The sequence below is a fragment of the Haliotis rubra genome, unplaced genomic scaffold, assembly GCF_003918875.1.
Source record: "Haliotis rubra isolate DU_JTF1 unplaced genomic scaffold, ASM391887v1 Scf55, whole genome shotgun sequence".
Lineage (NCBI taxonomy): Eukaryota > Metazoa > Mollusca > Gastropoda > Lepetellida > Haliotidae > Haliotis > Haliotis rubra.
This window is the reverse complement of record NW_025767246.1, coordinates 2139715-2428072: the sequence shown is the minus strand read 5'-3', so window position 1 is coordinate 2428072 and position 288358 is coordinate 2139715. Positions and strand designations below refer to the sequence as shown.

The 288358-nt window shown below is 41.2% G+C and overlaps 2 protein-coding genes across 2 annotated transcripts; both read left to right on the top strand.

Moving 5' to 3' along the window:
- Nucleotides 1-82503: 82503 nt before the first annotated feature.
- LOC124253730 (trissin receptor-like) lies at nucleotides 82504-205121 on the top strand. The gene is made up of 7 exons (XM_046687550.1): nucleotides 82504-82624; nucleotides 87431-88142; nucleotides 133466-133587; nucleotides 164319-164442; nucleotides 187025-187227; nucleotides 190629-190770; nucleotides 204422-205121. The coding sequence occupies exons 2-7, from the start codon at nucleotides 87858-87860 to the stop codon at nucleotides 204848-204850; spliced, it is 1305 nt and encodes a 434-aa protein (XP_046543506.1). The 5' UTR covers nucleotides 82504-82624; nucleotides 87431-87857; the 3' UTR covers nucleotides 204851-205121.
- Nucleotides 205122-258305: 53184 nt separating this feature from the next.
- Nucleotides 258306-259007, top strand: LOC124253709 (pol-RFamide neuropeptides-like). Its single transcript, XM_046687520.1, has one exon. The coding sequence runs from the start codon at nucleotides 258306-258308 to the stop codon at nucleotides 259005-259007; it is 702 nt and encodes a 233-aa protein (XP_046543476.1).
- Nucleotides 259008-288358: the final 29351 nt, after the last annotated feature.

Below are 288358 nucleotides of genomic sequence, written 5' to 3'. Positions count from 1 at the left end.
AAACTCCAACTCGCGCGTTCCCATGTCACATATAGTTCGGTGTCATTTTCTTGGCATCCCATAATAGACAGAGCTAGCAATCGAGATCAGATAAATAAGCAAATGAGACTGTCTGGTAACTACTATATTTTTGTGGGTTTTTTGTTTTATGATTTGTTTTGTTTGTTTTGCTGGGTCTTTTTGTTTTGCTTTTGTTGTTGTTGTTGTTGTTTTGTTTTGTTTTTGTTTGTATTTTGTTGTTTTTTGTTATGTTTTGCTTTTGTTTGTGTTTTGTCTTTCTAGGGGGGGTGTCTTTGTTAGTTGTATAACGCCGTTCTCAGCAATATTCCAACTCTATTACAGCGGTCTGTAAATGATCAAGTCTGGGCCAAACAACCCAGTGATTAATATCATGTGCAACAAGTGGAAAACAATGGCATGTATCAACCATGTCAGCGAGTCTGACACCCGATATCATTAGTCGCCTCTTTGCTAAAGACCAACTAATCCTCATCTTCAGCGGTCACTCTTACTAGTTAGTTCTATTGCTGACATTCCCAAGAAGTTTCAATGATTCCAATCCTTGAACTTGCGTGGCACAACATGATAAATGATGCCTTTGTGATCGAAATACATCTGAAATTCTATTATTGTAATAATGCCATCTTGCAACAAAGACAGTCTTTCCTTCTTTATCATGAATAATATATTAACAAAAATATATTTGCTCCATATATGTGACATTTACGACATAGAAACACACTCAGCCTTAGATCCCCATATCCGTCAAAATGTCAACGCAAAAGAATTATCAGTCGTGAATATCCGATTGTTCAGATTCCATATGCCGTAAAGAGGAGACAGTGATGACACTTCTACGCCTGGATCACTCTCACACAATGATGATAGGTGTTCACGAAAAGGGCAAGTACGTTCTACTCTAACGGTAACAATCTCCACTCACACACTTTCATTACCATCGAGACACTGAGTATATAAGATGTGAAAACAATCAGTTGAAGGTCACAGCATGAAATGGCACTGCGCACCATGATGATAGGTAAAAAGTGTCATATTAATGCTGTATGTGGTGAATGCATTGAATAAATCAGTGACGTGATGGTGCCTTTAATAGTGTAACCATGACTGTCATGTTTTTAATGAGTGAAAGTACATGACTGAAAAGTTTAATATGGCGTCAGTCTGTAAAAATGAGTCCCCGATTTAGTCGTGTTCAATATATTTTCACATGTTTAAAGTACGGTCAAAGCATGGGTTACTGAAGATCAATTCTAACCCGATCTTCACGGGTGACATAATTGGAAGTGTATGGTCGAATTAAAAGTATTCGTATTAAAACAGACCGCCTCCGTGGTGTAGTGGTTAGAGCGTCCGCCCGGAGAGCGGAAGGTCGTGGGTTCGATCCCCGACCGCGTCATACCAAAGGACCTTAAAATATGGTAGTTGTTGGTCCCTGCCTGGCGCTCGGCATTAATGGGTACAACAAGGACTGGTCGGCTCGGAGTCAGTATAATGTCTGAGTGGGGTATTCATGCTTCACTTCGGCATGGAATCTCAGTGGGCTAGCACTATAAAACCAGTTCAGTCTGGGCTAGTACAAGCAGCCGCACCTACACATACACACGCATGCACGTCGTCATATGAGCGAAATATTCTCAAGTACGAAGTAAAACCCAATTTCACCTCACCTCACCTCGTATTAAAATAAAGGGTGTTATCGTTCTCATCGATCATAGGCTACGCAGATGGTGTATTGTCTGCCTGCAAATCGGTTTCAACAAATGTCGATCTCAGCACAGGTAAAAACACCGCGTACTTGGATCCTTGGTTTTTCCAGTTCCCATAACTTTGCATGATGTATTTAAAACTATTCATCATAAAGACAACAACTACGGTATTTAGGTGAATTTTTATGTCTTAATATCGGTTCTTGTGCGAAATTGGACTACCAGCTAGAGCAACAGCGTATCACTTTACAGAGCATGTTTGCAGAACGTGCTAATTATAAAAGGGAAATGTCAAATTCACGTCCAAGCGCCCACACTAACCAGGAAAGACGTCGAATAGTTGTTTTACTTTGTCCATGTTGTTGCAAAATATCACTTTTAATGCACAAATTATGGCCGAGACATTATACAATTGAAGATGGTTCATACATATTTATATTCAACATGGAGTCAAATTCCATGACATATTACAAATAAAAGGAAATATTTCCTCCTGTTCTGAAAATAAAAGGAAAGATGAGGCAAGATTCCAATAATTCCGGTTGTGTAAATGACCGTTACTTGTCAGTGATGGACATATCTGTATATTTTTCAACTGAAGAAATTTGGTTATGGATCATGGATATTTTTGGATCTGTGTATTACGAAACTGTGCTCATAAACATATCCCCAGAAATATCCAAAGTTTCTAGTTTATTTGGATTAGTTCATTGCAGGCATCTGTAGACAACAACCGCAAGTACCATTATTTAGCCTACTTTAGCGTAACATATTTACACATTTGAATACTGTTGTCCAATTTGTTCTCTATGACTTGACATTACTACGACTAAGAGAAAATGTCTGACAGCCCACCTGTATTTGAACGCTTGAAGCAACCCTTATTTAGCAACCCATGGCCTTGCTTGTCGTAAAAGGCGACTAACAGGATCGAGTGGTCAGGCTCGATGACGTGGTTGACACATGGCATCGTATCCCAACTGCGTACATCGATGCTCGACCGTGAAGATCTGGAGTTAGAATTATCTTAAGTAACCCATGCTTATCGTAGGAGGTCACTAACCGGACCGGGTGGTCAGACTCGCTGACTTGGTTGACACATATCATCGTATCCCAATTGCGTAGATTGATGCTCATGATGTTGATCACTGGATTGTCTGATCCAGACGCGATTATTTGCAGACCGCCGTCATATAGCTGGAATATTGCTGAGTGCGGCGTTAAACAACAACCAAACAAACAAGCAACATCGATGCTCATGATGTCAGTCACTGAATGGTCTTGTTCAGACGTGTATATTTACACAGCGTGATACAGCTGGACTATTCCGAACTTGTCATAGCCTAGCAATATTCATGTATCAGTCCTGCAAATATTCCGCGGTAATGCCGCAGGTCTCATGCAGAAGTATCGCAGATATCTCAAAATACATTCCGCAGATGTCCAACAGCAGTCCCGCACTTATCCAGCATCCCGAAATAGTCCCGCAGATGACACGCATCCCGAATAGTCCCGCACTCTACACATGTACCGCAGATGATCCGTCTTCTCACCAAACAAAATTTAATATGTCTGTTATTCTGTAGCGGGCAGCAATGAATATTTTACGTGCGCTTCTCACAGCAGAACGTCCTCCCAATATTTTACAGCTCATGCCTCATCGCCTCACAGGAATATCTGGCACTCCGTGGAGAAAAGCCTTGTTGCTCTTTGCTTGTTTTTTTATTGGTTAACGCCGCACTCAGCAATGTTCCAGCATATAATAGTGAGTGAGTGAGTTTGGTTTTAGCATCATTCAGGGAATATCACGGCGAGGGACAGTAGAAATGGGCTTCACACATTGTACCCATGTGGGAATCAAACCCGGGTCTTCAGCGTGACGAGCGAACGCTTTAACCACTAGGCTACCCCATCGCGCCAGCACATATTAAGTGTGTTAGTACATTACTTCACCAGGAACGGTAATGTTAGTCGTACTTGGGTACTATATATATTACTGGTTGATTACATGTACTTGGTAAAAGTGGATGATTGTGATTAGTATTCCATCCCCTAATGTTGACATTTGCCGCAAGGTGAGGGTTTAAATTGTGCCAATATATAATGAACTATTAATCTCGTAAAGTTCGAAAAAAAAAAAAATAATAATTTTCATTGACCCGTAATTCTACTTTACATGCTTGTCTTCTAACGATATCATGTTACTGAGAAAACTATGTAAATATCTATCTCAAAGTGATGAAAAGACCCAAAGTTATATAAATACAGGAATAATTTAATTAAATTATATACGAAGTCATGTACTGCTGTAAAATGTGCATGTACACTTTTCTGTATATGGGCCAGTGGCCTTCATACGGATAGACGTTTTGACTTACTTACTGTCAGAATGTTTTCTTAAACTTTGAAACTCGGGATTAACATTCTCATTTATTTGTTTAACGCCACTTGGCTGTCAGTCTTTTTTATCATTAATAATAATAGAATGATGAACTGATTCCAATCCGCGAAATTTGAAATTAGAACACATATATGTTCGTTAAAATCAATATAGGTTATCGCGCGAGTGTGTTTTGGGATGGTTAATATCCTGCAATAGGAATAAACATTGTATTTAGCGAGCCTTAATTGGCTCGCTAAATACATAGTGTTTTTCCTAATGCAGGAAAAGCTCGCTAAATACACAGTGATTATTCCTGATGCAGGATATAAACCATCCCAAATCACACGAGTGTGATAACCTATTTATCATACAATGTCATTCTTATTTTATAATTTAAAGAAAAATGCGTTTCAGTTGCCACAAATCATGAAACTAAACTTCGTGGAATGTGCATAGATATCTATGACGTCACAAATATGCACGTAGTAATATGTTACGTCACAAGCTCGGTGACACAATTTTCTTCTGATCACTCAAATGGCTGCGTTCGGTCATCTAGTTCTCAGTAAGTTTTTTTTATGTAAAAGCACGTATTGTTGTCAACAAATCTTTTGAAAAATTACTACAAACCCGCGTGGATCTTCGGAACCTTCAATGAACTTTTTGAACAACAAATTCACTTAAACTTTCGCGTGACATTCTGTACCTGGTTTCATGTGCCGTCAGCTCGCTAACACTAACAGTCGGTCGGGGAACTGGTGTCGGTATCTTCGTAAGCCCATGGATTTCTGTCTTCGTAATCCACTTCATCTATATATCATTACCAGACATGAATGTTCTTGGATCGAAGCACTGACAGTACCGTAACCGATTTCGCTATTTCTTACGAGGGAGGACCACTTGCTGGTAGAACAGCCAGGTGTGCGACTTGAACTCACTACATGCGCTTGTTGATTACCTGGCTGTTCTACCAGCAAGTGGTCATCCCTCGTAAGAAATAGCGAAAAGTGATAACAAAATAATGATCGTTTGTTAAACAACATTTTTATTCGGGTGTCCAAACTTATGAGACAAATCATCAGAGTTGGTCTGTCGATTTCATGCGACTGTGCAAAATTTGTTTTTGTTGCATTTATAAGATTTTGTGTTTGTGGGCAATTCATCGGTCTCAAATGAAGTCAAACGGACTATAAAATAGGCAAGTGAACCCGGTCATGTAAGGTCGTGAAGGTTTTCATGTTGTCCCAAATCCGGGACAGCCATTACATAATCTTAGTCGCCATAGAGCGAACTGCACGTGCAAAACGCATTTTACCTGCATCAGGCTGAGATAGTGTTCTTACAGTTCAACTTTCGTAGTCAGCTCATACATGTAATAGCTCAAAGTACAGTGACATATAGAGACACACATTTGTATGTGTTTATAACACGCGTTAATTGTAGAGCAAGAGACGCTCTTTTCTCGCACATCTGGTACCATAACAATTTGGCAGTGATTCCAAGACACATGCTTATATGGTATATCAGGAATCGCACAATGGACGCAGCCTCTATAGTGCGTTTGGCTCAAAAGCGGACCGATATATTGCAATGTAACTCGAAAACTAATAAACATATAATACTCAATGAAACACTGATCATAATCAAAACGTCAGACCAACTATGTGATTTGTTTGCAGAATTCATGTCCTAAAATTTAAAAAGTTGTTTAACAAACTATCATTAAACTTTTGACACAGTTCACTATTAAGAGGGATGAGTGCAGAGAAAGGGACAGCCAGGTGTTAGAGAAGCACGTGCACAAGTGCCCACCAAGTTATTGAATCATTAACCTGTGCTGTGCCGTCTCCGTCCTTTCGCGCACACCTGGCTGTCCCTTTCTCTGCACTCCTCCCTCGTAAGAAATAGTGAACTGTGTCAAAATTTTAATGATAGTTTGTTAAACAAGTTTTTTATTTTTAGGACATAAATTCTGCAAAAACCTCACAGAGTTGATCTGGCGTTTTAATTATGATCAGCGTTTCATTGAGTATTATATGTTTATTAGTTTTCGAGTTAGATTGCAATTCATCGGTCCGCTTTTTGAGCCAAACGGACTATAGTAGAGATTTCTCCTGGTAATTGACATGTTTTCTTCCCTTGTTTGTATACGGTATTCAAAACATTTAGGTATATCGGTTTCCTTTCTTAGCAACGTTTCGCATGCGAAAACCACTCGGCCCCAGCGTCTAATCATTTCATTGACTGGGTTCCACTGGCGTCTAGTGATAATGATACCTAAATTATGTTTAGCATTATGTCAATTAATATACACTTGATCTTAATATTTCTGTCAATCAAGCGAATAATTGCACATTCTTCGGAAGTCATGATCTGCCTTTAAGTTTCGAACCTGGATCACGTGACGAGAGCGTGTGCAGTTGTCCACGGCAACGGAGACAGAACGCGAAATATAGCGTGACTTTCTAATATTTCCGTGTATTGAAAGGAAATCAATTCTTCAGTAAATGCTCATGAAATGACATGCGTGTGACTCTGTGGTACTTTATGTTAGCTGAGGACATTGCCAACACAATAGTCATCTATGTATTCTCAACTCCCAGAGCAGTATACAACCAAATTCAATGTGTAGAGTTGAATCCATTGAACATGCCAGAAACCTGTGATTGTGGATTCGCCCTTTTTTTCAGGGATTGTCAGCATTATGCCAATATCCACGGGTTTCACAAGCGTGGCAAACACCCGCGATCAGCAGCATTGAGGGCTTTCTCCCCACTTAAATAACCCGTGAATATCCGAGTTAGAATTGGTGTTCAGCAACCAATAGCATGATTAACACGGTTAGTGTGTAATACTGATTGAATATGTTAAGCACACACTGACGAGAAATATATCGATACTTTTGTTCGTGTCGTGATATGAATCGTTGACCTTAAAATTGTTAATGTTCACTAGAAATTGACGGTTATGTAAAAATTGACACTGTTAATTGCTATCAAAATATGCTTTTTTAAAGAAAATAACTAAAGATAGCATATCGTGATATGCATCGAATCGAATCGCATCGTTCCGAGATATCGCGATACGTATCGTATCGTGACATTTCACACCCCTAAAAGAGATCCATGATCACGAAATCCTTGTTCTGGGCGTTGTCATGTGCTCTGATTATGTTACTGACTGATAAGAAAAATCTCGTCAAAGTCAACATCTACGTCAATTATAAAGAGTGAGGGAGTCGTATCGCAATAAGTTAACCATACCGTGATAAATACAGGTCATACAATGAGCCATATCATGACTAAAATAAGATATATACAATATATGGAGGCTGTAAATCCTGTCGACAAAATCTATATAGCGCTTTAAGATACTAATTTAGACAAACTTGACATGCTTATTGCTTAAACACATTTAACGAGCCCAAGGCAGTTGTGTCCCACGCATTTGTAATTACACAATATGTTTCCTTTACACTTTCAAAGGTTTTACTCTAAATAATGTTTAGTTGGACGCTAAACTGAAGATGTATTATAAAACTGAAGAACATTGTCCTAATTCTCCGTTACTTGAGAACAACGGAATTCAGGACATCCAAGAGTGTTAACACTGATGATGGTGCCTTTTCAGTTTGGCATTCATGGGTTTTTTGGGGCATTGTTCACGGAAATTGTGAAACTAGCACTCCATTTTACCAAATAATCATGTTCAACTGAATTATCACGAAATTACAATTTTTAATAATGATTTTCAAATGCCTTGATTTGTTTTGTTTTAACACGTTTGTCAGCAGAGCCGATTATGTGTGTGTGCGGGGCAGTAATCTCCCGTGTACATTACTGCGGGATGACAACATGGCAGTGCAGTATGTTGTATTCTGCAATTAACTATGATATATGATCATTTAAAGTGTTACTTTTCGAGCCTGAAATGGATACTGCTTGACATTTCTTGTGCTTTCCGGCAGACATCTGATCAATCACACGACATCAAAGTTTACAGTTAAGGGTATCATTTCAAATTTTCTGATAATTACAATCTTAAAGGCAGTTGTTTTTTATGTTACGCTGAAGTGATCCTTAGAGCTGACTCCGATGAGTGAAGAGAACGATTCACATTTGTTCCAAATCACGTTTCTGAAGATGGGTTTGCTAGAATTATTTATTACAAGGCCCGTGAAATAGCGTGATAGATTTCTGTTAACGTTTAACAGAGTACTGCTCTTCTCTTGGAGGCAAATAAACTTACGATAGCATTCGGAATGTATATAATTATACGCACTTGCCAGCATTTAAATAGCCATTGGGGCACTGAAGACATACGAGTTACTGGGGATTAAGGGTTGTCGGAATGGCAGTGCGCTGATATTGGTTTGACAACAACGTGACCATTTGTTTGGTCTTATAACTGTGCGTCAGGCCCAAGGTGCGAAGCTGGAATGAAACAATAGATTCTATCGATTTTGTTCTTGATTGTGCATTAGCCGTTGTTTTCACTGCCTAACGCGAAATTGTCTAGTCTTCATTTCTCCCCATTATTACAAATACTGCATGTTTTGGGGTGGTGAGTTAGTCGAGCGGTTAAAGTGATCACTCGTCACGCCGAAGACCAGGGTTCGATTCCCTACATGGGTACAGTATGTGAAGCCTATACTGGCGTCAGCCGCCATGGCATTGCTCGAATATTGCTAAAAGCAATAAAAATCTTCAAACATTCCCTGCCTCTCTATATATCTCACTAATACTGGATACCTTATAAATACAACATATCTTGTCGATACTAGATATCTCACAAATACTACATATATTATCGACACTAGATTTCTCAGAGATACTGCACATCGTAAAGCTACTATAAATATCTCACAAATACTACATATATTATCGACACTAGATTTCTCACAAGTACTGCACATCGTAAAGCTACTATAAATATCTCACAAATACTACATATATTATCGACACTAGATTTCTCACAAGTACTGCACATCGTAAAGCTACTATAAATATCTCGCAAATACTACATATCTTATCGATACTAGATATCTCACGAACACTACATATCTTATCGATATTAGATATTTCACAAATACTTCATGTATTATCAAGACCAGATATCTCACAAACAATACATTTTACACATACTGCACCTGTTATCATTACTATATAGTGTTTCCTAAACAAATGCTTATTATGAATGCTTTATTTGAATTCATTTCCAAATACTCCATTTCTTCCAACATTTTATCCTACTGTGTATGCGTATGCACTACCGATTTTCTCTATGCGGTTCGGTGGGGTAGCCTAGTGGTTAAAGCGTTCGCTCGTCACGCTGAAGACCAGGTTTCGATTCCCCACATGGGTACAATGTGTGACGTCCATTTTCTGGTGTCCTCGCCGTGATATTGATGGAATATTTCTAAAAGCGGTCTTCTCTGTACTATATATCTCACCTTTACTACGCATCTTCTCGATGATACATATTTGAAGATCGTCACAATATACTCAAGTCCTTCACGAAGCTAGATTTCAAACTTAACTGTTCTCACTTATGGAACATATATTTCGATCAACAGTAACCTTTGCGCACTAAACAAGAGAATGTGTTCCACTACGTTTCTAAGATATTCAGGTCGTTCCACTGTAGTACATGACCATGACATCGTAGAAGAAGGCGCAAGTACCAACGTATGTTAAAGTGATGGCGCCGAGGCTCACGCCGGCTGTGTTCAGAGCATCAGCAGCTGGGAAGAGCTCATAAAAGGTTAAATCTCCTCCACACGTGGCAATACTTCCATACCATTTCTTCTGCAGAGAAATGCCAGCGTTTTATTTTAAGACGCGTGGATTAAACCTGTCCCCGTAATGCTTCGCTTCGTGAAATAACATCTTGTTATATATAGAACCTAGATGCACCTGCCAAGTCAATGCAGATGTACTGGTCGTTAAGCCATACTTGAGATAAACAGTAAAGAGTTGGACGCCCAATATTCAATAACTTGTTTGTTGTTTAACGCCGCGGCCAGACAATCCAGTGATTGACGTCATGAGCATCGGTCTACTAAATTTGGATACGATGACATGTATTGACCATGTCAGCGACCCTGGCCACCCGATCCCGTTAGTCGCCTCTTACAACAAACGTGTAGCAGAAGGACAACTTTAACCTGGTCTGTGATTCTCTAGTATTTTTACTGTCCATCGTCGACAGGTTTTAATCTTCAAAACGTTTTTCTCTTTATATTGTATAAATTGTTTTCGTCACGATATGGCTGAGATATTGCCGATGTGACGTTAAATATTAACTCACTCACTCACTCTAACCTGGACCTTCACTAGGAGTTATTATACAATACCACACACTAGTTCACCTATAACACAGCACCTCTATACAAAGCAACCTCTGAACAACGGCCCATGTCAACGGGACACGGTCACACATAAACAGTCAAACAGGCCTATTTCAGTCGCTGAAGACCCGGGTTCGATTCCATACATGGGTGCAACGTGTTAAGCCCATTTCTGGTGTCCCCTGCCGTGATATTGCTGGAATATTGCAAAAAACTACTCACTCAGTCGCTGATAGTCTCACAATCTGGGAACCATATTGCTTACCCTTCCCAAGCCCTTATCGCTTTGCTATACATATGTATATCACAAAATGAAGTCTATATTTTCTTTCTCACAAAAGTTCCTTTTCAATTTAAATTGAGTTGTGTTTCTATCAAACTTATACGTAAAGGGTTAGTCTAGACCATTGATTAAGCGTTGATGACCTTTCTGACTGCACCCAACGTGCACTGAGTGATAATACAGCCTCGGGTATGACATAAAGTTCTCGTGCAGACACAGTACAGATAGAGTATGATCACTGGACTCAGCTCAACTCAACTGTCATTTGACGCTTCAATCGTTACACGTTTCAACTATTTTAATTTATTCATTTGAAACCCCTAACGTTTACCTAATTAACTATGAGCCAGAGTTAACATGATATTTTGTGTGTTGAAACTGGAATCCCACAGTTGTAAAATACCCATCGCTAATGAATAATAAATTCAGCAGCCGCCTGTGGTTTTATTACACAGAAGTGTTTAATGAGTATATCACCTTGTTCACTGGTAACGAAGTCATGATGTGTTCATTTGCTCGGCAACAATGAGAGGCATTACCTGGCTATGCAAGTCGTAAATAATGTGTTAGGGAGTGGCACCTTGAATATATTCATAATTAAGTCATGAACTCACAACACAGACACACTGACCCAAGATTAACATGAAATATCGCCGTCGGAATAAATGACTGTTAAACAAGCGCTGCACTGACTTACACATAAGGGTCATGAAGTTTGTGTGCAAACAAACGTCTCGGGTGTACCTCCTATTTAAGCATTAACCACTTCGAGTTGACGAAACCATGCGGAGTGCAACTTGTATTTAACTATTGATCACACAGAGTTCAGGACTGGGTGCAAGTGCATCTACTGCCTAAGATCTGGGTCATGGTGCTGGGATGTCAAACATTCACCATTTATAAAGCACGCTAATCATTAAAACGTACAAGTTTATAGGCGACTGGGTGTGCTAGACATAATAGTATTACAACACTACAATTAACCCATTTGCTGATTTGTGTCACCGAAAGTTGTTACAGAGATTAGCTCTCAATTGGCTCCTGATTGTTAACTTGTGGGTTGTAGAAACAGAAGGTGACGTAGAAACGGGCGAATTTTAGGGGTACAATGGGCGATTGAGTTTAGTTTTACGCCGCACTCAGCAATATCCCAGCTGTATGGCGACGGTCTGTAAATAATCGAGTCAATAATCCAGTGATCAACATAATAAGCATCGATCTGCGAGCCTGATCACCCGATCCCGTTAGTCGCCTCTTACGACAAGCATGGCTACTGAAAATGTATTTTAACTAGTGGTGTTCCGATTAATTGAAATAATCGAAGAACGACCAAGCAATCGATCACATTTTCTCATAATCGAACATAAACGATTTTGGAACTACTGTTTTAGTCTTTGAAATACTTGACAATGGAACATACCGTTGAAGTGTCAGGGCCTGAAAACGTGTTTAGTTCTTGGAAAACTCACTTCACTAACTGAAAAGCCATGACTGAATATTTCTTGAAGACTCCGGGAAGTTTATGTTTATGATATATCAGTCATCACTTTAAAGTAGCAAGTTGCATCATGTTATACATATCTGTAATTACAACCTGGATAGGAAAATCTGAAAAATGACGCTAACCAATTTTTTTCGATGATTGTTCGTTGGTAATGAATCAATCATCAATTGTGAGATTTCAACCAATTCCCAACACTAATTTTAACCCGGATCTTTAGGGTTACAGCATACTTCTAGATGAAAATGTACATGTATACACGAGCTGGGGTGGTGGGTGGGGAGAGTAAAACACATCCTTATTATAACTAACATGAATTTTATTCATGTCATATGACTTTTTTTTCTAGGTTTTAACATCTGCAGCCATGGTTACATCTAGGATCGACTTGCCCAATATTCTCAACAGTAGGCAACCAGTCAAGTGTTCAGTTCACCACAACAGACAAGGGGTGTTTATTTTCAGCTGTCCAACAGTCCCTCTATCAGACAACCATGGGCCAGTTATGTGCCCAGTCACAAGTCACCACAACAGACACACAGACACACAGCCATATGTTTATGATCCGCTGCCAAGCAGTCACCTCAACAAGCACCCAGTCATGTTTTGTGTTTATTACACCTCAAAACACATAACAAAATAACAGCAGAATGGCGAAAAGATACATTGGGGTGGGGTGGGGTGGAAATATCTGGAGACCTTATTTTTTATAGATGTGAGTGTTATTTGCGATTTACAGATAGGTCAAGCAAGATACAAAACACAGCAGTTGCCCATAACGCCATAGCATCCGTGTATGGTATGTAAACAGACACACATCCAATGGGGCGTCCATGTATTGTCTATAAACACACACACACACTCTAATCCAGACGGACCACTGTTGTAGCACTGTTTCACTAATAACTCATCAAAGTGTAATTATTTACCCGAAATATGTCCAGAACTCTCTTTATCCGCCATCTGACCGTTCGATGACCATCTAAGTCATTCCCTTCCGTTACTAATACGACAAAAGTGAAGGGTCATGGCCGACGCGCTGGCGGCCATCTTGCAAGCTCGTAACCCCTGTCAGAAGAATGTGAGCCTCGTGTCGGGGATTATCAGCTGCTTACGAATTCCAGATCATCACAAGACCGCGTTTCCCTGCACATGTCTTTAATACAGTCTAATACATCTTAAGCCTACATCGGCCGACGCCGGACACGTGGTGGTTAACGCTGACAGGGGGGCGCCATGTTGTAATGAAATAACCGTTTTCAATAATTACGGGGCATTACAGGATTTGTGTACGTTGTGTCGGAACTGGGTATCTTCATAATTGAACGGCTATCTAAATCAGGGGAACGTGTTGGGAATTTCGTGCTTATGAACAATACCGTCACTGCCGGTAGATACAGGGATAGATATATTGTCTGGCTATCAATAGCGGACCTCACGGAACCCGTATCGTGGGCGCCTGCAGCTTCAGCACATTGTGGGGAAGTCGTGTCAGTTGAAACCAAATAAAAACAGTGGGAGGTATGGCGTAGTTGCCTTATCTGTGTTTATGATTATTGTCAGGGTTGCAGTGACACACAGAAGTTGGTATTAAAATAGTTCTAATGGCATGTTAGTACTGGTATTCATACACCAGTATTCTTACAGTGACAATGATATTCCTACAGTAATAGAGATATTCCTACAGTGATAGAGATATTCCTACAGTGATAGTGGTATTCATACACCAGTATTCTTACAGTGACAATGATATTCCTGCAGTGATAGTGGTATTCCTACAGTGATAGTGATATTCCTACAGTGATAGTGGTATTCCTACAGTGATAGTGGTATTCCTACAGTGATAGAGATATTCCTACAGTGATAGTGGTATTCCTACAGTGATAGAGATATTCCTACAGTGATAGAGATATTCCTACAGTGATAGTGGTATTCCTACAGTGATAGAGATATTCCTACAGTGATAGAGATATCCCTACAGTGATAGTGATATTCCTACATTGATAGAGATATTCCTACCCTACAGTGATAGTGGTATTCATACAGTGATAGTCGTATTGATACAGCGATAGTGTATTTCTACAGTGACAGTGGTACCGGTACTCCTAGAGTGAAAGTGGTATTCATACAGTGATAGTGGTATTCATACAGTGATAGTGGTATTCATACAGCGATAGTGTATTCCTACAGTGACAGTGGTACCGGTATTCCGACAGTGATAGTGGTATTCATACAGTGATAGTGGTATTCCTACAGTGATAGTCGTATTCATACAGCGATAGTGTATTCCTACAGTGACAGTGGTACCGGTACTCCTAGAGTGAAAGTGGTATTCATACAGTGATAGTGGTATTCATACACTGGTAGTGGTATTCATACAGTGATAGTGGTATTCATACAGCGATAGTGTCTTCCTACAGTGACAGTGGTACCGGTATTCCGACAGTGAAAGTGGTATTCATACAGTGATAGTGGTATTCATACAGTGATAGTCGTATTGATACAGCGATAGTGTATTTCTACAGTGACAGTGGTACCGGTACTCCTAGAGTGAAAGTGGTATTCATACAGTGATAGTGGTATTCATACACTGGTAGTGGTATTCATACAGTGATAGTGGTATTCATACAGCGATAGTGTCTTCCTACAGTGACAGTGGTACCGGTATTCCGACAGTTATAGTTGTATTCATACAGTGATAGTGGTATTCCAACAGTGATAGTGGTATTCATACAATGATAGTGGTATTCATGCTCAAGAACTGGCTTCTCTACAATGGCAGTGGTATTCATACACCGGTACTGACATCAGTACATTGTCCATAAAATGCTGCTTATAGCCACAAATAGAGCTAACTACCGTTTTATATAAAATGTTAATACTTACATACGCAAGAGAGGTTTAAAGCGTACAGCAGACATCCGTCCCTTGAGCACTTCCAGTGTTCTCCTGAACTGCTCTGATCAGTGCAGCACTGGATTCTGGTATATGATTCACTAATATACTAATGAAATTAGTGCTAGTTTTAGCCTTATCTGCTGTGCCCGCAATCCAGAATAATAGGATATCAACATAATCTTAATAAATAACATGAGCATGGTCATCAATAAAATACACACACAAAAAAATCAATTCTTTTAAAACTACTATCAAGTTTCTGAAATTAAAATGCTGTAAAGAAAACAATCCTGTTTTAAATTATCCTAACATAATATCATAAAAAGAAACCCGTTGAAATCTTCACTTGCCACTTATTACAGACAGGGAGTGTGTGTATTGGATATTGTAGTTTCATGCTCAATACATTTGTATGACAGTCTATTTTGAACCGAGAAACGAAATATTCTTCTATTTGAAACGTAAAATGTCACTGCAGTGAATTTGGAAGTCTCAACAAAATGTTGCTAAGCAACTAGCTACTCCTTTTAATGTCATCCTTTATCTTCACTTTTTCTTCTTTTTATGAGCGACTACCTTTCTAATCTACAGATTTGGTAATGACTGCTGAAGGTCATCACATGTTTGGTGATGGGGCACAGGACACTTGCTACATGCATTGTTGCACATGGCAATGCCTGTTGGTGATGGGGCACGGGACACTTGCTACATGCATTGTTGCACATGACAATGCCTGTTGGTGATGGGGCACCGGACACTTGCTACATGCATTGTTGCACATGGCGATGCCTATTGTTGCACATGGCAATGCCACGGACACTTGCTACATTGCACATGGCAATGCCTGTTGGTGATACTACATGCATTGTTGCACATGGCAATGATGTTGCTACATGCATTGTTGCACATGGCAATGCCTGTTGGTGATGGGACACCGGACACTTGCTACATGCATTGTTGCACATGCATGCCTGTTGTTGCGGACACTTGCTACATGCATTGTTGCACATGGCAATGCCTGTTGGTGATGGCACACCGGACACTTGCTACATGCATTGTTGCACATGACAATGCCTGTTGGTGATGGCACACCGGACACTTGCTACATTCATTGTTGCACATAGTGACGAGGGATTTGCTACATGTATCAGCATGACAACGCCTGGATTCCTGTAATCCTTTCAGTTTAAACGAGTTGTTCAACACGAAAAACGATCAGCAATACCATCGAGTATACAGCAGGGAGGTATTGTAAAAATCAAATAATCTGTAAGTGCATACAGTTAATTCGTTTTTCAAGGATACTCGTCTTCCTCAACCATATCACAACCTAGACTAAATCTAATCGTGTGAGATTTGCGTGTAACATTAGAAAATATATGGGGCATTAATCTGTGATAGAAATACGATAGTGCACGTGTTAGTCCCTCATAAATATAATACAGTGTCTTGGCAATGGTCTTAGGGGTTACTTTCTACTGATGCTACAGATATAGCCACTCGCCTTTCATCATCATTCGTCATTACTCGATCCTTTGCGTAACATTCATCGATAAACATTTTGCAGTAAGATTCTTCAAACCATCTCATAATGCGTTTATGAATGTTAGAGTTATTACTTTGGTCAAAGAATACCTCTGTAATATTTGATTATAGGAAGAGTGTGTATTTAAAAGTATACAAACTGGCAATGACATCGATTTTAAATGACACCCATGTTAGATTCAGCAACTCTTCATGAAACACAGCAGAGCAATGGCCTATCTGTTACAACACGTTATTTGGTTCGATATGTTCACTTGGCCCCTTGCTACACCAAGGGTTTTTATGTACAATGTAGGAAAAAGGTAAAATACCTTTAATATACTAGACAAGCCAAACCAAGCTGACACGAGAATGTTTTGAAAACATCCCAAAAACATTTCGCCAAATGTTCTTTTTAACATGTCCATGTGAATTTGTGTGATTCTAGAAATGTTTTGATTTCTTCAAACATTTCGTTGTAACGTTTTCAAGGATTTGAGCAAACTGTTTAGTAAATGTTTTGAATTCTATTTATTCACGTGAAATTGAGTGGTTCCGGAAACGTTTTAGCACCTTTTTCTGTACAAAACATTTCTGTAAATGTTATCAAAATATTCTATAAATGCTCCTGGAAACGTTTTATTCACGTTTATTTGCATGGTTCTGGCAACGTTTTAGCAACATTTTCTCTAAAGATTTTATGTAAATGTAACCAAAGTTTCTTTAAAACAATCTAGGAGCTTTGAAAAGCCAAGTTAAGTAATATTCTTAATTAATCAACCAATTTCATATTTTGTAATCCAACATAGTATTCAATTTAATAATTCCTCAAATCATCCCACATAATAATCCTACACAGCTTCCATTCCATTATTTGCCATCGCTTCCAATGTAATAATTCCACAAAATACCCATGTAATATTTCCAGAATGATCATTGTAACAATTCCTCAGATATGATTATATCATTATATTACCAATGGATTAAATGTTCAAACCTACAAACTTTATAATTCTACACTGCTTTAGATGAAATGATTCTGAGGTTCTCTTGGAAGAACAATCGTCAGATTTTATCTGATTTCCTTCTCCATTTCGATAATGTGAAACCATCCCTTCCTTATTCTATTCCAGAAGGTTTGCCTCTGAAAGATACAATGTTGTTTATGGCCAGCACCATTGCCCCATAAATTGTTATCGTGGAAGAAAGGTTCCTTTGCGCTCAACTCGTTTGTTATCGTGTTGGACAATTACCGAGAATGAGCACACACCTGACAGACAAGCCCAATGTTAGCCCCAGCTCGAGGAGACGCGGGATGGTGTATACACAAACTCATCTATCATCTGCTAACCTTTTGTATTTCAGGGAGCGATTGAGATTAGCATTTCGCAGATGAAGCGGTAGAGAGCCATGTAGGAATTAGCTGCGGTAAGGTATATGTAAAGAAGAATATATGTTATTTCTCGTCAGTGATGTTTTCAAAATATATCAAAGACTTAGAATTAACGTTTTACTTTCCGTTTGTGGTTGAAACATTATTTGCATATAATGATACAGTTGAGATTGATATCGTGGAAATGGTGTTGCTAGTATCACATAGTATGTGTGTAGCATATGCCTGCTGCATAAGTGAATCTGATTGTCTACAGTGATACACAAACTCATCTATTATCTCCTGCTAACCTTTTGTATTTCAGGGAGCGATTGAGATGAGCACTTCGCAGATGAAGCGGTAGAGAGCCATGTAAGAACTAGCTGCGGGAGGGTATGCTCACAATGGAACCGACATAGGTAAGGAGGGCCATAGTGGAAGAGCTTCCTGTTTGGATATATATGTAGTAAAGAATATATAGCTCGTCAGTGGTGTTTTCGAAATAAATCAAAGCCTTGGAATTAACATTTTATTTTACTTTTGTTGAACTTTTATAAGGTAATGTGTAACATTATTTGCATTAAAATATACAGTTGCATATGTCCTCTGCATTAGTGAACCGGATTGTCTACACTGACAGTCAACAAGCCTGCAGGTGTGTACATGTGTCATTTATTCAGACTATTGCTCTGTAACAACTCGGTAAGGTGGACGTAGGCACAGACATATCATGATATATATCAAACATATCTCCATCTTCATCTCCAGGAGGCAATGTAAGACAGCCTTTCCTCTGGAGCGTCAGCTGCCTAGACCGCCAGTTTGATGTGCATGCCCATGTACATTACTCTACCTGAACACAAAGCCTTTGTGAAAACCTATCCTGCAACATGCCGCCAGATAGCACGAGAACGATGCGCATACTTTTATGAAGAGGTTGTGTTCTTAACAGAATCTTCAGTGGGAAAGTTCGCATGGATTCCTGTCGCCGGAAGTTAACGGTGCTTCTTTATTTCAACTTTCCTATAAGTTTATATGAGTGGAATAACACAGTGGATTTACTGAAAAAAAACAGATAAATTATATTCAAGTCTGGAGAACTTGCAGACGTAGATAGACTGCATTTGCTGAAATATTATCAATCTAATGTGTCCACGTAAAACAAGTATATGAAATAGTAACTACGGAAGACTCAAGTAACATAAACCAGACATAGTCAAGTCTTACAACTCCAGTTTTGTGTCCACTCTTGGAGTGACAAAACAACATCCTAAGCAACATTATAACCTAACAACTGACGCCCGAGCAGTCACATCGGTCGCCCCTGAGTTCTCCAAGAGGGAAGAACCATCCAATATCTGGTATATGTGGCACTCGAGAAATGCGCCTGCTCAAAACACAGTTAGCAGGCCCAGACATAGCCGTGGCTAATTCAATAGCTACACGTACGACCAGCACCCATGCTCAAACGTCATCTCGAGATGCATTAAACGTTAAAAAGCAAAAGATGGAGAGACTGAAAAGGGTTTCCTACAATCTATCAAACATAAACATTTATAAGACTGAAGAAAAGGGTTAACACGTTTAATATCATTAATGATGACCGCCGATGTTCTGAGAACAGCACACAATCGGCGGTATGATCCCAAATGACGGTGAAACATGCAATACATTCTGAGAGCATGCCTTGCGCTCAGTATTAATAAGATAAACAAGGACTGGTGGGTTCAGCGTTCCATATATAAGCTGTGAATTCAACCGGACTTTACAAGTACAAGCTTAAACAGACACAGAAACAGATGGGCAAAAGAAGAGTTATACACACTTACACTTGGATTGATATTGCTCCACTTTTGAATAGTTACGTTATTATGCATTTTAAAATATCTTAAGGAAATGTGTCTCCTATTTCCTTAAACATAATTGGAAAGTTCCGTACATATTGAAAATATGTATGGTATCAGCAACAAATATAGATTTAAAGGTGGCAGGCTTGGCCCAGTCGTCTACGGCCCCTACAGCGTTTCGAGGTTTGGAAGTCCCAGACCACCTGGGTTTCACCACTGTGGTTATTGTGTAAAACTTTATTACTTTGGACTTCTCTCACAATGGTGCTAAACTCAGAGTGTTGCAAATTCTCACCAAGGAATGCAGTCATCCTGCAGATGATATCCTCAGCTTGTTCATAGGATGAACCACTTTGAATCTGGTACCTCAAATCGGAAGGTCCGTGGATCTAATCACTGGATTAATCTTAGATACTATCGCATTCTATCGCGATATACTAAAGATACTACTATATTGTCCTAAAACGTAGAGATTATAATATCAAAAAGTGTTGTAATTTCAAAGATCAAATGGTTAAAAGAAATAACTCACCTATTCACAAGGCAGTAATGTCAAAAACCTTCTTTTTGTAACAGGAGTTTACTTGAATATTTCAGTCCTCATATGTTGTATATATTGGTTGTTAAGAGACAATGGGAACTTTTTTGTATGAACAGTGCTACTCACCTGTAAACAAATTGCACTGCTTCCTACGAGATAATATGGTTATGATTAGAACTGACACACAAAAATAGCATATACACGGGAAGAATGATTAGCCTCAGATATATAAAACCATGATGCTATTATCTTTAATTAGTTGGTTTAATCATGTGGAGTAAGTCTGCGTGATATAGCTGTGAAACAAACTATGCTAAGGTTATTGGTTAGCATTTGTTCAGGTTAGGTCCAAATGCTCAGTTCAGAGTCCGGTTTATTTCCATATTCATGCAGGATGTTTTCAGTATATAATCTTAACAGCAGTGTCCGGTCGATTGCTGTTTCTGCAGTACCAGTCTGATAATGCCATACATACATAAGTGTATAGCATATGTCGTCTACATTAGTGACTCAGCAGTGATGCAGTCAACAAAAATGCAAATATAGTAGCATAGTAGTATAAAGGAAAACCAAGTTCTATGGATAGTCAACTTCTTTATTGCAATGAATAGTATATATTTTTTGTTTGATTGCGGGAAAGGTACGGGAGATAACAAAAATTCAGACTGTGGCACTAGGACGCTTCCGTAGAAAGGTGTTGTTGCTTGTATTCTAATATTTGCCCAATATATTTGCTTTAAGACATAATCTTTAACACTAACAAAACGAAAACCTAAGTGACGGTTACGCCAAACACTTGACGCTCGAGTAGTCACACCGACAGTCATTTGAGCTCTGCAAGACTGAAGACCCAACAGAACCTATACCTCGTATATGTGGCAGTCGAGAAAAAAGGTTAACATCAACGTGGAATATCATTACTGATGGCCAACTTTATGTTCTTGTGGATAGCGGGTCTGTCTGGAGAGCAGGAGATCAGTCGTTTGAGACAAAATATAATACGTGCTGTTAGCCTGTGCAGCGGTCGATATTAAACAGATAAAGAACCATTGGGTTCGGTGTAGGTGTATTGTGTCTGAGTGGGGAATCCATGTCGAAAATACAGAATGGTGTCTCAGTTGGCTAGCACCACTCACTCCGCTGACCGCGCGCAAAATAGATCCAAATAAGGAGACAGGTGCTTGTGTAGACTGATAAATTGCTAGTTGGGTTATTGTAACAGCGATCATAATCAATCACTGAAGGTGTAAATATGAGAATGCACATGCCGATACACATCGTTAAATATTTCCAGCATTCCTCGAAATAAATGTCCATTGCCTAACCTCAATACTTTATTTTTCGATGTGGCACAACCTATGGCACAACAAAACTATACTTAACCACAATTTTATTCAATCTGGTATGGAGCATGACGGAGTGTTGTATTTATAACTGATGCACCGTGTGATGGATTCAATCCTGAGTATCCAACTAGATCGTATTTTTTAGATGATGTGAAACATTTTTTTTGTATTTAATGACACAGTTGAAATGGCGGTGACAGTACTAGTAGTTGGGTACTTCATATAAGATATTAATATATTAAAATGTTTTCGATATATAATCAGAACAGCTGTGGTTGTTCGCTTGTTGTTTAGGCAGTACCAATCTGATATTATCAATACTAGATGTCTGTGTGGCATATGCGCTCTTCGTTAGTGAATCTGATTATATACAGTGATAAATCAAGAATTATATACAATGATACAAACCTCCAAGTGTGTACACGCGTCATGTTGTTTCACCAGACTGTTGCACTGTAACGACTCGGTACTGTGGACGTAGGCAGAGACATATCAAGATATATATATATCAGACTTATCTCCATCTTCATCTCCAGGAGGCAATGTAAGACGACCTTTTCCTCTGCTGCCAAGAACCCCAGTTTGATTTGTTTATTTCCATGTACATTTCACTAACTGAACACACAGCTTTTGGAAACCCCTATCTAGCCACATGCCACGAAATGGCACTAGAACGATGCACATCTCTTAATGATGAGGTTGCATTCTTGAAAACTAGCGAACTGAAAACTAAAACGTTATATCTATAGACTGACTGTGTGGGGATATTTTATCTTATGAGGCCACATAAGAAATACATATGAAGGAACACCAAACATACAGCTGGTTTCTTACAAAAAATAATTTATTCAAATTTTCAAAACTCAACAGAATTACTAATGTGCACCTCAACTCACATAAACCACACAAATTCAAGTCTTATATCTCCCATTGTCTGACATTACCTACATGCATCAAAACTAAAAGAGACATATGTGGCTGTAGCTATTAACTGACGCTGATTAAATTACGTCAATGCATGAATCGTACGACGCTCATTGAAATGTTGAAGTTCATTTCAGGTACGTTCTGAATTAATAGTAATGTCTATAATCCATGTATATAGTCCTTACGATATATTCGTAATTGTACAAATGGAATCGGGAACAAAACGAAACCAAAAACAACAAAGGAGTCGCCTTCTGAGCTTTTCAAAACGGGAAGTCCAACACCTATTTACTCTCGATGCGCTCGATGATAGGAGATAATACAGCACTGGTGGGTTCGGGGTGGGTGTAGTGTGTCTGAGTGGGGAATCTATATCAAGTTGCAGAATTGTATTTCAGTGATACATTTGCTGGCTGGGTTATGTGTAACCCTGGTCTTAGTCAATCATCAAGGTATAAATATGAAAATGCACATACAGACACATATCCTGCACATGCCGTTTTCCCGTGCGATGATCTTGAGCCTTAATACAACCGGAAATGTTTTCGGATGGCAAACTATCCAAGGCCTTGTAATGCTATAAATGTAGATAGCATACAAAGAGCTATAGATAATATACACAGAGGAAAGATAAAATAGGGAAGATATTTTTTCACCGTCTGTCCTCAAAATGAAATTTAAAGATTAATGTGATAAAGATATTGATCCACTTCAACTTCACAAACGTGAAGGGTATACATTTCATAGTTATTTATTGCAAAATGTATCCTCTATATTTTGGAAAAAAATTGGAAGTGATAGATTTTATGAACTAAAAATTACAAGGTGCCACTGACTACTAAACGATTCCATGGTTGGCGCTGTCGTCTTCGGTGCCACAATTTGAATTGCAGAAACCTTTGATCCTAAGTTCGAATCCTAGATTCATCTCTCATATGTTTCTGGGGTTTTGCAGGTCCGTAAATGGAACCTAGCTGCCCCCTCGTGTACCAGTTTATATTATAAGGGTAACGCTATTTTTCAGGGCATTATCATTTGCAGAAGCCCGAGGTCTTTCATTAACATTGAAAAGATGGAGGGCTTCTGCAAATGGTAAAGCCCTGAAAAATAGCGTTACCGTTATTATAGCTAAATTGGATAGAATTTCTAATAACATAAGAATAAAAACAACGGCATCGGTTTTGAAGCATTTATTGCTAACAACAAACGACGGAGGTCACTGACACACACATATGGAAACGTCATAGAACAAAACAGGTGACGTCGCTATTGGACCTTGACCTTTGCCCATACTACCAGCCGCCATTTTTTTCAGTGCTCAACGTTAGGATTCCAGTCGATGTGTTCATTGTTGTATGTTGTAAGTTATGGTACAATTGTTATGGTTGACACCGGCAAGAAAGTGCATAAAGGCACAGGTACATGTGACGAATGTGAGTTACGATTATGACGTCACCTAACAACGGGCTTGATAATGGCCCGTCGTCAAGCATTTTGCGGGTATTATCAAGTTACAGTGGCGTGCTCATTTCTGATAACGTGCGGGCGTTTTAATGATAGTTCTATCCATTTAAGCTATGATATATGATTACACTGCCCATATGGTATTCATACAAATGGTTTATGGTTCAAATGAATTTTGTAGTTACTGTACTACAGACATTGAGCTAGAACATCCGGATTATATGTTCTTCACCGCTTGTTCTCAAAATGAGATTCAAAGATAAATGTTGAAAAAAATAAATATGACGCAAAAGAAGTGAAACAAAATACTCGCTTTCGCCTGGATTGATATATATCCTCTTGACCATTGCTTGTAATTAGTTGGTTTAAACAAAATGACACTGCGTGAATTGTTTTTGGAATGAAATATGGTTGTGCTATTGTTCATGGTTTACATTTGGTTAGAAAAATGTTAGAAAAAAACATATTTGCTTTTCATTTCATTTCAAAAGAAACTTTTACAAAGAAGCCATAGGTTTTTCAATTGCACCTTAAACAAAACATCACACTGCGACTTGGTCTTTAACACAATATCATATTTGATTTAGACTCGATTCCATGCATCAAGCACATAACTGAACGCCCAATGCACACATGACAATGTATCTTTTACTTTGCTGCAACACATGTTCGAACAAAATGCGTTAGTTTTGCTGCAACACGTATCAAACAATATGTGTTTACTTTTCTGCAACACTCATGGGACAAAACTGACCAAAGAAACACAGAAACAATCAATGTATATTGAACAGAACACTTGGCAACCTACACTTTCCTGTAACATAGACAAATAATGTTTTAATTGTCCAAATCACAAGAAAGAATCCATGTTTTACACATGGCTACACAACATGAAAATCATCTATGTTTTTCTCTGAATCATCACATGAAACAATATATAGACTTTACTTGAAAGTACATTTTAAGAGCCTTGTTTTACAATACTGAATCACAGGATATCCACTACTTACTGCATCGCACGAGTATTCATGGCTTCAGATGGTGACACCAGCTATTAAAAATTACGTTGCTAGACGTACCAACATGGTAACGACTAGATTCTACTGATCGTATTAAGGTAACCGAATTCAGTACAAGGAATGGGGTCAGAAATCAGGTATCCTGTATACAGCAAAGATACATTGTAAAAATCCGTTTAGTATGTAAGTGCACACAGTTAAATCATGTTTCAGGGATCTTCAGCTTCTTTAACCATATCACAATTTGAGGAATCCAATCGTGTGGGATTTGTGTGTAACATTACAAGAATGGAGACATTTATCTATGATGGAAATACGATAACGCATGTGTTAGTCCTGTAAATATATTATACAGTCTACTGATGCTACAGATTTAGTTACTCGCCTGTAATCATCATTCTTCATAACCCGTCCCTTTCCGTAACATGAATTTATATATGTTAGGAAGGAAATTACATGTACGTCAAACCAATGGCAATGCTCGTATGAAAGTCACTAGCATTACTTTGGTCACTGAATTCTCTGTAATATTTCTTGAAGCGTTCAGCTGGTATCAAAACGAATCACAGTGGCAACTGTTTCACCTCACTAATCATTTAATGTCAATATTGCTTGCAACTCTAGATATGTATGCATAATTATAAAGCAAAGGCGGATGTGATACAACCAGTTATTTGTTTCACAAGATTGGGTTACCCTATATCACATTTATTTCATGAATTTCAGAAACATTCACATATCCATTATATAGACAAACAAAGAATATCAACATTGTTGATTACAATGTAATAGGTCCACAAAAGCTCTAATGTAATTTAATAATTCCACAAAACGTACACGGCAATATTTTCACAAAACATCAGATGTAAGAATTATAAAATGCGTCCGATGTAACAATTCTTCAATACTGCCAATCTGATAATTCCACAAAGGTTCTGATGTAATCATTCCACAAAACATCCATTGTCATAAATCCGCAAAACATCAAAGGTTTTAAACCGCAAATGTCATATTTCCACACGGTTACCGGTGTAAAAGTCACACAAAGTTACCAGTGTGATAATTCTACACTGCAATAATTCTGAGGTACACCTAGAAGTGCAATCGTCAGATTTTATCTAGTTTCCTTTCCCATTTCGATAAAGTGAAACCATCCATTCCTAATGCTGTTCCAGAAGGTTCTTTTCTGGAAAGGAAAATGTTGTTTATGGCCATCACTATTTCCTCATAAATTGTTATCGTGGAAGAAAGTTCCTCTGTGCACAACTCGTTTGTTATCATGTTGGACAATTACCGAGAATGAGCACACACCTGACAGACAAGCCCAATGTTAGCCCCAGCTCGAGGAGACGCGGGATGGTGTATACACAAACTCATCTATCATCTCCTGCTAACCTTTTGTATTTCAGGGAGCGATTGAGATTAGCACTTCGCAGATGAAGCGGTAGAGAGCCATGTACGAACTAGCTGCGGTAAGGTATATGTAGAGAAGAAAATATCAATGCTATTTCTCGTCAGTGATATTTGCAAAATAAATCAAAGACTTAGAATTAACCTTTTACTTTCCTTTTAGTGTTCTTTTTAAGGTGATGTGAAACATTACTTGCATATAATGATACAGTTGAGATTGATGTATCGCCGCACTAGTAAGGTAAAGTATGTGTGTAGCATCTGCCTGCTGCATGAGTGAATCTGATTGTCTACAGTGATACATTCAACAAACCTTCATGTGTCTTGGGGTTTTGTCCAGATTATTGCACTGTAACAACTCGGTGAGGTGGAACTACGCACAGTCATATCAAGATATATATCAGACATATCTCCATCTTCATCTCCAGGAGGAAGAGTAATGACGTCTGCTGCCAATATTGATGTGTTTATGTCCATGTACGTTACTCTAACTGAACACAAAGCTTTTGTAAAACCTTGCTCCATACCGTGAAATGGAACTAGAACGATTCGCATCGTTTCATGAAGAGGTTGTGTTCCTGACAGAATCTTCAGGAGGAAAGTTCGCATGGATTCTTATTGCTGGAACTTAAGGCTTCTTATTTCCTCTAATTTTTCTGTAATTTGTTGGGAGTTGAAGAAATACACGGTGTATTAAATGAAATAAACTTTCAATCATATTCCAGTGAAACGTCGAGAGAACTTACAGGTGTAGATTGAATGTGTTGTAATATTATTAAGCTAATGTGTCCACTTAAGACATATGACCCATGAAAGTCCTGGTTAGAATATTAACCTTCAGTAACCCATGCTTGTCGTAAGAGGCGACTAACGGGATCGGGTGGTCAGGCTCGCTGACTTGGTTGACACGTGTCATCGGTTCCCAATTGCACAGATCGATGCTCATGCTGTTGATCACTGGATTCTCTGGTCCAGACTCGAGTATGTACATACCGCCGCCATATTGCTGGAATATTGCTGAATAATGAGTGTGGCCTAAAACTCACTTACTCACACGTAAGACTATATATATATATATATATAATATCAGTTACCACCTTTCAATTGACGTTGGAGCAGTCACTTAAGTCGTCACCTGAGCTCTTCAAACTAGTGGACCCAATACAGGCAATAGCTGGTATATATGGCATTCAAGAAATGCACCTGCTCAAAACGGAGCCCGTATCAGAAAAACCGTGGCTATTTGAAAAGTTCACGGACAGTACCTGCGAAACATGAGTAAACCACAGATAAAGAGACTGTAAGAAACGTTTCCATACAGTCTAGAAAGCATACACTTTTTAACACTGAAGGAAAGTGTTAATACCAATGTGTAATATCATGATTGATGGCCAACAATGTTCTGTTCTAGTGGATAGCGAGTCGGCCTGGAAAGCAGAAGATCAGTCCTTTGAGACAAAATACACTTCGTGATATTACCCTGTGTAGCCCTTGATATTAAATAGATAAAAAGACCACTGGGTTCAGTGTCGGTATATTGAGTCTGAGTGAGGAATCCATGTCAAAAATACAGAATGGCTAGCACCACTCACTCTGCTGATCGCGTGCCAAACAGACATAAACAATAGAGACTGTTACTGGTGTAAACTGATATATTGCCAGCTCGGTTATTGTAACAGTGATCTTAATCAGTCACTGAAGGTATAGATATGGTGTAGTAGTAGAAGTAGTAGTAGAAGTAGTAGTAGTAGTAGTAGTAGTAGTAGTAGTAGTAGTAGTAGTAGTAGTAGTAGTAGTAGTAGTAGTAGTAGTAGTAGTAGTAGTAGAAGTAGTAGTAGTAGTAGTAGTAGTAGTAGTAGTAGTAGTAGTGTAGTAGTAGTGGTAGTGGTGAGTAGTGGTGAGTAGTAGTGGTAGAAGAGTAGTGGTAGTGGTGGTAGTAGTAGTGGTGGTGGTGGTGGTGGTAGTGGTGGTGGTAGTGGAGTGGTAGTGGTGGTGAGTGGTGGTGGTGGTGGTGGTGGTGGGTGGTGGTGGTGGTGGTGGGTGAGTGGTGGTGGGAGTGGTGGTGGTGGTGGTGGAGTGAGTGAGTGTGGTGGTGGTGAGTGGTGGTGGGTGGTGGTGGTGGTGGTGGTGGTGGTGGTGGTGGTGGTGGTGGTGGTGGTGGTGGTGGTGGTGGTGGTGGTGGTGGTGGTGGTGGTGGTGGTGGTGGTGGTGGTGGTGGTGGTGGGTGGGTGGTGGTGGTGAGTGGTGTGGTGGGAGTGGTGGTGGTGGTGGTGGTGTGGTGGTGAGTGGTGGTGGTGGTGGTGGTGGTGGTGGTGGTGGTGGTGGTGGTGGTGGTGTGGTGGTGGTGGTGGTGGAGGTGGGAGTGAGTGGTGGTGGTGAGTGGTGGTGGTGGTGGTGGTGTGGTGGTGGTGGTGGTGGTGGTGGTGGTGGTGGTGGTGGTGGTGAGTGAGTGGTGAGTGAGTGGTGGTGGTGGTGAGTGGTGGTGGTGGTGGTGGTGGTGGTGGTGGTGGTGAGTGGTGAGTGGTGGTGGTGGTGGTGGTGTGGTGGTGAGTGGTGGTGGTAGTGTGAGTGAGTGGTGGTAGTGAGTGGTGGTGGTGGTGAGTGGTGGTGGGAGTGGTGTGGTGAGTGGTGGTAGTGGTGAGTGGAAGAGTGGTGGTGGTGAGTGAGTAGTGAGTGAGTGGTGAGTGAGTGGTGGTGGTGGTGGTGGTGAGTGGTGGTAGAGAGTGAGTGAGTGGTGGTGGTGGTAGTGGTGAGTAGTGAGTGGTGGTGGTGGTAGTGGGTAGTGGTAGTGGTGGTGGAGTGGTGGAGTAGTAGTAGTAGTGAGTGAGTGGTGAGTGAGTGAGTGTGTAGAGTGAGTAGTAGTGGTGAGTAGTGAGTGGAGTAGTGAGAGTAGTGAGGTAGTGAGTAGAGTGAGTAGTGAGTGAGTAGTGTAAGTAGTAGTAGTAAAAGTAGTGGTAGTAGTGAGTAGTGAGTAGTGAGTAGTGAGTGAGTAGTGAGTAGTGAGTGAGTGAGTGAGTGGTAGTAGTGAGAGTAGTAGTAGTAGTAGTGAGTAGTAGTGAGTAGTAGTGTGAGTGAGTGAGTGAGTGAGTAGTAGTGAGAGTAGTGAGTGGTGAAGAGTGGTAGTGGTAGTAGTAGTGAGTAGTGAGTAGTGAGAGTAGTAGTAGTAGTAGAGTGAGTAGTAGTGAGTAGTAGGAGTGAGTAGTAGTGGTGGTAGTGAGTAGTGAGTAGTAGTAGAGTAGTGGTAGTGGTAGTGGTAGTGAGAGTGTAGTGAGTAGTAGTAGTAGTAGTAGAGTGAGTAGTAGTAGTAGTAGTGAGTAAGTGAGAGTAGTGGTGGTGAGTAGTGTAAAGTAGTGAAGTAGTGGTAGTAGTAGTGGTAGTAGTAGTGGTAGTAGTGAGTGAGTAGTAGTGGTGAGTGTAGTGGTGAGTAACAACAACAGCAGTAGTGAAATGAAGTAACCCGTGAGGATCTAAGTTTGATCTGAACCTATGCTTGTCGTAAGAGGTGATTATCGGAATAGAGTGGTCAGGTTCGCTGACTTGGTTGATACATGACATTATATCCCGACTGTGTAGGTCGATGCCTATGAAGTCAATCATTGAGTACAAACTCGACCCAAACTCAATTATTTACATACCACCGCCGTATACCTGCAATATTGCTGAGGGAGGCGTTAAACAACAGACAAATAAACAAACATGTAAATAGTGGTTGTGAGAAATGTGAGAAATGGTGAAAGTTAGAAATAAGACAAGTAACAAAACAGGAAGTGTCATTCTAAGATACACATACTAATACATCCCTCAGCTAATGGGAACTGAAAGTAGTAGAGAAAGTTCATACAGCGTGTTAGTATGTTGAAATGCTGTCAGCATTTACTAATAATCATAACAGCAGTGACTGTTCAATGTTGCTATAGCGACACCAGTCTGATATTGCCAGTAGATAACTATGTAGCATGTGCCCTCCACATCAGTGAACTTTATTATCTACAGTGATCCAGTCAACAAACCACAAGTGTGTACTCGTGTAATGTTGTTTCACCAGACTGTTGCACTGTAACAACTCGGTACGGTGGACGTAGACAGAGACATATCAAGATATATATCAGACATATCTCCTTCTTCATCTCCAGAAGGCAATGTAAGACAGCCCTTCCTCTACAGCCTCTGCTTCCAAGACATATTGGTGTGTTTATATGCATGTACATTTCGCTAACTGAACATATAGCTTTTTTTTAAAAAACCAACTATCTAGCAACATGCCACGAAATGCCAAGAGAACAATGCGCATCATTTTATGAATAAGTTGGGTTCTTAACAGAATATTCTGGATAGAACCCACAAAACCTTTCCACATCAATAAGACATTTCTCCAAAAGCAGAGTCCATTGTACAATTTGTATATCATGAATATATTTTTCGTTCAGCAGTATTACAGCTGTACGATGTTGTTTGCAAACAAATTGAGTCTGGACCTGACAATCCAGTGATTGTCACCATGAGATACGATGACCTTGAAGAATGTTTGCATGGATTCCTATTACAAATCTTTTCAGATGTTTATTTATAATCAACAAACAAAGGGAGCTCATTCACCGGGAAACTGATCTGCTTCTTTAATATGAAACCCTGAGGTTATCACTTGTAATTAGTTGGTTTAATCATTAACTCTGCGTGCATATTGTTTCTGGAAAGAAACATGACTGTGCCATTGTTTATGGATTACATTTTGTTCAGCCAGGTTACAAACGAATCCTTTTCGCAGTCCTTTTCATCTTTGTAGAAAACGTCAGAAAGTAGCCATAGGTTCTATTTTCAAATACATCTATAAAACATCACGAGAAGAGCAATTGCATTACTTACAATATAACAGGACATAATAAGTCACTTATACGCAATTGACATTTCCTTCGTGTACTATGTTGACGGTGGGGAAATGCCCCTTGTGACGCTGTTTGCATCCGAATATAGCTTAAACTTCTCTCTGTGACGTGGTCTTTTACCAATATTATCATTTGACCATGGTCATTCCAAACAGAATGATGCGACACACGGGACATTACGACGGACATGAAGGAACATGACGGGGATATAAAAAGTCGATTGTCGACCAGACAGTTAAGTGTTTTGTATCATGAGATTGAGATTAGCACTTCGCAGATGAAGCGGTACAGAGCCAGAGGAACTAGCTGCGGGAAGATATGCACAAGATGGAACCGACATAAGTCAGGAGGGCCAGAAAGAGCTCCCTGTTTCGAGATAAATATATTTACAAAATATATAAAACACTTCAGGTTACTGAGATAAGACTTTATAATTTTAAGTTTTACTTCTTAATTTTGTATATCAAAGGCGATGTCAATTTATTGAGAATTTAATCATTTGCATTTAAAGATACACCTGAGGCTGATACAGGATATCAAGGGAAATCTGCATCTTCATCTCCAGAAGGAAGGGTAAGGTGGCCTTTCCGCCAGCTACCAAGACCCCCAGTTTAATGTGTTTATATCCATGTACATTACGCTAACTGAACACTCAGCTTTTTTAAACCTCTATCTCGCCATATGCCATGAGAAGGCACGAGAACGATGCGTATTTTTATGTGAAGAGATTGTGTATCGCTGAGAGTTAAGGCTGTTTCTTTCCTATGATTTCCCATCATTGTTGAGGATCTGGATGAATACACGGTGGACTAAATCAAAATAAACTGTCAAGCATTCAGGTGAAAAACGAACAAGAAGACAGAACTTGCAGATATAAATCGAATGTGTTGACATATGTTTAATCATGTCCACATTAAAAACCCATCAAAAACATTTCCATATCATAGATACACTAGGATATTTTAGGTTCTCAAATAAAAGCATGCATTCAAATTTCCAAAATCGATAGAAGTAAAAGTATGTAAATGAATTCACACAAAGTGCAGTTTTTCCAATTATCACCTTACCTTCTTTCAAGAAAAAACCTTCAATCCCAGAATATGTTTGACTGTATTTAAACGGTAACCTTGACAAAGCAACTTTAGAGCAGGAGTCGAATGATGCGCATTAGAAATATCGTGAAACAGCATAAATATTTTTTACCATTGTAACTCAAAAGCTGTGTAGACATCAACGATTGGAGCTGATGAAAAACTGCTCAACCTAAACAGAACGTTGACTGTTGGACACCCCTCTTGTCATGCAGTCTCTTGGGTAGTATTTCTGTGCATCTGGATTAAGTTTGTATTGATGACAACGATGATAATAATAATCCCAGGTACCTTAGTAACAGTAATTTATCCTTTCTGGTCCTACATGGGAATCTGCTTTGCAGTCATGTTCCGTGACTGTGGTACGGTGGGGACCATGTTGTTTCAGGTGAACATTCCACTTGCCTTTGCATATGTGTTTCACGGGTGCACCGGTAGGGCAGGGGTAAGCTCACCTTTCTGGGTATCTGGTACCATCTTTACTTCATCGTGATTCATAAAACACATGGTTATTATATTGGCAGAATTGAACAAAGCACTGTAACAGAGATTTCTTGTGATCATGGAAATGTCTTGTTGTTTGTACTCTATTACACAAAAGACGGGCGGTAAGGACATAACATGTGATCGGAAAGACCAAGAAAACCTAAACAAAAGGTATAAAAGAGAATAAAATAGCTGTGAAAAAGAAATAAGAATGGATCACTGAAGACCAGTGATGATTCCGGCTGTTCGCGAAAAGAGTAATGCTTACCTTGATCAATTACTGAAGATGTAAATATAAGAAAATGTATGTGAAGACACACATCCTTAACTATTTTCAGTATTGTTGAAACACCCATACCTTAATTTCAATAGGTTTGTATCAGACACAGAAATACTTATGAAATGCCCACACCCTAATTTCATTAGTTTTCAATCGGACACAACAAAATTATTCTTAACTGGATTTCATATTTTTCGTTATGCAGCATAAATATGTGATCAGGAAGACAACACAAACCTAAGCAGCTCTTTATGTGTAACAATTGACCCAGTCCTCCATAGTCATTACCCGGACCTCCATAATAAGAGAGACCTTAAACCACCGATTTCTCGAACATGTAGCAATCTGGCGTCGTTAACAACCCTTCCACGCCAACAGCGCCAATCCCACCCACCATCAGTGAGCAGTTCTCCAGAAATTAACCTGCTCAAAACGTTGTTAGCAGGCCCCTAACAGTATAACCGTGGCTGCCTTGGAATGCCTACTAACAACGCCCAACCACAGACGTCTTCTCGTGATGGTCGTGGAACGTGCGAGAACTGTTGATACTGAGACGAAAAAGAAAATTTTAATACAATCCAGAAAAGACAAACTGAAGAAAAGGGATAAACACTTATTGAAATATCACTAATGTTGACCGCCACTCTATTCAAGTGAATAAGCGTCTGCCTGGAAGATCAGATCGACCCATGGTTTGATCCCAAAGAAGAGGGAAAATAATACGGGCTTTAAGCTTGAGTTGTGCTCGATATCACAGAGAAACAAGGACAGGGGGAGCAGTATCGGTATATTGTATCTGAGTGGATCATCCACGTGAAACTGCGGTAGGGTATCTTAGTGGACTTGCATTAGTTTAAGCAGACAGGCAGGCACACACGCACACACACACACACAACTTACTGGATTTCACCTATTTCACCTCACCTCACCCATTTTACCTCACCTCACTAATGGTTCATTCATTCGATAATTTGTAGGCCGTCCTGATAATGTTGATATCGTTGGCTGGCTTTCACCTCACCTCACCTCACCTCACCTCACCTCACCTCACCTCACCTCACACCACCTCACCTCACACCACACCACCTCACCTCACACCACACCACCTCACCTCACACTCACACCACACCACCTCACCACACCTCCACCACACCACACCACACCTCACACCACACCACACCACATCACATCACATCACTTCACACCACACCACACACACCAACTCACCTCACCTCACCTCACCTCACCTCACCTGTCTTCCGCTCTGATAAACTGATATAGTGTTGGATGCCTTTCTAACACTAACTGGACCGCCTCCGTGGTGTAGTGGTTAGAGCGTCTGCCTGGAGAGCGGAAGGTCGCGGGTTCGATCCCCGACCGCGTCATACCAAAAGACGTTAAAATATGGTATATGGTCCCTGCCTGGCGCTCGGCATTAATGGGTACATCAAGGACTGGTCGGCTCGGAGTCAGTATAATGTGTCTGAGTGGGGTATCCATGCTTCACTGCGGCATGGTATTTCAGTGAGCTAGCACTATGAAACTAGCTTAAGTCTGGGCGAGTACAAGCAGCCGCACATACACATACACACGCATGCACGTCGTCATATGAGCGAAATATTCTCAAGCACGACGTTAAACCCAATTTCGACTCACCTCACCTCACCTCTAACACTAACTTTTCAATTACTGAAGATGTAAGTACAAGAAAATGCATATGCAGACACACATCCGTAAATATTTTTAATATTGTTGAAATGTCCAAAACCTAATTTCAATAGTTTTATTTATTATGCACAGCAAAACAATTCTAAGCCACAATCTCATAGAAGTTATGCAGGATGAAGAAGCCTTGCAGTTTTCACTGATGTGCTGTGTGCTAATCTTCAGCCTTAGTGAGTATCCAAGCAATAATGTTTTCGGTTGACATGTCAAAGAATGGACCTAGACATCTCATAAATGTAGTCTACAGACAATGCGCTATAGTTCGGAATTTAATTGCTTTCTGTTTCAGCACTAGGTCTGAGACAAATAAAAAGAGTTAATGAAAATTTAGCACTGTTCAGCTTCTTAACAAACAGAAGGAATCTGTCTGGATATATAGGTATGTATGTAAATAATGAAAACAAAACCTACGTTACCACTTGATACTTTGGTTCCCCCTGGCTTCGATTTATCACCGGACGTCACATTTAGTAAGACACACGTCATACGTGTAAGTTTCTTTTCAATATTTATTGCAAAAATGTATCTCTAATTTGAAACATTACTTTTAAGTGATATATATCAAAAGCTAAATATATAGCGTCAGAAATTCCTAAAGATTTCACGTTTGATCGAGGTCGTCCACGCTGCAACAATGCAGAATCCTGTTATAGTAAGTTTCAATCCGGGATTCATCCATGTTATGTTCTAACTTTGGAAGTCCCATAACTCCTTGATGACACCATTTTGGTTATTGTATATGACGTGTCTCTCGTCAAACTGAAACACTGTCCAAAGTGACGAATGTGTAACAATTTTTGCCAAATATGTTGCAGAGAGGTGAAGTTCCCATATTTTTGCCTGTTGAAAGGATGAACCAATTTGATCCTATGAACAAGTCATTCGACCTTAAATGTGGGTAGATAAAATCCCATCACTGGATTAATATTACTTAATATCTCATTATCAAGTACCCTAAAGCGCCTTCCTTACCAGTTGGCTTAAAATCAAGAAACTATTTTCAGATAGTGTTGTAATCCAAAGATTTAAAGACAGTAAAGGTTAAAGCTCTCCCAGCAGTTACCAGATACCACGTATCGATTCCACAGCTCATGTTATATACATACAGGTTGTACATCCATGAGTATTGATGTTCCTCTGTGTACTGTTCTACCAACGTCCCTTTAATATGGAAACGAGATAATAGGTTTAGAATCAGATTTGACATACAGAGCGAGCACATTCAAGGAGAAAACGATTAGCCTCAGTTGTATAAAACCCTGTGCTATTACTTGTAATTAGTTGATTTAATAATATAAATTGACTCAGCGGCTTCTTGCGGGATAAAGGAAAGCGATGTCAAGGTTAATGGTTGAAAATTTGTTCAGGTCGAAAAAATCCATTTCATATGCATTTGTTGCAAAACATGTGAAGAACAAATACATTACTTATTTATAATGGGATATTCTATGGAATGTTACAGACTTCGTTTTCATGCTTAGATATGAGAGGCAACTGGAAGTGGAAATCGTACACGATGTTGACAGCGGTGAATATGTCCGTTGTTTTACTTTGTTGCAAAACACATGAAACAATATGTTTACATTTAGTTTTTCTGGCACATAGTTTGGAGGTTATGTGTTTCATGCTGCTGCATCATAGACTGGACATAATATGTTTCATCTTGTTACAACATAGATAGTTTCATTTTGCTGCATCATAACTTTCATTTTGCTGCTACATAGTTTGGACATTATGTGATTAACTTAACGTCATCACACCTTGTACGATCCATGTTTATCTTTGCTGCAACAACACAAGGAACATTTATGTTTTACCTAGTTGCGACAAACATCGGGCAGTACAGGGTTAACACTGATACAAAATAAGATATGACTTACTGTGATGCACCACACATGCTTTTCTGTGGTCCATTCATATTACTTTCATAGGTAGTTTGTCATCTACACCAAATGAAATCTGTTTCTGAAGACGGATATTGTTTTGCACTGACGTTAAATATTGGTTTGTTTTTCAGGATGTGTTAATGCGCATCAATCAATTCAATGATGCTAACCAACCAATCCCGTTTGGTTGCTGAATTTCATTTGTAGCACAGATCTTCACATTTTATGTTACACGCGTTGAACGTTATATGTTTCATTTTAATGCAACACAAAGTGCACAAAATGTGATTTTCTTTGATGCAACAGGCATGGAACAATTTCTATTTCGCTTTGTTGAAACACCCTTTATACTATATCTGTTTCAATTTGCTGCAACACCCTTTGGACTATATCTGTTTCAATTTGGGACATTGCAAGAGTAGCGACTCTTGTCTCATTAATACACTTCGTATTATTATAGAATTTGTTTGGTCGTTGTTTAACGGCACACTCAGCAATATTCCCGCTAGATGGCGGCGGTCTGTAAATAATCGACTCGATCTGGACCAGACAATCCAATGATCAAAGGCTTGATCATCGATTTACGCAACAGAGATACGATGCATGCATCATCGAATCTGATCACCGTATCCCGTGTCGCTTGTTATGACATGCATGGGTTACTGAAGACCAATTCTAACACGGAACCAAAATTAAATCGTCCCTTAACAATACTGTAACATGAACCAATACTTAACCAAATTCAAACAGGAATAAGAACAAATTGCTCCAGTAACATATGAACAAACTGGTTCCATGCAAATTTGTAATAATCGAGAAGTCAGATGAAAGCAGGCAACCCAGTCTGTTTATAATGGAAACAAAATAGGATTTTCTATTTGATCATCTAACGTAATACACTCGAGGTTTCTTTGTCATAATCGGCATTTCAGTTTTTCCAGTGTATCTCTAAGTACGTCCACGTGCTCACGGCGTCATTGACATACAGAGGAACGACGTTGATATTTTCATTTCCTGCAATCAATTAGAATTCTTTGTTCTGCTTTACAAAAGAAAGCACAACCTGGCGCTGGCGTGATGCCTATCGCCTTCATCAGCCCAGATGGCATCTTCACATACTGCTTGTCTCATGAGTAATCAGTAATCGGATAACCATTCTGATGCGAATGATGGAACTTACGATATGGTAAGTTGAGTTAAGAAGATGACCGGAATTCAATTTCGCTCCAAACAAATTCAAAGCAAATTTATTCGATACTGTAGATTAATGAAAGCATATGACAAGATCGCTCGCTGCAAAACACTACCTCCTTTTATCTTCGCGGGACAACAAAAAATTTGATTTCGTAACAGAGAAACCAAAATGCAAGAAACGTATATTGCCTTTGAAATACACCGATCAGATAACCTTTTGTTGAGGAACTATATGCGCTGATAAGCGGTGCGTTCTGTGATCAAGATGAACATGAGAAAGTCGTAAATATACACTTCAATGCGGGCGCGATAATTGTCATAATTATCATCATTGTTGTCGTTTGATGACGGAGATTAAGATAACAGGGAATACAATAAAAAAGACAATACATGAAGACAGAATTACACAACTTGACCTCTAAAAGTAGGCTTCAGTTTGTTTTTAGGAAAACCGAAAAGTTATTATTTTCGTTGACATTCAGCAAGTATTTTCCTGACGTACAGTATCCTTTTTCATCAGATATCTTCTTTTAACTTGGAATCAGTGAAAACTATTACAGTTAATTAAAAACAACGCTTGATCCACAACTACTGCGCCAGCAAAAGCCTCCTAAAATAGGTTTTAAAACACCAACCAGAACCCTAGAACACGTGCGCCATCTTCAAACTGGTACACAAATATTCCCAGGCCACAAAAAAACATAAAGTTTTAATCAACTAATGATAAAGTTTCTTACAAGCATTCCACTGATTCTATCAGGTATCACGTTCCACAAAATTCACCAATAGCCCCAATGACTATGAAAAAAGGTCTTCAAGATTTCCAAACAACAGAGGGCCAATACAAAGCACTTATTTTTATTACTCTCAAACAATGCAAAAAGTTCACAAGAGAAGAAAAAGAAAGCCTGTGGGACGTTTTACGGTTCTGGTGAAAAAGCCAGCTTCTTTGGAATTACTGCGTTCAGCGTGCTACTGACCTGGTTAAATGCTGTGTCTACTACAATGCCGTTTTGCTACCAAGTACTGTCTTCAGATGGTTATTGATATGCAAGAAAGACGCATAACTTGGATTGATAATATAAATGATTTCTTGGGATTAATCTTGATTGCGTAATACCAACTGATGTTTCCACAAAAAATGGCCCATTATTTGATATCTGACCTGTATTCCTTTGACACACAATGAGACAAGCAAGTCACGATATCAGTTACTTAAGAAGCCTTAACAAAGAAGACATGTCAATTCATAATCATGATTGGTAAATATGTTTGTACCACAGGGATATGTATAAGTACCACAGGGATATGTATAATTCGGTTTCATTGTTTATTTTGCTCACCTACAGTGAATGGAACATTGGCTCCGCTTCAGCTGTTATGGTATTGTCTTCCGAGAACTGAGCAGGGTTGTTTGCGATCGAACTTTGACTATCTCCAGTATTCGTAAGGTAATTTGAACTTACTGGATATGTGAAGCTTACAACTTTAGAAGTATATTCCACCTGTAAAACGTGTCTCTATCTGTTAACATGTGTCTCTGTCTGACCCCTAGCAATATATCCAGCCTGTAATAAATGTCTCTGTCTGAACTGGAGCAGTATATTCCAGCTTGTAATAAATGTCTCTGTCTGAACTGTAGCAGTATATCCAGCCTGTAATAAATGTCTCTGTCTAAACTGTAGCAGTATATCCAATCTGTAACACGTGTCTCTGTCTGACCTGTAGCAGTATATCCAATCTGTAACACGTGTATCTGCATCAACTGTAGCAGCATATCCAGCCTGTAATAAATGTCTCTGTCTGACCTGTAGCAGTATATCTAATCTGTAACAAGTGTCTCTGTCTGAACTGTAGCAGTATATCCGGCTTGTAATAAATGTCTCTGTCTGAACTGTAGCAATATATCCAGCCTCTAATAAATGTCTCTGTCTGAACTGTAGCAGTATATCCAGCATGTAATAAATGTCTCTGTCTGTACTGTAGCAGTATATCCAATCTGTAACACGTGTCTCTGACTGACCTGTAGCAGTATATCTAATCTATAACATGTCTCTCTCTCTGAAATGTAGCAGTATATCCACCCTGTAATAAATGTCTCTGACTGAACTGTAGCAGTATATCCAGCCTGTAATAAATGCCTCTGTCTCAACTGTAGCAGTATATCCAATCTGTAACACGTGTCTCTGTCTGAACTGTAGCAGTATATCCGGCTTGTAATAAATGTCCCTGTCTGACCTGTAGCAGTATATCCAATCTGTAACAAGTGTCTCTGTCTGAACTGTAGCAGTATATCCGGCTTGTAATAAATGTCTCTGTCTGAACTGTAGCAGTATATCCAGCCTCTAATAAATGTCTCTGTCTGAACTGGAGCAGTATATCCAATCTGTAACACGTGTCTCTGACTGACCTGTAGAAGTATATCCAATCTATTACATGTGTCTCTCTCTGAAATGTAGCAGTATATCCATCCTGTAATAAATGTCTCTGTCTGAACTGTAGCAGTATATCCAGCCTGTAACACGTGTCTCTGTCTGACCTGTAGCAGTATATCCAATCTGTAACACGTGCATCTGCATCAACTGTAGCAGTATATCCATCCTATAATAAATGTCCCCTCTCAACTGTCTGACCTGCCTCTAAGCAGTATATCAATCTGTAATAAGTGTCTCTGTCTGAACTGTAGCAGTATATCCGGCTTGTAATAAATGTCTCTGTCTGAACTGTAGCAATATATCCAGCCCTAATAAATGTCTCTGTCTGAACTGTAGCAGTATATCCAGCCTGTAATAAATGTCTCTGTCTGAACTGTAGCAGTATATCCAGCATGCAATAAATGCCTCTGTCTGACCTGTAGCAGTATATCCAATCTATAACATGTGTCTCTCTCTGAACTGTAGCAGTATATCCACCCTGTAATAAATGTCTCTGACTGAACTGTAGCAGTATATCCAGCCTGTAATAAATGCCTCTGTCTCAACTGTAGCAGTATATCCAATCTGTAACACGTGTCTCTGTCTGAACTGTAGCAGTATATCCGGCTTGTAATAAATGTCTCTGTCTGAACTGTAGCAATATATCCAGCCTCTAATAAATGTCTCTGTCTGAACTGTAGCAGTATATCCAGCCTGTAATAAATGTCTCTGTCTGTACTGTAGCAGTATATCCAATCTGTAACAGTATATCCATCTGTAACACGTGTCTCTGTCTGAACTGTAGCAGTATATCCAGCCTGTAATAAATGTCTCTGTCTGAACTGTAGCAGTATATCCAGCCTGTAATAAATGCCTCTGTCTGACCTGTAGCAGTATATCCAATCTGTAACACGTGTCTCTGTCTGAACTGTAGCAGTATATCCAGCCTGTAATAAATGTCTCTGTCTGAATGTCTGTAGCAGTATATCCAGCCTGTAATAAATGTCTCTGTCTGAACTGTAGCAGTATATCCAATCTGTAACACGTGTCTCTGTCTGAACTGTAGCAGTATATCCAATCTGTAATAAATGTCTCTGTCTGAACTGTAGCAGTATATCCAGCCTGTAATAAATGTCTCTGTCTGAACTGTAGCAGTATAGCAGTATATCCAGCCTGTAATAAATGTCTCTGTCTGAACTGTAGCAGTATATCCAGCCTGTAATAAATGTCTCTGTCTGAACTGTAGCAGTATATCCAATCTGTAACACGTGTCTCTGTCTGAACTGTAGCAGTATATCCAATCTGTAATAAATGTCTCTGTCTGAACTGTAGCAGTATATCCAGCCTGTAATAAATGTCTCTGTCTGAACTGTAGCAGTATATCCAATCTGTAACACGTGTCTCTAGCAGTATATCCAGCCTGTCTCTGTCTGACCTGTAGCAGTATATCCAATCTGTACCACGTGTCTCTGTCTGAACTGTAGCAGTATATCCAGCCTGTAATAAATGTCTCTCTCCGAACTGTACCAGTATGTCTCTCTATGAACTGTAGCAGTATATACAATCTGTAACACGTGTCTCTGTCTGACCTGTAGCAGTATTCCAATCTGTAACACGTGTATCTGTCTGAACTGTAGCAGTATAGCCAGCCTGTAACAAATGCCTCTGTCTGAACTGTAGCACTATATACAATCTGTAACACGTGTCTCTGTCTGACCTGTAGCAGTATTCCAATCTGTAACACGTGTATCTGTCTGAACTGTAGCAGTATAGCCAGCCTGTAATAAATGTCTCTGTCTGAACTGTAGCAGTATATCCAATCTGTTATTAATGTCTCTGTTCGAACTGTAGCAGTATATCTATTCTGTAATAAATGTCTCTGTCTGAACTGTACCAGTATATCCAGTCTGTAACACGTGTCTCTGTCTGAACTGTAGCAGTATAGCCAGCCTGTAATAAATGTCTCTGTCTGAACTGTAGCAGTATATCCAATCTGTTATAAATGCCTCTCTCTGAACTGTAGCAGTATATCCAATCTGTAATAAATGTCTCTGTCTGAACTGTAGCAGTATATCCAGCCTGTAATAAATGACTGTCTGAACTGTAGCAGTAGATCCAATCTGTAACACGTGTCTCTGTCTGAACTGTAGCAGTATATCCAGCCTTTAATAAATGTCTCTGTCTGAACTGTAGCAGTATATCCAATCTGTTATAAATGCCTCTCTCTGAACTGTAGCAGTATATCCAATCTGTAATACGTGTCTCTGTCTGAACTGTAGCAGTATATCCAGCCTGTAATAAATGTCTCTGTCTGAACTGTAGCAGTATATCCAATCTGTAACACGTGTCTCTGTCTGAACTGTAGCAGTATATCCAACCCTGTAATAAATGTCTCTGTCTGAACTGTAGCAGTATATCCAATCTGTAACACGTGTCTCTGACTGAACTGTAGCAGTATATATGACTAAGCTGTAACAGTGTTTTCTACCTGTAATAACTATTTACGACTGAACTGTAGCAATAGAGACTAAATGTAACACGTGTCTCTGACTGAACATAATCAGTGCGTCTGCTTATTGCATCACAAGTAAGTGAGTTGTGGCGGTATATCTTAGTACAAGTAAACTGTAGCTATAACTAGCCATGCAGTTCCCAATACACCACACCGGTGAACCACATAGCCAAGTATTTTTGTGTTGAAATCCGAAACAGATAAAGGATAAAACCAAACAGATTTTAAGAAACCTACTTCCTCCTGACATGAATCTCCAAGGAAACAATCACGATATCACAATACGTGCACTATCTTCAAACACGTATGAAAAATATTCCCCGACACATATTATAAAGCTTTAATCAGCTAATGATAAAATTCCTTACAAGTGCTTCAATTAAGTTCCCGTGAATTCATCAATAGCCTTACTGAGAGAGGTTTAAGGAAGAAAGTATCAAAGAATTATACACAAAGTCAGACCTAATACAAAGCACGCATTTTTTATGCACAAACTATGCAAAAATCAGATTTAAAAAGCAGGATTTCCCTTGTCGTTCTTGTCACACAACCAACCTAATTAACAAAACTGCTTTGTGCCATGTACTTTTGTGATAGATACAAATTGAAGGCTGTGTCCACCACACTATGCCGTTCCACAACCTAATAATGGCTTCAGAGAATATTGATCTGCATTACAAAGATTATATGAAGTAACAGAACTTTTCCAGTCATAAAAGGCTCTACTCAATGGCACGAGGACATAATAGTCAAAATAGAGAGTTGCATCGGACAAAAATTCATCATTCCGATCTTTAATTCATTAAATATGGAAATTCTCCTCAACGTTTTGGCATGGGACATTTAGTAGACATCTAAGACTGGAGCTGTGGAGATATTTCTTGACATGAAATGAATGTGATCCTTCTTTTCATATATTCTTAGTCTCTTTTGTTTATCACTTCAGTTGGGGAGAAAAGTTGAAGGTGTTATGTGGTTGTGTTATTCATGAAGTAGAAGGTTCCAGGTAAATATCAGTGTACACTAAGAGTGGTGTGCTAAATTTAAACTACATTTTCTATATTCTGACCATCTCAGGCATTTAAGGAGGTAACCTTTGCCTCACATCTCACTTTGCATCTCAAGTAACAAGAAGACCAGCAATCGTGTGGAGATCATTCTTACCCTGGATACTCAGGCTACGCCTATTTTGGAAACTTGTTGCTTTGAGATTAATGCTACCATCTCAGTATTTACTGCTGTAATCACTGCCTTTGTATTATACTGCCTTTGGGTTTGTACTGCCACACTGTTCTCTACTGACACTGTAATAACTTTGTAGTGATTTTTTTAATTTGTTAACAGTTTAGAAAAAAATTGTTAATTATATCACATTACTTTGTTGTCTGTTCTTTTCACACCGATATTTTTCACCGATTTATTCTCTTTTAACAACTCATTAGTTTCAACTTGGTAAAACACTTAGCAAAGGGAACTGGCTATTTGACAAGTATTAGATGATCGATATGCCCGGAGCAATAAGTTCAATGCTTTTAAATATACCTCGTTGATGTAATATTGCCAATCTGAGAAGAAATTCAGATCTGTAAGCATAAAGAAACAGATCAGAAACGGGGGCACAGCTGGTGCCTGTGGGGACGACAAGGTTTTGCCTAAATATATTTTACAAGAACCTTCGTGAAGGAGAGATAAATATACTACAATATCTGTTTAATACTCACTTTGACCGAGGTGGTTGTGTACCAAACCTTATCTTAAAAGGTTTCTTCTGAAGCTACCAGCTGTTTGGCAAAATCATTAAGAAAAAGAAGGCGACATCTTTCAATTATCCTGTTTCTATACGTCTCTCTTTGGTCACGTTATATGTGTCATTTGTTTAGACATAAATAATAATTACAGTCATTTTCTTGCTTCGGTAATTAATAGGAAACTAATAGTGATGTAATGAAGATAATTTGGTTTAATGGGTGTTCCGCGTGGTACTTACGATGAATGTATAGATCGCAGAAATATTTCTACTAAAAAAAACGTATCATATTTTTCTTTCTTTCAGGTAAATACATCGCCTAGTGTCTGTGTATTGTTGTGCCATTAATAAAAAATTTGCCTTACTGTTAATGGACAACTCAAAATAATAACTTTAATCAATAATGTAAATGACTTATTAAGGTCGTATGTTGTGTCAGTTGCTGTTTATACTAAAGAAATGTATTACTCGATGAAGGTAAATACGAATAAGACTATATTCGTTAGTAGTGTGTTCAGTTATACTTGATTCTTTTCAGAACTGTTTAAGCATGTTTAAGAACTATCAGATGTGCATTGTTTATCCTAGCTCCCGCGATATTGATTACCCGTAACAAAGATGTAAAGAATAAAACACAAAATACACGATTATTCAGCTGTTATGAACGGTGCTAATATTTTCAACATATGAATAATCCATGCATTCTGCTAATTCTTGTTATTCTGTGGTTTCATCGTTATTTTGCCTTTCTACAATGGTATGGTGCCACTTCCACCACGCATCGATCTTAGTATTGAAGTACAATCCTTTTGGCACTAAGGTGCGGTGTGTGTGTGATACAACATCGACCTGTATTCATAAAGTAAAATATGCGTACGAGATAGTTCCAAAATGTCACTTGAATGTTTAACCAATAATGTGAATAAATATGCATGTTCGAAGTTGTGATATTGTATTTTGGGTATCAGGGTTGTTAGCTGTGCAGTGTATTATGCTTGTTGTATCACAGCGGGTCGTTGGTTCCATTGTGTTGTCAACACCCGTTCCTGGTATCATCTGAGTGGTAAACGGCTTAGGTCTGACTGAGGTTTCACATAAAGCTGAGGCGTCGGGGTTTATATGGAATGCTGGTCTTTGAATGGTATTAAGGAAGTGATACACATATTAAGGAAGAGAGGTTTTGATGGATGTCAACTTCTTTATTATGAGGAACACAACGTTTTGGAGTATATCCTTACTCCTTCATCTGGTGAAAATCAATTGCAAAGTCAGTTTGTCTTTTAAAAATTATTTGGTTCAATTGAAACATCGCTACTTACATAATACTTTATACACAGGTAGTTGCATTTCATACGTAGAAACAATGTGTGAAGCACATTTCTCGTGTCTCCTTCCGTGGTATTGCTGGAATATTGCTAAAAGCTGCGTAAAATCATATTCACTCACTTCATATGACTGTGAAATACTTACTGTTGACAGAAATGGTGTGAAGGTTTCCAGGTGCATAATAGAGAAGAGAATACTGTACGAAGAAAATATTCAATAAGTAGGAGATATTTTCATGAACCCATGCTTGTTGTTAGAGGCCACTTATCGGGTTGATGGTTTACGGATACGTATTTGTTGATCTGCTTTTGGTTTGTTCTATTCTGTTTGGGTTTTTTCGTTTTGTTTTGTTTTGTTTCTGTTTGCTATATTTTGGGGGGCGCTGGGGTTTTGTTTTATTTTCTTTGTTTGTTGGGTGATGTTTTGTCCTTTTGTTGTTGTTGGTTGTTGTCGTTTTGTTGTTGTTGTTGTTGTTTTTGTTTGGGGGGTACTTATTTGCGGGTGGGGATAGGGCCTGGGTCATTTTGTTACTTCATTGCAGATATATGGCGATCGTCTGTAAAACAATCAAGCTGGGAGTCCCAAGTCACCGTCCCAATCCCGTTTGTCACTTCCTACGATCAGCATTCCTGAAGAATCGAGAATTGGCAAAATTGAATTGAGTGAATATCATGGCCAAGAAGTTTCAGCTATGTTGACAGATCTGATACCGTTCAGTAATTGTTGAAAAGCAAATTCATTTCAACTGATGTATCCATGTTAACTTGATAATCAAAACATTGACAATGCCTCATCTGTTTTTCAGTTAGATCTATTTCACAGTGACAAGTGCATTATCCAAAGGTTTTATGGCGAAATGGATGACTTCAACTTTCCAGTTGTCAACTTGTCCTTTATGTTCCAGCAGCTGCAGAGATAGGTGGCTATATTTTCAGAGGTACAATCGATCATGTTCTTTCTACGAACATTTCTGAAGGACTTACGAATCTCTCTCAAAGTTGATTCATCGGGTTTGTAATATTCAAGGCTTCATTAAAACTTCAAAATCCATTATGAAAGACATGAGTTAGATATTTCGAAATTTGACCCTTCGGCACGTTCCTAAACACCCAATATTTTAGGTGAACAGCTGACTTTCCTTCGCAGGAGGTCAAAATGTACAATAATGTATTTGGATCAGTGTGTTGATTGTACCACAATTTTACCATCAGCATGTGGCTTTCTATTTCTCATCAAAACCAGAAAAGACCAACGCATGTGTTATATGACAAAAATGTACAACAGAACATATTCTTCAATCAGATGTTAGAAACATGTTTCTATAAGTAGCCACTGGAAAGATAACATTCTTTTGAAAACTGATCATTAAGATGTCAGGTATATAGGCGTGTTTCAAACAATAAGCCGTGGAATTCATATTTAATTTGACCACTGAAATAAATGGTACATACATTATGTTGAGTGTCAGTATCCTTATATTTACTGCACATACGTGCATTGAAAGAATGTAATTAAATTCTAAATTTACAAAACTATCGTATTAATAATGTATCTGACTCGAGAGATAAATGTATTTCAGTTTGAAGATGTGACGTTAAATTTCTAAGAATTGCAAAGATAAGCTGAAACGGTGTCATGGCAGTCCAAATATATCTTTCACTCGCTGCTGAAATATTCCCACTAAAACTTGAATGTTAAGATAACCAATATCCAGCACAATCCACACTAAACAGAAACACATGGAACAGCAGATTCCTTGTTCCAGATAAGCAGGTAATGTTTCTATTATCATCGTTTCAATGCGCGTCATACGATTCATGCATTGACGTCATTTGATCGGCGTCAAATTATCGCTTCAGCAACATATATATTTTCAGTTTTGATGCATGTAGGTAATGTAAAACACTGGGGGATATAAGACTTGAATTTGTGTGGTTTATGTGAGTTGAGATGCATATTAGTAATTCTGCTGGGTTCTTGAAATTTGAATAGATTCTTTTATGAAACAAACCAGCTGTACTTTTGGTGTTCCTTCATATGCATTTCTTGTGTGGCCACATAATATAAAATATCCCCACACATCAATCTATAGATATAACTTTTTAGTTTTCAGTCCGTTTGTTTTCAAGCAGGCAACCTCTTCATTAAGAGATGTGCATCGTTCTAGTGTCATTTCGTGGCATGTGGCTATATAGGGGTTTCCAAAAGCTGTGTGTTCAGTTAGTGAAATGTACATGGATATAAACACATCAAACTGGGGGTTATGTCTGATAAATATCTTGATATGTCTGTGTCTACGTCCAACATACCGAGTTGTTACAGTGCAACAGTCTGGTGAAACAACATGACACGTGTACACACTTGGAGGTTTGTTGATTGTATCACTGTATATAATCAGATTCACTAACGAAGAACGCATATGCCACACAGACATCTAGTATTGATAATATCAGATTGGTACTGCCTAAACAACAAGCGAACAACCACAGCTGTTATGATTTTATTTCGAAAACATTTTAATATATTAACATCTTGTATGAAGTACCCAACTACTTGTACTGTCACCGCCACTTCAAATGTGTCATTAAATACAAAACAAATATTTCACATCATCTAAAAAATACGATCTAGTTGGATACTCAGGACTGGATTCATTACACAGTGCATCAGTTAGAAATAGAACACTTCGACATGCTCCATACCAGATTAAATAAAATTGTGGCTAAGTGTTGTTTTGTTATGCCTCATCGAAAAATAAACTATTGAGGTTAGGCAATGGACATTTGGAGGAATACTGAAAATATTTGATGATGTGTATAGATAGACATGTGCATTCCCTCCCATAGTTACACCTTCAGTGATCGATTAAGATTACTGTTACAATAATCCAGCTAGCAATATATCAGTCTACACAAGCATCATTCTCCTTCTTTAAGTCTATTTTGCACGCAATCAGCGGAGTGAGTGGTGCTAGGCCACTGAGACACCATTCTGTATTTTCGACATGGATTCCCCACTCAGACACAATACACCTACACCGAACCCAATGGTTCTTCTTTAACTGTTTAATATCGACCGCTGCAAAGGCTAACAACACGTATTATATATTTTGTCTCAAACGACTCATCTGCTCTCCAGGCAGACCTGCTATCCACTAGTACACAAAGTTGTTGTTATTACACATTGGTATTAACCCTTTCCTTTAGTGTTAAAAAGTGTATGTTACCTAGATTGGCAACGTTTCTTACCGTCTCTTCACATATTTCACGGGAACTCTCTGTGAGCTTTTCAGATAGCCACGGTTTTGCTGATACGGGCTGCGTTTTGAGCAGGTGCATTTCTTCAATGCCATATATACCAGCTATTGCGTGTATTGGGTCCACTGTTTTGAAGAGCTCAGGGGACGACTTATGTGACTGCTCCAACGTCAATTGTAAGGTGGCAACTGATATATATATATATGTGTGTGTCTTACGTGGACAGATTGGCTTAATAATATTACAACACATTCAATCTACATCTGCCAGTTCTCTCGACATTTTGACCTGAATATGATTGAAGGTTTATTTTCATTTAATTCATTCATTTAATATGTATTTCTTCAACTCCAAACAAATTACAGAAAAGTTGCAGGAAAGAAGAAGCCTTATGTTCCAGCAATAAGAATCCATGCTCACTTTCCTCCTGAAGATTCTGTCAAGAACACAACCTCTACATGAAAGGATGCGAATCGTTCTCGTGCCATTTCACGGTGTGGAGCAAGATTTTACAAAAGCTTTGTGTTCAGTAGGAGTTATGTACATGGATATGAACACATCAATCTTTGCAGCAGACGTTATTACTCTTCCTTCTGGAGACGATGATGCAGATATATCTGATATATATTTTGATATATCTGTGCGTACTTCCACCTTACCGAGTTGTTACAGTGCAATAATCTAAAACAACCCATGACACATGTAGACACATGAAGGTTTGTTGAATGCATCACTGTGGACAATCAGGCATATGCTATCCACATACTTTACCATACTAGGGCGGTCATACATCAATCGCAACTGTATCATTATATGCAAATAATGTTTCACATCACCTTAAAAAGAACACTAAAAGAAAAGTAAAAGGTTAATCCTTGATTTATTTTGAAAACATCACTGACGAGAAATAACATATTTACTTTTTTACATATACCTTCCCACAGCTAGTTCCTTCATGGCTCTCTACCGCTTCATCTGCGAAGTGCTAATCTCAATCGCTCCCTGAAATACAAAAGGTTAGCAGGAGATGATAGATGAGTTTGTGTATACACCATCCCGCGTCTCCGTGAGCTGGGGCTAACATTGGGCTTGTCTGTCAGGTGTGTGCTCATTCTCGGTAATTGTCCAACACGATAACAGACGAGATGTGCACAGAGGAACCTTTCTTCCACGATAACAATTTATGAGGAAATAGTGATGCCATAAACAACATTTTCCCTTTCAGAAGAGAACCTTCTGGAACAGCATTAGGAATGGATGGTTTCACTTTATCGAAATGGGAAAGGAAACTAGATATAATCTGACGATTGTACTTCCAGGGGCACCTCAGAATTATTGCAGTGAAGAATTATCTCACTGGTAACTTTGTGTGACTTTTACACCGGTAACAGTGTGGAAATATGACATTTGTGATTTAAAACCTTTGATGTTTTGCGGATTTATGACAATGGATGTTTTGTGCCATGATTACATCGGAACGTTTATGGAATTATCACATTGGCAGTTTTGAAGAATTGTTACATCCGGCGCATTATATAATTCTTACATCTGGGGTGTTTTGCCGTGTACGTTTTGTGGAATTATTAAATTACATTAGAGCTTTTGTGGACTTATTACATTGTAATTTGTTTGGAATTGTTACACTATCAATTTTGTACAATTATTCCATTAGAAGATGTTTGGAATTATTTAGGAGATGGAATTATTAATTGAAAGCCACTTATATCCTTAGTGTAGAAAACAATGGTGATACTATCTGTTTGTCTATATAAGGGATATGTGAATGTTTCTGAAATTCATAAAGAATGTGATATAGGGTAACCCAATATTGTGAAACAAATAACTGGTTGTATCACATCCGCCTTTGCTTTATAATTATGCATACATATCTAGAGTTGCAAGCAATATTGACATTAAATGATTAGTGAGGTGAAACAGTTGCCACTGTGATTCGTTTTGATACCAGCTGAACGCTTCAAGAAATATTACAGAGAATTCAGTGACCAAAGTAATGCTAGTGACTTTCATACGAGCATTGCCATTGGTTTGACGTACATGTAATTTCCTGCCTAACATATATAAATTCATGTTACAGAAAGGGACGGGTTATGAAGAATGATGATTACAGGTGAGTAACTAGATCTGTAGCGTCAGCACATTGTAACTGCATAAACATTGTACAGGCACTATAATATATTTACAGAACTAACACATGCGTTATCGTACTTCCATCATTGAGAAATGTCTCCATTTGTCTTGTACTGTTACACACAAATCCCACACGATTGGATTTCCTGAAATTGTGATTTGGTTAAAGAAGCTGAAGATCGCTAAAACATTATTTAACTGTCTGCACTTACATACTAAACGGATTTTTACAATGTCTCTTTTCTGTATACAGGATACCTGATTTCCGACCCCATTCCCTTTACTAAATTCCGTTAGCTTAATACGATCAGTAGAATCAAGTGGTTACCATGCAACTTAATTTTCAGTAGCTGGTGTCGCCATCTGAAGCAATAAATAGCAATATGCGATGCAGTAAGTAGTGGATATCCTGTGATACAGTAGAGTAAGACAAGGCTCTATAAATGTACTTTCAAGTAAAGTCTGGTTTGTTTCATGTGATGACCCAGAGAAAAACATAGATTGTTTTCATATCGTGTAGCCATGTGTAAAACATGGATTCTTTCTTGTGATTTACACAATTAAAACATGTATTTTTCTATGTTGCAGGAAAGTGTCAGTTGTCGAGTGTTCTGTTCAATATACATTGAGTGTTTCCGTGTGTTTCCTTTAGTAAAAGGTGTGTACATGTAGTTCCATGTATCTCATACAGGATGGCTAGTACCACTCACTCTGCTGATGGCGTGCCAAACAGGCCTAAACAATAGAAACTGTTACTGGTGTAAACTGATATATTGCCAGCTCGGTTATTGTAACAGTAACATTAATCAATCAATGAAGGTGTAAATATGGTGGTGTCAGTAGTAGTAGTAGTAGTAGTAGTAGTAGTAGTAGTAGTAAATATGGTGGTGTCAGTAGTAGTAGTAGTAGTAGTAGTAGTAGTAGTAGTAGTAGTAGTAGTAGTAGTAGTAGTAGTAGTAGTAGTAGTAGTAGTAGTAACAACAACAGCAGTAGTACATAGTAACCCGTTGAAGAACTTAGATTTGATTTCCGGCAACCTATGCTTGTCGTAAGAGGTGATTATCGGAATAGAGTGGTAAGATTCGCTGACTTGGTTGATACATGACATTATATCCCGACTGTGTAGATCGATGCCTATGAAGTCAATCACTGAGTACAAACTCGACCCAAACTCAATTATTTACATACCACCGCCGTATACCTGGAATATTGCTGAGGGAGGCGTTAAACAACAGACAAATAAACAAACATGTAAATAGTGGTTGTGAGAAATGTGAGAAATGGAGAAAGTTAGAAATGAGACAAGTAACAAAACAGGAAGTGTCATTCTAAGATACACATACTAATACATCCCTCAGCTAATGGGAACTGAAAGTAGTAGAGGAAGTTCATACAGCGTGTTAGTATGTTGAAATGCTGTCAGCATATACTAGTAATCATAACAGCAGTGGCTGTTCATTGTTGCTATAGCGACACCAGTCTGATATTGCCAGTAGATATATATGTAGCATGTGCCCTCCACATCAGTGAACTTTATTATCTACAGTGATCCAGTCAACAAACCTCCAAGTGTGTACACGTGTCATGTTGTTTCACCAGACTGTTGCACTGTAACAACTCGGTACGGTGGACGTAGACACAGACATATCAAGATATATATCAGACATATCTCCTTCTACATCTCCAGAAGGCAATGTAAGACAGCCCTTGCTCTGGAGCCTCTGCTTCCAAGACATGTTGATGTGTTTATATCCATGTATATTTCGCTAACTGAACATACTTTTTTTTTAGAAACAACTATCTAGCAACATGCCACGAAATGGCAAGAGAACAATGCGCATCATTTTATGAATAAGTTGGGTTCTTAACAGAATATTCTGGATAGAACCCACAAAACCCTTTCCACATCAATAAGACATTTCTCCAAAAGCCTTGATTGTACAATTATGACTATATCCTGAATATATTTTTCGTTCAGCAGTATTACAGCTGTAGGATGTTGTTTATAAACAAATTGAGTCTGGACCTGACAATCCAGTGATTGTCACCATGAGATACGATGACCTTGGAGAATGTTTGCATGGATTCCTATCGCAATTCCTTTCAGATGTTTATAATCAACAAACAAAGGGAGACCATTCACCGGGAAACTGATCTGCTTCTTTAATATGAAACCCAGAGGATATTACTTGTAATTAGTTGGTTTAATCATAGAAATTAACTCTGCATGAAGCATGACTGTGCCATTGTTCATGGATTACATTTTGTTCAGCCAGGTTACAAACAAATCCTTTTCGCAGTCCTTTTCATCTTTGTAGAAAACGTCAGAAAAAAGCCATAGGTTTTATTTTCAAATACATCTATAAAACATCACGAGAAGAGCAATTGCATTACTTACAATATAACAGGACATAATAAGTTACTGATACGTAATTGACATTTCCTTCGTGTACTATGTTGACGGTGGGGAAATGCCCCTTGTGACGCTGTTTGCATCCGAATATAGCTTAAACGTCTCTCTGTGACGTGGTCTTTACAATATTATCATTTGACCATGGTCATTCCAAACAGAATGATGCGACACACGGGACAGTACGACGGACATGAAGGAACATGACGGGGATATAAAAAGTCGATTGTCGACCAGACAGTTAAGTGTTTTGTATCATGAGCATCGATTCATACACTTTGAATATGATCACAGATATCAAGTAGGGAAGATATTTTACTTGGTGCATCACAATTTGAGCAAATTTTCTTTATATTTGTTAAAACCTGTCTCACAGTCCCTGACTTGCAATATTTTCCTTCCGCCGAGAACTTTCTTCAATGCTAAAGCTCTAAACGAAGCAAGTTTAGATTTGCTCAGGTTCTCACTTCTCACTGGAAGTCCTTTTCAATTTTAATTTATTTATTGTTTCTATCAAAATTATATATTTTATATTATTAAAAGTCACACAATCCTACCAGTGTGATAATCCTGCACTGTTTTCAATGCAGTAATTCTGAGGTTCTCTTGGAAGTACAATCGTCAGATTGTATCTTGTTTCCTTCGCCATTTTATGCATTGAAACCATCCCATCCTTATTCTGTTCCAGAAGATTCCTTTCCGAAAGGGAAAATGTTGTTTATGGCCATCACTATTGCCTCATAAATTGTTATAGTGGCAGAAAGTTCCTCTGTGCACAACTCGTCTGTTATCGTGTTGGACAATTACCGAGAATGAGCACACACCTGACAGACAAGCCTAATGTTAGCCCCAGCTCGAGAAGACGCGGGATGGTGTATACACAAACTCATCTATCATCTCCTGCTAACCTTTTGTATTTCAGGGAGCGATTGAGATTAGCACTTCGCAGATGAAGCGGTACAGAGCCAGAGGAACTAGCTGCGGGAAGATATAAACAAGATGGAACCGACATAAGTCAGGAGGGCCAGAAAGAGCTCCCTGTTTCGAGATAAATATATTTACAAAATATATAAAACACTTCAGGTTACTGAGATAAGACTTAATGATTTTAAGTTTTACTTCTTAATTTTGTATATCAAAGGCGATGTCAATTTATTGAGAATTTAATCATTTGCATTAAAAGATACACCTGAGGCTGATACAGGATATCAAGGGAAATCTGCATCTTCATCTCCAGAAGGAAGGGTAAGGTGGCCTTTCCGCCAGCTGCCAAGACCCCCAGTTTAATATGTTTATATCCATGTACATTACGCTAACTGAACACTCAGCTTCTCTAAACCTCTATCTCGCCATATGCCACGAGAAGGCACGAGAACGATGCGTATTTTCATGTGAAGAGATTGTATATCGCTGAGAGTTAAGGTTATTTCTTTCCTATGATTTGCCCATCATTGTTGAGGAACTGGATGAATACACCGCGATTATATCAAAATAAATTGTCAAGCATTCAGGTGAAAAACGAAAAAACAGACAGAACTTGCAGATATAAATCGAATGTGTTGACATATGTTTAATCATGTCCACCAACCCAAAAACATTTTCCATATCATAGATACACTAGGATATTTTAGTTTCTCACATAAAAGCATGCATTCAAATTTCCAAAGTCGATAGAAGTAAAAGCATGTAAATGAATTCACACAAACTGCAGTTTTTCCAATTATCACCTTACCTTCTTTCAAGAAAAAGACCTTCAATCCCATAGTATGTTTGACTGTACTTAAACGGTAACCTTGACAAAGCAACTTTAGAGCAGGAGTCGAATGATGCGCATTAGAAATATCGTGAAACAGCAGACATATTTTTTACCATTGTAACTCAAAAGCTGTGTAGACATCAACCATTGGAGCTGATGGAATACTGCTCAACCTAAACAGAACGTTGACTGTTGGACACCCCTCTTGTCATGCAGTCTCTTGGGTAGTATTTCTGTGCATCTGGATTACGTTTGTATTGATGACAATGATGATAATAGTAATCCCAGGTACCTTAGTAACAGTAATTTATCCTTTCTGGTCCTACATGGGAATCTGCTTTGCAGTCATGTTCCATGACGGTGTTACGGTGGGGACCATGTTGTTTCAGGTGAACATTCCACTTGCCTTTGCATGTGTGTTTCACGGGTGCACCGGTAGGGCAGGGTAAGCTCACCTTTCTGGGCATCTGGTACCATCTTTACTTCATCGTGATTCATAAAACACATGGTTCTTGTAATGGCAGAATCGAATAAAGCACTGTAACAGAGATATCTTGTGATCATGGAAATGTTTTGTTGTTTGTACTCTATTACACAAAAGACGGGCGGTAAGGACATAGCATGTGATCGGAAAGACCAAGAAAACCTAAACAAAAGGTATAAAAGAGAATAAAATAGCTGTGGAAAATATAAGAAATGCATCACTGAAGACCAGTGATGATTCCAGCTGTTCGCGAAAAGGGTAATGCTAACCTTGATCAATTACTGAAGATGTAAATATAAGAAAATGTATGTGAAGACACACATCCTTAAATATTTTCAGTATTGTTGAAACACCCATACCTTAATTTCAATAGGTTTGTATCAGACACAGCAATATTGATGAAATGCCCACACCCTAATTTCATTAGTTTTCGATTGCACACAACAAAAATATTCTTAACTGGATTTCATATTTTTCGTTATGCAGCATAAAGATGTGATCAGGAAGACAATACAAACCTAAGCAGCTCTTTATGTGTAACAATTGACCCAGTCCTCCATAGTCATTACCCGGACCTCCATAATAAGAGAGACCCTAAACCACCGATTTCTCGAATATGTAGCAATCTAGCGTCGTTAACAACCCTTCCGCCCCAACAGCGCCGATCCCACCCACCATCAGTGAGCAGCTCTCTAGAAATTCGCCTGCTCAAAACGTTGTTAGCAGGCCCCTAACAGTATAACCGTGGCTGCCTTGGAATGCCTACTATCAACGCCCAACCACAGACGTCTTCTCGTCATGGCCGTGCAACGTGCGAGAACTGTTGATGCGGAGACGAAAAAGAAGTTTTAATACAATCCAGAAAAGATAAACTGAAGAAAAGGCATAAACACTTATTGAAATATCACTAATGTTGACCGCCACTCTATTCAAGTGAATAAGCGTCTGCCTGGAAGATCACATCGACCCATGGTTTGATCCAAAAGAAGGGGAAAATAATACGTGCTTTAAGCTTGAGTTGTGCTCGATATCACAGAGAAACAAGGACAGGGGGAGCAGTATCGGTATATTGTATCTGCGTGGATCATCCACGTGAAACTGCGGTAGGGTATCTTAGTGGACTTGCATTAGTTTAAGCAGACAGGCAGTCACACACACACACACACACACACACACACACAACTTACTGGATTTCACTATTTCACCCACCTCACCCATTTTACCTCACCTCACTAATGGTTCATTCATTCGATAGTTTGTAGGCCGTCCTGATAATGTTGATATAGTTGGCTCACTTCACATCACTCACATTATCACCTCACATCACCTCATCACCTCACCTCACCTCACCTCACCTCACATCACATCACATCACATCACATCACATCACATCACATCACATCACATCAAATGACCTCACCTCACCTCACATCACATCACATCACCTCTCTAATGGTTCACTCACTCACTAAATAATTTGTCTTCCGCTCTGATAAACTGATATAGTGTTGGATGCCTTTCTAACACTAACTTTTCAATTACTGGAGATGTAAGTACAAGAAAATGCATATGCAGACACACATCCGTAAATATTTTTAATATTGTTGAAATGTCCAAAACCTAATTTCAATAGTTTTATTTATTATGCACAGCAAAACAATTCTAAGCCACAATCTCATAGAAGTTATGCAGGATGAAGAAGCCTTGAAATTCTCACTGATGTGCTGTGTGCTAATCTTCAGCCTTAGTGAGTATCCAAGCAATAATGTTTTTGGTTGACATGTCATGGAATGGACCTTGAAATCTCATAAATGTAGTCTACAGACAATACGCGATAGTTCGGAATTTAATTGCTTTCTGTTTCAGCACTAGTTCTGAGACAAATAAAAAGAGTTAATGAAACTTTAGCACTGTTCAGGTTCTTAACAAACAGAAGGAATCTGTCTGGATATATGTATGTATGTATGTATGTAATGAAAACAAAACCTACGTTACCACTTGATACTTTGGTTCCACCTGGTTTCGACTTATGTATGTATGTATGTACGTATGTATGTATGTAATGACACACGTCATACGTGTATAATTTTTCAATCACCGGATCACATATTGCAAAATGTATCTCTAATTTGAAACATTACTTTTAAGCGATATATATTAAAAGCTAAATATATAGTGTCAGAAATTCCTAAAGATTTCACGTTTGATCGAGGTCGTCCACGCTGCAACAATGCAGAATCCTGTTATAGTAAGTTTCAATCCGAGATTCATCCATGTTATGTTCTAACTTTGGAAGTCCCATACCTCCTTGATGACACCATTTTGGTTATTGTATATGACGTGTCTCTCGTCAAACTGAAACACTGTCCAAAGTGACGAATGTGTAACAATTTTTGCCAAATATGTTGGAGAGCGGTGAAGTTCCCATGTTTTTGCCTGTTGAAAGGATGAACCAATTTGATCCTATGAACAAGTCATTCGACCTTAAATGTGGGTAGATAAAATCCCATCACGGGATTAATATTACTTAATATCTCATTAACAAGTACCCTAAAGCGCCATCCTTACCAGTTGGCTTAAAATCAAGACACTATTTTCAGACAGTGTTGTAATTCAAAGATTAAAGACAGTAAAGGTTAAAGCTCTCCCAGCAGTTACCAGATACCACGTATGGACTCCACAACTCATATAATATACATAAAGGTTAGTAGGAATTAGTACTGATGTTCTTCTATGTACTGTGTACCAACGTGCAGTTCTACCAACGTCCCTTTAATATGGAAACGAGATAATAGGTTTAGATTTCAGAATTGACATACAGAGCGAGCACATTCAAGGAGAAATCGATTAGCCTCAGTTGTATAAAACCATGTGCTATTACTTGTAATTATGCACAGCAAAACAATTCTAAGCCACAATCTCATAGAAGTTATGCAGGATGAAGAAGCCTTGAAATTCTCACTGATGTGCTGTGTGCTAATCTTCAGCCTTAGTGAGTATCCAAGCAATAATGTTTTCGGTTGACATGTCATGGAATGGACCTAGACATCTCATAAATGTAGTCTACAGACAATACGCGATAGTTCGGAATTTAATTGCTTTCTGTTTCAGCACTAGTTCTTAGACAAATAAAAAGAGTTAATGAAACTTTAGCACTGTTCAGGTTCTTAACAAACAGAAGGAATCTGTCTGGATATATAGGTATGTATGTATGTAATGAAAACAAAACCTACGTTACCACTTGATACTTTGGTTCCACCTGGCTTCGACTTATAACCGGACGTCACATCTAGTAAGACACACGTCATACGTGTAAGTTTCTTTTCAATATTTATTGCAAAAATGTATCTCTAATTTGAAACATTACTTTTAAGTGATATATATCAAAAGCTAAATATATAGTGTCAGAAATTCCTAAAGATTTCAGGTTTCCACGCTGCAACAATGCAGAATCCTATTATAGTAAGTTTCAATCCGAGATTCATCCATGTTATGTTCTAACTTTGGAAGTCCCATACTCCTTGATGACACCATTTTGGTTATTGTATATGACGTGTCTCTCGTCAAACTGAAACACTGTCCAAAGTGACGAATGTGTAACAATTTTTGCCAAATATGTTGCAGAGCGGTGAAGTTCCCATGTTTTTGCCTGTTGAAAGGATGAACCAATTTGATCCTATGAACAAGTCATTCGACCTTAAATGTGGGTAGATAAAATCACATCACGGGATTAATATTACTTAATATCTCATTATCAAGTACCCTAAAGCGCCTTCCTTAATAGTTGGCTTAAAATCAAGAAACTATAATATTTTCAGATAGTGTTGTACTTCAAAGATTTAAAGACAGTAAAGGTTAAAGCTCTCCCAGCAGTTACCAGATACCACGTATCGATTCCACAGCTCATATTATATACATACAGGTTGTACATCCATGAGTATTGATGTTCCTCTGTGTACTGTTCTACCAACGTCCCTTTAATATGGAAACGAGATAATAGGTTTAGATTTCGAATTGACATACAGAGCGAGCACATTCAAGGAGAAATCGATTAGCCTCAGTTGTATAAAACCATGTGCTATTACTTGTAATTAGTTTATTTAATAAAATAAATTGACTCGGCGACATCTTGCGGGATAAAGGAAAGCGATGTCAAGGTTAATGGTTGAAAATTTGTTCAGGTCGAAAAAATTCCATTTCATATGCATTTGTTGCAAAACGTGAAGAACAAATGCATTACTTATTTATAACGGGATATTCTATGGAATGTTTTACAGACTTCGTTTTCATGCTTAGATATGAGAGGCAACTAGAAGTGGAAATCGTACACGATGTTGACGACGGTGAATATGTCCGTTGTTTTACTTTGTTGCAAAACACAATATGTTTACATTTAGTTTTCTGGCACATAGTTCGGAGGTTATGTGTTTCATGCTGCTGCATCATAGACTGGACATAATATGTTTCATCTTGTTACAACATAGATAGTTTCATTTTGCTGCATCATATTTTGACATTATGTGTTTCATTTTGCTGCTACATAGTTTGGACATTATGTGATTAACTTAACGTCATCACACCTTGTACGATCCATGTTTATCTTTGCTGCAACAACACAAGGAACATTTATGTTTTACCTAGTTGCGACAAACATCGGGCAGTACGAGGTTAACACTGATACAAAATAAGATATGACTTACTGTGATGAACCACACATGCTCTTCGTGAACACCTGGTGTCATCACTAATGTTCTGTGGTCCATTCATATTACGTTCATAACTATTTTGTCATCTACACCAAGGGAAATCTGTTTCTGAAGATATTGAAGACGGGATATTGTTTTGCACTGACGTTAAATATGTGTTTGTTTGTCAGGATGCGTTGACGCGCATCAATCAAGTCAATACTATTAACCAACCAATCCCGTTTGGTTGCTGAATTTCATTTGTAGCACAGATTATCACATTTTATGTTACACGCGTTGAACGTTATATGTTTCATTTTAATGCAACACAAAGTGCACAAAATGTGATTTTCTTTGATGCAACAGGCATGGAACAATTTCTATTTCGCTTTGTTGAATTATAGAATTTGTTTGGTCGTTGTTTAACGGCACACTCAGCAATATTCCGGCTAGATGGCGGCGGTCTGTAAATAATCGACTCGATCTGGACCAGACAATCCAATGATCAAAGGCTTGATCATCGATTTACGCAACAGAGATACGATGCCTGCGTCATCGAATCTGATCACCGTATCCCGTGTCGCTTTTTATGACATGCATGGGTTACTGAAGACCAATTCTAACACGGAACCAAAATTAAATCGTCCCTTAACAATACTGTAACATGAACCAATACTTAACCAAATTCAAACAGGAGTAAGAACAAATTGCTCCAGTAACATATGAACAAACTGGTTCCATGCAAATTTGTAATAATCGAGAAGGCAGATGAAAGCAGGCAACCCAATCTGTTTATAATGGAAACAAAATAGGATTTTCTATTTGATCATCTAACGTAATACACTCGAGGTTTCTTGGTCATAATCGGCATTTCAGTTTTTCCAGTGTATCTCTAAGTACGTCCACGTGCTCACGGCGTCATTGACATACAGAGGCACGACGTTGATATTTTCATTTCCTGCAATCAATTAGAATTCTTTGTTCTGCTTTACAAAAGAAAGCACAACCTGGCGCTGGCGTGATGCCTATCGCCTTCATCAGCCCAGTTGGCATCTTCACATACTGCTTGTCTCATGAGTAATCAGTAATCGGATAACCATTCTGATGCGAATGATGGAACTTACGATATGGTAAGTTGAGTTAAGAAGAGTTGATATGGACGAAATAATCACCGGAATTCAATTTCGCTCCACGCAAATTCAAAGCAAATTTATTCGATACTGTAGATTAATGAAAGCATATGATAAAACAAAACACTACCTCCTTTTATCTTCGCGGGACAACAAAAATTTTGATTTCGTAACAGAGAAACCAAAATGCAAGAAACGTATATTGCCTTTGAAATACACCGATCAGATAACCTTTTGTTGAGGAACTATATGCGCTGATAAGCCGTGCGTTCTGTGATCAAGATGAACATGAGAAAGTCGTAAATATACACATCAATGCGGGCGAGATAATTGTCATAATTATCATCATTGTTGTCGTTTGATGATGGAGATAAAGATTACAGGGAATACAATAAAAAAGACAATACATAAAGACAGAATTACACAACTTGACCTCTAAAAGTAGGCTTCAGTTCGTTTTTAGGAAAACCGAAAAGTTATTATTTTCGTTGACATTCAGCAAGTATTTTCCTGACGTACAGTATCCTTTTTCATGAGATATCTTCCTTAACTTGGAATCAGTGAAAACTATTACAGTTAATTAAAAACTACGCTTGATCAACAACTACTGCACCAGCAAAAGTCTCCTAAAATAGGTCTTAAAAAACAACCAGAACCTTAGAACACGTGCACCATCTTCAAACTGGTATACAAATATTCCCAGGCCACAAAAAACATAAAGTTTTAATCAACTAATGATAAAGTTTCTTACAAGCATTCCACTGATTCTACCAGGTATCACGTTCCAGAGAAATCACCAAAAGCCCCAATGACTATGAAAAAAGGTCTTCAAGATTTCCAAACAACAGAGGGACCAATACAAAGCACTTATTGTTATTACTCTCAAACAATGCAAAACGTTCATAAGACAAAAGGGGCTTAAGGATTTTTTTTATCTTTCTTGTGATCAAGCCAGCTTCTTTGGAATCACTGCGTTGTGCAACGTGCTTTTGACCTGGGTGGATAAATGCTGTGTCTACTACAATGCCGTTTTACTACCAAGTACTGTCTTCAGATGGCTATTGATCTGCAACAAAGACACATAACTTGGATTGATAATATAAATGATGTCTTTGGATTAATCTTGATTGCGTAATACCAACTGATGTTTCCACAAACAATGTCACATTATTTGATATATGTAGAGATGTATATCATTCTAATTGTCAGTGATGCGCTCGACCTGTATTCCTTTGAAAAGGTCTGAAGAAGCTTCAGACTAGAAATGTTTCAAACACAATGAGACAAGCAAGTCACCATATCAGTTACTTAGGAAGACTTAACAAAGAAGACATGTCAGTTCATAATCATGATGGGTAAAAATGTTTGTACCACAGGGATATGTATAATTCGGTTTCATTGTTTATTTTGCTCACCTACAGTGAATGGAACATTAGCTCCGCTTCAGCTGTTATGGTATTGTCTTGAGAGAAGTGAGCGGGGTTGTTTGCGATCAAACTTCGACTATCTCCAGTATTCGTAAGGTAATTTGAACTTACTGGATATGTGAAGCTTACAACTTTAGAAGTATATTCCACCTGTAAAACGTGTCTCTGTCTGAACTAAAGCAGCATATCCATCTTTTAACATGTGTCTCTGTCTGAATCGTAGCAATATATCCAGCCTGTGATACATTTCTATCACTGAACTGTAGCAGTACATGCGACCCGTTACACGTGTTTCTGTCTGAACTGTAGCAGTATATCCAATCTGTAACACGTGTCTCTGTCTGAACTGTAGCAATATATCCAGCTTTTAATAAATGTCTCTGTCTGAACTGTACCAGTATATCCAATCTGTAACACGTGTCTCTGTCTGAACTGTAGCAGTATATCCAATCTGTAACACGTGGCTCTGTCTGACCTGTAGCAGTATATCCAGCCTGTAACACGTGTCTCTGTCAGAACTGTAGCAGTATATCCAGCCCTGTAATAAATGTCTCTGTCTGAACTGTAGCAGTATATCCAATCTGTAACACGTAGCTCTGTCCTGTAGCAATAAATGTAACACGTGGCTCTGTCTGAACTGTAGCAGTATATCCAGCCCTGTAATAAATGTCTCTGTCTGAACTGTAGCAGTATATCCAATCTGTAACACGTGTCTGTGTCTGAACTGTAGCAGTATATATGACTAAGCTGTAACAGTGTTTTCTACCTGTAATAACTATTTACGACTGAACTGTAGCAATAGAGACTAAATGTAACACGTGTCTCTGACTGAACATAATCAGTGCGTCTGCTTATTGCATCACAAGTAAGTGAGTTGTGGCGGTATATCTTAGTACAAGTAAACTGTAGCTATAACTAGCCATGCAGTTCCCAAGACACAACACCGCTGAACCACATAGTCAAGTATTTTTGTGTTGAAATCCGAAACAGATAAAGGATAAAACCAAACAGATTTTAAGAAACGTACTTCATCCTGACATGAATCTCCAAGGAAACAATCACGATCTCACAACACGTGCACTATCTTCAAACACGTATGAAAAATATTCCCCAACACATATTATAAAGCTATAATCAGCTAATGATAAAATTCCTTACAAGTGCTTCAATTAAGTTCCCGTGAATTCTTCAATAGCCTTACTGAGAGAGACTTAAGAAAGAAAGTATCAAAGATTTCCACACAAAGTCGGACCCAATACAAAGCACGCATTTGTACGACCAACTATGCAAGAAAAACCTCAAATTTAAAAACAACAGTATTTCCCTTGTCGTTCTTGTCATACAACCAACCTAATTAATAAAACTGCATTGTGCCATGTACTTTTGTGATAGCTACAAATTGAAGGCTGTGTCCACCACACTGGCTTCAGAGGATATTGATCTGCATTACGAAGATCAAATGAAGTAACAAAACCTTTCCAGTCATAAAAGGCTCTACTTAATGGCACGAGGACATAATAGTCAAAATAAAGAATTGCATCGGACAAAAACTCATCATTCCGATCTTTAATTCAATAAACATGGAAATTCTCCTCAAAGTTTGGCATGAGACACTTATTTTACAAGAACCTTCGTGAAGGAGAAATAAATATACTACAATATCTGTTTAATACTCACTTTGACCGAGGTGGTTGTGTACCCAACCTTATCTTAAAAGGTTTCTTTTCTGAAGCTACCAGCGGTTTGGCAAAATCATTAAGAAAAAGAAGGCGACATATTTCAATTATCCTTCTTCTATACGTCTCTCTTTGGTCACATTATATGTGTCATTTGTTTAGACATAAATAATAATTACAATAATTTTCTTGCTTCGGTATTTAATAGGAAACTAATAGTGATGCAATGAAGATAATTTGGTTTAATGGGTGTTCCGCGTGGTACTGACGATGAATGTATAGATCACAGAAATATTTCTACTCAAAAAACGTATCATATTTTTCTTTCTTTCAGGTAAATACATCGCCTAGTGTCTGTGTCTTGATGTGCCATTAATAATATTTGCCTTACTGTTAATGGACAACTCAAAATAATAACTTTAATCAATAATGTAAATGACTTATTAAGGTCGCATGTTGTGTCAGTTGCTGTTTATACTGAAGAAATGCATCACTCGATGTAGGTAAATACGAATAAGACTATATTCGTTAGTAGTGTGTTCAACTATACTTGATTCTTTTCAAAACTGTTTAAGCATGTTTAAGCACTATCGGATCTGTTTATCCTTGCTCCCGCGATATTGATTACCCGTAACAAAGATGTAAAGAATAACACACAAAATACACGATTATTCAGCTGTTATGAACGGTGTTAATATTTTCAACATATGAATTATCCATGCATTCTGCTAATTCTTGTTATTCTGTGGTTTCATCGTTATTTTGCCTTCCTACAATTGAATGGTGCCACTTTCACCACGCATCGATCTTAGTATTGAAGTACAATCCTTTTGGCACTAAGGTGCGGTGTGTGTGTGATACAACATCGACCTGTATTCATATATTCATAAAGTGAAATATGCGTACGAGATGGTTCAAAAATGTTACTTAAATGCTTAACCAAAAATGTGAATAAATATGCATGTTCAAAGTTCGTTATATTGTATTTGGGGTATCAAGGTTGTCAGCTGTACAATGCAATATACTTGTTGTATCACAGCGGGTCGTTGGTTCTATTGTGTTGCACAGTTGTCAACACCCGTTCCTGGTATCAACTGAGTGGTAAACGCCTTAGGTTTGACTGAGGTTTCACACAAAGCTGAGGCGTCGGGATGTATATGGACTGCTGGTCTTTGAATGGTATTAAGAAAGTGATAGACTTAAGGAAGAGAGTTATTTTATGGATGTCAACTTCTTCATTATGAGGAACACAACGTTTCGGAGTATATCCTTACTCCCTCATCAAGTGATTTTCACCTGCTGGAGGAGTAAGGATATACTCCCAAACGTTGTGTTCCTCATAATAAAGAAGTTGACATCAGTTGACATCATTAAAAAAAACTCTCTTTCTCATATGGAATGCTATTCGAATCGGTGTGAAATCCAACTAACACAACTTCTGCAAGTTATTAGGTTTCAAATATTTTGCTTGATAACTGAACACATGACAAACCATGATGTTTGTTTGATGTATATATGTTACAGTCAGATTGTGAAATCAGTCATTTCGTGAAATGACTAAAAATTTCAGTCATTTCATGAAATGACTAAGAGGATCAGCCATTTCGCTACTGGCTATGTAAATAGGTTTTGACGTTTGAATCAAATTTGATGTAAATGTGCTTGATAACGATTGCCAATGTTCGTGATGCACGAAACAAATCGCCAAAACGCATTTTGTGGCCCCGACTCTCAGACTGACTGACTGACTGAGTTTAGTTTTACGCCGCTTTTAGCAATATTCCAGCAATATCACGGCGGGGACACTAGAAATGGGCTTCACACATTGTGCCCATGTGGGGAATCGAACCCGGGTCTTCGGCGTGACGAGCCAACGCTTTAACCACTAGGCTACCCCGCCGCCCCCCGACTCTCAGAAACACGAAACACATGTCTTAGTCGGATACATGGGAAAGATCGTGCGAAAAATCCGTGTAAATGGCATGTCCAACACTGCAATATCACTGCACATAAAGTCACACAGAAAGAATGCCAAGGTTAACCCAGGAAGAAAGAGAACGAGCAGTAGGGATAGTTGAATGGCTGACCCTCTTAGTTTTTTCACGAAATGACTGATTTCACAATCTGACTGTAACATATATAATGATATTCATAAACAAAAATAAAAACAAGCCAAAAGCGGATACCAATAAAATTAATAAGTGATCTTTGTTTCTCAGTTAAACTTAAAGTAAGTTTGTTTTTGGTTTTAAAAAATGCTTTGGTTGATTTGAGACATTGCTACTTACATAATAATTTATATGCACTTTATATGTGGAAGACCCGGGTTCAAGTCCATTTCTGGTGTCCCCTTCCGTAATATTGTTGGAATATTGCTAAAAGCAGCGTAAAACCACAGTACTCACTTCATATGATTGTGAAATACTTACTGTTGACAGAAATAGTGTGAAGGTTTGTTTTGTTTGTTTTTTTGTTGTTGCTGTTTTGTTTGTTTGTTGTTTGTGTTGTGTTTTGTGCTTATTGTTGATATTTTTTTCTCTTTTTGTTTGGTTCTTAGAGGGGGTTGGTATTTATTTGCGGATGGGGATGGGGGCTGGGTGATTTTGTTACTCCATTGGAGATATATGGCGACCATCTGTAAAACAATTACTGAAGAATCTAGAATTGGCTAAATTGAATTGAGTGAATATCATAGCAAAGAAGTTTTAGATATGTTGACAGATCTGATATCGTTTAGCAATTGTTGAATATCCAATTCTTTGCAACTGATTTACCCATTTGAACTTGATTACAAAAACACTGCCAATGCCTCGTCAGTTCCTTAGTTAGATCTATTTCACAGTGACTAGTGCATTATCCAAAGATTTTATAGCAAAATGGATGACTTCAACTTTCCAGTTGTCAACTTGTCCTTACGTTCTAGCAGCTGCAGAGATAGGTGTCTATATTTTCAGAGGTACAATCGATCATGCTCTTTCTACGAAAATTTCTGAAGGACTTACGAATCTCTCTCAAAGTTGAGTCATTCGCTTTAAAATATTCAAGGCTTCATTAAAACTTTCAAAATCCATTATGAAAAGCATGAGTTTGATATTTCGAAATTTTACACTTCAGTGCAGCACTTTCCTATTCTGAATTGAACCTTACCTTCCCCAATGTTTTAGGTGAACAGCTGCCTTTTCCTGCGTAGGAGATCACCTTGTACAATTATGTCTGATTTATATTAGTGTGTTAATGATTGTACCACTCCGTATTAACATCAGCATGTGTCTTTCTATTTCTCATCAAAACCAGCAAAAAGCGACACATGTGTTTTGGTAGTATGGCCAAAAAGTACAACAGAACATATTGTTGTCTGAACATAAAGAAGCTACCCTCTTCTTCAGTCAGATATCAGAAACATGTTTCTATAAGTAGCCATTGAAAGGGTAACATAACTTGGAAAGTTGATAAAACTAATCATTAACATGTCAGATAAATAATTCAAACAATAAGCCGTGGAATTCATATATAATTTGACCTCTAATATAAGTGGTACAAACACTATTTTCAGCATCAATGTCCATATATTTACTGCACATACTTAAATTGAAAGAATGTAACTAAATCATAAATTTACTAAAACGTTAATTATGATGTATCTGGCTAGAGCGACAAATGTATTTCAGTTGGAAGATGTGAGGTTAAATTCCTAAAAATTGCAAAGATATTCTGAAACGGTTTCATGACAGTATAAATATATCTTTCACTCGCTGCTGAAATATTTCCTCTAAAACTTGAATGTTACGATAACCAATATCCTGCGCAATCCACACTAAACAAAAACATATGGAACAGCAGATTCCTTGTTCCAGATAAGCAGTTAATGTTTCCATTATCACCCGACTGCTTTAAGATTTTATGACATTTCATTGACATCTAAGTCGAGAAACATTTTCCATAATGTAGCTACTCTTTATTCGTTATCCACAAACGCATTGCTGGGTCCCGTTTTCTAATAATTGCTCTATTTGAGGCACATTTGACGGTATGATATATTTTAGATTACACTTTATCAATAAACTACACATGTTAGATGGTGTCCCATCCGGGAATCGAAACTACACTATTAGAGTGAGGCGCCTTATCGCCACTACACAAAACGACCTTACCGATTCAACTATCTTTTAGGGAAGAATATGCTGAAATTCCACGTTTCCCATATCTTTCATCAAGGAACGTCGGAATTTAAAAATAAAATGTACACAGAACAAGTGGATTAATTATTAAAACGTACCACCATTTCCTTTTCATAAGACATTGTCGCCATCTACTTACACAAGGCTCGCTGTACCTTTGTTGTGTTGCCATCAACGTTTATCCGGCGTAGACGACATTGTTGGAATCAGGAGAAACACATTAGGCGTGCCAAAATCAACGAAATGTCAACCCAAACGTTGACGTATATAAAATGTTTGTCTATCTTCAGATACTGGCACTGAGCTTCAAGATGAAAGGATTGATGAGTGTGGAAGCTAAACCCGTGTACATCGAAGTGTTGATGAAGACTTCAGACACTTAAGGTGACGTTCCCACCTAACGTAACACATTGGCATGACGCCGATGTAGATGTGTATGCAGGCATTCCTTGAGATTTGGAAATGGGGTTATTGTTGGTGAGTGGTGGTGCTGTAGTGACGGGTGAAGGCATGAATAGATACGGGTAGACACATTGTGAAGACAGATTGGGACAAGTTTAATGACGCATGGAAACATGAATAGATAGACACACGGTTGAAGACAGATTGAGATCAGTTTAATGGAGACATGGGGAGACATGACATATATACAGATTGGGACAAGTTTAATGATTGCGGTTGAAGACAGATTGAATAGAGACACATAAGTTTAGATAGATTGAGACTAGCATGAATATATATACGGGAAGACATGAATAGATGGAGACTAGTTTAATGACGCATGGACACATGGAATTGAAGACAGATTGAGACTAGTTTAATGGCGGGGGGAGACATGAATATATACGGGTAGACACATATTGCAGATAGATTGAGACTAGTTTAATGACGCATGACGACATGAATAGATAGACACACGGTTGAAGACAGATTGAGACTAGTTTAATGGCGGGGGGAGACATGAATATATACGGGTAGACACATATTGCAGATAGATTGAGACTATTTTAATGACGCATGAAGACATGAATAGATAGACACACGGTTGAAGACAGATTGAGACTAGTTTACTGACGTGTGGAGACATGAATATATACGAGGATAGACACATATTAGATAGATTGAGATATGCGTTAATGGCAGACATAGATTGAGACTAGACAAGTTTAATGACGCATGAAGACATGAATAGATAGACACACACACAGTTGAAGATAGATAGCTAAGCATATTGAGACTAGTTTACTGACGTGTGGAGACATGAATATATACGGAGAGTAGCACATTGTAGATAGACTCAAGACTAGTTTTGCAGATATGATTGAGACTAGTTTAATGACGCATGAGAAGACATGAATAGATACGAATAGACACAGTTGAAGATAGATTGAGACTAGTTTACTGACTGACTTGTGCAGATAGACTCAAGACTAGTTTAATGGCAGGGGGAGACATGAATGATAGACACGGTTGAGTGCATGAGACCACATATTGACGAATAGATACATAGATGTTGAAGACAGATTGAGACTAGTTTACTGACGTGTGGGAGACATTACGAATATTGGAGACATGTAAGATAGAATAGATGGCGGTTGGAGACATGACACACGGTTGAAGACAGATTGAGACTAGTTTAATGGCGGTTGAAGACATGAATAGATAGACACACGGTTGAAGACCGATTGAGACCAGGTTAGTGACACATGGAGACACGAATAGATAAGCATATGTTGAAGACAGATTGAGACTCGTTTAATGACGCATGGAGACATGAATAGACTTCTAGTAACTCTGAATGCACATTTTGCCAGTGCACCGACTGACATACCTGATGCACCTGTGTGTCAGCTCGGTGTACACGCATATACATGCATATAATGAAGATACGGTAGTCAATTACCACAGCTTGTATCGATTGACACAAACCTGTTACACGGACAGTTAAATATCTGTGCAGATCTAAGTGTAATGAATCTGCACGATGGTAAATGTAATATTAACCCTGGTTCAAAGTAAGAACTATGCACTTTATGTTTTTGTTTTTTTTCCGAAGGTAAAATATATTGCTTGTGGATTGTGGGGAATGAGTGGGCTACTGTTAAATATCTAAAACGAGTGGGAGTGAGTGAGTGAGTGAGTAGTGAGTGAGTGAGTGAGTGAGTGAGGAGGAGGAGTGAGTGAGTGAGTGAGTGAGTGAGTGAGTGAGTGAGGAGGAGTGAGTGAGGAGTGAGTGAGTGAGTGTCAACGTCGTGTGGGAAGTGATGCAGGTCTCAGACATTTACAGTTTAGGTGAACATGCACAGTGACTGAGATTGTGTTTCTTGGTTTATCAACATCATACCAATGTTCGTTGGATCCACCACAGTGCTAAACGTCTGAAACTTTGGTATCACTTCGGGCCTTCCCCACATAAAACATACACATCGTAATATAACCATTTTTCCTTCGCACTCAATGAAACATGACTAGGCTTTCTTAAGTCTGAATCTCCAATATCACTCCGGTCTCCTTTTTTCAATTTAGATAAAGCTCTTTATTTCTATGTTACATATTTTCAGAGACTCGTGGTTAGTCTCTAACTGGAAAACCGTTCAAAGGCACGTTAACTCACCTCACTCACGCATGGCCTTCCAGGTAACCTTTTGCATATCAAGTTTCTCGGTCGTTTAAATTCCTCTTTCTTTGTGAGAGCCACAAAGTGCCGTTGAATTATTTGATAGCTTCGTGAACGCTTTCCAGCTTGTGAATAGTATTATTTTGTTACAAATATGACTGCGGTAATATTGATTACCTGGTGTTCATTAAATATTTCAGTACTGAGTTCAAGGTAACTGACGGACGTTCAGTATACTCTCAACACAACCTGTGACTGCATCATAACACATCGTTCCTTACACAGTCTCTATATTCACTTCCAAATTAATTGATCTCGCTGACGGTATGTAATTTTAGCCAAGCGATCAAGGTACGCATTTCAAGGTTATATTTCCTTCAAAATGGTTGCAGTTTCAAACATCTTCAGAGACTCTGAAATTATGGTAACCTGATAAAGGGTTTTCGAATGTAAGTATTTCACAGGAAGCACTCGAGACACTGGATCGGGGGTTTTCTCACATGTAATTTACACCTTGTTTCTAATTTCATCATTGACACAAGGGCTCGTCCTTTGAATATTTGAATACGACATTACCTGTTGACAAAAGGTGTTAAATAACATTTAATTACAGTTAATGCCATCTCTGACGATATTCGCACAGTTATTGAATTAAGATTCATTGAAATGTAAACTTATGTATCTTGAATTCCTAGAACAATTTAATTGTAAAATGTTGACATTTGCATATGAAAAATTGAATTACATGCCTTGATTTTTTAAAAGATCACTATAATGTGTTTTAATCATTAAATAAGTATTGTGAATGGTAATATTAATTAAATATGCAATAATGCAAATAATCAACATCCTGACCAAGAGTGTAATAGATCAATTACAATCTGCAACTACCGAGGTGCCCATACGTCATGCTTAAGACGCACGTTACCATAAACGTCATGCTTAAGACGCACGTTACCATAAACATGTCACGTGCTGTCTAAATATAGCGAAATCTCATATCACTTCTTCTTCTTCTTCCTCTACGCTCTTTCGCAGGTGGGGTGGTGTGAATTAGGGTGGGGTGGTGTTAGCCTAGTGGTTAAAGCATTCGCTCGTCACGCCGAAGACCCGGGTTCGATTCCCCTTATGGGAACGACGCGTGAAGTCAATTTCTGGTGTCCCCACTGTTATATTATTGCTGGGATACTTGCTTTAAAGCGGCGTAAAACCCTAAACTCACTCCTCTTCTTTTTCTTGTGCTGCTGCCGCTTATTCTTCGCCGTCGTTGTTTTGTTGTTGTTTGCTGCTGCTGCTTTTTGTGTATATTTCATTATCATTGTTATCTACATATTAACATAGAAGAAGGCAGCAAAGAGGATCAGTGGGTTTCTGGCACTGCCAGGCTGGTTGGGCTTGTCATCGGCTGTCGTTATCATTATCATCCAGCCATATAGTTGGAATATATTGCTGAGTGAGGCGTTAAACAAACACATATCAATATCATCACAAAATATTTTCCACCAAACTTAACTCCACGCCCAGCTTGTAACGAAATCCATCATGTTTATCTGAAATCAGAATATCCAGAAACGTGGTTGATAAAAAAAATACGTTCACGAAAATGATCTTTAGCGTTGCACTCTGATAGCCTTAAACGAACGCGAGGAAATCGAGACACGCCGGTATGTGCGCCGTGTTCGGAAAGCCTTTCGTAGGAAAACGATCAATTAGGCAGTTGGCAGAACCTCAGCGGCAGTTTTACATTGAGATAGTCAGCGGCCACGGAAATACAACACGAAGTAATTGATTTGATAGCTTCAGAGTCCGCTATGGTCTCCGTACGTCGGACCTTCGGCGTCCTCGGTGATAACACAACGACTACTTCAGCGGACGTAGCCTTCGCTTCTAAGGATTGCTTAGGTGAGACCTTTGACTGATTAAAGTCGTCATTGTAAAGTGTAGAGTTGAAAATGAATTACCAGCTCATTGTATATTTGGTTCCAATGTAGCATCTGCCTGTTTGTTGTTTGTGTTGTGTTTTGTGCTTATTGTTGATATTTTTTTTTTTTTTGTTTGGTTCTTAGAGGGGTTGGTATTTATTTGCGGATGGGGATGGGGGCTGGGTGATTTTGTTACTCCATTGGAGTTATATGGCGACCATCTGTAAAACAATTACTGAAGAATCTAGAATTGGCTAAATTGAATTGAGTGAATATCATAGCAAAGAAGTTTTAGATATGTTGACAGATCTGATATCGTTTAGCAATTGTTGAATATCAATTCTTTGCAACTGATTTACCCATTTGAACTTGATTACAAAAACACTGCCAATGCCTCGTCAGTTCCTTAGTTAGATCTATTTCACAGTGACTAGTGCATTATCCAAAGATTTTATAGCAAAATGGATGACTTCAACTTTCCAGTTGTCAACATGTCCTTACGTTCTAGCAGCTGCAGAGATAGGTGTCTATATTTTCAGAGGTACAATCGATCATGCTCTTTCTACGAAAATTTCTGAAGGACTTACGAATCTCTCTCAAAGTTGAGTCATTCGCTTTAAAATATTCAAGGCTTCATTAAAACTTTCAAAATCCATTATGAAAAGCATGAGTTTGATATTTCGAAATTTTACACTTCAGTGCAGCACTTTCCTATTCTGAATTGAACCTTACCTTCCCCAATGTTTTAGGTGAACAGCTGCCTTTCCTGCGTAGGAGATCACCTTGTACAATTATGTCTGATTTATATTAGTGTGTTAATGATTGTACCACTCCGTATTAACATCAGCATGTGTCTTTCTATTTCTCATCAAAACCAGCAAAAAAGCGACACATGTGTTTTGGTAGTATGGCCAAAAAGTACAACAGAACATATTGTTGTCTGAACATAAAGAAGCTACCTCTTCTTCAGTCAGATATCAGAAACATGTTTCTATAAGTAGCCATTGAAAGGGTAACATAACTTGGAAAGTTGATAAAACTAATCATTAACATGTCAGATAAATAATTCAAACAATAAGCCGTGGAATTCATATATAATTTGACCTCTAATATAAGTGGTACAAACACTATTTTCAGCATCAATGTCCATATATTTACTGCACATACTTAAATTGAAAGAATGTAACTAAATCATAAATTTACTAAAAAGTTAATTATGATGTATCTGGCTAGAGCGACAAATGTATTTCAGTTGGAAGATGTGAGGTTAAATTCTCTAAAATTGCAAAGATATTCTGAAACGGTTTCATGACAGTATAAATATATCTTTCACTCGCTGCTGAAATATTTCCTCTAAAACTTGAATGTTACGATAACCAATATCCTGCGCAATCCACACTAAACAAAAACATATGGAACAGCAGATTCCTTGTTCCAGATAAGCAGTTAATGTTTCCATTATCACCCGACTGCTTTAAGATTTTATGACATTTCATTGACATCTAAGTCGAGAAACATTTTCCATAATGTAGCTACTCTTTATTCGTTATCCACAAACGCATTGCTGGGTCCCGTTTTCTAATAATTGCTCTATTTGAGGCACATTTGACGGTATGATATATTTTAGATTACACTTTATCAATAAACTACACATGTTAGATGGTGTCCCATCCGGGAATCGAAACTACACTATAAGAGTGAGGCGCCTTATCGCCACTACACAAAACGACCTTACCGATTCAACTATCTTTTAGGGAAGAATATGCTGAAATTCCACGTTTCCCATATCTTTCATCAAGGAACGTCGGAATTTAAAAATAAAATGTACACAGAACAAGTGGATTAATTATTAAAAACGTACCACCATTTCCTTTTCATAAGACATTGTCGCCATCTACTTACACAAGGCTCGCTGTACCTTTGTTGTGTTGCCATCAACGTTTATCCGGCGTAGACGACATTGTTGGAATCAGGAGAAACACATTAGGCGTGCCAAAATCAACCGAATGTCAACCCAAACGTTGACGTATATAAAATGTTTGTCTATCTTCAGATACTGGCACTGAGCTTCAAGATGAAAGGTTGATGAGTGTGGAAGCTAAACCCGTGTACATCGAAGTGTTGATAAAGACTTCAGACACTTAAGGTGACGTTCCCACCTAACGTAACACATTGGCATGACGCCGATGTAGATGTGTATGCAGGCATTCCTTGAGATTTGGAAATGGGGTTATTGTTGGTGAGTGGTGGTGCTGTAGTGACGAGTGAAGGCATGAATAGATACGGGTAGACACGTGTTGAAGATGGATTGAGACTAGTTTAATGACGCATGGAGACATGAATGAACAGACACATTGTGAAGACAGATTGGGACAAGTTTAATGACGCATGGAGACATGAATACATAGACACACGGTTGAAGACAGATTGAGACTAGTTTAATGGCGGGGGGAGACATGAATAGATAGACACACGGTTGAAGACAGATTGAGACCAGGTTAGTGACACATGGAGACACGAATAGATAAGCATATGTTGAAGACAGATTTAGCCTAGTTTAATGACGCATGGAGACATGAATAGATAGACACACGGTTGAAGACAGATTGAGACTAGTTTAATGGCGGGGGGAGACATGAATATATACGGGTAAACACATATTGCAGATAGATTGAGACAAGTTTAATGACGCATGAAGACATGAATAGATAGACACACGGTTGAAGACAGATTGAGACTAGTTTAATGGCGGGGGGAGACATGAATATATACGGGTAGACACATATTGCAGATAGATTGAGACTATATTTAATGACGCATGAAGACATGAATAGATAGACACATGGTTGAAGACAGATTGAGACAGTTTAATGGCGGGGAGATATGAATATATACGGGTAGACACATATTGCAGATAGATTGAGACTAGTTTAATGACGCATGACGACATGAATAGATAGACACACGGTTGAAGACAGATTGAGACTAGTTTAATGGGGAGACATGAATATATACAGGTAGACACATATTGCAGATAGATTGAGACAAGTTTAATGACGCATGACGACATGAATAGATAGACACACGGTTGAAGACAGATTGAGACTAGTTTAATGGCGGGGGGAGACATGAATATATACGGGTAGACACATATTGCAGATAGATTGAGACTAGTTTAATGACGCATGAAGACATGAATAGATAGACATACGGTTGAAGACAGATTGAGACTAGTTTAATGGCGGGGGGAGACATGAATATATACGGGTAGACACATATTGCAGATAGACTGAGACAAGTTAAATGACGGTTGTAGACATGAATAGATAGACATACGGTTGAAGACAGATTGAGACTAGTTTACTGACGTGTGAAGACATGAATATATACGGATAGACACCTGTTGCAGATAGACTGAGACAAGCATAATGACGGTTGTAGACATGAATAGATAGACATACGGTTGAAGACAGATTGAGACTAGTTTAATGGCGGGGGAGACATGAATATATACGGGTAGACACATATTGCAGATAGATTGAGACTAGTTTAATGACGCATGAAGACATGAATAGATAGACACACGGTTGAAGACAGATTGAGACTAGTTTAACACACGGTTGAGACACAGATTAGAGACTAGTTTAATTTGAATAGATACGGTTGAAGACAGATTGAGACATGAATATATACGGGTAGACACATATTGCAGATAGATTGAGACTAGTTTAATGACGCATGAAGACATGAATAGATAGACACACGGTTGAAGACAGATTGAGACTAGTTTAATTACGGGGGGAGACATGAATATATACGGGTAGACACATATTGCAGATAGATTGAGACTAGTTTAATGACGCATGAAGACATGAATAGATAGACACACGGTTGAAGACAGATTGAGACTAGTTTAATGGCGGGGGGAGACATGAATATATACGGGTAGACACATATTGCAGATAGATTGAGACTAGTTTAATGACGCATGAAGACATGAATAGATAGACACACAGTTGAAGACAGATTGAGACTAGTTTAATGGCGGGTGGAGACATGAATATATACGGGTAGACACATATTGCAGATAGATTGAGACTAGTTTAATGACGCATGAAGACATGAATAGATAGACATACGGTTGAAGACAGATTGAGACTAGTTTAATGGCGGGGAGACATGATGGAGACTAGTTTATATACGAAGACATGTAGATAGACATATTGCAGATACAGATTGAGACTAGTTTAATGGCGGGGAGACATGAATATATACGGGTAGACACATATTGCAGATAGATTGAGACTAGTTTAATGACGACATGAAGACATGAATAGCATAGTTGAAGAGATTGAGACTAGTTTAATTACGGGGGAGACATGAATAGATAGACACACACTAGATTTAATGACACATGAAGACATGAATAGATATTGAAGACAGATTGAGACTCGTTTAATGACGATGTGTGGAGACATGAATATATACGGATAGAGACACATGTTGCAGATAGACTGCAGAGATTTCTAACAAGTTTAATGACGGTTGTAGACATGAATAGATAGACATACGGTTGAAGACAGATTGAGACTAGTTTAATGACGCATGAAGACATGAATAGATAGACACACGGTTGAAGACAGATTGAGACTAGTTTACTGACGTGTAGAGACATGAATATATACGGATAGACACATGTTGCAGATAGACTGAGACAAGTTTAATGACGGTTGTAGACATGAATAGATAGACACACGGTTGAAGACAGATTGAGACTAGTTTAATGGCGGGGGGAGACATGAATATATACGGGTAGACACATATTGCAGATAGATTGAGACTAGTTTAATGGCGGGGGGAGACATGAATATATACGGGTAGACACATATTGCAGATAGATTGAGACTAGTTTAATGACGCATGAAGACATGAATAGATAGACACACGGTTGAAGACAGATTGAGACTAGTTTACTGACGTGTGGAGACATGAATATATACGGGTAGACACATATTGCAGATAGATTGAGACAAGTTTAATGACGCATGAAGACATGAATAGATAGACACACGGTTGAAGACAGATTGAGACTAGTTTAATGACGGGGGGAGACATGAATATATACGGGTAGACACATATTGCAGATAGATTGAGACTAGTTTAATGGCGGGGGGAGACATGAATATATACGGGTAGACACATATTGCAGATAGATTGAGACTAGTTTAATGACGCATGAAGACATGAATAGATAGACACACGGTTGAAGACAGATTGAGACTAGTTTAATGGCGGGGGGAGACATGAATATATACGGGTAGACACATATTGCAGATAGATTGAGACAAGTTTAATGACGCATGAAGACATGAATAGATATGAACACACGGTTGAAGACAGACTGAAACTAGTTTAATGGCGGGGAGACATGAATATATACGGGTAGACACATATTGCAGATAGATTGAGACAAGTTTAATGACGCATGAAGACATGAATAATAGACATACGGTTGAAGACAGATTGAGACAGATTTAATACTGACGAGAGACATGAATATATACGGATAGACACATGTTGCAGATAGACTGAGACAAGTTTAATGACGGTTGTAGACATGAATAGATAGACACACGGTTGAAGACAGATTGAGACTAGTTTAATGGCGGGTGGACACATGAATATATACGGGTAGACACATATTGCAGATAGACTGAGACTAGTTTAATGACGGTTGACATACGGTTGAAGACAGATTGAGACATGAATAGATAGACATACGGTTGAAGACAGATTGAGACTAGTTTAATGACATGAATATATACGGGAAGACATGAATAGATAGTTTAATGGCGGGGGGAGACATGAATAGATAGAAATACGGTTGAAGACAGATTGAGACTAGTTTAATGGCGGGGGGAGACATGAATATATACGGGTAGACACACGGTTGAAGATAGATTGAGACTAGTTTAAAGGCGGTTGAAGACATGAATAGATAGACACACGGTTGAAGACAGATTGAGACTCGTTTAATGACGCATGGAGACATGAATAGACTTCTAGTAACTCTGAATGCACATTTTGCCAGTGCACCGACTGACATACCTGATGCACCTGTGTGTCAGCTCGGTGTACACGCATGTACATGCATATAATGAAGATACGGTAGTCAATTACCACAGCTTGTATCGATTGACACAAACCTGTTACACGGACAGTTAAATATCTGTGCAGATATAAGTGTAATGAATCTGCACGATGGTAAATGTAATATTAACCCTGGTTCAAAGTAAGAACTATGCACTTTATGTCATTTTTGTTGTTTTTTTTCCGAAGGTAAAAATATATTGCTTGTGGATTGTGGGGAATAGTGGGCTACTGTTAAATATCTAAAACGAGTGAGTGAGTGAGTGAGTGAGTGAGTGAGTGAGTGAGTGAGTGAGTGAGTGAGTGAGTGAGTGAGTGAGTGAGTGAGTGAGTGAGTGAGTGAGTGAGTGAGTGAGTGAGTGAGTGAGTGAGTGAGTGAGTGAGTGAGTGAGTGAGTGTCAACGTCACGTGGGAAGTGATGCAGGTCTCAGACATTTACCGTTTAGGTGAACATGCACAGTGACTGAGATTGTGTTTCTTGGTTTATCAACATCATACCAATGTTCGTTGGATCCACCACAGTGCTAAACGTCTGAAACTGGTATCACTTCGGGCCTTCCCCCCACATAAAACATACACATCGTAATATAACCATTTTCCCTTCGCACTCAATGAAACATGACTAGGCTTTCTTAAGTCTGAATCTCCCAATATCACTCGGTCTCCTTTTTCAATTTAGATAGAGCTCTTTATTTCTATGTTACATATTTTCAGAGACTCGTGGTTAGTCTTAACTGGAAAACCGTTCAAAGGCACGTTAACTCACTCACTCACGCATGTCCTTCAGGTAACCTTTTGCATATCAAGTTTCTCGGTCGTTTAAATTCCTCTTTCTTTGTGAGAGCCACAAAGCTGTTGAATTATTTGATAGCTTCGTGAACGCTTTCCAGCTTGTGAATAGTATTATTTTGTTACAAATATGACTGCGGTAATATTGATTACCTGGTGTTCATTAAATATTTCAGTACTGAGTTCAAGGTAACTGACGGACGTTCAGTATACTCTCAACACAAATTGTGACTGCATCCTAACACATCGTTCCTTACACAGTCTCTATATTCACTTCCAAATTAATTGATCTCGCTGACGGTATGTAATTTTAGCCAAGCGATCAAGGTACGCATTTCAAGGTTGTATTTCATTCAAAACGGTTGCACTTTCAAGACTCTGAAATTATGGTTACCTGATAAAGGGTTTTCGAATGTAAGTATTTCACAGGAAGCACTCGAGACACTGGATCGGTGGTTTTCTCACATGTAATTTACACCTTGTTTCTAATTTCATCATTGACACAAGGGCTCGTCCTTTGAATATTTGAATACATTACCTGTTGACAAAAAGGTGTTAAATAACATTTAATTACAGTTAATGCCATCTCTGACGATATTCGCACAGTTATTGAATTAAGATTCATTGAAATGTAAACTTATGTATCTTGAATTCCTAGAACAATTTAATTGTAAAAATGTTGACATTTGCATATGAAAAAATTGAATTACATGCCTTGATTTTAAAAAAAGATCACTATAATGTGTTTTAATCATTAAATAATTATTGTGAATGGTAATATTAATTAAATATGCAATAATGCAAATAATCAACATCCTGACCAAGAGTGTAATAGATCCAATTACAATCTGCAACTACCGAGGTGCCCATACGTCATGCTTAAGACGCACGTTACCATAAACGTCATGCTTAAGACGCACGTTACCATAAACATGACACGTGCTGTCTAAATATAGCGAAATCTCATATCACTTCTTTTTCTTCTTCCTCTACTTCTTCCGGGGTGGGGGTGGGGGGGTGGGGGTGGTGTTAGCCTAGTGGTTAAAGCATTCGCTCGTCACGCCGAAGACCCGGGTTCGATTCCCCTTATGGGAACGACGCGTGAAGTCAATTTCTGGTGTCCCCACTGTTATATTGCTGGGATACTGCTAAAAGCGGCGTAAAACTAAACTCACTCACTCTTCTTTTTCTTGTGCTGCTGCCGCTTATTCTTCGCCGTCGTTGTTTTGTTGTTGTTGTTGCTGCTGCTGCTTTTTGTGTATATTTTATTATCATTGTTATCTACATATTAAAATAGAAGAAGGCAGCAAAGAGGATCAGTGGGTTTCTGGCACTGCCAGGCTGGTTGGGCTTGTCATCAGCTGTCGTTATCATTATCATCCAGCCATATAGCTGGAATATTGCTGAGTGAGACGTTAAACAACACATATCATTATCATCACAAATATTTTCCATCAAACTTAACTCATGCCCAGTTGTAACGAAATCCATCATGTTTATCTGAAATCAGAATATCCAGAAACGTAGTTGATCAAAAAATACGTTCACGAAATGATCTTTAGCGTTGCACGATAGCCTTAAACAGACACGGGGGAGGAAATCGAGACACGCCGGTATGTCGGTAGCGCGCCCGAGTTCGGAAAGCCTTTCGTAGAGCGATCAATTAGAGCAGTTGGCAGAACCTCAACGGCAGTTTTACATTGAGATAGTCAGCGGCCACGGAAATACAACACGAAGTAATTGATTTGATAAGCTTCAGAGTCCCGCTATGGTCTCTCTCCCGTACGTCGGACCTTCGGCGTCCTCGGTGACAACACACAACGACTACTTCAGCGGACGTAGCTAACTGGGATTGCTTAGGTGAGACCTTTGACTGATTAAAAGTCGTCATTGTAAATTGTAGAGTTGAAAATGAGTTACCAGCTCATTGTATATTTGGTTTAATGTAACATCTGCCACCATATTTAATGGGAAATACATTCGGTTTATGACATTAGCGTCAGCACAATTGATTGGGTAATTGTGACGAAGAGTCGAATTACGTCCATTCTGACTTTTACGTTGATTTTTGGTGTTAGGATTATATATTTTTATATTGTGTGAGGGAGAATTTGTGTATAAAATGTTAATGGTTTGTTTTATGACAGCATGTTGCATATGTATATTTTGACCTGAGGGGAAAAACGGAGACAGGCACTTATGACTTTAGTGCGATTTCCCCGAGGCTGTCGTTTGATAGGTTCAAGGGTATATGATTTTTGTTGAACACGAACGTAGAAGGCAAGTTTATCGTGTTTGTGCCTGAGGTTACAAGATTAATGTGTCGTTGCCTTGCATGAGATTGTAAAGTGACTTTAACGGGATCTTACATGAGATTGTAAGGACGCTTTATCTTTGTTTCACTTGGGATTGTAAGGGCACTTTATCGTTGTCTTACATGAGATTGTCATTACACTTTATCGTTGTGTTTCATGAGACTGGAAGTACACTTTATCATTGTCATACATGAGATTGTAGGGACACTTTATTGTTGACATACATGAGATTGTAGGGACACTTTATTGTTGTCATACATGGGATTGTAGGGACACTTTATTGTTGTCATACATGGGATTGTAGGGACACTTTATTGTTGTCATACATGGGATCGTAAGTACACTTTGTCGTTGTCTTGCATGAGACTGGAAGTACACTTTGTCGTTGTCATACATGAGACTGGAAGTACACTTTATCGCTGTCATACATGAGATTACAAGGTTACTAATAGTCATAGTGAGGTTGCTAGGGTACCTGGGGATGTCATACCTTTCCCATTGTTCTTCCCTTGATTGCAAGGCCACGTTTTCATGGTGTAATATTTATTCAAATTCGGTATGAAAGTATACATATTCCGGTCCATGCGACTCTACGGTATGTATCACACAACGATATTGCAATATAAACTGACTTATAAAAGAAACTATACATAGAACAACGTTTTCTACATTTGTTTCTACTTTGTAGATTATAAATGTCATGTTGCTTACATGTGCTGTCACCAAAACGCAAATGTTTCCAATTAGAGTCTGAATAACCACTCAAAACGTGTGCCTTTTACCACAGTGACGTTTGCTCAAATTGCACGAAATGCACGTTCTAGAAACTGAAACTGCCCGTTAAACGAAAGCATTAAGAACAAATATCTCGCATCTCAGCAGTGTACAGAGACGTCAAATTGCATGAACAATCGGTTGTACCCGGGCTTGCAAAACCAGATTGATGGAACGTTGACTGCAGACACGGCTGTCAACGCAAAGGCTTAGTGATAGAGGACCGCGTTATATGGCTATTCGGGCCGTCAGTTGCGCCTTCTCCATCTCCAAAACAACGACATCTGCATAGATGGCAGTCGGCGTTGTGTCAGTCGATTGACAGTGACCAGACGATTGAGGGAACATTGTATCCGATTAAGTGAGGTGTTGTTGCGGTAACAGCACTAACGAGAGATATTGAGATTGGCCAGCAGGGTATGCCGTTTGCAAGTGCAGGACCCGGTACGAGTTCTATTCTCTTATGAATGACAGCAAGTTTTGCCGTAATGTGTCCAGGGTGTAACATTTAAGCATGTATATTTGCGATTACACTTTCTGAGTAATGAACAGATTCCTAGTGTCTTAGGGGCTTTAGTCCCATTCAGGTTTCGAGCCCACTCTTTTAAAATAATGCACAAAGTCAGCGACCTCACCCACTCACCCACCCTAGCTTTGACTAAAATGGAAGATTGACAACTGGTAGTCTAGATCACGTGCTATGAGTACCCCTCTGACAAGCATAAATTGGCTTCCATCGCAGAAAGCTATATTTGGGACTATATACGCGGAGTAAACAACATGTTCTAATACTTTTGGGGGGGTTCATTCCATCCTGGATTCAAAAATAGAGTGAGGCACCATATCGCTAGCACACAAAGTCAGCATCTATTCCACTCAACCGCTGCGGATTCCCCACAGTTCAATAATGTGTAGTGTATCCACAAAGTGTAATCCCAAATGTAACATGTCCTACATTTGACCACTTTCTAAAAGGTTTTATGTGTCCAAGATGTTCAAGTATATGGCGAGGATGGTATGGGGAGAATATGTGGGGTTTGAAGACACAGCAGGATGTCATTCAAGGCAACCTTAATGCACAAAGGTATCGGGATCAAGTTCATGAATTTAGCATCACGGTTTAGTCTTCCAACAAGGCAACCTTAGAGTTCCAGGCTGACGCAGTACTTCCTCAATGAAATTATCATTCCTTCGTGGGATCATCTTGGCAGGTAAATCAGGCGACAAGCTCCACCAGTCAGCCAGGACATGATGGTCTCTTTACTAATTCCTGCTAACGTCATCCTGTATTTGACGTCGTCTATGCAGTGACGTCTTGCAGTGTCCACTGAAGCACGAGTGAGTGAATGAGTTAGGACACCAGAAAACGGCTCCACACATTGTACCCATGTGGGGAATCGAACCCGGGCCTTCGGCGTGACTAGCGAACGCTTTAAGCACTAGGCTACCCCGCCGCTCCCTAAAGCACGAGCTTGACATATTTGGTACTTAGCCAGTGCGGTGGGGTAGCCTAATGGTTAAAGCGTACGCTCGTCACGCCGAAGTCCCGGGTTCGATTCACCACATGGGTCCAATGTGTGAAACAAAGGTTTCTGGTGTCCCCGCATTGATAATGCTGGAGTACTGCTGAACTAAACTCACTCACTCACTCATTTTGCAGGGACTTCGCATGTGTTTGCTGGACACGTGTTATAACAGTGACGTTGTGGCTCAGCTCACGTGGACATCGATGTGTCTTAGGGTGGTGAGCGAGTGTATACATTTTCACAACATGCAAAACAAAATCTCGTCATTTCTCTTTAACTCTTTACAGATTTTGGGGGGACACGGCGGGGCATTTATTGAAGTGTTTGTACGGTTTCCTTTGGACGTCAGTTCGTAATAAAAATGTTTCAGGATGACACTATTTTGTCCTCTCCCAACCCACCTTCCACCACCTTGAAGCTATCCCTCCTAACCATCCTCACCGTAACTCTATCTCCTTCTAACCACTACCACCCCCACCCCCGTTCCACCTACCTGCCTCTATCTTCCCCTCCTAACCTTCACCACCCTGACGCAATCACTACCCAAGTTCCCACTTTCCACCAACCCCCAGCTATCTTCTCCTCCCACCAACATCTTCACTACCCTTCCGCTATCTTCTCCTCCCAAACCAAGCTACCTCCCACTAATCTGTCGCTATCTTCTTCTTCAACCCACCTTCCACTACCCGGACGCTATCTTCCCATCCAAGACCACCTTCACAACCCTGTTAGTATCTTCTCTTCACAACCCCAACTTCACAACCTCTCTGCTACCTTCTCCTCCTGAACCACCTTCACAACCCTCCGGCTATCTTCCCCTCCTGAACCCACCTTCACAAGCCTCCGGCTATCTTCCCCTTCTGAACCCACCTTCACAACCCTCTGGCTATATTCCCCTTCAGAACCCACCTTCACAACCCTCTGGCCATCTTCCCCTTCTGAACCCACCTTCACAACCCACCGGCTATCTTCCCCTATTGAACCCACCTTCACAACCCTCCGGCTATCTTCACCTCCTGAACCCACCTTCACAACCCTGACGCTATCTTCCCCTCCTGAACCCACCTTCACAACCCTCCGGCTATCTTCCCCTCCTGAACCCACCTTCACAACTCTCCGGCTATCTGCCCCTCCTGAACCCACCTTCACAAACCTGACGCTATCTTCCCCTCCTGAACCCACCTTCACAACTCTCCGGCTATCTTCCCATCCTGAAACCACCTTCACAACCCTGGCGCTATCTTCCCCTCCTGAACCCACCTTCACAACCCTCCGGCTATCTTCCCCCTGAACACACCTTCACAACCCTCCCGCTATCTTCCCTTCCTGAACCCACCTTCACAACCCTCCGGCTATCTTCCCCTCCTGAACACACCTTCACAACCCTCCCGCTATCTTCCCTTCCTGAACCCACCTTCACAACCCTCCGGCTATCTTCCCCTCCTGAACACACCTTCACAACCTCCCGCTATCTTCCCCTCCTGAACACACCTTCACAACCCTCCCGCTATCTTCCCTTCCTGAACCCACCTTCACAACCCTGACGCTATCTTCTCCTCCCAAAGCTAAGACCCGCGAAGATACGGGTTAGAATCGATCTTCAGTAACCCAAGCTTGTCGTAAAAGGCGACTAACGGGTTCCGGGTGGTCAGGCTCGCTGACTTGGTTGACACATGTCATCGTATCCCAAATGCGTAGATCGATGCTCATGCTGTTGATCACTGGATTGTCTGGTCCAGACTCGATTATTTGGAATCGAATATTGCTGAGTGCGGCGTTAAACAACAAACCAACCAACAACCCAAACCTAAGCTACCTCCTATCAATCTGCCGCTACCGTCTCCCTCAACCCACCTTCCACCACCCGGGCGCTATCTTCCCATCCAAGACCACCTTCACAACCCCGCTGCTGTATTCTCCTCCCAACTCCACCTTCTACCACCCCGACACAATCCCGTCCCTTCCCATCCTTCCTTCCTGTGTTGTCCTCTCCCCTCCGCACTGCTGCTCTCTCCTCCCCCACATAACGCTCTGCTAACTATCTCCGCCAGGACTGCCACTGGGAGGGAACCACGGGCTGGAGAGCCAATAGAAGACCACTACAACGAGTCGGAAAGAATTAATGTTCTTAGGCTCACTCAACGGCGGAGGCACTGCACGAGTAATTGTACAAGTTTATTTAGACTCCATCATAATAAGACCAGAAGCAAATGAAGGCAATCTCACCAGTCGCTTGCTCAATAGTGTTGAAATATTCCTGTAATCATTGACCCCAAGCCCCGAGGCGTGAATTGCCCCTGAGGAGGAGCTGATCATCGACAGCGTCACCAACAACATCATCAACACGTGGATGTCCATATCACCCAACAACTCTGGACAGCAGCATGCCGACAGATAGTGTTTCTGTGCATTCATTCGTTCCCAAGGATTCCAGTACAGATCATTCAAAAGGATAGCTTCGGGATATCCCTCTCGGCCATGGCTAACGTAAGCGGCAACCTCAGCGACGGGGACGTCTATGAGGCGTACGACTACTACGACTACGAGTATGACTATGATGCCAGCGTCAACAACCTACCTTTAATAGAGTTTATTCCTTCGGTTCTAGTCTACTCTATAACGCTGCTGGTCGGCGTCGTTGGGAACTCCCTCGTCATTTTCTCCATCTCATACTACGGACGACAAAAAAACGTCACCAACGTTTTTCTTTTAAGTCTGGCGTCGGCGGATTTGTTGCTGGTCACTGTTTGCGTTCCGATTAAGGTAAGATACGAATTTTTTCTCAACACCAATTTACATCCTTCACTTCTCACAATATATATCATTCAAAAGAAGTAGGGATATCCATATTTACTATGTAGCAGAAGTACGTGTAATTCATGTTTCCCAAACTGTTCAGTATATGCCTCAGTGCAACCGGCAGTAAATGGGTACCCGGTAGGATGTGATTGTAAGGTGACGATTAACCTCCTAGCTGCTAACAACACAACTTAAATTGTATACTCCCTATGGAGCTGAGAATAAATTTCCGCTGAACGTTAAGTTAGCACTCTGGGCATGCATGAGTGCATGGAGTTACATAATATGCATTCGCTGCCTGAGACTTTACATGTTGTAGACCAAGAGAAGTAGCATATATGGAGAGCAATGTAATTTTAAATCATGTTAAATCATGTCATTACTTTTAACTTCAAATCAGATAGCATTGGATAAATACAATCATTTATTAAATAAATTTAACAGAGTGTATGGAACTACTACAATGAATTTACACATACACCGTTGTTTTCCTACTTAATCAGTGTCAACAAACATCTGATGCAATCACAACATAGTTAATTGAAGTTATAGACTTGGTGGTAGACATTGTTTTGATGTTTTACGTTTGTTTTGACAAAGTTTATAGCTTATTTATTGTGATGAATGGCTGGTTCAATTTACCGAGGATTTGAATTTCGTTTGGAGTATATATTTTAACTGAACTTAAATTGGTTTAACCGGAGAATGTGTCATGCTGGCCGTATGTCATGTAAACCTCTTTCTTATGCTGAACCCGTGAAGATCCGGGTTAGAAATGATCTTCAGTAACCCATGCTTGTCGTTAGAGGCGACTAACGGGATCGGGTGCTCAGGCTCGTTGACTTGGTTGACACATGTCGTATCCCAATTACGTAGATCGATGCTTATGCTGTTGATCACGGGATTGTCTGGTACAGACCAGAATTATATACAGACCGCCGCCATATAGCCGGAATATAACTCAGTTCGGCGTAAAACTAAATTCACTCACTCATGCTGAGCGGTCGGCATGTCATAACGATATATTTATGGGAAATGGCTGACGGTTCCCTATGCATGCGAATTCACTGTGACTATTAACGAGAACCAGTAAATGTTCAGTGTTGAGGGCATTGTCACACGTGCACATGGGTATTTATAATACAGGTACATGTAATGACATTGACGCTGAGGTAAGACGTTACCGTGGCGCTGAAACATGACGTTACAACGTCACGTCGAGCGAGTTGTGCAAAACATTACAACACAGACACAATGCTCCTAGCATCAAATGAAATATTTTGACAAATATTGAGTCTCTGTGAAGAAAAACATATGACCCACAGAAAACCGGGGAGGAATGAGAAAGAATTTAAAAAAGAATGCTTGTTATATAAGGGGGACTCGTTATTTTATGAATGAATCAGGCGGAGATCTGGTGAAAGTCATTGTGACCCCATTGCGAGTATAGCTGTTCATGAGATCGATCACTGGATTGTCTGGTCCAGACTCGATTATTTGGAGGCCGCTGTTATATGGCTGGAATATTGCGGAGTTCGGCGTTAAACAACAGACTCTCGTGGCATAGTTGAAATATTGTTGCCTGTCTGTAATTCTCAAAATGACACGACACAACAGGAGAAAAATTAAGATTGTGTGATTATTTTTTGTATCTAGCGCACATACACTCTACTGTGCACGAGTGAACCTCGCCTTCATGTGTGTGTGCGTGCGTGCTTGCGTGCATTGTGTGTGTGTGCTTGCGTGCATTGTGTGTGTGTGTGTGTGTGTGTGTGTGTGTGTGTGTGGAGAGAGAGAGAGGGTCTATACTAAACTCATTTCATCGGATGAACAGGCCCTCTGACATATATTGTCATGTCGTGTCCCAGTCGCGTTGATTAATGCTCATGACATCAATCACTAGACCGTCAAGTCCAGCCATGATCATTTACAGGCCGTTGCCAAAGAGCTAGATTATTGACGACTAACTATCTAGTTTTCCTTGAGACCCTTGTATATATTTCAAGGTCTGTGCGCGCGAAAGTAATTGGAGGCGCACCCTGTTTTTATGGCATAGCATAATAACCCAACGATTCATTTCCTCACGGCTAGTTAGAGGGACGTGTCTCTATTGTATAGACACACCAAATAAACCTAACAATGCCTCGGAAGTGATTCGCTCAGGATTGGCATTGCCCTGAGTCCATCCGAGTCTGTTTGATAACTGGATTATATCGCAGAGGGTCCTTCAGCTCTCTTGTTAAGCACAGCGTCTCCGTTTGATCTCCATGGGGTTATCTTCAGCCCAGTTCTCATCCATAGAACTAAGCGATCTACATAGCGAATCTACTCAAACCAAGGCAACAAACACGAGAAAATGGCAATAGTCTAATATTATTTCAGGATCTGCTCGTTTCCTTCTATTTATTTCCCTCACCATCACCAAGAAGTTTTTAACATGGAAGTACTCCTTGCTGCTGAGATGTAACCCTCCGAGCAATACCTGTTTAGATTAACACAGACCTTTCCAATATGTTTTAGTGTAATACTATGGATACGGAATATCTGTTTTCCCAAGTGAAGGTCAAAATCCTTGTGTGTGTAAAAATGAGCCAAGTTGGCTGGTAGTTGGGTACACAGGTTCTCATTAACTCTTTATGTGCACTGGGAAATACCTCGGCTCGAATAACGTCCATTCTTGTTAATGAAATATTAACGCAATAAGGCAGATGTGAAGATGCTGCTACCAGAATGCACCTCAACGCAGCTGCAGACATCAGCCCATCATCTGATTTATCATCCAAAGGATGAAACCCCTTGTCTAAAATACGGGTAATATATGTAACCTTGACCACGATACCTCAATTGCTCGCTGTTGACAAGCCGCTTATTGCATATAATGATTGTAAAAACAATTTCCTTGGAGACACATACCCTGCTAAGTGATATAGGAATCGATATATAAAAACATAAAGCTCAAATTATCTTTGAAAGTCGGTTTGAAATTTCAAAGATCATATGAAGGGTAATGCATAAAAATCATATTAGGGCAAGAAGTCACATGTACCTGCGAAAATTGTACTTTTATTGTAGAGTACGATATCCCCGTGATGTCATTAAAAACAACGAAACGATATGCGAAGAAGACACAAAGAGTAAAAATATACGCGTTGGTTAGTTGCGTTGCCTTGCGGTTAAAGCGTTGATTAGTTGCGCTGAAACTCGGGTTCGATGCTCAATAAATGTATTAAACCCGTCTTCCTGTCGCCTGCCATTCATTATGATGCTGGAATATTGCAAATCTTGAAATTAATGCTAGAGAGAAATGGAATTCATGCGGAAAATGCCATATTCGATACAAGACACACCTACCTCACAACTCATCACAGGAGTTGCAGTTGTAACAAATAAATAATGATAAATCAACACCACCGAGAAATTGGTACTTTACACCATTACATCACAGTTACATCTCTGGTAGACCTTATGGAAGTCATTTCCTCTATGTAAGTTAGCTTCGGTTGGGGGTCTTGGCATTGATATTGAGTTGCATTGTTTTGTTGCTGAAAGTCGGCAGTCTCGCGACGAATTCTCGCAGCATGAACATATGTATATTCACTAGCAAGAGAGTACAAATTGCATTCAATAAAACAGTACATGTTGTAATAAAACAATATTGCATGAATATGCATACACACAAGTGAGTGAGTTTAGTTTTGCACTGCACTCAGCTATATGACGCTGGTTTGTAAATAATTTGAGTCTGGACCAGACAATTCAGTGATCAACAACATGAGCATCGATCTACGCAATTGGGATACGATGACATGTGTTAACCAAGTCAGAGAGCCTGACAACCCGATCCTGTTAGTCGCCTCTTACGATACACACAAATAAGAGAATACACATTGTATTAATTTATGCATAAACATACAAGGATGCACAGATATGTGAATATATACATATACATGTAAGACAATGTTCACCGAATGAATAGACAGAAACACAAAATAGCATGAATATGCATATACACAAGCAAGAGAGTAAACATAGCATGAATATATACTTGTACACACACGAGAGTATACATACATTTACACACTAGATAACACAATAAGGGTGAATTTATCATCCAAAACTGTGTTCCACAGGAGATATTGCTTGTGTGAGATCAAACGATATCTCCTAGGAGATATCGCTTTGACAGTAGATTTTGTACAATGCCCTGACAATGCTATGACGTCATGAACTTGATGACGTCACAATGCTATAACATCACTTCACTGCAAGCCTAATGGCAGTACTGTGTTCAGAGATGTACATTTTTCATTGAAAACTAATGAAGGGTGATTTTGGATGATAAATAGAATCTCACCCTCGTGTCTTCTGATATCAAATATATCAACACTCGTTGATAAAAGTTAAAATATCCTCGGCAAGCCTCGGATATTTGTTACTTTATCAACTCGTGTTGATATAATTGATATCAGAAGACACTCGGGTGAGATTCTCTTTATATATACACAATAAGATATTACACATAGCATGAATGTGTACATACACACGTACACACACATATACATAAGGAAAGCACTACTTTCATACGTATAAATCATTATGTAAAGGCAAAAGAGAAAACTTCACAGAAGTAATATACAGGTACGTGCATATCTGACGTAACATCAACCGTGAAGGTCCGGGTTAGAATATTGATCTTCAGTAACACATGCTTGTCGTAAGAGGCGACTAACGGGATCGGGTGGTCAGGCTCGCTGGCTTTGTTGACAAATGTCATCAGTTCCCAATTGCATAGATCGATGCTCATGCTGTTGATCACGGGATTGTCTGGTCAAGACTCCAAGATTTACAGACCGCCGCCATATAGCTGGAATATTGCTGAGTGAGGCGTAAAACTAAACTCACTCACTCACTCACTCTGACATATGTAACAGTATGAAGCTACTGTTAGATATAGGAACACCGATATACCGTTATATCAATATCGAACAGACAACTGATGTAACAAGCTGGGTTTTCCACCGACCACTTGATGTATATGTTGGTCGAAAGGCATATAACGAACTACAGTTATTACGAACTGAAATTAGCGGTCCCTTTGTGTTCGTTAAAAACGTGGTTTACATTGTGTTTATTAAAGGGGCGGTGGGGTAGCCTAGTGGTTAAAGCGTTGGCTCGTCACGCCGAAGACCCGGGTTCGAATCCCCACATGGGTACAATGTGTGAAGCCCATTTCTGGTGTCCCCCGCCGTGATATTGCTGGAATATTGCTAAAAGCGGCGTAAAACTAAACTCAGCCAGTCAGTCAGTCAGTTTATTAAAGGTATGGGATTTTGTATGGAGACTAGCTGTTTTATCAGATAAATCGAAAAAAATTTACTTTAATTGAGCAGTGTGATGTGGGTTTTTGTTTTGGTTGTTTGTTTGTTTTGGTTTTATTTCTTTGTTTTGAGTTGATTTAATGGGGTTTTGGGGTCGTAGTTTCTAATTCGTTTTCGATTTGTTTGTTTGTTGTTTTTTATGGCAGAAAAAATACCCTTTTCAGCAGCCTGAAACAAAATCTTATTTTTTAGGCAGTTTCTCACAGAGTTTGTTTCGATTTATCCCAGCAGGAATAAAGCAATGAAACACATGTGCGCCCAGCGTAGCCACGTCCTGTAAAAGCAAAGGTTAGCTGTAGTAATATGCTCGCATACCATGGCCAGACAGATTCTCATAAAGGCAAGAGCACATTACAGAAATGTTGTATTGAATAGAATGCAGGCATACCTCACATATGTACGTTCATATTGACACAACAGACAGTTGTAATACCTCGCATCCTTTAAGCGAGGGACATTAAGAGTCTAAGGCAGGTATCGATGTACTAATTTCAACACATGCGTGTGCTGTTTGTTGCATGTTCATTTCCCTTTACACAGAACATGACACTCTTGACGTGAAAGGGGTTCTGAGAGCTCACATGTGGATCTTACTGTTGGAACGCTACGGTCCTTGTTTAACATTGACAACATCTTCAAATATATTCAAGCACAGACATAATAGTGACTTTGATGTGCGATTTAACATTTGTTTGTTGTTTAACGCCGCACTCAGCAATATTTTAGCTATTCTCTAAATAATCGAATCTCGACCAGACAATCCAGTGATCAATAGTATGAGCGTCTACGCAACTGGGATACGATGACATGTGCCAACCAAGTCAGCGACCACCCTCGCCTGATCCCGTTAGTCGCCTCTTACGACAAGCAAGGGCCGCTGAACACGGAACTTTATGTGTATTAGATAGAAAATACGGCTATACTAACAGACAAGCAGCTATGTTTAGAAACACATTTTGCTCAGCAATTTCTTCAATTGCTCGTCCTCAAAATATACCCTCAAAATGAATTATTCATTTGATGTGCTGAAACATCACTCTAAACTGCTTCAATTTTTAGCAGCTATTTTTTACATCAAAATACTGTATTAGCTTCACACAGAACCCTCTCCCATCAAGACAGGCTCCCTCAGATTACCAGAAAGCCGGGATGTGGTTTTCCTGATTCGAACACCTGCTGATGTTACTATTGACAAGAAACGAACCATTCACACCTTTTACATACAATTTTGACCTGTGAAGATCCGGGGTAGAATTGGTCCTCAGCAACCCATGCTTGTCATTAAAGCCGAGTGAGGGTGGTGAGGCTTCCTGAGGCACCTGCATAGATCGATGTTCATGTTGTTGATCACTAGATTGTCTGGTCCAGACTCGATTATTTACAGACCGCCGCCATATAGCTGGAATATTGCTGAGTGCGGCGTAAAACAACAAACAAACACACAAGCAGTCAGACATCGTTATTCTCTGACGTTAACGATAAAAATACAATGTTTGGGACCAGGTCCCTGGAAACCCCGACTATATAACGATGGTTACCCTACCACCAGGCTTTGTTATCAAAGGAGAAGGGGTAATTGGTACGTTGAATATGTATCAGAAAATGGAAATTATAGATTTTGTGTAATGTTTGATTCACTCAGGGAATATACATAAGCCTCGACATATTACATATTCCCTCAAATGATTATCTGTTTTTTATTATCAGTGCATGTTCCCAGCATCAGTCGGCAAATGTTGCCATTTATGTGATATTTATACTCCCTAGGGAGTTGAGAATGACATTTGAGCGTGTACTAATAGACAGAACGGGGTAATGATAATGTAAAGCCATAAGCCATTATCACCATCACCACTACCATCATCATCATCATCATCTATCATCATCATCATCATCACCACTACCAACGTCATCGTCATCATCATCATCATCATCATCACCATCACCACCATCACAGCATCACCACTACAATCATCACAACCACCATCATCATCATCACCGTCATCATCACTACCATCATCTACCCACCACCATCACCACTACCAATCATCATCATCATCATCATCACTACCAACATCACCATCACCATCACCACTACCATATTATATAAATGGACATCATCACTTCATCATCATCATCATCATCATCATGATGCGGGGGCATCATCACGCCGAAGACCCGGGTTCGAATCCCCACATGGGTACAATGTGTGAAGCCCATTTCTGGTGTCCCCCGCCGTGATGTTGCTGGAATGTTGCTAAAAGCGGCTTAAAACCAAACTCAGTCACTCACTCATCAAGCTTAGACGCTGTGATAGTACTGAAATACTGAACTCACTAACTCACCAACAGACACCAACACACTCACTCACCCAGAGAGACATGCGCATGCGCACACGCACACGCACCCACTCAGTCACTCACTCACCCATGCGGATTGTATTCAAGTGTATGTTCAGACATTGGAAAGATGCCCCAAGAAACACTTTTTCTTTTCAATATATTCAACAAACATCAATTCCGTAAGCATATATTTTCATGGGCTATACATATTTCCTGATTATGCATATTTCCTGTAACACATATCCACGACAAGGGTCCCATTTATACGTCAAGTGGCCAGGAATCTGCATTCTTAAAACATAAAACTTCACGACTTAATCAAGAAACAATAGACCTCGTTTGCTCTATGTTCAATCCACGCTAAAATTATACCCTTGCATTCGACATGGAACAGCAGGGCGGTAACGACACCCTTGGGAACGTTGTATCCTAGCGTCATGACGACGAGAAAGCAGATAGACGTGTTTCGCATGGTGATACTCCCCGTAAGGGCGGTTTCGTGAACAAAGACCTAGATCTATTGCATGTCGCTTCTCGTAGACTGATTAATGCAATAATATAAACAGAACAGAATTACATGCTATCGTTGTGCTACAATAAATCTCAATTAATGTTCTAAACGTTGTCGAGTTATTATCTGGTGACAAATTACATGCTTGTGTGTTAACCCGATAGAAGATAACACCATCGACGAACATAGTACGTCAAGCAGGCAATTAGGCCTGGGCTGTTTGCATAGAGCCATACGGGCAAAGAACATTTCAATATAATATACTATTTTCTCTGTATCATTTCCATACAATATTATATTATCTTTATAATTTATTGATATAGAGGGAATTATTTTACATGCCGTTGGGTAATATATCGTATGAGCCTTAGATGTGAAACAAACGTTAATAGATGTCTCGCTTGCAGTCGTTACTGACATCCTGCTCTAGGGTATTAAATCATTTTTGTCTTATTCCCAGTTAGCAATAACAAACTTCGATATTGTGTCATATATTTCTTTTCCGTTTGGCATCTTGACAGGTTGTGATTAGTTTCCATATCTCATCACTATCTGTGTTATCAAGGCGAGGAATTATAAGGCCAACACGCCATGCTCATCAGCAGTACGGAACCAAAAACTTCGATGTTGATCGATTTTATAAGTTATTCGAAACAGACGGTTATAAATTACAGTAATTCTACTTTCAGAGCAATTAACCAGTTTTGTATCACACATGTTAACTTTTTTCCTATAAAAATAATGTGGATTAAAATGTAGTTTCATTTTCAAACAAATGAATTATAGATATTTTTTCATTAATTAAATTAAAGAAAGAAGACAAATATTCAGCTTCTCGTTGTGGTGTAATTTGACAATATTCTGTCATACTGGCATACTTGCATACAAGCATGCTGAATGATGTACACTGGCAAATGGCATAATTATTAACATATTGTCATTCTGGAATCATGGCATACTAGCGCACCAACATACTGGCATTCGAGCATACTAGTATGCTGACAGACTGGAATGCATGTATACTAGTAGAGTGGTAGACTGACATACTGGCATATTGACATATTGACATACTAGCGTACGTGCCTGCGGACATACTGACATACTGGAATACTAGCGTTCGAATATAATCATGGCACACTGACATACTTAAACATTGGAACATTGGCATACGGCCATACTGGCATACGGAATTAATGTGTCATGGCATACTGAGCGTATACGAGCGAACCGACATACTGGCTTACTAACATACTGGCATACGGGCATACAGCAATAATTTCACACTGACATACCGACAAACTAGAACACGGGCATACAACATACTGGCATACTGACGTGATATAACACACGGTTAATCTTAAACTCGACATCCACGAAAAGTTTTACCCCGTCCCCACCCCGTGTGTTATAGTGTTACATCGAAGCCGGGCCGGTGGGGTAGTCTAGTGGTTAAAGCGTTCGCTCGTCACGCCGAAGACCCGGGTTCGATTCCCCACATGGGTACAATGTGTGAAGCCCATTTCTGGTGTCCTCCGCCGTGGTGTTGCTGGAATATTGCTAAAAGCGGCATAAAACCATACTCACTCACCCACTCACTCACTCCATCGAAGCAGGCGCCTTAAACTATGGTGGTACAGGGCAAAACATCACAGTTTCAATCCCGTTTTCAAAACACTGACACTCTCTATGAATTTATATGAATGAATATTTACTTTTGTCCAAACGTATAGCAGAGACCAGATCAATGCATGGCTGCCAAACTGTAAAAAATACAAAGCAGATGTTATCGGTTAATATTTAAAATGACGTCATTCAACGTTGATATCTACGACGGTGTCGGTGATCAATAATGCCCACATGCTCTAACTTAATTTCTCTTGACATTACCTGTATGAATATTTTATAATCCAGTCGTAATTTCATAAACCCGCCTGTGTTTTTCCGTCATAATCGACGCTGTTTTTCTTTTTCCACAAAAGTGATATATATACTTCTCTATATTTCATTTCATAATCAGCTGTAGAACATGCTATGCCAATCTATTGGCACCATCTGCAAATATGATGACAACAGGATTGAATTTGCCTGTTTCAATCTGAAATACACTCATATCTCGATAATGGCGTCATACCCCCAACCACGTCCCGGAATGCTATGTATGTTATGAAACAGCACCAGGTCCTTGGGGTGTACGTAACCTTACATTCCAAAATGGTAAATATTTAAATTTAAAGTGAATTATATGCCGCATGGGAACCGTTATTTATTTTATAGAATGCGCTGGTTGTGGTGCCAACACCACTGGGGAAACCGGATTGGGATTAAAAGACCGTGACCGTACTTAAACAACAAAAAGGGGATCCGAATTTCAATGCTTAAAACGAATGGACCCATCGACCATTGCGGAAATTGCAGGGCTTTTTTTCCATTTCGTAATTATTTTGCAGATGAAAAATCAATTCGCTGTAATAAAGAAAATGAAAATATATTCAAAAAGTTTTCAACTCTGGTCAACAATTCATGATCTCAAGATTTATCTAATGAACGTATGAAAGTTGATGCTCACTAGTGATCCAAGGCTAACGCTTAGTCTCTGAATATATAAGATTATAATTTTGATAGTAACAAATAAACCCATTTAAATTGAAAAGCAGCCCCAGTGAGATGGGAGTAGACTTGCTTTATTTAAGGCTTTAGCATTGCAGGGACGGCTGTAGCTGTATAGACTAAGGCTTAGACACTGAATATATAGTTTTGATAGTAACAAATATACCCATTTAGACAGCCCCAGTCAGGTGGGATATTCAGAACCTGGGGAAATCTAGACTTGCTTCATTTAGGGCTTTAGCACTGCAGGGAGGGATAGGCATTAGGGAAAATAATGTGGTCAGGGACTGAGACAGACTATATTGATCCATACGGTTCCATTTGCTCAAAGTGCTGGGATGATCATAACTTCCATATTATAACCAGGACTTAAGACAAATCTAAAATCGCTTTGTGCAAGTGGACCCATGTTCATAGTTTAAATGACCGTAAACTATTCCTGAGTTGAGTCTCGTGCTATAGGTGCTTAATGTGCTTCAGCGAGGTGCCGGCCGACGTCCTACACGTGTGAAAGTCAGCTTGTTACGTCCTCTTCAACATAAATAGACTTATTTGTTTCAACCAAAGTGTACATTTTCCGAGACAAAGCGTTAGTATACTGGCGCTCTCTACCACACCCGATGCTATTTTATGTATATCTCGCCCTCAACCTAGCAGACAACAGACGCTCTGCCTAATCTTCCCGACACGCCGTAACTCGGATTAGCCCAATTAATTTGACGAGAGCTGAAACTTTCCGTTGGACTGCTCGAGATGGACTGCTGTACTACCGCCTCAATCTGTAGCGGCAGAGTCAGCGATGAGCATCGCACCTGTTCGTTATGGTCCTGGGATGCTGATGGAGATGCGGCTGTAGCAGGGGGCGCGGGAGGAAACTGATACTGTAAAACACTATCGTCTCTGCCGGACTACATAGTTCACGTAACTGAAGACGCGGGCGAGGAAATTGTTACTCTTTGTAGATGCCGATGTTCGCTTCATGTTGGGCTTACATCAGAGGTACAGCCGCGATGAAGATGTCTGGTGTTAAACAGTAATTGATACTGAGTGGGTGGGTGGTTTAAGTTTGTGTGTGTGAGTGTGTGAGTGAGTGGGTGGGTGAGTGAGTGAGTAGGTGGGTGTGGTGTTTAAGTTAGTGTGTGAGTGAGTGAGTGAGTGGATGAGTGGGTGGGTGGGTATTTGGGTGAGTGAGTGCGTGAGAGTGTGAGTGGGTGGGTGGGTATTTGGGTGAGTGAGTTTCAGTACGACAGGATTATTATTGACTAAGTTAGTGGGTAGTTCAGTGGGTGAGTGAGGTGAGTAAGTTGATGAGTGGCTGGTTGGATGGGTGGGTGGGTGAGCGTGTGAGTGGGTGGAGGGGCAGCTGAGTGAGTGACTGAGTTTGTAGGTGTGTGAGTGACTTAGAATGGTTTTACTCCGCTTGCTTTTACCATATTCCAACGGACACCAGGGCTTTACACCCCACGACAGGACTCGAACCGGGTCTTGGTTGCAATAATAGAACCCTTTAACTGCTCGGCCACCCGTCACCCCATTGTTAAATAGCCATTCTTATTACATGTATCTTTAAGTATGTGCATTCTATTCAAATTTCATTACAAAACATTTTTGTTTTACAACTAAGATTTTCAACTAGAAGTTTGAGCAAATCAGTTCATATATTTCATAGAAGCCCCAAGAGGAATTTGCTAAATATGACACGTCGCCTGTGAACATGATGCGTCATGCTACCATATACTCTGACCCGTACGTGGGTTTTAACATTTCAGTGGTAGCGGATTCTATCGGAAAAGTAGGATTACCCTTCAGTCGAACACATGCTGTCATGTCTCGTTTCCAATGTTCCATTTGCGTATATTTCATCCCTATTTGGCCTTTAACCATATATCAATCAGTTTCGGCAAATTCTTGAGACTGATTTTGGGTTTGCCAATTGGAGGTTTCAGGATTAAACTGATTATTGTCCCAATTTGTGCTCGTGTTGTCAGTCACTGGTGTGACGTACTCGATACAGTGTGACGTACTCGATAGTGTGACGTACTTGATAGTGTGAAGTACTTGATACACTGTGACGTACTTGATAGTGTGAAGTACTTGATACAGTGTGACGTACTTGATAGTGTGAAGAACTTGATACAGTGTGACATACTCGATAGTGTGAAGAACTTGATGCAGTGTGACGTACTCGATAGTGTGACGTACTCCATAAGCGTGACGAACTCGATACAGTGTGACGTACTCGATAGTGTGAAGAACTTGATGCAGTGTGACCGACGTACTACTCGATACAGTGTGACGTACTAGTGCTAAATTTCGTATATTATAGCCTCTCTCTCTAAATTTTCTCTCTAGCCTCTCCTCTCTCCTCCTTCTCTCTCTCACCCTCCCTCCCCCTCTCACTCACTCACTCTCAGATGAGAGGAAAATGCACGTTTAGACATTTATTTACATCCTGAAAATAGGCGTCCAAAAACTTTTGAACACATCGAACATATATATTTCCTTCATTACGAATATTTCACTCAACAACACCCAATATCTCCGACTAAGGTCGGCATCTGGAGTAGTGAGGGGATCCCGTGATACCCCTTGTAGAGTGTTGGATAGCTGTTGATAAAACCAGTCTTTCAAGCTTATCTACATCTATGTTTTCTCTCGCTTCCCTGCTATAAATCACTCACCCGACTACCTGCCCCCAGCCCCCAACTCTTTCTCTAGCAGACTACTGGAACACCTACTTCATGTTACCTCACATTTCCATTCTATTTTTTATCAGAAAAAAAACATCTCTGAAGCATATAACCATTATGTCAAGTGTTTTAGTATTTCTTATTTGTTTGGGGAGTATCGGCGTCAGTCTGAATGTTGTGCAACACAGGGCTTCTGAACCGAATGATGAGCATTTTTGGTCACGGGGAATGTATTCCTAGTGATGTTTTTTGGCAGGTGTAAGTACACGTGCGTAGTGAAGCACTTAATACTTTCACAACCTCAACAGAACTCCTCGCCTCGGCAATGACACGTAAACGAGAGTAAACGAGTCTAAAAAACGTTATTGCCTTCTTATCAGAACCGTGGCATATACGAGCCTCGACTGAAACGACCAAGAGTACCTAGTTTTTCAAAAATTTGATTTGTCTTCTTAAGTCTTTGATATTGGATCGCGCTGTGGGGTTGCATATCTATGGCTTTCACTTGAACCTAAGAATAACAAATCGTTACATGTTCATTTCGACTGTGAGATCTCATTTTCCGCCTCAAATGCCAGTGATGCCATTACCATGTTTAGCATGTCTGGCGAGGTTCAGGCACAAGCTACATACAGGAACACAGAAGTGAAGGGTACATGTCTTGGGTTTTAACTTCGATTGCCAAATCTGAAAACAACAATGAGGCTTGATGAGCCATCACACCCATCTCTCTCATCTCGACCCCGTCGCCAATGCTGACGGAACTGTATCCACAAAACTTGTCCGACAGTGCTTAACTTGTACTCAGTCATTCCCGTGTTCTAAACAGATAAATGGATAAAGCTTATTCTTGCCAAAAGCACTTTGGTTTGAAATCACAGCTTGTATGATGTGGAATATCTGAGTTCAAAACACAAGAAGGTTATTTATGTTCAGTTAACCTTGAAATTGTTAAATGTAAAAGAACAGAAGACTTTAATCTTTTGATTCTGTGGACCGTCATCAAGGATGCTGATAGCGAGTTTCATCACAAACGATGCTTCACTTCAAAAGCTCGTTTATGGGACTCAACACAGATAATAATTCCATCGATTTCGCTAAGTCCTTTTTCATAACAATGGCATCCAGTGGTAATAAAAGGTCCCTTCCCCCAACCCCCTCTCTCCCTACGCCCCCAAACCCCTTTTATGACAAAGGTTAAAGGGATTAAGTCTGCCATAGCTTCCATCTTGTACACCAATGTCATTTCCTGTTGTCTTTACGAAACCGAGAAACGAAACCTCCAGACGGTGGAGACATTCTTCAAACAGCCAAGGACGCGTGTAGACAAATACTGTCGTATCAAATCAAAATATTATCCATCGTAAGAAAGCTCCTGCCAAATATATTTTCCAGCATATCACTTCTGTGCACTGGGGCATGGTTTATGTACAAAGCGACTTTTTGTATGGTGTCGTCTTTCGATGTTCAAAGGTTTCAGTTCAGTAAGTATGTTTTATGTTCGGTTAAATATATTTTCAAGATATGTTCATTAGGGACACTAAGACACGACACTGTCTGACAATACACGCTAACAAAAGCTCTTTGGTTAATTTATATGCTAAAACTTGATGTCTGTGTAAGACAATCGCGTTTCTGCTGCTTCATGGAGCTGAAATATTATTAATACGTATCAATATAGCATATCTTGTAGTTGGCGGGGAATCAAGTACAGTACACTACGGCTCGAAATTAAGTTACCACTGGGAGTGTCCATTCGGATGACAATCGTAGTGAAATGTGTGACGTGACGGGATATGTTTCCCGTAGTTTCTAATAATACTATGAATTGTTTTTAACAATATTTTGTTGTTGTTTTTTATGGGTTACAGTTGAGTTCGTGTTTTGCGGAGGTTTAACAGGGCATCATGTCAGTTTAAAGGGGTTCTTTATTACGCATCATCTCACCCCAGACACCATCGTGTCTTCCTTCAGGGTTATCTATATCTGAAACATCACGATTTAAGAAGAATTCTAACTTTTTTAACGATTATGAAACATATTATGAAAAAGATATTTGCTGCAAATACATGTTGTTTCGGCCGGGAAAGGTCCATGTATCATTCTCGAAATCTATATTCAGCCTCATGGTGGTTGGTGGTTCGATGTAAGCAGTTAGTTTGTTATGTATCCTAAAATAACATGTATTTATGTACGTACGTATGTATGTATGTATGTATGTATGTGTGTGTGTATGTGTGTATATGTATGTATGTATGCATGCATGCATGCATGTGTGTGTGAATGTATCTGTGTGTCTTTGGTGTGTGTGTTTCTCTGTGATTATGTTTCCGTGTGTGTGTCTCTGTGTGTGGGTCTGTACTATAATAAATTGCAATCACTATCATATGTAACAAAAGGCTGTATCTGAAGCTGCAATAAAGACGCCAGTGCTAACACAATTGATGTTCACACAAAAAGAACTCCCCAAAATATGAAAGCGATAACCAAATATCATTCACTTAGCAATAACCTATAACACCAGGTGGTATAGAATTATAGCGTGTCCTTTTACATTATATCAACTAAATCAATGATTTCATTTCGTCTGGAGATAGAAGCAGCTTACTTTCCGCCATGTTTTGACGTTGACGACCTCATCGACACTGATTTCAGAACGTCATTACAACCCATTTAGATGTACGTCATGTTTGTTATACACTATCTCATGTAATCACATGACTGGTAAGGTGATTGGTTGGACTTGGGAATGGTATTGCTTGGTAAATCCATTTAACTTTCAATTTACTATAGTGTTCCCGTACTCATTTCATTCCACTGAGCGGCTGTTAGGGAGCCCCTTTCACTGCACGATTAGATGGAAGAGCATATCACAGTCGGCACAGAAAGTAGCATACATTCCGCTCTACACAATACGAAAGGAAGAGGTCACACAATACAGGCTACATAAAACCCAATGTTTTCCCATAGACTTTCATAGTAACGTTATATTGTCTTTAAAAAACAGGCCTTTATCAGCCATTAAATGTTTATATGCACAGTATGGCCTTAAAACCACAATAAATACAAAACAATTGGCCAGATTAACCAATTCCTTTTCCGAATACAGGAAGTTAAACACACCGACCACAGTTCCCACCAAATGTCACCAACTTAAAAATATATCACATATATTCAACGTAAGTCATTGTGCTAAAAATCACAGAACCAACTATTGAAAAACTGGTCAGTTTTATAGTCTGTTTGCAGTGAAAACGTACCGATGAATTTCACTTTAAACAAAACACTAAACCAAATAAAGTGAAAAGTGCGAGTCCTCATAATTTTACCTTGCCAATTGGAAATTTAAGTCTCAGAATTGTATTTAACTTAGGATAAAAGTTGTTTAACAAACGATCATAGATTGAAATCGTTATTATTGGTTTGTATTACAAGGGGGGTGAGCGCAGTAGATGGAACAGTGAAACAAATGCACGTGCGGAACGTGATGAGCGTTAACTTAAACCAACACTACTTGTTCTCGGTGTTTCATATAAAGTGCATACCCCCTTGTAATGCAAACCAATAATAGCGATTTGAAACTATGATCGTTTGTTAAACAACTTTTATCCTAAGTTGAATAAAATTCCGAGATTTGAATGTTCAATTGGCAAGGTAAAATTATGAGGATTCGCAATCTTAATTTCACTTTATTCGATTTACCTTTTTGTTTAGAGTGAAATTCATCGGTACGTTTTCACTGCAAACAGACTATAAGTACTGGATAGATGTGCATATAAAAAACACAAAAATCTTAGACAAAATCATCCAATCACAGCTGTCAAATGATTCTGCATGTTAAAATACGGAATCTGATTTGGTGAAATATACCCTACAAGCTCCTTTGAAAAACATTTTACGAAAAAATACAGACCGAGTAATTACAGACAGGTACAGTCATGGTTACAGCGGAAGCAGCGTAGAAACGTCTCCAAGAACGCGCGTGTTATCCTGCGGTGGTTCCGGTCATATCTGAAACCTGTGCACGGATCTCGTTCAGTTTTCTGTTTTCCCATCTCTTCACTGACAGAAAAAAATCAGTTATGCCTTTCTTACAGAACTGTCACTTTCTCAAACAAGATTTCACAATCTGTGCCTGTGTACTGTTATGTTCATAATTTAGAAAGCCATTTAAACGACTTTAATACGTTGAGGTTGAATTACGATAACGTGGATCGATGACATACTTATTATAGTTTGTTTTCTTCTTCACTATTTCATATGTTTCATTTCGATGTTGATTTTATTTCATGCTGTCGAAAACACTGGCTTTTATTCTTCAGTGTTTCGCCGTTTTGATTGGCAATACGCCATTTTGATTGCCTCTGTTCCATAAGTCGTGGGTCACTGGAAAGGTATACTTTACAATATCAAAATATTTATTTTCAGACTTTCTCATCTGTTTCCTTTGCTCCCTAGATTAAACAGGACCTGATTCATCTTGTATTGATTATTTTCTAAACGACCATGCCGGAAGAAACATTCTATGAGTGTTATCAAGTGTCTCTATTTGGGTAACGTCCACACTGTGATTACAAGATGAAGACTTCTTTGTGATAGGCACTGGGCAGTGGTCACATAATGGAGTTGAGAACCACTTTGGCGACTTCTTTGTGATAGGCACTGGGCAGTGGTCACATAATGGAGTTGAGAACCACTTTGGCGCTGACTGTTACATTCATCAGACTGAAACAGATTACAGTAAAACATCCTTCTGTCGACTATTGATTACTCGAACTTACGCTGTCTCGAAGTAAAAGTTCGGTCCCTGCGTATTATGTCAGTCATTTAGCCGTTGTGTCGAACATCGGATAACTCGAAGTATTTTACGTAGGTCACTACAACTTCGGTGTTTGGCTGTAGTCTAGTGGATAGGGCGTACGTCCGGACACAGGTCATGGTTCGATGTCTAAAGACGTCCAAAGCTGATACTTGTCATCCTGCCTGGCGCGCGCCATAAGGGTCATCATACAAGTACTAGTCCACTGCGTGGGGTGTCCATATCAAATTGTCGCATGGTATCTAAATCGGCTTACTAACATCTGAATGACATGACATAACATTCACACATTGACAAACCGGGGCGATGGGGTAGCCTAATGGTTAAAGCGTCCGCTCGTCACGCTGAAGGTCCGGGTTCGATTCTCCACATGGGTACAAAGTGTGAGACCATTTCTGGAGTCCCCCGCCGTGATTTTGCTGGAAAGCGGCGTAAAACCATACTCACTCATCCATTTCTGTAAATGTCTGTGGAAGCTAATCACCATTACTTAAAAACAAATTTTATAAGCAGGTAAAGTAATGTACGTTCTTCAAATATTCCAACATTGTTAAGAGAACATTATATACATGTGTATAGCAATCCATCTATCAAAATACAGCTCAGTATCCAAAGAATTTTCGACATTGGCACGTCACATTTCAACCAGTTGTATTAGTCTGTCAAATGGTATATTAGTCACCGTGATGAAAATTAATTAGATCCCAGATATACTTCAACCCACTGGCGTTGTTTTCATCTTCTCCATATTAAGGCACAGTGTTATCACACAAACACATAACCCACAATTTTATGAAAGTAACTTTGGCACCAAGCCGGATCTCAATTGCACCTGCAGAACCTTCTTGCGAAAAAAGTCAGACACTGGAACATTTAACACGTGCGGCGGACAAGGACGATACTGTTTCTCAGTTATGGGTTAATGTAACATGGACGTGCGTTTTTATCTTTATCAGACTACGCAGGATCCGCATCAACAAGTCAAATTTATGATGAAGTAGCTCAACTTTTTAATTTGCTTTTTAAAATAGTTGATTATGAAGAAAGTTCCTTGTGAACCGTTGGCGTGAAAGTTATAGTTTTATCAGGAAATATGACACAAAACGTTGGCAGGATGTCGACATGTGTACGTACTTACTGGTTGGTTAAACATTAAGATACTTAGCTACATAATGTAGTCTTTTGTTTCTTTTAAATGCTTGATTAACACCTTGCTGAGCAGTATCTCAGCTTTGACTGCGGTCTCTAAGTAAAAAAGTCAATGTTTGAGATCATGAGCATCGACCTACGCAATTAGGATCCGAAGACATACGTCATCCATGTCAGCGAGCATTTATGCGAGAATATCTGTCTGTCTGTCTGTCTGTCCCCTATGTTGGGAATATACTCCCCGCTATTTTGCCTTTTACGCCCAAATGAAGTGAGTTAATCTGGATAATACCCGTGAAAACCCGGGTTAGAATGAACCTCCAGTAACCCATGCAGAATAACGGGGTCAGGGGGTCAGGCTCGCTGACTTGGTTGACACATGTCATCGGTTACCAGTTGTGTAGGTTGATGCTCATGCTGTTGACCACTGGATTGTCTGGTTCAGACTCGATTATTTACAGACCGCCGTCATATAGCTGGAATATTGCTAAGTGCGGCGTAAAACTAAACTCACTCACTCCTAATCTGGATAATCGAAGCTGTTTATACTCCAGCACTGTCGGTTTATATCCATATAGCCATATACTTAATTCTATCAAAGCATCATGTGAATCTATGCCACACACAGAAAAATGTCTAATTGCCATACATATTGGTAATTGTTTTAATGCTTTTTGGAAACGAGTGTTTTTGAAATATTTAATGCAGTCTTTGGTATTAGGCTGCAAAGTTGGGGTTGAATACAAGATAGTGTCCCTCTAATCAGCGAATGAGTGAGTGAGGTTTGTTTAACAGTATTCAAGTCATATCATGGTATATGATGTGGATGGAGAGACTGATGAGATCCATGGTCTCCGACCATCACAGGTATGGTGCTGACTAACCAGGAAACATCGCGTGCGAACCAGGATTTGAACCCGCGATCATAGGATCCTGGCACGTCAAAGGGATGTAACTCTGTATGCTTTTTCGATAGGTGTGTGATATCTTTTTTGAAAAAAAAGACATTTTTTGTTTGAATGTCTTCTTACGACGAGTTCACAAATCTGGGACCCCACAGAAGCACATGTAACACTAAACTAACGCTTAGTCTCTGAAAATATAGTATTTTGATGGAAACTGAAACATTGTTTATATAGAAAAGGAGCCCAGGTGAAATGGGATGGTCAGATGGAAAATACTTGTTCATTTAGGGCTTTGGCGTCACAGAAAGGGTTGGTGGAAGGAGAAATAATGTGGTTCAGGACTTGAAACAGACTATTGTGGCGCATGCAGTGTCTCCTTGTCCGAAATCTGCCTCTGTTGACTTGTTAATGGATCTTCTGACTGATGAGAAGGTAACGTGAGTGTAAAACTACTAGCGAATCCTTCGGTGATGAATATGATTGGCGTGGTTATAATATCTTGTCTTGAGCATAGCCCTGAGTGGTGTGGAAATATAGCTGCGAAAATGTATTGTCAGGTGTATTGAAAAAATTGACATAAACGACCTCCATGAGCGGCACCCTTTCAGTCTCTGAATTCCACTACAGCTCAGTGTCCCACCACTGCAAGTATATGTGTGGACTGTGTTTGAATCCCATCAGGGTCGGTGGGGTTCGTTGTGGTTCAAGCGTTCGCTTGTCACGCCGAAGACCCGGGTTCGATTCCCCTCATGGTGTAATGTGTGGAGCCCATTTCTGGTGACCCCCGCCGTGATAATCCAGGAATATAGAGCGGTGTTAAACTAAACTCACTTATTCGCTGAATCCCATCACACCTCAATGTCACCCGACCTCACCCTCTGCCACAAGTACATCTGTACAGTGTTGTTGAATCCCATCACACCTCAATGTCACCCGACCCCACCCTCTGTCACAAGTACATCTGTACAGTGTTGTTGAACCCCATCACACCTCAATGTCACCCGACCTCACCCTCTGCCACAAGTACATCTGTACAGTGTTGTTGAATCCCATCACACCTCAATGTCACCCGACCTCACCCTCTGTCACAAGTACATCTGTACAGTGTTGTTGAATCCCATCACACCTCAATGTCACCCGACCTCACCCTCTGCCACAAGTACATCTGTACAGTGTTGAACCCCATCACACCTCAATGTGACCTCACCCTCTGTCACAAGTACATCTGTACAGTGTTGTTGAACCCCATCACACCTCAATGTCACCCGACCTCACCCTCTGCCACAAGTACATCTGTACAGTGTTGTTGAACCCCATCACACCTCAATGTCACCTGACCTCACCCTCTGTCACAAGTACATCTGTACAGTGTTGTTGAATCCCATCACACCTCAATGTCACCCGACCCCACCCTCTGTCACAAGTACATCTGTACAGTGTTGTTGAATCCCATCACACCTCAATGTCACCCGACCCCACCCTCTGTCACAAGTACATCTGTACAGTGTTGTTGAATCCCATCAATGTCACACACCTCAATGTCACCTGACCTCACCCTCTGCCACAAGTACATCTGTACAGTGTTGTTGAATCCCATCACACCTCAATGTCACCCGACCCCACCCTCTGTCACAAGTACATCTGTACAGTGTTGTTGAATCCCACCAATGTCACCACACCTTGCTGTACATCTGTACATTGTTTCCCACCTCAATGTCTGCCACAAGTCACAAGTACATCTGTACAGTGTTGTTGAATCCCAACACACCTCAATGTCACCCGACCCCACCCTCTGTCACAAGTACATCTGTACAGTGTTGTTGAATCCCACCACACCTCAATGTCACATGTGACCCCACCCTCTGTCACAAGTACATCTGTACAGTGTTGTTGAATCCCAACACACCTCAATGTCACCCGACCCCCACCCTCTGTCACAAGTACATCTGTACAGTGTTGTTGAATCCCACCAATGTCACCCGACCCCACCCTCTGTCACAAGTACATCTGTACAGTGTTGTTGAATCCCATCACACCTCAATGTCACCCGACCCCACCCTCTGTCACAAGTACATCTGTACAGTGTTGTTGAATCCCACCACACCTCAATGTCACCCTCTGTCACAAGACACCCTCTGTCACCCACACACAAGTACATCTGTACAGTGTTGTTGAATCACACCAATGTCACCTGACCCCACCCTCTGTCACAAGTACATCTGTACAGTGTTGTTGTTGAACCCCACAACACCTCAATGTCACCCGACCTCACCCTCTGTCACCACCCCACCCTCTGTCACAAGTACATCTGTACAGTGTTGCTGAATCCCACCTCTGTCACCCGACCCCACCCTCTGTCACAAGCATCTCCACAAAGGGTTAAACCCCAGACTCCTTACACCATCTCTGCCCAGGAGAATGAAATCATGATTAACGACTAAAGGGCCATTATCCCTATAACAGCCAGTTGACCCAGAGGCACGCGTGCAATTGAACCGACATTATTCCCCCAGACTTAGGATTCAATTTGCCGAAGCCGGATAGCGATGGAGTCAGTAGGCCAAGGCACTTGTACGTATATCGGCCGAATAGAAATATCACAGTTTCAAGGGTCGTACATCACAAGACATATCCGGCGTATTATTCGGATGTAACGACATCGGTCCATTTTGAAGAAGTATAAGAATGCCCATGACGGCGATCGCTACTGATTTTCTGTAACACGAGTTAGACGAATGTATTGACTTCTCTCCGCCGCACAGACAGTCGGTAATTAGTGGAGATGACACAGACGAGTTGGTACTTGATGTGTTAAATACACTCACACCTCTTACATTGTGGGTGTTAATGCCAGACGCTCCAGCATTGCGAGGTGTTGCCTCCTTGGGAGGGAAGACGATAAGTAATGGAATTTGCTAATCATTTTGATGTGGTGCTGACTAGGTTGGGAGGCGGTGGACGGGGGAGACAGGATGAGGGACACGCAGGACGAGGACACGAGATGGAGACTTATGTCATCAAGAGTATACATGAGGTGGGGCACATGATTGGGGACATATGACGAGGGGAACATCAAGAATATACATGAGGTGGGGCACATGATTGGGGACATATGATGAGAGGAACATCAAGAATATACATGAGGTGGGGCACATGATTGGGGACATATGACGAGGAGAATATCAAGAATATACATGAGGTGGGGCACATGATTGGGGACATATGACGAGGGAACATCAAGAATATACATGAGGTGGGGCACATGATTGGGGACATATGACGAGGGAACATCAATAATATACATCAGGTGGGGCACATGATTGTGGGGACATATGACGAGGAGGACATCAAGAGTATACATGAGGTGGGGGCACATGACGGGGTGATTTGGGGACATATCAATTGGGGACATATGACGAGGAGAATACACATGGTGGGGAACACATGACGCGAGGCACATGATCGGGGCGCATGGCGGGGGTGTTGGCGATACATCAAGAATAGCCACATGATGGGAGATACTTGATGGGGCATATGATTGGAGATATATCATGAGGACACATGGGCGGGAACCCGTTGGCGGACACATGATTGCGGGCATAATATACATGAGGTGGGCAGCATGACAGCGGGTGTAAAAGGGGAACACGGCGGCGGGCACATGACGGCGGGCACATGATAAGGATACAGAGGATAGGGGACATAAGGTTAAAAGGCATACATAATAGGGTCCAACAGAATGGGAAGGTAGATTCCTTCAAACCTGAGAACTAAACCTCCCTCTGAATGCTCTCTGAATATAATTCCCCACTGCACAGATCGAAGCTCGTGCTGTTGATCACTGGATTATCTGGTCCAGACTCAATTACTTACAAACCGCCGCCATATAGCTGGAATATTACCGAGAGCGTTAAACAACAAAACCAACCAACAACCAACTCTGAAAAAAACACCTGTTACTGAAATACGTCGACATAAAGCCCTCCGTCACTGTCATGTGTGATATGTGTAAATCATGATTTACAATGGTTAGCAATGAATTATTTTTCGTAAAACATCAGTCTTGTTGCCGGGAAGATTATCATGAGGCACTGCCTACTTCCAGCTTCCTCAACCATCCTGAGTGGCAGAGGAGCATGCGAGCTGTTAGAGCTATTACTCTCATTTATGGACGTCCGCGTATATCAACCAGAAGAAATGATTACAGTCCCACAAATATTCCCTACCACCTTGTCCATTCCCAATCGTCGTATTTTTCCCCAAACATCTGAGAAACAAATAATGGAATCCCTATGGACTCGTTTAAGTGTCGGCCAGGATTGCTCGGCCAGTGGGTTACCTCCCTTCCCCGCCGTGTAACGGTGGCCAAGAAGTTCCGCTTTCACGGAACTGAGTTAATATGTCCGTCGTATACTAGCTTATCATTCCAAAACATATTCCCTTGCGTCTGTAATACCGATTGCATCAAGATTGTTACGAATTATGTAGTTTGTAGGCAGGAACCAGAGTTCACGATCTGGGTTCTACTCAAATTTGCGTCGCCACGTTGAAGGTGAGGTGAGGTGAAATTGGGTTTAACGTCATGCTTGAGAATATTTCGCTCATATGACGACGTGCATGCGTGTGTATGTGTATGTGCGGCTGCTTGTACTAGCCCAGACTGAAGCTGGTTTTATAGTGCTAGCTCACTGAGATACCATGCCGCAGTGAAGCATGAATAAACAAAATAGACACATTATACTGACTCCGAGCCGACCAGTCCTTCTTGTACCCTTTAATGCCGAGCGCCAGGCAGGGACCATCAAGAACTATATTTTAACGTCTTTTGGTATGACGCGGTCGGGGATCGAACCTGCGACCTTCCGCTCTCCGGTCGGACGCTCTGACCACTACACCACGGAGGCGGTCACCACGTTGAAAGATGTGAGTGTGTGAGTATGGTTTTACGCCGCTTTTAGCAGTATTCCAGCAATATCATGGCGGGGGACACCAGAAATGGGCTTCACACGTTGTACCCATGTGGAGAACCCGGTTCTTCGGCGTGACGAGCGAACGCTTTCACTACTAGGCTCCCCAACGCTCCCTTTAAGTTTGATAAGTTTCAAATCTGCTATCACGTAAACACACATTCAAAATATGTAAAATCCAGATTTTAAGAAGTTTATTGAGAAATTAATCAGATCAGCATTTTGGTATCGATTTCTATAACCTATTACCAATGCAATTATCGATGTCATATTGATTTCTTAGCTCTTTCATTTGTGTGTGTATTACTTTTTAAGTATACATATATCAGTGTGTGTGTGTGAGTGTGTATGTGTATATACATATATATTTATGGGTGTGTATGTATAGAGTATAAGTACCAAGTATAGTCACAATTGAAGACATATTTTGCCAATTAAATATCTCTTATTGTATTGAGGTTATGGGTTTAGGAGGTTTTTTCGTTACAATTCAATACTCACTCAGCGTCCACAGACTGCTGCATGAATGACGTCTAACAGTCATTATAATGGCTGTCTATCTACGAGAGCTCACTTAAGTTAGTTACCCTGGTCACCACTTCTCTCCATAACCGTTATCCATTCTCAAACATCAGCTTGCAGCCCACACTCCTCACAGCGCCAACACAACTCATTACTAGCGATCCCTTCAAGTTCGCGGATTACGCTACAAGAGCGTCTCATCCGGTTGAATTGGACGCGCGACATCCCCCCTTTTACCTTCAACAGCAAAACAAATATATTGACAACTTTGGGATATTCCCTATCTACCGGATCAATGTATAATCCGCGCAAAAGGCTTAGTGAAATAATTACTATTGATGTTGTTTCTGTTAATCATGTGTTGAGATCGTCACAATAACATAAATTCGAAATGCCAAAGCGATAAAATAATCCAACGTTGAAATTACCTGCATGGATCGCTGAAAATCACCATATGTTCGTGAAAATGGTAAGCGTCTCTTGCTCTTCCGGTAACATGCGCCTCTCACACACACCTCATTAAATTTGTAAGTGCCAAGGAGTAATGGAGTGTAGATCATAAAGTGCGGTAATAGTGAGTGAGTGAGTTTAAGTTGACGCCGCACTCAGCAATATTCCAGCTATATGGCGGTGGTCTGTAAATAATCGAGTCTGGACCAGACAACCCAGTGATCAACAGCATGAGCATCAATCTGCGGAATTGGGAACTGATGACATGTGTCAATAAAACCAGCGAGCCTGACCACCCGATCCCGTGTGTGCGGTAAGAAGACGCATCATGACGACAGCGACATGTCATGTAATTCCGCTCGTGTCTACCATAAAAGTGAAATGATTTAACTTGGCATGATGAACAAAAGGGGCGGTGGAGTAGCCTAGTGGTTAAAGCGTTGGCTCGTCACGCCGAAGACCCGGGTTCGAATCCCCACATGGGTACAATGTGTGAAGCCCATTTCTGGTGTCCCCCGCCGTGATGTTGCTGGAATATTGCTAAAAGCGGCGTAAAACCAAACTCAGTCAGTCAGTCAGTCATGACCAAAACGTCTGTGTTCTTAGGTATAAACATCACTGTGTCTAAGTTCTAACGTAGGTTTGTATCGAAGTAAAAGATGGTTCCCAGTGAATTCCATATTAGTTTGCGCTTGTATCGAACATCGGGTATCTCGAAGTAGGTCCCATCCACTTCGACACAACCATGACTCTATAGTACACTGTGGTTATAACGAACTAAGAGTGGCCTCTAATTTTAATTCGTTATAACCATAGTACGTTACCCATATTTCGACATATATGAATCAAGTGGCAAAGACAAAAAAACAGTTCGTTATAAACGTGTTCGTAATAAACGTAGTTTACTCTATTTGGTAATCAACAGAAAATACAAACGCCATAAACAACTGGTTCTGCTATATTGCTCGATGGAGAGATTCACAATGGAAAATCGGAATCACCCATCTCATTCTGTAGTTTTATGCAGATGCTGCTTTCAGCTTGTATGTCTATACATAGATCCAGGGAGGACTGACAGACTGACTGAGTTTAGTTTTACGCCGCTTTTAGCAATATTCCAGCAATATCACGGCGGGGGACACTAGAAATGGGCTTCACTCATTGTACCCATGTTGGGATTCGAACCCGGGTCTTCGGCGTGACGAGCCAACGCTTTAACCACTAGACTACCCCATCGCCCCTCCAGGGAGGAAACTGTGTAGCGAGCATGGGGTCTATGTTGACTCGGGTCGGTGGGATAGCAAGACTCGGTAATTTTAACAGTTGGAGTACTGTTGGGTGTTGCATTTAGCAGCACGTATAGAAACAACATAGTTTAAATGTTTACATTTTATTCGTTTGTTGTTTAACGCCGCAAACATCAGTTTTCCAGCAATATGGCGGCGGTCTGTAAATAGTTCAGTCTGGACCAGACTATCCGTTGATTAACATCATCTCTCTACACTGTTTGGATGCAAAGAGTCAGCCAAGGCAGCGAGCTTGACCACCCGATTCCGTGAAACATGGGTTCCTGGAGGTCAGTTCTAACCTGGATCTTCACGGGCCTTTAACGTTTAAAGCGGAAAATGGACAGTCAGTCAGACACAGGTTTTAGAAGGTAGATTAATGTCTGTGTTGACCAACACCGGTTTTCACGGACGTTACTGCTGGAGTTGTTGAACAATGGACGGTTCTAACACTGATAACGAACGGGGGATAAGGCATGCGCAGTGGGAGAGGAAGATCAATGGTTCGGTTCCCTCTGGCGTCAAACCAAAGGACATTACAAGATGGTGGGCGAGCTGGCTAAGGCGCCAGGCTACTGATCCATCGAGCTTGAGGTGCTGGGATCGAGCCCACCTGTGACCGGGTGTAAAAACCTAGGAGTCAACTTTGCGTGCAGACTGTTTCAGTGTTGTCACAACCCATAGTGTACAGTACACAAACCTGTGCACTTAAAAGAACCCACGAATCCGTTGGTAGATGACCAGATGGTGACCACATACGTGCAAACACCTAGGTGCGGGTACAGCAACGTGCAGTGAACTTGGACAATGTACTGTGACTATGTGTCCCAGTTCACCCAGCTGTGAACGGGTGCCTCGTAAGGATGGGAAAGCCACAATAACTCGGTGCGCCTTGTGGCAGCAACAGTTGTATGTTCCCCAGGGAGTTGAGATTGATAATAAGATGTGCCGTTGAGATTGACATCCAATGACCGAGGGAAAAAATACCAGCGCCTTGAGCATGCACTAGTGCGTGGATATGTGCGCTATATAAATAACCAATAACAATAATAATAATAATACTTGTTATTACCCCGCCGTGCGTTCGGCAATATGGGGATAAAGCGAGGATAGAATGTCTCGTAGTCAGCATACTGTGTCTTAGTATGATATTTTAATGAATGATTTAGTTTCACGATGCTTTTAGCAATATTCCAGCAATATCACTCCTGGGTACACCAGAAATGGGCTTCACACATTGTACCCATGTGGGGAATCGAACCCGGGTCTTCGGCGTGACGAGCGAACGCTTTAACCACTAGGCTACCCCACCCCTGTGTATTTATGATTTACTGCTATCTCAGTGGGCGAGCACCATGAATCCGGCACAAAGTTTGATTTGTGGAAGCAGTAAAACACACGTAACTTAACGAGCGTAATAATTTTTAACGTCACGTTAACGTCATTTCACATCCTCCGTTTCTTGGTTAAGAAAGAAGATAAGAATTTTATAAATACACGCAGAAAAATTGTAATGGAGCACTGTGGTTTAATAACTTGCGAACATGAAATACACCATTCACCAAATTTCTAAAACAAGTCAGGTTTTATGCGTTGTTGTCTAAGCTCTGATGAAATATGTCCTTTCAAAATAGCTACGTCTGAAAGGACAGTAAAAAGGCTGTTTCCACTCTCTTCTCAAGAGAGACTCAATGACGTTGGTGGAGCTCCGATGCCGGATAGCCAGCGCTGAAGGAAGACTTTCTTCAAACAGTTCGTTTTTACAACTGTCTCCATTTGTTCTCTCACAAATGACATCATGCTTTATTTCATGACGAGATTATCATTTTATGACAAGGTATTATTGAAACCGAATTCATCACAATATTTTTTGCCGGCTAATTATCCCGCTAACGCCTATAACACCATCACGCGTACAATGCCCTTAAAAATCGACCTTGCTCTTAGTTCTCGGTGAAGATAAGCCGCGAAGAAGAACGTGTAATTGCTGAGATTACGATTTGAGAGCAGCTCTCTCATTGGCGATAAAACCGCCAGCTCGGGCGTTTTAAACACACGGAAAGTCCGTGCAGATCGTGGTAATCATGGCGAGAGTGCTGATGTCACGTTTCGGGGAAGGTTGTCAAGATGGCCGAGGAGGTATATTACGAACAAATCCGTTGGTAAATGTATCAGTTGTCTTCGAGGAAATACGGATATGCTTTGTATCCCTTCAGATTGATGGTACTTAATTAGAAATATCCATTTCGAGATATTGCCCATAGTTGAGTTGGTGCTGACCGATAAGTTCCTTAACTCTTCATTGGTTCCATTGGCACTGGAATCGTAAAGATATGGCGTAGATCAACTTTCGTTGATGCCAGGTCGGTTTTTATTGGCAAACTTCAGTACTTACATTGATTATAAATACTCAGTAAAATAACTCATCTCCGTTTTGTACTCGTTTATGCGCGGTTGGGTAGCATAGTGGTTAAAACCTTTGCTCCTCAAGCCGAAGACCCGGGTTCGATTCCCCTCATGGGTACAATGTGAGAAGCCCATTTCTGGTGTCCCCTGGGGTGATATTGCTGGAATATTGATAAAAGCGGTGTAAAACCATACTCACTCACTGAAGCCTGCAGTGAGATTACCAGTGCACCGTTCTGCTGTATAATAATAATAATAAGTTATCTTCTATAGCGCACAGTCTCCAAACACCAAGTGATTGCTGGCGGCACTTAATCAGAAGCTGATTCTTATAACCCCGGGTAACCCAAGCTGCCTGTTAGGCGCTAGAAGGTTATAGTCACAAGACGTTATCCCACCGGGTACCCATTTTTCTGCTGGGTGAACAGAGGCAATTTGAACAAACTCACTTGCCTAAGGTGAGACCACATGCATCACATGTGCTTCGTTGTGGGGCAGGACTGAAGTCCTCGGAAACTCTCAGGAGTCAGGCTGCCAAACACGGTCACCCATCCAAGGATTGTCCGAGCTCGGCGTTGCTAAACTTCAACTGATTTGTGACCTGAGCTGTGTACACAGGACCACACACCACCACACGTGGATGCCTTGATCATCTGCTTGGTGTTGTTTAACGTCAATCTGTAAATAATCGAATCTGGACATTACAATAACTGACCGTATGGGCATCGATCTACTCAAAAGATCGCATCTTCTAATATGTAATACCACAAGGGGATTGTTTTTATTCAGTGGGATTGTTCGAATTTTAATGCAGAAACATTATATATGATGGGCATATTATTTATGTACACAAGAAGTTTAATGTGAAAAAAAGAATATTTACACTCCTATCTATGAGGCCATAATTGAGTAACAAGATTAATTCCATCTACAATTACACGTTTCCCGTATGTATTTGTCATTGCAACCGTTTCAATAAACACATTCTTCAATGAGCAATGTTATGTGCATCGATCTTAGCGACTGGTATACGATGACATGTATCAACCAAGTCACTAAGTCTGACCACTCGATCCCGTTAGTTGGACAAGCTTGCTGGAGACCAGTTCTATTCCTGGATGTTCAAGGATCTCAAGACCTAATTCCACTGAACTTCCACAAATGATACTAGATCATCCTACATAATCCATAATATTTTTTTGCCGCAGTGAATTAAACCCCCAAAACAACCATTCTTGCCGTGAGCCATTTTTGGCTGGGATAGTTTAGATAATCAATATGGTTGTATCTTTCACAAAATTTGGAAAATCACAAAATGTTTCTTAATTAAATGTTTATAGATTATATTCATCATTCGTGAACATATTTATTCAACTTATTCACTGTAAATAAGACTGGAGTGTAGCGGTTTAAACGCACACAGATTTTACAGATTTTTCCATGATGGTCCTACAAGCTGATGTTATCATGACGAAGACAGTCCCCATTATTTATTCCAATGTTCGATTTTTTGCATAGAGGATCAACATGTTATTCTTACGTCAAGGGTGGTGGTGGTGGAGTAGCCTAGTGGTTAAAGCGTTCGTTCGTCACGCCGAAGACCCGGGTTTGATTTCCCACACGGGTACAATGTGTGAAGCCCATTTCTGGTGTCCCCCGCAGTGATATTGCTGGAATATTACTAAAAGCGGCTAAGAAACACTAAAACGTCAACCCGTGTTGTTTGGAAATATTTATCAAAATAATTTTAATATAATTGAGTCTGCACATGACTGTATTACAATGCCAATTATTTTCTTCAGAGCTAATTTAATATATTAATTATTATAATGTATTCAATTACATATTTTTGTCACATGTAAATTGTCCTTATCTTCAGGATGTGTGTACTGTCTTATTTTTGATTGCTGTTTTGGTCAGGTAGAGGTGTTTATGTAGGTTTTCATATGCCTGTTGACCAATTCCATTTCTTTCTAAGATAGAAACTGTTAACCATCTTTACGGAACGTAGTTATGCAACAAATGACCCCTAATGTACGCAAAATAACAGTCAACAAAAGTTACCGCTTCTTGTAATATCTGTAATTGTGCAAAGACTGCGACAGCAACGTGTAAAAACATCAACAATCGTGACTCTTTTGACATACAGAGAAAGGGGCGTGTTTTTATGCTGTTATTCCGTAATTAAGAAATACACTTCGCTCTACCACCATGTATAGTGTAATAAAACACACTTTTGCCCTGAACTATATAGTTAAAGCACGAGGACGCTTGCGTCCGAGTGCTTTAACGTTATAATAGTTCAGGGCGAAAGTGTGTTTTATTACACTATACATGGTGGTAGGGCGAAGTGTATTTCTTTTCTAAGATGCCAAATTTAATACTTTCTAAAGATAATTACGATTAATTTAAGGCAGAAAACAAACGACGGTATCGGCGACCTAAATTAAGAATCCTCGCACAGGGCTAACTCGCGCGCTGTTCTATTGATGTGTCTGCCCCCTACGTTAAGACGAACGTTACCAGAAAAAAAACAAATGATAACAGTTTGATGACGGTTTACGTTCGGATTAAATATCTTCTCTGAATTATTTTAATTACATCTGTCATTAACGTAAACCATATGGGGCAATATGAACGTTGCATTTCTACTACCAGCGTAAGTTTAGATCAGTACATCCAGAGGAAGTTGAGTAGTCAAGCGACATTCCACAATTGCATTGTGGGAATGTAAACATTACGAACGTTACCGTGTCGCTGAAAACTTGTGAGTCGAAATGACACATTTTAACCGTCGTAAAACATAAACGTAATGTTTCCACCAGTGATGTTAGCTGCGTGAAGCAACAGCAAACCAAGAAACTGGATGCAACGGTGTAGTTTACTGTAGGAGGCCGTACGAAGCGATAACAACTGACATGCATCGTGACGTCGCTTACATTGTGACGTAATGTAAAATGGTTCGATTACGAGGGGGCACACTAGAATGGTGCAGTGACGGGATAACGTCATTCAATTGTTACGTCATCAAAAAACTATACCTTTATTGTCTGATAATGTATATTTTTTTCGATTGTTCTAACCGCTAGGCATCTTAGAATCGTCTATAAAATGGAAACGTTTTAAAAGTTGACCATGCAAACTCGTAACTTGGCCTCCTAGTGAAAACACTTGATTTGCAAAGAACAAATGTTTTTTTGTTAACTTTATTTTTAGAAGCCTTTGTCATTTAAATACGACAGAACTATTTCCATGATCACGAGAAATGTGTGTTTGTCAAGGCACGTCCACGTGAACAGTGAGTGAGTGAGTTTAGTTTTACGCCGCACGCAGCAATATTCCAGCTATACGGCGGCGGTCTGTAAATAATCGAGTCTGGACCAGACAATCCAGTGACCAAGAACATGCATGGCATCGATGTACGTAATTGGGATACGATGACATGTGTCAACCAAGTCAGCGAGCCTGACCACCTGATCCCGTTAGACGCCTCTTACGACAAGCATGGGTTGCTGAAGATCAATTCTAACCCGGATCTTCACGGGTGTCACGTGAACAAACATGGGGACATATGGTTGAAGTCAAAATATGGATTTGGAAACTGTTGAGACAAACTTGGAAATTGTTTTGAAAGCTTTGCTGACACTCTTTCTGTGGCAATATCGCCCAACAAAGGGGAAAATTGACCATTAGAAAGTTGAAATCATTCTTTTGTCATAAATAGTTGTGTAAATTATTTTGTCACTCTGAATATTTATGCATAGAATGAGTGGGTGAGTTTAGTTTTACGCCGCTTTTAGCAATATTCCAGCAATTTCACGGCGGGGGACACCAGAAATGGGCTTCACACATTGTACCCATGTGGGGAATCGAACTCGGGTCTTCGGCGTGACGAGCGAACACTTCACAGATAGACGTACGGATGCAGTACGGTTAGAATTGGTCTTTAGCTACACACACTGGTTGCAAGAGGCGACCAACGAAATTGGTTGGCCAGACTCGGCGACTTGGATAACATATGTCATCCTATCCCCATTGCCTTGATTGATGCTCATGCTGTTGTTCACATGATTGTCTGGTCCGCCGTCCGGACTCAATTATTTACAGACCGCCGCCATATAGCTGGAAAATTGCTGAGTGCGGCGTTAAACAACAAACAAACATATAATCGTTATGGTTTTAAGGGTTTACAAGTGGGATCAACTACAGACTGTTCCTGGAAGGCAGCCAGACTTCAGATTCCGTCTGGCTGGGTTTATTCCAGTTCTGGTTCCACTTTTTCAGTTACAGTAAAACCATCAGATTTAATCTACTCCATTAAACATTTTCATCTTCTCTTTTGGTCTTTCGTTGGCAGAAGCTTTGACAGTAACCATTACGATTATAAAGTTTGATTCAATCTGACAGGCTGTTTCCTAACTTGAATGAGAAACAAAGGTTGTTATTGTCAAAAATAGAGAAGAAACGAACGGTTATATAATTATACCAACAGTAAATAAACTACTGTTAGGACGAATGCAAATGGACCACTAATTTCAATTCGTTAAAACCGTGGTTCGTATAACAAAAAATTCGACTCAAATATACAGCAAGTGGAAGGAACCAAAACTAGTTCGTTATATCCGTCACTTCGATATAAACGTGTTGCTTATAGATGTATTTTGACATGCACAAATATTAGAGCTCACATCATTAGATGTCAAGTCAACGTTGTGTGTTATTTTCGCTAAATGCATATATTTCAGATTCCAAACACATTTTTCCACGTGGCTATTATTATCTCGATTTTTGTGTTTGATTGCATCCTACTGTTGAAAATCAGATATATAAATAACCGGAATCGTGTCACAAGGAGAAAGATAGGTATAAGTGATAAGTACGGAATTTCCTAAAATCATAAATACATAAACTACGGTTATGACGAAATCAAAAGGGATACTTATTTTAGTTCGTTATAACCGAAGTTCGTGTTGCGCATGTCGACTCAAATATACAGCAAGTGTCCGGAACCAAATAACCGTATTGCGACTAAAATACACTTCGTGTGGTCAGGTCCAAAATAAAACAGTTCGTTATATCCATCAGCTAGTTATATATGTAGTTCGTTATATCCATCAGCTAGATATAAATGTAGTTCGTTATATCCATCAGCTAGTTATAATGTTGTTCGTTATATCCATCAGCTAGTTATAAAGTAGTTCGTTATATCCATCAGCTAGTTATAAATGTAGTTCATTATATCCATCAGCTAGTTATAAATGTAGATCGTTATATCCACTAGCTAGTTATAATGTAGTTCGTTATATCCATCAGCTAGTTACAAATGTAGTTCGTTATATCCATCAGCTAGTTATAAATATAGTTCGTTATATCCATCAGCTAGTTTTAAATGTAGTTCGTTATATCCATCAGCTAGTTATAAATGTAGTTCGTTATATCCATCAGCTAGTTATAAATGTAGTTCGTTATATCCACCAGCTAGTTATAATGTTGTTCGTTATAACCATCAGCTAGTTTTAAATGTAGTTCGTTATATCCATCAGCTAGTTATAAATGTAGTTCGTTATATCCATCAGCTAGTTATAAATGTAGTTCTTTATATCCATCAGCTAGTTATAAATGTAGTTCGTTATATCCATCAGCTAGTTATAAATGTAGTTCGTTATTTCAATAAGCTAGTTATAAATGTAGTTCGTTATAACCATAGTTCGTTGTAAATGTCGGGACCAAATAACGTTCGTTATATCCGTCAGTTTGGTATAAACGTACTTTACTGTATGTTAACTGTATTTTCATCATTTTTGTGTAGAACAATGTTCTGTCAGAAAGTGGTAAGACACAATGGAACATTTTGTCGCTTTCATCTACCACATTTCTCCTCCTCATCCTCCTCCTTCCGCATCAGGACCTTCTCCAATCTTATAACCATTTGTACAGACACATATGAATAGGGCTGAAATAATATTTAATAATCTCATAATCAACTTACTTGTCCCTCTCATGATAACGTCATAGCACTGTATTACTTAGCTTCCGTATTCTTCAATCAGGTCAATTATAGACCATTAGCCCGTGCCCTGGAGCAGGGAAACAGTATGAGATACTGAGGTATACTGGCGTCGAGGACGCAGTATCGACCATTATTATCCCCAAGGCGTGCCAATCAAAGGTCAATGACTACCTAACATGGCGTCAGTTTTACGGCCGTGGCACTCCTATTGCTGCTTTTGTCAAATCTCAAGAGATGGACATTTCTTTTCTATATCTTGCTGAAGGAGGCATTGAAGCTGGCCTAAGTGATCCAGACCAGTCTGGAATTATGGCCCAATTCGTTACAGACACTTATGTTAACGTGAGAACCTTTGTCTATGTGCTCTATATACCAGGTTGTAAGCTATAAGCTCAAATATGCAATCGATCCTATTGTTGTGGGTGTGTGTTATGTCTGTTTCATTACCCACTTTGCAGATGCATGTAAATGTCTTCATTGAGGGCAAGAGTGCATCAGATCATATTGACTGCATCTTGACACCATCGCCGTATACTGCATTGATAGCTGTTTCTTGACATTGGCTAGAGGTTGTGTATGTGGTTGCATCGTGACATCTTGTAAACGTGATTGAAATAACGGCTGCTTTTGGGGTTTGACTAGATTTTGTCAAAGTTACTGCATCTTTGACATATTGACTGCATCTTGAAACCATGACTACATATTGAATAATGGCGGCTTCTTGGCCTTGCCAAGATCTTGACATGGTTGCCGAAGCTTGTCTGCATCTTGACATATTGACTGCATCCTGAAACCATGACTGCATATTGAATAATCTCTGCTTCTTGCTTTTTGGCTGAATCTTGACAGGGTTTCGTCATTTTGTATAGTTGCTGCATCTTAACATATTAGCTGCATCTTGACATGGAGACTGCCTCTTGACATATCGGTCTAAAGTAATGGTTTCTGGGAGTTTGTGGGATGTGTTTAACGCCTTGGAACAGTTGGCGAGGTGATGCAGATCCGTAGGTGAGGTGAGTTGAGGTGAGGTGAGGTGAGGTGAGGTGAGGTGAAATTGGGTTTAACGTCGTGCTTGAGAATATTTCGCTCATATGACGACGTGCATGCGTGTGTATGTGTATGTGCGGCTGCTTGTACTAGCCCAGACTGAAGCTGGTTTTATAGTGCTAGCCCACTGAGATACCATGCCGCAGTGAAGCATGAATACCCCACTCAGACACATTATACTGACTCCGAGCCGACCAGTCCTTGTTGTACCCATTAATGCCGAGCGCCAGGCAGGGACCAACAAGTACCATATTTTAACGTCTTTTGGTATGACGCGGTCGGGGATCGAACCCGCGACCTTCCGCTCTCCGGGCGGACGCTCTAACCACTACACCACGGAGGCGGTCGGTTCCGTAGGAAAGCTTTATGATTCGAATTCATAAATCATAGCTTCAAAGATATGGGACACAATTGTTACAAAAGAGCGGTGGTATAGTATAGTGATGAAAGCGATCGCTCGTCACACAGAAGGTCCGGGTTCGACTCCGCACACGGGTACAATGTGTGATCCAATTTCCCTCGCTACGATATTGCTTAGATTGTAACTTAAAAGTGACGAACCCGCAAGCTCAGTTGAACCAATTCTTTGTTCTTTGTTTACTCTTCCATGAACTCACCCAAACGGACGTTAAAGCCTGAATGCATAGAAATGTCTTCAGCACGATTCCCAGTTAACGGTAAGCCGCTCCCTGGTTGTATCTTATTCAACCCAAAATTTCACGTGGTAATAGCTTCCAGGATGGGAAACTGATCCCCCTGAAGTCACACAACATTGGGGCTCATCAGTCATAGGAGTTCCAAAAATAATAACTTAATATTTTGCCAATGATAGTCATATATTTTTAATGAAGCGCTGAACTTTTCTGCAAAGGTGTTCTTAAGTGCGGACTGTATGGGAATTTATCCCGATGGAATTGGCACCTGGTCTTGCTGGTGCCGTCACTGATGTGAGTTACATATATTATGCAAGACATTTGTGAGACACGAGAATGATGAATTGCTTTCACAGATCGACATCATCACGGGGATGGTTAAATGTACATATGTCTCGTGTCTCTTTTAATTAAAAACAGGTGTGTGTATTTACCTTCTGAGATGTCTCGTGTCTCTTTTAATTAAAAACAGGTGTGTGTATTTACCTTCTGAAATAATACATAGATTTGCTGACTCAGCTCAAAAATAGAAGTTCGTTGAATTAATATGAAAACATGAAGTAGTGATATCTCCGCTCAGTCATGTACTGTGTCAGTATGTGTAGGGATGGAGAAAATTTTAAGCGCGTCAGTAAAACATATAGTTAAAATGTTAAAACAGCAAAGTACATTTATGACGAACACGCTTTTAACGAACTGAGGGATATAACGAGCTCAATTTTAGTCGAACTTATAATTTATACTATAAAAATTATATCATATTATAATATATAAATATATACACACAGAAAGGGCGTGTGCATGTGCGTACGTGTGTGTGCATGCACGTGCAGGCTTGTGCGTGTGTGCGTGTTTTATGAGGCCCTGATTCACTGGTAAAACTGATTGTATGTAAGTGTACCCATAACGTGTTATTCATACTTTACATTACATTGTTTGTTTCACTCTAATGCGAGTTCGTAACTCCTACATGGAAAAGGGAACCATTAAAAGATTATACCAGCATTATTCTCGAAGTTTTCATGACATATCTTAACACTAAATTTCTAGTTTTCCCCTGTTTTTGTTCAATCACAAGTCAGTAAAAAACGTGCATGGTCGTTTTTTACCCTTCGTTTATTTCACTTACTCACATTCCACACTCCCAGGAGAACACCAATGTGTTTGAACCATTGACTCGTAAACATTTTTACATATTCAGGGCCTAGGGTTCTAGTTTAACGGTACACTCGATGGCACTCAAACCGATCACGTGACTCCCTGACGGTAACGTTAATTGACGGTGGGGAGCGTACGCCGTACCGCCGATGTGCAGATTATAGCCTCTGTGCTTCGCTAGTGCGTAATAATTGCCCTGCATTTCGTAGGGTCAAGAGTGAACCTCTTCAACGCAATAAAAATGGCGTTAGGGGGTTTCTTAACTTGTCCATCCATTCCCAATCAGTCAGGAAGTCAGAACGTAGATTGCAGAATCTTTCATTTTTACTTACATATGTAATCATGCAGATAAGATACATAGCTCTATGACCCCGACCCATGTAATATTGCTCGTTTATTTGAACGGGGTAATCGGTTGGTGAAGACATTTATAGCTTGCACTGGGCTTGATCATTAAAGAAAATATTTTTTACTCCGTTTTGTAAACATTAAACGTCAGCGCAAGAAAATAATCAGTCTCGAATATCTTACGAAACGGATATGAAAATTAAATTCATAGACCACGGGAAATTATTGATAATACTAAGTGTTCGTGACAAGGATAAGCGTATCCTGCTCTATTGGCGGCATGCGTTACTCACATAGTTTAATTTAAAAAGTAAGTGTCACTGAGTGGGGAAGTAAACTGACGTTCAAAACAAAGTACACATCTGGTGTCTTGCGATTATCAAAACCAACGTTAATATTTTGAAGGGGCGGTGGGGTAGCCTAGTGGTTAAGGCGTTCGCTCGTCACGTCGAAGACCCGGGTTCGATTCCCCACATGGGTACAATGTGTTAAGCCCATTTCTGGTGTTCCCTGCCGTGATATTGCTGGAATATTGCTAAAAGCGGCGTAAAACCAAACTCACTCACTCACTATATATTTTGAAAAGTGTTTTGATTAGGACTTACAAATCACACAGGCGTACAAATGTTACCTAAACAAACGTTGCTAAGCTATGTGACGAAGCAAATTAGCAAATTCGTGGTGAAAGTTATCAGTGGCAATCAGTTACCTACAATCAATTGCAACTATGACACCAGGTGTTCTAAAAAGGTTGGCCTTTCCTGCGTTACCGGTGTCAAATATATGTTCATGTACAAACTCAAACCTAGACCAACGCTTACTGTCTGAATATGTATGTATATATTGATGGAAACCAAAGAAATCCTTTCACTGAAAATGAGCCCCAGTGAGATGCTAGATTCAAAATCTTACGAAATCTAAACTTGCTTCATTGTGGGCATTAGCACTGCAGAAAGTGCAGGGTTAAGTGAGTGAGTGAGTTTAGTTTTACGCCGCACTCAGCAGGATTCCAGCTATATGGCAACTGTCTGTAGGTAATTGAGTCTGGACCAGACAATCCAGTGATCAAAAGCATGAGTATCGATCTACGAAATTGGCACACGGTGACATGTGTTGAAGGGTGGATGTCAACATAATGTGGTTCACGAACGGCGAGACAGACTAAGTGAAACAAAGTCATGTCGAGAAGTATTAACATCGTAATGACATCACTGGACATGAATCTCCAGAAATGAAGAATATCCACTGTAGATAAAAGGGATAGAAGGTTCTAAAGTCTGACCTCGTCATACCACACAATAGAGATGGGGGCGGCGGGGTAGCCTAGTGGTTAAAGCGTTCGTCCGTCATGCCGAAGACCCGGGTTCGATGGGTACAATATGTGAAGCCCATTTCTACTGTCCCCTGCCGTGACATTGCTGGAATATTGCTAAAAGCGGCTTAAAACTAAACTAACTAAAACTGACTAAAACTAAACTCATTAGAGATGGTGCTAGATTTTACTTACTACTGACGGTACGGATTATATTGGTTTAAGACAGGCGACTAACGAGACTGGGTTCACAGACTCGTTGAAATGGTTGATGTAAATCATCGATTCCGAACTTGTTACACTCGCTGGGGCTCATCTTTACGGGCGAAGGGGATAACACCATAATGTCGGCTTGGAGTCAGACTACTGTATCAATGTCATTGATGTTACTCTGCGACGTGGTATCATAGTTGACTGGCTCTTTTAAACCAGAATAAGACCAGACTAGTCACAAATATAAGCACACACACGCACACGCACACGCACACGCACACGCACGCACACACAGACACAGTGCACGCACACAGACATGCAGCTTGCCATACAAGTAAACTAATACTGAACGCGACTATAAACACTATTTCACATAACCTAACCATATTGTTAGAATTAATGTGGAATGGAATAAAGCGAAATGAACATACAGTCTATCATAGTTTAGTCATCAGTGTTCATCATTAGCCAGGTATCATTACGTGTGGTTCTACATTACAAAACCGTTATGACTCTAGAATGTGCTAAAAGAAAAGACATAATGCCTGTTCTTAGTAATACGTTTTCTGGGCTCTATAAAAGCGTATGATTCTGGGTTCGAATCCCAGTTCGCCCCAATTACGTTTCTAGTTTTGTAAGCACCATCTCGTGGGTTTCACCAAAATTGTGAACGTCTGAGACCAGGAACACCAGGTGTTCTCCCAAAATAAGCATATATGGCATGCTAAAACTGGAACACCATTAAACCAAACCAAACCTCACTCACTCATGATGATATCTTCCAAAGACTTCGAAAATGTATGTCTGTTACTTTAAACAGATTCGGAATATGAATTGGATAAAGCAGAAAAAAGCCTTCAGTCTACTTCAGTCCAACGCTTAATCTCAGAATATATATATATTTTAGATAGAAACAAACAATTCCTTTTCAATTGAAAAAAAGGGGCCCTGTGAGACGGGAGATTCAGAATCTGAGGAAACCTAGACTTGTTTCATTTTGGGCTTTGGCATTGCAAAAGGGAAAATAATTCGGTTCAGGGACTGAGACAGAACAGCTTCAGCTGAATTCAGCAATATTCCAACACATGATACCTGCCTGTAAATAAAAGGATCGGTGATCTTATCTCAGTAGCAGACACGCATAACCTGCCGTTTCAAATACCACTGAGAAAGGCTAACCTAGACTCTCCTAAATTGTCATGTTCGTTCAAGATTGTTTTTCATTCCTGCTTTTGGAGTGCTGCATCTTTGAATACCGAAAATCTTGAGTTTTGAACATTATGACGATATTTTCTTTTAAATTTTTTGACAAACATTATAATTATAATATCGAGTGATTTTGATACGCGTTTTCATTGGCTCTTTGCCAATAACTTATCCTTTGATAATAGCTCGTGTCATTTTCCAACAAGTTGCATACGTCGAAATTTGGATCCACGTTCATCTGATAAAATGTGTTTCATGCAACAAATCGTATACACCTAGATGTATCATGTGAACCACAGCACCGAGTAGTCGCCCTTTGCGACCTTCATAGGCTGTTGGGGGCTATTTGTAGCCCGGATGTCACACAGCGCACCGTTTTAGTAAACGTTTTCAAAACGAAAACATATCCGCTAATGTTTAGAAAAGCATGATAATACGTTGACGGTGAACGTCTAGCAGCTCTCCGAATGTGTTTACTTCAGATAAAGTGTGAAAATACATAGCTAGTCATTATCCTACTGCTATAAAGATCCTAGATATTTATAACCCCTGTCTCGCGGTTTTCTTAATGGATCAACTAATTGCAAACTGACTCACAAATTGTAATCTTCGACATTCCCCCTACAAAACAAATAAATAACTTGTGAGCTAGCTGCCAATGTTTGCTTTGGTTTTTCATTAAAGGCGGTGGGTAATGAACATGTTTGTGTACACAGATGCCAATATCATTATCTAGATGTCTAACAGGATTTACACCTTAACACACACATGCCCGCCTCTGTTTTTACTGTGTTGACAGATCAAGACATTTTCAGGTTTTGGTGTAGCAGGCGTGTATAGACTTTGTCACGACTTCTAAGTCGTGTATTGGTTGTTTTATGCCAATACTGTCCGTAATTCTGAGTGAGTGAATTTAGTTTTACGCCGCATTCAGCAATATTCTAGCTGTATCGAGTCAGGACAAGACAGTCAAGTGATCAACAGCATGAGCATCGATCTACGTAATTGGGAACCGATGACATGTGTCAACTAAGTCTGCGAGCCTGACCACCCGATCCCGTTTGTCGCCTCTTACGACAAGCATAGGTTACTAAAGATCAATATTCTAACCCGGACCTTCACGGGTAATCAACAGCTTTAAAATATCTCTGATATGAAAGTTTGTAAACTTAACAAGCAGTGAAACATATTCAGGATGAACCGGGATTCGAACCCATGATCTCAGGTTTGCGGCATGCCCAACAGCGGACCGCAAAGCCAAAGACAACTTGGTCACTTGTACCACTCCGCATATCTGTAATACCTTATATGGTTTCCAAATGGAGCTACCTGACCCGCCATTGATACATTAGGGCCGTACATTCGTTTGAACACGGTTCTGAAGTAATATTCCATTAACACATGTAGGTCTTGCAAAAGTACATTGCAATATTCAAAATAGGCAAAACCTGAACGTTTTATGCCTGTGGCCCTGATTTCGAAGCTATGCATGCTTGGTGCATGTGTGATCCTTCTTTGATCTGCTAGTACTTTAAATGAAATGAACAACTCAAGGGGAAGGAGGAATATCGATATTATATCGAAACAGAAACTCATAATTAGCAATAAATCCTTATAATTCCAAAGTACAAGAAGCCTTGGTAATCTTGTAGAAACATTAGCAAAAACATTAGCATCAAATCTTGTATAATTCCAAACTAATAGATGCCTGGGTAATCTTGCAGAAATATTTTAAACATAATGGATGATACGGGTAGTAATCCCAGTTCATTAGCGCAACGGTATTATGGAACCAGTCATGTGTGTTTCATGTAATGCAGAAAAAATATATATTATTAATTATATTAATTAAGGTGTGGTCATATTTCCAGACGAAATATTGATCCATATACGAGTATTTTAAGATGAGACTACGTGCCTTTAAAAAGCCGCATCACATTCTATTGATCAATGGTAAGAATGGCATTAATATGGCCAATTTAATGTGTGCAATGGGTTGCTGTAGAAACCAATTTCAAATTCTGACCATTTGAGAAAAACATGAAAAGTTAAAAGGTGGATGATCCGTGTCATTTCTATTTTATTTGTTCAACTATTTCAGAGAAATAGAAAATTTAAAATCAACATAAAAGTCACCGTTACCACAGTTAAATAGTTGTAACATGCAAATAGCCTTATCTCATCAAATGAACTGTAAATTTATGACCATTTTATCTGTTCGCAAAGTCGTTGCTGTAGAAACCAAATTAACTTGGGTCGTACATTAACAGTTGAAAGATTGGATCTCCCAAACAAAGTTTTAGCTTCCGTGCTGATTATCAGTTTAAGAATGTGCGTCAGTTCAGTATCAACGGAATCGTAAATACTCGACACACTTTCAAGTATATAAAAACAGCCATTAACAGTTTCTAGAAGAAAATATGTCATATGCATTCTACAAGTTTTACTTAAGTCGCGATTACACTTAATGGTTACATATTTTGATCATTGTGACTGTATTATATAGCTCAGTGTCATTAATATGTTAACGATATTGATATTGCATGTGTAAATTATTTTTATCTTCGACCAGTGTACATGCATGTCACACTCATTTTATCTTTACTGTACGTGTAAAAGTTTAATCTTTGAACATTGTACATGTATCTCAAAAGTCGCCATATCTTTTCACGATGCATACGACAAAAAAATATATTTGAATAGTGTCCAACACGATCGTATATGAAGCTCTGAATAATGTGTCTAATTCTGCTTACCATAACAGGGCCTAAGGTTACCTTTTTAAATAATATGTGTGTGTGTGTTGGGTGGGTAGAGGCACTATCCAGTGTTTTATATCAATATCCAATTCTGGGGAGCAGCAATCAAGTTATGTCCATTATGTGATGGTCTGTACCGCCTCCGTGGGTGAGAAGTACTATCGAGTTATATCAATACTTTGGTGTACAAAATCCAATCTGTAAAACAATTCTAGGGGGCAGCAATCAAGTGCTTCCTTTATGTCTGACAATCTAGGTATATCTGTCAGTCTAGTTACGTATGACGGTCTAGTTACGTCTGACACTCTAATTATGTCTGACAATCTAGGTATATCTGTCAATCTAGTTATGTCTGACACTCTAATTCTGACAATCTATTATTCCTGACAATCGCATTATGTGTATACAATTATGTAATTACCTAGTTATGTCTGACGGTGTAGTTATTACCGACAGTCTCGTTATGTCGGACAGTGTGCATGCCTTCTTTACTTCGATACCAGAGAGCTCTTCACTGTACGTCTCACGTCTTGTCTTTGTCTATTTCAGTTTGCAGCTTTCTTCAGTTTTACGTGGCAATACGGCGAGTTTATGTGCAAGTCCGTCCACTACATACAGAACGTCTCCATGATCTGTTCAGTGTGGACCCTCACTACCATGAGCATAGAACGGTAGGTACTTTCACTACCATGAGCACAGGATGGAAGGTACTTTCATTACCATGAGCATAGAACGGGGGTGCTTTCACTGCCATGAGCATAGAACAGGGATGGTAGGTACTTTCACTACCATGATGAGGTACTTTCATAGATGAGCATAGAACGGTAGGTACTTTCACTACCATGAGGGATAGATGACATAGGATGGTAGGTACTTTCAATACCATGAGCATAGAACATAGGAACTTTCACTACCATGAGCATAGAACGGTAGGTACTTTCACTACCACGAGCATATGACCATGATGAGCATAGTACTTTCACTACCATGAGCATAGAACTGTTGGTACTTTCACTACCATGAGCATAGAACGGTAGGTACTTTCAATACCATGAGCATAGAACGGTAGGTACTTTCAATACCATGAGCATAGAACGGTAGGTGCTTTCACTACCATGAGCATAGGATGGTAGGTGCTTTCACTACCATGAGCATAGAACAGTAGGTACTTTCACTACCATGAGCATAGAACAGTAGGTACTTTCACTACCATGAGCATAGAACGGTAGGTACTTTCACTACCATGAGCATAGAACAGTAGGTGCTTTCACTACCATGAGCACAGGGTGGTAGCTATTTCCACTACCATGAGCATAGAACGGTAGTTATTCATTCAAAGCGTTGTACCATGAGCACTCAGTGAGTGATAATCCTCTCACTAACAGTAGCATAGAATGATTGGCACTTTCATTACCATGAGCATAGGATGGTAGGTACTTGCACGTCCACGAGCACAGATGGGTAGATATTCATTCATACCATGTGTGTCATGAGCATACATTAAGTGATAACCCTCTCACTAACGCGAGCATAGATCTATACGTACTTTCACTATCATGACCATAGGATGGTTTGGTACTTTCACTGCCATGAGCATAGGATGGTAGGTGCTTTCACTGCCATGACCATAGGATGGTAGGTGCTTTCACTACCATGACCATAGGATGGTAGATGCTTTCACTACCATAACCATAGGATAGTAGACATTTTCAATACCATGGGCATAGAATGGTAGGTACTTGGAAATTTACTACCATGATCATGGAGTAATGGGTATTCCTCGTACTAACAGTATAGAGGTATCATAATAATGGGATGGTAGGTATTTGCACGCCCATGCCATTCGTACCACATGCTTGGAGTGAGCGATATTCCTCTCACTGGCATGAGCATAGAACGATAGATACTTTCACTGACATGAGCGCACTGTGCAGATACGCCTTTCACTGCCAAGAGCATACAAGGGGATATTCTCATTTGACCACAACGTGCAAAGATTGATTCGCAAAATGTGCAACGTCGAATGGGTCAGATAGTTTCTCGTAAATGTGTGTTCACTTATTCTTTTAATAAGAAACCTACATCAATATCCATTGATTCTCTGTTCCAAGAACATGTTCCCCGTAAAAGTCTCTACATCCCAACTTAGGTTGTCATTACAAGCAAGACTTTGTAGTATTTGTTTAGTTGAACTATAAACAAAATCAGCATTCGTACAAGTAATGATATTAAATAACAAAGAAACACACTTTTAAGCATATAATTCATACAAAAGTTATTCTTTTCAAATGACTAGATACAGTTTTCTTTTCTTCTCTGTATAGTGTTCAAAGATCAATTGTTAACAAGTTATCAATCAATCTAAAGTACCTTTTCCTCAGTCCTCGTGTCGTAAGTATTAAGGTTTTGGCGTATTAAGGCTTAAGGTTTTATCAAATTACAAGCCACAGAACGTATTTACAAATCCCTTGATCACCATTGGAATGTAACGCATATGTCTTCCATTAGAGGCTAGACTGGTTGGCTTTGCACACTGCAAACTGTGACAATGAAAAACGTTTTGTGGTAAGAAACTACATTGAAAGAAATATTTAAGCCTTGTCAATTAGTTTTCATGCTTCTTATGATAGCTTCAACCGGCTTACGTTACCGTGGCTTCAGAGCTGCAAGGAGTTGGTGTTTTATTTGGCTCTCTTCTTCCCAAACATAGCTTTGTGGTGCAGGGAGACATGCCAACTCATCATTTCGTATGGGATTTCTTCTTTTCACAAACGAATCCATTCCTCTGCTGACTTTCACGATTCGTCAAATCGAAAGGCTGAAGATATTAGGACATATTTTGTGCTGGAAATGATTGGTCTGATGACGTATTTGGTTGATGGATGTACAAATTTGCCTACTGTACATACCATTGTGATTTTGCGTTCAGGGCCCCGTTCCTCAAAGCGATCGTAGCGCTACGAGAGTCGTAAGCCTATGTTAAAGTATGGGAGTTACAATCATCTTAGCGCTACGATCGCTTTGAGGAACGGGGCCCAGGTCTAACTAACCATCAACGGAAACTTCTGAAAAAGTTAGATCATGCATGTGTACATTAAATTATTGGAGTCTTTGAGCTCGTGATAAGCATTGGTATATACTTTAACACGTGATGGATGAAGATTGCTTCATCTATTCGTGTTTTATCAGCTTGCTCGAATATATCATTTTGGGTTCGACTCCCATTTTGGCCTTACCATTGGTTTGTCAGTGCCAGTCCGCTTTGCAGCGTTGCGTTTCTTGTGTTCACCAGGAACTATGGTCACAGGTTGAGTCCCCGTTGGCCCGATTGTGTTTCTGACGTTGCTACCACGTTTGACCACTGACCACTGACCACTGACCACCACTTTGTCGCCATGACACCGGTGTATATGAATTTAACTAAAGAATTGTCTCCTTTCTGGAGTATATACAGGCTATTGACCCGTAATGTATAACTTGGGCTAATACATATGAGGTTTGTCGGTCTCCATGTCAGGTATAAATGACCACTCAGAAAGAGTGTTATGACAATAGCTCACACTTACGGTGGACCTGAGGATCCAGGTCACAACTGGTCTTGCGACTCGGAGGACCGGGTGGTCAGGCTCGGTGACGTAGAAGCTGACACATGTCATTGTATCCCAGTTGCCTGGGGCGGTGGGGTAGCCTAGTGGTTAAAGCGTTGGCTCGTCACGCCGAAGACCCGGGTTCGAAGCCCCACATGGGTACAATGTGTGAAGCCCATTTCTGGTGTCCCCCACCGTGATGTTGCTGGAATATTGCTAAAAGCGGCGTAAAAACCAAATTCAGTCAGTCAGCCAGTTGCCTACATCGATGCTCATGGTGTCAATCACTGGAGTGTCTGGTCCGGAGTCGAATATTTACAGACCGCGGTCATATAGCTGGAAAATGACTGAGTGCGGTGTTAAACAATAAACAAGCATGTACAATGGTCGAAAACAGCTATGTACCAAACAAAGTCTTAGATCTGTTATTAGCGATGATGAGACAGGTACAATTTGCCTGGCCCAGTTTTCGTTTGCTCCCAGCCCATACGACAGGCAGACGAAACTATTATCAGAAACACTGCAAAATGGTACACGTCTAAGGCTTCAGTTACTTCAGGCTTCTCTCCTGCATTAAGCAGACACGTGGTTTGACTCAACTCAAATGGATTTTTAGTATCCACGGCCATCGTACCAAAAATGAGGTATTGTCTAAAAGAAAATTAATTCACTGATTGACCCTTTATGATATTCAGTAATGTTGTTGAGTAAGAATTTTTTTAGTCGCTTTTAACATGTTAGTATGCTAAATGAATACAATTCCATAAATGAAGTGTGGTCTGATATTTCAATGCGATGGTAGACATGTAGCGCCTTAATAGTCACGAACATGTGCTTTAAAATTAACTTGATAAAGAAATCAGCCTCTAAGTTAAAATTAACTTTGAAAGACCGTAGAAATTGAAATCCTTAAGTCAGCTCATTTAAATCCATACTACAGCTTCTTGTTAATAGCCGATGTGACGATAAATTGTAACTCACTCACTCTTGTTAATAACAGTTAATAATTGCATCTTCAGTTGTGACCTTGAACATACTAGCAAAGTAGAATCCACGATAAAAGACGGATTCTCCTCTTCGAGGTTTCTTTCAAGGTGACTGATATTGGCAAATCCTTTGTGCTCGACTAGAGCAACATCCCGCATCTGAAACGTGGGGGAGGAGGGGGGGGGGTATTGACATATCGTCGACGGTCAGGCCCGTACTAAAGGATGGAAGCTAGAGACAAACTCCAGAATACCCATACAAGGGAACACTTCAGCCACAATGGGAATGTACACTTAAAACTGTTATAGCATCCAATATCCAATCATAACACTATTATATGTCTAGTGGTGCTTGGTAAGATCTATCGTTGAAATGAAATAGATTTACCACGTGAAGCTAAAGAGAATGGTAGTAAGCTGTCTGTGAACGTTGTTGTACCCTTGTCTATTGCATTATCCCGTGTGGCACCAATTACCAGGCAAATTAGCACCATTGAAAATCAAAAGCCAGGGACCTTTATCCCACCCCGCTTGTAATGGGTTCGGTTCCATCATGTCGACAGCGGTGGGCGAAAAGTTTAAGAGCAACATGATCTTCACATCATGATGAAGTTGACGCGGTTGGATCCGATGAATCTAATTTATTGTTAACAGAACATGTTAGACAGTAGTTACAGTGGATTTGGCAGATTCTGCGGCATAGAAAAACTCATTTATAATCATTTCATGACAAATAGTGTTTTCCACGCCTTATATTTCCAACAGTAAATTATCAGTATATTGCGCCCATAGATTGATGTGATGTTAGATTAATGTTTTATCGTCCTAAACCGTAGCTGTCTGGGAGTTTGTGTTATAGTCCAGTCTTCATGATCGGCGGCAGCAACGGCGTAAAGTGACTGGGACCGTTGTCGGCGTCGAAACTGCAATGAAAGTAAATTTTAATGGCACTGTAGCATTTTATAAGTACGGACTCCAGAGATTTCTTCAGCTGATTCACCATGTACAACTCATCATTGATAGCACTTCAAATGTTTTATATAACAAGAACACCGTTTCCCTTGACTTCAGGAGTTTCTACTAAACACAACTCCTATTGTACGGTGCCGCCTATACCACGAGCCAGCGTTTATGAATGACTATCAAATGGTAATGATACCAGACCAGATCGATATAAGCGCATCCTGTCTCACTGATGATACAAACACATGCAAGGTCAAGTAAATTGTTAGTCTCAGAAACAAGGGAACGTATGATACAGGGAAGGCACTGGATGAGCCAGGTTTTGTAACATTGATCAAACAAAAGTTTGAGAAAGAGTCGTGTGACGTTTGCATCATGTCCACATCGTGTCTAACACATGCAAAGGCAAGGCAATTGTCCACCTGAAACAGATGGTACAAGTCAGAATATTACATTTTTGTCTGTGGAAAAAGAAAAAATATGACCCTGAATGCTGAAACCCTGACCAAAGTTTGGAACATTTTGAACAAAGTTCAAGTCATTTAAAGCGTTTTGGAAATCTTTAAAGGTTGATGCTGTAATGTACGTTGTGAAGTATAAGCACCAAAGGCTGGAGTTTCTGGTTATTGCGGGACATAAACTCAACTTTGTATAAGTTGTGCCAAATTCTTTTCTTTCATAAATATATGATGTTGAAATCAATACAATCAATGTGTAGTTTTTCTCTTTTTACTAAAGAAATACAGTTCGCTCTACTCCCATGTATAGTGTAATAAAGTACATTGTTTCTGGCAATGCGTTCAGTTCACAACACTTTAACATGTAACTACAAAATCAAGTTCGACAAAGACAGGGGTTTTGATCAACTGATGGCCATCATAACGTTACACAATAGGCTTTCGTTATACAACTACCTACAAATCTATCCCATTGTCTCGATGAATTCGTTTCGCCGAAGCTAACACTAGATGACGCACAAACTAGGTATTTCATATTGGCACCGGAGACATGATTGCCTTGCAAATCTGACAAGTTAAAGGGACGTTATTAAATGGTGTTTGAATGGTAGAAAACGTTTTGACTTACAATTGTGTATGAAATGAGAATTACTTGACAAGTAACATGTCCCAGATTTGACAGATATCACATTCGGCATGGCGAGAAAATTTGCTTGACGACTTGTATCAGGAAACCTTACAAACTGATTCATTTTTCACACAGAATGTCTCCGATCATATGCTGTTGAGTGGACCGTGTGATTATGTTGCAGCTATTCGCGGCTGTATGAGATAATTCTCCCTCATGTATTTGAAACAAGAACTTCCAAACGGAAATTGACTGAAGCCATCCACATCAAACGACACTGCCCCCTGATCAACAGAGATCAAGGTTATTTCATTCCCTAACCATATGACGAACTCATCCACCAACCTTAACTGCTTGTGTAACTTGTATAAACATGTCCAACCTCTCCTGCTCTGTACATCCCACTGGCTTCTAAATGTCACCCATTGTCACTGGCTTCTAATGTAATCTATTGTCACTGGCTTCTAATGTAATCTATTGTCACTGGCTTCTAATGTAATCTATTGTCACTGGCTTCTACATGTAATCCCTTGTCATCACATTGTTATTCTACTTCCCTTTTAACTTCTTGTTAATTGGGCGGTGGGGTAGCCTAGTGGTTAAAGCGTTGGCTCGTCACACCGAAGGCCCGGGTTCGAATCCCCACATGGGTACAATGTGTGAAGCCCATTTCTGGTGTCCCCGCCGTGATGTTGCTGGAACATTGCTAAAAGCGGCGTAAAACCATATTCAGTCAGTCAGTCAGTAAAGACCTTGATCCAGCTACCTCTGAGCCTTATTATTCTCGCTTCGTGTCCGCTTCATGTACAGGTCTTTAGCGAGAAAACGTTTATACATCAAGTGTCAATTGTCAGTCAGTCTTGTTTATTATTTTACTGTATATATACATCAACCTTTTTTAATCTGACTCATACTTGCTTGACAACGATGCAAGAATCTGTATCGAAACGTCGCATCATCCGAATAAAGAACTTTTTCATCCATAAAGTTTTGTCTTCATCTGATTCTCCAGCTTCTAAACATGCCACTCACAGAAGAACGCCATTCGACGTAGTGGTTGCAGTGCGATATACTGTTACGTAGTTAGTGTTTGTTCTATTCAGAGAAAGTTAATGCCTTAAAATAACCAGTCTCCATTACTATCTGAATTTCGTAGTGTCCCATGTATTTAGATTTAAAAAGTCATTTGTGATGAACAAATATGTCAGAGATTATCAAATCGCAATTTATTTAAAAATGCTTCAATGCAAGAAATGTCACCACAACCACCATGCATATAATTGTCCATTACTATAGGCCTTTCGAGAATAAAAATGAATCTGAATCTAAATCTGAGGCGGATTCCACTGAGCGTCAAGGCAAAATAGCAGTTAAAATTACATCGCCGAAAACAAAGACACTTTTACCTTTATCTTTGGTGGAAGAATGCCTTTCCAGTTACTCCTGAGCTCACCTACACCATGATCACAGTGGCGATATACGCTAGTTTTAGAACAAGAAGAAAGTCGTAGTATAAGGAAAAGGTACCATAATACACGTCATGTTCATAAATAGAAAGCGACGAACTATTCTGTTATGTCATCATAAAACGCCAATGCCAGAAAGTAACCAGTCTCGATTATCCATAGGAGAAGATTCCCCTTTGCGTAAAAGGTAACATTGAAATGAATTTAATGTATTTCAATGCAGAATTAGTTACGAACCCGGACGCTCAGGTAAAGTTCGTTTGTCGGTTCAACATAGTTTGTTGAACGAATTTCGATAGCATCCTCATCCTAAACTAAACTTGAGAGAAAACATGTATTGGGATGGTTATAGGTTCTTAATAGTACAACTGTCTTGTGAAATATAAGGGTGCACATAGACCGGTAGGCCAGCTTACCCAAACATCAGGCTGATGTGATGATGTAGGTATTCTGCAATCCTGATGTGATGATGTAGGTATTCTGCAATCCTGATGTGATGATGTAGGTATTCTGCAATCCTGATGTGACGATGGAGGTGTTCTGCAATCCTGATGTGACGATGTTGGTGTTCTACAATCCTCATGTGATGATGTAGGTGTTCTGCAATCCTCATGTGACGATGTAGGTGTTCTACAATCCTCATGTGATGATGTAGGTGTTCTGCAATCCTCATGTGACGATGTAGGTGTTCTACAATCCTCATGTGATGATGTAGGTGTTCTGCAATCCTCATGTGATGATGTAGGTGTTCTGCAATCCTGATGTGACGATGTAGGTGTTCTACAATCTTGATGTGATGATGTAGGTGTTCTGCAATCCTCATGTGACGATGTAGGTGTTCTGAAATCCTGATGTGACGATGGAGGTGTTATGCAATCCTGATGTGATGATGTAGGTGTTCTGCAATCCTGATGTGATGATGTAGGTGTTCTGCAATCCTGATGTGATGATGTAGGTGTTCTGCAATCCTGATGTGATGATGTAGGTGTTCTGCAATCCTGATGTGACGATGTTGGTGTTCCGCAATCCTGGTGTGATGATGTAGGTGTTCTGCAATCCTGATGTGACGATGTAAGTGTTCTTCAATCCTGATGTGACGATGTTGGTGTTCCGCAATCCTGATGTGACGATGTAAGTGTTCTTCAATCCTGATGTGACGATGTTGGTGTTCCGCAATCCTGGTGTGATGATGTAGGTGTTCTGCAATCCTGATGTGATAATGTAGGTGTTCTGCAATCCTCATGTGACGATGTAAGTGTTCTTCAATCCTGATGTGACGATGTAGGTGTTCTGCAATCCTCATGTGACGATGTAGGTGTTCTGCAATCCTGATGTGATAATGTAGGTGTTCTGCAATCCTGATGTGATGATGTAGGTGTTCTGCAATCCTGATGTGATGATGTAGGTATTCTGCAATCCTGATGTGATAATGTAGGTGTTCTACAATCCTGATGTGACGATGTAGGTGTTCTGCAATCCTGATGTGACGATGTAGGTGTTCTACAATCCTGATGTGATAATGTAGGTGTTCTGCAATCCTGATGTGATGATGTAGGTGTTCTACAATCCTGATGTGATAATGTAGGTGTTCTACAATCCTGATGTGACGATGTAGGTGTTCTGCAATCCTGATGTGATAATGTAGGTGTTCTGCAATCCTGATGTGATAATGTAGGTGTTCTGCAATCCTGATGTGATGATGTAGGTGTTCTACAATCCTCATGTGATGATGTAGGTGTTCTACAATCCTGATGTGACGATGTAGGTGTTCTGCAATCCTGATGTGATGATGTAGGTGTTCTACAATCCTCATGTGATGATGTAGGTGTTCTACAATCCTGATGTGACGATGTAGGTGTTCTACAATCCTGATGTGACGATGTAGGTGTTCTGCAATCCTGATGTGACGATGTAGGTATTCTGCAATCCTCATGTGATGATGTAGGTGTTCTACAATCCTGATGTGATAATGTAGGTGTTCTACAATCCTGATGTGACGATGTAGGTGTTCTACAATCCTGATGTGATAATGTAGGTGTTCTACAATCCTGATGTGATAATGTAGGTGTTCTACAATCCTGATGTGATAATGTAGGTGTTCTACAATCCTGATGTGATGATGTAGGTGTTCTACAATCCTGATGTGACGATGTAGGTGTTCTACAATCCTGATGTGATAATGTAGGTGTTCTACAATCCTGATGTGATAATGTAGGTGTTCTGCAATCCTGATGTGATGATGTAGGTGTTCTACAATCCTGATGTGATAATGTAGGTGTTCTGCAATCCTGATGTGACGATGTAGGTGTTCTACAATCCTGATGTGATAATGTAGGTGTTCTACAATCCTGATGTGATAATGTAGGTGTTCTACAATCCTGATGTGATGATGTAGGTGTTCTACAATCCTCATGTGATGATGTAGGTGTTCTGCAATCCTGATGTGATAATGTAGGTGTTCTACAATCCTCATGTGATGATGTAGGTGTTCTACAATCCTCATGTGATGATGTAGGTGTTCTGCAATCCTGATGTGATGATGTAGGTGTTCTACAATCCTCATGTGATGATGTAGGTGTTCTACAATCCTGGTGTGATAATGTAGGTGTTCTGCAATCCTGATGTGATGATGTAGGTGTTCTGCAATCCTGATGTGACGATGTAGGTGTTCTACAATCCTGATGTGACGATGTAGGTGTTCTGCAATCCTGATGTGATGATGTAGGTGTTCTGCAATCCTGATGTGATGATGTAGGTGTTCTGCAATCCTGATGTGATGATGTAGGTGTTCTACAATCCTCATGTGATGATGTAGGTGTTCTACAATCCTGATGTGATGATGTAGGTGTTCTGCAATCCTGATGTGATGATGTAGGTGTTCTACAATCCTCATGTGATGATGTAGGTGTTCTACAATCCTGGTGTGATAATGTAGGTGTTCTGCAATCCTGATGTGATGATGTAGGTGTTCTGCAATCCTGATGTGACGATGTAGGTGTTCTGCAATCCTGATGTGACGATGTAGGTGTTCTGCAATCCTGATGTGATGATGTAGGTGTTCTGCAATCCTGATGTGATGATGTAGGTGTTCTGCAATCCTGATGTGATGATGTAGGTGTTCTACAATCCTGATGTGACGATGTAGGTGTTCTGCAATCCTGATGTGATGATGTAGGTGTTCTGCAATCCTGATGTGACGATGTAGGTGTTCTGCAATCCTGATGTGATGATGTAGGTGTTCTACAATCCTGATGTGACGATGTAGGTGTTCTGCAATCCTGATGTGATAATGTAGGTGTTCTACAATCCTGATGTGATGATGTAGGTGTTCTACAATCCTGATGTGATGATGTAGGTGTTCTACAATCCTGATGTGATGATGTAGGTGTTCTGCAATCCTGATGTGATGATGTAGGTGTTCTGCAATCCTGATGTGACGATGTAGGTGTTCTACAATCCTGATGTGACGATGTAGGTGTTCTGCAATCCTGATGTGACGATGTAGGTATTCTGCAATCCTCATGTGATGATGTAGGTGTTCTACAATCCTGGTGTGATGATGTAGGTGTTCTGCAATCCTGATGTGACGATGTAGGTGTTCTACAATCCTCATGTGATGATGTAGGTGTTCTGCAATCCTGATGTGACGATGTAGGTGTTCTGCAATCCTGATGTGACGATGTAGGTGTTCTACAATCCTGATGTGACGATGTAGGTGTTCTACAATCCTCATGTGACGATGTAGGTGTTCTGCAATCCTCATGTGACGATGTAGGTGTTCTGCAATCAGAAGCTGTTTGATCAGGGTTTCATTGATGGCCCCAGAAAAGGTTTCAGAATTGTTGATGGAACAAGACATTTCCAAATTTGAGGCATCCAAAAATGATTCCTGATGCATTTCCCAACTCTGTCCTGTACTAATGGGCACCGTTGACTCTCAGATGCAGCTTGACTAAGTCACAACGGCAAAAAGTTTTAAAAGTTTCATGGTCGACACGTGAAAATGATTTCCAAATTTGATGCATCAGACGACTCGTACCATGTGTTCCCGTGGGTTATTTTTAGGCCAACAATTGTTTTGCCAGTGCGTATGTTTATGACGGCTGCCACCGGTTTGGCAGGATACGCTCACTTTTTCGTGAGCACTTGGAAACATCACCGTTTGATATTTATAAACACCTGCTTATATATATGATATTCTGGAATTACTTGGACTTCATTGTTGTGTACATTTCTATTGGTGGGTTGTACCCGGATTGTACTCATCATAAGCTCACTCATGACTCACTCACTCACTCACTCACTCACTCACTGTCCCATGGCAGGCGAACTGTTGTTAGTAATCAGGCAACAATCACTTACTTCTATGAAAGTTGTATGGGTGTCGGGTGGTAATGGCAGAGCAGGTGATCCTCCCCATTTCGTGAACACCTGCTGGATTCACTCATTCTCAGTCGCCTATTCATATAATTCAATATGTTTTGCCTTTTACATCCGATGTAATATGGTTCGATGGACAATCGAGTATGGTTATTTCCTCGTGCTGACGTTTATATTTTGATTGCAGAAATGTTTTTTGGTGGTTTGTATTTAAAAAATTTGCTTCCGTTATTGTTCCGTTATGTAGGGCAGACCACTTACTGATGCATATTGTGGTACGACAAATGGTGGAGACACTTACAACAAACTACGTTGACAAAAATATTAATAATAATGACATTTATACTGCGCCGTCTCCACGCCATGAAGCTATTCTCAAAGCGCATTAACACGTTATTAACCCAAATAACCCAGCTGCCTGTTAGGCGCTAGAAGGTTATAGTCACATGGTTTTCCCATTTCTGCTAGGTGAACAGAGGCTATGTTGAACAAACTGACTTGACTCAGGTGAGACCACGTGTATCACATGTGCTTAGTTGTGGGGCAGGACAGAAGTCCAAGAAACTCTCAGGAGTCAAGCTGCCAAACACGGTCACCCATCCAAGTCCTCTCCGCGCTCAACGCTGTTTAACTTCAACTGATTTGTGACCTGAACTGTGTGCACAGGACCACCCACCACCATAATAACTAACGCTTATAACGAACTGTTGGAGCTATTTTGGTCACGACCACATGCTATGTATTTTTGTCGAAATGCTTATAACGAACTATGGCTATAACGAACTAAAGTAATACCCCTTTGAATTCGGTATAACCGTAGTTTATGGCATGACCTAGAATCCCTTTATCCCTCAATTAGTCGATTCCTACGACCAGTATCCAAGTGTTGGGGACACATTAACCCTTGGTCCCCTCAGGTTAGAGTGAGTGAGTTTGGTTTCACGCCGCTTTTACCAATATTCCAGCAATATCACGGCGGGGGACACCAGAAATGGGTTTCACACATTGTACCCATGTGGGGAATCGAACCCGGGTCTTCGGCGTGACGAGCCAACGCTTTAACAACCAGGTTACCCCACCAACCCGACAGGTTAGAGTGAGTGAGTTTAGTTTTACGCCGCTTTTAGCAATATTCCAGCTATATCACGGCGGGGGACACCAGAAATGGGTTTCACACATTGTGCCCATGTGGGGAATCGAACTCGGGTCTTCGGCGTGACGAGCCAACGCTTTAACCATTAGGCTACCCCACCGCCCCGACAGGTTGGAGTGAGTGAGTGAGTGAGTTTAGTTTTACGCCGCTTTTAGCAATATTCCAGCAATATCACGGCGGGGGACACCAGAAATGGGTTTCACACATTGTACCCATGTGGGGAATCGAACCCGGGTCTTCGGCGTGACGAGCCAACGCTTTAACCACTACGCTACCCTACCGGCCCCGACAGGTTAGAGAACAAGGAAGTTTCAACTGTTGTCTTTCCTAGCAAGATCGCCGCTCCTTGCTCTCCAGTCTAACTATGTATCATATAACCCTACCCTTCATATAAATACGTATTATAAAGCCGTAATGATACCCCTCAGTCTCGCAGTCTGTAACCACGAGGCTGTTTTGTTGTATAATTATGAATCGATAACTAATGGTCAGTCAATTTTGTCCTTATGTCCATTATGTGTTTAGTCAACTGAAGCATGTCTCAATCTCTTAAGTTCTTTGTGCAACTATTATCAGGCAATATGACTCATAAATCGATCAAACGATGAATGATCCGTCCTAGTATACGACTTGGGGTATGCTGGCAGGAAATGTTGGAGATTGTGTATGGAAATATCTATATTGCGTCGTAAGGCGTTGTGCAGAGTTGCGGCCCTTTGTCGTGTCAGGATTTAGTGACATTGGGTTCGCATCTCAAAATCACTCTAATTATTATCCTTGATTTGTCAACAATTGACACTTGATGTATAAACGTTTTCTCGCGAAAGACCTGTACATGAAGCGGTCACGAAGCGAGCATAATAAGGCTCAGAGGTAGCTGGATCAAGGTCTTTACTGACTGACTGACTGAATATGGTTTTACGCCGCGTTTGGCAATCTTCCAGCAATATCACGGCGGGGGACCCCAGAAACGGTCTTCACACATTGTACCCACAAGGTCTTTACAATGTTAAAGGCTTCAGACTGACTGGCTGAGTTTAGTTTTACGCCGCTTTTAGCAATATTCCAGCAATATCACGGCGGGGGACACCAGAAATGGGCTTCACACATTGTGCCCATGTGGGGAATCGAACCCGGGTCTTCGTCGTGACAAGCCAACGCTTTAACCACTAGGCTACCCCACCACCCCTAAAGGCTTCAGAAAAGGTTACAAACGTTTAGTTTTAGCCCAGTGGTTGAAGCGTTCGCTCTTCACACCGAAGACCTGGGTTTGATTCTCCATATATGTACAATGTGTGAAGCTCGTTTCTGGAGTTCCCCGCCGTCATATTGCTAGAATATTGCTAAAAGCGGCGTAAAACCATACTCACTCACTCCTGTCCCGCAACTTCATCTTCTGCGACTTGTTTGTTTATTAAGCTTCCAAGGCATGCTTGATGTTTGTCTTCACTTGTCAATCTCACAGTCCGTTTTTTCTCATTTGCCTCATTTCTTGGACCACCATGTTTGTGAAGGGTTACTGTCAATTACTGCTCAATCAGCACTTATAATTCATCGTATTTTCACATGTTTACCAACTAACGAGTTTTTTTATAACACAGGGTGCTTCATTACTGGCACAAGATGTGTAACATACGCTGCCGTTCTATATGTATGTTGATCCATGAACATCCGGGTTAGAACTGGTCTTCAGCAACTCATGCTTGTCGTGGTGACAAACGGGAGCTGGTCAGTTTGTTTTGTACATGACGGTGGTCTGTAAATAATTGAGATTGAGTGTTGACCAGACAATCCAGTGATTGACATCATGAGCATCGATCTACGCATTTGGGATGTGTCAACCAAGTCAGCGAGCCTGACCACCCGATCCCGTTAGTCGCCTCTTACGACAAGTATGAGTTGCTGAAGATCAATTCTAACTCGGATCTTCGCGGGTAGTGTGGTGGTCAGGCTCGCTGACCTTATACATCGTATCCATTGCGTTGATCAATGCTCATGATATCAATCACATGCTTGTGTGGTCCAGATTCTTTTATTTACAGACAACCGTATCAGCTGGGATATTGCTGAGTGCGGCGTTCAGCAACAAACAGCTGTATATTTTATGCAGCTGCAATACTTTACAGTAAAAAGATCATTCTGACCCTTCTTGTTAATTTCCCAAGCAATTTCCGGACGTCACATTCTATTTACTCTCGATCTCTTCAACACAAGACGAAAGTTTTATCACCTCCTCTGGTTGACAGATGATATGGAAGTCTCTATCATTTATTCATTTGGCATATCGCTTTACTCGACTCCTTCAGCACCCATGATACTCTTGAGCTTCTTAATAAGAGATTCAATAGATGGCGACGTCGCATCTGGCAACAATGACGACAATATCGCTGCGACGACTTCACTTCAGCCATGTCACGACCCCATTGCTAAACCTCGACAGAGAATCGACACATAAAAGTAACTGGCGTACAGCTGAGATATATTAATCAAACATCGGTTTGATACACGTAGCGTCAATTAATAACAGAATTGTGTCAATAATAACCCGCCGGCATATATCTATGGATGGTGAATTAATGTCAATAGATCATACTCACTAATGACAAAGAAATCTTATATGGTCAATATCACTCAGCTAGGACCGTATCGCGTTGCTTTGACAGTTCTGTAATAGGAGCCTGCCATTAAACCGTCAACGATACGTACGTTAATATAATGCAATATGTCAGCACGGTACCATGGGTTTCACCAAAGTGGTAAGCGTCTGAGACCGGCATCTCTTTTGGCTTCCCTCCGACATTATGTCGACACTCCGTGATGTAACTGGAACACTGTCCTGTCTACACCCACCTCACACACTCACTCACTCATGCGGTTCAGATAATAATGGGGGCGGTGGGGTAGCGTAGTGGTTAAAGCTTTGCCTCGTCACGCCGAAGACCCGGGTTCGAATCCCCACATGGGTACAATGAGTTAAGCCCATTTCTGGTGTCCCCCCACCGTGATATTGCTGGAATATTGCTAAAAGCGGCGTAAAACTAAACTCAGTCAGTCAGTCAGATAATAATGCCTCATTGGTACAATGTGTTAAGTCCATTTCTGGTGTCCCCCGCCGTGATATTGCTGGAATATTGCTAAAAGCGGCGTAGAACCAAACTCACTCACTCACTCAGGTAATAATGTCTTGCTGCGTCCTTTCAAATACAACCTTATTGCTCCAACATGACGAGAAAATTGTGTTCTGGTATTTCAAATGATGAGGGAATGTGGGGGTTGTTCCACAGAAAGGGTCGAGTAAAGTGGGGGTTGTTCCACAGAAAGGGTCGAGTAATGTGGGGGTTGTTCCACAGAAAGGGCCGAGTAAAGTGGGGGTTGTTCCACAGAAAGGGCCGAGTAATGTGTGGGTGGTTCCACAGAAAGGGCCGAGTAATGTGTGGGTTGTTCCACAGAAAGGGCCGAGTAAAGTGGGGGTTGTTCCACAGAAAGGGCCGAGTAATGTGTGGGTGGTTCCACAGAAAGGGCCGAGTAAAGTGTGGGTGGTTCCACAGAAAGGGTCGAGTAAAGTGGGTTGTTCCACAGAAAGGGTCGAGTAATGTGTGGGGTTGTTCCACAGAAAGGGTCGAGTAATGTGTGGGTTGTTCCACAGAAAGGGCCGAGTAATGTGTGGGTGGTTCCACAGAAAGGGTCGAGTAATGTGTAATGTCCACAGAAAGGGTCGTGTGGGTTGTTCCACAGAAAGGCCGAGTAATGTGTGGGTTGTTCCACAGAAAGGGCCGAGTAAAGTGTGGGTGGTTCCACAGAAAGGGCCGAGTAATGTGTGGGTTGTTCCACAGAAAGGGCCGAGTAAAGTGTGGGTTGTTCCACAGAAAGGGCCGAGTAATGTGTGGGTTGTTCCACAGAAAGGGTCGAGTAATGTGTGGGTGGTTCCACAGAAAGGGCCGAGTAAAGTGGGGTTGTTCCACAGAAAGGGCCGAGTAATGTGTGGGTGGTTCCACAGAAAGGGCCGAGTAATGTGGGGTTGTTCCACAGAAAGGGCCGAGTAAAGTGGGGTTGTTCCACAGAAAGAAAGGTGCCGAGGTCGATAATGTGTGGGTGGTTCCACAGAAAGGGGTCGAGTAATGTGTGGTGGTTCCACAGAAAGGGCCGAGTAAAGTGGGGGTTGTTCCACAGAAAGGGCCGAGTAATGTGTGGGTGGTTCCACAGAAAGGGCCGAGTAATGTGTGGGTGGTTCCACAGAAAGGGCCGAGTAAATGTGTGGGTTGTTCCACAGAAAGGGCCGAGAGTAATGTGGGTGGTTCCACAGAAAGGGCCGAGTAATGTGTGGGTTGTTCCACAGAAAGGGCCGAGTAAAGTGTGGGTTGTTCCACCCGAGTAAAGTGTGGGTTGTTCCACAGAAAGGGCCGAGTAAAGTGTGGGTTGTTGAAGTAATGGTGGGTGGTTCCACAGAAAGGGCCGAGGAATGTGTGGGTGGTTCCACAGAAAGGGCCGTGTAATGTGTGGGTTGTTCCACAGAAAGGGCCGAGGAATGTGTGGGTTGTTCCACAGAAAGGGCCGTGCAATGTGTGGGTTGTTCCACAGAAAGGGCCCATTAATGTGTGGGTGGTTCCACAGAGTGAAGTGTGGGTGGACTACGGCGTGGACATAGTAACAAGTGGGTGGTCCTGGACACAGCCATTACTTGCCATCAACCACCAATGTTGACGCAACAGACATAAAACCTCGGGCATAAATACAGACTACGTTTTCAAACCTCATTCAACGGATCAGATGTCTTAAAGTTTCGAGATCGACGGATCGATAAGAAACCTGCAAAGCATGTGTAAGCAGATCTAATCTTTCTTTAATGAGAAAAGAATACCAAACATCAACGCTAGGGTATAATCAGACCCGGTTATCTGCCGAAACATATTCCACTGGGCGGAAACGGCAAATTGCGGTGAAATTAGATGAATATTTCGCTGGAAATCTGTGATGACATCAATTTAAGTGTTCGTAAAACAAATAAGTATTTCCCGCCCTGCCAGTAGCACCCGCCGATTAAACGTAAGCCAGTGTTACTCAAACATCATTCATCGCTAAGATGTTTAAACACAACTAGTACACCTGTCAAATTAAGTGCACTTTCACTTGCTAAGATTTTACTATAGTATATAGGCTAAACACGCTGAAGACCTGGGTTCGATTCCCCACTTGGGTACAATGTGTGGCACCCATTTCTGGTGTCACCTGCCTTGATATTGCTGGGATATTGCTAAAAACAGCGTAAAACCAAACTTACTCATTCACCCCCTAAGTAAACGCGTTGACACCTTTTCAAGCGATTGAGGTAAGGTGAATATTCTCCTCAGTATTAAAAGTATTGACAACTGATATCACGTGTGTGTTCCCTGACTTTTCAAAAGTGTTGACGGGGCGGTGGGGTAGCCTAGTGGTTAAAGCATTGGCTCGTCACACCGAAGACCCGGGTTCGAATCCCCACATGGGTACAATGTGTGAAGCCCATTTCTGGTGTCCCCCGCCGTGATGTTGCTGGAATATTGCTAAAAGCGGCGTAAAACCAAACTCAGTCAGTCAGTCAGTCAGTCAAAAGTGTTGACACTTTTTCAAGCACGTGTTATTGGTGAATATTCGCCTTGGTATTAAAACATGTTGACGTTTGTTTCTTTTTTGCAACTTATAAAACTTACATATTATTGATTGAAATTCCCTTTTAGACATTTGATGTAATGTATATAGTCCGCCCAATAAGAAACGTATTGACATTATTTTAGTCAATTGTAATAACCTGCATCTTCTCTCATCATTTGGGGCGGTGGGGTAGCCTAGTGGTTAAAGCGTTCGCTCGTCACGCCGAAGACCCGGGTTCGATTCCCCACATGGTTACAATGTGTGAAACCCATGTGTGGTGTCCCAGGCCGTGATATTGCTGTAATGTGGCTAAAAGCGGTGTAAAACTAAACTCACTAATTCCCTCCTCGTCATTTCAGTGTGTTAGTAACTTCCCCACAATATTCAAACTCATCGCGGATAAAAAAATGTTGATGTGGCGTTTTGCAATAATTATTCACACGCTTACCCGCTTAATCAGTATTGTGAATTATAAACACTCTTGATGGCATTTGATATAAGTTGCATATTCTCGTCAATATACAAAAGTATTGACGCAAGGTAGGGTAAGCAATATATGTCACAATGTTCAAACGTATGAAGTCACTATAGAGTCAATAATATAACATGCATTCTGACTTCAAATTACAAAAGTATTAACGCAGGGTACCGCTATTCATAAACCGCAGACCATTTTCTCAATTTACAAAAGTATTCACGCAATATCAAGAAAATGATATGATGTTGATTTCACTAAATATCCCAAAGTATTGATTGAATCAAAAACCAAGCTTTCAGTGTTGCACGGCTGACAGATGATTGACGGTACACCATGGGATGAAAGTCGATGCCTTTGTCAAAGTAATCTCGATTCTAAGAAAACCAGTTTAGATTGGCATATTCCATTCCAAAGAGTGTCAACTTTGGTTGCCTGACATCCACAATCTTTTTGCGTTTGATTATTGGAATAATAAATAAGTAAAGATCCATTGTTGCTGCGATCAAATCGTTCTATTGTTTTGTCATGGTTTCATTGCCCTGGTTTATGTTGTTCCGTAAATTACATGATTTTATTTGTAACCTTGGAATGGTGACAACAGTCAAAGGCTGTTGAAATCGATTTTCAGCGGATGCAGAGATACAACTGATGTAATATTTTATATATTTTAGAGAAGATTAAAAAATTCAAACAGGATACGAACTAACGATTTCCAAGAGAGTGGCTTGTCAAGTGGCATCATGATGCTTGATAGATTTCCGCGATTTTAAACATATTTTCAAGTGTGATATTTCTGGAGTCGGATGTGGTTGAAGGACAGTTTTGTTCAAGAAGAACCAATATGTTTATCCTACTTTGAATATGGGTTAAAAATAGACGGTATCGTGGGAGTTTCAAGCACAATGTAAATAGTAGTGTAATATATGCATTATGAAATACAAATATAAACATACGTTTACCATCATGAAGCAAGCAACTTCAACATGAAATAAAAGAATCGACTTCTTTACCTTGAGAGAGAGATGAAAGGTGGGCAGAGAAGAGAAGAAGAGTGAGAGAGGAGAGAGGACAGGGAGAGAGGGGAGGGGAGAGAGGGAGGGAGGGAGAGAGAGGACAGGGAGAGGGAGAGTGAAGAGAGAGGGACAGTGAGGAGAGAGGAGAGGGACAGGGAGAGGGGGAGGGGAGAGAGGGGAGGGGAGAGGAGAGAGGGAGAGAGGGCAGGGGAGAGGGAGAGTGAGAGAGAGGACAGTGAGAGAGAGAGGAGAGGAGGAGAGGAGAGGAGAGAGAAGAGGAGAGGGAGAGGAGAGAGAGAGAGAGGACAGAGGAGAGAGAGAGAGGAGAGAGAGAGAGGGACAGGGGAGCAGTGAAGAGAGAGGAGAGGGAGAGAGAGAGAGGAGAGAGAGGGGAGGAGGGAGAGTGAGGAGAGAGAAACGAAAGAGAGGAGGATGTAGAGAGAGGGAGAGACAGAGAGGGAGAGAGAGAAGGAGAGAGGACAGAGAGAGAGTAGAGAGAGAGAAGGAGAGAGGGGAAGAGGGCAGAGAGATAATATTCTTTATTCCTCCATAGGCGAGTACAATAACACGGACAGGCAGAAAATGTACATTAAGTAAAGAGATATTTAAAAAGGAGAATACATTAGAGTTATTGGAACAGCAACGGTTCAGATGAGTTTGGATTTAAATCACTTTAAATACTCACTCACTCGATTCCAAGAATTCTTGGTTTGTCAGTACCATGATTTCGTTCACGTCGAAAACCGGAACCATATTTGACGTTTGTGATGTAATTGAAACACTATCCAAGGTGGTACTGAAACGAACTCAGTCACTTGGGGAAAGAGGCTACCCACGAAACTGGTTATCTGTTGGTTATTCTGCTCCCCTCCTAATTGACATGATCGGGAAACAGTCACTTTAACCAGTCGGACTTATACAGTATGGTTTTACAAAAACTAGAAGTCATTAAAAATTATCTTTACCGTGCGTATCTTGAAAATATTGTTCCTTTTTCGTCTCGGTATTTAGCTCTCCTCTTAAAGAAACCGAAATATCAACCACGTGATAATTGATAATGTTGTATTTAACGGTGTAAGGTTTGATTATGTAATACTTAAAAATTTAGCTGCTTATTTATACAATAAAACATGGACTCTATTAACCGCTTCGTGTTATGAAACGTTCACCAGTTCATGTTTTCGCTACATAAATAGCTACTTCGGTCTTCACAATAATGCTACAAAAACGTTTGTGTGTGTTGGAGCTGTTAACCGACTATATTTATCGGCACGTGCATGACGTTATTAACAAGATATTTTGACGGTGCCATTCTTGCGGAACGTTCCAGGCGATTAACCAAAGCTGCGTTCACACAAACTCGCTTTCAGTATGAATCGACGGACATCCACATCACTGTCGAGTAGCTTATGGTAGGAAATCGTGTTCTGAGAACAAAGTGGTAGCACAATATATCATAATTATATTTTCCTTTTCAGATAAATGTCTGTTCGTTAATATTACGTCTCGTATTACGTTTCTTGGCAACGTTGCGTCTTGCTTATGGCACCATCCATTAACTCTGCATTTCCTTCGCGAAGAGCCTTGTCACAGCGTGAGATAAACACGTCGAGGTGGATTCCGCATCTTTCCATCGACAACTATCTGCGCATCATTTCCTTCAGTAAACATTTGCATTTTTGTCAATTTTATGTTTACCTTATCGTAAAAAGGGCGATTTCAAAGTTACAAAGCCATTAGTTAAATATAGAATCATATTTGCGCCTTCTATTTTGAGTTTTGTGGTTTCATCTTTTTGGCATTTCGAAACGACATATTATATACACTGGCTTTAGACATTGACTTTCACATGTTTTCAGTGGAGTGAGTGAGTTTGGTTTTACGCCGCTTTTAGCAATATTCCAGCAATATCACAGCGAGGTCACCAGAAATGGGCTTCAGACATTGTACCCATGTGGGGAATCGAACCCAGATCTTCAACCATTTGGCTACCTCGAGCTCACCGCCCCTGTTTTCAGTAGAAAGACCTGAGAACCACAATAAAGTATGATATCAAGGATACACGAATGTGAGAGCTAATATAAATCTTGGGTTAGAAGGCTACAGTATTCCTATAGTGTACAGGTTTGCAATACGAAACAAACTGGGTCTGACATACCTGTCAACAGTTTTCATGAACTGCGGATTCTTTTCATCATCGGGAAGGTCATCGATGAAAACAGTGTCTCATTAAGTCAAAACGTTGTTGACTTCTACTTTCTTGTGGTTTTCACCCTGAACATTTTTAATTTTGTTGGTTACTTTTTTTCGCTTATCTTTTTTTTTTTCACAGTATTAAAGAAATCTCAACTGATTTGCAATAGAAAGTAGACCGAGTTTGTTGTCGATAATTGAAAATTGAAAAAAACTGTTGTTAAATTTGCTTAAATTGGTTTTTTAACCATCATCCTCGGTTTATAAAAAGATAATATCCAGCTGGTTGGTTTTGCACAATTTTAACTGGTTTAATGTAGAATGGGGTAGAGTATTGCCACTGCATGACCCCTACAGTGTTGTAAATGTAAATGTGTGTCTAAAAGTACAAAAATTTTGAATTTCAGAGATCATCATTAGTTATGCATTAATCGAAAAATATTATCAATTTTAGTAGTTTTAATTTGAAATACATTTTATGAAAAAGGAACCAAACCGATTTATTTTAGTGCTGTCTAAGCGCTAGTAAAGTTGTTTTAATATTTAGTTTGGGTAATCTTCTATCGTCAACTGATTTTTTAAACTGAATATCAAACATATGAGGGGTGGTGGGGTAGCCTAGTAGTTAAAGCGTCCCTCGTCACGCCGAAGACCCGGGTTCGATTCCCCACATGGGTACAATGTGTGAAGCCCATTTCTGGTGTCTCCTGCCGTGATATTGCTGGAATGTTTCTGAAAGCGGCGTATAAACTAAACTCACTCACTCACTCACTCACTCACTCACTCACTCACTCACTCACTCACTCACTCACTCACTCACTCACTCACTCACTCACTCACTCACTCACTCATCACTCACTCACTCACTCACTCACTCACTCACTCACTCACTCACTCACTCACTCACTCACTCACTCACTCACTCACTCACTCACTCACTCACTCACTCACTCACTCACTCACTCACTCACTCACTCACTCACTCACTCACTCCAACATATGAAATCAACAGAAAGGTATAGTCTCATTTGCTTGTTAGCACACAGCCATGCAACTGTTCCCAACTCTTCCCACTTCAACATTTAACTTCAAAGAGTTGCTACTAAATTGCCCAATTAAACACTTGATGTATTACGATAGTTCTGATGTCAGATGGAATTTCTCATTAAGCAGAGTTATATTGTTTATATTAGCAATTGTTCAAACAAGAGGCATCACTTTTAAAGTCCCTCTTGGAATTCAGAAAGAGACATATTTTCATTATCAAGATCTTTTACAAATGCTAAACGGAATGTTTTAATTAAATTTGCCAAAGTAGATCTGCCGATACCACTTAAGTATCACATTGGCTCATCTGAAAGATAATCTCTTATTCTTAATGGTTCTTTGAAAGTTTACGTCAGAACTTAACTGATCCTGCCATGCAAATATATTAAAGAAAATTAACACCACTGTCTCCTCTATCATTTTATTGGATGTATTTTAATTAAACTCACTTTAGATTGTTTAAAATACATTTGATATATCTTGACTTGGATAGCTGTTTAGATGTTCTGATATCAGAACAATTTTCTTCCCTCTAATTTGGTAGTAATTGTGTGGTGGTTCATGTCAGAACAACCTATTTGTACTTCGAGCGTGGGACCATAGATCATTTCTCCTCTCGAAATGGACGTTGAATTTCCCCTGTAATTACCTGTAGAACTCAAAGTGTTTTCGGTACTGATAGTACAGGAACCTAGCATTAGCAGCTCTTAGTTACGAAGCATCTACATCTCCAAGGCATCGGCGTGAGTAGGTGTTCAATATGACGTTCAGTATCCTCGCTAGCCTAGATCAATCAGTCATCAAATGTGAAATGTGGTACCTTTTGTTAAAATATATACAAAGGCGCGTGTCATATCATAGAGTTGATTGTCCAAAAGGTCAACAATGCATGGAAATGTTTCAGTTTTCAATGCATGTGACAAGTTCTGACGATTTTTTATTAGTGAATGTATACAAGATGTAGCATTTACAAGAAGCTTGCGTAAGGCGTAGACCTTGGTCTCTGATGCTACTAAATCCCATCAAAGAAAACCCTGAAGATAAGCGAATTACGGTTTATCTCACGTGGGTTCTCACTGCCACCGATACGATGAGATGTGCGGATGCAACTTTGATGTACACGAGATTTAGCCTATGTTATGTCCACTCAAAGCGGAGATTGCTAGATAATTGACGAGATCCGCTGCATGCAGTTTATACCAGCTTCGCGTCTTTGAGCTCAAAAGGTCATGCTTCCTTCCCCTCCGGCATCGTCCTTCTGTGTTTCCTTGCAATGGTGTCTGGGTTGACGAGAACGTTGCTGTGTCACTTACAGAGCCTGGTGAGCAAATATATACACCTATATATTTGCTTCAAATATCGTTAATCCTCACATACAAGTCCTTCAGTCGTTAAATGGCCTTTTAATTTCACTGAAAATATGCCGTCTCTATTATTGTTGCCGATCACAAAGTATGCTAATTACAAGAAGGATTGTATCATCTGATGGATTTTGTGAGCGAGCAAGGTCTGACACCCATTTGATTCTTTTTTTCATTTGTGTTTTGTCAACTTAAGGTGAACTCAAACCGGTGGCTAAGGAAGGTAACCCTACAAATGTTGTAAAAGCTTAGATTACTGGACAACATGTCTAAAACCATCCTCGATAATCTCCAGGGTATATATTACGATCACTCTCCACTATACCCTGGATGCATCCACGGCTTGGCCCGATGATTTTATTACCTCCATTGGCTGGCTTTTTATCCAATCAGGTGTCTACGCTGGGAAGTTGAGCGAACCAATCACAACTCATTTTCTAATATGGCAACACAATTGATGCAGCGGGTACTCTGAAAGAAGTGGAAGGAGTTCTTTTATATATTTTTATCAGATTTGTCTGTATTATTTCTGCAAACAAACCTTCGCGACTGCGACCGCTATCTTTGTTGACACTGGCAAGCTCGGATGTAACGGCGGCTTAGCTGATTGGCTACTGTGAGAATGCGGAGCCAGCAAAGGGAGGTAATGTAATTATCGGGCCAAGCCGTGGATGCATCCAGGGTATAGTGGAGAGTGATCGTAATATATACCCTGGAGATTATCGAGGATGGTCTAAAACTAGCTATTAAAAGTACGGACTTAAACAAATCACTCAGACATCACGATAAGAACAGCTATCATGATTGGCAGGGTTGCGTTCAGTGTATATACAGTTTAGTAGCTTTAAAAACCGCTATTCGTGCGTAAAACTGAAAGAGGTTTACACTTACGCACCTTACACCCTACTGACATACGGCATGTATATAGCCTGTTCACCTGTTATGAAATAAATATATACCACAACTCACAACCACTTACCTCTTTAATGCCTTATTTATCGCTGACAGTTCACTAAACGCAGTTACCGAGGTACGACTGCCATGATAACGTGTTACAGTCGCAAAATAGACATTATACGAGTGTGAACATTCCGCGGAACATTTCTCGAATTCCGCAATACGTTTGTGAAATTTCTGCAATACGTCTGTGGAGTTTCTGCACTTCGATTGCGGAATATCCGCAATATAGTTGTGGACTTTCCTAGGTACCTTTGTGGAAATTTCCGCATTACGTCTGTGGAGTTTCTGCACTTCGATTGCGGAATATCCGCAATATAGTTGTGGAATTTCCTAGGTACATTTGTGGAATTTCCGCAATACGATTGCTGAATTTCCGCGTTTGGTTTGCGGAATTTCCGTCACGTACCAGGCTACCATAGCAGAAATGGGTAAATACGTGCGAGAAATCCTCCCGTGTAATTGCCCCAGAAGAGGTCCCCGAAAGCTTTTAATTACCCAAAAGCTTCAGAAAATCCACACACTGGGTACGACCGGTTCCTAGTTGATTACACCAATGTGCGACTTTTCGTCTATGTATTGTCACTGTCACCCGCTCACTCACCGTGAAGTCCCTCACTACCTAGCCTGTGTCACAGGCCATGAACTGCATCATTTTCTCTTCCGTTTAGCTCTTTCTGCAAATCGAAATGAAGCCCTAACTAAGTCTAGATTTGTCCCGCGTCGGAATCTCCCATCTCACTGGGGCTCCTTTCAATTTAAATGGAATTGTTATTTTCTATCAAAATCATATGTTATCATAGACTAAGTGTGAATGTACTCATCGCCTTTAAAACAGAGATAAGGGTGGTAGTTAGCCTAATGACTAAAGTGTCCTCTCGTCACGTTTGATTTCCGCGTGCGTGCGTGCGGGCGTGCGGGCGTGCGGGCGTGTTGGAGGGGGGAGGGTGTATGAAGCCCACTTCTGTTGTCCCCCGCCGTAATATTGTTGGGCTATTGCAAAAAGCGGCGTAAAACCATACTCACTCACTCACTCACTCAAACAGACACTCACTCACTCAAATAGAGATACGTTCAGCGCGTGTATTCTGAATTCCTAAGAAAATATGGTAAGAAGGTAATCAAACTCATGTCTAGAATGAGTTGTCAAGTTTAAATTGCCTCCTAATTAAATTCATAATTGTTATCGACTCCTTTTCTTCTTGTTTCTAGTTGTTGTTTGTAGCTATAACTTTTATATTTTTAAAAGATAACTTTCTGAGACTAAGAGTCAGTCTACGCAAGATGCTGTGTGAACGATCTAGTACCTGGGACGTATCTCAATTTTCCATATAGCTGGAATACTGCTGAGTGCGGCGTAAAGTTAGATTCACTCACTTTAAGGAGGCCCTGGGGTGGGGCATGGAGAGGTCCCCGTGGTTCTCGGACGCTGGTTGGTAATCTCTTTGGGGAACTGAGTGAGTGAGTGACTATGGCTTAACGCCGCTTTTAGCAATATTCCAGCACCAGAAATGGACTTAACACATTGTACCCATGTGGCATTATTATCTGACTGACTGGCTGAGTTTAGTTTTACACCGCTTTGAGCATTATTCCAGCAATATCACGGCTGGGAACACCAGAAATGGGCTTAACACATTGTACCCATGAGGCATTATTATCTGACTGACTGACTGAGTTTAGTTTTACGCCGCTTTTAGCAATATTCCAGCAATATCACGGCGGGGGACACCAGAAATGGGCTTCACACATTGTACCCATGTGGGGAATCGAACTCGGGTCTTCGGCGTGACGAGCGAACGCTTGAACCACTAGGCTACCCCACCGCCCCCTTTGGGGAACTGGGTGTGTACAGTTACAAAGTGTGCGATTATCGCTGGAAATACCCACTTTCGTTCCTGACACCACTAGATCTGATGTTTCAAGAAGTGGGAACTCGGAGGGGATACCAATATATACTGAGGAAAACAAATAAGGGAACACCACTTCATCAGTGTCCCTTTAATTTATTTTCAGATTGTCACCCACAGTGCTATACAAGGCATGTGAAGAAACACGGAAAAGAATATAGGAACGCTCGTGCTTACATGTGTTCCCTAATTTGTTTCCCTCAGTATATATTTGGACATTGCATGGCAGGGTATGGCTGGGGATGTATGTAGCTAGGACGTTTTGAGAAAAAAACAGCTTTGCTTCATACTTTTAAAAAAGACATTTCCACTGACCCTTCTGTTATAAGAAATTGGGGGTGGGGGGGGGATAAAATTATCCTTTTTCTAACGAAATTTCCATTTTCTTATCAATGGCTTGCTCGTGATGAGATCGAAAGGGTGTGGGTTAAAGAAAATATAGTGATTTAAGTGATATATCTTTTCCATTATTCCGTTTTATCACCAAAAAGTTAAAGATTATATGTGTCAGGATTCAAGATGTATTCTTGACTTTTTCTATTTATTATGAAGATGATTGGTGGCCAAAGGGGAACCCATGTTATAATAAAGGTGTCATTTAAACAGTGCTTTGTTATCATATTGTCAAATTAGTTTCGCTAAGGACTGCGGCCGATGTCATTGAGGTATAATGTTCCCCTGTGTACTGTAGCTAAAATGGCAATTAATGGAGCCGAGGGCATTCAACTCAGTGACACAGTTTATATTTGGGCTTAAAGAAACAATAGATTATCTAAATATCCAACTTTAATCACTTGGCAACACGCACTTCACTAAAACCACAACGTTGTAGTTATTTTATCAGAAAAGGCCAAACCTGCATTGATTCTTTACTGAAAACACCAGTTGTCGCTAAACACCGCTTGCATGATCTGCACTTGCAGTGGAGGTCTGTGAGTTATTTGATAGATGTTTTGTTCAAATTTGAATCAGCCTTGAGTCGGCTTCTGAAATCGACAAACACGCCTGTTCATATGGTTGATCAACCCAGTGAGTACTGCAAAACGTTTGAGGTTTTGTATTGCCTTAGCGTTCAAAGAATGCAAATAATTAGTGAAACAATTGGTGGTTGCATTGCTTTTCTTGAAAGCACGAAATGGTTAAATGACGATGTCTGATGTTGTTTCATATGTTAATATTTTTGGTATGTCGCTTGTCACATGGCCCAATCATCAAAGGAGAAGCACTTCTCTGGGGGCGTGGGTTCGAATCCACGATTTGGTCTGGTTATGTTTCAAGGTCTGTCAGCAACATACCAAACTGTGCAATACTTCGGACCTTTCTCACGCGTTAAGTTGACTCGATGCGATACTGCTGAAAAACGATGCAACCATGCGCACGTGCTCGCGCACGCACACGCACAAGAACACGCACACGCAAGTCAAAATGTTAAATTTTGGTAAATCAGATGACTGTAATTAATAACGAATGAGTTATATTGCAAGCCGTTTCGTTCCTTCTACATGTGTGTTCAAGCAATATCACGGCAGGGGACTCCAGAAAAGGCCTAAAATGTATAAACCAAAATGATTATATTTGTTGCTCCCGAATTACTGTCGGGTACCCATTGTCAAAACATCCAATGGCTGAGATACCCTGACAGGAGATTCTGGTTGAAGTATTTAACATTTTTATCAGTTCATACTTAAGAATGTTATCAGAAATTGCCAGTCAGGGTCCCGATTCACAAAGCGTTCGTAACTTTACGGCCTGTCGTAACTCAATAGTTTATCATAGGCTTGCGAATGTCGTAGCGCTACGTACGTTGTGTGGATCGGGACCCAGGCCTTTGGAGTTATGTAACGGTAATGCGTAACACACTGGAGACCCGGCGTGTCGCTTCATTATCTCAAACAAACAGCTGATGACCACCTCATGCAAAGAAGACGTCAGTTCAGGTGTTAGTTTAATGGGTCGTAATGACGATCAAAGACAAGCATCGTCTTCACCAAAGTTCAGTTTTCTATCAAACAATTACTTTAAAAAGCGGAACCAATTGAGACAATTAAAATCGTTCAACTTCATCACCTTAACATTGATCCATCACTTCGCAGCAACCGACACATTACAGAGTGTTGAAAATAGAACTATCCCATTGTTCTCTTTAGTAAACCTGACACATTTATGTTTGCTTACTGAAGTACATGCCCGAAGTGTTAATAGTCAAACACATGCCTGATGAAGAGTTCCATTTAAGTAACAGATTTACTTTTTTAGTCCAAAGATGTAGTGGATACAATCAATTTGAGATTAACATTACAAGAAGCAACGCCCCTGAGTCATTGGAGAGTGTCAAGCTGATTCAAGGAAAACTGCATGTGCAACACCTCACTCCCAGGGGACAGTAGAGGGTGGTTCTGGATTTTTTTCTGGGAGCACCGCCTCACTACAAGGTGTTCCTGGTCTGGTTCTAACAGCAACACCTCACTAAGGGTGTTCCAAGATTTGGTCAAGGTGCACAATCTCGCGGCATAGTGTTCCAAAACATGGACAAGGTGCAACACCTCACTGAAGATGTTCCAAAACATGGCCAAGGTGCAACACCTCACTCAGGGTGTTCCAAAACATGGACAAGGTGCAAACCTCAAACCTCACTGAGGATGTTACAAAACTTGGTCAAAGTGCAACACCTCACGACATGGTATTCCAAGATATGGTCCAGGGACTAGATTTTCGAAGCTCTCTTAGCGCTAAGATAGTCGTAAGTGCCATACATTAACATTTACTTACGACTATCTTAGCGCTAAGAGAGCTTCGAAAATCTAGGCCCTGATGTCAGGCCCCACAACAAGAGTCCCGTACTATAACACAGATCGCTCGACCATACCCTTGAAAGTTACTTGTACAATGATACAAATGTGAAATATGTACTTTTCTCTTATGACCTCTTCCAGTGTGGCTTCTAAGGTTTGTGCGTGCGGTCAGATAACGGAAACAAATCGCAATTACAACTCTAGTAAGTAGTTTCCGGGATCCTTCCGCACAGGTAATTTCAGACCCCGGTAGTCTTCTGAAAACACGATTATCTTACAAATTATTTTACAAACGTACCGTAGACGCTTCCACGATGTTGTAGCATTTCTCAACACTTGATATTCCATTACGAGCTGAGTGCTTTTCAACACACTAACATATCTTTCTTTTTTTAATTTCAGTTTCATCGCCATTCGGTATCCCCTGAGAGCAAAGTATGTCTGCACCATTACGCATGCGCGACTGGTCGCCGTGCTAGTATGGGTGTTTTCCTTCGTCTTCGCTGTTCCTATCATATTTGGCAGGGTGAGTAACATACATACTTTCTTCTGTTATTGTGTATGTCGCTGGCTGGGCTGTTGAAGACACGACAAAAAGGAAAAGGGATTGTCCTACTTTTCGAGTACATTTGTGTCGTCAAATCCGGATAGCATCTTATCCCACTGGCGATTTAGTGCTACGACAATCGTTAGGGCATCATTTTATTTATATGTGTTTCATGTAGCCAACAAATTCTGAACATGGGTTGGTTGGTCGGTCGGGAAAAAAAAACTAAAAAAAAATTAATAAAGACAAAATTATCCGCATAATGTCCTTGATTCTCATTTATTGTTAATCTTATTACAATTTCTTGCGTTCTTTGGACTTGTGGCAGCGACTGAGTAAAACATTTTAGATAGGTAAACTTTTTATATGACGAGGCGGTACGTTTAGGTTCGAGTCGGCGGTGTTGAAATGAAAAAAATCTTGGGGGGGGGGGGGGGGGGGTTGTCGGCAATAAAATTAGTAGGGTCGGTCGGGCGATGAGAAACACAAGAAATTAAAATGCCGCCCTTATAGAAACCGCAGACTAACATCTAGTCTCTGAAATGAACATATTGTACAGATAACAAGGTTTCTAAATTATGTTAATAAAATGTAATATAAAGGAGCCCAGACACTTTCTTCATTTCTGAATCTGGACTTCTAGACTTGCATGAGCTACATTGGGTTGTTGTGTTTCAGGGGGTCTTTACGACAGACTATTAAAACCGGTATAAACAGTTTCCTTGGTCCTATTACGTCTTTGTCAAAAGAGACCTTTGTACGATTGCGGCCGTATCATAACCAACAGGTATTTTTCACGATCAAACCGTGATGATACCAGGGCGACCTACCACAAAGCGGTCGTAGGGCTACGACAGACGTAAGTCTGTGTGTGTTAGTTAGGATAACCTCAGCGCTAGGATTGCCTTGTGGAATCTGGTTTCCGAAAGAAAGGGTCAGCGTATCCTGCCCCTGTTAAAGTCTGGATATAAGTAAGCAGTCAAGATCAGTCTGTGCAAGTGGTCAAAGGTTATATGAAGTAAGACGCTTTGGGTTGCTAACAGATTCACATAACACCGATCTCCTCGCCCGCAGCAGGCAGCCACCCGTGAAGATCCTGGTTAGAATTGATCTTCAGAAACCCATGCTTGTCGTAAGAGGCGACTTACAGGATGGGGTGGTCGGGCTCGCTGACTCGGTTGACACATTGTGTGTCCCAATTGCGTAGATCAAATGCGCATGATGTTGATCACTGGATTGCCTGGTCCAAAATCGATTATTTACACATCACCGCCATATAGCTGAAATATTGCTCATTGCGGCGTTAATAAATATACAAAGAAACACAGTGGGCAGTGTGGTATTTCGAGAAAATGTTGATGAGAATACATTAATGAAGAAACTCTCCTTCACGCCATTGAAACTGACATGTACGCGATGCCTGTCAATCATCGGAGGCTATTTTACAAGGCAATAGGATCAGCGGGGATTATCAGCGGATTAACTTGACGCACCTCAATAATAAGTGAATAAGATTGGTCAACGAGTAAACGTTGTGCGAATAACCCCAGATTAAGGCATAGCTTATGTATGGGCCTTTTACATGTACATGTAGCAATATTACACTATAAAACAAACTGATGTATTAACCCGGAGAGAGAGACAGAGAAAGTCGGTTATGAAGAAAACCAAACGCTGAGATCTACATGGCATATAAAACCTGTAAACGCTGTTCTACTTTCAGAACACTCTAATGACATACAGGGGGCGGTGGGGTAGCCTAGTGGTTAAAGCGTTCGCTCGTCACGCCGAAGACCCGGGTTCGATTCCCCACATGGGTACAATGTGTGAAGCCCATTTCTGGTGTCCCTCGCATATTTCTAAAAGCGGCGTAAAACTCACTCACTCGTGCGGAAAAGGAGCAGTCGTTTGAGAAAACAATGTGCAGAGTTGCCTCCCTTGGGTACTTCAGAAACCTATGATCGTGGGTTTGATTCCCGATTCGCCCCGATTTTGTTTGTTTGTCAGAACCTATATTTCTAAATGAATTCGCAATGCATTTTTATTTTTCATTTCTAAGTCAACTCCTTCACGCTAACATGTTTTTTGCAAATATAACCATATCTATGTCGGTGTGGTGTTCTGTATCAAAACTAGTGTCGTGATATACCAGCATGCCTTCCGGTGATTTATGACTCGGTGACAGATTAAATTCCAAGGCTTAACATCGACAGTGCAAAATGCGACGAAGTTTTTGTGTCCTGTGTATTAACCGGACACGATCTAGCCTTGGGATACTATCGATTGTGTGTTAATTAGCGTTAAGGCAAAAACGTTAGCATACAAGAATACATTTCAGGTTTTTTAACTATCACGAAGAATACTTTACAGTTTTTGCGTGTGAACTTGTAACAGTAAACACTATACCTTCTATTTCATGTGGATTGTACGTTTCACAATGGGACACCACTTACTCACTCACTCACTCACTCACTCACTCACTCACCCACCCACACACTCACTCACTCACTCACTCACACACACAACCACACACACTCACACACTCACTCACTCACTCACTCACTCACCCACTCACTCACTCACTCACTCACTCACAACACTCCTCACTCACTCACCACACCACAACCACACACACTCACTCACTCACTCACACACCACACACACACTCACTCACCACACACTCACTCACTCACTCACACACACAACCACACACACACACTCACTCACTCACTCACTCACTCACTCACTCACTCACTCACCCACCCACCCTGAATCTGAAACAAAAACAAATTATTACTTCTTTGGAAGTGGGATGTGATGGGTTGGTACATGGGGGAAGGGGAAGGTGTCCACAGAAGTTACAAAGTTGGAAGCCCATTTCAACGTTCACATAAGTTAGTTAGTGAATTCAACTCTGAACGACGAAGTATGCTGTCATGCAATGTTGAGTGAATCAGTATTGTTTGACGCCGCTTTTAGCAATATTCCAGCAATATTCCAGCAATATCGCGGCGGGAGACACCAGAAATGTGTCACCACATTGAACCCACCAGGGAATCGAACCCGGGTTTTCGGCGTGCCGAACGAGCGTGCCGACGACACCGTTCTCTGGTGTTCTTCTTCTAGTCAGAGGGGCGGTTGGGTAGCCTAATGGTTAAAGCGTTGGCTCGTCACGCCGAAGACCCGGGTTCGAATCCCCACATGGGTACAAGGTGTGAAACCCATTTCTGGTGTCCCCCGCCGTGATGTTGCTGGAATATTGCTAAAAGCGGCGTAAAACCAAACTCAGTCAGTCAGTCAGTCTTCTAGTCAGCACGCACAGCGTCGAATTCCTTCCCTATTCTAAACAACGAGTATAATATAACGTACAAGAGTTTTTAGTTTGTATCAAACGTGTGGCGATGTCGTCGATAACATCAATGTACAAAAAAATCAATTGTAACAAAAACACCTTTTTTGGAAACATGCGTGATGGTTTATTAATAATTAAATCTGATATTCCGTTTGATAATATTCTTTGGCAGTTTATTGACCATATGTTTTAAAACCCACATTGATTTATCAGCCCGTTCAATTAATCTCTGCAAAAAAGCTACTGTGCAAGATGTATCACCCGTTGTGTAATCAATAATGCAGGAAACGATGTTTTTATTTTGTGTCGGGTTTTTGTTTTTGGTTTTTCTTGGGCAGAATAGTTTGTACGGAATTCCATGTTTCGTTATGGTTTTGAGATTAGTGTTTACAAGGCTTTTTGCCAAGCGGAGGAAGTGGTATGTAAGTGATGTGTTTGTTTGTTTGTTTGTTTGTTTGTTTGTTTGTTTGTTGAGTAACGCCACACTCAGCAATATTCCAGCTATATGGCGGCAGTCTGTAAATAATCGAGTCTGGACCAGACAATCCTGTGATCGACAGCATGAGCATCGATCTACGCAATTGGGATACGATGCCATGTGTCAACCAAGTCAACGAGCCTGACCAGCCGATCCCGTTAGTCGCCTCTTACGACAAGCATGGGTTACTGAAGTCCAATTCTAATCCCGATCAGTTCTAACCTCATACTGTAAGTGGTTGATTGTTGGCAAAAAAGAAACTGTCTTTGAAGTGAAGACTAAGATTGTTTATTAGGAAAAGAAAACAGTGTTTACGTGACGACCACGGCAAAGAAGAGAGTGGCCTTGAAGTAACGACCATGGTTGATAGTTGAGGAAGGATAGTGGTGTTGAAGTGACGACCATGTTTGTTTGTTGGCAAAAAAGAAGTTGGTGCTGGAGTGACGACTATGATTGCTAGCTAGGAAAGGAAAGTGGTCTTGAAGTGACGACTATGATTGCTAGCTAGGAAAGGAAAGTGGTCTTGAAGTGACGACTATGATTGCTAGCTAGGAAAGGAAAGTGGTCTTGAAGTGACGACTATGATTGCTAGCTTGGAAAGGAAAGTGGTCTTGAAGTGACGACTATGATTGCTAGCTAGGAAAGGAAAGTGGTCTTGAAGTGACGACTATGATTGCTAGCTAGGAAAGGAAAGTGGTCTTGAAGTGACGACTATGATTGCTAGCTAGGAAAGGAAAGTGGTCTTGAAGTGACGACTATGATTGCTAGCTAGGAAAGGAAAGTGGTCTTGAAGTGACGACTATGATTGCTAGCTAGGAAAGGAAAGTGGTCTTGAAGTGACGACTATGATTGCTAGCTAGGAAAGGAAAGTGGTCTTGAAGTGAAGACTATGATTGCTAGCTAGGAAAGGAAAGTGGTCTTGAAGTGACGACTATGATTGCTAGCTAGGAAAGGAAAGTGGTCTTGAAGTGACGACTATGATTGCTAGCTAGGAAAGGAAAGTGGTCTTGAAGTGACGACTATGATTGCTAGCTAGGAAAGGAAAGTGGTCTTGAAGTGACGACTATGATTGCTAGCTAGGAAAGGAAAGTGGTCTTGAAGTGACGACTATGATTGCTAGCTAGGAAAGGAAAGTGATCTTGAAGTGACGACTATGATTGCTAGCTAGGAAAGGAAAGTGGTCTTAGTGACGACCTATGATTGCTATTAGGAAAGGAAAGTGGTCTTGAAGTGACGACTATGATTGCTAGCTAGGAAAGGAAAGTGGTTGTCTCGGTATCCAGTTACGATCTATTTGTAGTAGAAAGGAAAGTGGTCTTATACAGTGACGACCATAGTTGGTTGTTGGCTAAAAATCCAAAATTAGATAGGCACTGTAATCAAATCATTACAGAAATGGACATAATAACCGGATCAAAAACATTTTTGTATTCAATATCTTGACACATCAATGAATAACTCAGCACAATTTCAAGACATTACGTTAACGTTTGCAGTCCATTCAGACTCTTGACTTCAGTATCTAGTGTGACCACCACGAGCGGCAATAACTGCAGCACAGCGTCTATGCATGGAGTGCACCAATCGATTGATAAAGGCCATTGGCACCTGGAACCACACTCTGAGAAAGGCCTGGCGCACTAAATCGGCTGTGTTCGGCCTTGGTATGACATTATTCAGTCTCCTCTGAATTCCATCTCAAAGATGATCAATTGGGTTTAAATCGGGACAAAGGGCTGGCCACTGCATAATGTTGACACCGTTCTGCTGTAGGAAGTCCCGTGTAGCTCTGGCCGTATGGGCCCGGGCGTTATCATGCTGGAAAATGTTGTTCCGGTGACGTGCGAAATGTGGTATGACGTGGGGTCTGAGAGCTTGGTCGATGTAGCGCACCGCTGTGGTGCCGCCTCCTGTCCCTGGACCAAGGTTCTGGAACACCACAGGACCCACTCTCTGGTTCAGGCCTATTCCACCCCATACCATGATGCTTGCACCTCCCCATGAGTCTCTTTCCATGACACATTGGTCTGAGTAACGCTGGCCACGTCGTCCCCATGTTGATATGCAGTACCGTCTCTCATCTGTGAACAGAACAGTTCTCCATTGCCTGTATCGCCAGTTTTGGTGTTGTAGGGCAAACTTTAGACGTTCAGGCCGATGACGAAGGGTGAGGATAGGACCACGGTAAGGTCTACGGCAATGGATGTTCCCGCTGTTAAGACGTCTGTGTACTGTATCAGTACTGATTGGTCTTCCGTGTGTTCCCACTGTCTGGCCTGCTGTTACGGATTCTGTACATGCTGTCGCACAACATGGCGGTGTTGTCGTCTTGCGGTCACCCTTGGTCTGCCAGTACGGGGGCGATCATTTGTGGTGTTGGTGGCCCGGAAACTTTGCTGAAGCCTGTAGATGGTCCGAACGTTGACCTGGAAGTTATTGGCAACGGCTTGTGCAGTGTGGCCAGCTTCAAGTCTTCCTAGCGCCTGGTTCCTCTGAGCTGTCGTGAGTCGCAGCATCCTGCTGAAGTTGTAATGTGAATGTTTCAACCAGGTTTGGGGTGCATTTTAAAGGGCTGGTCCTTGTGAACAGCACGTGCAGCATGAGTTGCATGAAAAAACATGGAGAACACCGTTCCATCTCCGAGATCAGGTTGCGTTTTTGAGACCATTTCCTGGGTTCAATTCTGAGTTGGGGAAAGAATGTCTTTGCTCACGTAAAGTTGGAGATGTTGTCAAATATATACAATCAAAACATGAAATGAGTTAACAGTTATCCGTTTCTACGAAGGAAAATTCCAACTGACGTTTCTTTTGCTGCTTAGTATATATTCCCCTTCACTGTACATATGCCCACAAGTTAGTTATAGTCGTTTATGTACCCAAGTAATAGCACATTTCTTTGCTGGTCAGAGGCTAGGTGTCCGCGCGGTTACGTTATAGCTGGACGTGGCCAGTAACCCACACACACCTGGGGAAGTCTAGACTGCTCTGTGCATGTCGACCTGCTACCTAGCTGTCAATCGCCGCATCGTGGGACGACCTGAGGACCGAACTTGGGAGCTCAAGACTGATTTTTGTGATGGTACATCATGTCACCAGTCAATATAATGGTCTGATCCCTGAGCTAGTCTATTAAGGCGAGTTTACTGAGCTAGTTAGCTTGTTGTTTCTAGCGGCTCTGTTGTTGTGCTTGAGATGCAAGCTCATTCCTGCTTGAGCGGGCCCTTAACTTTAATAAATGGTTGTATCCAACAATCGGGTTATGTATTTGCTTACTATTTTGGATCATTTTCCGTCCAGTCTCCCTGGGCGGTAGTTGACGCCATGGCAATATCTATATATATATAATCAATTTCGATTTAGTTTTGCGCGATATTGCTAAACACATAGTTTTATTTATCGAGGAAGCATATGACGTCATCTATTTTGTACAACAATACCTTTTTTTAGAAACGTGCGTGATGGTTTATTAATTATTAATTCTGATATTCCGTTTGATAATATTGTTTGGCAGTTTATTAACTAGGTATTTTAAAGTCTCCATTGATTTACGAAACGGTTCAATTAATCTTTGCAAAATATGCTGTGCAAAAATTTATCACCCGTAGAGTAATCAATAATTCATAATTTTTTTGTACTTTTTTTCTTTGAGCAAAATAGTTTGTATGGAATTCAGTGTTTCCTTGTGGTTTCAGGGAGAGATTAGCACTACAGGGTTTTTGCCAGGCAAAGAAAGTGGTGTGTTTAAGTACTGTCAGAAATAGTAAAAATAACTGTTTTTAGGCTGTTACTCTGTATCCCTAAAATTTACACAATTGCAAATAGCATGTGTCGAAATAACAAACATCGGCCTAACTGGGCGTTCAGTGGGGTGCGTAATAGGATATCCAGAAAAGCATGTTTACTCGTAAAATCGGGCAAAACTAAGAAAACATACGAATAGCTGCTGAAAACAGCAGATCAGACAGACTATAGATGGCAATTAGGTCGCTCAGCCAGGTATGGCGACGGACCGTCGACTCACCTCGCATGAAATGCACACAGACAGACAGACAGACAGACAGATAGTTTATTAACGTCTCATCGCATTACATAATAAATATATACACAGAAAAACAATGACAATAAAATATGTAATAAGTCACTCTAATAGAGTTATGAGAGACATAACATGATTACCGTATATACACATGACTAAAACACACATGAAATAAAACGTTTTACGATAAAAAGTAGGGAAGAAAAGATAAAAGGTAGTAAAAAAAAGGACAAAATATTAAAACAAGTTTACATTCACATATAAAAGGATATTACTATTGCACATATAAACAATTCGTTCTCGTAGCGAGAATATAATGGCAGGTTTTTGGCAGCTAAAAAACTTTAAAAGGGGTGGACAGGATAAAATATAGTTTGCTTGTATCACAGAAGCTAATAAAATCGGGTTCGGCATCTTCACACTTGGATAGAAGCTGTGATCTCTCATTTGTATACAGTGGGCACTTCAGTAAAACGTCCTCTATATTTGGTCTGGGCAGTTAAAACAAGTTCTCTCCTCTAATGGTATATTGCAGTAGCGTCCGGTTTCTATCTTCAGTGGTGCAACCCCACCCCTGAATTTAGCAAGAGCACTCCTATAATGACAGGCATATTGGATGAACCGTAGTGTTCGGCTTCATAGGAAAGTTTAAATCTGTTGTAGTTGCGTAACGTATTACCACAACCCCTGTTTGTCCATGTGGGCTAGCTAACTCGCGTGTCCAGTTTTCAGTGAAGTCTTGGTAGAGTTTCGTGGATACTTCACGGACAACGAACTTCGGACAGTATCTGTTCTCAAGAGGGATGAAGTGGTGTGGGCTGCCTACAGGCACAAGGGGTCATCTCAACGATATTTTATGCTATTTCATGTCGTGTTGAACATGTCTCATCTATTGATTAACATCTTACGTGTCTTTCTTTCATAAGGTTTATGGTGAGATATGTAAAAGAGTATGGTACCCATAGAAAAGCTTAAATCAGCCATCGTATTAAATGTCTCAAAATATATAGGTGGCATGACCACCCGAAGATCGACAGGATATTATTTGTAAATTGTTATGACATGCCGTTTACTTCCCCAGTTTAATTCCCCTAAAGGATTATCTTATCTTATCTCTATGCCCCGGCCCGACCCCAACCACCGTCTGCGACACCCGTCCTGGTTTTGCTTTTGAGACGACCCCTCCTACCTGTTTCATTTTGTAGTGATAGTGAGACGCCATGGCAGCTACATCCTGAATAGTTTCAGTATTAATGTTATTACTATTTACGTCAGCTATCGTTTACAATGAAGATAAGTCTAATTTCAAAATGGGCTTTTAAAATGTGTCCTTAGTAATGCAATATCATCGCTCACTAATTTGCATAAAGCCATGGTCTGTTCCAAATAAGTCGCTTTGGATTTAGGAAAAAAAAACGCATTGTTCATTTCTGCACAAATCTCTCCTCAGTAAAGAACCTTTTTTTGCGTTTCCTACCCCCCGATTTTTCTATTTCCGACAGTACTTCAATGATGTTTTTTAATGTCTTCATTTGATTGTTTGTTGTTTAACGCCGCACTCAGCAATATATCGCAACAGTTTGTAAATATATCGAGTCTGGAACAGACAATGTAGTGATGAAGAGGGTGACCATCGGATTGGGCTCAATACAATGACATGTGTCAACCAATTCAGCGAGCCTGACCTACCGATCCCCCCAGTCGCCTCTTACGACAAGCATTGGTTGCTGAAGATGGTTGCTGAAGATGGGTTGCTGAGGATGGGTTGCTGAAGTTTATTTGTAAACTTAAACGCAACCAAGCACTTAATTTGACAAAAACTTTGATCTGGTTTGGCTTTTTTAGGTAAGAACCCATTACTGAACCACATAATCTTATCTGCTAAGAGATATATACTCTCCCAAAAAAGAAACGCATATAGGAATTTCAACTCTATTTTTATGTTTATTTTGAAACATCTTGTAGGCTTTATGAGTCAATGAAATATAGCGAAATTGCACACTGGTTTTTGGCACCAACTCGAGGAAAGTCAGTTTGAGTGTCACATGGAGACGTGTGGTGGCGCTGAAGTCAATACCTCGTGTGACCAAGTCTCAGAATCTCGTGTTGCCCAATCGCAACCCACTCTGCCTGTAGTGCCTGTGCGAGTTGCTGAAGTGTCTGGGGCTGAGGGTTACGGCGTCGCACCCGTCTGTCCAGGGCATCCCACAGATGTTCGATCGGGTTTAAGTCCGGTGATCTTGAGGGCCAGGGGAGCACATTGATGTTGTGGATCTGGAGGAAGTCTCTAGTGTTACGTGCTGTGTGGGGCCTGGCATTGTCCTGTTGAAACAACTCCCTCTGGCGATCAATGATTGGAAGTAGGTGTGGGCGTATGATTTCGTCACAGTACCTTTGAGCTGTCAGGTTGCCCTGGATCATCACCAAATCACTTCTCCTACGGCAGGTGATCGCTCCCCACATCATAACACTTCCCCGGCCGAATCTGTCCACCTGGGGAATGCAAGCGTCGGCGAAACGTTCACGTCGACGTCTGTACACCCGCATTCTTCCATCGCGTCGTTCCAGTAGAAATCGCGATTCTTCACTGAACCAGATTCTACGCCAATTCGGTAGGTTCCAGGCCTGAACGTTGGTGCACCATTGAACTCGATGTCGACGATGTTGTTGTCGAAGCACAGGGCCAAAATAAGGTATTCTGGCACGTAAACCAGCCTCTCTCAACCTGTTCCTGACGGTCTGTGCAGAAAGCCTCCTCAATCCGGGTATTTGTCGAGCGGTACTGGTCGCCGTAGCTGTTCGATGACGCAGGTGATGTACCCGGATGTAGTGATCCTGCGCCGCAGTGGTCGCTCGATGTCGCCCACTACGAGGGGCATCTGCTACCGAATTCTGCCGGCGATATCTCTCCCAGAGCCGTGATATGGTCCTTGGTGAACATTCATGCGTCGGGCAACTGCACGTTGAGGCCAGCTTCAAGCAAACCAATGGCGATATGACGGTTGGCATTTTGCGTTCGTCAACAATATTCCAAATACAGTGAATAATCGACAGACAGCGATCAACCTTTTATACCCATCATTGAGACTATCTGATCCCCAACTTTCACGTGCATTGCATGTGAATTGTGTATTCTGTGACACTACACGCCGAAATTGAAAATCATGCTGTTAAATACGGGTATTTTACGAATGGTGCGTTTTGTTGTGATGTTTCAAAACATAAACACCATAGGACTCATAAACAGAGCAAAACCTTTTGTAAAATGAATCACGTTTGAATTCATAGCTACATGAAATTGCTATTTTCATGATGCGTTTCTTTTTTGGGAGAGTATATTTACACTTGCTCTTTGAAAAAAACAATTCTAAAAAGTTGATAATTACTTAAGGATATTGAAAGACATATTCACCACTGAATTATTCATCTCCAGAAAAAATAATAATGTTGAAAGCTTTTTAGCCAAATGGTTTCCTCTCATCCCTGAATGACTATTAAACAAAAACATATCACTGATATTGATATTCATTGTCCTTAGTGTACTATATTGCTATTGAGCCCACTAGCTGCTATGTGCACATATTCCTCTATATGCTTGTACTCATCATGTTTTTGTACTCATCACATTGGGAACAATAAAAAAAATAAAATAAAGGTTTATTTGTTGGGAAAAGAAAGTAGCGTTCACGTGTTTGTAATATTATTTGTGATACGAAGAAAGTGGTGTTTACCTGATTTATTCATTTGCATCATTCGGCAAGTTGCACCTTTCATTTTGGTTCCTGAATTATACGTATTTGGTCACACTAATTAAACCGCCAATTCCAAAATAGTAAAATTAATAGTAATACGTATGGTATAATCCGGTTTATCGAAAATCCTTATGATGTGGACTTGATTTTACTTAGACATATTTCGGACTTTCACTACGTATGAATACATTTGTATTTTACTAGATAAGTGTCCCGCTTTGTCTCTTCCTAAACATTAGGAAACGTGTCATGGGGCTTGCGAAATGGGCACCACATTCACGAAACATATAAATAATTGGTTCTATATTTATCGAAACAACTTCGAAAACTCTTTCCCCCATTCTGCAAATCAAACAGGTTCAGCAATCGAGGAAGCATATGACGTCATCTATTTTGTAATGCCGTCATAACATTTCATAATGACGTAGTGTCTTTCACAAGTGAGGGCAAAAATACTGACATTTTACGTATTTTGCATCGCAGTTATTTCGTGTGTTAACGAGACTTCAATGACCGGAAAGTGCAACCTTCTAAACCAGCCATTACAAATTCTGAAAGTGTGTCTAGAACGTTTCTCTGAGACAGAATATATATTTTTCAGTTAGCGCTTCAAGACTTTCAGTTTATTTCCCTGAAGAAAGAGCAAGACGATTTATTTCAGACTAACACCACAATCCACTTTACCAGTATTTAAGGAAAAGTTATTTTTTCGACTAAACAAAAGCGAGAAAACCCTTTGCATGTTCAAATGTAAAAGCAACAAAACCCGTTCCACATCCACAGTAAATGTTTCGCCAAAGGTATTGTCGATTGTACGATTCAGAGTATATAATGAGCATATGTTTTTGAATCGCTATAAAATACTGGTGATACCAGGTGTTCACGAAAAGGTAACTGTATCCTGTCCAACCAGTGGCAACCCTAACACACGTAAGCAAACAGGTTTAACTCATGCGCGCGCTGGTGTTTACGTATATATCTTGACAATATAAAACTATCGAGGTCAATTTTTAATTATTTTGTGTCAACAGATTTGTGGTATGATAGAGTTCCATGATAAGTCTCTTATGCTTCCTACTTTCTCTGATATAAGATAAACACATTAAGAACTGCACAAACTATAAACCTGTCGTACTTACAAGATTTCAAAAGTTTTAAGCACGATTTTAATTATTTGGGGGATAACAGCTTATTTTTAAAATTACAATTTTGGTTTAATGCCACGTCGACTGTTTAACAATTAACAGACTTGGATGATTTTCTTGCCACTGCGCTGATGATATTTAAGGAGCGAGAGCTGTGTTCTGTGTTACTTAATGCCTGTGTTCTGTGTTACTTAATGCCTGTGTTCTGTGTTACTTAATGCCTTTTATAAGTATGCCATAAAGGGATGTAAATGGAAATCTATTGAAATGGTCATCAATTATCTACAAAACCGGAAACAGATGGTAGTAACCCAAGGTTCCCGATCTCAGACTTGTCAAAATAAATACAGGCGTTCTACAGGGATCAGTGTTAGGACTACAGTTATTTTATTATAAGCTAATGATATCATTGAGGGAATTAAAAGCAATATACGTCGTTTTGACGATGATTAGTTTTAGAAGTTACTGTTCACACTCGGCCACAGAGGGAAGATGTATGGCACGTTCATTTTAATCCACAAAACAATCGTCAAGTGGTTGTGGAAATGTATCGCCAGCGCAAACCCCACGTTGCAAATGTAAATTACAGGAGATAAATAGTATTAAATACCATAAATATCTAGGTTTCATCTTGCAATAATACTGTCTTTGTGTGTGACAGAAGCTGGCTACGGGTAGGCAGGCATACACAGAAGGACTGTGTCGAAATAGCGACCCCGGAGTTCATGATAACACTACACACCAAAATTTCAAAGACAGACAAACTCCGTTCATACTCAATGAACCCGTGAAGGTCCAGGTTAGAATTGATCTTCTGTAACCCATGCTTGTCGTAAGAGGCGACTAACAGGATCGGATGGTCAGGTATTCATACATAACAGGTATTCAGACATACAGACCAACATGTATACAAACATACAGACCAACAGGTATACAAACATACAGACCAACAGGTATATAGACATACAGACATACAGACCAACAGGTATACAGACATGCAGACCAACAGGTATTCAGACATACAGACATACAGACCAACAGGTATATAGACATACAGACCAACAGGTATACAGACATACAGACCAACAGGTATACAAACATGCAGACCAACAGGTATATAGACATACAGACCAACAGGAATTCAGACATACAGATATACAGACCAACAGGTATTCAGACATACAGACCAACAGGTATACAGACATACAGACCAACAGGTATACAAACTAACAGGTATTCAGACATACAGACCAGCAGGTGTATAGACATACAGACCAACAGGTATACAGACATACAGACCAACAGGTATACAAACATACAGACCAACAGGTATACAGACATACACACATACAGACCAACAGGTATACAGACATACAGACCAACGGGTATACAGACTAACAGGTATTCAGACATACAGACCAGCAGGTGTACAGACATACAGACCAACAGGTATACAGACATACAGACCAACAGGTATACAAACATACAGACCAACAGGTATACAGGAATACACACATACAGACCAACAGGTATTCAGACATACATACCAACAGGTATACAAACATGCAGACCAACAGGTATATAGACATACAGACCAACATGTATTCAGACATACAGACCAACAGACATACACACATACAAACCAACAGGTATACAGACATACACACATACAGACCAACAGGTATACAGACATACAGACCAACAGGTATACAAACTAACAGGTATTCAGACATACAGACCAGCAGGTGTACAGACATACAGACCAACAGGTATACAGACATACAGACCAACAGGTATACAAACATACAGACCAACAGGTATACAGACATACACACATACAGACCAACAGGTATACAGACATACAGACCAACAGGTATACAAACATACAGACCAACAGGTATACAGGCATACACACATACAGACCAACAGGTATTCAGACATACATACCAACAGGTATACAAACATGCAGACCAACAGGTATATAGACATACCGACCAACATGTATTCAGACATACAGACCAACAGACATACACACATACAAACCAACAGGTATACAGACATACACACATACAGACCAACAGGTATACAGACATACAGACCAACAGGTATACAAACTAACAGGTATTCAGACATACAGACCAGCAGGTGTACAGACATACAGACCAACAGGTATACAGACATACACACATACAGACCAACAGGTATACAGACATACAGACCAACAGGTATACAGACTAACAGGTATTCAGACATACAGACCAGCAGGTGTACAGACATACAGACCAACAGGTATACAGACATACAGACCAACAGGTATACAAATATACAGACCAACAGGTATACAGACATACACACATACAGACCAACAGGTATTCAGACATACATACCAACAGGTATACAAACATGCAGACCAACAGGTATATAGACATACAGACCAACATGTATTCAGACATACAGACCAACAGACATACACACATACAAACCAACAGGTATACAGACATACACACATACAGACCAACAGGTATACAGACATACAGACCAACAGGTATACAGACATACAGACCAACAGGTATACAGACATACAGACCAACAGGTATACAGACATACAGACCAACAGGTATACAGACATACAGAGAGAAGCTCCCAACACTACATTTAGTTTCTCTTTAAATCCACAATAACATGTCATCGCTGAAGAATGAATATTTCATGGTGTATGTCTACCAACCTGCCCCTTGGGATCACACATACAACGTTAACAGAGTAAACAACATATTTAAAAAGGGCACTACATTCGTATATAGTCCTCAGGGTCTTGGTAACATTTAGGGGAGGTATTTGTATTTTGAAGCCAGACAGTTAGAGAGATTAGGGTAACTCCCCACAAACACGTGACTATAAATTCAGTTCTACATAAAGACATTAAAGACTCTCTTGTCTTCGTCTTCTCTCACGTCACTTCCGGTGAGGCAAAGAAACGCCTCTGCGCCAGTCAAAAGACGCTTTGCACTACTTTAACAACAGACAGATCAGAAAATGTTTACCTTGGTTTACAATAGCAATTACCAGTCATTCATTAGAATCTTTGAGGCTGTCCTTTAAGTTACGTGTGTCTCCATTGTCAGCCAAGGCCATCTTCAGGGCACTGAGTATACATCACTATGCTTAAATTCACTTATATCAGGAAACACGGAAGCACTACTAATGCACCTCATTGTTAAAAAGAAATTTACCAGAAGAATGTAATTGATGGATTACTTACCGAATTTACGTGATTATGTTTTTTGGCTTGCTTCTTACTGACAGTTTTTGTTGCGAAGGTTAAACCAAAGTAAGCCAGACAAATATGATTTTGTAAAGATTGAGAAATTGCACGAATGGTTGGGCTTCTTTTGCATCGAGATCTATATCACTTTATAAAGACATTGTACTTTTATTTTATAATGGAGATTGAATATCGATTCTATGCAAGAATCCTATAATTTATATATTACTTTCCAATAAATATGGAAATAAAGGAACGTACTACATGTTTGTTTGTTTCTTTGTTCTTTAATGCCCCGATCAGCAATATTCCATGTCGTGCATTGGGTGGGCCGTTTGCCCAGTGCGCGCAATGTGCAATACAGCTTCCCCATAGCATGCACTGGGCAAACAATTATCTGCCCATTGCATGAAATGTTCAATAGTCGTGAAAGAAAAACAATATGTCACATTATCTCTAATTGGTATTGTTTTACATTTGTTTTTAATAAAGTTAACCCTATTATTAAGTGCTGACTTGGTTGACACATGTCATAGGTTCCCAATTGCGCAGATGCTCATGCTGTTGATGACTGGATTGTCTGGTCCAGACTCGATTTTTTACAGACCGCCGCCATATAGCTGGAATATTGCTGAGTGCGGCGTAAAACTAAACTCACTCACTCACTCACTCTACTATTAGGTGAATAAACTGTAATAAATAACAACCAAAACATATGTCATCTTAAGAAACGTTATTTTCTTCACGCATATATGGAGTATACGCTAAGGCGCCCAAATTGTCTGTGCACAGCTGCATCCCTTGGCACGCCAGAGACCTATTAGTGGGGGTTCAAATCCGTGTTCGACCCGAACATGTTTTCTGATGTCGGCACCATGGCCACGGGTTTACTTCGGGATTTCCTCCTCATGGGTTTCACCAAAGTCGTAAACCTCAGACTTGCGTTACTTCGGGATTTCCTCCTCATGGGTTTCACCAAAATCGTAAACCTAAGACTTGCGTTACTTCGGGATTTCTTCCTCATGGGTTTCACCAAAGTCGTAAACCTCAGATTTGCGTTACTTCGGGATTTCTTCCCTTATGAAATTGACATGTTACAATATAACTGGAAAACAGTTTCAAGCGGCGCTAGACCTAATATAACCTTCTCTCACACGTTTTTTGCATCTTGAAATCTGAAATTTCCCAATAATTGCGACGCTCTTGAAGAATAAACATCGCTCTTGTATTGTTCACTACGTATCGGCATCATCTTATTCAATTATCAGAATTTAATCAATACATTTGATTTATATCATGATGTTGAAAAACAAATTGATGCTTTGGATCTATGAAAAACAAAGACGGTATAGGTCTTATCTTCAATCACTTTTTGGAAATGATTAAACGACAAGATATTCCATGTTGACAAAGTGAAGAGTTCCTTCCAATGCCAACATTAAGCATAAATGTTCCGCAAAATCAATACTGGAGTTATTAACTCTAGCAAATGATAAAACAAAAAAGTTAAACTTATACAAAAACTATAATATGGCCCTGACATGTTTCATTATATTCTGACCGACTATTCGGCATTTAACTCACACAATCATGCTAGCCGAGTTTTTTTAATCCTGGAATCAATTTTGGCGACCCTGAGATTTTTCTACAATTTAAAGTTAATTACCACTCGCACGCCTTGGTGCCATTGCTGCTTTACTGCTTATTGATAATCTTGCGTTCTTCGAGAATGTGATAATCCACAATCACGCAAAGAAAAAACATTGCTTTCTTATCTTCTAATGATGCAGGCTTAAAGATCCTCCTCTTAAAGGATGGTTTGGTAAGACGCAGCCATCGACGGATATGTTAATCAAGTGTTAAGAAAGTTTCATTAATGAGGATGCTTGTGAATGCCGATCAATGTCCAGGATGTCGTTATGGGAGAGGTATTGTACAAAGGTAATGGGAGTTGTTGATAACGCTGTGCATGTTGAGGTGGTTGTGGTACAACCTCATGTGTGCATGAAGGTCATTTGACGTCGCTGTCTGCAACACTCCAACAATAACGCGACGTTTTGCAAAAGAAAAAGGGGTCATACAAAATACACAGGTGATTGACAGTGTGAGTATTGGTCAAGGGCATCGCAGCACGACTACACGTGCACGGATGCCATAGCAACATGTCTTCGTCCATTAACTTGTCAGGTTCCCCTCGTCCTCGTCAGTTCCTGCATGATGGTGTGTGGACCTGTGCATAGAGTTCAGGTCACAAATCTGTTGAGTGAGTGAGTGAGTTTAGTTTTACGCCGCACTCAGCAATATCCCAGCTATATGTTCTGTAAATAATCGAGTCTGGACCAGACAATCCAGTGATCAACAGCATGAGCATCGATCTGCGCAATTGGGAACCGATGACATGTGTCAACCAAGTCAGCGAAACTGACCACCCGATCCCGTTAGTCGCCTCTTACGACAAGCATAGTCTCCTTTTATGGCAAGCACATGGGTTGCTGAAGACCTAGTCTACCCCGGATCTTCACGGGTCACAAATTTGTTGAAGTTAGCAACGTTGGGCGCGGAGAGTCCTTGGATGGGTGACTCCTGAGAGTTTGTTCGAATTCATTCCTCCCCCACAATGAAGCACATGTGATACACGTGGTCTCACCTTAGGCAATTGAGTTTGCTCAAAACTGCCACTGTTATCCAGCAGAATATGGGTACCTAGTGGGATAAGTCATGAGAATATTAACCTTCTTGCGCCTCAGCTTGGGTTATCCGGGGTAATAATAATCTGGAAATCTTCTACATTATGCTGGAAACTTTCTCTCTGGTCTTTCTCTCAGATGTTGATATTCAAGCTTTTATGATTTTGATGACGATGATGTTGGTAACACCAAGGGCCGTTACCGTATTTTCATGGCGACTGTGTGTGGGTGGGATACGTATTTCGCTACCTTATAATCACGACACTCTACTGAGCGCCTTTCACGTTGTGAACATATGTAGGCAGGAAATTAATACCATCTCAGAAATCGGTACACAAAGAATGACTTGATTGATACCAGCATTAATGTTTCACTCTGGTTCGTTACTTTCGCTTGTGTGGGAGTTACAATTGTGTCACGTCCTTGTGTCTCGTCCGTGTGTCACGCCTTTGTGTCACGTCCGTGTGTCACGCCCTTGTGTCACGTCCTCAGTTGTCACGTCCGTGTGTAACGTCCGTGTGTCACGCCCTTGTGTCACGTCTTTGTGTCACGCCCTTGTGTCACGTCCGTGTGTCACGTCCTTGTGTCACGCCCTTGTGTCACGTCCTCAGTTGTGTCACGTCCGTGTGTCACGTCCTTGCGTCACGTTGCGACGTGCCAGCCTGTTGTGTCACTTCATTTGTGTCACGTTCTTGTATCACGTTCATGTGTCACGTCATTGTTTAATACTATTTTTGAACGCCCTCAGCACGCTGTTGCCAATTATTTGAGTTACAGAATAGCGCCACATCCTTACGTCACTCCCTTGTGTCACGTCGTCGTACTACTTCATTTGTGTCATGTATTTTCTTGGCCTTCTTTCAATTCCTTGACTTACAGACGTGTTACACGCCCTTACATCACGTTGCGTAGTCACTTCTTTGTGTCAAATCATTGTTTTACTTCTTTTCTTTCATGCCATTGTCACTTATAAATAATAGGTTTCGGAATTCTACCACGTCCTTGTGTCAAGTTCTTGAGTATCACATTGCTGCGTGCCTGTTTGTCACTTTCTTACATGAATGTGTATTTGATTTGTAAATTCAATAATTATTTACAGTTTTGAAACAGTGTGATATTATCCGTGAACATCCGGATTAGAAATCGTCTTCAGCAACCCATGTCTGTTGAAAGAGGCGACCAACAGGAACGGTTGGTCAGACTCGTTGACTTTGTTGGCACATCGATACGTAGATCGATGCTCATGCTGTGGATCACTGGATTATTTGATCCAGACTTGAATATTTACAAAACCCCGATATAAAGCTGCAATAATGCTGAGTGGGGCGTTATTTTATTTGCACTTTATAATGGAAGGTTTCTTCTTCATTATATGCACCCCGTAAGAAATACGTGAGCAGAAATCGACAGATGCCTATTCAGTTATTCTATCTCAACGTTAGTGTCTAACTTGATAACGTTCGTCTTGGGAGTCAGACATGGTTGTCTGCGAACCATCACATGTAGGGCCGCTTATCTTTCAATACAGACAAAGGCAGAACATATAGCATCGAAAACAACATTCTCTTCACTTTTTACACCTCGGTAAGTGAGACGATGACGTCATTTCCTGTTCCCCTGCAGGGCCATGGTGCGTTGATGACATATCTAGCATTAAGAGCACTCTCTCCGCACCTACTGCCAACAGATGCTCACTGAGATTGGTGCCGAATAAATGCATCAGTTCCAGGAAGTATTGCCAGCGGGGGCCAAACCTGCTCCATCTTCCGATCTGATCTGCTCAGTGGGAAAGAAACCTGGATCACTTTACACGATGGAAATCCTGTTTCCGCATCCTAACCGATTCACGTTTTATAGAAATGTTTTTATTGAAATTGTCCTTTGATGGGTTAAAAGAATTTGGGGTCTTCAAAAATATTGTTACACATCGTCTGTGTGAATACTCTGTTAGTTCGAAGTCAACTTGTCAGTTACACATACATTTCATTGGCTCGTATCCATTTTACTATTGTAAGAATACTACTGTAAACGTTTGATGTGGGACCCTCTTACTCAATTTACCGGAATTACAATGTGTGTTTTAATCTGTTTTGTAGTTTCAACTACCCAGCATACAGTTATGTGTTTTCATGTTTAGGGTATTTTTGGCGTATACTTAATAATCTGAAAGAAACAGTGTTTGTTGTCGTTGTAATTACAATAGGTTAATTTAGCCTTCTCTTTTTAGTTTTCCGTAAGCAGTGGTTAATATATGTGACATCAGTCAAATATGTCGTCGTAATACAATGAACTGATAGATTTACTGATATTATCACGCATTTCCGTATACTACTACCATTACCAACACATATGCACGCCATCATCACCACAACAACCACCACGTTGTCAGCAACGACAGCCACCACCACCACATTGCCACACCATCACCACAACAACCACCATGTTGTCAGCAACGACAGCTACCACCACCACATTGCCACACCATCACCACAACAACAACCACCTCGTTGTCAGCAACGACAGCTACCACCACCACATTGCCACACCATCACCACAACAACCACCATGTTGTCAGCAACGACAACCAACACCGCCATATTGCCACAACATCACCACCACAACAACCACCACGTTGTCAGCAACGACAACCACCACCACCATATTGCCACACCATCACCACCTCAACAACCACCACGTTGTCAGCAACGACAGCCACCACCACCACATTGCCACACCATCACCACCACAACAACCACCACGTTGTCAGCAACGACAGCCACCACCACCACATTGCCACACCATCACCACCACAACAACCACCATGTCAGCAACGACAACCACCACCACCATATTGCCACACCATCACCACCACAACAACCACCACGTTGTCAGCAACGACAACCACCACCGCCATATTGCCACACCATCACCACCACAACAACCACCACGTTGTCAGCAAAGACAACCACCACCACCACATTGCCACACCATCACCACCACAACAACCACCTCGTTGTCAGCAACGACAACCACCACCACCATATTGCCACACCATCACCACCACAACAACCACCACGTTGTCAGCAACGACAACCACCACCACCATATTGCCACACTATCACAACCACAACAACCACTACGTTGTCAGCAACGACAACCACCACCACCACATTGCCACAACATCACCACCACAACAACCACCATGTCAGCAACGACAACCACCACCACCATATTGCCACAACATCACCACCACAACAACCACCACGTTGTCAGCAACGACAGCCACCACCACCACATTGCCACAACATCACCACCACAACAACCACCATGTCAGCAGCGACAACCACCACCACCATATTGCCACAACATCACCACCACAACAACCACCACGTTGTCAGCAACGACAGCTACCACCACCACATTGCCACACCATCACCACCACAACAACCACCATGTCAGCAACGACAACCACCACCACCACATTGCCACACCATCACCACCACAACAACCACCTCGTTGTCAGCAACGACAACCACCACCACCATATTGCCACACCATCACCACCACAACAACCACCATGTCAGCAACGACAACCACCACCACCACATTGCCACACCACCACCACCACCACCACTACCTCCACCACTAGTGGTTAAAGCGTTGGCTCGTCACGTCACGTTCGAATCCCCACATGGGTACAATGTGTGAAGCCCATTTCTGGTGTCCCCCGCCGTGATGTTGCTGGAATATTGCTAAAAGCGGCGTAAAACCAAAACTCAGTCAGTCAGTCAGTCAGTTCTTCTGTAATGTATGTGTCTCAGACTGAGATGCTTGTGTTCCCCAGATTCACAAAGAGGTTGGAGTCCACCGGAAGGCCTATTGGTGCATCAAGGAGTGGCACCCGCCCGTGTTCAGCATCCTGTTTGAGATGTACATGTTCATCATGATGTTCTTCATCCCCATCTGCTTCATGGTGGTCGCCTACACCTTCATCTGCGTAGAGGTCTGGAAGGTGGCCGGCATGCGGGCTAGTATGAGATCAGGGAGGTGAGTTGGCGTTTGTGTAACGGTCTGGAAGCTGAATGGATGTCTGTATGGAGCTCTAGAAGCTGAGCGGATGTCTGTATGGAGGTCAAGAAGCTGAGTGGGTGTCTGTATGGAGGTCTGGAAGCTGAGTGGATGTCTGTATGGAGGTCTGGAAGTTGAGTGGGTGTCTGTATGGAGGTCAAGAAGCTGAGTGGATATCTGTATGGAGGTCTGGAAGTTGAGTGGGTGTCTGTATGGAGGTCAAGAAGCTGAGTGGATATCTGTATGGAGGTCAAGAAGTTGAGTGGGTGTCTGTATGGAGGTCAAGAAGTTGAGTGGATATCTGTATGGAGGTCAAGAAGTTGAGTGGATATCTGTATCGAGGTCAAGAAGCTGAGTGGATATCTGTATGGAGGTCTGGAAGCAGAGTGGGTGTCTGCATGGAGGTCAAGAAGCTGAGTGGATATCTGTATGGAGGTCAAGACGCTGAGTGGATATCTGTATGGAGGTCTAGAAGTTGAGTGGGTGTCTGTATGGAGGTCAAGAAGCTGAGTGGATATCTGTATGGAGGTCAAGAAGTTGAGTGGATATCTGTAAGGAGGTCAAGAAGTTCAGTTGATATCTGTATGGAGGTCTGGAAGCTGAGTGGGTGTCTGTATGGAGGTCTGGAAGTTGAGTGGGTGTCTGTATGGAGGTCTGGAAGCTGAGTGGATATCTGTATGGAGGTCAAGAAGTTGAGTGGATATCTGTAAGCAGGTCAAGAAGTTGAGTGGATATCTGTATGGAGGTCAAGAAGTTCAGTTGATATCTGTATGGAGGTCTGGAAGCAGAGTGGGTGTCTGTATGGAGGTCTGGAAGTTGAGTGGGTGTCTGTATGGAGGCCTGGAAGCTGAGTGGGTGTCTGTATGGAGGTCTGGAAGTTGAGTGGGTGTCTGTATGGAGGTCAAGAAGTTGAGTGAATGTCTGTATGGAGGTCTGGAAGTTGAGTGAGTGTCTGTATGGAGGTCTGGAAGTTGAGTGGGTGTCTGTATGGAGGCCTGGAAGCAGAGTGGATGTCTGTATGGAGGTCAAGAAGTTGAGTGGGTGTCTGTATGGAGGCCTGGAAGCTGAGTGGATGTCTGTATGGAGGTCTGGAAGCAGAGTGGGTGTCTGTATGGAGGCCTGGAAGCTGAGTGGGTGTCTGTATGGAGGTCTGGAAGCTGAGTGGGTGTCTGTATGGAGGCCTGGAAGCAGAGTGGATGTCTGTATGGAGGTCTGGAAGCAGAGTGGGTGTCTGTATGGAGGTCTGGAAGTTGAGTGGATGTCTGTATGGAGGTCTGGAAGTTGAGTGGGTGTCTGTATGGAGGTGTTGAAGCAGAGTGGGTGTCTGTATGGAGGTCTGGAAGCTGAGTGGATGTCTGTATGGAGGTGTTGAAGCAGAGTGGGTGTCTGTATGGAGGCCTGGAGGCTGAGTGGATGTCTGTATGGAGGTGTTGATGCAGAGTGGGTGTCTGTATGGAGGTCTGGAAGCTGAGCGGATGTCTGTATGGAGGTCTGAAGGCTGAGTGGGTGTCTGTATGGAGGTGTTGAAGCAGTGTGGGTGTCTGTATGGAGGTGTTGAAGCAGAGTGGATGTCTGTATGGAGGTCTGGAAGCAGAATGGATGTCTGTATGGATGCCTGGAAGTTGAGTGGATGTCTGTATGGAGGTCTGGAATCTGAGTGGGTGTCTGTATGGAGATGTTGAAGCAGAGTGGGTGTCTGTATGGAGGTGTTGAAGCAGAGTGGATGTCTGTATGGAGGCCTGGAAGCTGAGTGGATGTCTGTATGGAGGTCTGGAAGCAGAGTGGGTGTCTGTATGGAGGTTAGGAAGCTGAGTGGGTGTCTGTATGGAGGTTAGGAAGCAGAGTGGGTGTTTGTATGGAGGTTAGGAAGCAGAGTGGATGTCTGTATGGAGGCCTGGAAGTTGAGTGGGTGTCTGTATGGAGGCCTGGAAGCTGAGTGGATGTCTGTATGGAGGTCTGGAAGTTGAGTGGGTGTCTGTATGGAGGCCTGGAAGCTGAGTGGGTGTCTGTATGGAGGTCTGGAAGCAGAGTGGGTGTCTGTATGGAGGCCTGGAAGCTGAGTGGGTGTCTGTATGGAGGTCTGGAAGCTGAGTGGGTGTCTGTATGGAGGTCTGGAAGTTGAGTGGATGTCTGTATGGAGGTCTGGAAGTTGAGTGGGTGTCTGTATGGAGGCCTGGAAGCAGAGTGGGTGTCTGTATGGAGGCCTGGAAGCTGAGTGGATGTCTGTATGGAGGTTAGGAAGTTGAGTGGGTGTCTGTATGGAGGTGTTGAAGCAGAGTGGGTGTCTGTATGGAGGTGTTGAAGCAGAGTGGATGTCTGTGTGGAGGCCTGGAAGCTGAGTGGGTGTCTGTATGGAGGCCTGGAAGCTGAGTGGATGTATGTATGGAGGTCTGGAAGCAGAGTGGGTGTCTGTATGGAGGCCTGGAAGCTGAGTGGGTGTCTGTATGGAGGTCTGGAAGTTGAGTGGGTGTCTGTATGGAGGTCTGGAAGCAGAGTGGGTGTCTGTATGGAGGTCTGGAAGTTGAGTGGATGTCTGTATGGAGGTCTGAAAGTTAAGTGGGTGTCTGTATGGAGGTGTTGAAGCAGAGTGGGTGTCTGTATGGAGGCCTGGATGCTGAGTGGGTGTCTGTATGGAGGTCTGGAAGCAGAGTGGGTGTCTGTATGGAGGTCTGGAAGCTGAGTGGGTGTCTGTATGGAGGTCTGGAAGTTGAGTGGGTGTCTGTATGGAGGCCTGGAAGCTGAGTGGGTGTCTGTATGGAGGTCAAGAAGTTGAGTGAATGTCTGTATGGAGGTCTGGAAGTTGAGTGGGTGTCTGTATGGAGGTCTGGAAGTTGAGTGGGTGTCTGTATGGAGGCCTGGAAGCAGAGTGGATGTCTGTATGGAGGTCAAGAAGTTGAGTGGGTGTCTGTATGGAGGCCTGGAAGCTGAGTGGGTGTCTGTATGGAGGTCAAGAAGTTGAGTGAATGTCTGTATGGAGGTCTGGAAGTTGAGTGAGTGTCTGTATGGAGGTCTGGAAGTTGAGTGGGTGTCTGTATGGAGGCCTGGAAGCAGAGTGGATGTCTGTATGGAGGTCAAGAAGTTGAGTGGGTGTCTGTATGGAGGCCTGGAAGCTGAGTGGGTGTCTGTATGGTGGTCTGGAAGCAGAGTGGATGTCTGTATGGAGGTTGGCGGAAGGTGGCCGGCATGATGGCCAGTATAAGATCAGAGAGGTGAGTTGGCGTATGTGTGGACATCTGAAGATGACTTAGCGTCTGTACGGAGGTCTGCAAGATGATGGAAACTTGAGAATCTTGAATGAAAGATAAGGGACCTGTGTAAACATTTTCTCCAACGGAACAAACGACCCTGCTGTAATTCCTAACACGTCATTCCACTTCTAGGGTGATCTCGACAGCGCCATGTCACTACCGGAGCCATGACGTCCGATGGGAAAACCACGACGCCAGCACGCCTCTCACCAGCCACGGCATTCAAAGAAAACCAAAGAAGACATTCTCGGATGACAATGTGGTCAGAAAACAGGTAGGATTTCCGGCGTTGCTCTGTGTCAACTCAACTTCATTTCCTTTGAAAAAAACTAAGTAAGTCGGTAACGCTGAGCTTAGCGATATTCCAGGAATACCACGGTCGTGTACCAGAAAAGGGCTTCACACATTGCACCAGTTTGGGAATCGAACCCCGGACAAGCGAAGGTTTTAACCTCTGTACTACCTCCTCGCCGCTGAAAGACAAACCGTCCACACTTTTACATGCCAATAGAGATCAATGTTATACTTGAATTATACGTAACATTCTGTTCTAATCAGAATATATAACATTCTGTTCTAATCAGAATGCCTATTAAACGTTATGTTCTGTTCAGAATACATATGTACTATTCTGTTCTGTTCAGAATAGGTAACATTCTGTTCAGAATATGAAACATTCTGTTCTCATCAGAATACGTATTAAACCTTATGTTATGTAACACAATATGCATACAATTCTGTTCTAATCTGAATACGTATTAAACGTTATGTTCAGAATACGTAATATTCTGTTCTATTCAGAATATGAAACATTCTTTTCTAATAAGATTACGTATTAAACCTTATTTTATGTTCAGAACACAGTATGCATAACATTCTGTTCTAATCTGAATACGTATTAAACGTTATGTTCAGAATACGTAACATTCTCTTCTGTTTTGAATATGAAACATTCTGTAAACCTGGCTATAAATCATGAAAAGGCCTCAAATAAAGTAACCATTATATGTGAGCATAACGACGTCAATGGCTTGAAGAACTTTATATACGTCACGTGATGCCACAATTGGGGCCATTATGATAAGAGGTATTCTGTCAAGACCAGGCATATGTACTATCAACTTTTGACTTGACTATAAAAAGTGAAGTTGTGCCCATTCCTCTTTTTAATGCTTTAAAAAAAAGCAAGTACAATGAGATATCCTGCTGGATCCTGCAAATGTACCCCCAACTCCTTGCCTCAGAGGTTATCCATAACCCTTATTGCAAACAAGGAAGAACTGCATTCACTTTATGGATGCTCATGCTGTTGATCACTGGATAGTCTGGTCCAGACTGTTTACAGACCGCCACCATATAGCTGGAATACTGCGGTGTTAAAAAACTAACCAACCTTAATTGTATTAAGAATTAGGGTGAATATTTAGGAGTCAGACGTCCTTTTGCTTCAACCTGCATGTATCTCGCTTTCCACTGATTTTATGAAGCTATAGAAACCAAACCAAACCAATCCTTCATCTTCACGAAGACAAGCGGAATCAATACCTCTTGAATTCTCAAAACGGATTTCCTTGATTTTTTGCAATCTCAGAAAAGAAGTTCAATTCAGTCAATACAATACTTTTACTCGTACACCAGTATTGATCCCACATGAGAAACGTAAGGCCAAGAAAATGGTAACCGTCGATAAATTACATAACTATCCCCAGATTCGTGAAAATATGTGAAAATTGAAAGTAAATGCCATCTGAAGTTTACTGACAAAAATGTGTTAAAAGCTGGACTCACTGATATCAGCAATAAACAAATTAAATTTGGGGGCAAGAAGTTAAAGGGAAGACGTGAGCATCCTCATCTGCACCAACTGTACTCCCCTTCTTTTCATCCTGTTTCTTTGTACATATGAATTATTTCTCTTTGGATTGCCAAAGTGAAAACAAGTAATTGTGCGAAGAGGGATTACATCCTCGGAAATATAGATTCCCTTCCACTGATTTACCCACCTACACTAGAAAAAAAGGGAGACCAGTGATACCGCCTTGGCTTATCCACTTCATGATGAGCGCGTTGCAGAGAAATAACAAGTACCATCATATAATGTATTTTCATATGACGCGGTTTGGGATCGAACCCCGACCTTGCGTTCTCTGGGAATCGTCCTGTCTTCTACACCGCGAAGGTGTTGAACTTGAATGTTGATAAACCGACTGTGTAGCATCTTACCACATGGTATGATTGATGCTCACCATATCGACCACTAGTTTTATTGACAAGTGAAGAGAAATCTCTTACAAGCCAACGTGATGTTATTTAGAAACCCACAAATGTATGCTAAGATGGGGTGGGATAGGAATGGCGTGGATTTATTTGAAGAAAGTGTTTCAATATCTAAATAAAAATAATTTAGGCTTTGGTTGATGAGAAAACTTTCTTATCGCTACGTCTGGTTGCAACATTTACTCACAGTAAGCTGATCCTGGTATCGATTGTATTCACTTTCATTCCTTCAGCAAACGGTGTCTAATGATTGATAATGGAACTGATTTTGCCATAAAAATTAAACATAAATGCCTTGTTCATTTCATCGCACAAGTGATGCCATAGAAAACAAGACGATCTGTTTTTTTACACAGGTTTTGGCAGTTCGCTGTTACAGCCACTCTTTAAAAAATACTAACTTTTTCTGACATGGCATTTGTTTCTTTAGACATTGATTATATCGAGTCGAGGGAACCTCGCATTTCACGCCTGTGGCTATAATCAGACTACAACTTCGATTCCTTGTAACGATCTCCTAAATTCACCAGCCATGCAGACATTCGGGAAGAAATGCAATGCCCACGTGACATTAACCGGAAGTTAATGACTGTGTTTGACACTAGGCTTCATGGCCATTAGGTGCCAACCTCAGTTGGGGTAGAAGTCTCTTCATTAGGTTCATTTACCGCGAACATGAAGTGATTGTGGTGTCAGTAAATCGTTGTGGCCGATACTTCGTTGATCACGCAGAGGTCCTCAACAAGTGGCCCTTCATTCTCCATTGAGAGGCGGGGTAAATCCATAAACTTGAGTGAGTGAGTTTAGTTTCACGCCGGAGATGAGGGTCAGTCCGAGCATATCATGAGCACATGTCTATGATAATGATTAGTGATGAAACCAGATGTTCGAGAAATACCGATTGCGCCTGTCACAAACACATGCAAAGGCAAGTCAATTGTTCACCTGAAAAAAAAAACACGGAAATCACGATACAGGTGGAAATAGGGATCTGCATCGGTTACACGCATGGAAACGTTCAGGGTTTCATCGTGAATCAAAGTGCTGCCTAATCTCAAAACGAAATTTTCGGTATCGCCCAGTTCATATTCATCATGGGTATTTCTGTATGTCCTAACTGGAAGGTAGATGTTTAACGCAGTCGACGTATGTAGGTCACGTGTTGTGACAGGTCTTCCGTTCTTATGGCATCTCTTCATAGTTTCTTTTCAACCGTGTCAATAAATTCAGTGGTTGACCAGTGCTGTCAGCAATTCTGAACATCAATAATGGCTCTCAAAACCTAAAGATAATAACGACGAAGCAGGGTAGGAAACTCCCAAAAATTTCAGATGTAAAACCTGCCAGCCCTGACCAAAACTTACCTGCCCACAAAATATCCTCATATACATGTCTAAATTTTAACCCGACCGTCGGGCAGGTGAATTTGTGGATCTGGCAGTCCGTGTTGAAAATAACCCGTTCCGGGCGGTCGGGCAGGGAGGTATTTCGAACGCTGGTGTTCAGTGTCCTGTTTACCAGTATCCATTTGTGAAAACAACTTACAATACGACACTAAGTATATAACTAAGCTCTATTGAAACGTTATCATGGCGTGCCATTAAATCACCCATCCTGACCACCCAATCCACAATGAGTATAGACTGCTTGGGACCAATCCCAACCCAAAACCCTTTGTAGTAGCGAAGGGTGGGGGGATAGCCTAGTGGTTAAAGCGTTCGCTCGTCACGTCGAAGACGATTTCCCACATGTGTACAATGTGTGAAGCCCATTTTTCGGTGTCCCCCGCCGTGATATTGCTGGAATATTGCTAAAAGCGGCGTAAGACCTAAGTCACTCAATCAGTCACGCCGAGTCACGACTTTCGACTTTCGACGTCAGGGTTCTTTATTACAATAGGGGCGGTGAGGTAGCCTAGTGGTTAAAGCGTTGGCTCGTCACGCAGAAGACCCGGGTTCGAATCCCGACATGGGCACAATGTGTGAAGCCCATTTCTGGTGTTCCCCGCCGTGATGTTGCTGGAATATTGCTAAAAGCGGCGTAAAACCAAATTCAGTCAGTCAGTCAGTATTTCAACAATATCTCATTAGACTTTTAATTATCGCAATATTTAAATAGCAAATGCCCTCGATAGACAGTTCTCCATCGAGAGACAGTGGTAACAGTGTGTCTTTTTCTCACACGGGAGGTCCTGGTTCGATTCCCAGTACGGATACAAAGAATGAAACCATTATTGGTGTGCGCCGTGGCATTGCTATATCGATGCGGTGTAAAATAAAACTCATTCACCTCCAACTCCAACTGAACACCATTTAGATGGTAGGCCGAGGAAAGCATATATGAACAGAATCAAATATCTTTTCAATTTTTTAAAATATTTTTCCCTTCGAACACTGATGCATAAAGGCCAACATTCACTCGGAAGGGGTGATTTAATCTGCTCCGCCCAAGGCCTGCGTGTATACAGATGACACCCTACATACTCCCAGCGTTGAAGGATGACGTTATCAGTGACATCTTATCTTAAGTGTAGACAACGTTGTTAGTGTACCTTTCTGCATGATGATGTCAAGGTCATTTTTTCGAAGTCATAAATTTAAATCCTGACACGATAAAACCTAGTATATTTCATTATGAAGACAGGAAATACTAGTTTTTAATCATTAATGTACAGCTATAGTTCCTTATACAAGCGTGAAATCGTAGAATATTTTTCACTTAAGACGCCGTTGTAACAAATTAAAACAGGCGCAAAGAGGTGCAAAGAATAAAGTAGTTGAAAGCTGGTCAACTCGGATAAAAAGAAAAAAAGCATGTATCGTTAAGAAACATGACAATCAATAATTATCCTTTGCTATGAAAAGAATCGAATATCTTTTTATAATTTTTAAACGTTTATGATATTTTGTTTCAAAAGTGTTTTTGTTGCAGCGAAATGCAAACGTGTTGACGCTGTACATATACTACTCACATTTTGATAAGGATCACACAAATTCACAACTTTACTCAAACGTACATTTATAATTTGAAATTATATCCATTTAAAACTGGATAAATAATAATATGGTAATCCCTCTTTTGGCAAACAGTCAGTTGAATCTAACATTATAATGCACTTGATACATGAGTAACCATAAAAATGGTTTTCATGGCACCAATCAACCATTTTGCAAATCATGGACCCCACATCATAGTTTTCTGTTGAATCTATGATTTGATCCTTAGCAAAGTGGGAATAGTATATATAAGGTAATGGGTTTAAAAATTATTTAGAGAGTCGAATACAAATAAAATTCAAGATTTACTCTTCAGACATTCGTGTTAATGTGAAAATATATTATTTCTAAATCTCTTTTAAAGTATATTTTTGAATGATAATTACAATTGATGTATACAACTAAAAACCTAATTATGATGATCTTTGTTTGATGTAAGGAATCCATTAAATATTTCGTAAGTACGATTGTATAGAAACTTTAAGGACCATTGAAGATGAGGGCTAGAACTGATCTTCAGCAACTCATGCTTGTCATCGCGTAGGTCGCTGCTTATGATGTTGATCACTGGATTTTGTCTGGTCCAGACTCGTTTATGTACAGACCGCCGTCATTTAGTGGAAAATTCCGACGTTAAACAACAAACAAACGAAGCAGCTTTACGATTGACCCGATATTCAACAAAATTCCGGAAAATATGGACAGGGGTTGAAGACTTCGCCAAGCGCGTTTGCTGCAACCAGCGACAACCATTTAAGTATTCGAAATATTTTAATCCCCCCTACCCATGACCGAATTGTAAACAAGGCGGCACTATGTCACGCCGACCGATGACGGACGTCCCTATCTGTGACGTCTTATCTCATTTGCTTAGGCAAATCTGTTTATTGCAATATTATGACCCTCGTGTTACATTAATGGTAAATTAAGGGGGGAAGTATTTGAGATAGAATTTATTCCGTTTTTGGTTTTGCTGCCTAACTTGAGTGACATTCAGTGCAGGAACTGCACAGAAAGACGTTATTAAATATCGTCCGGTATGCGAGGTTTCTGGATAACAGGGGTTCTGATTAGCGGTTTTCCACAATACATGCAACTTCTTCTGTTAGTCAGTAGCATGGTCGAACATGACAGAAGTGATAGTGTATTGAGATTCCAGTAATGCTGAGAATATAAGATCAACTGAGTGAGTTGGTGAGTTCGGTTTTACGCCACTGTTAGCAATATTCCAGCAATATTACGGCGGGGGACACCAGAAATGGGCTTCACACATTGGGGGGATATAAGATTAAGCGTGACATTCCTCGGAGAATTACTGACGATATTCTACAAGATATTCTACCCGTGAAGACCCGGGTTAAAATTGATCTTCAGCCACCCATGCTTGTCGTAAGAGGCGACTGACGGGATCGGGTGGTCAGGCTCGCTGACTTGTTTGACACATGTCATCGGACCCAGTTGCCGCGTACATCGATGTTCATGCTGTTGATCCTGGATTGTCTGGTCCAGACTCAATTATTTACAGACCGACGCAAAATAGTTGTTATATGATGGGCGAGGCGTTAAACAACAAACACACGACGAGTTCTCAAACGGACTTTCAAGGCTCACTGGATTGTCTGGTCCAGACTCGATTATTTACAGACCGCCACCATATAGCTGGAATATTGCTGAGTGCGGCGTAAAACTAAACTCACTCAGTCACTCACACATTTAGTTACAAACAGTATAAACGATCGATTATCGATCATACTTCCTATCATATGCACAGAATTGTCAGGCACGATCCCCTGAGGAACACTACCGCTTAATCCGAATAATCTCACTAAGGATACTTGTCTGAGAAGTTCACGAGCTCTGACGGTAGACACTTGTCTGTATCTTTTCCCGTCCTAATAGGACCATTAACACTGATAATATACCCAAATGCTTCGCACCTGTCACTAATTCCAGACACAATATACACCGGCGGCAAAATTTCAGAGCTTAAAGCAGTTTTACCGATTACTGAAACTTCCGACAGTACAAAACAAGACGCGTCGTGCTCTTGGTCTCTGCAGTTCAGCTGTTTTAAAGGTTTTCAATAATATAATAAGCATCTTTGAAAGACCTTATCCTCATCAGCCAATGCTTATGTTAAGAACAGGAATTAGCTGTTCAACCCATATGGCATTTAAACTTCACAGGTGCTTAAAGAACATTCGACAGCTGATTATCTGGTGATGTTGTTCAAGCCTTTGGCAATACGATATGATTGGACTGACTGACTGAGTTTGGTTTTACGTCGCTTTTAGCAATATTCCAGCAACATCACGGCGGAGGACACCAGAAATGGGCTTCACACATTGTACCCATGTGGGGATTCGAACCCGGGTCTTCGGCGTGACGAGCCAACGCTTTTACCATTAGGCTACCCCACCGCCCCGATATGATTGGAACGACGACGAAATTGGATGTTTAACGTCGGCTTCTTGGAATGTTGACGGGTGTGTTTATATAAGCTGGGGGTGGAGATTGGGTTGGGGCAACTGAGGACGGACTCTTTGGCCCTGCAGGTGGGGATGTGGTTACATACAAATTCCTTAGAGAAACAAACGTACAGGTAAGATACAGGTAACAGTTATAGGTAATTTAGGGTGCATATAGTTATTTGGCAGGTAATAGTACAGGTAATATAGGGTAAATATTTTGCTTAGTGTAACACTTAACATGCGTCTACGGTAACATGCGGTAATATATAGTGAGTGAGTGAGTTTAGTTTTACGCCGCTTCGACCAATATTCCCGCATTATCACCCCTGGGAACACCTGAAATGGGCATCACAGTTCATTTTCACCCGTTTTCCCAAGAGTTTCAATGGTAACGTAATAAACTTTCAGGACAAAAGCGGCACCCCCTTCTAGATCCGCCTACGCTGTGCCCATGTCAGAATCGAACCCTGGTCTTCAGCGTGACGAGGTAACGCTGTAACCAACAGGCTACCCCACCGCCCCTGGTAATAAATAAGAAAGCGACTGTTATGGTCATCAGACATCGACCGAGATAGAGTGTAGTTTCAGGAGTTGGTTGGGGCGGTGGGGTAGCCTAGTGGTTAAAGCGTTGGCTCGTCACGCCGAAGACCCGGGTTCGATTCCCCACATGGGCACAATGTGTTAAGCCCATTTCTGGTGTCCCCCGCCGTGATATTGCTGGAATATTGCTAAAAGCGGCGTAAAACTAAACTCACTCAGTCAGTCAGTCAGGAGTTGGTTACGAGGCATTTAGTTCATGTGTAATGTTTCATGAGATTTCTAGCAATACGTTTATCACCTGTTACAATACAGTCCAATGGCATCCAAACACACTAGCTTCGACGTAAGACGTAATGACATGACGTCGACAGATTGCGGACATACTGCTCACAAGCTATCAAGAACCTGTCAGATTTATTTATTTTGCCGTCAACAGAGCAAATAAAATGTGTTTCCCCAGTCTTGTAAGATAATGATCCACAAAAAGGTTCTTCTCGTGTTGAGCTCATCGAAAAGAACCCGTTGATTGCCTCCACGTGGCAATGTTGACTTGGCTCCGTATACTGATCGCAACAGGCGTTCAGGTCAGGTTCAGTGTAGCAAGCAGAGAACCTGTTGAATACAGATGCTGGCTTTCTTTCCACACGTCTCAGTGTGCGCCTCTTGGTTTCTCTTTATCAAAGTAAAACATTCTTGCGGCTACATAATGCTGATAGATTGTTATATAGTGTTGGCCGAGATATCAGTGGAGACCACGATGTTGAATAACAAGGCTATACATTCAATGTTAACATGGATATCAGTTTCTCACTGATTAGGGAACATAGGGGCTTTTATGTATTCGGATTATCGTTTCAAGTTAGAGTCTTTTTAATGTTTAGAAGTTGGGTGTAAACATGACTCTGGGTTGTATTTTGGATAACGACTTCTTGTGTAATTATGTGACATTATTTTAAACTTCTTGTATTCCATTTTCAGAGCTATATTTTTCGTTCTAGCCCCTTTGTTAGGCGATTACTGAGATACTGAGTAGATAATATTATATGTATGTGTGTGTGTGTATGTATGTATGTATGTATGTATGTATGTATGTATGTATGTATGTATGTATGTATGTATGTATGTATGTATGTATGTATGTATGTATGTATGTATTGTATGGATGGATGGATGGATGGATGGATGGATGGATGCATGTATTGTATGTATGTATGTATGTATGTATGTATACACGCGCACGCGCGCACGCGCGCACGCACGCATGAGATTAACAGGATTATCGTTATACACAACTAGCTTACATTATAGGTGATGAAGGGCTTTCATCTTCATTTTCATCTTCTATGTTGTGCGTGCCGCTGTAAAGCCCAAGCTGGTAATAATGCCCATCTCCTATCCCATCCAGCAAAAGACCGGGCCCGCGAAAAAAAAATGAATTTTTTTTTTTTTAATGAAAATTTAAATTTAAATTTCAAATTTCTATCAATTGCAGTTGTCCTTAAATTAATTTATGATGTAGATCGAGTCGTTTGCCTTCGAAAACATGTTTTGTTGTAGTTTATATTATGAAGAACGATCAAGCTCACCTGTTTTTATTTTAGTTTTGTATGGCTGTTGTTGTTGTTGTTTTTGTGAGTGTGCACGAGAGCAAATATTTGTTATCATATCAATCAATATATTTTTCAATATCACAAGAAATACTGAGATCAGAAATATTTTATCATTTTACATTGGAAAACAAATTCAGGGTGGGCAGATGTGAAAGTGAGAAAAGGAGACTTAGCGCCTCCGGGATCAACCATTTTATACTTGGTCCTCTACCTCCACAGTAGGATCCCCAACAGCGTTGGCGTCACGCACATTATTGTAGAATGCTCATATTATACCTGCGGGCAAACATGGACAAAACATACAAGAAGAATTGACACTGATACAAATAGAGTGGTGCAAATGAAAATGATCTGCAGTCTCCAAGTTTACTTAAACAGAATGATTGAGAACCCATTGATTCATTGTCGGTTTCTGTATCAACATGGCGTCATTATATTGGTAAGTGCACCAGTGCTGTCTGCCTGTTACGTTTGTTTAGGCAGCTATGGAGTAGTGATATTGCTTGACAATGAACCGGATATCGCATTATCCCTCCGCATGTAGTTCCTACATGATAAGCAATTCACACAGTTCATCGTCTACAATTTGATCTCGGGCAATAAGTAGTAAGTGTTACCCCTGGTGGCAGATTGTGTCGTGTAATCTAATAGTCACGTATACTTATGGAAGAAGTGGAACAAGTTTCAACACGGATTCCTTCCGTGTGGCCGCCCTGAAGGTTAAAGCGTTGATTCGTCTTGCCAAGGATTCCGTGTTCGAATCCGACACAGGAGTACAAAGTGTGAGGCTCATTTCTCGTGTCGCTCACTACGATATTGCTACACTATAGTGTGCAGTGCACAACCCTGTGGACTTAAAAGAGCCCACGAATCCGTTGGTATATGACCAGATGGCGGCCACACCTAGTTGCGGGTACAGCAACGTGCAGTAAACTTGGACAAAGTACTGTGACTATGTGTCCCAGTCCACCCAGCTGTGAATGGGTACCTCGTAAGGATGGGAAAGCAACACTAACTCGGTGCGCCTAGTGGCTGCAAGAGTTGTATGATCCCCGGGGAGTTGAGATTGATAATACGCGTGCCGGTGAGATTGACATCCAGTGATCGAGGGAAAAAACAAAGCACCTTTGAGCAGCTGAGCTGGATATCGGCGCTATACACATGTGTGTGTGTGTGTGTGTGTGTGTGTGTGTGTGTGTGTGTGTGTGTGTGTGTATGTGTGTATGTATGTATGTGTGTGTATGTGTGTGTGTGTGTGTGTGTGTGTGTGTGTGTGTGTGTGTGTGTGTGTGTGTGTGTGTGTGTGTGTGTGTGTGTGTGTGTTTGTATGTATGTATGTATGTATGTATTGCTAAAGGCATCCTCGATAATCTCCATGGATATACGATAAATCTCCACTATACCCTGGATGCATCTACGGCTCGGCTCGATAATTTTATTACCTCCCTTGTTTATTTTTTTATGCAATCAGGTGTCTACGCGGGGAGGTTGAGCGTACCAATCACAACTCTCTTTCGCTTTCTAAATTATCTAACCGATTAAACTTGGCAACACAATAATATATTGGCAGATGTACTCTGAAAGAGGTAGGAGGAGTTCTTGCGCATGTATTTTTAAGGTTTCAGACCCTGTCTATTTGTCTGTATGTTGTCCCCCCAAACCTGAGTCGCACTGCGAACAAACTTTTACGGCTGCGACCGCTATCTTTGTTGACACTGGCAAGCTCGGTTGTAACGGCGGCTTATCTGATTGGTTACTGTGAGAATGCGGAGCCAGCAAAGGGAGGTAATAAAATTATCGGGCCGAGCCGTAGATGCATCCAGGGTGTAGTGGAGATTTATCGGAACGTGTACCATGGAGATTATCGAGGATGTGCTAAAGGCGGCGACTCACATACACCTACTTTTTCAGTTAGTAATTGCATGTGTTTTTAACTAAATGCGGCATAAAACGATACTCACTTAATCAAACTCTATCCAAGAAACTTAATGCAACTGTACTTTAGATGACATGGAACAATCGCTCTACAAAAATGTCAAGAGAATCAATTGCAGGTGATTCTATGGGATGTGCATATCTTCACATCTGGGTTCCATTAACCGAAAATTTGATATGCGCCACTGTCTGTCTAAGGTTTCCTGATTCGCTGGTAATAGAATGATATTGTTGTAATAATTTGATGAATGATGTCGCCGATATCGTATCGAAGTCGTATAAGTTCCGTGTTAATGATTAAATAAACAGTCTGTGAATTTATTATCGTTGCCATGAACATGTTAATCATATTTGCACAGTATGCACACGGACGTTTATACCCATAAACGCAAAACATATTGAAATCAATTATTAGATAAATACATTTAAATCATGCCAGTGCTAGACAGATGTTTTACAACCGATCTGTTCCAGATTAACAACGGGGATTTGCCGGAAGCTAATCTGGAATTAAAATTTTAAAAATGACGAAAAAATATGTGGGATGCATGTTACTTAACACAGGCGGATCCAGAGAGGGTGTGTGTGTGTGTGTGTGTGTGTGTGTGTGTGTGTGTGTGCGTGCGTGCGTGCGTGCGTGCGTGCGTGCGTGCGTGCGTGTGTGTGTGTGCAGGGGTGCGCACTCCCTATTTTGTCCTGAAAGTTTATTAAATGACCATTGAAACTCTCGTGAAAATGAAGTGTGCACCCCTCCTTTCTCAATAGAGTGCACACACACACACACACACACACCCCACCCCTTTCTCAAAAAGCTGTATCCGGCCCTGCTTAATATCTTAAAGATCCCTGTGGTAGAAATTTCAGCAAATCAGAATTCGACGTGCAGAGTTGCGTCCCTTGGGCACTCCAGGAAGCTATGTTTGATCGTGGTTCGAATCCTAATTATTGTTCCTCGTTTGTCAGACCATGCCTGTTCTTGTTGATTCCTTGAAAATGGTAAACTTCTGAGACCTGCATCCCTTTTATTCCCAGATAAGGTGACATGGCGTGGTATGTCTTGAACGGTGTATCGCTGAATGATGTGGTACTACTTACTGCTTCTAACAAAGCGTTACGCGTTTAGGTTGTGGACGCAGGCAGCGTTAATAATGAATGAAACACGAGTATATTACAAATTGGAAGCTGTCTCTGAAGAAAGTTATTAAGTGACATCATGAAATCGATAGGTTGTGGTATAAATAAATGTCTTTATGCATGTATGTAAACAGGTGCAGGCTAATGTGCGTGTTCTATTGCGAAGTACCATGGCTGACAGGATGGCAACCGGTCAAAGTACAGAACATTGCGGTTTAACATTTGGGATCACTGTCATACGTACAAGAAACTAAGTAGATTCTAGATATATACGTGACATTCCACAGCTAAATTAGCATTTGGATTTAATGTTCACAGAGGTAAATCAAGGTTTGAAATGATCTTCAGCAACTCGAATCCCAGTTGTGTAGATTGATCATTATGTTTATCACTGTATTTTCTAGTCCCATCTGAAATATCTTTAGACCGCCGCCATATTGTTATATGACTTTTTGGAGTGAGGTGTTAAGAAAATTAAAAAAAATTAAACTTATTTGGGCAGCGCTTGTTACAAATCAACTGCTGTGACACTTCATGCCCTTCTAGAGTTGGCATTTGTTGGAAACCCTTAAGTATTTTTTTACTAACACACTCTGAACATGCGCAGTCTTACGTCACTTCTGGTTGAGTTCTGATGGTAATGTTGACATTTCACCCACTAGGCCGACACTCAGAAGCTTGAGAGTTGGGATCCTTTTTTTCAAAGTTGGGACCCCCATAATGAATAACCATAGGTAAATACCTTGGCAAGATTACAGAATACCGGATACCTATCCGCCATTTTTACTTTGATTGCGCATTCATTTTTGCGCACTTCCGTTTTGTTTCCTTAGCAACGGCACGCCATGAATGAAGGCTGTGTTGAAGCAGCGTTCAATATTAAATATTAAATATTAAACAATATTAAGCTAAAATACCTTTTATGTGTAAGATTATGTAATTGTCCGTCGTTGCTGTTGCAGGTCGTTGTCATGCTGATGGTGGTCGTGTTGTTGTTCGCCTTCTGCTGGGGCCCCATTATGCTGAACAACGTGCTGACTGCGTTCGGCGTCCTTGGACATCATCACATCGGTTGGCTGAAGTACATGCGGATGGCGTTCTGGTTGATGGCCTACATCAACAGCTGCGTCAACCCCGTCGTCTACGCTTTCATGTCAAAGAACTTCAGACAAACCTTCAAATACGCGTTGTGCGCATGCGTGAAGGGAAAAGCTTTTGTCCGTGCCTACCGTTTCAGCAGATCCTTCAACAGCACTCGGACGTCGGTGATGCAGACGAATGGCCGTGTTGTCTATCCAAACGACAACGTCAGCAGTGGCGTCTCCGTTAACATGGCTCCTCGTGCTGTGACGTCATCGGAATATATTGAGTTGGAGAAACTGACAGAGTAGAACTGGATACGTGTTAGTGAGGGTAAAGGAAAACAATATTAACAGATGGTGATTATGATGACGATCGTGATGAGGATGATGATGATGGTGATTATGATGATGATGAAATCATTATTGACAGATTCACAGTTTGGAGAAATTATATCACCTTTTCCACTGATTTGCGAACGAGACTGACGAGATAGGACTCGTGTTCACATACTTGATAACTCTACAGACAATATTTATTTATTTATTTATTTATTTATTTATTTATTTATTTATTTATTTATTTATTTATTTATTTATTTATTTATTTATTTATTTATTCTTTTAGTTAGTTATTCATTTAAATTTTGTATCAAGTATCATCTTTTATTTACTTATTTTTAACGAAATGTGGATTGTTCATTGGCTGTGTAAAACGGATCCGCTTGGATAGGTTTGATACGGGTATGTCATATTTTCATTGGGTTAAATGCCTTGACTGTGTTGTTTCTTTTTGTTGTCATTATTATTGTGGCGTAATGTGCTACACCAACCGTCTCCACACTGCTGATGCCTTGACGTCATGTACACCACCGGCATGGTCTCACTGACGCCAAGACTTGATGTACATCGCCTACAGATGATGTCTTGGAGGAACTCATGTAATGTCAGTTGTGAAACAGACACAAGTTCCAAGACCGCAACATTCTTTATTACCAGCGTATCCTCTCTCCATTACACAATGATATATACCCTGAACCGATTCATCACTGCATCTTCGTTTTGAGTCTGGGCCGAATCGAAGCCTGCGGCGACATCGCCATTACTCGACCGCGTTTCTAAAATACAGTAGGTCGTCTGTATCATAAATTAAGACTTTCCATGCCCTTGAATATAAAATGCAGGTGAAAAAACATTTGAAAAATGGACTTAACCAAAAACATTACAAACGTTTAAAAAACGGCACAGGCTTAGAAGTCCAAAACAGAAGTACGACACCCGTATCAAATACACAACCAACGAAGAACAGTTTATTGTGTGTTACATTTTTAGACACCATCAAAAAGTGTGTATACTTTCTTGGCTTCGGCAGTTCATATGCTTATGCATATATCATAAGTATATCGAGAGATCGTTCACACGAAGCCATGGTTTGGAATGAAGATCTACGCGGAATCTGTTCAAAAAGTGATATATTTAATTTCTTGATTTCAAGCTTTTGAGCGAGAGACTTAATTCCTGTTTTTAGTGCTATGGGTGTGGACGTGTCGAATCCAAAACGAACCTATAGGGTGTTAATCGTAATACAATGAGATCCCCCAGATACACGAAGATGGGAGATTGAGATTCAAGGTTGATGTAAGGCTGCGTTTGTGAGACGAGCATTAATAATCTAGGTGGGTGTTTTTGTATAACATTGCCATATGCACAGATGGACGAGAATCAGAATGGTACCAGATGAGTAAGAGAAGGGTACCATATAGGTACCAGATGGGTTCTAGATGGGTAACAGATCGGTATCAGATGAGTAACAGAAGAGTACAAGATTGGTAAGAGACGGTAACATATGGGTACCAGATGAGTAACAGAAGGGTACCAGAATGGTAACAGACCGTAACATATGGGTACCAGATGAGTAACAGAAGGGTACCAGATTGGTAACAGACGGTAACATATGGGTACCAGATGAGTAACAGAAGGGTACCAGAATGGTAACAGACGGCACTATATGGGTACCAGATGAGTAATTAATGGGTACCAGATTGGTAACAGACCGTAATATATGGGTACCAGAATGGTAACAGACCGTAACATATGGGTACCAGATGAGTAACAGAAGGGAAACAAGATTGGTAACAGACCGTAATAAATGGGTACCAGATTGGTAACAGACGGTTATATATGGGTAACAGAAGGGTACCAGATTGGTAACAGACCGTACTATATGGGTACCAGATTGGTAACAGACCGTAACATATGGGTACCAGATGAGTAACAGAAGGGAAACAAGATTGGTAACAGACCGTAATAAATGGGTACCAGATTGGTAACAGACGGTTATATATGGGTACCAGAAGGGTACCAGATTGGTAACAGACCGTAATATATGGGTACCAGATTGGTAACAGACCGTAATATATGGGTACCAGATGAGTAACAGAAGGGTACCGGATAGGTAACAGATGGGTATCAGATAGGTAGCAGATGGTGACATATAGGTAACAGAATGGTTCCAGATTAGTAAGGTTTCCATGATCGAACAAGACTTGATTTGGATGTATGCCCATTGAAGTACAAATCGCGTAAAATTGAGTCTTCCGCCACTGAGTTGTATATGGGAGTGCCCACCATTGACCCTCGGGATCTCAAGATGAAACGTACTATCAATCAACGTAATTAGATCCCAAATTCAACGGTATTGTGAACATACCATTCTGGAAACTATGGCAATGTTGGTCTGTCATAGAGTGTTTAAAGGTGGACATCGAGCGATATCAAATGGCTGGCGACTTTATACACGTGCTATTAAATAAAAATACACAATAAATGTCCCTTCACAGGAATGTGTTATTTTTACTAGGTATAACTTATGTGTAGAAAAACAAAGTGACGTCAGCACGTGAAATATGTTTCGCTATGTCAAAAACAGCGCTCGAAGAGAACGCTCCATGGTCACCTTTAAGCAATCAAACAGAACAAACATATTTTTTCAGGAATGACACTGAAGGTTGAGGAAAACCAATGTCAGTGTCTCGGAGCATCTGTGTATGTATGATTTATATATGTTGAAATCAAAATGCTTTTCGTCAGTGTCAAATACGTTGAACTGGAACAGGATGAACTATACAATGCAGTGCCTTCAGGTGGCAGCGCTTGGTCATGTGACTGTGAGCAAGGACACGAGCCTATGACTGCATTTTCTCTGTCTGTTGTGATTAAAGTCATGTGATACAATATACCACGTGTTTGTATTTTTAACAAAAAACAATGGAAACTGTTTGATTGAATCACCTAAAGCCATACAAATTTAATCACTGGGATGATTTTCAGAAATGTGTGCATGTTGAGAGGCAATCAATATTTATTTTGTTTTGGAAAAGAGGAACTATTGTATTTTAGCAGCGGGGGACACGAGATATGGGCTTCACACATTCTCACATGTGGGGAATCGAACCCGGGTCTTATTTTGTGGTTATTTTTAGGGGCTGAGGCGTCTTGTTCATGTTATGTTACTGCTGTAAACGTTTCCACCTGTGAGAAAAGGGGTTGGTTATTTATATCAATTCAGTGTGTGGTGACAGGGTAATGGTTTATTTCACCCCAAACACGTTCACCCCAGCAGTTTCACCCCAGGCTGTTTCACCCGGGTTGTTTCACCCCATACAGCTTCGCCCCATTTAGGGGTTGTTTCACCCTAGCAAATAATTATTATTATTAACTATATCTAAACATTGTACCAATATTTTATTCAACTATGTATAGTGTCGAAAAAGCAAATTCAGATTGTTTGAATAATTATATCAGTTCATTTTGGCTGTGTTGGATCGGATCACGTCCTTCAGTGACGATAGCAAGTGAGGTGAGATGAAATTGGGTTTATCGTCGTGCTTGAGAATATTTCGCTCATATGATGACGTGCATGCGTGTGTGTGTATGTATATGTGCGACTGCTTGTACTAGCCCACACTGAAGCTGGTTTTATAGTGCTAGCCCACTGAGATACCATGCCGCAGTGAAGCATGAATACCCCACTCAGACACATTATACTGACTCCGAGCCGACCAGTCCTTGTTGTACCCATTAATGCCGAGTGCCAGGCAGGGAGCAACAAGTACCATATTTTAACGTCTTTTGGTATGACGCGGTCGGGGATCGAACCCGCGACCTTCCGCTCTCCGGGCGGACGCTCTAACCACTACACCACGGAGGCGGTTGACGATAGCAAGAAGCTGCCTTGGACAGGAATGAACTTATGGAGAGTTCCCTGTCTGTGTGCTGTGTCCAGAGGTTCAGAAGCTTCTCGTGTATCTTCTGGAAATTCTGTCTGTTGTCTCTTCATAGAAGACCATTCTGAACCAGGCGCCTTTGGGGTTTCACTTGGTCAGCCTCACTTCTCAAGAGTGGCACAAAAACATAAAATGGCAATCCTGCACCACCACAAAACCCCTAATATTGGATGAATTGACCTAGTTTGGAATTGGGGCTAAACAACCCGGGTGAAACTACTTGGGGTGAAACGACCCGGAACCGGTGACAGCGACCAAGTGGATCGGGTAGTCAGCTCGTGTCATCGTACCCGAATGATGTGGATCGTTACTTCCAATGTCATTTACTGGATGTTCTGGTCCACACTTGATTACTTACAGGCTGTTGTGATAGACATAAAGTATTACAGAGGGTGGCGTTAAACGCGTGCAGCGTCAAACAACAACAAAGACAATTTTCAGTCTCATGCAAAATGTGCATTTCAGGAGCTGAAGACCGCCTCCGTGGTGTAGTGGTTAGAGCGTCCGCCCGGAGAGCGGAAGGTCGCGGGTTCGATTCCCGACCGCGTCATACCAAAAGACGTTAAACTATGGTACTTGTTGGTCCCTGCCTGGCGCTCGGCATTAATGGGTACAACAAGGACTGGTCGGCTCGGAGTCAGTATAATGTGTCTGAGTGGGGTATTCATGCTTCACTGCGGCATGGTATCTCAGTGGGCTAGCACTATAAAACCAGCTTAAGTCTGGGCTAGTACAAGCAGCTGCACATACACATACACACGCATGCACGTCGTCATATGAGCTAAATATTCTCCAGCTCGACGTTGAAACCCAATTTCACCTCACCTCACCTCACCTCACCTCACCTCACCTCAGGAGCTGAAATACATAATGAAAATAGCATTGGCTTCATCAAAATCATATTGTTTCGTGGAGAGGTATCGATTGGTTTGATTGTCTGGCCTCATCTTCGAAAGGAATGAGTGAGGTGGGTTTAACACCGCTGAAACAATATACCAGATATGTCAGGCTTTATCAGCCTAATGTGAGTCGACCCGTGAAGATCCGGGTTAGAATTGATCTTCAGTAACCTATGCTTGTCGTAAGTGGAGAGTAACGGGATCGGGTGGTCAGGCTCGCTGACGTGGTTGACACATGTCATCGGTTCCAAGTTTCGATTATTTACAGACCGCCGCCATACAGCTGGAATATTGCTGAGGGAGTGAGTAAGTGAGTTTAGTTTTACGCCGCACTCAGCAATATTCCAGCTATATGGGGGCGGTCTGTAAATAATCGAGTCTGGACCAGACAATCCAGGATCAACAGCATGAACATCGATCTACGCGGCAACTGGGATACGATGACATGTGTCAACCAAGTCAGAGAGTCGGACCAGGAATAATGCTGAGTCACTCACTGATGTGAGAAGTAAAGCCCAGTGGCTTCAAACATTTACCACATTAGTAAATACCACAAGCACGGGTAAGGTGTTGACAAATCTAGAAACGTTGTAGGGGCGAACTGGGATTCGAACCCATGATCAAAGGTTATAGACGCCCCAAGGGAGGCAACGCTGCACAGCGAGTGGCGGCGCCTCGTACAGCTGGTCCCCAAGTTTTCCCTTTTCTATTTGTTAGACACGCCTGATTACATCAGACACGTAAATACCAGAGATAGTCAAAGTCTATGAATGCACACTGCCATTTATAGAAAGTGGTCGAATGTAACACTGGTTATATTTGGGATTACATTTCCTCAGTAAAGTACAGACATTAGCGCTTTTGTTGCGTTGAATCTGCTTTAAATGTATCATGCAAACATCATACATGAATATACTTTGCGGTTTTCTGCGTTTCGGTTAATAAAAAATGCTTTCATCTACTGAACGTCGAGATCTCCCTTTCAGTTAGAGTTAAAACAGTTCTACAAAGTTCTACATTCCCCACCTTGCAGTACTCAACCGTTTCATCTGCAACATGACGTCAGTGTGACATGGACATGTACCAATAGAGGACATGCAGGTGCTCGTGGACGTATGTATCTGACCTATCACTACAATAAATAGCATCAAAGCACTTACAGTTGATGCACTTACAGCTGATGCTGTTGTCGCTGCAATATTGAACTTTCTCCTTGATGTGTGCCTTCAAGGGTTATTCAGACCTCAGTGTGATGGCTGTGGAAGTGGCTTTCTAATGGGGTCTTACTGGCTTCCGCTGCACTCAGGTATGTCTCCTGTATTGAAATATCGAGCTATACGCGTCTCCATTATTTGGAAAACACCGAAATACCAACCCAAGCAAGGGTGCGAACTGACTCATCAACCATCATCTCTCTACCTGACCCAACACCTCACTACCTGACCCAACACCTCTCTACTTGTCCCAACACCCCTCTACCTGACCCAACACCTCACTACCTGACCCCACTGCCTCTCTACTTGACCCAGCACCTCACTACCTGATTGAACACCTCTATAATCCTCCAACTATGTTTCATCACTTCAAAGATCAAAGGTATGTGAATTATTTGAGAAAAACAAAACCATGAAGTCGGGCATGGTTTGCTTTATGGTAGCTTTGAAATCCAAGCCACGTTACACCGATGAATTGTCTAAATTTGGTAAACAACTGAACCAGTATATCGATCTACGGAAATTACCGTCACATTATCGATAACGTGTACTTTGGTTTTCACATTAGGAAGGTTACTGCTTTAATACATTTAAAAATATATATTATTCATTCTAAAAACTAAACGCAATTTATACAAAGAAATATTTCTTTTTAACACCTTTATTGCGCTTTGTGAAACGAATCCAAATTAAAAATAACGGGTCAAAAACACATTCTTGATGTTTGAAAAAATTCATTGTCACGAAAAGTATCAATCTTTCATTCAGGAGATGCGTCTTTTTGCGCCGTTACTCGAAATCCCTTCCGAAAAATATGGTTTACAAATGATATCGCCACACATTTGCTATCAGGTTGTATGTCAGACTCCTGACATGGCAGGATACAGCATTTCCCCCGCTACAGGACCGACCCCTCCATTCCACAGACAAAGTTGTAATGTCAACTCCGGAGTCATGGGCCAACACACTTGATCACTGTGTCTGATCTCCAGCTGTGATTCTTGATGGTACGGCTTCTGATAACAACCTTTAGGGTTCCCAAGTGACCGAACTTTTGACATTTGGGTTGTGACTAGAATATCATTTTGTCCACGAAATAACCATTTATTAAGAAAATACGTGAATTTTTTTACATTAAACCAAATACTAGTAGATAGACTATCATTAGGTCCAAAAATAACCTTATTTCTAAACATATCAACAAATATGAACCAAAATCGAACCCAGAACAATGCTCAGTTTCAGGTCTTTATTAATTATTCTCTGAGGTTTGGAAGACAGATTAGAGCCCGAAAACATCGTATGTCTTGAGACACGTCTATTTACATCAGACACGTAAAGACCGGAGACAGTTATCGACTAATAGCAAAAGGCCTTCGCATTCAAACTTGATCTTAATATGTCACCACAGAATTTCGTTTCTACACATTTCATTATGCACAGCCAGCTTTAAGCATACAAACATGACCCAAAAATGTTCTACTTGACCCAGCACTAATTACCTGAGCCAATAACACCCTGCTTCACCCAACAACTCTCTACTTGACTGAACACCTCACTACCTGACCCAACATCTCCCTGCCTGACCCAACACCTCACTACCTGACCCAACACCTCTCTACCTGACCCAACACCCCGCTCCCTGACCCAACACCTCACTACCTGACCCAGCACCTCTCTACCTGACCCAACACCTCTCCACCTGACCCAACATCTCTCTACCTGACCCAACACCTCTCTACCTGACCCAACACCTCTCTACTCGACCCAACACCTCTCTACCTGACCCAACACATCTCTATCTGACCCAATACCTCTCTACTTGACCCAACACCTCTCTACTTGACACAATACCTCTCTACCTGACCCAACATCTCTCTACTTGACCCAACACCTCTCTACCTGACCCAACATCTCTCTACCTGACCCAACATCTCTCTACCTGACCCAACACCTCTCTACTTGACCCAACACTTCTTTACCTGACCCAACCCCTCTCTACCTGACCCAACATCTCTCTACCTGACACAACAACTCTCTACCTGACACAATACCTCTCTACCTGACCCAACACCTCACTACTTGAACCAATACCTCTCTACTTGACCCAACACCTCTCTACCTGACCCAACACCTCTCTACCTGACCCAACACCTCTCCACCTGACCAAACACCTCTCTACTTGACCCAACACCTCTCTACCTGACCCAACACCTCTCTACCTGACCCAACATCTCTCTACCTGACCCAACACCTCACTAACTGACCCAATAGCTCTCTACCTGAGCCAACACCTCACTACCTGACCCAACACCTCACTACTGACCTAATACCTCTCTACTTGACCCAACACCTCTCTACTTGACCCAACATCTCTCTACCTGACCCAACATCTCTCTACCTGACCCAACATCTCTCTACCTGACCCAACACCTCACTACCTGAGCCAACACCTCACTACCTGACCCAACACCTCACTACCTGACCCAATACCTCTCTACTTGACCCAACACCTCTCTACCTGACCCAACACCTCTCTACCTGACCCAACACCTCTCTACCTGACCCAACAGCTCTCTACTTGACCCAACACCTCACTAACTGACCCAATAGCTCTCTACCTGAGCCAACACCTCACTACCTGACCCAACACCTCACTACCTGACCCAATACCTCTCTACTTGACCCAACACCTCTCTACTTGACCCAACATCTCTCTACCTGACCCAACAGCTCCCTACCTGGCCCAACATCTCTCTACTTGACCCAACACCTCACTAACTGACCCAATAGCTCTCTACCTGAGCCAACACCTCACTACCCGACCCAACACCTCACTACCTGACCCAACATCTCTCTACTTGACCAAACACCTCTCTACTTGACCCAACATCTCTCTACCTGACCCAACATCTCTCTACCTGACCCAACATCTCTCTACCTGACCCAACACCTCACTACCTGAGCCAACACCTCACTACCTGACCCAACACCTCACTACCTGACCCAATACCTCTCTACTTGACCCAACACCTCTCTACCTGACCCAACACCTCTCTACCTGACCCAACAGCTCTCTACCTGACCCAACAGCTCTCTACCTGACCCAACATCTCTCTACTTGACCCAACACCACACTAACTGACCCAATACCTCTCTACCTGAGCCAACACCTCACTACCTGACCCAACACCTCTCTACTTGACCCAACACCTCTCTACTTGACCCAACATCTCTCTACCTGACCCAACATCTCTCTACCTGACCCAACACCTCTCTACTCGACCCAACACCTCTCTACTTGACCCAACATCTCTCTACTTGACCCAACACCTCTCTACCTGACCCAACATCTAACTACCTGAGAAACACCCCACTGCCCCTTTCACTATTCTTTTATCACTTACTACAAGACCCTATTCGCATCAACGTCTTTACCGTTTAATATTTCAACCACCCGTACATCTCTTCGAATATCACACTACAGCCTCCAATAAAAAATATTCCCACACACCCGCTTGTGACACATGTAATTCCAAATACCGTTCACGCCTACACGTCATCCAACCACTGAACACAGCCCCTGTGGACGTGTAAACGAGCCTCCGAAGCTGTGTGTTGTCTCAAGTCCACACTTGCCTGATTTGTCCGCCAACCCTACTGAATGAGCTCTGTAATAAAGGTTGAAGAGACGCTCCACAACCGTCGCCCTCTCCACGGAGCCGTCCTGGTATATCTTGTTATGTGTGTCTGGCTCAAGTGGAATCGCATCCCCGACAAACTCTTCATCCGAGGTAAACGCGCAACCAACAATGGCTCCTTGAAGTCCTTTGTCAATTACTGATGTTAAAATGTGTTTCTTTTCTTTCAACACTTGTTTGAGTTATGGGATAATCCAAACTTGACATTGTCCTTGAACAAATACAGGGAGGTTGTTTCAGCAGTTACCATGTCATTTGGTCATGAAAAATACAGGTCTTTGTTTCCTTTCGCAATAGACCAGTACACGCAAACTCACACAATCCTTCACAAGAAATGAAATTTCAACTCATAGAAATTCTCAGTAAACGAAGTAACAAAAACCTTCGCGAATCATAAGAAATCCCTGTTTGAAATCCCCATTGTGTCAATCGAGTTAACTAATTTACATGTACGGTAGGTCAGTCTATTGATTGCGGGAGCTGGAGACCGTGTTATGGCACAATGTTTTCAAACCAGTGGAACTGAGCATATTCCTCACAGAACTGATACCGGTAGATGGCTTTGGCTAATTGCTGCCTGGAGACCGGTAGATAGCACGCTCTGGTTGCTTTCACTCATCGCCTCAAACACCAGACGATACCTTCATTACTTTAAAAAAATGACAACACGTTCATCACTACGTACATAACTTCAAACACTGGAGGATTCTTTCTTCGCTTCGAACAGCAGACGATACTTTCATTACTTTAAAAAAATGACAACACGTTCATCGTGTCAAACACCAGATGCTACGTACATAACTTCAAACACTGGAGGATTCTATCTTCGCTTTGAACAGCAGACGATACTTTCATCACTTTAAAAAAATGACAACACGTTCGTCGTGTCAAACACCAGATGCTACGTACATAACTTCAAACATCGAGGATTCTTTCTTCGCTTCGAACAGCAGACGATACTTTCATTACTTCACTGGATTATCTGGTCCAGACCCGATTATTGACAAACAGCCGTCATGTGACTGAAATAATGCTGAGTACGGCGTTAAACAACAAAACAAACAAATTAAACACTGTATGACCATCGTGAACACAGCGACTACAGAGTTTAACAACATACAGAGTTTGCTTGTGAAAATTAAAACTTCACAAATTTGCCCTTTCAGCCAAACGCGTGGTATAAATCTCTATCATATCCGGTTACAGGTGGGCATGCGTTACGTCCTTAATTACAAACACATACACAAGAAGACATGACGAAGTTTGTTGTTGGCGACAGAAAGTACAACAAACGTGTCAGCTGATGTTACTTCGACGGGAGCAATTATACTTCCCAAACAAACTGCACGCAGTCTGCTATTTGTTGTCATTCGATGCCGTGAATAAATACACGTTTCATCTGATGTTGTCCAATCGCCCGCATGTCGTTAAGGTGAACAGGGTCCTGTCAGTGAATAACGTCGGATGGTAGTTGCGCCGTTGTCTGAAACAGTAAAGCTTTGTTTAATATTGTGACATTCATAACCAAAACCAATTAAATGTATTCGTCTACAGTTCGACTTAACGCTCTCGTACAATGTACACGACGCCATTGCCCAATCGACCCGTCATTGTATTGAATTTGCACCATCTATACTCATGCCAATAATGGCTGTCACCCCCCTCCCCACCCCAACCCGTTACACATCACACACCCACACCCCACAGCCCCTCTCCAATTAAAAAAATTGAAGGGGGTGACAACCATTATTGGCATGAGTATATTATGGCAATTGTACAGTGATTGATCTGATGTTTCTGTCATGTGATGCTTTTGACAAATGTGAACTGATTAGGGTTGTGAGGAACCGATATCGATACACTGAAAAACTGATTTTCATGTGTGGTTAATTGATTATAAATATATATGCATGGAGAATTGGAATCTGTGTGTGACAGCATTCTCTTACTACCGGGTACCCAGTTTACTGCTGGGTGAGCAAAGGCACATGTGCCTTAGTTTCGGGCAGGACTCGGGAGTCAAGCAGCTGAGAAAGTCCACCCACCATTTAGTTCACGCCCGACGTTGTTTAACTGCCCCTGGTTTGTAATCTTAACGCTCTTATTTGGTCCACGTACCACCACGAGGTAACCCCAAATGATTGTATTCCTTCAGCAGGATAAAGCAAGTTTTATACTTCTGATCTGTTGGGTGAATTCGATTAATGGAGGTCAAGGTCACGTCTCAGATGATCATACCACGTGCACTGCGTGGTAGCCGCCCGCATTAGTTTGTGTGTTTCTCATTCCTGGTCTGTCATAAATTACGGACCCGCTAGAAAGTAAACGTAAAATGTATCCTCTCTGAGTATATAGTAATAACTGGTATCTCGGAACTAAATGAAAGAATACCCCTCTATATTCATAAACAATCCTCGCTGCGTTCAACTGGAAGAAAATAGTTCAGAGGCAGGGAAATGGAGTTTAACCTCGCGTTCAGTTTATTGCGTTGAGGGAGCAACCTTCTGATATTCTGAGGGGATATGAACTCTCTCAGTAGTTTCCGTAAATCGATATATGTGTTCTGGTACATCGAGAAGCTCCAAATTTGATAAAATAATTAAGAAAATACATCGGTGTAACGTGGCTTGGATTTCAAAGCTACAAGACCAACATCATGGATTTGTTTCCCCGAAATATTTTGTAACTGTATGACATATGATACAAACGCGAGTCCTTTATGTGTATGCACGAAACGACTCATATCCATCTCATATAGTTCCTAATAGCCGATGAACAGTGTATTTGGTTTCTATTTGTAATTTCTAAATGGGTCAGCTACATCCATTCATGACTTGAGAACATTCAGACCGAGTTGTCCATGCTAGGTCTCAGTGTGGTCGAATCTCATGGAATACTTCTTGCATTCTGGTACCACCTTTAGTACACCTTTTTGCTCACTGGTGCCACACTGTGTGACAACCTATTTGGGTCCTCGTATCACACCGTGTGATAACCTTCTTTCAACCTTGCACCACAATGTGTGATAGCCTTCTTGCATCCCTGTACAACAGTATGAAAACCTTCTTCCATCCCATTACTCCACCTTGTGATAACCTTCTTGCATCCCATTACTTCACCATGTGATAACCTTCTTCCATCCAATCACTTCACTGTGTGACAACCTTTTTGCATCCTATTACTTCACAATGTGATAACCTTCAGCCCCATTACTTCACCGTGTGATAACCTTCTTGCATCCCATTATTTCACTGTGTGATAACCATCTTGCATACCATTACTTCAACGTGTGATAACCTTCTTCCATCAAATCACTTCACCGTGTGATAACCTTTTTCCATCCCATTGCTCCACCATGTGATAGCCTTCCATCCCATTACTTCACCGTGTGATAACCTTCTTGCATCCCATTACTTCACCATGTGATAACCTTCTTGCATCCCATTACTTCACCGTGTGATAACCTTCGTGCATCCCATTACTCCACCATGTGATAACCTTCTTGCATCCCATTACTTCACCGTGTGATAACCTTCTTGCATCCCATTACTTCACCATGTGATAACCTTCTTCCATCCAATTACTTCACCATGTGATAACCATCTTGCATCCTGTTACTTCACCGTGTGATAACCATTTTGCATCTTATTACTTCAACGTGTGATAACCTTCCACCAATTACTTCACAATATGATAACCTTCTTCCATCCAATTACTTCACTGTGTGAAGACCTTATTGCATCCCATTACTTCACCATATGATAACCTTCTTCCATCCCATTACTTCACCATGTGATAACGTTCTTCCATCCAATTACTTCACTGTCTGATAACCTTATTGCATCCCATTACTTCAACGTATGATAACCTTCTTGCATCCCATTACTTCACCGTGTGATAACCTTCTTGCATCCCATTACTTCACCATATGATAACCTTCTTCCATCCCATTACTTCACCATGTGATAACCTTCTTCCATCGCATTACTTCACCATGTGATAACCTTCTTGCATCCCATTACTTCACCATGTGATAACCTTCTTGCATACAATTACTTCACCATGTGATAACCTTTTTGCATCCCATTACTTCACCGTGTGATAACCTTCTCGCATCCCATTACTTCACCATATGATAACCTTCTTCCACCCAATTACTTTACCGTGTGATAACCTTCTTGCATCCCATTACTTCACCATGTGATAACCTTCTTGCATCCAATTACTTCACTGTGTGATAACCTTCTTGCATACAATTACTTCACCATGTGATAACCTTTTTGCATCCCATTACTTCACCGTGTGATAACCTTCTCGCATCCCATTACTTCACCATATGATAACCTTCTTCCACCCAATTACTTTACCGTGTGATAACCTTCTCGCATCCCATTACTTCACTGTGTGATAACCTTCTTGCATCCAATTACTTCACTGTGTGACAACCTTCTTCCATCCAATTACTTCACCATGTGATAACCTTCTTGCATCCCACTACTTCACCATGTGATAACCTTCTTGCATCCCACTACTTCACCGTGTGATAACCTTCTTGCATCCCATTACTTCACCGTGAGATCCTGCATCCTAGGTTTGATACCGTATTGTGGGATAACTTACCTGTAACCCAGTACCCTAATATATATCATTTTTGCAGCAAGGCACCATGTTGTGAGATAACCTCCTTGCACCCTGGTACAATAGTGTGTGATAAATGTCTTGCAACGTGAAACAATTCTATGTGATACCCCGGTACCATATCGTGGGATAACCTTCTTGCTTCCACGTACCACTCTGCCTGGTAGTATTCTTGTATTCTTGTATTACATGGTGGGATAACCTTAGTGTTGGCCGGTACCCTAATGCATGCAACCTCATCCTACCCTGATACCAAACTGGATGACAGCTTTCTCCCATCCCGGTTCCACATAGGGGGATAATCTGATTATATCCCGTTACCATGGAGTTAATAATTTCTTGCACTCTAATAAGAGTTGGAGACTCTCTTGCACACCGTCATCACAGTGTCAATTAGTTTCGTGTAACCTTTGTCCAATCAGTCAATTATCTTCGCAAACGCCACGAATACAGTATAATTGTAAATTAAAACATTAATGTCAAGTGCGGAGACTGCTTGCAACATGTTTTGAATTGGTGCCACCCTGGGGGTACAATAACAGTCCAGAACAGCTTCTACTCGCCTCCAGAGTGGCAGGAATCAATATGCTGAAGTGTGTAATACCACAACGGTAGTCTAGTTATAGAGGTATCTGGTGCACTACTGATACTTGTTGTCCCTGGAGAGGACACCAGAACACTGGAATGGCAGCCTGTGTTTTCGTCGGCTCTTGGGCGATTGCAGAAACATCATCGTACTGGATATGAATGATGCATCTGGGATGAAGGATGGTAGAGCTGTAACTACAGTTGGTAATGCACAAACATTAACAGTCGCCCCACTCCACGAAAAAATCAGACAAAGTACGTACTCCCTTCTCTTCCAACCAACAACCAACCAACGAATCAACCAACCAACCAAAAACAGACAGATAAAAAGTTTTACTTATGGGCTTGTCGTCTCTCTCTCTCTCTCTCTCTCTCTCTCTCTCTCTCTCTCTCTCTCTCTCTCTCTCTCTCTCTCTCTCTCTCTCTCTCTCTCTCTCTCTCTCTCTCTCTCTCTCTCTCTCTCTCTCTCTCTCTCTCACTCTCTCACTACTGTTTGTGCATTACCAAATACCATCATTGGGTACTTACAGCCCTACCATAACCATTCCAGTGTTCTGGTGTCCTCTCCAGGGACAACAAGTATCAGTAGTGCACCAGATACCTCTCCAGCTAGACTACCGTTGTGGTATTACATACTTCAGCATATTGATTCCTGCCTCTCTGGGGACGAGTAGAAGCGGTTCTGGACTTTATTGTACCTCCAGGGTGGCACAAATTCAGAAAATGATGCAAGCAGTCTCCTCTCTTGACAGTATTTTTTTCAAATTTACAACTATACTTTATTCCTGGACTTTGCTACGGTAATTGTACAGCGTGACAACAGTGCTAAAAGATAATCGATTGGAAGGACATAGGGTGCACCAGACTTATTGACCACACTGATTAAAGTGTGCAAGAGAGTATCCAGCTGTTATTCGAGTGCAAAAAGGTTTTTAATTCCAGGTTAACGGGATACAATAAGAATATCCCACATATTTTTTTACCCAGTTTTGTATCAGGGAGCGAGAAGGTTGCACAATGTAATACAAGAATACAAGAAGGCTATCAGACAGAGTGGTAAGGTGATGCAAGGAGGTTAACGTTATCCCACGATGGGGCACTGGGATGCGAAAAGGTTATCACATAGGGTGTTATGGGTGAGGTGAGGTGAAATTGGGTTTTACGTCGTGCTTGAGAATATTTCGCTCATAAGACGACGTGCATGCGTGTGTATGTGTAGGTGCGGCTGCTTGTACTAGCCCAGACTGAAGCTGGTTTTATAGTGCTAGCCCACTGAGATACCATGCCGCAGTGAAGCATGAATACCCCACTAAGACACATTATACTGACTCCGAGCCGACCAGTCCGTGTTGTACCCATTAATGCCGAGCGCCAGGCAGGGACCAACAAGTACCATATATTAACGTCTTTTGGTATGACGCGGTCGGGGATCGAACCCGCGACTTTCCGCTCTCCGGGCGGACGTTCTAACCACTACACCACGGAAGCGGTCAGGGTCACCGTGTTTTTTAATCTGATTATTTGAAAAACATGATCGAATGGTATTCGATTCCCGGAAATTCGCTGCGTATTAATACGTACAAACATCGCTCACACCATTGTATTGTTAAGTCGTCAGCTGTGATGACCTCATTCAAATCATATTGTGACGTAAATTCTGAATGACGTCACAAATGAGCAGTTCCAGATGCTAACATGGGAGACAGCCGAAACTGGGAGACAGCGACATTTCACTGCTGTACTCGTACTCGATGTCAATGAGTGCAGACACAAAAACGCGTGTGGACCTTTTGGTTTACTTTTGTGTTTGCCGTCGGTTTCAAATGAGTTCCCGTGCTTCAAATACTCAATAACACCCGGAAATTGGCCAACACATGATGTTTATCTCCTAAATACGGTAGCTTGCAGCCAAAGGTTTTGTATTTTTACTCGGTTCGAGAATTCGATATCAAGATGCAAGAAGGTTAGAATACGGTGAAGTAATGGGGTGGAAGGATGTTTTCATGGTGTTGTACAGGGATGCAAGAAGGCTATCACACAGTGTTGTGTCAGGTTCCAAGAAGGTTATCTCAAGGTGCAACACGAAGATGGGAATAGGTTGTCACACAGCGTGGTACCAGGGTACGATAAGGTGTACTACAGGTGTACCAGGGTACGATAAGGTGTACTGCAGGTGTACCAGGGTACCAGAAGCATCCCATAGGATTTGACTACTCAAACTGAATATTCTCCCGACATAAATGGATGTAGCTGACCTATTTCGAAATTGCAAATAGAAACCATAAACATCGATTATCAGCTATTAGAAACTGACATATGTCGGTCATGTAGGTTTGAAATCCAGCCACGTTACACTGATTATTTTATCAAATTTGCCCGAGCTTCTGGATATATCGATTTATGGAAACTACGGTCACGTTTTGAACAAACTCGTTCCACTTTGTGAAATAATTAGAAATACAAAATACCAGGTCAAAAGCATGTTCTTGATATAAGAAAAAACTTCATCTTCAGGAAAAATATCAATTTTTCATTTGGGAGTCCCGTCTTTGTGGCGCCGTTACTCGCAATCCAGTCCAAATAATATGGTTTTCAAATGATATTGCCATAACTTGTCTTGTGTCCAGTGGTCTGTCAGACGTTTTACAAGGGACGATGAAGATGTGAAGGGCCGATCCACAGTGACGAAGTTGTAATGTCATCTCCGGATTCATGACGCCGACATACTTGGTCACGTGTCTGATCTCCTGCAGCGACTCCTGATGGTACGGCTTCTTATAACACTCAATTGAATCCCCAAGTGGCCGAACAATTGAATTTTGGATGGTGGCTACAATAACATTTAGTCCCCTAAATAATCATTTATTTATAAAAAAGAAATAAAATTACTCCAAATGGACAGACTAACATCAACTCTAAAATAATCATATTTATAAAACATATCACAAACTAAAAGGTAAATCCAATGAAATCCACAACAATACTCATTTGCAGGCACTAATGGTTTTCTGTGTTTCAATTACCAAATTAACCTGTATTCACCACCTTGTACCTCTCGACCGTTTGCTCTCCAGCATGACATCAGTGTCATGTTGACATGTACCAACAGAGGGCATGCATGTTTCTGACCGATAATAAAAGGCCATCAGACCAACATGTTAATATGTCACAATCGAATTTTGTTTCTACACACTTCAATATACAAAACCGGTATTTAACCATATAGATCATACATGAAAACACTTGGTGCTTTTCGTCTACTGAACGCCACGATCTCCCTTTCAGACACAGTTAAACCATTTTTTTGCATTCCCCACCTTGTGGCACTCGACCAGCGTGACGTCAGTGTCACCTTGACATTTAACAACGGTTGACATGGAGGTTACATTGTTACTACAACAGGTAGCATGATAGCACTTACAATGGATGCACTGATCCAACCTCCCACCGTCTGTTGTCACTGCCATATTGAACTTTCTCCCTGATGTGTGCCTGGAAGGGTTATTCAGACCTAAGTCTGATGACTTTGGAAGTGGGTTTCCAATGGAGTCTTTTTTGCTTCCGGTGCGCTCGGGTATGTCTCCTGTGTTGAAATATCGAGGTAAACGTGCCTCCACTGTCTCTTGACAAAGGAGGATGGAGCATGTCCCCCAGCTACAGGACCGACCCTTCCATTCCACAGACAAAGTTGTAATGTCAACTCCGGAGTCATGGGCCAACACACTTGATCACTGTGTCTGATCTCCTGCTGTGATTCTTGATGGTACGGCTTCTGATAACAACCTTTGGATTTCCCAAGTGACCGAACATTTGACATTTGGGTTGGTAGAATAACATTCAGTCCCCGCAACAAGTAGTTATTCAAATAATACGTGAACAAATAGAAATTAATCCAAATGGAGAGACTATCATTAGGTCTCAATATAATCTTATTTATAAATACATCAACAAAACAAAATGTTAATCCAAATCGAGCCCAGTATAATGCTCAATTTCAGGTGTGTAGCTGAGGCAATCAAGATTGCTTTATTAAATATTCTTTGAGAGACAGATTGTGTGGTGGCTTGTATTAAAGTTTACAAATTTGTTCTCACAATCAGGGAGACATACAAACATGACCCAACATCTTTTACTTGATCGAACACTAATAACTTGACCAAACACCTCACTACCTCACCCAACACCTCTCCACTTGACTCAACATCTTTCCACTTGACTTAACACCTCTCCAACCTCGCCGCGCGACCCAATGCCTATCTAATTGACAAACACCTCACTAAACTTGCATCACTTATTACAAGATCCTTTCATCACCGAATTCCACACTACAGTCTTCAACTAAAAAACCTTGCAATTCTCACATCCACTCTTAACACATGTAATTCCAAATACCGTTCACGCCTACACGCCATCCAACCACTGAACACAGCCCCTGTGGACGTGTAAACGAGTCTCCGAAGCTGTGTGTTGTCTCAAGTCCACACTTGCCTGATTTGTCCGCCAACCCTACTGAATGAGCTCTGTAATGAAGGTTGAAGAGACGCTCCACAACCGTCGCCCTCTCCACGGAGCCGTCCTGGTATATCTTGTTATGTGTGTCTGGCTCAAGTGGAATCGCATCCCCGACAAACTCTTCATCCGAGGTAAACGCGCAACCAACAATGGCTCCTTGAAGCCCGTTGTCAATTACTGATGTTAAAATGTGTTCCTTTTCTTTCAACCTTGTTTGAGTTATGGGACAATCCAAACTTGACATTGTCCTTGAGCAAATACAAGGAGGTTGTTTCAGCAGTTACAATGATATTTGGTCATGAAAAATACAGGTCTTTGTTTCCTTTCGCAACAGACCAGTACAACGCAAACTCACACAATCCTTCACAAGAAATGAAATTTCAACTCATAGAAATTCTCAGTAAACGAAAGAACAATAACCTTCGAGAATCATAAGAAATTCCTGCTTAGCGTTCAGTCCATTGTGCGATTCGAGTTAAATAATTAACATGTACGGTAGGCCAGTCTACTGCGGTAGCTGGATGTTTTCAAACCATTGGAACTGAGCAGATTGCTCATTTTCGCAGGACTGATACCGGTAAATGGCGTTGGCTAGTCGCTGCCAGGAGACCGGTAGATGGCGCACCCTGGCTGGATTCACTCATCGCTTCAAACACCAGACGATACCTTCATTACTTTAAACACCTGACGATACGTTCATCAAGTCAAGCACCAGATAATATACTGAACAGCAAAAGAAACGCAATTTTCGAAAAAATGAACTTTCATGAAGGTAAGCGTTCATGTTTATGGAACGTTCATGGTAAAGTGACGTAATGATCCCAGATGAGATGATGTCATGCAATTTGACGTCTATACGAAACATTCGCACAAACACACCAACAGTGCAACAAAACCATAATTTTAGCACGTGCATCGACAGTTATGGATGAAAAGCATGCATTTCACTCTGAGGTATCCTTTATAAAGGTTTGTGTCAAAAAACAGTTCAGTACTAACGCTAGGAGGTGTACACGCCACACAAACGATGCCTAGACTAACAACTGAGCAGAGGGGAATGGCCATTGGAAAGTTAAACGGAGGTAGCACTGCAACCGCTGTAGCTAGACAATTGGGCTGTCATCTTACCACCATTACACGACTTCCTCAACGTCATCAGCAAAGCGGGTTGCTGCTGATCGTCCCCGTATCGGACGGCAACGAGTGACAACTCTTGCGCAAGATCGGTTCATCCGGGTTACTCATCTAAGGAACCGAACTCAAACAGCAACAGTAACAGTAGCCTTAGTTCTTGGGTCAAGGGGAGCAGTGCCAAGCGATACGATTAGGCGTCATCTTCGGGCTGCTGGAATCCACTACCGAAGGCCATATGTGGGGCAAATTTTGGCACGTCAACAACGCCAGCGACGTTTGCAGCCCTAACACAGCACGAGTGTCGATGGATTATCTGGCTCAGAACAACATTAACGTCTCTTTCCCCGGATATGGCTCCCATTGAACATTCTGGGACGAAATTGGACGGAGGATTGCTGCCGGTAGACAGCCTCTCACACTTGAACAATTGGAATAGAGATTGGTGTTTGAGCGGAACCAGTTGCATCAGGCATTATTTCAGACTCTAGTGAACTCAATGATGCCACGTTGCACGGCCTGTGTGCAAGCTCAAGGTGGATATACGCGCTACTAAAGAGACTGTCACTTTTCGCGTTCAGGGGTATCTCCATTTGACGGACTGTGATCAAATTGAACTTATTGCAATTTAATGTCAACAGCAACTTTTAGCTGTTACATTGACAGTTACATTTTCTATAGAATAAATGATTAGACATAATTTGGGTTGTCTTCTATTAAAAAACTTGACAAAAAGCCAGACTTGCGTTTCTTTTGCTGTTCAGTATATGTACATAACTCCAGACGATACTTTCTTCGCTTCAAACACCAGACGAAATATTCTTCAATTAAAAGAACAGACGATGCTTTCATTACTTCACTGGATTGTCTGGTCCAGACTGAAATATTTACAAACAGCCGTCATGTGACTGAAATAATGCTGAATGCGACGTTAAGCAACAAAACAAACAAATTAAACCAGTATGATCATTGTAAAGACAGTGTCGTGTTGGGACAGAGGAAACTCTGTTTAATCCCGACTACGGAGTTTAACAGCAAACAGAGTTAACTTGTGAAAATAAAAACTTCACAAAGTTGCCCTTTCAGCCAAACGAAGCCGAAACGAGTGGCATAAATCTCTATCATATCCGGTTACAGGTGCGCATGCGTTACGTCCTTAATTACAAACACATAAAGAACTGAATGTGTGTCTGATGAACTGATTATGTTCGTAAATAACTGATTATCTGAGTAAAGAACTGATTATCTGAGTAAAGAACTGATTATCTGAGTAAGAACTAATTATCTGAGTAAAGAACTGATTATGTTCGTAAAGAACTGATTATCTGAGTAAAGAACTGATTATCTGAGTAAGAACTAATTATCTGAGTAAAGAACTGATTATGTTCGTAAAGAACTAATTATCTGAGTAAAGAACTGATTATCTGAGTAAAGAACAGATTGTGTGTGTAAAGAACTGAATCCACGTGTGGTGAACCGATGTCCACTCACTTAGGTGAAAGAATATGTTCCATAACTTGTTCACTTACTTTTTACCATAGACGAGATCGTAGCTTGGTGGTTAAAGCATTCCCTCGCCTGGTCGAAGATCCGGGTTCGATCCCCCTCATGGGTACAATGTGTGCTGACATCATCACTGGTCATTCCGGTGAGGGTACACTTTTCTCTGGAGGATTCTTATCCTACCAGGTACCCTAAAACTATTTCCGTATGTGGGTTAATGATTATAAATGTATATGGGAAACTGGTATCTGTGTGTGGCGAACTGATTTCCTATAAGGATAACTGATTATTGTGTGAAGAACTGATTATGTGTGTATAAAAACTGATTGTGTGTGTAGAAAACCGATTATGTGCATAGGTAGGTGCATATTCCATTGTTCACTCACTGTTTACAACGGGCAGTGGGGTGGCCTAATCGATAAAGCTTTCGCTCGACACCCCGAAGATCCGGGTTCGATTCCCTACATGGGAACAATCTGTGAAGCTCTTTTCTTTGCGCTAGCTTCCATACACAAGGTGCATGTGCTAACATTATCATTCCGGTCATTCTCAGGTTCCGAAGGGGGTTTCCTTTCCAACATGCCTTCTCAGAAACATTCTCTTCCTACCGGGTACCCATTCTACTGCTTGGTGAACAATGATAACTGATTATTTGAGAAAAGAATTGATTATGTGTGTGATGAACTGATTATGTGAAAAAACTGAATCAACTTGTGGTGAGCTGATTTCCACTCACTTAGGTAAAAGACCGGACGATGGCGTAGCATAGTGGTTAAAGCGTTCCCTCGTCAGGCCGAAGTTCCGGGTTCGATCCCCCTCGTGGGTACAATGTATCAAGCCCTCACTTTGCGCTGGCGTCCACACAGAAGATAATGTTCTAACATTATCACACCGGTCATTCTAGGCCTGGTGAGGGTATACTTTTCTCATGAGTATTCTCTTACTACCGGGTACCCAGTTTACTGCTGGGTGAGCCAAGGCACACGTGCCTTAGTTTCGGGCAGGACTCGGGAGTCAAGCAGCTGAGAAAGTCCACCCACCATTTAGTTCACGCCCAACGTTGTTTAACTGCCCCTGGTTTGTAATCTTTACGCTATTATTTGGTCCACGTACCACCACGAGGTAACCCCAAATGATTGTATTCCTTCAGCAAGTTGAAGCAAGTTTTATACTACTGAACTATTGGGTGAATTCGATTAATGGAGGTCAAGGTCAAGGTCACGTCTCAGATGATCATACCACGTGCACTGCGTGGTAGCCGTCCGCATTAGTTTGTGTGTTTCTCATTCCTTGTCCATCATAAATTACGGACCCGCTAGAAAACAAACATAAAATGTATCCTCTCTGAGTATATAGTAATAACTGGTATCCCGGAACTAAATGAAAGAATATCCCGTTATATTCATAAATAATCCTCGCTGTGTTCAACTGGAAGAAAATATTTTAGAGGCATGGAAATGGGGTTTAACCTAGTTTGGTTGGATGAGTACCATCATTGGGTACTTTCAGGGCTATCACAGCCATCCTTTCAAACCCTGGTCTTCTTCATTCCCTTTCATCCCAGTTGCATTATTCATATCCAGTTGATGTTACTGCAATCACCAAGTCAGCCAATGAAAACACAGGAGTCTGATTCCAATGTTCTGGTGTCCTCTCCAGTGATAACAAGCATCAGTAGTGCACCAGATACCTCTCCAACTGGACAACCGTTGTGGTATTACATACTTCAGCACATTTGATTCCTGCCACCCTGGGGGCAAGTAGAAGCTGATATATCGTGGTACTCGGTTGTAGGAAAGTTATCACATAATACGGTATCAGGATGCAAAAAGGTTATCATATAGTGAAGTAATGGGATGGAAGAGGGTTATCACATGATAAAAAAAGGTTATCGCATGTTGATGTAATGGGTTGCAAGAACGTTATCACACGGTGAAGTAATGAGATGAAAGAAGGTTATCACATGTAAAGAAAGGTTATCACATGATGAAGTAATGGGATGGAAGAAGGTTATCACATGTAAAGAAAGCTTATCACATGGTGAAGTAATGGGATGGAAGAAGGTTATCACATGTAAAGAAAGCTTATCACATGGTGAAGTAATGGGATGGAAGAAGGTTATCACATGTAAAGAAAGGTTATTGCATGTTGAAATAATGGGATGCAAGAAGGTTATCACACGGTGAAGTAATGGGATGCAAGAAAGTTATCACACGGTGAAGTAATGGGATGCAAGAAGGTTATCACACGGTGAAGTAATGGGATGCAAGAAGGTTATCACGGATGCAAGAAGGTTATCACACGGTGAAGTAATGGGATGCAAGAAGGTACATTACCAAGTGTTCTTACAGCTCTACCATAACCATCCCTTGAAACCAATCTCCTTCATCCTCTATCACCAGAGTCCTCTCCAGGGACAACAAGTATCAGTAGTGCATTAGATACCTCTCCAACTAGACTACCGTTGTGGTATTACACACTTCAGCATATTGATTCCTGCCCTTCTAGAGGCGAGTAGAAGCTGTTCTAGACTGTTATTGTACCCCCAGGGTGGCACCAATTCAAAACATGTTGCAAGCAATCTTCCCTCTTCACATCAATTTCTCAAATATACAATGATACTGTATTCGTGGCGTTTGCAAAGTAATGGGCTGATTGGACATAGGTTACACGAAACTAATTGACACTGTGATGACGGTGTGCAAGAGAGTATCCAACTCTTATAAGAGTCCAAGAAGCTTTTAAATACTTTGGTAACGGGATATAATCAGATAATCACACAATGTGGAACCGGGATGGGAGAAAGCTGTCATCCAGTTTGGTATCAGGGTACGAGAAGGTTGCATGCCTACCCGACCCAACACCTCTCTACCTGACCGAACACCTCACTACCTGCAACACCTCACTACCTGACTCAACACCTCACTACCTGACCCAACACCTCACTATCTGACCCACTCAGCACTATTCCAGCTATATGGCGGCCGTCTGTAAATTACCTAGTCTGGACCAGATAATCCAGTGATCAACAGCTTGAGCATCGGGTGCTAGGTCAAGTAGAGAAGTGTTGGGTCAGGTAGAGAGGTGTTGAGTGAGGTAGTGAGGTGCTAGGTCAAGTACTGAGGTGCTAGGTCAAGTAGTGAGGTGTTGGGTGAGGTAGTGAGGTGCTAGGTCAAGTACTGAGGTGCTAGGTCAAGTAGTGAGGTGTTGGGTGAGGTAGTGAGGTGCTAGGTCAAGTAGTGAGGTGCTAGGTCAAGTAGTGAGGTGTTGGGTGAGGTAGCGAGGTGTTGGGTCAGGTAGTGAGGTGCTAAGTCAGGTACTGAGGTGCTAGGTCAGGTAGTGAGGTGTTGTGTCAGGTAGTGAGGTGCTAGGTCAAGTACTGAGGTGTTGGGTCAGGTAATGAGGTGTTGTGTCAGGTAGTGAGGTGTAGGGTCAGGTAGTGCGGTGTTGGGTCAGGTAGTGATGTGCTAGGTCAAGTACTCAGGTGCTAGGTCAAGTACTGAGGTGTTGGGTTAGGTATTGAGGTGTTGGGTCAGGTAATGGGGTGTTGTGTCAGGTATTGAGGTGCTAGGTTAGGTAGTGAGGGGTTGGGTCAGGTAGTGAGGTGTTGGGTGAGGTAGTGAGCTGCTAGTTCAAGTACTGAGGTGCTAGGTCAAGTAGTGAGGTGTTGGGTCAGGTAGTGAGGTGTTGGGTGAGGTAGTGAGGTGTTGGGTCAGGTAGTGAGGTGCTAAGTCAGGTACTGAGGTGCTAGGTCAGGTAGTGAGGTGTTGTGTCAGGTAGTGAGGTGCTAGGTCAAGTACTGAGGTGTTGGGTCAGGTAATGAGGTGTTGTGTCAGGTAGTGAGGTGTAGGGTCAGGTAGTGCGGTGTTGGGTCAGGTAGTGATGTGCTAGGTCAAGTACTCAGGTGCTAGGTCAAGTACTGAGGTGTTGGGTTAGGTATTGAGGTGTTGGGTCAGGTAATGAAGTGTTGGGTTGCCAGGTCAGGTAGTTGGGTCAGGTAGTGAGGTATTGGGTCAGGTAGTGAAGTGTTGGGTCAGGTAGTGAGGTATTGGGTCAGGTAGTGAGGTGTTGGGTCAGGTAGTGAGGTATTGGGTCAGGTAGTGAGGAAGTGTTGGGTCAGGTAGTGAGGTGTTGGGTCAGGTAGTGAGGTGTTGGGTCAGGTAGTGAGGTATTGGGTCAGGTAGTGAGGTGGGCAGGTAGTGAAGTATTGGGTCAGGTGAGTAGAGGTATTGGGTCAGGTAGTGAGTGTTGGGTCCAGGTAGTGAAGTGTTGGGTCAGGTAGTGAGGTATTGGGTCAGGTGTGAAGTGTTAGGGTCCAGGTAGTGAGGTGTTGGGTCAGGTAGTGAGGTGCTGGGTCAGGTAGTGAGGTATTGGGTCAGGTAGTGAAGTGTCGGGTCAGGTAGTGAGGTGTTGGGTCAGGTAGTGAGGTGTTGGGTCAGGTAGTGAGGTATTGGGTCAGGTAGTGAGGTGCTAGGGTACTGAGGTGTTGGGTCAGGTAGTGAGGTGTTGGGTCAGGTAATGAGGTGCTAGGTCAGGTATTGAGGTGCTAGGTTAGGTAGTGAGGTGTTGGGTCAGGTAGTGAGGTGCTAGGTCAAGTACTGAGGTGCTAGGTCAGGTAGTGAGGTGGTGGGTCAGGTAGTGAGGTGCTAGGTCAAGTAGTGAGGTGCTAGGTCAAGTAGTGAGGTGTTGGGTGAGGTAGCGAGGTGTTGTGTCAGGTAGTGAGGTGCTAGGTCAGGTAGTGAGGTGTTGGGTCAGGTAGTGAGGTGTTGGGTCAGGTAGTGAGGTGTTGGGTCAGGTGGTGAGGTGTTGGGTCAGGTAGTGAGGTGTTGGGTCAGGTAGTGAGGTGCTAGGTCAAGTACTGAGGTGCTAGGTCAAGTAGTGAGGTGTTGGGTCAGGTAGTGAGGTGTTGGGTCAGGTAGTGAGGTGTTGGGTCAGGTAGTGAGGTGCTAGGTCAGGTACTGAGGTGCTAGGTCAGGTAGTGAGGTGTTGTGTCAGGTAGTGAGGTGCTAGGTCAAGTACTGAGGTGTTGGGTCAGGTAATGAGGTGTTGTGTCAGGTAGTGAGGTGTAGGGTCAGGTAGTGCGGTGTTGGGTCAGGTAGTGATGTGCTAGGTCAAGTACTCAGGTGCTAGGTCAAGTACTGAGGTGTTGGGTTAGGTATTGAGGTGTTGGGTCAGGTAGTGGGGTGTTGTGTCAGGTATTGAGGTGCTAGGTCAGGTAGTGAGGTGTTGGGTCAGGTAGTGAGGTGCTAGGTCAAGTACTGAGGTGCTAGGTCAAGTAGTGAGGTGTTGGGTGAGGTAGTGAGGTGTTGGGTCAGGTAGTGAGGTGCTAGGTCAAGTACTGAGGTGCTAGATCAAGTAGTGAGGTGTTGGGTGAGGTAGTGAGGTGGTGGGTCAGGTAGTGATGTGTTGGGTCAGGTAGTGAGGTGTTGTGACAGGTAGTGAGGTGCTAGGTCAGGTAGTGAGGTGTTGGGTCATGTTGTGAGGTGCTAGGTCAAGTAGTGAGGTGTTGTGTCAGGCAGTGAGGTGCTAGGTCAAGTACTGAGGTGCTAGGTCAGGTAGTGAGGTGGTGGGTCAGGTAGTGTGGTGATAGGTCAAGTACAGAGGTGCTAGGTCAAGTAGTGAGGTGTTGTGTCAGGTAGTGAGGTGTTGGGTCAGGTAGTGAGGTGGTGGGTCAGGTAGTGAGGTGGTGGGTCATGTCGTGAGGTGCTAGGTCAAGTACTGAGGTGCTAGGTCACGTAGTGAGGTGTTGGGTGAGGTAGTGAGGTATAGTGAGTGTGTGAGTAAGTGAGTGAGTGAGTGTAGTTTTACGCCGCACCCAGCACTATTCCAGCTATATGGCGGCCGTCTGTAAATTATCGAGTCTGGACCAGATAATCCAGTGATCAACAGCCTGAGCAAAGATCTACACAATTGTGATACGATGATATGTGTCAACCAAGTCAGCGAGTCTGACCCTCTGATCAAGTAGAAAGATGTTGGGCCATGGCTGTATGCTTAAAGCTGGTTTTGCATTCTGAAGTGTCTAGAAACGAAATTGTGTAGTGATATATTAAGATCACGTGTAAATGTCTGTCATCAGTTGATGACTATATCTGGTTTATACGTGTTGAGAATCGTTCTGGGTTCGATTTAGATCAACCTTTTGTTTTGTTGATATAGTTATGAATAAGGTTATTGCTTGACCTATATATTGTCTATCCATCTGGATTAATTTCTATTTTTTCACGCATTTTCTAAATAAATATTTGAGGCTTAATGTTATTCTAGCCACCACCCAAATGTCAAATTTTTGGTCACTTGGAAAACCTAAAAGTTGTTATCAGATTCCATACCATCAGGAATCACAGCAGGAAATCAGACACGGTGTTGGTGTTGACATTACAACTTTGTCACTGTGGAATTGAGGGGTCGGTCTTGCAGCTCTGCTGCACCCTCCCGTGTCAGGAGCCTGACATACAACTTGATAGCAGACAGAGTTATGGACATAGCATTTGTAAACCATATTTTTCAGAATGGATTTCGAGTAACGGCGCCACAAAGACGCGTATCCTAAATGAAAGATTGATACTTTTCCTGACGATGAATTTTTTCGAACATCAAGAACATGTTTTTTACCTAGTGTTTCGTATTTGGATTTGTTTACCAAAGTGCAAAGAGGGTGTTAGAAAATGAAATATTTCTTTGTAAAAAGTGTTTTCCTGTTTTTGAAAAGAATAATATATTGTGTGGAATGAAATAAAGCATTAACCTTCCTAATTTGAAATCTTAAGTACATGCTATTGGAAATGTGACGGTAGTTTCCGTAAATCGATATATTGGTCTGTTGTATACAGAATAAAGACAATACATCGGGGTAACGTGGCTTGGATTTCAAACCTACATGATCGACATTATGGTTTTGTATCCCTCAAATACTTCATGTCCCTTTGATCTTTGAAGTGATGAAAAATAGTTCGATGGTTAGAGAGGTATTGGGTCAGGTAGTGAAGTGTTGGGTCAGGTAGTGAAGTGTTAGGTCAAGTAGTGAAGTGTTGGTTCAAGTAGTGAGGTGTTGGGTCAGGTAGTGAGGTGTTGGGTCAAGTACTGAGGTGCTAGGTCAAGTACTGAGGTGCTAGGTCAAGTAGTGAGGTGTTGGGTCAGGGAGTGAGGTGCTAGGTCAAGTACTGAGGTGCTAGGTCAAGTAGTGAGGTGTTGGGTCAGGTAGTGAGGTGCTAGGTCAAGTACTGAGGTGCTAGGTCAAGTAGTGAGGTGTTGGGGGTCAAGTGTGGGTAGCAGTGAGGTGTTAGGTCACTGAGTAGGTGAGGTGCTAGGTCAAGTACTGAGGTGTTGGGTCAGGTAGTGAGGTGTTGGGTCAGGTAGTGAGGTGCTGGGTCAGGTAGTGAGGTGTTAGGTCAGGTAGTGAGGTGTTGGGTCAGGTAGTGAGGTGTTGGGTCAGGTAGTGAGGTGCTAGGTCAGGTAGTGAGGTGTTGGGTCAGGTAGTGAGGTGTTGGGTCAGGTAGTGAGGTGCTAGGTCAGGTAGTGAGGTGCTTAGGTCAGGTAGTGAGGTGTTGGGTCAGGTAGTGAGGTGCTAGGTCAAGTACTGAGGTGCTAGGTCAAGTAGTGAGGTGCTAGGGTGGTAGTGAGGTCAGGTAGTGAGGTGTTGGGTCCAGGTACTGAGGTGCTAGGTCAAGTAGTGAGGTGCTAGGTCAGGTGAGTGAGGTGTGTGAGGGTCAGGTGTAGTGAGAGGTGCTGGGTCAGTAGTGAGGTGTTGGGTGAGGTAGTGAGGTGCTAGGTCAAGTACTGAGGTGCTAGGTCAAGTAGTGAGGTGTTGGGTCAGGTAGTGAGGTGCTAGGTCAGGTAGTGAGATGTTGGGTCAGGTAGTGAGGTGCTAGGCCAAGTACTGAGGTGCTAGGTCAAGAACTGAGGTGTTGTGTGTCAGGTAGTGAGGTGTTGGGTCAGGTAGTGAGGTGTTGTGTCTAGTAGAGAGGTGTTGTGTCATTTGGTCATGAAAAAATACAGGTCTTTTTACTTTCGCAACAGACCAGTACAACGCAAGCTCACACAATCCTTCACAAGAAATGAAATTTCAGCTCATCGAATTTTCAGTAAACAAAGTAGCAGAAAACCTTCGATAATCGGACGAAATCCCTGCTTAAAGTTTAGTCCAGGACTGATACCGGTAGGTGGCGTTGGCTAGTGGGTTTATATGGATAAGCCAGGGTGTGGGCGATGTCTTTATGTTTTTAAAAGAATTTCGTGATCGAGCGGTAAATATGTTTCATCAGGAATGGCATTTCACTCTAGAAAGTAGCTCTCGTTACGAATTATATAGAACATTTAAAAACCTATTACAACCTGAACTGTATTTATCTAAACTTACTTTTAAGTGTAACAGAAATATATTTGTCAAATATAGGACAGGTTTGTTGGGCTTAATGGTAAATAGAGGCAGAAAACTGTCCATCCCAAAATCTGAAAGATCTTGTCCTTTATGTAATTCTTCAGTAGAAGATGAACTACATTTTACCATTGACTGTCCATTTTACAAAGATTTACGTTACATATATATCTGCCGGAACCACCACTGTTTATTAACAACTAATAATGAATCTACCCTATCCAATCTAGCTCTCTATGTTAAATGTGTATTTATTCGTCGTAACGAGCACTTACAGTTAACCATGTCTGAATGTATGTAACTCGCTTGTATAAGGGCCGGTGGCCAAAATACAATAAATGATTGTCTTGTCTTGTCTAGTCGTTGGTGGATGACACATTGTGGTAGCATTCACTCATCGCGTTAAACACCAGACGATACTTTCATAACTTCAATCACCAGACGATGCTTTCATCCCTTCAGACACTGGACGAAACGTTCTTCAATTCAAACACCGGACGATAACTTTCATCGCTTCAAACACCGGACGAAAAGTTATTCAGTTTAAACAACAGACGATGCTTTCATCACTTCGAAAACCGGTGTCTGGTCCAGACTGGAGTATTGACAAACCGCCGTCATGCAGCTGAAATATTGCTGAGTATGGGGTTAAACAACATAACAAACACACGTATGATCATTGTGAAGATAGCGTTGTGTAGGAACAGAGGAAACTTTGTTTATTGCCGACTACAGCGTTTAACAACAAAGTTGTACGTTCAGCCATAGAAATAGAGAAGAACAAGATATATGCGTTATTACTCCTCTTTATTCAAGTCATTTTTTGTACATTTAAATTTCGCTGAAAATAGATATTGGTGTTATCTATATATTCAATTACGTCGAGCATATCCATGGAAAAAGAAGCTTGGGACTCCATCATTGTCGCACTGTGTTAAGCGAATAACCGGAAGTGAAGAACCCAAACTCTCGGCGAAGTATCGCATACGGTACCTATTTGCATTGGTGTCACGCAAATCTCGCGAGTGTTGGCATTCCCGTTCTTCTCTATTTCTATGGTTCAGCCAAACGAATCTCAAACGCGTGGTATAAATCTCTATCATATCCGGTTACAGGTGCGCATGCGTTACGTCCTTAATTACAAACACATACACAAGAAGACACGACGAAGTTTGTTGTTGGCGACCGAAAGTACAACAAACGTGTCAGCTGATGTTTCTTCGACGGGAGCAATTATACTTCCCAAACAAACTGCACGTCGTCTCCTATTTGTTTTCATTCGATTCCATGAATTATTACAGTTTTCATTTGACGTTGTCGTCCAATCGCCCCCATATCGGAAAGGTAGACATTGTCCCAGTCAGAGAATAGTGTTGGTTATTAGTGGTGCCTCTGACTGAAACAGTAAAGCTTTGTTTAATATTGAGACATTTATAACAAAAATCGTTTGAATGTTTTCGTCCACAGTCGAACTTAACGCTCCCGGCAATGCACAGGTTTTTGAGGTTTATAACTGTTAATGTTCGTATTTGGTATTTTCGGCACTGGGTACTTGCAGCACTACAAAGAAACCCTCCTTCATCCCCTATCATCCCAGTTGCATCATTCATATCCAGTACGATGATGTTTCTGCAATCGCCGAAGAGCCGACGAAAACACAGGCTCCCATTCCAGTGTTCTGGTGTCTTCTCCAGGGACAACAAGTATCAGTAGTGCACCAGATACCTCTCCAACTAGACTACCGTTGTGGCATTACATACTTCAGCATATTGATTCCTGCCACTCTGGAGGCGAGTAAAGGCTGTTCTGGACTGCTATTGTACCCCCAGGGTGGCACCAATTCAAAACATGTTGCAAGCAGTCTTCTCTCTTGACATTAATGTTTTAATCTACAATTATACTGTATTCGTGACGTTTGCGAAGGTAATTGACTGATTGGACATAGGTTAGACGAAACTAATTGACACTGTGATAACGGTGTGCAAGAGAGTATCCGAATCTTATTAGAGTGCAAGAAGTTTTTAAATTCTTTGGTTACGGGATATAATCAGATTATCACACAATGTGGAACCGGAATGGGAGAAAGCTGTCACCCAGTTTGGTATCAGGGTAGGATAAGGTTGCATGCATTAGGGTACCGGCTGACACTAAGGTTATCCCACGATGTAATACGAGAATACTATCAGACAGAGTGGTACGTGGAAGCAAGAAGGTTATCCCACGATATGGTACCGGGGTATCACAGAGAATTGTTTCACGTTGCAAGACATTTATCACACACTGTTGTACCAGGGTACAAGGAGGTTATCATACAACATGGTACCTTGCTGCAAAATGGTTATATTGTGGTACTATGTTGCAGGAAAGTTATCACACGATACGGTATCAGGATGCAAGAGGGTTATCACACAGTGAAGTAATCGCATGCAAGAAGAGTATCACAAGGTGAAGCAATGGGATGCAAAAGGGTTATTACATGGTGAAGTAATGGGATGCAAGAAGGTTATCAGATGGTCAGATGGTAAAGTAATGGGATGCCAGAAGGTTATCACACGGTGAAGTAATGGGATGCAAGAAGGTTATCACACGGTGAAGTAATGGGATGCCAGAAGGTTATCACACGGTGAAGTAATGGGATGCAAGAGGGTTATCACACAGTGAAGTAATGGCATGCAAGAAGAGTATCACAAGGTGAAGCAATGGGATGCAAAAAGGTTATAACATGGTGAAGTAATGGGATGCAAGAAGGTCATCAGATGGTGAAGTAAAGGGATGCAAGAAGGTTATCAGATGGTCAGATAGGATGGTCAGTAATAGGATGCCAGAAGGTTATCACACGGTGAAGTAATGGGATGCCAGAAGGTTATCACACGGTGAAGTAATGGGATGCAAGAAGGTTATCACACGGTGAAGTAATGGGATGCCAGAAGGTTATCACACGGTGAAGTAATGGGATGCAAGAAGGTTATCACACGGTGAAGTAATGGGATGCCAGAAGGTTATCACACGGTGAAGTAATGGGATGCCAGAAGGTTATCACACGGTGAAGTAATGGGATGCAAGAAGGTTATCACACGGTGAAGTAATGGGATGCAAGAAGGTTTTCACATTGTTGTACAGGGATGGAAGAAGGCTATCACACATTGTGGTGCAAGGTTGCAAGAAGGTTATCTCATGGTGTGATACGAGGACCCAAATAGGTTGTCACACAGTTTGGTACCAGTGTGCAGAAAGGTGTACTAAAGGTGGTACCAGAATGCAAGAAGCATTCCATGAGATTCGACCACACTGAGACCTAGCATGGACAACTCGGTCTGAATGTTCTCACGTCATGAATGGATGTAGCTGACCTATTTAGAAATTACAAATAGCAACATTAAAAATTGTTCATCAGATATTAGGAACTAACATATGAAGAGGATATGAGTCTGTCCGTGCATACACATAAAGGATACGTGTTTGTTATATCACGTGACGTATAGTCACACAAGATCAAAGGTGCATGAAGTATTCCAGGGAAACAAAACCATGATGTCGGTCATGAAAGTTTGAAATCCAGCCACGTTACACTAATGTATTTTATAAATTATTTTATCAAAGTTGCTCGAGCAACTGGATATATTAGAACACATATATCAATTTATGGAAATTACCGTCACGTTTTTGTTAGTATATACTTAGTTTTTTCAAATTAGGTTAATGCTTCATTACATTTCAAAAAATATATAATTCAGATGGGTTTTTTTGTTTGTTTGGTTTGTTTGTTGTTTTTGTTGTTTTGTTGTGTGTTTTTTTGGGGGGTGGGGGGGTTAAAAAAACACTTTACACATAGATATTTCATTTTTTAACACACTCGTGTTCCAATATTCCAACAATACACCAGAAATGGGCTTCACACACTGAACCCATGTGGGGAATCGAACCCGGGCATCGGCGTGACGAGCGAACGAGATAGCAGGAACTTTATTCGTTGTACGTCTGTGATAAAGTAAGGACGTCTGATCATGGACAACAGCCTAAGGGTTTGAAGTGACATATATTGCAAGGTAATCACGCAACGTTGTGTTTGAGAGTGACTGTGGGGACTATTTTTACTACTGTAAGTGATCGATATCATTTCAGAAGTAGGGTAAACTTTAAGAAATCACTATAAAAGTTAATAGATATGTGCATATGAATTGCTATTTAACCTTCTTCATTTCGGCACTTGCATGTTTAACTAAAGTATTTTCCAGGGACAAAAAGTATAAAACTATTTTCAAACTGATATAATTGAGAGATGCAGCGTTTTATAAACGTTTTCTTAAAACGTGTCTTTAAAAAAGAGTCCTTAAAATCAGGTTGGGAGGACATGCACCAGGCACCTGTTACAGTTTTGACATGCCATAAAAGGAATCCGTTGATTATCAGTGATTATCCTTTCATATAGATTTCACCACAATTTAGAATTTAACGCCCAATGGAATCTGCATTGACAGATAACTAAGACCAATTATCCCCAAGGTTGACGTGTTATATTTATATTGACATTTTTATCTGACATAGCATCCACTGAGAGTAATAACTAGCATTTATTGTTTTGAGAAATTAAGGATTCAAGCTAGATTGCATGAAACGTACGATTTGATAATGCATGGATTTAGTTATTGAAATTACAATGTTTGCACAAAACAATTTGGTCATGGCAGTTTGTGATTCTCACTCTTCGGACCAACGGCATGATGTCAATAGATATATATCTGTTCTTGTAGTGCAACAGGTTCAGAGATTTACGACACACGTTTCAAATATATGTACGGATATGAACAGCTTATAGAATGACAGTGACGTGTCAAGTAGTCATGCTTGCAAATGTTACAGGAAATCGTTAATTCTTTCACGTAATAATTTCATGAATAGATTTCTTCAGTACATCATAGACGCAGAATGCCTGGCATAACACACGTATACTACTCACACTTTGATAAGGATCACAAAAATTCTCAACTTTACTTAAACATAGATTTATAATTTGAAATTGTATCCATTTAAAACTGGATAAATAATAATATAGAAACTCTTCTTTAGGCAAACAACCTCTTTAATCTAACCTTATGCACTTGATACATGAGTAACCATAAAATGGTTTTCATGGCACCAATCAACCATTTTTCAAGTCATGGAACGAGTCATTGACAAATAAACAACACCTGTCAATAGCAGGTATGGGGATCCACAAGATTAAATGACATACTGAAACCTAGGATCTATACTCACAATAAGCTTAGATATTTAAACCAAGTTAGACCCCACATCATAGCTTTCTGTTGAATCAAAGATTTGATCCTTAGCAATGTGTGAATAGTATATGTCAGCTGCGTCTAACTTCAGTGGTTGTGTTGATGTAGTGTTCGCCATATTGTTTGTTTGTCGCTCTTAGAAATATTTCAGTCTGACACAACCCATTGAACAACAGCATGAGCAACGATCTACGCAATTGGGGTACGATGACATGTGTCAACCAAGTCATCGATTGTGATCATCCGATTGATCATGCATTGTACTTGCGGATCAGCATAACCTTTGTTTTCGATGATACATCGCCTTGATATTCTCAAGCAGATGCCTGGGCATGTTAGCGTAATATTGGTCTCTATTTGGCTGACCTTTCGCGAGGTAGTTATAATCTACGGTACGATTTTTTTTTTGGAATCCCAGAATGCTAAGACCATCGCCCGGTCAGCTAATGGGACATATTTTGTATTCTTCAGAGGATGGAGCATTAGTTGTTTCAAATGATTTGGACTGTTGTTTAGACTCTGGCTGGAAGTGGTAGTCCCAAGACTCGTCCATTGTTACAAGTCACGTACCAAACTCAGCTGGACCTAAATGACGTGAACCTTGGTCGTTTCTGAGCAAGAAATAGAAGCCTTGGAACCCAGTCAACCTTTGTCACCAAGTTCATTCCTCAGAATGTTTTCAACTCTTTCAGGAGAGATGCCTCCCATATTGGTGAAGTGTTGTGCGGTGTCGATCAACCGTATTCCTGTACTGTATTTTGATCAGCATTTTCACTTAGTGGTGACAGTTGAAGATCTTGCTTACCTTGTGTCAGTTTCATGGTTCCCTCTACCATTCTTGAATTCCGCTTCCAACCTCTCAGAATTAGAATCAGGGTTAGAATTATGACCGCCATTCGCCAAAGATGCCACCAACCAAGTCCGACAGCGTGCTTAATTGCAAAAGATATTATAAATATATGATACTGGCTGACTGACTGAGTTTAGTTTTACGCCACTTTTAGCAATATTCCAGCAATATCAAGGCGGGGGACACCAGAAATGGGCTTCACACATTGTGCCCATGTGGGGAATCGAACCCGGGTCTTCGGCGTGACGAGCCAACGCTTTAACCATAAGGCTACCCCACCGCCCCTATATGATACTAATTTGTTAAGAAACGTCATTGAATTTTGTAGGTCGACTCTATGAAATAGTGCCATTGGAACTATACTGAAGTTTTGTTTTCTTGATTTGTATACCAAGTCTTTTTCAGGAATTCGACAGTTAACATTTTCGGGAATGGTTAGTTGAGTAAACTCCCTCTGTCCCTAAAGTCTCATTGTACACGTTCCACCCAAGCCTTACAGTAATACCGTAGCCCTACATGTGTGTGTGAGTGAGTGAGTGAGTATGGTTTTACGCCGTTTTTAGCAATATTCCAGCAATATCACGGCGGGGGACACCAGAAATGGGCTTAACACATTGTACCCATATGGGGAATCGAACTCGGGTCTTCGGCGTGACGAGCGAACGCTTTAACCACTTGGCTACCCCACCACACCCCTAAATAAAGAATTTCTGGATTTTCACATATCATTTGGTCTTTGTTTCAGTTGAAATATCTTTGTATATTACTGTCTAAATATTTGTATTTTTTCGAGATGTTTGACTATGGTTAGCCCCTACAGTTGAAGTCTTGTGTAGCTTATTTCATCCATTTTCAACAGAGATGCCTAAAGTATTTAGTTCACTGTATGCTTTGATAGTTCTGTACTCTGCAAAGTGTTGAGGCGAATTATTACTTATTTTCTTCTTAGACTCACAAGAGTTCAGCCACCCATTTTGCAATATGTCAAACGTTTTATGCAGACAAAAGTATAGTTATCAACATTTGAACGTGATGGATAAGTTTCATATCAATATTATCCTGTCCATGACATTTATGTTCCAGGGGCCAAACAGAACACTATCCCGCGAATTTCTTTGGGAATTGACACGCAAATGTCTGTTTAAGCAAGGTGTACTCAAAATAAAACAGAATATAAAGGTTATTGTGCAACATAATCCCTTCACTTAATAACGCCATAGTGTTGCTTGACCTTTAAGGTTGATATTGATATTTGACTTGTTATCGATATATTGATATCAGAGCCGAGCAATTTGTTCTCTGGCAAAATACATATTTAGGGCAGAATAGATTTCTCTCTGTGTATCACTTTTCTTTCATGTTAATTATGTTGGACTTGGACTTGCTACAGTATCACGCTTAAGGTGTTGTTACTGTTTCCAGTCTTTGATTCAGTTTCTGATATAAATTATATAAGTATTTTTTATAATCTTTCAGATTTTATCATTATTTTACATTGAAGCCCAATGGTATATCATTCGAAGGATAAGGGGGCGGTGGGGTAGCATAAAGGTAAAAGCGTCCGCTCGTCGAGCTGCGGCCCGGGTTCGATTCCCCACATAGTTACAAAGTGTGAAGCCATTTCTGGTGTCCCCCGCCGTTATATTGCTGGAATATTGCATAAAGCGGCGTAAAACTAAACTCACTCTCTTCGAGGGATACTCGTGACTGGTTATTCTCTGGCATTGACGTTTAATATTTACAACGGAACAATGAATTACTAAGCTATCAAATATGAATTGACGCCTAGGATCAATACCAAAACAATTGAAAAAGACCGTTACTGGTCCATGGCTCTGTGTGTCTGGGGGAAGCATTTGTTTCTCTGTTCAAAATGTCATTGTTCTGTCATGAAGCTTCCTTATGTTCTGTTCTTGTTCTGGCAATTAAGATTCCAGTCGTGAAGTACGTTGTGACAGAGGTCCTCCTGAGTAACAGACTCCAACTCTCCCCACGTCCCACAGAGATCACTCACTGCAAGTGTCAGTCATTAGAAGCAAATTGACCACTCTCCAGCCACACATGTAAGTGAGTTAGCTGTAATTGGTCTCTCGCAAGGCGGGGACAGTTATTGGAGGTGAATAGGTCAACAATCACGGCATGGCTCGATGGGTCGGGTGGCGCGATGCTCAGTCAGAGCGGTCGGTGCCACAGCGTGTGTAGTCTTGAAGATTTCGAAAGGAATTCCCCCTATCCAAAAGGATCTTGTTTAGTAATAATGCTATCAACATCTCATTAGCAATCACGAGTTAATGGCCAGTAGACTTCCCAGTGCACTCTCAAGTACATCGTACCACAAATAAAGCTGAATCCTAGTTTCACATGATCCCCGTTAGTCTATCACACAGTCCCGGTACCATTACTTCCATTACACGCACAGCCTTTGCTGTAACCCTATCGCCCAAACGGAACCAAGTCTAGAGTTTCCACAGGATGTAAAGCTTCCATCTTACTAAAGCTTGTTTCAGTTCAATTGGAGTTTGTTTTTCTTTTATTTGGTGGGGTGGGCGTTTGTGTGGGGAGTGTGGGGAGGGGCAGGGGAACTTGTTTAGATTTCGTTGTTTTCTTTTCTTTTAATTTATTTATTATATTTATTTCATTTATAATTATTATCATTATTCATTATTATTAATTTATTATTTTTCATTTATTTATTTATTTTTATTTTGGGGGGGGGAGGTGTCTAGGCTTTTTTAATTTAATATTAGGGGGTCTGCTTTCTTTTGGGTACTGTTTGGTTTTTGCCCTTCTCAAAAGTTTATATTGATACAGATTAAGAGTTAATTTAGGTGCTGATCTGCCCCATGAAAGTAATTCTTTCTTGTGTGGGACTCGTGAAGTACAACCCATACATATACAATGTCGTCACGTGTAGCATTTACATGCTGACTCGGTGAGACTTTAATTCCATTCTAGTGTGGTATTTTTAACAATTCTTAATTTCCAAATGTAATTGTTATTTTGACCACAGACTGTCTGTCGCAAAAATATCCTTAATTAATTTATTTAATAACACGTCATTCGCTGAACAAACTAGTTACTTAATTGGGTGTAATGAATTTATTCAACCTTTTGATCTATTAATCTTCTCCATTTTTAAGAGAAGAAAATATCATGAAAAATTTACAGATGTATAGATGGATGGATGGATGGATATATTTATGATTCTAATATTGATTTATAACACGCTGTTGTCAAGGTCAAGGCTGGCGTGTCGTTGTGCATTATACATGTTTCGTTTATGTATCTTCAGTGGCGATCCACTACAATTTTTCCTTCCCGATTATCAAACCGTGATTATAGCTTCCATCTTGTAACGGTGCAATTACATAGATAATATTTTGAACAATCGATAAGTAATTTTAGATAAATAGGTAAATATGTTCATACCTTCAAACCACTTTACAAAGAGGTGACTGTCTTGATGTCACCCTTAGGGCCTGACTACCATTAATGCGAGGGTGAAGTCCATATATATGACAATCCGGATGTCGCCACAATCAGGGCCAGACTACCATCAATACGAGGAGTGGCGTCCAAGGAGGTGACAATCCGGATGTCGCCACAATCAGGGCCAGACTACCATCAATACGAGGAGTGGAGTCCAAGGAGGTGACAATCCGGATGTCGCCACAATCAGGGCCAGACCACCATCAATACGAGGAGTGGAGTCCAAGGGGGTGACAATCCGGGGTGGTAACAATCTCAGTCAGGGTCGGATTACCGTCAAAGCGAATTCAGAAAAGTGACAATCTTGATGTCCCAATCAAAGGGTCAATGCGAGGGGTGAAGTCCACAGAGGCGACAATCCAGGTGTGTCACAATCAGGGTCAGAATACTATCAGTGCGAGGGGTGGATGCCAGAGAATTCAGAAACTTATGGTCAGATTTTTAACAGCCATAGGGTGCGTTTAAATATGGAAAAGACATTCTTGAATTCCTCACACGAAAAGACTACTGTGTCAACGAAGCATGATCGAACCATGATTGAACCGTAATGATCTTTCCATACTGACGTGTCCCTGTTTATGATTGATTTGTTGAAGCTGTTGTTAAGGTCCAATGTTTGAGACCACCTTGGATCTTTACTTACCGTGAAATAAGAGTGATGAGTCATTTGTACCCATACGTCTGAAAACCACTGACCCAATTCTAATTTGACGTTTGCAAAGGTTTGCCCAGACTGATTCTTGGGACTCCATTTCACCGATAACGGAAACCAAGGAACCGATTCTGTGGTTCCAGGTTCAGAAGCTGTTATACACTGGCTTGCCCCGAGGGCAACAGGACATGGACTAGAGAACCCTCGTCCCCGGAGTCACAAACTCCGGCATTGGTCAGTAATGAAACATCGCCACAATTCCATACATACACCTATATAATGAGCCAGCTGTAGGCTAGTAGTGATAATCCGCTGAGGTTTGTTTGCTTAACAAATGTCAGCCTGGTGTGATATGTATGAATAATGCGAGACCCAGTACGACCATATTGCCGGAGGAAAATATCGTCTGCTTCCGTCTCGGCTGCACCTCTTCACCTGGAAATGGCGGGAATTTGATTACGAGAGTACCGCTGGAATATAGATCTGACAACAGCTATGTAGGTAATCCTGTAGGGGTGATGTATTGACTAAATGTTTATAAATAGTTCTTGGTAAAGCAACGACTGAGATGTTTCTGATTTAATTAACACCCGCTGTTAAAGGGCATATCCGGAGCGACCAGACTCAAAGTTTTTGTTTTAACTCAATCAGAAGGGATTAAGTCGTCTGCAAGAACGGTATGGAGTTTATACAAGGGTTGTCAGTAAAATTACGTTTACCCGTTGTCACAAATGAGTGAAATGGTGTTTGGTTTGGGAAATTAGACAAGGGATGTATTTACATATATGTTGGTACAGTTTATGTACTTACGTCCGACGGAAGATTGAGATTCGGTTCTCGGAGATTTATGTATCCGCTATTGCTGATCCTCCATTCTGTTGTGTACTCTGTTAATGGAAATCTGTGACGCTAGGTTTAATGTTTATGAGATTTAAAATGGTTGTGTATAATGTTTAGTGTATGTGCGTGTCAGCTGAAAGCGGTACCCTGTCCTGTCGACCTAGGCGCCTCGATTCGCTTTTCAGAGTCGCGTCCCTTTGATACACCATAAACATATTATTTTAGAAATTCTTCAACTTAAGGCATTTAGACGTTGGTGTAGCAATACAAGGCAAATCTTATGGATAACAACTTCTTTATTTGTTTACCACGACGCTTCTGGGCTAGTTCTTGACCCTTCTTCAGGTGGATCATTCCAGGGGCAAATAAAGAAGTTGCTATCCATAAGATTTGTCTTGTAATATTATTTTAGTTTCCAATTCCAATTCGTTTGGGGTCTCTCAGAACCATACCTGTACTCATGATGAGATTCTTGAGAGGCATTTAGACGTTGGTGAATATATAAGACGAGTATATGGATGTCAACTTCTTCTTTATTGTATAACACGACGTTTCTGGGGTACTTCTTGCCCGAAGTAGACCAGAAACGTCGTGTTATACAATAACGAAGAAGTTGCGATCCATACACTCGTCTTATAATGTATTCATGAGTTTCGTCATACGGTTCACTCGTTCATTTACCTTTTTTACCGTCACAATGTAATTTTACCCTGATTGACACTAAGACTATTTCTTTGTTCAATAATGATAATCAGAAGCTGTATGGAACTTTGAGTAGGTCTTCACTACCAGAATATTAACCCATTACGATCCGGGTTAGAATTGATCTTCCGTAACCCATGCTTGTCATAGAGGCGTCTAATGGGATCGGGTGATCAGGCTGGTTGACTTGGTTGACACGTGTTATCGTATCCTAATTGCGTAGATAGATGCTCATGATGTTGATCACTGGATTGTCTGGCCCAGACTCGATTATTTACAGACCGCCGCCATACAGCTTGAATATTGCTGAGTGCGGCGTTAAACAACCAACCATCAACCAAAATATTAATGACCCCCTAACGTCTGTGTACAATATATAGTATGGTTTCGAAGACGTGAGTCAGATTTGCCAAGACTGACAATTTTCTCAAACATATAGTTCCTCTTTTATTTGGCAGTGGTTCAAATTGACTCAGCTACTGTGGCTTCTAGCCAGCTTCATCCCCGCGCGCGACACCTTTGTAGTCCTCTCGGTACATATCTGTCACCAATGTGCGTGCAGCGTTTAGAAGAATCTTAAAATTTCTCCTGTAACACCAAATGCAGTGACAGGGAATAACGTTATTGTGAACTGGAAGAAACGTTTTGTGCTGACAAACATATTAACCACAGCGGAATCGAACTGAGATTCGAACCTACGATCATAGGTGAGGTGAGGTGAGGTGAAATTGGGTTTAACGTCGTGCTTGAGAATATTTCGCTTATATGACGACGTGCATGCGTGTGTATGTGTATGTGCGGCTGCTTGTACTAGCCCAGACTGAAGCTGGTTTTATAGTGCTAGCCCACTGAGATACCATGCCGCAGTGAAGCATGAATACCCCACTCAGACACATTATACTGATTCCAAGCCGACCAGTCCTTGTTGTACCCATTAATGCCGAGCGCCAGGCAGGGACCAACAAGTACCATATTTTAACGTCTTTTGGTATGACGCGGTCGGGGATCGAACCCGCGACCTTCCGCTCTCCGGGCGGACGCTCTAACCACTACACCACGGAGGCGGTCCCGATCATAGGTTACGATTGTGAGGCATGAGAGTTGAAAGAGAAATTCTGATTGACAACGATTGGAAAAAGAATTCGACGTCACGACAGTTCACTTGTTTAACAAATTAGTTGATTCAACCCCTTGCATGCCTACACGACAGTATTCCACTCAGGTGGAAAGCGTTCGTCATCTCCGGAAGTGGCTAATCAGCGGAGATTCTACGTTAATTCTACTTTAGCCATGATGTTATGTATTTGATCCATAAATTACCATTTTGGCGACACACGAACTTGTGGAACACGTGGTTCTGACCAAATAGGTAATCTCAACTCTCAAGCATACTTTAACAGAGATACGACAATCCAGGTCAGTCTAAGGAACCGACGTCAAGCATTAGCGTAATATAAGAATTACCATTGATCAAATTTGGCATGTACTAGCCTTGCTCCAAGGCTGTACTGAAGGCTAAGCCCATGGATGTACAGTAATTCTATCTTTTAAAGAGGCAAGTCAGGATAAGCGAAAGTACATCTAAGGATGCCAGTCTGTTAGAGGGATATGTATAAGATAAGATAAGATATTTATTGCGCAAACGTTCCATGCAGAAGCAGTGACAATATTCTATAAACTACATAAACAAGATATATAATGAATCAAAGTAACAAAACATATGATAATACAAATGTGTATAATAATGGCCTAGGACAATCTAGAGATGTTCTACATTTGTTTAAAGTTGCACATGTGGTAGCAAATTATTTCTATACTATTTGGTTCATTATTTCTAAACAGGAGGTTACATTTTTCTGTGGTAGTAAAGCTTAGAAAATTATTAATTTGAGTTAAATAAGGAGTTTCTTGCATCTGAATATTTAGTAAAACACATGAAATAGTGTTCTTCCTCCTCAAGGACAGAGCATTTATCACAGACACGGTCTAGGTTGTCTTGTTCTTCTACCCAGTTCAAGTTTTAGCCTGTGATCACTCAGCCTGAGTGTTCCAGGTATGGTTCAAATTTAATTTCTGATTTAACTTTTCTGTATGTTCTAAGTTTGTTCCTTGAATTTAATGTATTTGGTTTATCTTGAACAGATGAGTGGAACAAGTCTGTAAATTTCAATTGGAGGTCCTTCAGTACAGAGGAAAGTTAAATTATATGTTTTTTAGAAATTACAATTAAACTATTAATTATTACCTTAGAGACTTGTCCAAGTCTAGTGCCTGTATGTACACGTGTAATTACAGAAGAGTAAAATGTGAAGGCACGAGTAGGGCCTCACATCCACATATAGAAGTTATACCGTAATTGTACCGCAAATGTTATCGACTTGCTCTATATTTCTTTGTAGTGTGCCATTTAGTCCGGCTGAGCGTTGTGCTCCAGTCATACCTGTCGGAAGCGTTCCCGTCTCTATCACAGATATTATCCCGAAACTAGTATCGCGATAACAAAAAAACAGATCTCGGAAAATCTCGCAAGATTCCGACAAGATGGCGACACCCACCAAGAGAAAACGAACCACCCTCGAAGCGTACGACGTCTTCTTAACCCCGGAGAATGTGATATGGTTTAAAAGCACGCCGATCTCCAGCTTCAGACAAGCTCTGTAGCTAATGGTTTGCTCATCGTCTTCATCTGCAATGAGATGTTAGCTCGTGGAAGTAAAGCATTCTTTGATCAGGCAAGTATTAAATACCTCTCGTCACTTAGGATCTGTAAACACTCGCCAAGTTCCTCAGCATGAAACATGGTATGATTGCGGTTTCAAACTGGCACCGTTGTGCACGCTTTGGTATAGACATGCACGGCATCAGCTGCACCGCCTGTTTCGGTAACAACACGTCAAAACCAACGCTGTACGTTTGTGCAGTTGTGCTAATGTCTTTCTAAGCACTTGTTTTCTTCAGCTGTGATATTTGTTTTCGGGCTGAGGTATGAATAGCATGCTTTCACCACTACTTTCATATATTACAGTGTGGTGTAACTGTCACCAGAGTGGAAATCGTGATGAAATCCCTTTCGCTAAACATTGACACCCCATTGAGAGCCTAATCACCTCAAGGTAACTTAATTGATAGCGACATGCAAGATTGAGGTATTCCTCATTTCGTTAAAGGGTCTCCAAAGTTAAAATAACAGACAATGTGTGAGGTGAGGTGAAATTGGGATTTACGTCGTGCTTGAGAATATTTCGCTCATATGACGACGTGCATGCGTGTGTATGTGTATGTGTGGCTGCTTGTACTAGCCCAGACTGAAGCTGGTTTTATAGTGCTAGCCCACTGAGATACCATGCCGCAGTGAAGCATGAATACAATACCAATACCCCTCTCAGACACATTATACTGACTCCGAGCCGACCAGTCCTTGTTGTACCCATTAATGCCGAGCGCCAGGCAGGGACCAACAAGTACCATATTTTAACGTCTTTTGGTATGACGCGACAATGTGTAATAGAAACAGGCAATGCATACGTCAAACAGAAGATGGAAGGATAAGACAACTGTATATTAAGAAGCTGTATAGGAACTTCCTCTTGTAAAGTTTCATCTGGAAAACACGTGCTCTCTCAGTCCTGGAGATAAGCGTTGACTTCAGACCCAGCCCATCATTACTGGTGTATAAACAGAATCCCTATGCAAATATGGAGAGTTAAAATTTCGACGGGAAGAGTGAATGAGTCAGGATCGCAGACTTGGTTGACATATGTCATCGTATCCCAATTGCGTAGATCGATGCTCATGCTGTTGATCACTGGATTGTCTGGACCAGACTCGATCAAATATTTACAGACCGGCGCCATATAGCGGGGATAGAGCGGCGTTAAACAAACCAACCGTATAACATGTAAATAACAAGTACCACCGTCTAACGTCACCGGCCAGTTAATGGAACTACTGACCACAGTAAAGAGCCTCCCGCGGCCTCTTTACAAAAGCTGTTCGTATCAGTTTCTGTACTTTTAGTGCTTCGCATCAGGTGTCCAATCACACATTCTATCAGACACGTGCACACGTGTTTGGCAAACGAAGTTACTTTTACAACACACCGCTAAACCACACGCTATAATTGGACGGCGGTATACGCGGAGTTGTCTCCTCTTACCCCCAACGACGAAAACCAGGGTCGAGACCAGCTGAACAGATAGACCATTATAGAAAGTGTTAGCTTAATTTGCTGTGTACGTAGACGAGATTACACAATTACATTTATGCATTACTTGCTCAATTTCCTACAATCAGCCATCTGCTGACGTCCACCTATCCAAGCAACGTTAATAATCGTCACGTGGCGTACTACAAGGGTTGGATTTCGGAATAGATTAAAGGCTTATATATTAATTAAAACTAATTCCTAGAGAATAACGCAACACAAACAAGATATTTGTTATAAGCCTTTGTTGGCCGTGCAGAGTTACAGACTTAATGGCGAGACCCTGATGACTTCAGGCCAACTCTGTACTGTGTTATCCAATAGATAACAGGGTACATAATGTCCACCTAACACAGTCTACTTGATAACTTGATGTTTTTGTTACTGACAGTTTAGTGTGTATTCAGGTCTTCTGTGGCTATTTTTGTTTGTTTTAGGAAGGCCCAAGCCTGTTGCCTCCACTGCACCTGTTGCAACAATAGCAACGGATATACTGTGTATCTTGTATTTGTAACATACAAATCTAGAATCTAGAAGTCTCATTTAGACAAGTGTCATGGAAAGGGGTATTTGCAACATATGTTTGTAGTTTTAACTAGCTGTGTTTGAAAGGTGTTTGTAACGTTTAAACAAGGTGTCTTTGCAAGAAGGTATTCTTAACGTTAAAACTAGGTGTCTTTGAAAGAACTGACTGACTGAGTTTGGTTTTACGCTGCTTTTAGCAATATTCCAGCAACATCACGGCGGGGGACACCAGAAATGGGCTTCACACATTGTACCCATGTGGGGATTTGAACCCGGGTCTTCTTCGTGACAAGCCAACGCCTTAACCATTAGGCTACCCCGCCGCCCCGCCGCCCTTCTTTGAAAGAAGGTGTAAGGTACATTTAAACTAGGTTTCTTGATAACAAGGATAAAAAGATGTTAGAAACATTTATAGGTATCCTTAAAAGAAGACGTTTAAAACGTTTCTACTAGGTGTCTTGTAAGATGTTTGAAACGTTTCTACAAGGTGTCTTGTAAGATGTTTGAAACGTTTCTAGTAGGTGTCTTGTAAGATGTTTGAAACGTTTCTAGTAGGTGTCTTGTAAGATGTTTGAAACGTTTCTAGTAGGTGTCTTGTAAGATGTTTGAAACGTTTCTAGTAGGTGTCTTGTAAGATGTTTGAAACGTTTCTACAAGGTGTCTTGTAAGATGTTTGAAACGTTTCTAGTAGGTGTCTTGTAAGATGTTTGAAACGTTTCTACAAGGTGTCTTGTAAGATGTTTGAAACGTTTCTAGTAGGTGTCTTGTAAGATGTTTGAAACGTTTCTAGTAGGTGTCTTGTAAGATGTTTGAAACGTTTCTACTAGGTGTCTTGTAAGATGTTTGAAACGTTTCTAGTAGGTGTCTTGTAAGATGTTTGAAACGTTTATACTAGGTGTCTTGCAAGATGTTTGAAACGTTTCTAGTAGGTGTCTTTGAGAGAAAATGTTTGAAACGTTTAAAGTAGTTGTTTCTTAAGGGATGTCTTTGTAACTTCTAAGCTAGATGTCTTCGAAAGAATGTCTTTGTAACTTTTAAACTATACGTGTCTTGGAAGAGGGTTCTATTATGTATTCTCAGAAAGACAGGAAACATTAAATAAGGGCCTTTACAAATACCCGGAGGAAAAATATGTACAGCCATATTCCACAACGATCGTGCAGCGACTGAAGTCGCTCAGTAGCATTTATCTCCGGTGAGTCAGCTCCAAAGAAAAAACGTTTTGGCCGAGACGACTTTACTGCCCTCGATGTGTTATAAATTTTTATCAATTTATAATCAGCGGAATCTTTGCACGTTTACCCCGTAGACGAATATCAAAATGTCGTTTAAAGTTTGAACAAAATCAGTAAATGGGCTATTGTCATACCGGAACTTCTTTTTCATTAATCACTTGATTGTCTGGAATGTTTCCAGACTTCCATGCATCAGGCCATAAATACTTCTTTTTTATACTTATATGAGTGAGCGGATCTACCGGTAGTACATGACCTGCCCACCCTCCTTTCCGGGATACCCGTGAAGATCCGGGTTAGAATATTGATCTTCAGTAACCCATGCTTGTCGTAAGAGGCGACTAACGGGACCGGATGGTCAGGCTCGCTGACTTGGTTGACATATGTCATCGGTTCCAAATTGCGCAGATCGATGTCCATGCTGTTGATCACTGGATTGTTTACTCGACTCGATTATTACAGACCGCCGCCATATAGCTGGAATATTGCTGAGTGCGGCGTAAACCTAAACTCACTCACTCACTCCTTTCCGGGAACACATGGTGTCATCACTGATTTCCAGGGGTCAGGTCATACTTTTCGCGACCCCTGAAGAATTGGTCTTCGGCAACCCATGCTTGTCGTAAGAGGAGACTAACGGGATCGGGTGGTCAGGCTCGCAGACTTGGTTGACACATGTCAGCGTATCTCAATTGCGTGCGTCGATGCTCATGCTGTTGATCACTTGATTGTCTTGCCCAGACTCCATTACTTACAACCCGCCGCCATATAGCTGGAATATAGCTGAGTACGACGTTAACGAACAACCAATCCAATCATGCTTTTCACCGTCACTTTGACTTTTACGCCCTGTGAATGCATGTTAACCGAAACTGGTCATACTCTGTACGGAACGTTATATATGTGTTTCATTAAAACACTAAATATTTTAGTAAGGACCAAGGACTTGCGATATGCATCTGTGGACCAAATGGTGACTGCCTCACCTTCATAGTCCTGGGCCCAATGCTAGAAAAGTCCTATCTTTTAGGGCCGGTGGGGTAGCCTAGTGGTTAAAGCGTTGGCTCGTCACGCCGAAGACCCGGGTTCGAATCCCCACATGGGTACAATGTGTGAAGCCCATTTCTGGTCTTCCCCGCCGTGATGTTGCTGGAATGTTGCTAAAAGCGGCGTAAAACCAAACTCAGTCAGTCAGTCAGTCCTATCTATCAGGATCAGCAGCAGTGTTATCTAGTAATTAGTATGACACCTCCCACGCTCAAGACATATGGAACTAGCCAAAGCATGTTTCAGGTTACTAAAAACAAACACAGTTTACCCAGTCGCTTAACCCACACAGTCCACATGCCCACAACCAACTGCCTGTATATTAACCCTGGACTAATGGACAGTGACAAGCACCTGTGTTCAACATGGTCAAGATATGCAGTGTGGGTGATAAGGTCGGGTGTGTCGTATTACTTGATGTTGATACTATCTCTACCTGTATGTCTATCTTTCTGCGTCCGCTGGTCTTCTTGGCATTTGAGGGGCGGTGGGGTAGCCTAGTGGTTAAAGCGTTGGCTCGTCACGCCGAAGACCCGGGTTCGATTCCCCACATGGGCACAATGTGTTAAGCCCATTTCTGGTGTCCCCCGCCGTGATATTGCTGGAATATTGCTAAAGGCGGCGTAAAACTAAACTCAGTCAGTCAGTCAGTCTTGGCATTTGAAACAATGTTTGCTGTGAAAGAAAACAAGGCCAGGAAGTTTAAATCAAGCTTCAGGTATATCGATCATCTGATGTCGTTCAAAAACGGTTCAATAACCCTTCGACTGATTTACTTAGATGAATTAGAAGTAGGTGAAACCGCCTCATATGGTGAAAATTCACATCTTATAGTTTGAGAGTGACATAACCCCTCATTAAGGTTGTATGGCTGGAAGGATGAGTTCAACTTTCTCACTGTCAACTTTCCCTTTATGTCAAGCAGTAATCACGTAGCCTTGGTGTCTACATATCACAACTTTGAGCTAAAATCTAGCAATCTCCTTCAACGAAAATATTAACGAGGGTAATACGAGTCTTGCCCTTGTTTGATCAAGGTTACAGCATTCGAGATCTTCCAAACGTTTCTGTTGGAGGACATTTCCATCTCGATTCAGTGACAAACATTATGTCCGATGCAATTCATTGTTGTACTTACAATATGTTCCCGTTTTAGATAAACGATTGACACGCCTTTGCATGTGTTTGTGACAGGTGCCCGGATTGGACAGAACACACGCTAACCTTATCTTGTATCATCCCAGTTTGACAGTTGTTCATGAACACATGTTCATAATATGCTGGGAACTGTTAAGAGGATTCTGCTTTTAGAAGATCTGTCATATGATCATGGAACAGGTCTTGGTCGCTTATAGTTACAACCTTGCACTTGCATACACAGCTTCCAGGTGTGTAGATTGTGTAAGCTTCTTCAAATGTGGAAGCTGAAAGCATTGCGCAATTTAATTAGTGTTAAAGGAGACACGAACACTATTTAAATCTTTAATGAACTAGAAAAAGGTTCACGGGGCGTGAATGCTGCAAAATATGGACTTTCTATTCTTTAAAAGATGGAGCGAAACAAAGGTTCTATGGCTAAGTCTCACATCTTTTTGGAGATCGAGAGACTGACCGTGTCAAACGCCAAACACTGTATTATAAAAGGGAATGCATAAATTTCGTGTTACCTCCGTAATATTGGTTCCATATTGCTGAAAGCGACGTAAAAGAATATTCATTCACTCCTGTAGGAACCGGAATACATGGTATACCAACATAAGACTGACTGACTGAGTATGGTTTTACGCCGTTTTTAGCAATATTCCAGCAATATCACGGCGGGGGTCACCAGAAATGGGCTTCACAAATACCAACATAAGAACGGTGATGTAACATATATAGATTAACACGTGCAAGACGTGTTATTAACACGTGCAACACAAAGGCCATGACAACCACGAGGACAGGTATGGTGTCGACACAACACAAAATTCACAATCGCTTCGAATCTGGGATTTGAATCCATGAGCATAGGATTCTGATACGCTTAAGGGACGCAACTCTGAACAACAAATTAGACGACTGTGTCCCTTATGAAGGAATATGTCCTGTCATATACTCTTTGGCAATATAACCGTGATATAAACCATGTTTTTTATGTGTTTGTTTTTCAAACCTTTGTGCTCGCTTTGAGCATGCCCCTTTGTGGTATGGAGTATTGCGCAGTATAAGTACCCTCATTATTATTATCATTATCATTATTATTATTATCATTATTATTCGATGGCAAAAGCGTTTGTTGAAATAAGAAATAAAAACGTATATAGTTAAGCGGAATAGCCTCTTGTAAGGTGCAACGCCTGTTTATTTTAACGTTTTCTAATTTCCCCCAAGTCTAAATTGCAATGTTATCTTAGCTTAAATGAAATTCGATAAATTCGTCTTATGTCAACAGGTCGTACAAAAAGGTAGTCGCAAGATGCGGATGTTGTTTTTCTTCAAACCGGCCCCTCTCTCATTCTGCATAATGGCTGATGTATTTTGGGGGAAAATGTCAATTTAGTACTCTCAGTTAAAATTAAAGGGGCCTTTCCACAAGTCTTTCCCGTGAGTGACAATCTTTATGGTAAATTTACGAAGCGAATATTCATACTATTGAAGTTAGAGGCAATGTATATAAGCAGTCATGCTCCCAGTGGACTTTTGTTATGGTGGACCTCTTTACACTGGACATACATAGAGTGCAACCTTGTTTATCCGAACATCTTTTCACCAGATGAGGAATCAAGACCTCCTTACAGACATAATCTGGGCCCGCTCACACCAGATATACACAGTGTAACTATGGCAATATGTACCTCCATACACGTGGCATGAATACAATGGGACCTTGCACATTCTTACATCGAACACACACACACACACACTCACTCACTCAATCATTTTGCACTCATTTACTTGCACTCATTTACTTGAACCTCTGTACACCGGAACCCGTGAAGATCCGAGTTATAATTTGTCTTCAGTAAGAGGCGACTAACGGTATTGGGTGGTCAGACTCGCTGACTTGGTTGATTCATGTCATCGTGACCCAATTGCGTAGACTGATGCTCATGCTGTTGATCACTGGACTGTCTGGTCCAGACTCGATTATTTACAGACCGCCGCCAATATTGCTGCGTGCGACATTCAGCAACGAACCAACCAACCAATCTTTATACCGGATATACATATACTTTAGCCTTGCCGATCCTAACCTTTTAACACAGGAGACTCGTCAGACTCTGTCAGTCTAAACTTCCTTGAGTCTGGGTTGGATTCCATGCTCGTGGGATTCACCAAAATGTTAAGCGGCTAAGACCTTCGGGCTTCCCTCCCACATTAACCTGCCCGTCGTGATTTAACTGAACTACAGATGTGACGAAAACCTCAACTCTACCAGCACAGCGGCAGACACTCATCACACCGTGGGCGATTCCGTGGTGCGCGTCCGGTGTCTGCTACCAAAGGTTAATGTCACCTGCAAGAGGTGTCACGACACATGCAGGAGGTGTCACTCACGCTGCAAGTCAGTATACGGCTTGTAAACATTAAATCATAATTTCACCATACAAGGAGCTCCCCGCTGAATCCCCGCATCTTTCGTCAGAGACACAGAGTCTAGCCTTATTCCAGAAAGTGGCTTTAACGAAAACATGAAATAATACGATCTGGCTTTTCAATTGAAATCAAAATTACAGGGGGCATCTTTTCGTTCGTGTCTCCTTAACATCAAAGTTTTAGAAACTGAGTTTTTGTCAAACAGCATACAGAAGAACACGCTAGCATTAGGAATGTAATGTGTTAATTAGGTATTGATGAAGAAAGCATAATTACCAGTTTTATGGCGACGCAACCCAGGCAGCAAAAAACATCTTCTCTACAGCTGGGTGGCAATATACTCTGTAGACTAACGCATAGTCTCTGAACATATTTAATTTTGGTAGAAACAAATAATACCTTTTAAATTGACAAGGAGCCCGAGTGAGATAGGAGATTCAGAACCTGAAGAAATCTAGACTTGCTTCATTTAGGGCTTTAGCGGAAGGAGAAGAATGGGCTGGCGGAAGGAGAAGAATGGGCTGGCGGAAGAAGAATGGGCTGGCGGAAGGAGAAGAACGGGCTGGCGGAAGGAGAAGAACGGGCTGGCGGAAGGAGAAGAATGGAATGGCGGAAGGAGAAGAACGGGCTGGCGGAAGGAGAAGAATGGACTGGCGGAAGGAGAAGAATGGACTGGCGGAAGGAGAAGAAGAATGGGCTGGTGGAAGGAGAAGAATGAGAAGAATGAGCTGGCGGAAGGAGAAGAATGGGCTGGTGGAAGGAGAAGAATGGGCTGGTGGAAGGAGAAGAATGGACTGGCGGAAGGAGAAGAATGGGCTGGCGGAAGGAGAAGAATGGGCTGGCGGAAGGAGAAGAATGGGCTGGTGGAAGGAGAAGAATGGACTGGCGGAAGGAGAAGAAGAATGGGCTGGAGGAATGAGAAGAATGGGCTGGCGGAAGGAGAAGAATGGGCTGGTGGAAGGAGAAGAATGGGCTGGCGGAAGGAGAAGAAGAATTGGCTGGCGGAAGGAGAAGAATGGGCTGGCGGAAGGAGAAGAATGGGCTGGTGGAAGGAGAAGAATGGGCTGGCGGAAGGAGAAGAAGAATGGGCTGGCGGAAGGAGAAGAATGGACTGGCGGAAGGAGAAGAAGAATGGGCTGGCGGAAGGAGAAGAATGGGCTGGCGGAAGGAGAAGAATGGGCTGGTGGAAGGGAAAACAATGCAGTTCAGGGACTGTGAGACAGACCTAGACCTAGTCTGTCTCACAGTCCCTGAACCACATTAATTTCCCTACTGCCAAGCCCTCTCTACAGTGCTAAAGCCCTAAATAAAGCAAGTCTAGATTTCCTCAGGTTCAGGATCTCTGGTCTCCCTAGGGCTCCTTTTCAATATAAATGGGCTTGTTTGTTACTATCAAAATTATATATATTCAGAGATTAAGCATTAGTCTAAGACAGACCATATTCACAATTGCAGTACTGTCACATGGTGCAGTGTTCACTGTAGACTAACGCTTAGTCTCTGAATATACATATATAATTGTGATAGAAATTAATGAAACTAATGATTTTAAATTAAAAGGAGATCCTGTGAGATGGGAGATTCAGAACTAGAATGTTGCTATAGCGTTGCAGAAAGGTATGGTCCGAAGGAAAACAATGCTGTTCCGAGACTGAGACAGACTATCTTCTCAGCTGAGATCATTACCTAAAGGAATTCAATCTTTCGATCTTTCTTTTATTCAGTAGAAAGGCCTTCGGCCCATGTGCAAAGTTAACATATTAAATACATTTATAAGTTGCTAACAGTCAAACAACAACTGCGCAAAATCAAGGCATCTTTAACATATTTTGAGATGGACAGTATATGAGTTGGATTATCATTTTGAAGGTCATAGATCATGACATCTTCATTAATGTATATAGGTATATTTTCAAAGTATTTAACGCGTAATAAATGCGTCTTTATATACTGGGCATTTATAGAGGAAATGCAATTCATCCTCTACAGAATTTGATTTACATATCTTACAATAGCGATATTGACGTAGAATACCGTCTCGTCTACCAATATTTTTTATAAATGGGTAGCTCACCAATTCTTAGTAAAGTAATCCTTCGACACGAACAAAACAGTATCCGTGGTCTGGATTTCATAGTGTCGGCCCGTAGAGCGGAATGCGTTCTATATAAGTTGGCTAGCACAATAAATAACAGACCAGCACAAATATCTACAGAAACACAACAGCATGTACATGAAATAACCTAGAACGCTGGAAAAATAACGATGTCGAATTTATAGTTTAAACACATCGGTAAAATGCAAGTAAAACATTGCACCGACAATATAGAGCTTACCCTGAATCCCCATTTGGTTGTGTGGAACACTTGGATAAGTCGAAACATTCAGGTACTTAAATGTATTTGATTTACAATGGGCAATAGCCTTGCTCAAAGTCCATGGATTATTAGCAAGTAAATCTCTATAACAGGCAAGTCTAGATGCCGCCTGCTTCCCTGGGTCTGTTGCGCCTGCAGAATATACGCTTTTGGGTTTCTGTTGACATGGCTATCATTAGCTAATATTTCCGCAAGCTGACATCCTTGAATACTGACAAAACGCTATTTTCACCGACTGTTTACTCACTGTTGTGGCGTGCTCCATGTGCATCAATCGGAAGCGATCGTACTTAAAATAGCATGCGGAATCGTTCGGGTACAAAACGTTTTCGAGATAAACTGACTGATTGACTGAGTTTGGTTTTACGCCGCTTTTAGCAATATTCCAGCAACATCACGGCGGGGGACACCAGAAATGGGCTTCACACATTGTACCAATGTGGGGATTCGAACCCGGGTTTTCGGCGTGACGAGCCAACGCTTTAACCACTAGGCTACCCCACCGCCCCCTTTCGAGATAAAAGTTCAAAAGGTATGTGTGTGAATGTTAACTTTCGCGATTTGGTAAGCTGTGTTCTGATTGGTTCATTGAAAAGGTCAGCTGACGCCACCTTCCACAAGGTTTTGTTAGACCAGGGAGACTCTATATCCCTGGTTAGACTCAGTGTAGCAGTGTAGCGAATAATACTGAGCCTAAGTTTACTTAGACTGACCCTCTCATAACAAGCACATTATCAGTTGGCCTGTTTGTGGTCTTGTCTGTCGGTGCTTTAGGTCTTGTGAACAAGAATGTTGGTGAGCCATTAGTACCATACCACAGCAGTGTTGGGGGAAAACATTGGCTTGGAACACTCATGGTTAAACGTTCGAGCATCACGCTTCATTCACATCCGGGTTGCCAAAAGCAACGTTTCTGATTTACTGGTAAAGGAGCTTAATACAGTTCAAGCATACTATAGCTGTTGTTGCCGTCTGTCATTATTCCCAGGATAGCATATTTCAAATATGGTGCGTGCGTGCGTGTGTGTGCGCGTGCGTGCGTGTGTGTGTGTGTGCGTGCGTGCGTGCGTGTATGTGTGTTTGTGTTCCACGTAACCGTTTGCATCACTTTTGAAAGATACAACCGCTGTAAAATGCAACGTTCAGACCTGTGTTAACACAACCGCCTTTAGCTACATCGTTCAGATCTGCCTTAACACGGCCGCTGTAAACTACAACGTTCAGACACAGCCCCTGAAAACTGCAACATGCAGATCTGTGTTATCATTCGGAAACGGGGAAAGGCGTCTCTTCTACTCGAACTGTAACAGAAAAGTCAGTGTGCACTACAATCTGTTTGTTGGACAAATTGATTCGGAATCAATTTAGTATTTGATAACCGTGTAAATCACTTGGATCCGACAGCGTCAGAAGATGGTTTCAGATTTCCCATGAATGAAACACCCAACACCTTCAAATCTGAAAACGTTTAAATTCATCCCCTAAATCACCGCGCAGCGATACTCGCGACGCCAGCGTTCTCGGTGACGTCGCGCGTCTCTCATTGTTCAATAATAAAACCATGACTCGGACTTAAAGTCGAACATACTTCAACTTCTTCAATGTGTATTCAATTCCATCATCCAGTGTTCTCATGACCTCCGAATAAAAACAAAGTCATGTGACAGAGTTAAGCATGCTGTATGCTCTTCACAATTGAATGTCTTTTGTAATTTTTTATCGGATTTCAGCTGTCAGATGTGGATTCCTCATTTTATCAGCCCTTGAATCGTGTCACTCAACGGTTGGTGTCGAGGGCGCTTCTTCGCACGGAGATCTCATCGAACGGGCGTAATCATTCCCTAAACAGTTTAGACTGTCGACTCACATAAGGGATGAGGAAACTCAGCTTAATCAGTTAAATAGGACTTTTATCAAATCATGGTTAATATGTGCTTTGTTTTTATCAGCCACCATAATTTAGACAAATGCGTCAAACAAAAAAATATCCCTTCGGTACTTAGTCCATGTGCACTCTTATATCGTACTGACTGACTGACTGAGTTTAGTTTTACGCCGCTTTTAGCAATATTCCAGCAATCACGGCGGGGGACACCAGAAATGGGCTTAACACATTGTGCCCATGTGGGGAATCGAACCCGGGTCTTCGGCGTGACGAGCCAACGCTTTAACCACTAGGCTACCCCACCGCCCCCTTATATCGTACTGGAATAGTAGAGCGCGAGTATGGTTTTACGCCGCCTTTAGCAATATTCCAGCAATATCACGGCGGGGGACACCAGGAATGGGCTTCACACATTGTACCCACGTGGGGAATCGAACCCGGCTCTAACCTTTAGGCTATCCCTTCGCCCCCGAGTTGAAAGAGATAGGCAATCGAACACTCCATCAACAGAAGGAGTATTTTCCTACTAAAAGGCTAACGATCTATAGCATGAATACCCTTTTCGATCAATACCCTGTTTTCTAGATCTGAAGCTGGATCTAGTCATCAACCGTTATGCACTAATATGACTTGGAATCTTGCTAAATCCACCAACACCTTCTGCACAAATTATTTTTTAATTTACAAGATCTTCATTCAAAGAAAATCTGTTTCACCTACCTGAACCTTAAAATAACTATATTTCTGTGTCAGTGTGTAATATCAAATTTTATTCATTTTCTTTACAACTGCTAGTAGTCATGTTGCTATGTATTCTGCACTCTGTCGCTGATTAGAATTATCTTCTTCTTGTCGGCGGGGGGCGGTGGGATAGTCTAGTGGTTAAAGCGTTCGCTCTACACGCCGAAGGCCCCGGTTCTATTCCCCACATGGATACAATGTGTGAAGCCCATTTCTGGTGTCCCCCGCCGTGATATTGCTGGGATATTGCTAAAAATGGCGTAAAACTAAAACTGACTCTCTCACTCATTCAGTTCATATATTTGTAACTTGCTGTACAACAAACAGTTTAAATTTAGTTACTTTGAGCCCATTCCTGATTACAATATTGCTGCAATATTGCTAAAAGTGACGTAAAACCCAACTCACTCTTGTCGGGCGGCGGGGTGGCCTAGTGGTTAAAACCTTCGAAAACCCGACATGGGTACAATGTGTGAAGCCCATTTCTGTTGTCCCCTATATGGCTGGATAATTGCTAAACGCGGCGTAAAACCGTATTCATTTGCTCTCCTCCAAATAACACCCAACCGTCCTAGATTATAAGTTCGCTTCGTTCACTTTCCGGTCAACTACCAAGCGCTTGTCAGGCCAAATGGTTATTTGTTTATCACATATAAAAGATAACATCCCGTGTCGCGCACAGACACGTGTGTTTACTGTAACATACGTAACAGCAACTCAGTATGCATTCTCATAGCTGCGTCTGACGACTCCGTCCAAACGCTGTCGTCTGCTTGCCGCTTATCCAACGATCATTTCCTGAGGGGATATATCACTTAACGTAGTTTGTATCGATCTCTATATTTTGAATGTTGTTAAGGAAAATAAACGGAGATCATTGGAGGTGATTATAAGTTGATGAACTTTCACAAAAGTGGAAAAACACCAAAGATCAAACTGAACACCTCTGCGAAATCCACTTCAGAATTTACGTGGCAGACGCGACCTTCACCTTCAACGAAGTGTTGCATGGAAGATAAACAGAGCCAAGTCTGCAATGGTTTGAGTGCTATGCCGAGATTGCTTCTGACGTGTGAAGTTTTTATGTAATACGTTGAATGACTCGTGCTTGCGGCTGTTGGAATATTCATAGTTATATAATGGTGTTATAGCGAAGGCAAACACGTTGCTGGCATAATGTTTGGTTGTGAAATATTTGTATGGACAAAGCGAGAAGCTCTAATGGTTCCATCTCTCAGCTTCAAAAATCCGTTGGTAAACAAAAGCATGAGCCTGAAGAGTCGTCCGAACGCCGAGGGTGTAAATGAACATTTTCCATTCAGCGACATTGATCGTAAAACGTTTTAGTGTGTTGATACTCTTGCCTTTTAAAAGCAGCAATTTGATGGAGATCTTCCTATGGAAATACATATAGGTGTGCCTTGAAAACATCCGCCCCGGCCTCTCTCCTGCCATTTCAAATACTACACTTCCAAATACACCTCTGTGTCTGCGCCTCTCTCTCTCTCTCTCTCTCTCTCTCTCTCTCTCTCTCTCTCTCTCTCTCTCTCTCTCTCTCTCTCTCTCTCTCTCTCTCTCTCTCTCTCTCTCTGCCTGTCTCTCTCTCTCTCTCTGTCTCTCTCTCTCTCTCTCTCTCTCTCTCTCTCTCTCTCTCTCTCTCTCTCTCTCTCTCTCTCTCTCTCTCTCTTTCTCTCTCTCTCTCTCTCAATATAAAATACATCTTCAAATTCTACTCTGTTTTCAGTGTGTCACATTAAACGAATATAAATAGCGTTTTTTCAATAATCGTCCTACTTTTATTGGGATTTTCCTTTGATCAAACAACCTCAGGACACACATGCAAACAACGCCAAGGGTTTAAGATGTTCTCTCGTTTCTTGCCTCACCGAGTTTCCATTCGTGTAAACATACAAGACATTTTGTATAAGATGAGAAAGATGTGCGGCGGGTTCGAGAGCCACGTTGTAAGATTCCTTTAATGTTTATCATTAAGGTTGAAATTAAGGAAAGTTGGCTTCCGCGTTAATGTTAGCCATTAAGATTTTCGGGTTGTAATAGCAAAGGTTACAAGTCATGCATGTATTGATACGTCGTGGTCATGCTGCGACTGTTGCTGTGGTTGTTGCTGTTACTGTGGTCATACACACAAAGGTCCGTTGTGATACGACCTGCAACAACACCTTTCATAAAGACGAATGTCATCTGGTACGATCCGAATGCGATGTGCCTGCGGCGGAGTTCACCGGGAAACCCCGGAGAAGAAACAACACACAGCTCCCTGCAGGGTCCGCTCCATGCCAACACACCGCGTGGTTCTTGTCGCCCTCGGGCTGTACCATATTTACTTTGAGTGGTCAGTCTTAAGTGAAATAAACAAGTCCGGCTGACCTGGTCAATTATAAAATTTAACTCTGATGATAACCATCGCTTCTCCGTTTTTTTCTTTGTTCTGTAACCTGATACATCGCCAGTGTTTTGTTGGTGATGTTGCAAGAGCGCCGCGTCATGGGCGGCAGTCAACATGCCGCGGGGTGGGACTCGACTCCACTCCTTCTGTGGGAAAGCGCATCCTGGGTCGGCGGAAAATTGCGTTACTATTGATTTTCTTATAGTCATTTATCGGAATCAAGGAAAGGTCATAATCCAAAGTATGGCTGCTAGTTTTGGTGTGAGTCATTCAGTTCAAAACAACCGTCAGAATCGTAATATAATATATCTCCAACGACTATGGTCGATGAGGGTGTATTATTGATCATTGTCATCTTCATCACCGAGACCAACACCACCATACTTATGTTGAGGTCACAATACAAAGTTGTGATACTCTTGTTGTATTAGAAGTACTGGTAGTACCACCAGCAGCAGCAGCAGCAGCAGCAGCAGCAGCAGTAGTTGTTGTTGTTGTTGTTGTTGTTGTTGTTGTTGTTGTTGTAAATGGTGTAGTAGTAAGAGAAGTAGTTGTAATAGTTGTTGCAGTTGTCGTAAAAGATGTAGTAGTCAGAGTTGTGGAAGTAATAGTAGTAGAGAGAGAGAGAGAGTTTATTCAGTAAAGGGACCACAGGCCCATTATACATCAGGTGTACAGAATATACAATCATTAGAGCACCGTACAACATCATGAGAGCTGCACAATTATACATTTGTGGGTACGAAAACAAAGAAATTTATTTTTCATGGCAAAAAATAGATATTTTGCAAGACAATTTATAATATAAGTATACTTTGATGTAAACAACTGAGCTAATTTCACTTCAGATGGATATATGTGATAATATTTAGGGAGGATATCATTAGTAGTAGTAGTAGTAGTAGTAGTAGTAGTAGTAGTTGTCGTGATAGCTGTTAGCTGTTGTAGTAGTAGTAGTAGTGGTGGTAGTAGTAGTGGTAGTAGTAGGGGTAGTAGTGGTGGTAGTAGTAGTAGTAGTAGAAGTAGTAGTAGTAGTAGCAGCAGCAGCAGCAGCAGCAGTAGTAGTAGCAGCAGCAGCTTTGGTGATGGTTTTAGCACGTCCAACGCATAGCTTGCTGTGTGTATATTTCCCCACAGTGAATTATCTAGTGCACTATTTATGTTATTATCAATGTAATGCATATAGTCATGTTTTGTTGAAGATAATTAATTATTTGTTTATGCCAGGCGCTTCGTGGGTGTATCTGAACATTTGTTTTATCTTCTTGCATTATCTCGTACACTGAGTCCCAGGGAACAGTCGGCCAAGTCGCAGCCGTTCACTGTGCAGAGTTGTGTCCCTTGATTCACGGGTTCGAATCCATATGTTTCTAATTGACAGCACCATACCGTTTCACCAAAGTGGACACGCGGACTCACTCACTCGCACATTAAGTTGACATATCGTGATATAGCTGGAATACTGTTTAAATCATCACTCTCACTGTCACTCTCCCATCTCTCTCGCGGTCTTACTCGTATACTTGATGACCACGGTGTATTACATAATTCCATATATTTTCTCATTTTTCACACACAGCAAATACTACCCTTTCATTAATGTGGACACACCAGTTGACTATCGAGATAGTTATCGAGAACATGGAATATCCAAACCCCACCCCACCCCTGCGCCACCCCTCCGGATCAGTTTCTATTCGCATTGGACTCTATATCAAGAGAGAGCGGAAGGTCGCGGGTTCGATCCCCGACCGCGTCATACCAAAAGACGTTAAAATATGGTACTTGTTGGTCCCTGCCTGGCGCTCGGCATTAATGGGTACAACAAGGACTGGTCGGCTCGGAGTCAGTATCATGTGTTTGAGTGGGGTATTCATGCTTCACTGCGGCATGGTATCTCAGTGGGCTAGCACTATAAAAACAGCTTAAGTCTGGGCAAGTACAAGCAGCCGCACATACACATACACACGCATGCACGTCGTCATATGAGCGAAATATTCTCAAGCACGATGTTAAACCCAATTTCACCTCACCTCACCTCTATATCAAGTATATAAACTATTGGTTTTCGCATTAGCCCACGTGCGAACATGTTTTGATTACTTGCATTAACAGTATTAACCTAATAAGAAATAAATGCATCAATATACACTAAACGCGAAAAGAAACGTTACCCTCCTTCCTTAATGACGGAGCTACCTATCTTCAGCTGGCGCTGTGATGCGTGGTCGACTTCTTGGTCTGTCTACGGTGACCCCAGTCTGTCTGAAGCCCTGAATAAGTCTTATAACCGTGATACGATGGCATCCGAGGGCGTTGGCAACAGCATTGTATGTCGACCCCATCTGCACCATCCCAATGGCTCTTTCTCTCCCTTCAGCTGTTAATCGTGGCATATTTCTCGTACTTATGTATCAGATCATGTCTTCTAGTCTCTCTTTATACCCTATAGAATCATCTTACATGTGAAATGGATGTAAATACTGCTTGAATATTGCTGCGTTTTCTGTGTAAACAGAAATGGACAAATGTGACTTTCCAAGCAAAAATGTTAACAAAGATATTTTTAGATGTTCCTAAACATTTTTCACCATATCAAAGACAAGCTTTACTTGTTTTCACTAATGCAAATCAGCAGAAAATGATTTAAAAGACTGAAATCATAGGAAAAATTATTTTATAATTTTACACACTTTCACCTAAATATGAATGCATATGAGAATTGTTTTTCGTGATTTGCATAAAGCTAAAACCTTCTAACATATCTTTGATAGTTTTTCAGTAATTCATAAAGGTAGGAGGGTAACGTTTCTTTTGGCGTCTAGTGTATGTAATATTAAATATCTTCCCGTGCAGTAGTTTGTTATTTGTGTTTTCTATCTCTCTTTGGATTAAAACATTTAGCCTAATTTGGGATATTAAAGACATATCGCTATACCTGGAGATTCAATTTCATTTCATATTTTGTTTTGGTTCTTTTAACAATGCATGCTATTCCACGACTATCATGTCGCCAGGGTCAATTTGTGATACTTGTGGGAAGATGAACTGAGGTTTTATTAGATAAATGAGTGTAAAATATGCAGTTAAAAGCATAAAAGTCATATTTTTATCTAAAAAATCATCTTTCACTTCACAACTGGTGAAGTTTAAAAAGCATAAAAGGAATAAAAGTCCTATGTTCATCAAAATGTCATATTTCACTACACTACTCGTCAAAATATGGCTTTCAGACATCACTCGATGAGAAATAGATCCATTGTGTTCGACAAAAAGCATTAAAAAAAGTTGACTGTTCGATTATTAAAGTGGCAAACTCCACCCCAGCGCGTAGGGAATGGAGTTTGGCGGAACGCTATCCGAGTTGTCTCCCATGTAAACTTCCTGTAAACACGCAACATGCTCTCGAGAACTGCAATCGAGTGATCGAATGTTTTAGCGATGTCGAGCTCATTGTGGGTCGGACAATACCAACATTGTCACATAAACTGATACAATTCGAAAGAAGTACCCAAATGTAGCTAGTCACATGTGGAAGAATTATGCAGGAACACTATAAAGATTATTGCGTACGCGAAAACTGGAGCTCTTCCTCTACGTGTTAAAAATGAACGCTGACATTTTAGGGAAGGCATTTTAAATTCATTTCGTCAGTGAACAGGTGCCTAATTGGGGCCTCTAATTGTCATACTTGTAACTAATTACTGTATATAACTGAACAGAATCTCGCACTGACAATATGCCAGCCCTGTGTGAAAAGACAGTTGACGACATTGAGGACATCGTCTCCAAGCACGACCTCGGTTCCTATGACAGAGACATAGCTCGTTCGGAAGTGCTTCCACGGTTTCGCAAGTCTAAAGTTACAAAGAGAAATATCGCGAAAGAAGAGAATGTTGAAGCAGATAGTTATATTCCAGGTAAAGACTGTAACAAAACTTGTTTCAGACATGAACATGTGTGATGGGGGATGATGTGAATTTGTAAACCTCGTAGATAATTTACAGTCAATGTGAAGTAAGACTATGATTCATTTCTTGGTAAGAGTTCCTCCTGTTCCCCCATCCCAAATAATATTTATAAATATACTAAAATTATTAACAAAACGTAACACAACAATTACTAGTACTACTAGAGAACTCACAAAATGACTAAAAGTCCAAAATTTAAGTTAGGGTTAGGTTTAGAGTTAGGTTTAGGGTTGGGGGAACGGAAGGAACTCTTTCCCATCATATTTACGATATCATATATGTATCACAATGCATAGATGATTATAACAGTATTAATACAAATCGATACACTTGGTGTCAGTACCTGCATTGTGTGGCCCAGACTCAATAGACCACTGCCAATTAGCTGGAATACTGCAAAGAGTGTCAATACAATGAAATTACTTATCCTTATTACATGCATTTTTATGTTGTGTTATCATGTATGAACCTTGGAGTCAACTTTGTGTGCAGACTCTTTCAGTGTTGTCACAACCCCTAGTGTACAGTACACAACCCTGTGCACTTAAAAGAACCCACGAATCCGTTGGTATATGAGCAGATGGTGGCCACATGAATACATGCAAACACCTAGTTGTGGGTTCAGCAAGGTGCAGTGAACTTGCACAAAGTACTGTGACTATGTGTCCCAGTCCACCCAGCTGTGAAAGGGTACCTCAGGATGAGAAAGCAACAATAACTCGGTGCGCCTAGTGGCTGCAAGAGTTGTATACTCCCCAGGGAGCTGAGATTGATAATACGATGTGTAGTTGAGATTGACATCCAATGATCGAGGGAACAAATACCAGGGCCTTGAGCATGCACTAGTTGCGTGGATATGTGCGCTATATAAATATCCTATAATAATTTTCTTCAGGAACCCACAAGGTGTATGTGAAGACATGGGGCTGCTCTCACAACAACTCAGACAGTGAATATATGGCCGGACAGTTGGCTGCGTATGGCTACAAGATCACAGGTATCAGTGTTATTTTAAGTTTAACATCTCTAAAGTTTCAAATGGCAATTGGGTCCAAAAATAGCTTCTAGTCTCGACATTTATTTTAGTATTACTTTCAGTACATTTAGTCTTGAAGCAAGTGAAAACTGATCAAGCTAGATCATATCGTTTTGTTAAACTCTGTCCTCAAATGAGTAACAGAGGTCACAAACTGACAATATGTTCCTAGCAGAGGGGGGGGGCGGTGGGGTAGCCTAGTGGTTAAAGCGTTGGCTCGTCACGCCGCAGACCCGGGTTCGATTCCCCACATGGGCACAATGTGTTAAGCCCATTTCTGGTGTCCCCCGCCGTGATATTGCTGGAATATTGCTAAAAGCGGCATAAAACTAAACTCAGTCAGTCAGTCCTAGCAGAGGCAATATACAGTACCTGATAAACACTGTAAAATTTATATTAATCCCCAACAACCCACTGTTATTAGGAAGGCAGCTAATAAATGTAGAAACCGTTATTAAGGAAGGAGCTTGTACACATCCCTTAAATCTGGTAAAATGCATCTTCACATATTTTTTCAAGAGGAGAAGGAGGCTGCTGACCTGTGGCTTCTCAACAGCTGTACTGTGAAGAGTCCAGCCGAGGACCACTTCCGGAACGAGGTCACCAGGGCTCGAGAGCTGGGTAAACATGTGGTGCTAGCTGGGTGTGTTCCCCAAGGTCAGCCCAAGGCTGATTATATCCAGGTACAATGAATCTCACAAGTATTATCAAGTAACATTTGTCCATTGTTCAGACATAAAACATGCACATGTCCTTGTCTTGACGGAATTTTGACAGATTAAGGGTGATCGATCGGTTTCTATATTCAGCTGCAATGAAAGAAGACCCCAAAGACTGTGTTTCACAATTTTCATAGATGTGAATCATGTACTAAGTTTGTTTGTTTTGCTTGATTGTTGTTTAATGCCGCACTCTGCAATATTCCAGCTATCTGACATACGACAAATAATAAAGTGTGTCAGGATCTCATGATATAATGTTTTTACTGCAATTCTATTGGAGGGGATTAATTTCTCATAAGTACTTTATGTTTGAATGTAAATGAGCAGTTTTCAAACACCATGAAGGGATGACATTACACCTCTACCACAAGCTAATTTGCATATCACATGACTGTAATTTTTTCTTGTTGGAAAAGAGTACCAATGAAATCCAAGCAATCTGGCATGATGAAAACTGAAATAACATATATTTATTTTAATGTGCAGACTTGTCATATAAGAGTCTCCTGATGAGAATATTGCTAAAAGCGGCGTAAATCATACTCACTCACTCACTCACCCACCCAAGAAACAGATGGAAAAATTGTTTTAATTGGTAAAATGGATGGTGTAATATGTGACAAGGAGAGGTACTATGTTGACTGCAAGGACGTGAGGTGAGGTGAAATTGGGTTTAACGTCGTGCTTGAGAATATTTCGCTCATATGACGACGTGCATGCATGTGTATGTGCGGCTGCTTGTACTAGCCCAGACTGAAGCTGGTTTTATAGTGCTAGCCCACTGAGATACCATGCCGCAGTGAAGCATGAATGCAATACCCTTCTCAGACACATTATACTGACTCCGAGCCGACCAGTCCTTGTTGTACCCATTAATGCCGAGCGCCAGGCAGGGACCAACTAGTACCATATTTTAACGTCTTTTTGTATGATGCGGTCGGGGATCGAACCCGCGACCTTCCACTCTCCGTTGCGGAAGCTCTAACCACTACACCACGGAGGCGGTTGTTGACTGCAAGGAACTCTGTGTAGGGCAGTTTCACCAGTATGTGTTTATTCCGTCTGCAGGGATTGAGTATCCTAGGCGTGCAGCAGATTGACCGGGTTGTCGAGGTCGTGGAGGAAACGCTGAAAGGTAAAACACTTGCATAGATGAAGTCATAGTTAATGATGCTGGTTTGAACAGTATGTTATTTATTTCATGGCATGTCAGTTTGATGTGTACCCGTGAAGATCCGGGTTAGAATTGATCTTCAGTAACCCATGCTTGTTGTAAGAGGCGACTTACGGGATCAGGTGGTCAGGCTCACTGACTTCGTTGACACATGTTATCGTATCCCAGTTGTGTTGATCGATGCTCATGCTGTTGATCACTGGATTGTCTGGATTATTTTCCGCCGCCCTATAGCTGGAATATTGCTGTGTGCTGCGTAAACCTAAACTCACTCACTCACCCAGTTTGAAATAGGAGGGATGCCTCTAATTAATGCAGGCTGCAGATGTTTACAACGTTTGTGAAACTCAAAGCACAGGTGAAACATACTCACGGCAAACCTGGAAACAAACCAATGACCATAGGTTTTTTATCATGTCTAAGGGATGCAACACTTCACAATAAACTGCAGCAGCTCAGATAATAATAATGATAATAGTCCACTTATATAGCGCCATTCCAGGATGAATATCTTGCTCAAAGCGCTAAGAAGGAAAAGGAGTGTTCAGGCAAATGCTTGATGGAACAAGTGAGGTGAAATTGGATTTAACGTCGTGCCTGAGAATATTTCGCTCATATGACGACGTGCATGCGTGTGTGTGTGTGTGTATGTGCGGCTGTTGTACCCATTAATGCCGAGCGCCAGGCAGGGACCAACAAGTACCATATTTTAACGTCTGTTGGTATGACGCGGTCGGGGATCGAACCTGCGACCTTCCGCTCTCCAGGCGGGCGCTCTAACCACTACACCACAGACGGAACAAGCGAGTCTTGAGAGATGTATGAATAGGTTGCAGAAGTTCGTAGTTCTTGAGGGAGAATGTTCCACTGATAAGCTGCTGAATGGGAAAAAGCCTGTTGTCCATAACTGCACCGTTTGACTTTAGGCACAATAAATAGCTGTTGAGATTCTGAGCAGCGCGATCAGGATGGAATGTAGGGCTGGAGGAGGTCACAGAGATAAGATGGAGCAATATGAGAATGACACTGATAAGCTAGACAGAGAAGTTTGAAATTGACTCTTTGTTGAACAGGAAGCCAATGATGACAGGGCCACCCATGTACCCTCTTTTTTGTATTGACCCTCGGTCTAGTACTGAGCAGTTTCAATTCCTGCAGGACAATTAGCCTCAAGAAGATCAACTGAGAAGGTACACAGTAGGGCTGCAACGATTTGGTTCGATTCATTGAAATTCAATCTGACACCAATTTTTTCCACACAGTGAGAACGTAATTATGACTCCAAGTCAAGCAGTTTCGAGCGCTGAAATAAGGCAAAACATGATTGGTTGAAGCTGGGCTAATTATTCAATGAGAATTGTTGTTAGTAGACATCGCTAAGTTGACGATGGATTTCAAGCCGACTCTGAGAGTTAAATGAAATCTGATGAAGAATCGATTCGAAAATGATCGAATTGAGGGTCCAATATCGAAAATCGAATCAAAACAAGGTCTGGGTGAATCATTGCAGCCCTAGTGCACAGGTGGCCCAGCTGTTCTTGGCTCTGCATCCCGGTGTGCAGAGTTACATCCTGTAGAAACACCAGGAAAGTTAAACAGAAAGCAAAACAGGTGGGACACCCAAGTAGGAAGAAATAAACTTCATGAATTGAAGCCAACAATTGATTATACCTACTTGGGTTGTCAGTCAAGACGTGATGAGGTAGTTTTACGGCGATGTCGTATTGGCCACAGTCGGTTTACACATGACTATCTGCTGAAAACGGATGTAGATGGACCTCCTATGTGTGTCTCTTGCGATGAAGTGTTCACCATCAAGCATATACTTCTTGACTGTATGGACTTTTCGACTGCAAGGGACTCACATTATGAAGCCATGAATCTGAAAGATCTGTTCTCCCGCGTCAGCGGGCATCTCATTGTTAGCTACCTGAGGGAAGTTGACCTGTATCATAAATTGTAGCTATGTAATGGGAATAACGAATTGTGCGCTTTTGAATTTAGTGCTCTGACATTTTCTGTTTTTTAATAACAATGTAATGAATATGTATGCTTTCAAAATAAAACTCATTTGGACTTTGGACTTAAAATATAAAGGTAATGCTATTTTTGAGGGCATTATCATTTGCAGAAGCCCGAGATCTTCCATTAACTGCCCGACGAAGGAGGGCAGTTGAAAAAGACTGAGGGCCTCTGCAAACGATAATGCCCCCCAAAATAGCATTACCGTTATTATTGCTAAAATACAGGGAATTTGTGTTGAAAAGAAAAAGGAAACAATGAAGGAATTTGACTGTAAGTTCACTCAAAAGCAACTTCTGACGGGGTTGACGGGGTTCAATTACGTCATTGAACAATTTAAGTGACGTCACAACAGAAAGTGACGATTTCGACCTTGGCCTTTGACAAGACCACAACCTGCAACATGTCAAACTATGTCAGTGTTCGGTTTTGATCAAACAACAACTTTTATAGTGCAATTGTTAAGGTTAGCACCAGCAAGAAAGGCAATATTAAAGCTATTTAAAGCGGGAATTCGGGTTGCTTTGACTTGTTTGACCCAGAATATCTACCAGTCCAAAGTCAATGTCGTAGTATGAACCGTAAGCCCACGCACCCACTATGACGTCACTTGACAACAGAACTGATAGTGGCCCGTCGTTAAGGTTGAGCGGTCCAATATCATTTGCAGCGGCCCGCAAATTCCTGATAATGGGAGGGCCGTTTCATAATAATTCCATGTATTTTAGCTATAATGTGTATTAATTCAGACTTGATCTCGTCACTATTTGGGTGGGAAAATGCCGATGTGACGTAAAACCCAACTCAACTCACCAGAAACTTAGGGTTGTGGTTCGAATCTCAGTTCGTCCCGAGTATGTTTCTAGGTGTGTCACCACAATACCCATGGTTGTGAGTTTCCCCCAAGTTATAAAGGTTTCAGACCTAATTCTATGACTGGCATTCTAGAAGATGGTGAGTAAACAAGGAAACACACAACTTGATGGATAACAGCTTCTTGTTTGTTGTGTATAAGGGTGTTCTGAAGTAGATTGCTACACCGTTAGACTTCAGCTGAATAATAGTGTAAGAATCCACATTGAATTTCGCGAAGTACAATAAACAAGAAGTTATCCATAACGTTGTGTGTTCCATTATTGTTTAAGACCGACCGCCTCCCTGATGTAGTGGTTAGAGCGTCCGCCCGGAGAGCGGAAGGTCGTGGGTTCGATCCCCGGCCGCGTCATACCAGACGTTAAAATATGGTAATTGTTGGTCCCTGCCTGGCGCTCGGCATTAATGGGTACAACAAGGACTGGTCGGCTCGGAGTCAGTATAATGTGTCTAAGTGGGGTATTCATGCTTCACTGCAGCATGGTATCTCAGTGGGCTAGCACTATAAAACCAGCTTAAGTCTGGGCTAGTACAAGCAGTAGCACATACACATACACACGCATGCATGTCGTCATATGAGCGAAATATTCTCAATAACGACCCAATTTCACTTCACTTCACTTGTTAAGACCAGCCTCACCTCAGGGCTTTCTCCATCATTAAGCTGACATGACATGATATAAATGAACTTTGACCTGTGATTGAAATTGCGACAACTTGACCTGTGAGTTACGTGACTTCAGGTAACTCAGTCCGGCTACTTGGTCAGAAGAAACAGGATGGCAAGAAAACAGGTGGCGCCTCGCTCAGCCTACCCAAGATCCGCAGGAACCCGCTCATCGAGATCATCGCCATCAACACAGGGTACGTATGTACCACATTTTCTCACCATCATCTTCCACAACTGGGGCTGATGGGTAGCCTAGTGGTTAAAGCGTTCGCTCGTCACGCCGAAGACCCAGGGTCAATTCCCCACATGGGTACAATGTGTAAAGCCTATTTCTGGTGTCCCCTGCTGTGATATTGCTGGAATATTGCTAAAAGTGGCGTAAAACTAACCTCACTCACTCACCTCATACAAGTACATTTGTCACTGACAGAAGGTGCTTCTCCAGCTGGTCAGTTCTAAAGTTCGAAACACAGTCTAGACAAAACATTTGGAGTCTACTCATCTGACCTTTTCTCCTGCCATCCCTTTCAGTAATTTTAGAGATGTTAATATGTGGACTTTTCTTAGCTGACTTCACTTGATCTAAAGAAATTTAATTAAAACCAAACTTAGCACCAATTGCTGACTGTAAATATCCATTAGGTAAGTAACTTCTATGTAGTAGACTTAATGAAATATACATACTATTTTCACTGTAGTGCTAGGTTTAACCATGCTTAATTAAATTTGAACCCAGATGATTGAGAAAGATATAATTTTTCACATTTGCTTGCGCATTGATGAGGCTATCAAATCAGCTGTGTCTGTCGTAGGTGATTGTTGTGATTTAAAACCTCTTTTTATGCTTATCATATTTTTGCACTTTCCCTTGTTGTTTTGACCATGGAGTGGAAACAGCCTTAAACAAAGTTTCCAGTCTCTTGTAACACCTCACCCGAACACATTCCTGCTCCATTCATTGTTGTAGACAGTCACAGGAAGCCCATGCAAAGTGTACATCTTGCCCTTGTTATCCCCCGCAACGCGTTTTGCAGGGGGTATTAAAATGGACTCCGTCCGTCCGTCCGTGCACATTTGTCTTTTCCAGAGCAGAACCCTAAAACCGTTCAATATTTCTTCACCAGACTTGGCACATAGATAGATCTGGTGGTGTACTGGTGCCTTTTGGTAGTTTTGGAATTCTGAATAAAACATTTTTGGCGTTTCCATGGCAACAAGTTTGACTAAAACAGAAATTAGTAGTAGTGCACTTTTCCGGGAGCAGAACTCTAAAACCATTCAATGTTTCTTCACCAAACTGGGCACATACATAGATCTGGTGGTCTACTGTTGCCTTTTGGTAGTTTTGGATTTCTGAATAAAATATTTTTGGCATTTCCATGGCAACAAGTTTGACATAGACTGAAATTGGTGATAGTGCTCCTTTCTGGAGCAGAACTTAAAAAAAACTGTCAATAATCTCCTTCCACTTTCCTATATACACACCTTAATATTTGACATAATTATAACTCGTAGACATAATCATGAAGAGTATTTTGCCATTGCGGGGGATATTGATGATTTTGTCTTCTTGTTGACTATGGGATACCATACTGAAGTTAAGCTTTTTTTTCTTGTCACTGTGTCATAGGTGATTGTTGTGATTTGAAACCTCTGACTGACTGAAATGAATGACATTCATGTATTTCAATGTTTTTAGCTCACCCTGCCAGAGACAGTGCCCTCTTGTGCAATATATACTAAACAAAAGAACAAACTTCACAAGTGCTACAGTATGTCCAAAACAAACCCACATAGAACAAAGTGGATGCATCTGGTTTATCATTCTCTTCCCACAGAGGTTACTCCTGTCATATCTTCCTATGTAACCTCTGTTCTAATACGGCCCTTTCATGGTGTGAGCGTTCAAGACTCGTGATTGGAGGCAATCAGATTTAGTTGTGCAATCAGCGACGTTGTTTCAAAAGTGATCATTCGCAAGGCCTCGGTAATTTCCGTATACTTCGAGAAAACTAAACCTCTTCCCCTGCGCGATGCGCAAACGTTTCTTCTAGACAGAACTCAGTCATGTTATGGCGGATCAGTGGCGTCTCCATCGCCCTCGTTGACAATGGACAAGCTAGCCATTAAACGTCTTGTGTGTTACATCAACACAAGTCCCCGGCAGATGGGGGATATTTGTGGCCTCACATTTGCTTGTGTTAGTCAAGTTGAATCTAAGTCGATGTAACACGTGTTCTGATTGGATAGAAAGAAGGGAGATAATTCGTGTTGCGATCTTTTGCCGCTAGGGGATTTTACGAGAACCGGGAAATATGGCCGTATTAGAACAGAGGTTCGTAGGAAGATATGACAAGTAACCTCTGTGGGAAGAGAATGCTGGTTTATGGAAATAATGAGCAACATGCCTCCACAGTCAGCAAGCAGTAGCAAATTATTACTGAGAACATTTCTATTTCACAAGGACTAGCCATCTGTATTGGAGCTTTTTCATTCACAACAGTAAAATTGTCTCATTGACTGCCTAACACCCGTCAACACAGCATTAGGCAACCTTCTCCATTGCTGTACCAACATCCTGCACGGCTCATGAACATTCTGGAGTAGACTCAAGGAGATGTCTTCCAAGAGTATCATACATGTGTTCACTCTGCAGTTTCTTTTTTTGTTCAGTATAGTTTCTGTTCCCAGATGCCTGAATCAGTGTACATACTGTAAGACGAAGCACGCGAGAGGGGACCTGGGCAGCTACCAACCTGCCGACATAGTAGCTAGGGCCGTACAGTCGTTTGAGGGTAAGTCTCGTCATCCAACCATCGGGTTATTTGGAGAATTTGGACTACCATCACTTCTGATATTACAGACCCGTGAAGATCCAGGTTAGAATTGATTTTCAGTAACCCATGCTTGTCGTAAGAGGCGACTAACAGGATCTGGTGGTCAGGCTCGCTGACTTTGTTGACACATGTCATCGTATCCGACATTCGTAGATCGATGCTCATGCTGTTGATTATTGGATTGTCTGGTCCAGACATATTTACAGACTGCCGCCATATAGCTGGAATATTGCTGAGTGCGGTGTAAAACTAAACTAACTTACTCACTAACTCGGATATTACAGACACGTATTGTTTTCTTAACTCTCTAACAGGCCCTTTACAGACCGCCGCCATATAGCTGGAATATTGCTGAGTACGGCATAAAACTAAACTCACTCACTCACTCTAACAGGCCCACTGACATGGTTGATGCATGTCTGACTGACTGACTGACTGAGTTTGGTTTTACGCCGCTTTTAGCTTTTTATTCCAGCAACATCATGGTGGGGAACACCAGAAATGGGCTTCACACGTTGTACCCATGTGGGGATTCGAACCCAGGTCTTCGGCTTGACGAGCCAACGCTTTAACCACTAGACTACCCCACCGCCCCGTTGATTCATGTCATTGTTACCCAATTGCGTAGATTGATGCTCATGATGTCAATCACTGGATTATGTGGTCCGAACTCCATTATTTACAGACTGCCGTCATATAGCTGGAATAGCTTGTCGAGTGCAATGTTAAACATGAAACCCTCTAATAGTTAACATCTGGGTTAGAATTGGTCTTCAGCAGCCCTTGCTTGTCATAAGAGGCCAGGTGGTGAGGCTCGTTGACTTGGTTGACACATGCCATTGTATCCCAACTGTGTAGATCAATGCTCACGATGTTGATCACTGGAATGTCTAGTCCAGACTTGATTATTTACAGACAGCCACAATACAAATGGAACAAACAAATAATCAAACAAAATAGTTATTGCCACCTGTGAGCGTGTGAAAATTTGAATTTTACATGTTATGAATGTGTGATTTGGTTCTCAACAGAGGGTGTTGTCGAGATATGGCTGACATCAGAAGACCTTGGCGCCTATGGTCATGACATTGGAGTCACATTGCCTGAGTTGCTATGGCAACTTGTGGAGGTTATCCCAGAGGGAGCCATGATGAGGCTGGGGATGACCAACCCTCCCTACATCCTGGAACATCTCGAGGTAGGGGCATCACCATGGAAATGGTATTTGTACTGTTGCTTGGTGTGACTCGTTGTATGCAAGTCTGTGATAGATGAGATAGCATCTGTCATTTTACAGGGCTCCAGATAATTTTTCAACTTTAGGAGTACGTAGTCCTTATTTGTTCAATATAGGAGTACTGGAAAACCTTAAGTGTACATGTAGAGTACTGAATGGAAATTAATGGAGTATCAGTAATCATAAGAAAGTAAGAATATTTATGGATAAAACCTTTATTATATGATAATGGATTCTTATACCGCTTTCAGAATCCATACCAAAGTCGTACATCATGAATAAAGAAGGTCACCAACTTCTAAATGCCAATCAAACAGATTATCAGTAATCTTGTGTTTCATTTCATATATGCACCACAACATTGATTTTTGTTTAAACAGGTCAATGAACAATAAAACAAGACTTTTTTCAGATAAATACGTTTGTAAATGATTCTAAGACCGTACACCATTGCTGTGGTGCGTATTTGCTACGTTTTCTAAATTATTTCCTACCGTATTGTGCATATTTTTTATCCGTACATACGCCGATACGGCCCTTATCTGGAGCCCTGATTTTCTTTTGTCACCATGTTTTTTTCTATTCTGGAATCTCCAGTTAATGAGAATCAGATGATGATTACATGGGGAGTTTTGGATAGTACAGGTCCTAGGCAAATATGCTTATAGTACAGGATGCATATATGGTCCCTACTGTGTATATCGATGCTCATGACATCAATCACTGGCTTTTCCTGACACAATTACTTGCAGACAGCAGTCAGATAGCTGTTGTTAAACAACAGACAAAACAGACACACAAGCTTATATGGATCGTTTATAAACGTGGAGACTTGGCCTATTGTGTCATTTTACCATGATGTTGGGTCTGTTTCTCAGACAGTTTTACCTGCTGAGAAGGTGCAGTCACATGTCTCTATCAAATTATCTCTCAGCGTGAACCTGATGTCCATATGTTGTGTAACTTAAACCCTCAGCAAAAGTCAATTGCCAAAACTAAAGAAAAGATCTGTTGTCAGCCTTCAAAAGGTTGGATTGTAATGAAGTGCAATACAGACCCTTAAGAGCACAATCTGTTAGGTGTAGACGGCTGCAAGAGATAGAATAGTGATGATATTGTCACAGAAGTATAAGAGCTCAGCCTTATTTATTACCATTCGGCACTTCCCCATTATGCTTCTGTCTTGTGTTGTGTACAGGAGATGGGGAAGATACTACAGCACCCCCGAGTTTACTCCTTCCTCCACGTCCCCGTCCAGTCCGCGTCCGACAGTGTTCTTATGGACATGAAGAGGGAGTACTGTCTGGAAGACTTCAAGCATGTTGTTGACTTCCTCAGAAGCAGGTAGTCAACTCTTTTCATAAAGCATCCAATTACGTCTTTAGGTTTATCAGCACCATAACTTGCTTCCAGGTGGCACCAACGTGGGAAATGTCGGAGACCTACGTCACTTTGTTTTTCTCCCAAATCATGCTAACTTGCTATGATATAACTGGGATATTGTGTTATGCTCACTCACTCACTCACTCACTCACTCACACACAGATTACCATTGAATACTGCTGCAGTACCCTGTCCTTAACACAAGTCAAACCCATCATGTGCATTTTGAATACAAATTTTGGGAATGTCCTGAAAGTTTTCTCACTTCCCAGATGTTTCTTATCATTCACTGATTCTTCATTTCAGAGTACCAAATGTTACCATAGCAACAGATATTATTTGTGGATTTCCTACAGAAACGGAGGAGGTATGTTAAATATTCCATGTATGGGATGTAAGATAATACTGACTGAATTTGGTTTTACGCCGCTTTTAGCAATATTCCTGCAACATCACGGCAGGGGACACCAGAAATGGGCTTCACAAATTGTACCCATGTGGGGATTCGAACCCAGGTCTTCGGCGTGACAAGCCAACGCTTTAACCACTGGGCTACCCCACCGCCCTGTAAGATAAGTCTTGATACGTGTACATTCAGTTAGTGTAAGAAGAAAGAAACAAGTCTGATTTAACACAACAGGAGAACCTGCTATAGATAATGGTGTCATTATGAAGATACACAGACTATTTTCTATAGATTTGACAACATTGATAGAATTTGGATACAAATATGTTGGCAATGCAAGGCATAGTCAAGAAAATTACCCATTGATGGCATGGTTGGTTGAATGTCTGGTACAGGGAGGAGTGGTGGGGTGGCTTAGCTAGTGGCTTAGTACCCATTGATGGCATGGTTGGTTGAATGTCTGGTACAGGGAGGAGTGGTGGGGTGGCCTAGTGGCTTAGTACCCATTGATGGCATGGTTGGTTGAATGTCTGGTACAGGGAGCAGTGGTGGGGTGGCCTAGCTAGTGGCTTAGTACCCATTGATGGCATGGTTGGTTGAATGTCTGGTACAGGGAGGAGTGGTGGGGTGGCCTAGCTAGTGGCTTAGTACCCATTGATGGCATGGTTGGTTGAATGTCTGGTACAGGGAGGAGTGGTGGGGTGGCTTAGTGGCTTAGTACCCATTGATGGCATGGTTGGTTGAATGTCTGGTACAGGGAGGAGTGGTGGGGTGGCCTAGTGGCTTAGTACCCATTGATGGCATGGTTGGTTGAATGTCTGGTACAGGAGGAGTGGTGGGGTGGCCTAGTGGCTTAGTACCCATTGATGGCATGGTTGGCTGAATGTCTGGTACAGGGAGGAGTGGTGGGTGGCCTAGTGGCTTAGTACCCATTGATGGCATGGTTGGTTGAATGTCTGGTACAGGGAGGAGTGGTGGGGTGGCCTAGTGGCTTAGTACCCATTGATGGCATGGTTGGTTGAATGTCTGGTACAGGGAGGAGTGGTTGGGTGGCCTAGTGGCTTAGTACCCATTGATGGCATGGTTGGTTGAATGTCTGGTACAGGGAGGAGTGGTGGGGTGGCCTAGTGGCTTAGTACCCATTGATGGCATGGTTGGTTGAATGTCTGGTACAGGGAGGAGTGGTGGGGTGGCCTAGTGGCTTAGTACCCATTGATGGCATGGTTGGTTGAATGTCTGGTACAGGGAGGAGTGGTGGGGTGGCCTAGTGGCTTAGTACCCATTGATGGCATGGTTGGTTGAATGTCTGGTACAGGGAGCAGGCTAGTAGGCACCCATTGATGGCATGGTTGGTTGAATGTCTGGTACAGGGAGGAGTGGTGGGGTGACCTAGCTAGTGGCTTAGTACCCATTGATGGCATGGTTGGTTGAATGTCTGGTACAGGGAGGAGTGGTGGGGTGGCCTAGTGGCTTAGTACCCATTGATGGCATGGTTGGTTGAATGTCTGGTACAGGGAGGAGTGGTGGGGTGGCCTAGTGGCTTAGTACCCATTGATGGCATGGTTGGTTGAATGTCTGGTACAGGGAGGAGTGGTGGGGTGGCCTAGTGGCTTAGTACCCATTGATGGCATGGTTGGTTGAATGTCTGGTACAGGGAGGAGTGGTGGGGTGGCCTAGTGGCTTAGTACCCATTGATGGCATGGTTGGTTGAATGTCTGGTACAGGGGAGGAGTGGTGGGGTGGCCTAGTGGCTTAGTACCCATTGATGGCATGGTTGGTTGAATGTCTGGTACAGGGAGGCAGTGGTGGGGTGGCCTAGTGGCTTAGTACCCATTGATGGCATGGTTGGTTGAATGTCTGGTACAGGGAGGAGTGGTGGGGTGGCCTAGTGGCTTAGTACCCATTGATGGCATGGTTGGTTGAATGTCTGGTACAGGGAGCAGTGGTTGGGTGGCCTAGTGGCTTAGTACCCATTGATGGCATGGTTGGTTGAATGTCTGGTACAGGGAGGAGTGGTGGGATGACCTAGCTAGTGGCTTAGTACCCATTGATGGCATGGTTGGTTGAATGTCTGGTACAGGGAGGAGTGGTGGGGTGGCCTAGTGGCTTAGTACCCATTGATGGCATGGTTGGTTGAATGTCTGGTACAGGGAGGAGGTGGGGTGGCCTAGTGGCTTAGTACCCATTGATGGCATGGTTGGTTGAATGTCTGGTACAGGGAGAGTGGTGGGGTGGGCCCTAGTGGCTTAGTACCCATTGATGGCATGGTTGGTTGAATGTCTGGTACAGGGAGGAGTGGTGGGGTGGCCTAGTGGCTTAGTACCCATTGATGGCATGGTTGGTTGAATGTCTGGTACAGGGAGGAGTGGTGGGGTGGCCTAGTGGCTTAGTACCCATTGATGGCATGGTTGGTTGAATGTCTGGTACAGGGAGGAGTGGTGGGGTGGCTTAGTGGCTTAGTACCCATTGATGGCATGGTTGGTTGAATGTCTGGTACAGGGAGCAGTGGTGGGGTGGCCTAGTGGCTTAGTACCCATTGATGGCATGGTTGGTTGAATGTCTGGTACAGGGAGCAGTGGTGGGGTGGCCTAGTGGCTTAGTACCCATTGATGGCATGGTTGGTTGAATGTCTGGTACAGGGAGCAGTGGTGGGGTGGCCTAGTGGCTTAGTACCCATTGATGGCATGGTTGGTTGAATGTCTGGTACAGGGAGCAGTGGTGGGGTGGCCTAGTGGCTTAGTACCCATTGATGGCATGGTTGGTTGAATGTCTGGTACAGGGAGCAGTGGTTGGGTGGCCTAGTGGCTTAGTACCCATTGATGGCATGGTTGGTTGAATGTCTGGTACAGGGAGGAGTGGTGGGGTGGCCTAGTGGCTTAGTACCCATTGATGGCATGGTTGGTTGAATGTCTGGTACAGGGAGGAGTGGTGGGGTGGCCTGTGGGTTAGTACCCATTGATGGCATGGTTGGTTGAATGTCTGGTACAGGGAGGAGTGGTGGGGTGGCCTAGTGGCTTAGTACCCATTGATGGCATGGTTGGTTGAATGTCTGGTACAGGGAGGAGTGGTGGGGTGGCCTAGTGGCTTAGTACCCATTGATGGCATGGTTGGTTGAATGTCTGGTACAGGGAGGAGTGGTGGGGTGGCCTAGTGGCTTAGTACCCATGGTGGTGGGGTGGCTTAGTGGGGTAGCTTCGTCAAAGACCTGGGTTTGATTCGACACATGAGTACATATTTCTCCAGTATTGGATGACTGAGAAGAATGTGTATGTGTCATGTGTATGCAGGGATTTACAGGACGCGAATTCCAGCATCCTATATGCATAAAATTTGACAATTGACGCAACAAAATTTATTAGCGTGTCCACAGGGACTCAGAAAAAGTCAAAATACTTTTTGTAAAATTTCCAGTCAAGTGACAATAAGTTATCACTGAGTTTGCTACTAGGTGGGTTATAGCATTATTTGCAATGTAATTACTGTAACAATGTGATGATCATGATACACAATACAATAACAGTATTAATAATAATATTAAGTGTCTGGGACCACCATTTTGTTGTCCAGGTCCAATGAAATTAAGAGTACGAGTCCCAGGGACCCTCAAATACAGGACTCCATGTAAATCCCTTCGTATGTGATGAATTTTTGTTAAAAATTCAATCATGTTTTTCCTGGAGAGCAGCTTCTGATTCTAAGTACCTGTACATTTATTGTATTGACTAGTTCACTTCTGTTTGCAGGACTTCACTGAGACAATGGAGCTGGTGAAGCAGTACAAGTTCCCCAGTCTCTTCATCAACCAGTTCTTCCCCCGACCAGGAACCCCCGCTGCCAAGATGAACCGCATACATCCCCAGGAGGTAGGTCTCATAAACATGTAATACAGGTGAGGCTTGCCATACCTCTATAAAACACCTGAGTCTTGTCTTACCTGTAATATAGGTGAGTCTTGTCATACCTGTAGTATAGGTGAGTCTTGTCATACCTGTAGTGTAGGTGAGTCTTGACATACCTGTAGTATAGGTGAGTCTTGACATACCTGTAGTGTAGGTGAGTCTTGGCATACCTGTAGTATAGGTGAGTCTTGACATACCTGTAGTGTAGGTGAGTCTTGTCAAATTTGAAGTACAGGTGAGTCTTGTCATGCCTGTAATATAGGTGAGTCTTGTCATACCTGTAGTGCAGGTGAGTCTTGTCATACCTGTAATATAGGTGTGTCTTGTCAAATTTGAAGTACAGGTGAGTCTTGTCATGCCTGTAATATAGGTGAGTCTTGTCATACCTGTAGTGCAGGTGAGTCTTGTCATACCTGTAATATAGGTGAGTCTTGTAAAATCTGAAGTACAGGAGAGTCTTGTCATGCCTGTAATCATGGTAATATAGGTGAGTCTTGTCATACCTGTAATATAGGTGGGTCTTGTCATACCTGTAGTATAGGTGAGTCTTGTCATACCTGTAGTATAGGTGAGTCTTGACATACCTGTAGTATAGGTGTGTCTTGGTATACCTGTAGTATAGGTGAGTCTTGACATACCTGTAGTGTAGGTGAGTCTTGTCAAATTTGAAGTACAGGTGAGTCTTGTCATGCCTGTAATATAGGTGAGTCTTGTCATACCTGTAGTGCAGGTGAGTCTTGTCATACCTGTAATATAGGTGAGTCTTGTCAAATTTGAAGTACAGGTGAGTCTTGTCATGCCTGTAATATAGGTGAGTCTTGTCATACCTGTAGTGCAGGTGAGTCTTGTCATACCTGTAATATAGGTGAGTCTTGTCAAATCTGAAGTACAGGAGAGTCTTGTCATGCCTGTAATCATGGTAATATAGGTGAGTCTTGTCATACCTGTAATATAGGTGAGTCTTGGCATACCTGTAGTAGAGGTGAGTCTTGGCATACCTGTAGTACAGGTGAGTCTTGACATACCTTTAATACAGGTGAGACTTGTGGTACCTGTAGTATAGGTGAGTCTTGTCATACCTGTAGTATAGGTGAGTCTTGTCATACCTGTAGTATAGGTGAGTCTTGGCATACCTGTAGTACAGGTGAGTCTTGACATACCTTTAATACAGGTGAGACTTGTGGTAGATGTAATACAGGTCAGTACATGTAATACAGGTGAGTGTTGTCATAACTGTAATACACAAGTACAAGCATCATGTCATGAATTTAGAAAATCTTTGTACAACAGACCTATTTTAGCTCTATTTCTGAGGCCCGAGGACAAGTTTAGTGAAATTTTTTAATAAAATGTTGCTTTTGTCACAGGTAAAGAAGAGGACAAAAAAAGTGTCTGAGTTGTTTCAGTCCTACAGCCCATATGAACACAAGGTAGGTAGAATTATTCAACTTCATGCAACTTCCCAAAGCAGAGCTTGGCAAGTTAAGCTGACCAGTAAGGTTTTGAAGCTGGACAAAGCAACTTTGAGATTCAATTTGGTTTTCGTGCAGTCTTGCATTCTTCATAACATTAATCACTGGTTTTGACTTGGTTGACACATGTCATCGTATCCCAATTGCGTAGATCAATGCTCATGATGCTGATCACTGGAGTGTCTGGTCCAGACTCGATTATTTACAGACCGCCAGGATATACATGGGCGGATCCAGGAATTTCTTCTTTTTTTTGGGGGGGGGGGTGTGTTTTAAAAAACCCTGAACCCCCCTTGGCTCTGCCAACGCAAAATTATTTTTTTTCAATGTGGTCTTAAGTCATTTTCAAAAAGAAAACACGCACACATGCGCACACACACACACACACACACACACATTTGGGTCCGCCACTGATATATTTTTCCTTATCCTGACTCATGTTTATTTGCTTGTCTTCTTCTTCTGGCGAACCTAGTGGAACACTTGTATCTCCCAATTGAAGTTCCCTTCAATAAAAATCACTCATTAGTACTGACCACGAGTTACCTCCCTTCCACAAGCTGGCGGGGAGCGAGAGCCACCTGAACCCATGTGCCTCACTCTCTCCTTCTTAGCCCAGTGAGCAAGGCGTGAGAGCACCTGTGTCTCCTGCACACTATATCCTTTATTTATATTTAGTTTGTTACCTCTTATATTCATCTATAGAGGTGTAACTAGTATCATTATTCAACATGCATTGATAATTATTCGTGTTTCTGCTGCTTGATTCACGGTTCGCCGTGTTGCTCAGCAGTTTGCGTTAATAAAAATCTGCACTGTTTGTAAATTACGTTACTCTGCTACCGATCCACATTTAAAATGCCCTAGTTGCATTACTCCATGTTCTATTGTTTCTCGTTGTAAATTATATATTAATTTACCAATTTCTGCCTTTTGATAAATATTTATGTTCCGTTTTGAGACGGAAGGCAGATAAATCTCGGAAACAATCTTCAGTCATGGCTAATAGATCGGAGTCAGATATATCCTGAGTTACCTTGAGCCGGGGATAAGCGTGGGGCTTGAGTCGCTATATCTAGAAGCGACCTGCTTCCCAGGACGTTCCTTCATCACAGTATAAAACTAGAAGAACTTCCACGTCGTCTCAACGTATGCTCCGAGCCCCCAGGTCTACAGCCTCGTCAAAGGGAAATCCACGAAGACTACTAAAAAACTTTGCTTCTGATATTCAGAATTATGTTTATATGATGATGACATTTCGTTTATCATTCCAGATGTATGTCATAAGAAGTGACCAGTCAGCTACCGTCACTTCAGCGCAGATCAACATGCAATCAGAGATGCCTCGCTGGCGCCGGAGATTATAACTGAGGGGTCCGTCACTATCACAGAGGACACCCTCAGCGCCAGCGCAGACCATCCCAGGCGACCTGGTCAACCAAATCATGAGGCTGAT

Excerpts from the sequence above, each read along its gene's own strand:
- LOC124253730 (XM_046687550.1), top strand. The coding sequence starts at position 87,858 with ATGGCTAACGTAAGCGGCAACCTCAGCGACGGGGACGTCTATGAGGCG. Across the intron at positions 133,588-164,318 it reads ACTACCATGAGCATAGAACG|TTTCATCGCCATTCGGTATC; the intron begins GTAGGTACTTTC and ends TTTTAATTTCAG. Across the intron at positions 190,771-204,421 it reads ACAATGTGGTCAGAAAACAG|GTCGTTGTCATGCTGATGGT; the intron begins GTAGGATTTCCG and ends TTGCTGTTGCAG.
- LOC124253709 (XM_046687520.1), top strand. The coding sequence starts at position 258,306 with ATGGGCTGGCGGAAGAAGAATGGGCTGGCGGAAGGAGAAGAACGGGCT.